At 38.1% G+C, this 288,358-nt stretch overlaps 4 protein-coding genes and 1 pseudogene across 11 annotated transcripts in view; 1 reads left to right on the top strand and 4 right to left on the bottom strand.

Annotated features, from left to right (window-relative positions):
• Positions 1-10,669, bottom strand: part of LOC307190767 (baculoviral IAP repeat-containing protein 2) — a 20,029-nt gene extending 9,360 nt beyond the window's left edge. The window contains exons 1-5 of the mRNA XM_079930172.1: positions 10,080-10,669; positions 6,693-8,850; positions 6,498-6,597; positions 1,947-2,025; positions 1,337-1,385 (exon numbers count right to left, since the gene is read on the bottom strand). Of these exons, the coding sequence (XP_079786298.1) occupies positions 1,337-1,385; positions 1,947-2,025; positions 6,498-6,597; positions 6,693-7,593 (1,129 nt within the window). The 5' untranslated portion in view covers positions 7,594-8,850; positions 10,080-10,669. The remainder of the gene's footprint in view (positions 1-1,336; positions 1,386-1,946; positions 2,026-6,497; positions 6,598-6,692; positions 8,851-10,079) is intronic.
• Positions 10,670-37,348: 26,679 nt separating this feature from the next.
• BIRC3 (baculoviral IAP repeat containing 3) lies at positions 37,349-53,965 on the bottom strand. 2 transcript variants are annotated; one of them, XM_079929893.1, is made up of 9 exons: positions 53,854-53,965; positions 46,334-49,465; positions 46,123-46,222; positions 44,400-44,478; positions 43,559-43,607; positions 41,729-41,971; positions 38,424-38,678; positions 38,114-38,155; positions 37,349-37,997 (listed from the first exon to the last, which is right to left on the bottom strand). In XM_079929893.1, exons 2-9 carry the CDS (start codon positions 47,181-47,183, stop codon positions 37,804-37,806), a joined length of 1,812 nt encoding a protein of 603 aa, XP_079786019.1. In that variant the 5' UTR covers positions 47,184-49,465; positions 53,854-53,965; the 3' UTR covers positions 37,349-37,803. The 2 variants fall into 2 exon arrangements, with proteins under 2 accessions (XP_079786019.1, XP_079786020.1); XM_079929894.1 differs by lacking the exon at positions 53,854-53,965 and adding an exon at positions 53,475-53,821.
• A 17,729-nt stretch (positions 53,966-71,694) lies between these two features.
• Positions 71,695-72,187, top strand: LOC307190421 (small COPII coat GTPase SAR1B-like; annotated as a pseudogene). The gene has a single exon. The product of its transcript is annotated as a small COPII coat GTPase SAR1B-like (transcript).
• A 63,760-nt stretch (positions 72,188-135,947) lies between these two features.
• YAP1 (Yes1 associated transcriptional regulator) lies at positions 135,948-245,455 on the bottom strand. 6 transcript variants are annotated; one of them, XM_079930350.1, is made up of 9 exons: positions 244,715-245,455; positions 241,639-241,889; positions 196,093-196,208; positions 175,133-175,252; positions 159,676-159,857; positions 156,748-156,795; positions 146,679-146,809; positions 143,164-143,276; positions 135,948-141,289 (listed from the first exon to the last, which is right to left on the bottom strand). In XM_079930350.1, exons 1-9 carry the CDS (start codon positions 245,036-245,038, stop codon positions 141,051-141,053), a joined length of 1,524 nt encoding a protein of 507 aa, XP_079786476.1. In that variant the 5' UTR covers positions 245,039-245,455; the 3' UTR covers positions 135,948-141,050. The 6 variants fall into 6 exon arrangements, with proteins under 6 accessions (XP_079786476.1, XP_079786477.1, XP_079786478.1 ...); XM_079930351.1 differs by having other exon boundaries at positions 175,139-175,252; XM_079930352.1 differs by lacking the exon at positions 156,748-156,795 and having other exon boundaries at positions 159,664-159,857.
• Positions 245,456-258,249: 12,794 nt separating this feature from the next.
• On the bottom strand, positions 258,250-286,736 carry CFAP300 (cilia and flagella associated protein 300; the record flags this gene model as incomplete). Its single annotated transcript, XM_079930483.1, has 7 exons — positions 258,250-258,977; positions 259,879-259,945; positions 265,672-265,844; positions 269,330-269,496; positions 274,778-274,853; positions 286,336-286,417; positions 286,627-286,736. The coding sequence occupies 7 exons, from the start codon at positions 286,734-286,736 to the stop codon at positions 258,849-258,851; spliced, it is 804 nt and encodes a 267-aa protein (XP_079786609.1). The 3' UTR covers positions 258,250-258,848.
• Between the last annotated feature and the right edge of the window lie 1,622 nt (positions 286,737-288,358).

The following is a 288,358-nucleotide window of genomic DNA, read 5'->3' as shown; positions in this document are numbered from 1 at the left end:
CAAAACAATAATATTATTAACTATAACTATATTAACTTGTTACTGGATGCAGAATATAAAATGTATGACATCAATAGTGTAAAACATGGGGTGAGAAGAAGTAAAACTGTAGAGTTTTTGTAAATGAAGGTAAGTTGTTATCAGCTTAAAATAGACTATTGTATCTAAGATATTTTACATAAGCTTCATGGTAAACACAAAGAAAAAACCTATAGTACATACAGAAAATACAACAGAGAAATTAAAGCACACTACTACAGAAAATAAATCAGAAAGGAAGAGAGCAAAAGAGGAAGAAATGAACGAAGGAACTAAAAAAAGTCAGAAAACAATTAATAAAATCATAATAAAAAGTCCTTATATATCAATAATTACAATACCAATAATTATTTTAAATGTAAATGTACTAAATTCTCCAATCAAAAGACACAGAATGGCTGAATGGATTAAAAAAAACCCACTAGATCCAACAGTATGCTGCCTATAAAAGAATCATTTTAGCTTTAAGGACACAGAAAGGTTGAAAATGAAAAGATATAAAAGGTGTTCTATGCAAATGGTAATCAAAAGTAATGAGGAATGGTTATACTTACATAAAATAAAATAGACTTTCAGTCAAAATCAGTGACAAGAGACAAAGATCACTGTATGTAGTGATGAAGGGGTCAACTCATTAAAAGTACACAGAAGTACACAAAACAATTGTAAATTTATATGCAATAAACATTGAAGCATCTAAACATTTAAAGCAAATATTAACATAACTAAAGGAAGAAATAGAGAGCAATACAATAATAGTAGGGGACTTCAATATCCCACTTTCAAGACTGGCTAGATCATCCAGACAGAAAGTTAATAAGGAAAAAGGAGACCTGAATAACACTATACACTAAATGCCAGATGTGGCTAAAATTAAATTATAACCAGAAGACATATTTCCTATCCTTGCACTAAACTACTACATACCTGGCAAATACCTAATATCTAGCCCAATTTTCAAACCATGTGAACTGGGTCTTTCCAAACATGCTAGCTTATACAAACATTTCCTCTTTGGAGGGCTTATTATTTGCTCTTCTCATTTGGTATTCCCTGAAGTTGTTTTTCTTTTGCACTTGTCTTGTCTCTCCAGTGAGAATGTCAGCACTTTAAGAACAAAAACTAGAATACTTCCAAGAATCCTCTAAAAATGTCATGAATCTTAGTAGATACATAATATTTATTAACTTTCTAGCACTTTTTTCTATGACCTCAGAAGTCCTTTGTTTACATACTTTCATTCTTAATATTCTGACAAAAAAATCCTATCCTATATTTGGAATATTTTCATACATACTTGGTGGATCAGCATTTTCATCTCCAGGAGTATCTGAAGTTGACAATAGCTATGAAACAGTAGAAAAAAATAATAGATAAAATCAGAAATCTCAAACAACCTGAACATAGCAACATTAAGTTTATCTTAATTACTGTATACACGCTTTTGAAAACATACTTCAATTTGCTGTTTTACTTTAATCATCATAAAACATTTCCTTATACATCACCCAATTCCAAATTAGAATTCAAGTATTTCTCTAGTTTCAAGAAAACAGGAAAAAGTATTAATGGTTTCTCATCCCACTTAGAAAGTCATATTTCAGCTGAATCACACTCAGAGACTCCAAACTGCTAACAAGTTATTTTGTTTTTCTCAAAAATACGGAGGAGACACTAAAGCTCTTCTCCAACCCCACCACAAATTTGTACAGTGGCAGGTTGAGTGATTTTTCAAAAAAAAGGAAAAAAGAGTCATTTTTTAAAAGCCCCTGAACAAACATGTCCATTAAGATGGACACAAAACATGTAACTATAATTGAGAAAACAGATGTAATTGTCACTTCTAATCATATTTGTAATTATTATCTAGGAGAACTCAATGTTGCCAATTATAAAAACATATTTACCTGTTCAAGAAGATGAGGATACCTAGCTTGAATCTCATCAACAAACTCCCGCCCTTTCATGCGTATCAAGAACTCACACCTAAAACGTAAAAGGAAAAATTTTTAAGTTCTTTTATAACAAAAATATAATCTGATTACTCTAGAAAAGTGGCTTTCAAATTATTTGATTGTATCCCAAAGTACAAACATTTTACATCACAACCTAGTACATATACACATCTAACAGGAACAAAACTCTCATACAATATTACAAATTCTTACTATGCATTGATGCATTGTGATATTGTTTGATTGCATTAATACAATCACAACAATAAAAAGGTCTGGATCTCAAAGGAGCACAAGCTAAGGCTTGAAAAATACTGTTCTAGATAATTTACTTTGGGGACTTAACATAGCAGAAACTTTAATTTGCTATTCCTAAAATGTGATCTTTCACAAAATATCTGCTAATCTATCTCCATTGTCCACTCTACCATTATACTTAACACAAACCCTCTCTCTAAAAAATAGAGAATCAAGTATTTTCATCTATACATGTGACAGTGTTTCCCAAATACTTGCTTTCAAACTACTAGAATTTCTCAATGGTGTTCCAGGAAGTTCATATAACATGTTTCTGTTTCTTCCCTTTTGTTTTTTCAACAAACGGTGCTAGACAACTTGATAAAATATGCAAAAAACAAGCCTTGATTTATGTCCATAGTATACACAAAAACAAACTAAAAATGAATCATATGCCTAAATACAAAACCTGTCAATTTAACTTCTAGAAGAAAACACAGGAGAAAATCTTTTCTTTTTCCTCTAATTTTTATTTTATTTATTTATTTTTGGCTGTGTTGGGTCTTCGTTGCTGCATGCGGGCTTTCTCTAGTTGCGGCAAGCCGGAGCTACTCTTCGTTGCGGTGCACGAGCTTCTCACTGCAGTGGCTTCTCTTGTTGCGGAGCACGGGCTCTAGGCACAGGACTTCAGTAGTTGCGGCTCACGGGCTCTAGAGCACAGGCTCAGTAGTTGTGGCACACAGGCGTAGCTGCTCATGCATGTGGGATCTTCCTGGACCAGGGATTGAACCTGTGTCGCCTGCACTGGCAGGCAGATTCTTATCCACTGCACCACCAGGGAAACCCTAGGAGAAAATCTTTCTGTCCTTAGGTTAGGTAAAGATTTTTTAGCTAAGAGACCAACAGCACAATCCATAAAAGATAAAATTGATAAACTGACATCTTCAAAATTAAAAACTTCTGCTCATCAAATACACTAATAAGAAAAGGAAAGACAAGCCACAGACTGAAACGCTGCAAAAGACATCTGATATAGGACTTGTATCCAGAATATATTGAAAAGTCTCGGAACTTAGTAATGAAAAAAAAAAGAAATTTAAAAGAGACACTTCATCAAAGAAAATACAGTTCCAAGGATGAAGAACCCACAGATACAGAGGGCTGACTGTACTATGTCATATGAGGGACTTGAGCATCCATGAATTTTGGTTTCTTGAGGGGAATCCCTGGGAGTGTCCTGGAACCAATCCCCCACTGATACTGAGGGACAACTGTATATAGATGGCAAATAAGAAGCTCACCATCATTAATCATTAAGGAAATGCTAATTAAAATCACAGTGAAATACCACTACACATCAATTAGAATGGTTAAAATCAAAAAGACTGACAATACCGTGTGTCATTAAGAATCTGGAATTCTTAGAGGTATCATACATTCCTGGTGGGAATTTAAAATGGTACAGCCACTTCAGAAAACGATTTGGCAGTTCCTTCTAAAGTTACAATAGAAAACAAAACTTGCCATCCAACCCACTAATCCCACTCCTAAGTACAACATTTACCTAAGCAAAACAAAAACATATGTTCACAAAGGTTTACTAATGTTTAGAGTGCCTTTATTCATTATTGCCCCAAATGTCCTTCAACTGGTAAATGGTTAGATTTAGTAGAGATCATGTAAGCATGCTCAAGACTCAAGTTCATCATGCAGAGAATACAGCTTTTCATTGTTCATGATCTTAATATAGTTCTAAAGTATTTTTATCCTGGGACTGACTAACTTATATTCATAACGACTAAAGACAGGAAGTATAATGAACATTGGCTGCCCCGTATTTCCCCCTTCTCCAATAAATTCTATGAGGACAGAGATTTTTGTCTGTCTTATTCACTGATATATTCCCAGCATCTAAAATAGTGATCAGGGGGATATAGGGAAATAGGTGAAAGGGATTAACAGGTACAAACCTGAGTTATAAAATAAATAAGCCATGGGGATGTAATATACAGCATAAAGAATATGGTCATAATATTGCAATAACTCTGTATGGGGACACATGGTTACTAGGCTTATCATGGTAACAATTTCATAATGTATGCAAATATCAAATCACCATGTAGTACACCTCAAACTAATATAATATTGTGTCACATATTTCAATTTAAAAAAAAGATATTAGAAAGGAAAAAAAGATCCTCATGATGATGTCTGATTTCCCATCATTACTTTCAACTACTTATTCCTAGGACTCTTGCCTTCAGACAATGCTGTTACTGTCATGAATTATCATGCTCAATCGAAATGAAACCCAGTATTCTTCCTGGTCTGCTGCAAAATCTGCATTTGTCTGCCTATTCATTTCACTTTCAACCTCATATGCAATGGTACCACAATTTTTGCCTTTCACTTTAATTTGGTTCTTCTTTCTTTTGCTTTGGCTTGGTTTTTTATTTGATTCCACACTGTTGTGTAAATACCAATACTGATGAAAAACAGAAATTCCTTTGTATATAGAAATGTAAACCCTATTACCTCTTCTTCCAAATGATTATTACTAAAAATGTTAAGAGGGAAAAAATAAAATAAAACAGTATCCAGTAGGCATATAAATATTTAATTAATGAATAAATTGTGTTAAAATACAGTGATAATGATTATCCACTTTGGTTTTTCATTTTCTGAGATTAAAGATTATCCACAATTGAAATCTGTTGCTTACAAAAAGCACCACTGGCCTTTTCCCTTACTTAACCATCTAAAACAAAACACAAATTACAGAAGTAAACTAAGATTTTGTTTGGTTTTGTTTTATAAAGGACAAAATGTAGCAACTGAAACACTGGAATTGGAAAGCTGTTTCTGTCTTTTTAATACAGTATTAAATTTCAAATTATATGTACATACTCTCATAGAGCCAAGCACAATCAAATCACTTAAAATTCTGACAATCAGGAATTCTCTGGTGGACCAGTGGTTAGGACTCGGCCCTTCCACTGCTGTGGCCTGGGTTCCAACCCTGGCTGGGGAACTAAGATCCCGCAAGCCATGTGGTGGGGCCAAAAATATAAAAAGAAAAGAAAATACAATTCTGACAATGGAACATGCTTTTTTCCTACAATAATAATTTAAAGTAAACAAAATATGTATCACTTTTGAGAATTAAAAAGTCACAATTTATCTTGATACATTATGAATATTAAAGAGGTTCAAGAGATTCCTCATTATTGTGAAAGGCACTCACCAGTCAAAACATTACCTACATGATGTGATTCCACTTTTATATAAAGTACCTAGCATGGTCGAATTCATAGAGACAGAAAGCAGAATGGTGGTTGCTAGGGGCTGCAGGGACGGAGGGATGAGGAATTAATGAAATGAGTACAAGATTCAGTCTGGGAAGATTTAAAAAAAGTCTGGAAATAGATGGTGGTAATGAATGAGGAATAATGTGAATGTACTTAATGTCATAGAACTGTATACTTAAAAATGGTTAAAATGGCAAATTTTATGTTAGGTACATTTTACAATTTTTTTAAAAGACCATATTATCTATTTCAACTCCCTCATTTTACAAATGAGGAAAGGATCAAAGGTGTCACATGACTTGTCCAAGTTCACATAGCTACTCAGTAACAAAGACAGAATTAATTTCTAATTCTATTTCCATCAACAGCACTGCCTCTAAATTCTTTCTAGGCTATAGTAAAAAATAGGACATAGTGGGAGAAACAGAGTGACTAAAGGGAGATATTTGACATATCTCCCTTGACAAGATAAAATTGTACAGAGAAAAAATAATTTACAATTATAATCAGACTTAATACTGATTGTACAATCAGCTTTTATTATATGCATTTTTGTATTTATCCTTTTCCTAGATCCATTTCATGTCCCTTATTTTCCTTTTTCCTTCTTATCTTTTTCTTACTTATCTCCTTTTCGTTCTATTTTACATATTTTTATAATACTTAAGTCTTCTTTAAAGCAAAATGGAAAACATAAATGAAACGTATGGCCATAACTGTGACTCATCAAGAATAAGTTAAATTATATCCTGAATACATGGCTTACAAAAGAAATCATACAACATTCTACAACATTTTGTACCAAAACAATTAACGTTACAATTTGGTGTTTTAAAAAGGCTAATTCCCTAATGGTATAAAGAAGCTTTGTTATATTGAAATGTAAACTTAATCATTCAAGTATGCCTACTCCTTTTAAGCACAGAATTTGTGTAGAAATACCTTTCAAAACAATTACCTTGGAAACCACTTGGCGTGTTCAACCCATGGGTCATCTCCAGATTCCCAACACCTTAAGCCACCATCACAACAAAAGCATTTGACATCATCATTGCGACCTAAAGAAAACACAATAATAAAGCTGAATACATACGTGTCCTAATATATAAATCAAAATGAACTAGATAAAATGTATAGCTATACATTTTCTTACCCACATAATAGAAACCAGCACTTGCAAGCTGCTCAGGCTGAACTGGTACAGTTGAAGGCCAGTACATAAATGTTCTCAGTCGAGCTGCATGTGTCTGCATGCTCAAATTTGAAATGCTAAACCTCAGCGTTTCCAGAGAATTTTCCAAAAATGGACAGTTGGGGAAATGTCTCCGGTGTTCTGACACAGCATCATCCTTTGGTTCCCAGTTACTTAGAGTCCCACCACAGGCAAAGCAGGCTACTCTATCTCCAGGTCCTATATAATAAAAGCCAGCTCTTGCCAATTCTGATGGTGACAAAAAGGTTAATGGCCACATCTGGTAAGTAAGAAATCTCGCTTCTTCAGTACTCATGGCATAACTGTAGGGGTTAGTTCTCATTGGGGAAAAGTCTTCAACTGCTCTAGAATTAACAGGGTTTGGTGAAAGGTTGGAATAAGAACCACTGAACGAGCTACTATGTTCCAAAGTAGGTAATAATGAATGTGTAAAATTGTTTCTCACTGAAGAGGAAACATTTTTAGAGGTGGATTCCAGACTAGTAACAGAAACTAGATTCTGAATAAAGCTACAGCTAGGATACAGTTGTTTATGCTTTTCAATAGGATTGTCTCCTTGTTTCCAGTTATCCAGCATCAGGCCACAACAAAAGCATTTGACTTTGTCATTCACACCAGTGTAATAAAAACCAGCACGAGCAAGACTCCTTTCTGAGACAGGAACACCAACGGGGAAAGTTGAATATGTAGACATTCGGTAGAGTTCACATGAAAAGTCGTATTTCATTTTTTGTTTGTTGACGATTGTCCAATTTGACAAGATCGTGCTATCTTCCATCATACTCTTAATTTTTTGATACAAGGGATCTGGGAAAAGTCTTTGGGAGGTAGTTTTGTGCATGAGTCATTTTACTTTTTGACTGCTAAAACCCTTCACATGACAATTCTCTTCCCTTCACATTAGATTTTTTCCATAAAAAAGAATCAAATGATAGGCCCCTACTTATGGAAAATTCACTACACCTTCTTTACTGGATTTATACCTGAGTTGATACTCAGGTAGGATGAATATCTCTCCTAAATTACGAAGATACTATTTAATACTTTCTGGGATTATATTAACTCAAATGTTATTTGCTCGTTATTTGGCGTAATACTGACCTAATAGCCTGAAAGAAGTTGACACACCTCCAAAAATATGCTAAGACTCCTTGACTTTTCAAGGAGGTTTATATTCCAAAAATTCTAAACAAGGATAGAATACCTAAATTATGCCTTTAATTTGCTTTCGGTTACAAGCTACAAAGCCGGGATATCAAGCCAATTAATGACTATGCTACAAGAGGAAAAAACTATATGCGGGCTTCTTTCCCTATGAGCACTTTAACATTTTTTTTTAATCTTCTTTTATTCTAGTAAACAAGAAGAATTAAAGTTTTCATATGGTCACATTATCTAAAGGCCAATTTCACAAAGTTTATCATCATAGTATTTACTTAAGAAGGTTAAACTAGCTTCAGCTAACAACTTTTGGAGATGTCAACACCTACAAGTGTTGTTGAACCTAAACCAGTTATACTGCGTACAGTGTCAAATGAAATGAATTTTGCTTAAAACTCACAAACTGCTAACTCTTCTTTGTTAAATATTGTCTGTATTTGTTTCCATTTCCTGCAGCATCATTATTATGTTGTCTTTCTTCCTAACTTTGCCTACCACTTTAGTATACTTGATCAAATGAAGGTATTTTCTCCATAAACTAGTTAACCATAAAATTTCCACAGCTGAAACTTCTTACAAAAATATTAAATAACTTGTCTTTCATTTAAGAATCATGCATCTATAATATCATTCATTTTGTAATTAAAGGTAAATCAATTTATCAAGATACAGCTTGTCCTTTCTAGTGTTATCACAAATGCCTAAGGTACTGTATTACCAACAAAATTACTGCTCATGCATAATAAACCAGTAATTAACTCTACTAGCCTTCTTTCTGAAAACCCTTCATATTTTAAAAGTATAATTCATACACAAAATTACACTCCACAGAATTCAAACTATATCCCTTTATAAAGTTTCTGAGTCTCCATAATAGGATTTATTACTGCAGGGGAAAAAATGAGGGGGAAAAAGTAGACTCTTCAGGGCTGTATATCTGAAAAGAAAAAACAAACGCTATTTTAGAAAACTATTTTCACGATGAATACAATTTATATTCTTTTCAATTTATTCAGTAAATTCTAAAAGTGATTTACACTTTAGATAATACAGCTTCATTCCAGCTATTTGTCAACAAAACTAATTAGAAAAGTTTTTAATCAAAATAAATGCAATATACTCCCCGTAGCACTAAGAATACTTTTTTTAATGCACAACTTTGAAGACAGATGGACACAGAAACATATTTTGGCCTTGGTCTCCTCCCCTCTTCTGGTGACAACTTTTAATAGTTTAAGGATAATATCTCTGGCAGTTTGCTACAGGCAAAGGGGGACTAGTGGTGAAAGAGACTGCACCCATCAGCAACAGTGCAGCAGTTATTTAGATGGCATAATAGACTGTAAAGTTATTTTTTAATGTCAAGTCTCTCCAGGACTAGGCAAACTGACCAGTGAGAGTAAATGCATCAGGAACCCACCCATAAAACCCTACAACTCTACAATGCCCTCACAATTCCAAAGCAACAACCACAGAAAACAACTTGAAAACAATATACAGTAATGGCTTGTGAAACACTGGCCTTGGGAATGTGACTACTTGCATGAATGCTTTCGTTACACCAGAACTTGGTGTCCTATCTTTACAGATTTTTATCTACAAGCACCGTACAGTGGATTTGCCCTCTTTAGGCAAACTGTGGCTTTGGGGGTTGAAGGCGGGAGACAAACTGCAAGGGAAAATAAGAGAAACTATGGAATTTACCTATTAATTTCCCGGAGCTATTTCTCACAATACACAATAGACCACTAAAGCGGCAGAGCGCGGTTGCAACTATCTGATACAGGGAATCTGCCGCCACACAACTGTCTCCGTTTGAACATACTAAACAAAGGAATACCGAGGGTTAAGTTTAAAACCCTGCAAAAACTTGACGAACATCTTGGTCAGAGTCCAAGGGCCGGAGAAGTGGGCGGCGGCCAGAGCAGACTTGCAAACAGGTCAATTGAAAAAAAATTATTTTCGGCAGCAAGTCTTGGACCTGGAGCTTCCGAATTAAACAGCCTCGGCGAGAGTGAAGAGAACAGAGAGCTCACTGCGACCCCCGGCCTCGGCTCCCGGCCCTGTCTTCCCTCACCCAACTGCAGCCTCAGGGAAGCGGGCCCCCGCGGCCCGAGCGCCCCTACCCGCCTCGCGCGGCCGGGGCCCGGAAGGAGCTGCACTCACCGCTGGGCCGGCGTAGCAAACGCGGGAACGGCGCGGCAGTCTGGATCCTCCACAGCCCCGAGAGCTGCTACGCCGACACAATAAGAAGCCGGACGGCTCGGCTCCGGTGCTCACAAAGCCCCCCGCCCGCGCAGGGCCCACGCCGACGCACAGTGACGACAGCGCGCCGGCCGGGATCGCGTCATGCCGCGCGAGGGCGCCGGGGCGTCTGCAGGCGAAGAGTGGCCCGAAGCGGGCGCTAGGCCGTACGCAGTCTGTTAGCCCGCGGGGGCGGCGGGGCCGGGCGTCCCCTCGGCGTTCCAACCTTTAATTTCGCCGCGTGAGCACTTTTGACGTTTCCTTCCCTCGCCGTTCCTGACATTCTCCTGAGGGGGACGTGGCGAAGCGTGAGCCGTAGATTTTGAATCGCGGGAAGCCTGCGGAAACGCCCCAGCGCGGGCGGTGAGCGTCTCCCCCGCGTCACCCGGTTGGGGTCTAGCCCCAGCCGGATTCCTCTAGTGGGGCCTCCCCTCGGCGTGGGTGACCGCGTCGTCCGGGGGCGGAGTCAACCCGGCGGCGTTTCGGCTTCGGTTAAGTGAACGGTTGTAACCGTTTTCCTCAGCAGCTTTGTGATGTCAATCTTAAACAGCTGGCCGTGAAAATGGAAAAAAGACGAGTGTTGGAAAGCAGAACAGCATCAGAGGATTAATTTTGAAGCTTTGATTTTATAGTCTTTTGGGGAGTATATCTATTTTATAATCAACCACTGTATCTTTTATTTTTAAACTTTTGTTTTTCTGTTCTGGAGGCGAATGCACTGACGAAAGTGTCCTAATTTCAGAAGCTCATCACTAGCAACGGTTCGGTGCTTCAGGCCAGGCTTCACTCCCCCTTTTTTTTTCCTGAATGTGACTAGGATGGAGTGTATACATTCATATACGTGTGTATATATAAATCATACGTGAACCACAGAGGAACCCTGTATCAATGACATGTTTAACTAGTTAACTGATAGAAAAATTGTAAATACAAAATCTTGGTTTTCCTAGTCAGGGACCGTTTTTCTCCCCCCTCTCTAGCAGTGCGGTGAACACAGTAAATATTTGCTGCATTGCAGCGAGAGAATTTTTTAGTTTATGTTCCGTGAAGACACTCTTTGTCAATGAAATCAGATGTTTTCTTCTTTCAGGGGAACTCCAGGGGGCAAATATTTCAAAAACTTCCAAATAACAAGCCACTTAATTAGGCAGCCGGGGGAATTCCAAGACCCTGAACCGTTTCCCATTTCCTGTCCCTGTCATTTCTGCATGCCAATCAGTCACAGAATAGGGCTTCTGTTCCAGTGTTAATAGTAAAAAGAAAGTATTTGTAACAGTTTGTGATACAGAGAAAAGAAATGTCATGGCTCCCAATGACTAAAAACTTACAAATATGCACATGAGTTTTGATAGTAGTTCAGTATGTAGTTCAAGTTGCAATTTCTGGGAAAGTTACGGGACTTTCTTTTTATGTGTGGGAAAATATGTATTAGCAAGAATTGTTCGTTCTGGATTCAAGATTATTAAAGATTATTTCTCTTTTTCAGTTCTTGTCCTTACCAAAAAAGTATAGGGGAAAATTCATATTTCAAAAACTCGAAGTCCTTATATATTTTCCCCAAGAAACCACGTAATAACATTCAGGTATAATAAATACTACTTTATAACTTTTAATCCTATATAACCTTGTAGTTGAGTGTTAAATTTATTCAGTTACCCACTTATTCAGTTAATCTTTTTCATATTTCCAGTGTAGAACTGCTGGTGATTTTTAAAAATAAGTTGTGTTTTTCTGCTGAGGTTACTATACTAATATTTTTCACATTTATGTAGAAAAATATTTACAGGATCCAAGACAATTTGAGGAGGAATATAAGACTGAAGGGGCTTGTCCACTAGATAACAAGTTATATATAAAGTCATAGTAATTCAGATAGTATTAGCACAAGGATGGACAAATAAAGGAGCAAGATAAATAGCCCAGAAAAGATATGTATGTATATGTGAATTTGATATATGACATTGGTATTACATATCAGTGAGAAAAGGATTAACTGGTCAATAAGTAATACTGAATGAATGGTTATTCTAATGAAAAATAAAATTAGATAATCACCTAACTGTTAAAAAAAATTCCTGTTGGATAAAAACCCTAAAAGTGAACAGCTATGATTGTGAATCCAGGATTTTAAACATATTTTTTGAGTTATAATCCATTGCAGTTATTGTAGGCCATAGTAGACCAATGGGAGCTTATTCACGTTGACTCTTGAGTCCTTTTGACATGGCCATAGTAGTCTTTGATTGCTTTGTTGGCTGGCTTTGTACATTTCTTACCCAATACCTATAATTAGCCATTTATTCAAAGTGCTCTGGTTCCTTTAGTGGGAAATGATATATAAAGACCATAATCTGAATGTTTGTGGTACTAATTGTTATTGAGTTGTATTGTTTTTATAACCTGTTCTGTGGGCACAGTTGGGTAAATATGGCCTTTTGGTTTTTAATAAAAAGCATCATGAACTCTAACTTCCAATTCAAATTCAGGAATTCAAGGTTTTATTTAACCTCATTGATTGTACAGCTTCCTTCCTTCCTGCACACGGAAAAATCCTTATTCTCGCCTGTACTCCCTTCCTGCCCTGTAGGCAATGATTTAAACATTTTTTAATGTTTTTTTATTCTAAAAATAGAGTTTATGTACATTTATCCATATCTCCCTTTTTCTTAGATAACTGGTAGCATACTTTTTTCCACCTTTTTTTACTTACTAATAAATTATGGAGATCACTCAATACTAGTATATATAGAGAGAGATTCCTCATTTCTGCACAGTACTCCATTGTGTAGATGTAGCACAATATATTCAACTAGTCCCTGTTGATGAAAAAATCATTTGATCTAAGAAAGAAATGGAAATTTTACTTGAGCCAAATTTTTTTAAAATAAATTTATATACTTTATTTTTGGCTGCATTGGGTTTTAGTTGTTGCGTGCAGACTTTCTCTGGTTGTGGTGAGTTGTTGGGGGGGTTCGTTGCGGTACATGGGCTTCTCATTGTGGTGGCTTCTCTTGTTGCGGAGCACGGACTCTGGGCATGCGGGCTTCAGCAGTTGTGGCACGTGGACACTAGAGCGCAGGCTCAGTAGTTGTGGCACACGGGCTTAGTTGCTCCGTGGCATGTGGGATCTTCCCGGACCAGGGCTTGAACCCATGTCCCCTGCATTGGAAGCTGGATTCTTAACCACTGTGCCACCAGGAAAGCCCACTTGTGCCAAATTGAGGGTTATAACCCAGGAACAGTCTCTCAGAAAGCTCCAAGAACTGTTCTGCCTTTTACAGGTGAAAGCACAGTTATATAAGTTTTTGAGACAGAGGGCTGTATGTTAAATGATGTATTATTGACAGTTAATATAATCTAGCATGTAGTGGGTCATGGGTCATTGTGGCCCCATACAAGATTAAGAAGGAATGTTATCTTGTAAGGAGTTGGCTTGTTGGGGCTAGGAGAATGTTGCTCTTTATTGTTGAGCAGGTATTCCTGCCAATGGAGAGGTTTGGTTGATGCATAATGCAGATACACAATGCACAGTAGAGGTGGGAAGAGGGGACCAAAGAGCAGAGAAAATTTTTTTATGTTTAAATTTTTCTTGTCTTGCCATAAAATATAATTTTATTTCATATACCATAATGTATTCAACTACTTCCCTATTGATGGACATCTGGGTGGTTTCCAATCTTTTGCTATTACAAATAATGCTGTAATGAATAGTTATGGATATCTTGTTTTAGGATATGTTCCAGAAGTTGGATTCTTAGGTCAAGTAGCAAATTCATACATAATTTTGCTAAGTATGATCAAATACCCCTCCCCCTCCATGGAACTGTTGGCATTTTGCAACCCAGCCAGCAATGTATGTAAATTCCTTTTTTCTACACAGCTTCATCAGGGGAGTATGTTGTCAAACTTTTGGATTTTTTTTTTTTTTTTTTTTTACGGTACGCGGGCCTCTCACTGTTGTGGCCTCTTCCGTTGCGGAGCACAGGCTCCGGACGCGCAGACCCAGCGGCCATGGCTCACAGGCCCAGCCGCTCCGCGGCACGTGGGATCCTCCCGGACCGGGGCACGAACCCGCGTCCCCTGCATCGGCAGGCGGACTCTCAACCACTGCGCCACCAGGGAAGCCCAAACTTTTGGATTTTTGCCAGTCTGTTAAATAGAATCTCAGTGTGGTTTTAATTTCATTGCTGTGTTATGAATAAGATCGATAATCTTTTTAGTGTATCAATTGCATATGTAATGGTTTATTTTTTTTAAAGTATAAAGGAATGTTAGAATTGATTATGTGGTATTATTAAAGAAAAATTATTCTGACGCTTGTTAAAACATTAACAAGTAAGGAACTACAAGTAAGGAAGACTTTATTCAAGACTACTGCAATAAGAGCATTGCAATGGGGGAGAGAGATCAGGCTCAACTCTGAATACAGCAAAGATAGCTGAGGATTTGTAGCCAAACAATGGAATGAAGGGGTCAGTGGAAGAAAAATTACTTAGTGGAGACATCAAGGGCAGATGGATTCTTGCTGAAGATTGGCCAAGGGCTTATACATCAAAACTGGAAGATAAAGAATTTAGTCAGATATCAAGGGTGGGAGCATTCTCACTAACCTGACTTAGCAGGATTCTTGCTAAGACTGGGCTAGACAGGCCAAAGATGGGGTGGGGGGTGACAAATGGAGATGGCACTGACTTAAATCTACATAACAAACTTTACCCTGGTTTACCATGCTTTTCCTGGTAATTTACACATAACTGGCTTCCTCACACCCTTCTTTCTCTCTTTTGTCTTGAGCTGAAAATGGTATTTAAGCCTGTGGCTTAGTCCACCTCAGGGAGTTACTCATTTTTCCCTGGGTATCTCCCATGTATACATGAGGTATATATGTGAAACTTCTGTTGGTTTTTCTTGTTAATCAGTCTTTTACTACAGGGGTGTCAGCCAAGAACTCAGAAAGGTAGAGGGAAAATTATTTTTTTCTCCCCTACATTAGTATATACCGTAGGGAAGGAAAAGTCTCTTCCTATGCCCATCTTAGGTTCTCCAGCTGGGGTCCTGTAAACTAGACTAGCCAAAAATATATTAGCAAGAGGAAAACAAGCTAATTAACATGTGCATTGCACATGTAACAATAAGAACCCTCAGTGATGAGAAACCTTAAAGAGAGGGTTAGAACTTGGGTTTTAATACCAACAAAGGAAAAGAGGTTTGGAGCTTCTGGGTGAGAGAGGCAAGTTATAGGAAGGTCACCAAGAAAAGCATGGTAAACAAGAGCTGTTTAGTGAGGTTTGTTATGCAGATTTGCGTCCTTGCCTTCTCCTTTGATAAGAGTTTTAAGAATACTTCTCTTTCAGATACTGAAGAGGGAGACACCTCTACAAATGGAAATTTACTTTAGAGCTTTTCATGATAGATCTCAATACCCTTTAGCTCAAAATAATCCATTTGCCAAAAGTACATTTTGGGGTGGCATACTCTGTTACCCCTCACTACATAAATGAAATGTATACTTCCCTGAATTTTTGAAGTATTTTATTTAAAAAATTCAATAAACAAAACCCAACACATTAAGAACTTGGAAATTTTGGCCACATCACAGTTTTCTTCCCGAACATCTAGTTACTTCTGTTAGACCTGCGCGGTCTCCTAGGAGTTTCGACTCGCCCAGGAAACAAGAGTCGGAAGTCGATGCAAAACGCAAGAGGTTTATTGAAGGCCGGTGCACCGGGGTTCCTTGGTCCTCACGCAGGAGGTCGAAGAAGGAACCCCTTTTGGGCGCGAATATGTCAGTTTTATAGGTTCCCACTTCCCCGTATGTAAATTATAGATTTGGTTGTGTTTTCCTGCTGATTGGTCCCGGCTTAGGCTCGGACCAGAGAGGGAACTTGTCCCCAGCTTCCTGATTGGTCTTTGACAGATACCTTTTTTACATTTTGTTTATCTCCCTCCTTCTCGGAAGGGGGCCGGACATCCTGGAAATTTACCCATTGTCTAAGAAGCCCCTATTGTCTGGAGAGTTCTTAATCATTAGCTGGAACAATGTCCCTCGAGTCCCACATTTCCCCCTTTTTCTTGTGACTATTGATTCCAATCATGGAATCTCAACCTTCTGTTCGTAAACTTTGGTACTGTTGTTTTAACATTAGAACTTGTACAGTACTTATACGTTCTCTAATAAATGCTATCAAGCGATTTAGAATACATGGTCCAAAAGTTAAAATCAACAATAAAACAATAAGAGGTCCCAACAGAGTAGAGATTAAGGTGGTAAACCAGGGGGACTTATCAAACCATGATTGAAACCATCCTTTTTTGTTCTCTCTCTCCCTTAGCCTTTTATCTAAGCGTTCCCTTAGTTTATCCATGGTTTTGGTAATGGTTCCTGAATGATCAATATAAAAGCAACATTCTTCTTTTAGAGCGGCGCATAATCCCCCTTCCTTAAGAAACAGCAAATCTAGGCCTCTTTTATTCTGCAACACCATTTCTGAAAGTGAGGTGAGTGATTCCTTTAGTTGAGTTATGGAACTTTCTAATGCTCGAAGGTCGATGTCTACAGCCTGTCTTAAACTTGCATAATACTGGGGTTGTTGTATGAGGGCTGTGGTTCCTGTTCCTATCCCGGCAGATATTCCTAGTCCTAGAAGGACAGCCAATGTGAGGGTTACAGGTTCTCTTTTGTTTTTTCTGCATATTCATCTAAAAAGGATGAGTCTGAATGGTAGATAAGTCTAGGGACTAATTGCACTAACACACAAAAGTCAGCTGAAGTATTAAGAACCTCTAAAGAGACACAAGGGGTGAGCCCCGTGTTACATGTCCACCATCCATCTTGAGGAGGTACAAGATATCCTGAGCCTGAAGGGAGGCTAAAATCATGACAAAGGTGTCTATGGGACTGGGGAGGTGTTCCTATACAAGTACCATTTCCAAAAACCGAGGACAGGGTTAATTTACTGTTCCCTTCTTGCTTCCATCGACATTGGTCTGAGGAGGTAGAATTAGTATAGTTGGAGCTATATCCTATAGCATCATAATAAGGGGGAGGGGCAGCATAGCAAAGCCAACATGATTTTGTAGCCTCTGGGTTTGTAGCATTGAGAACCGTAAAGGCTGCCTGCACCAAAGAAAGCATCCTATCCTGAGGAGTCCCAGGCTTAACTGTGGGTTCTTTGGATCTAGAGGTTTCATTAGTCTCATTTTTTGTTGACGTAGTTGAAGGGGCCGGGGGAAGCAAAGGGGGGCCAAGTACGGGATTTGGGCCTATTGATATAGGAGCAGGAGTCTCAATCTTTAGCTTAAGGGTCATTAATATTCCTAAATCATATCCCCTCATGTAAAATCTAACGCCCCAAGAATGACCATTTATCCATTTTTTATCTCTTTTTCCGGGATTACTAAAGGAAATTTTAAGGGGATGACACCATCCTGAACATTTACTCCGGTGTCCGGTATCCTCATTATGAGAATAATTAGCCGTTACAGTAATAAAATCCCAAGTTGAGGTGGGTTTCCAATTAGTATCCCCGGTAGTTTCACATCCCCAGCTTTTGCAATAAAAGTTTTCAGTTCCACCACATTTATAATTTAGAGATCAAGGGCGGTGGAACCCGGGGCATACGTAGAAAGTGAGGATACCAAGCATCATTCTTTTGCCTGCATTTTTGCAACCCGGCCCAAACCAATCAGTTTCCGAAACTTGGAAAGGGCAGTGTTCATATCATGAGAATCTTCTGTATCCCAATAAGGTGCTCCTATAGCAAATTTACAAACATCAGGAAAAAGATCTGGCCACCAGGTCCAGGGGGGTGCAGTATGACTAATGGACCAGGTTACATCTCCAGTCTGAGAAATTACCTGCCAAGTTAAACGTTGGGGGAGGTGAGGGCTAAAATCACTTACAGTCAGTAAAGGCAGTAAAACCAAAATTATAAGTCTTAGGTTCGTAGAAGCTTGAGTTTGAGCGGGTTGTCGGTTCTTTGGGCCCGCCATCCTGATGATGCCGTCGCTGGTGCAGCCTTCACATGTGAAGCATGGATCCAGGCAGCGATGCCGTCCACTTTTATGGCCGTTGGGGTGGTGAGGAGGACGGTGTATGGTCCTTTCCATCGAGGTTCCAACGTCTGGGTTTGATGCCGACGGACGTATACGGAGTTTCCGACTTGGAAAGGATGAGTTTCTCCCGGTGTTCCCGGTTGGTAGGCCTCGGCGAGTTGGGACCATATTTTTTTCTGGACCAATTGGAGTCCCAGTAGCCTAGCATATAAGTCAGTGTTATTTTGACAATCAGGTTTTATTTCTTTTCCTAAAGTGAGGAGGGGAGGCGGGGCACCATATAATATTTCAAAAGGAGTAAGATGGTATCGGGAAGGTGTATTTCTAACCCGGAATAGGGCCAAAGGAAGGAGCACCGTCCAATCGGTACCGCCAGTCTCCAAGGACAATTTAGTTAGGGTCTCTTTTAGAGTCCTATTTATTTTTTCTACCTGACCTGAACTTTGGGGTCTATAGGCACAATGTAATTTCCAATCAGTCCCCAAATATCTGGCCACATCCTGACTTACCTGGGCGACGAAGGCTGGACCATTATCAGACCCTATTACCTTTGGTGCTCCAAATCGAGGAAAAATTTCTTCTAAAATCTTCTTGGCTACTACAGCAGCTGTTTCTTTCTTTGTTGGGAAAGCCTCTATCTATCCTGAAAAAGTGTCTACAAAAACTAAAAGGTATTTATTACCGTACCTTCCAGGACGCACTTCGGTAAAGTCCACTTCCCAGTAAGTTCCTGGGCGGTCCCCCCTGAGTCTCTTTCCAGTTTCAAGTTTCCCTTTGTGAGCATTTACCTGTTGACATGGGACGCATTCCTGCACAATTTGTTCAGCTAATTTTGTCATTCCAGGGGTTTCGTACCCGGCTTTTTATAACAAGGCTACCATCTTTTTAGTCCCCAAATATGTCCATCTGTGCATCTGTTGTAACATGGATTCTGCTTGCTGAGGGGACAAAGTTCCTTTTGTTGTGGCCGGGATGATTTCTTCATCGCGACCTGGTTTTTCAGGAACTTTATCTGACAGTCCTAAAATGACTTCTCCCGATGCTATTTCTCGGGCCACTTGGTCAGCCATATTATTTCCCCTAATTATTGGGGTATTTCCTTTTTGATGTCCAGGGCAGTGGATGATACTGACTTTAGTAGGAAGCATGAGTGCAGTCAACAAAGCCACGATTTCGTCTTTGTTTTTAATTTCTTTGCCACCTGAAGTTAGTAGCCCTCTCTGTTGGTAAATGGCACCGTGGATATGAGCGGTAGCAAACGCATATCTACTGTCTGTGTAGATGTTTACTTTTTTATTCTCTGCCATCTCTAATGCCCTCGTCAGGGCAATTAATTCAGCTCGTTGGGCTGAGGTCCCTTGTGGTAGCGCCGCTGCCCATATGACTTGTTTTCCGTCTACCACGGCTGCCCCAGTTCGATGCTTACCTTCCTCCAGGAAACTGCTCCCATCCGTGAACCAGGTGAAATCAGCATCAGGGAGGGGCAGGTCCATCAGATCTGGCCTACTGCCGTGTGCTGCAGCTAGTACTTCCTGACAATCATGTATGATGGTGGAGCCTTCCAAGTCAGGATCAGGTAGCAAGGTGGCTGGATTGAGTCCTGTGGCTGGAGCAAACTTGATGCGATCTGAGTTTAGCAACAGGGTTTGGTAATGGGTCATCCTGGCATTAGTTAGCCACCTATCCGGTGGTTGACGGACTACATTTTCCAGGGCATGAGGAGCTGTTATCGTTAGATTTTGTCCTAAAGTTAGTTTGTCAGCATCTTTGACTAGAACGGCTACTGAAGCGATTATCTTTAAACAGGTGGGCCATCCTGATGCCACAGGGTCCAATTTTTTTGACGAATAAGCAACTGGGCGATTCCAGGGCCCCAATTTCTGAGTCAATACTCCTTTTGCAATGCCCTTATTTTCGGCCACATATAAATGAAAAGGTTTGGTTACATCTGGCAGTCCTAGGGCTGGAGCTGAAAGTAAAGCTCGTTTGATTTGGTCAAAAGCCCGTTGTTCCTTATCGCCCCAAACGAAAGGAGTGCTGTTTTTGGTTAGGGGGTACAATGGGGCTGCCAGCTCAGCAAACCCTGGAATCCATAGTCTACAGAATCCGGCCGTCCCCAAAAATTCTCTAACCTGCCTGGCGTTTTGGGGAGCCAGAATTTGGGCCACCGTATCCTTTCTGCTCTCCGTGAGCCATCTTTGCCCCCCTTTTAATAGATACCCCAGGTAACTGACCTGTTGTTGGCATATTTGTGTTTCTTGGCTGAGGCTCTATATCCCAGGGTTCCAAGTTCCGTTAACAGTTTTTCAGTACCCTTGATACAATCTTCTTGGGTCTCAGCAGCTAATAAAATATCATCAACGTATTGGAGTAATGTTACCTGGGGATTTGATTCTCTATATAATGCCAAATCCTGATGGAAGGCTTCATCAAAGATGGTCGGGGAGTTCTTAAATCCCTGAGGTAGCCGTGTCCATGTCAGCTGACCAGACATTCCCGATGTTGGATCTTTCCATTCGAAGGCAAAGTAGGGTTGGCTCAGGGGAGAGAGTCTTAAACAGAAAAAAGCATCTTTAAGGTCCAAAACAGTATACCACGTATGTTGAGGTGGAAGAGTGCTCAGGAGGTTGTAAGGGTTTGGAACTGTGGGGTGGAGGTCTGCCACCCGTTTGTTTACCTCTCGTAGATCCTGCACCGGCCGATAATCATTTGTTCCTGGTTTTTTTACCGGCAGGAGAGGGGTGTTCCATGCTGATTGACATCTTATTAAGATGCCCAAGTCTAGTAGCCTCTGTATATGGGGATGGATACCGTCTTTGGCTTCTCTACTCATGGGGTATTGACGGACCGTTATTGGGGTGGCAGTTGCCTTGAGTTCCACTAGCACCGGGGGCCGATTTTTGGCCATCCCCATACCGGCAGTTTCTGCCCAGGCTTGAGGGAACCGAGTTACCCAATCAGTAACATTAACTCGTGAGGATGAAGGCTGCTCGTATAATTTATATTCATCTTCTAATTTCATAGTCAATATTTGAAGTAACCTTCCCTTATTATCAGTTATGGTGGGACCTTCTGGCTGAAAGTGGATTTGAGCCCCTACTTTGGAGAGTAAATCTCTTCCCAGCAAAGGATAGGGGCATTCCGGAATAATCAAAAATGAATGGGTTACTCATCCAATCCCAAGATCTACTGTCCTTCGTGTGGTCCATGAATATTGTTTATTCCCAGTGGCTCCTTGTACCCATGACCTTTTAGCTGAGATAGGACCTTTTGAGTGGAGAAGGATGGAGTGCTGGGCTCCGGTATCTACCAAAAATTGAACAGGTTCCCCCTCCACTTTAAGAGTTACCCGGGGCTCGGGGAGAGGGTTCGAGCCCTGACTTTCCTAATCTTCTTCTTCCAATGTTAAGATTTTGTTTTTGGTTGGCCTTCCTCCATTCTTTTTTTTAGGGCATTCTCTCACCCAATGTCCTTTTTCTTTACAGTAGGCACATTGGTCCTTGTCTAATGGCCGTCTTCTGTCTGCCGTTCGCCCTTCCTGCCTATTTCTATCCCCTATATTTCTTCCTCCAACCACAGTGGCCAGTATTTTACTTAAATTCCTCTCCTGTCTCTTATCCCGTCTTATTTCACGGGCTTCCTGCTCTTTCTGCTTTCTTTCTTCCTTCTCTTCCTCTGTTTCTCTTTTGTTATATACTTTATCTGCCTCTTTTACTAACTCCTGAAGCGAAAATCCCTGCAAGCCATCTAGCCTCTGTAATTTCTTCTTAATATCAGGGGCCGCTTGATCTATGAAAGCCATTGCTATAGTAGCCCTATGTCCCTCCGAAGTTGGATCATAAGGGGTAAAGCGTCTAAAGGCTTTCATTAAACGTTCCAGGAACACAGTTGGCGATTCCTGGGGCCCCTGAGTTACTTCCCTTACCTTAGCCAAATTAGTGGGCCATCTGGCCGCTCCATGGAGACCCGCCACCAGAGCCTGGCGATACATTTTCAGGCGCTCCCTACCTTCCGAGGCATTGAAATCCCAGTTTGGCCTGACGAGTGGGAAACCAGCATCAATCTCGTTAGGCAGCTGGGTAGGTTGCCCATTGGCGCCTAATACATTTTTTCTGGCTTCTAAAAGAACCTGTTGCCTCTCCTCAGTCGTTAGGAGAGTCTGGAGCAGCTGCTGACAATCATCCCATGTGGGCTGGTGGGAGAAAACAAGAGATTCTATTAAAGCGGTAAGGGCCTGTGGATTTTCGGAAAAAGTTGGGTTATGCATTTTCCAATTATAAAGATCTGCAGAGGGAAAGGGCCAATATTGGAGAGGTTTATTCTCTTGGCCGTCGGGGGGGCCATATTCTCTAAGAGGTAGGGCAGTGGAGTCCGGGGAGATAGCCCTCCGGCTCCTAGTGCCTGCTGATGGACCCCTTTCTTCTTCCATCATGGATGGTTCCCTTGGTGCCGAGGGCAGTGGAGCTGGGGGTCCTCTAGGTGGTAGGGGATTCGGGGCCGGAAGATAAGGGGGTGGGGATCCAAAAGAAGCAAATCGGACTGCGGGTCAGGATAAATCGCCTTCGGTGGATCCGGGGCGTCGGGTAGCTTCTCCGTGTTGGGGTTTTTCTTTAAGGCTAATATCTCCGACGCTGCTGATGTATGCGCGGACGTACCTGTTGAGGAAACAAAGGGCCGGACCCACGGAGGTGGGGAGAGAATTAAATCTTCCCAGACCAAGACATATGGTACTTGGTCTGGATGTCCGTGGGGATCTATATTAAATATCTTAGACTTCAGCAGCTTAATCTTGTCTAATAAAAAGGATCCTTCGGGGGGCCATCCTATCTGAAATGTTGGCCATTCAGAGGCACACAAAGTCTGCCACTTACCTTTCTTTACCTCTACCGAAAAATTATGGGCTCTGGCCCGAACTTCGGTCCAATGGCTTAGGGTAAGGGAAAGAGGAGTCGTCATAGTTTGTCCCATTGTCGTCCGTCAGAGAAGAAGAATAGACCACAATACAGAAACAGTTAAAACTCCACGAAACACATATACGCATGGGCCACCGCGAGCTCGCTTCAAAACCGAAACTTCTTCAGATGGCAGTTATCACCAAGGGAACTGCCGAAACCGAGTGAAGGGGAGACAGAGTTTGCCTCTCCTTCCAGATGAGCCACCAGGGCGTCCCCTAGGGCTCATGGACGCCGGCTATTAGCACGTCTGCCTAGCCAGAGGTCCGATACAGATTCCATAATAAGCCGATTCTTACGGCTTTCCTCCGATAATGGCCCACAAAGAACAAGGGACAAACAGACAATCAAGCTCGAGCTTACCTGGTACCTCCAACTCCCGATGTTCTTGTGGTCCGGGGCGAGTGGAATCCCGGACGAGCCCCCAAATGTTAGACCTGCGCGGTCTCCTAGGAGTTTCGACTCGCCCAGGAAACAACAAGAGTCGGAAGTCGATGCAAAACGCAAGAGGTTTATTGAAGGCCGGTGCACCGGGGTTCCTTGGTCCTCACGCAGGAGGTCGAAGAAGGAACCCCTTTTGGGCGCGAATATGTCAGTTTTATAGGTTCCCACTTCCCCGTATGTAAATTATAGATTTGGTTGTGTTTTCCTGCTGATTGGTCCCGGCTTAGGCTCGGACCAGAGAGGGAACTTGTCCCCAGCTTCCTGATTGGTCTTTGACAGATACCTTTTTTACATTTTGTTTATCTCCCTCCTTCTCGGAAGGGGGCCGGACATCCTGGAAATTTACCCATTGTCTAAGAAGCCCCTATTGTCTGGAGAGTTCTTAATCATTAGCTGGAACAATGTCCCTCGAGTCCCACACTTCAAACATCCCAAGCATTACCTTTCTATCTGTTGAAAAAAAACACTATATATCTATCTTAGTCATGACAGCTTTAAAATTTTGTTGTCTGTAGCAAAAGTCAAAATTTTTAAATATCAGAAATATTTAAAAGCTTAATTAGTGAACTTTTTTAATATAAAGTAGAATCTCAGCAGCTCTAATTGAAAAAAATCAATGAGTTAAAAGTTAGGATGATAAAGGTTTACATAAATGGATTAAAAATGGCCCCTGCATATTGGCTCTATATTTTTTACTTCATAGCAGATTGGGACCACTAGCTCAAAAGCTTGCCTCTGCCAAATTCAAATTTTTACACATCTAATTGCTTTAACTATATCCTAAATAACCATATTTTAAGCCATTTAGAGCCTGCCTGTTTTGCATGTCCAGCATCCGCAGGACAAACCTCAGCTTAAGAACCCAAGTCACTGCTACCCTTCCGAGATCCATGACTAAGCTGTCTGCAGCATCACCTAGCTATGTAAGCCTCCTCTCTGGTACCCCTCTTGCCTGGGAGTTCCCTTGTCCTCTTCCCCTTATGGTGGTGGCCCCACACCTGACTCTGGAAGGTCGCCTGTTGTGAGGGATTTCCCCTTGTCTGAACCTGCCAAGCATACCAAAATGAAGCTTGTTGTGTGCTACTGCCACCTGGTGGTCTTTTCTTTAATAAGTCCCGAAATCCTCGAACTCATAACAAAAGGAAAAGCCTTAGGATCGGAGAAAAATAGTCACAAGAAGTCATGTTGGCAAACGCAAGGCGTAGAGGACCTTGTTCTTTCTATGCATATTTCCTGTCAAGGGAGGAGAAGATAAAAGACCTCTAGGATCCAAATAGCTGATGCAGATCTCGAGAAAGTTTTTCCTGTGGTTTTCCTGAAAATAATCATGTGAGAGAAACTGAGAAGTTGAATCTGTAGTAGAATTATTTGAAAGCCTTAGTAAAGTGCGATAAATAAATAAAACTTCAGGTGACTTAGAAATTTGAGCTCTCTTCACAACATAGGTAAACTATGTTAGTGAAAACATACCCTTTTATAGATGACAGTGCAAAATCATTCTAATCTTTGAAATATGTGCAATATGTCACAAAAACTTGGGCATTACAGTGAAACAGATTTTGCTTTAATCTCTGCTGTTTCTCCTTGAGTAACATGCCTTTGAATAAATTATTTAACTCTTTCATTCATTTAAGAATCATGGAGATGAGTGGCCAAGATAACAGAGTAGGAAGACCCTGAGCTCATCTCGTCCCATGGGCAAACCAAAATTACAACTATTTACAGAGCAACTATTGATAAGAAAGACTGGAATCTAGAAGAAAAGATTGTGTACAACTAAAGTTATAAAGAAGGAACCACAATGAGATGGGTAGCATGGGAGGAGACACAGTATAATCATGACCCATACCCCCTGGTGGGTGATCCACAAAGGGGAGGATGATTACAATTACAGAGGTTCTCCCCAAGGAACAAGGGGTCTGAACCCCACATAGGGCTCCCCATCCCAGGGGTCCTATACCTGGAAGATGAACCTCCAGAATATTTGGCTTTGAAGGCTAGTGGGGCTTACTCTGGGGACAGCCAGAGGGTTGTGGCAAATAGAGACTCCACACTTAAAGGGCACATACAAAATCTTACATGTTCCAGGACCCAGGGCAGAAGCAGTAATTGGAAAGGAGCCTGGGTCAGAGCCACCTGATGATCTTGGAGAGCCTCCTGGAGAGGCAGGAGGCAAATGGAGCTCACCCTTGAGACATAGACAACCACTTTTGGCAGCTCATTCTACTCCTAGGACACTGGTGCTGGCAAGTGCCATTTTGGAATCCTCACTCTAGCTTCTTAGCATCAGGACTAATGAGGCAGGCTGCCTTAAGACCACTGAGCCCACAGACATCCTGGGATATGGTCATATCCAACAGAGGGTCCAGGACCTGGCTCCACACACCAGTGAGCCAGCACTAGCCCCAAGAACCCCAGGACCCTGCAGCTAGAGACCTTGGGACACAGCTCCACCCACCAGTGGGCCTGTACTAGCCTTGGGACCAGCCTCACCCACCAGTGGGCAGGCATCAGTCCCAGGATCTCCAAGCCTGCCCACCAGGGAGCTGGCACTAGCCTTGGAACCAGCCACCCACCAGTGAGCAGACACCAGTCCCAGGACCCCCTGGGACCCGGCTCCACCCATCAGTGGGTCAATATACCAACTTCAGAACCCCAGTGCCCTGCAGCCAGAGATGCCAGAACCAAGCTCCATCTACCAGGCCAGAACCAGCCCCAGGAACCCCTGGGCCTTGGCCTTACCCACGAGTAGGTGGGCACAAGCCCTAGGACCACTGCAGCCCCACAGCCTGCCGTAGCAGGACCCAGCCCATCCACCAACAAGCCAACACCAGCTCTGAGACACATTGGGCCAATTAGCCAGCTGCCCCAGGATCTGGCCCCATCCACCAGTGGGCTGACACAAGCCTTCAGGGCACCCCAGACCCCACAGGCAGCATCCACCCACCAGCAGACCAAACAAGCTCCAGAACCCCTAGGGCCCTACAGCCAATAATCCCAGGACACTGCTCTGCCCGCCAGTGGGCCGGCACTAGTCCCAGGAATACAACAACACACATAATGCCTTGTCAGCACCCAGCCAACCCACCAGCAGACTTGCCCCAGCCCCAGGACCCCTGGTGCCCTGGCCCTGCCCACCATCAGGTCAACACCAATTCTGGGAACCTTGGGCCTATCATTCAGTGGCCCCAGGATCTGGCCCCACCTACCAGGGGGCTGACACTAGTTTCAGGACCCCAGGGTTTTGCACCCAGAGAACCCAGGACATGGCTCTGACTACCAGTGACCAGCACAAGTCCCAGGACATCCTGAGCCCAGGCTCTGCCCACAGCAGGCCAACACCAGCTACAAGAGACTTTGAACCCCTCAGCCAGCCACTCTGGGATCCAGCCCCACTCACAGGTGGGCCAGCAGCCCATAGAGCTTGCAGCAAGCCATGTCGGGAACTGGCCTCACCCACCAGCAGGCTGACACTAGATCTAGAAACCCTGGCCCTGTAACCTGGTTCTACCCACCAGTGAGCCTGTACTAGCCCTGGGAGCCCCATGAGGCTCTGCAGCCAGCCGCCCCATGACCCAGCCCCACCAACCAGTGGCCAGCAGTCTACACACTGGGAAGAACTTGGCAACCAACCAAACTGGGGGCCAGCCACACCTACTAGATCACACAAAGTAGTCAGCCCGCCACAACAGAGGACCAATGCAGTCCACATTGGGGGCACCCCTAGAGCGCATAGCTCTCGTGACCAGAGGGGAGTGTGCTGCTGGGATGTGTAAGATGGCTCCTACAAAAGGCCACTTCTCCAAGGTTAGGAAACATAACCAACCTATCAGATACACAGAAATAAAAACAGCAAATTAGGCAAAATGAGGTGACAGAGGAACATAAAAATGATCAAAGAACTCAGGAGAAGATAGAATGGACAGAGATGTTAGACGTTTTTAACAAAGAGTTAGTTAGAAAATATAAAGAAGAACCAGAGATGAATACAAAAACTGAAATGAAAAATATAGTAGAAGGAATCAAGAGTAGATTAGATGCAATAGAGGAACAAATCAGTGAGCTGGAAGACAGAATAATGGAAATCACTGATGCTGAAAAGAAAAAAGAAAACAATAAAAAGAAATGAGGACAGTTTAAGAGATCTCTAAGACAACATCAAGTGCACTAATATTCACATTACAGGGGTCCCAGAAGGAAAAGAGAGAGAAAGGGGCAGAAAGCATATTTGAAGACATAATAGCTGAAAAATTCCCCAACCTGGGAAAGGAAACAGGCACACAGATCCAAGAAGCACAGATAGTCACAAACAGGATTAATCCAAAGAGGACCACACCAAGACATAATTAAAATGTCAAAAATTAAAGAAAGAATATTAAAAGAAGCAAGGGAAAAGCAACAATACAAAGGAACTACCCTAAGGCTATCAGCTGACTTTTCAGCAGAAACCCTGCAGGCCAGAATGGAGTGGCATGATTTATTTATTTATTTATTTATTCATTTATTTATTTGGTTGTGCTGCACAGCTTGTGGGATCTTATTTACCCAACCAGGGATCAAACCCATGACCCCTGCATTGGAAGCATGGATTCTTAACCACTGGACCATCAGGGAAGTCCCTGGCATGATATATTTAAAGTGATGAAAGGGAGAAACCTACAACCAAGAATACTCTACCCCTCAAGTCTCTCATTCAGATTTGATGGAAAGATCAAAATCTTTACAGACAAGCAAAAGCTAAGAGTTCAGCACCACCAAACCAGCTTTACAAGAAATGTTAAAAGGACTTCTCTAAGTGAAAAAGAAAAGGCCACAACTAGAAACATGAAAATTATGAAATAAAAAATCTCATTGGTAAAGGCAAATATACAGTAAATGTAGGAAATCAACCATGTATAAAGTTAGTAGGAAGACTAAAAGACAAAAATAGTAAAGTCATCTATATCTGTAATAAGTGGTTAAGGGATACACAAAATAAAAATATATAAAATATGTCAAAAAGAGTAAATGGGGGAAAGAGGAGTAAAAATGCAGGGTTGTTAAAATGCATTTGAAATTAAGAGATCACAACTTAATATAAACATATATATGATTATATATATATATATACATATGTATAGATAGATAGATAGATAGATTGCTACATATAAACCTCATGGTAACCACAAACCAAAAATCTATAATAGATATACACACACAAAAGAAAGGAATCCAAACATAGCACTAAAGATAGTCATCAAATCACAAAGAAAGAGAACAAAAGAAGAAGAAAGAACAACAACAAGAAAAACTACAAAAACAACCCCCCAAAATTAACAAAATGGCAAGAAGTACATGCCTATCAATAATTACGTTAAATGTAAATGGACTAAATACTTCAATCAAAAGACATAGAGTGGCTGAATAGACACAAAAACAAAACCTATATTTATGTGGTCTACAAGAGACACATTTCAGATCTAAAGGCACAGTCTGAAAATGAGAGGATGGAAAAAGGTATTCCATGCAAATGGAAATGGAAAGAAAGCTGGGGAAGCAATATTTATGTCAGACAAAATGGACTTTAAAATAAAGAGTGTAACAAGAGACAAAGAAGGACATTACATAATGTTCAAGGGACCAATACAAGAAGAAGATATAACAATTGTAAATACATATGTATCCAATGTAGGAGCACCTAAATACATAAAGAAAATATTAACAGACAAAAAGAGACATACTGACAGTAACACAATATTAGTAGGGGACTTTAACACCCCATTTACATCAATCAACAGATCATCCAGACACAAAATCAATAAGGAAACACTGGCCTTAAATGACACATTAGACCAAATTGACTTAATAGATATATACAGAACACTACCCAACAATGGCAGAATACACATTCTCTTCAAGTGCACATGGGACATTCTCCAGGATAGATCACATGCCAGGCCACAAAACAAGTCTCAATAAATTTAAAAAAACTGAAATTATATCAAGGATCTTTTCCAACCACAATTCTATAAGACTAGATATCAACTACAAGACAAAAAACTGCAAAAAACCCCCACAAATATGTGGAGATTAAACAGCATGCTACTAAACAATGAAAGGATAAGAGAAAAAAAATTAAAAATACCTGGAGACAAATGAAAAAAACATGATGATCCAAAATCTATGGCATGTAGGAAAAACATTTCTAAGAGGGAAGTTTACCTCAATAAAAGCCTACCTCAGGAAACAAGAAAAATCTCAAATAAACTACCTAATCTTATACCTAAAAGAACTAGAAAAAGAAGAACAAACAAAATCCAAAGTTAATATAAGGAAAGAAATCATAAAGATCAGAGTATAAATAAAGTAAATAGAGATGGAAAAAACAATAGAAAAGATCAGTAAAACTAAGAGCTCGTTCCTTGAAAAGATAAATGAAATTGATAAACTGTTAGCCAGACTTGCAAGAAACAAAGAGAGGACCCAAATCAATAAAATCAGAAACAAGAGAGAAGTTACAAATGATACCACAGAAATACAAAAGATTGTAAGAGATTACTATGAAGAATTATACACCAATAAAATGGACAACCTAGAAGAAATGGACAAATTCCTAGAAACCCATAATCTCCCAACACTGAATCAGGAAAAAGTAGAAAATAAGGACGGACCAATTACTAGTAAGGAAATTGAATCAGTAATTAAAGAAAAAAAAAGCTCCCAACAAACAAAAGTCCAGGACCAGATGACTTCATATGTGAATTCTACCAAACGTTTAAAGAAGAATTAACACCTATCCTTCTCAAACTATTCCAAAAACTTGCAGAGGCAGGGACACTTCCCAACTAATTTATGAGGCCAGCATCACCCTGATATCAAACCAGACAAAGATATTACAAAAAAAGAAAATTACAGGCCAATAGCACTGATGAACATAGGTGCAAAAATCCTCAACAAAATACTAGCAAACCAAATCTAACAATACATTAAAAAGATCATTATCAAGTGAGATTTATATCACAAATGCAAGGATGATTCAATATCCACAAATCAATGTGACAGATCACATTAACAAACTGAAGAATAAAAAATCATATGATCATCTCAATAGATGCAGAAAAAGCTTTTGACAAAATTCAACATCAATTTACAATAAAAACTCTCCAGAAAGTGGGTATAGATGGAACATAGCTCAACATAATAAAGGCCATATATAACAAACTGACAGCTAACATCATACTCAATGGTGAAAAGCTGAAAGCATTTCCTCTAAGAACAGTAACATGACAAGGATGCTCACTCTCACCACTTTTATTCAACATAGTATTATCAATAGAAGTCCTAGCCATAGCAGTCAGAGAAGAAAAATAAATAAAAGGAGTCCAAGTCGAAGGAAGTGAAACTGTCACTGTTTGCAGATGATATGATACTATACATAGAAAATTCTAAAGACACCCCCAAAAACTACTTGAGCTCATCAACAATTTGGTGAAATTGTAGGATCCAAAATTAACAAATAGAAATCTGTTGCATTTCTTTACACTAACAATGAACAAGAGAAGTTAAGAAAACAATCCCACTTACCATCACATTAAAAAGAATAAAATACCTAGGAATAAGTCTAACTAATCTAACTAAGGAAATAAAGACCTGTGCTTGGAAAAGTATAAGACACTGATGAGAGAAATTGAAAATGACACCAAATGGAAAGATATACTATGTTCATGGATTGGAAGAATTAATATTGTTAAAATGCCCATACTATCCAAGGCAATCTACAGATTCAATGCAATAACTATCAAAATACCAATAGCATTTTCACAGAACTAAAACAAATAAATCTAAAATGTGTATGAAAACACAGAAGACTTCAAATAGCTAAAACAATCTTAAGAAAGAACAAATCTACAGGTATCACGCTCCCTGATTTCAAACTACACTACAAAGCTACAGTCATCAAAACAGTATGGCACTAGCACAAAAACAGACACAGATCAATGGAACAAAATAGAGAACTCAGAAATGAACCCAAACTTATATGGGCAATTAATGTATGACAAAGGAGGCAAGAATATACAATGGGGAAAAGACAGCCTCTTCAATACATTTGTGAAAACTGGATTGCTACATGCAAAAGAATCAAACTGGACTACTGTCTCACTCTATGCACAAAAATAAATTCAAAATGGATTAAAGACTTAAATGTAAGACTTGAAATCATAAAACTTCTAGAAGAAAACATAGGCAGTACACTCTTTGACAATGGTCTTTGTAATATTTTTTGGATCTGTCTCCTCAGGCAAAAGAAACAAATGGCACTACATCAAATTAAAAAGCCTTTGCACAGCAAAGGAAACAATCAAGAAAACAAAAAGCCCACTTACTGAATGGGAGAAAATATTTGCAAATGATATACTGATAAGGGGTTACTATGCAAAATATGCAAATAACTCATACAACTAAACATCAAAAAAAAAAAAACAAAAACCAACAAACAATCCATTTAAAAATGGGCAGAGGATCTGAAAAAACATTTTTCCAAGGAAGACATACAGATGGCCAACAAGCATATGAAAAAATGTTCAACATTGCCAATTATTAGTGAAATGCAAATCAAAACAACAATGAAATATCACCTCACACCTGTCAGAATGGCTGTCATCAAAACAGCCACAAATAAATGTTGGTGAGAATTTGGAGAAAAAGGAATCCTGTACACTGTTGGTGGCAATGTAAATTGGTACAGCTATTATAGAAAACAGTATGGAGATTCCTCAAAAAATTAAGAATAGAACTACCATATGATCCAGCAACAGCACTTCTGGACATTTATCCGAAGAAAACAAAAACACTAGAATATATATGCACTCCTATGTTCATTGCAGTATTACTTACAGTAGTCGAGATATGGAAGCAACCTGAGTGTCCATCAAGAGATGACTGGATAAAGAAGATATGCTATATATACATACAATGGAATATTACTAAGCCATAAAAAAGAAGGAAATCTTGTTATTTGTGACAACATGGATGGACCTAGAGGGTATTATGCTAAGTGAAAAAATTTAGACAGACAAAGACAAATACCATATGATTTCACTTATATGTGTAATCTAAAAACACAAAACAAATGAACAAACATAACAAAACATAAACAGAGTTATAGTACAGAGAACAAGGAGGTATATGCCAGAGGGGAGGAGGGCAGGGGGAGGAAAGAACTAGGTGAGGGAAGTTAAGAAACACAAATTTCTAGTTGCAAAATAAATGAGTCATGGGTATTAAATGTATTATACCTAAGTACTAGGGATGTAACATACAACATGATAAATATAATCAATACTGTTGTATGTTATATATGAAAGTTAGAGTAAATTCCTGGAGTTCTCTTCATAAGAAGAAAAATTTTTTTCTATTCCTTTAATTGTGCACCTATGGGAGATGATGGATGTTTATTAAACTTGTCATAGTCACTTCATGATGTATGTAAAGCAAATCATTATGCTGGATATCTTAAACTTATATAGTACTGTATGTCAATTATATCTCAATAAACCTGGAAAAAAAAAGAATCGTGGAGTACATACCATGTGCACAAATTCTAAGGACAGTGCAAATAAAAAACAGTCCCTTCCCAAGAGCTCACAAACTAGCAAAAGAGACCAATAAATGACCCCTGTACAATGTGATAAGCGCTAGCATAAAGTCAAGTACAGGGGCAATAAATGATCATGAAGGAAAATCAACTATACTTCAATAAAATGAAAAATTTTAAAATATGGAGCATGAAGAAAACTTTTAACTCAGCCCAGAGAAAAGGGGGTGGATGGTGCATGGAGAGAGTAGCTTTCTAGAGAAGATATTTTATAGTTACATATTACCTTTTAATAATTTCTGATGAGTCTCTAATGTCTGATAAAATTAACAGCAATTATATTATCTAGATCAGTACTGTCCAACAGAAATGTAATGTGATAAACATAATTTAAAATTTTCTAGTAACCATATTAATAAAGTAAAAAGAAACAAGTGAAATTTATTTTAATAATATATTTATATAACACAGCATATCTAAATATCTAAAATATTATTTCAACATGTAATCGGTATAAATTATTGAGATATTTTACATTCTTCTAGGTTTTCTATATTTATTTTGTATTTTATACTTACCACACATCTCAATTCAAACTAAGCCACATTTCAAGTGCTCAATGGCCTGACATGGGACTAATGTATCAGCTAACACAGATCTATTTTGAACTAATGGTTCCCAATATCTTAAAGTATGAAGACCTCTCAAAATACTTTGAGGATATCCACATTATAGTTTGACACTTTTAATATCCATCAATTGATAAATCTTATTGAAAAAGCTCTTTTGAGCAAATTTAACAATGCTTTTCCATGTATGTTGATTTTGTATAACAGGGTCTACATGTGTTTGAAAAATGGTACCCTAAGATATGATATTATATATCATCCCATATCATAGTATGATATCACATAATATGCTTAAGCTAATTTGAATTGGATTTTGGCCTGACAGAACATATAGATCACTATTTTTAGGCATCACCTAAGTTCTATTGTATCCACCCCTATTACAGTAAGATCAATAAAGCTGACAGATGAGCACTTTTTGAGAGGTTCCTTATAGATATGATTCAAATATCCTGGTAGCAAGATGATTGTTAAAGAATTCCTAAGGTCTCTTCCAGTTGATGGTAGTATTTAATATGGGTTCTCCTCCCAACTCTCTTACTTACCAGCTGTGAGACCTTAGGCAACATACTAAACCTTTCTAAACCTTTGTTTTTTCACCTTTAAAAAACAAGAACAGTATCTGCTTAATATTTGTTGAGCACTCTAGGCATCTTACATGCACCAGCTCTTTAAATCCTCACCGCAATCCCATGAGATGTTGCTATATTATCCCCATTCCACACAGATGCACGCAGAGGCACAGCGACGTTAAATAATTTGTCCAAGATTACTCAGCTGTAATTTGAACCCAAAACCTGCAATTTTAATCCCCGTGCTATATACTGTCTTTCTTAAATTACAGTGATTCTCAAATGAGATAATACACACAGACACTTAGTACATGCAAGTTCAGTGTCAGTTTATTATTGTTATTATTAAGATTCTGATGCCCATATTTGTACCTTTTTAAAATGCTCTTTCCTAACTGGAAATGCCTTGCTTCATCATTCTGAAAATAATTCCAAGTCCCACCTCCTACATAAATCTTTTTTTTTTTTTTTTCGGTGCACAGGTCTCTCACTGCTGTGGCCTCTCCCATTGAGGAGCACAGGCTCCGGACGCGCAGGCTCAGCGGCCATGGCTCACGGGCCCAGCCGCTCCGCGGCATGTGGGATCCTCCCGGACTGGGGCACGAACCTGTGTCCCCTGCATCGGCAGGCGGACTCTCAACAACTGCTCCACCAGGGAAGCCCCCATAAATCTTTTTTTAACTAAGTTGATTGCTCTTTGCTAAAAATTCCCTTTGATATTTAAAGAAGTGCAGAATTTGGCCCATGATTCTCCACCAATGATTATGCCTTATTACTTTAACAACAGTGGTAATTAAGGAGGAAGAAATTCCCTCTCACATCCCACCCCCACTCATAGAAAGTCATTTATTCACTCATTTTTTTTCAGTAAGGGCCTATTCTATGTCAGGCTCTGAGCTAGGTGCTAGACACGTACTGGTGAACAAAACACATAGTTCCTTTTCTCACGGAAATTTTGACAATAGAACATGACATTAAACAAATAATTGTATAAATACAAATTGTAGTAAATGTCATGAAGAAAAAGAACAAATAGGCCATCAGAAAGACAGTCTAAGGGGTATAATTTAGATGGAGGAAGTCAGAGAAGGCCTCTCTGAAGAAGTAACATCTAAGCTAAGTAAGACCTGAAGAATGAGTAGAAATTTGTCAGGGAAAGAGTGAATGAAAGAACAGTCCAGTCAAAGACCCTGAAGCAAAAGAGCTTGCCATGTTTATTTAGACACTGAAGAAAGCCAAGGTAGCTGAGATATAGTGAACAAGAGGAAAGTGGTAGAAAATGAGGCTGAAAACTATACAGGGCCGTGTCAGAATCTGATAAAGAGCAAAATACCTATTATTGTATTTGCACGGTACAAACTCCAGAGGTTAGACCTTGCCTATCTCTTCTTTACTAGAAGGGTAGGGGTCGGCACAGTTTTTAAAAGAATGAGTAATCCTGACCTACTAATACTCTTTGTTTCAAGCGTACTATAGTGTTGCTTCTAAAATAGTGAATCTCTTAAACATTCCATCTGATAGTTTTGACTGGAACTTACATGGTAAACATCCACACTATCTACTATGATGTGCAAGACATCAAAAAGAGGTAAAGATGTTTGAATGACATTGCCTGTGACTGCAAAGGAATTTAATGGCTAATAGTATCAAGTAATATAAGGAAATGGATAAAAAGAATGAATGGAAGTTATAAGGAGCATAACCTAAGTATGAAATTAAGCCCACTGCAAAGTTCTGAATTATAACACTTATTATATATTGTATATTGAGGTTTAAATTATCTACCCAATTCTGGGGACTGAAGGCCAGGTTGGATGGTGGATGAAGTTGGAGAGAATCAAATGAATGAATGCATGTCAAGCACCTAAAAACATGCCTAATGCCTGACATTACATCAGCAAGTGAAGCTACCATTATTATCTACAGTGACTTTCTTTTTCCAAAACAAAATTTCAATTTAACTAACACTTAGGCAAATAACAAAATATTTGGATAAATAAGTTGGTTATGTTAGCTATACATATATTACCAAAATGAGAAATGAGCAAGAGTTTCACAGTGGAGATGGCAAAGTTCAAATATTAAGTGTAGTATGAACTAAGAACCAGATAAAAAATAGCTGCTGCAAGAAGGGTATATACTAAGTATTTATCTTAAAGCTGAGTTACTAATCACCTAAGCAATAATACAATGGATTCAGCCTTGCACTCCAGCAGGACACTATGGTTAGCATGAGGCTAGCCAACTGAATTTTCTAACAAAGAGGCAAAATCAGTTGCATCCTAAGTAGTCTCCCAGCATCAGAATGAAGAGATGGAATCTCCCCTCTTGCTTGGTTCCTAATCTTTCTGTAGAACTCCAGCAGACATCTAGAACTGGTTTAGATGACTGGCCTTTGCTTGTCTCTCCAGTCTATTCCCAACTATAGTGTCACTTCTGGTTTTAAAGCCCTAAAAACTCTACGGGAAGCAAAGGATAGAGAATTATGAATTGGACATGTTGAGTACCAAAAAGTAATGCAAAGGAGGAAATTTTTCTGCACTGGCAGTACAGAACAAATTGATTTACGAGAACAAGCTGTTTGTTCCAAACGCTGCTAACCAGTGTACTTTTCAAGTCCCAGAAATTAATACCAAAGTGGTGAGAATAAAACTAGGGGCTTTTCCCAATGGGTAGGGCAGGCATGAGACTTCCTTGAATGAATCAACAGACAAATGAATAAAGAAATTTACTGGGAAGATTATTTCATTTTGACTCAGACATCCTATAAAATCCTATAGATTAAAGCCAGGTGTGGTTGACCTCTGTGCTCTACAAGTATAAATGAAGAAGCATCTTACAGAAAGGGATCTAAACTGTAGTTCAATATTCAAGAGGTCTTAGGGAGGTATGGAAGGAGGCTGGGAGTTAGTAAACTATCCGATTATCATAGAAATGAAGGTATTAAGAACAAGCGTAATTTTGATTGATTTATTAAAATGTTCCTCACAGAATTCTTTACAAAAACATCATGTCCCAAAAAAGTCATTCAACAAACATCAAGACCTTCTGTGTATAGGACATTGAGGGAAAAAGCAAGAGAATCCATGTTCCTGATCCTGAATACAACTCCAAAATATTTAAAACTATGAAACTTCAGTTCAAAATCTTAAATTTTACTTCACTTACAATTTCAATAGTGCTGAAATTTTCATTTAGTATTGTGCTTATAGTGCTATTCCTGTTTTTTGTTCACAAAAACAAAAGCCTATCATTCCCATGCTACATAAAATATGTATGTTTATGTTTTAGATATTTATATAAAACAAAATTGTTGTAAATAAATAAGAAATCTTAAAGAAACCAAATCAGTATCAAAGTTAAAATTACAATATATGTAATCCACTAATTCTAAAGTTTAGACAAAGTTTTAGATCTTCTTCATGAAAGAAACGTACGAACTGTACCCTTGATTGTACCTCTACAAATAGGGCATTTTCTTAGAGAAGGGGCACAATCTTTGCAAACTACTAGATGACCGCAAGGAATAAACACTATGGACACTTCTTTGTCCATACACACTTTACATGTTCTTTCTTCTTGTAGTCTCCTCAATTGTTCTTCCATTGGTAAATCTAAGAAGAGAAAAAAAATTTTAATAAAAGGCAATTTGCTGCTTCTCCTCCAATGAAAAGCCAAGAAAATAAAAAACAATGTTTTCTACTTATTTAAATTATTAATACTATTTTACCTGAAACATTTTCTGTGGGAATGTATTTTATGTCTTGTTGCACTAAGGGAGAAAAAGCAAAAGCATTACTATGACAAATAAGGTTAACAATATTTAGTCACAGAATATATATTTTTAAACTAACAGTTTAGACTCTGCCCAAATAGTATAGATAATTTTCATAATGTCAAGGCAATGAAAGCCTTCAATCTTTTTGTACAATTAATAGTTTATAAATTAGGTTGAATTATTTTCAATAATCACAAATCATTAATAAAAGCGTATTTTCAATTGACCTAGGAAGTTCCAAAAGTAATTTTCCAGCACTCACCAAATAAATGCTGGTATAACATGGGGTCAATTTCTTGTAGAGAGTTTTTGAATATGGTGGCTGCAAAATTTCCTTTTACTAAGATAGTATCAATCAGTTCTCTTGCTTGTAAGGATGTCTGTGTTTTTTGTTTAATAACATCACATTCTTGCTCGGTAATCACTCTGGCAGTTAGTAGACTATCCAGGATTGGAAGCGCACAAGTCAAACGTTGAAAAAGTGCCATTCTATTCTTCCGGATTAATGATAGGTCATCTTTATAGAAAAGAACACAAACACAATCACGTTCAAACTCTGCCCACAAACTTCCTTCCACATATACACATATAACTGAATGAAAACAACCATAATTCATAATCAGTTGGCACTGAAGTTGATTTCTAGCTTTGGGGGTACCTGATGCCCTGTGCTTGATAGTAATTCTACTTATAATAAGAACTAACACTGAGCACTGTGGTAGGCACTTTCCATGCACTAACTCATTTCATCTTCACAACAGCCCTTTGAGGTAGGTACTAGTACCCTCATTTAGCAGGTAAGAAAATAGAGGTACAGTGAGGCAAGTAAATTGCTGAAGGACACACAACTAGCAAAAGTCAAACTGAGGCAATTTGGTTTCATAATCTATGCTCTCTACCATTCTGCAATACTGCCAATCCTTTAACCAATAAAACTTAGAACCAAATAAAATTGAAATTTTAATCTACTATAGTCAAAGTGGGGAAAGGCAAAATCAAGGGAATTAAAATGACAGAACATTTCTTAAATTATCAGTCACCCATAAAACTTCTTTAAAATTCCATTTTAAGATGAAATTATTAATTAATTATTATTTCCCAAAATTAGACATGATATTGCTATTACCTCAAGGTTTTATAGTAAGGGGGGAAAGGCACTAACAGCATTTTGAAAAATAAATCCTACTTGTCAATACCTTCCTGTCCTATAGGATCTCCGTATTCTTCTTCCAGATCTAGATTTTGTATCTAGTGGTAAAATATTTTATATTTGAAACTCTGCAATTTTATTATCTCTTTGGAATATGACTTATGATTCCAAGTTTATTAATTAACTATCATATAGTTTTACCATGATCCATAAAGCTTTTCTATAAAATAAAAAGAGAAGTTGGGCTGTTTAAAGAATTATTTGAGGGGAGATGATCATTAGATTTTAGAAACTCTGACTTTGTCAAATAATAGGACATATAAATAGAACTGTTTAATAAGAAATAAAAAACAGTGCTTAGTCAGAAAGTCCAGGCTCTAGATACACATTTTGAAGAGAATTGAAGCTCTGAGAATAAATGAGAAAAGGATCAGGACCTAGAACAGTGTCTGGCACAAAGTCAATGTTCCACAAATACCTGTTGAACAAATGAACCATCAGGCCTCGGCAACTTAAACAGCAGTAGGAACAAAGAATTAACAGCCAGAGGGATGGAAGAATTAGAACTTAACATATTGTTAAGTAATCTATGGTTAAGAAGTAGTGATATTTTAGGAAATTAAAATATAATTTATACTTGATGTTAAAGTATATTAATTTTTAATTTTTCTAATTACATTTTACTTAAACTAATGTAAGAAGTTCTCTGAAATTCTTAATTCCGGTTTATAAGAGGTAAAGACTTGAATAAACCTTTGAAGCATATTCTCTAAGTTGCCTCTTTATTTACACATCTGTCAAGAAATCACTCACCTACTGTTCTGGGAAACTATAAAGTAATCAGTAACGTAAACGTTAAGTATTTTCATTGTCATTCAAAAAAATATTTCTTGAGCACAGACTATATACAGATACTGCGCTAGGTAGTATGGATATAACAGTGAGCTGAGAGGCTAACGGATATTTTTGACAATGCAAGTTATTGTATACTGTTGACTTGGAGTCAACTCTGGAAACTGTTGATTTTTTTTTTTTGGAAGAAAAATAAGTATTTTTCTTTAGACTTTAGACTTCATAGGGTCTATAAACAATTGTGGAAATGGGTGTTCTCTTCTTTGAGCAGTTGTTCACTGATGACCAGTGGTTAAGACTGAGAGGACTACAGGAAGGACATGCAGCCCTATCTTCACTTCACAATGAAAAGGAGAACTTGGCTGGGCAAAGATGAACTTGGACTATGTTGCTGCTGTACTGGTGACATGTAGAACTGAATAATTCACACTTTGGTAAATAGAGGATGCTGTATTACTGTGATCTGATATTTTTGTCTGGGTTGGCCAAGGGTAGATTTTTCCGGGAATGGAGTGAACAATCTCACCGTCAACATCCTGGGAAGGAAGAGGTCCCAGATGGCCTTGGACAAGGATATGGGGCAAACCTTTCTCATTCTGGGCTTTGTGGATATTTGGGGGCCTGAGCTCCGCTTGGGACTTTCCTAGTCATTTGTTAAAACTGGCCAGAGCTACACAGAGATGAATCAGGAGCTGGGCCAAGAGATTCATGAGGACGGGCTTAGGGGCACCAAGAGAGGCCACATACAGTTATAGCTGTCAACTGCCATCTGTGATGTAATGTCCTTCTGTTATCCCTAAATCTCCAGTAAGAGCTTGTTAAAAATTGTAATCTGTTTTCAGTTGTGTTGAAAGGACTCTTGGATCTGGTCCATGCTTTGGAAGGAGTGGCAAAGGAGTGGCAAACATTTCTCTTTGTCCAGGCCAGAGTGATGATAGCAGTGGAGCAACCAGATTAGAATGAACATGCTCATCCAGAGGAGGGGATGAGCCTCAACACAGTAGAGGCAACAGGGAGCAGACAAGGCTAGCATGGAAGGGCATGGATAACTTGTCTTGGGAGAATGCGAAACAGTGTCTTAGAGCTCCCCTAAATAACACAGGGACACTCCAAAGGGGAATTCAGTTCTTGTGTGGGCAAATAGGAAATGTAATCATAATTTGTACATTAATTTACAGTCACAGGCTGAGACACACTGTTACACTAATATTAAAATTAATTATTGTTCCTGATCCCACCCCAATTTATAGCAAAGAGGAGTGAGCAACTAGTCTGGGATCAAAAATGTGCCATGAATAATTACACAGTCAATTACCCAGAATAAAAATAGAAATTAAGAAAAAGCAGGAAACTTTTGGTTTCCTGTGAAATGCTTTCACTCAATATATGTACTTATATTTTCAATTTACTAATAAGAAATTCAAATATATTTTAATGTGAAGAAAGTTTTCATAATTCAAATGCAGAACGTTGAACTTAAAATCCAATTGCATTGACTATATTTTCAATAACTTATGTGCAGTGACATCCTTATGGAAATGGAGACTGTAAGTAAATATGTGTACCTGATTCTTCTTCCTCAGTTGCTCTTTCTTTCTCCTCTTCCCTCATTTCATCTTCTGCATTAAGTAAATCTAATACAAGATCACTGACAGTTTTGTAATTCTCTCCAGTTGTTAGGATTTTACTCTGAACTGTCTGCTTTATCAGCCTTCTACTAAAGCCCATTTCCAAAGCAGCTTTAACAACAGGTGTATTCATCATGACTGCATCTTCTGAATGGTTTTCTCCAGGTCCAAAATGAATAACTATACGGAATAAAGAATTTAACACATATTGGGATAGTCTGTATATTTTCTAAATTGCGAGTTATTACAATATCAAAAACATAAGGCCCAGAAAATGTGTAGGTACTATTTTGTATTACCTTTCTTAGATTTAAAATAACGATATACATGTTCAGTCACTAAAATAGGAATATGGAATATTGTATTCAGATTCAAAATATGCATTATCTGGCATAAATATGAGTGGGAGAAAGAAACAATGTTGGGATCATCCCCACCAGCACTGAGATTCCTTTTTCCCCATGTTGAATGAACAAATGAGCTTTCTAAATCAAATATGTTTAACATAATTTTGAAAGAGGCCAATTGTAATCACTCATATCTATTACTGCAATGGCCTCCTAAACTATTGCTCCTGTCTAATTCATTCTCAACATTGTAACCAGAATGACTTTTTAAAAACAAAAATCTGAATGTGTCACATCCCTTCTTAAATTCCAACAACGATTCCTTTGCTTTTAGGATAACATTCAACTGTGCCTTACAATATCTTATGCAATCTGGACCCTGTTTACCCCTTCAGCCTCATCTCTTGCCACTTACTCATTCGCCTTCTATCCCAGAAGCCACAAACTGATGGCTCTTGGGTCAAATTCTGCCTACAGTGCTGACCACTCTTAAGCTAGCCTGCTTCATTCATTTACCTGTTTGCAAATCCTACTTCTAGCGATACAGAATTTTGTTCAGTTCTTCAACTGTTCCTGTTCTCTTTTGTTACTTAAATCTTTCATGTGCTGTTCTCTCTGCCAAGAATATTCTTTTCCTCCCGTTGTTATTTGGTTAACTACTATTCTTCCCTTTGATTCTGTGCTAAGACAAATACTTCCTCTGGAAAGCCTTTTCTGATCTTCCAAGTCTGGGCTAATTGTCCCGCATGTGCTCTCAGAGAACACTTTACTTTCCACACTGTTCTCCTATCTGTGTATTTGCCTGTATTCCTTAGACCACTAGCTCATGAGAGCAGGTGTTATGTTTATCCTGTTGTCTATTCTTTCCCCAGAATAGCAGAAGCACAACAAATATTTATTGAACTGAATTTAACACTAGATAAGGGAGAAGAGCTTGTTCAAATATTGGCTCTATCACCTTTCAAGTTTAAGGTGGTGGACAAGTCACTTAACCTCTCTGAGCCTCTGAGTACCTATTGAAAAATGAGAATATTATTTTCTGCTCTCTCCATTTCATAGAAAGAATATGTATGCAATCTAATGTCATAGTGCACCTGTTCCCACACTGGTCTGAGAACAAGGGTTAGGCTGGATGTCTGAAGCTTGTTAAAACTATAGATGCTCAAGCCCCACCTTCAGATACTATGATTCAATTCAGTAGGGTTAAAGTGGAGACTAGAAATCTGTAATATTTTTTAGAGCTCCTCAGGCAATTATGAGATGCACTAAAATTTGAAAAATACCAATAATGTATTTGAAAATTCACTGTAAATTATAACTCATAATATAAATGTATATTATTATAATTATCAACTTTCAATCTTAACAGTATCAAATGGTTCTAACATTTAAATGCAGTAATTATTATTAGTATACATACTTGGTGACTCTGCATTTTCATCTTCTGGATTGTCTGAAGTAGATAACAGCTAAAAAAATGTATATAAATTAAAATGTAAATCTTATCTTGTTCATTGCAATAAAAATTAATCAAGAGACCTAATTTATTCAATTTATTGCAAACTAACTTGTTTACTGGCAACATAATTTTTTATGTCAAAAGCAAAATTTCATTTACATTCAACAGCAATTCTGTAGGCCATAAACTAATAGAGTTTCTTCGTGTGTGCGTGTGTATGTGTGTATTAACAAATAAAATCCATTTTCATTAAGGCAGGAAAAGGGCTACACCTTTTCAGTGACCTGTAAGACAATCACTGTTTGCCTATCATCCCAAAGATCTTCCATTTTCTGGGTGTTCCTTTGGGATAAGCTGGACCCTTTATTTCCATTGACTGTGGCTAGGAAGTGTTTGACCCTCAAACTATTCTCTAAGTTCTTACTTGCTTTTCTGGGAAGATTAGAAAGAGCAATACAATTATCTTCCTCAAATCCTTTTAAGAAAAATTTATATAGTAAAATTATTAAATGCTACTATCCAGTCAATTTTTTCCTCAAATAATTTAATTTATTGCAACTTTGTTGGAGAAATACTCAGAAACATAACTTAAATATTATTTTTCAGAAGGTTTCTAATTATGGATCTGCTGTTATCCAAAGAATAGCACTCTCTAAGATCATGCTGGGTGTTGAAAAAAGAAAATGTATTTTTAAATTGACTTGTCTTTTCACTAAAATACTACTCTCTGTAATTATCAGAAAATAATTTATCAGAAAATCAATTTAATGAATGATTTAAAAAACAAAAAAACTGTCCCTACCTGTTCAAGTAGATGAGGGTAACTGGCTTGAACTCGACTGATGAATTCTTGTCCTTTAATTCGTATCAAGTACTCACACCTAAAATGTAAGGAAAATTAAATCTGGGGGGTTATTTTAATCTGGTCATTTGTAGACTGCTAAATCTTTCAAGTGAACATAAACATAATTATAACCACTTGACTATTCATTTAGCATATAGGAAGTGATAAGAGATACTGCACTCAAAGGTAAGATGATATAAGCAAGAGGAAGGCTGTAACTGGTACCCGGCCAAGGCTGATGTGGATAAGGATTGTGAGGCTCTCAGTCTACTGAGATAAGTAAGGCTGTCTCCACCCCAAGGTTCTTGCTGCTCTCTTCAACTATTCTAAGATTCCTAAAAACATTCTGAACATTCATGAGCCAAGGAGACAGGTAGAAAGTTCCCTAATAAATGATACTGTTCATACATAAGCTTTGTATGTTTAAAAGCTGAAAATATACATAGAAAGAATGAGGAAGCTTAACACATTTTCTAAGAAGTCAGACATTCACAAGTTTGGTAGTTTCTAGATACTATATATCCATGGTCAAATTTAAGTACAAAATGAATTCATGACACTACCAAAGCAAATTTACTGTTCTTTTTATATATTCACAAAATTACCACAATAGAAAGCTAGCAGCACTTTTTAAAAATGTCTATGTAAGGTGTTCTTTTTAATCTTCATAATTTTTGAAATTTGAAATATTTGGGGAGTGCAAAGTTGCTATAAATGAAGACATAGTATCATATAAAAAATTATATAATGCAAATGTTAGGATACTAAAGTGTTGACCATGAAAAATTATAGGCTACCTGATTTTAGTAAAAAAGGGAGAGTGTAAACAAGTATAGAATAATCAAAAGTGTAAGACATGACAACAAAATGCTATGTAGTGATCAAAACAGATGAGATGGGTCTATATTTACTCTGATGACCCTACTTAATATTGTAACCAGTCTGGTGCCTCTGATCTCTCTTACCCAAGCTCCCTTTTTTCTTTTTATCCATAGCACTTATTATCTTCCAACATGCTATATAACTTATTTATTAAGTTTTTATTCATTGTCTGTCCTCTCCTGCTGTAAGTCTAGCATATGAGACCAGGAGTCTTGGTTTTGTTCAACTGAGTATATTAAGCATCTACAATAGTGCTTGATAATAGGTAATCAGTTAATATTATTGAGTGTTGAATAAATGGAAATATGTTCAAAACATGTTGACTGAAAAAAGTTTCAAAACAGTAAATATATCTAATTCATGTAAAATTGTATACATTTATGTATATATGTACATATGCATAAAGAGATGTCTCTGGAGGGATGTTCACTAAAATGGTGACTGTGGTCAACTTTAGGTGGTGAGGTTTCTGGACATTTAAATTTTTTTTTGTCTCTGTACTTTCCTACTTTCCTACAATGTGTAACTTTGGTTTTATAATGAGCATATGTTATTTTAATATACATGTATATATATTAATTACACACACAAAGAAACCCTAAATTATTTCCTCTTTATCTTAACTTTCCATCGAAACCTTTTAAGTAATTATTTTTCTACGTAATCCCTCCTAAATTTATTCATAAATGTATTTTTGAAACAAAGACAGAATAAAGCAACAGTTGATTGTAAGGTAAACACATATAACTCCTCTCACAATAATCACACACATTTGCAAAGAAAATTTCACAATAATTACCTTGGAAACCACTTGGCATGTTCCACCCATGGATCATCTCCAGATTCCCAACACCTCAGCCCACCATCACAGCAAAAGCATTTCACATCATCACTGTGACCTAAAATTAATTTTGGACCAAAACTTATGAATACATATAATTTGACCACTAAAATGTATGAGATAACACATGTTGAATATTTGTTTTTTATTATCAGATTAAGTTTCTTACCCATATAATAAAAACCTGCACTTGCAAGCTGCTCAGGATGAACTGGAACACTAGAGGGCCAGTTACAGAATGTTTTGAAGCGGGCTGCATATGTCTGCATGCTCAGATTAGAAACAGTGTATCTTGAAGTGCCTTGAAGCTGACTTCCTAAAAATGGGCAGTTGGGGAAATGTCTCAGGTGTTCTGACATAGCATCATCCTTTGGTTCCCAGTTGCTCAATTTTCCACCACAGGCAAAGCAGGCCACCCTATCTCCAGGTCCTATGTAGTAAAAGCCTGCTTTTGCCAGATCCGTTGGTGACAGAAAAGTCAATGGCCACATCTGGAAAGTAAGTAATCTGGCTTTTTCGGTATTCATTGCACAACGGTAGGGACTTATCCTCAAGGCAGAAAAATCTTGATTTGGTCCAGAGTTTAAAAGATTTGATGGAAAGCTTGAATAAGAGCCACTGAAACAGCCACTGTTTTCCAAACTTGGAAGTAATGAGTGCGTGGAATTTGTTACTGAAGAAGGAAAAGTAGGCTGAGAAGTGGCTCCCGAGATGTTAACTGAATTTAGATTCTGAACAAAGCTACAGCTAGGATACAACTTTTTATGCTTTTCAATAGGATTATCTCCTTGTTTCCAGTTATCCAGCATCAGTCCGCAACAGAAGCATTTGACCTTGTCATTCACACCAGTATAATAAAAACCAGCACGAGCAAGACTCCTTTCTGAGACAGGAACACCGGCGGGGAAAGCCGAATAGGTAGACATTCGGTACAGCTCACACGAAAAGTCATACTTCAATTCAAATATGTTGGCACTTTTCATCAAATTTGATAATACGCTATTTTCTACTATGTTCATAATGAAATGGATGGGGAGGAAAAGGGACTAGCCTTTCTCTGGGGAGGTAGTTTTGTGCATGGGTTTTGATTTTTATTAATTTTAGTACTAGACTGAACACTTAGAACAGGAAATCTTTCATTCTTTTTTCTTCTATGCATTTAGGGTTATAGCATGGCAAGATTCTAAATCCTATATTGATACAGTTTAAGGGCCAATTATGTACCTGCACCTCTGTATACTCTTGCATACAATGTAAACATGATGCTACACAGTACCTTGTGATGAAAATTAAAACCCTTCATAAAAGTGTAGAGTGCTTTAGGTCATCAAGATGCCATTTAGTGTCAGATATCTCCACAGGTAGGTCACCCTCTCTACTAGTATGCTTCAGTGACATCCAGTCAGCCTGAAGATAAAATGTCTCACATAGCTAGTTTGTTTTGGCAGAAAGCTATGCTGTGTAAGCATTCTATACACACAAAAATATTCAAAGTATGTTTATTTTGTTTTTAAATTGTGAAATTTTGTAGCCAGAAGAAAAAAAAAGCATAAGACCTACCTCGAAAGAGGAAAAGAATGGACTATCATATTTCACTGATTCTAAGATGCATGTTTTAATATCTCTGCTATGGAGAGGTATCTTACAATTAATGAATGGCATGTCACATTTTAATTAACAGCATTTTTATTTCTTAGAGGTACATAAAATAATGGTGTGCTTTACAAATGATGACATCTTAGATTCAATGAAATACAGTCTATCCAAAATCTTGCTCAAATTAATTTTTCTTCCTGCAACCATTTTATTAGGGAGAACAAAACAATTCAAAATTTTCTTCCAAATAAAGAGCTTAAGTAATAACAGAATTGGTTCCTACATCTCAAGACCTGGTTTCAAGATTTATTAAATAATAATTACTTCCCATAGATAGGTACCTGATTGCTTAGTCATAGCAATACCACTAGATCTTAGCAAATTAAACATTGCATTTCAAATAAATTATCAGAGATGAATACATTTGCTCACTTGGTCTTTTAGACTCAGCTTCATGCTGTTGAGAACCAAAATCAAATCTCCTGATAATGGATTTACTTTTAAAAACAGTCAACAGTCAGAGTGCTGAGTCTGCAAGCTAAGATAAATAATCAAAAAAAAAAAGATGGATAAAAAAATCTGGCTTTGGTCAGAAATTATTTCACAGATAGCATACCTTGAACCAGAATTTATTATGACAAAAATAAATTTATTTTGTCACAATCTACTTCTTTTGAACAGCAGAGATCTCAAAATTCAGAATTTCTCAATTATAAGTAGCTATTAGTCAGTAGGTTCTGTGTCAATAATGTCAGTAATAACCAATAAACAAGTCAACATGGTTTTTTTTTCTAGAAGTGTTTTGCAAGCATGCTTCCTGGGTCCCACATATGTTGGGGCTTTTTACTGCAGACTTCAATGCTTTATTTCCAGGTGGGAGAAGAAATATATCTAAATACTAGTGATAATTGCCCTCAGAGGTGAATTATTATGTCTGACTTCAGTATTCCTTTCATTCTTGGTATTACTACTGTCTCTGTGTGAATTTTCTTTTGGAATAAGTTTGTTCATTTACCAAAATGTAACCATCCAGTCATCATTGTCATTCTAATTTTTCTCAGAAATAACAGCCCATTTGAACAAACTAAAGTTTTGACTTTCAAAATATCAACAGTCTTACAAATGGTTAATTTCTTTACCAATCATCACGTTTATCTTTCATACTTGCTCTAAATTTGTTGCACCTATCAAAAAGTTTTATTCTTGACATTTCTTTGTCATTGCAGAAATCTTTTAACATGCCAAAGATTTTATATGCATGTTTCTCTAATTTAGCAGAGGGTTGAATATTAACTCTTTGTTCTAGATAACTGTCACTCATTTTAAAATCTTTACCAAACACAGGTACTTTTTTCTATTCTACACAGCAGCCAGTGGGAGACTGCCTGGCCAACTTTGAGAAAAGTAGTTCAACAATATGTCCCAGCTACAATCATTTCTTTATATCCACAAATCAACATCAGAATCAAACTTATTATTACTTTATAGTTATACCTCTTATAATCAAATCATATTTTTAAAATTAACATTCTTTCGATACCAAAAACTCCTGTTAACTACTTTGTTTATTCATGCACAAAACTACCTCCCGGAGATTAGACTAAGTCCCTTTTAAGAGTTTTAGGCCTCCATTTTGAGATGTTTTGATTTATAGAAAAAACTGGAATAAACCTAGAAGTAGAACAGTTCGTCTCTTTTGTAAAACCTGTTAAAAAAAAAAAAAGACAATATTAAAAGTCAAATAATTCATAGATGTAACACCATGATCTCTTTTTAAACATTTTTTCCAAAGCAGAGCACTAGTATTTACTGAATGTCTGTGACATACAAGGTGCTGTAGTATTAGGTACTGCAGAGGCCAAGAAATCCCAGATGAAAACCAGAAGGCTCAAATTGGTGGCCAGCAGAGGTATTATGTTTGGCTTGCACAGAATTGGACTCCAGCATTTCACTAATTCTTTTAACCTTTTATTTTGCAATTAATTTATACATAGAGAAAACATAAAAATAAGAGTTCTCACATATCCTGCATTTACATATCCTCGTATAACCATAGAAACCAGGAAAGTAACACTGATACAATGCTGTTAATCTATATGCCTTATTTGAATTTCACCAGTTTTCCAAGTAAGATTTTTCTTAGAAAAATACCACAGTACGTTTAAATGTTTTAGTTAATTACCAACATTTTTTAAAAGTAAGAGATATCTGGGCTTCCCTGGTGGCTCAGTGGTTAAGAATCCGCCTGTCAATGCAGGGGACACGGGTTTGAGCCCTGGTCCAGGAAGGTCCCACATGCCGTGGAGCAACTAAGCCTGTGCGCCACAACTACTGAGCCTGTGCTCTAGAGCTCGCGAGCCACAACTACTGAGCCCATGTGCCACAACTACTGAAGCCGCCGCGCCTAGAGCCCGTGATCCGCAACAAGAGAAGTCACTGCAAGGAGAAGCCCGCGCACTGCAACAAAGAGTAGCTCCCGCTCGCCGGAACTACAGAAAGCCCCCACGCAGCAACAAAGACCCAATGTGGCCAAAAATAAATTAAAATAAAATAAATAAAAAAATTTTAAAAGGATTTCTGTAAAAAAAAAAGTAATAAATAAAATAAAAGTAAGATTTCTGGACTTCCCTAGGGGTCCAGTGGTTAAGACTCCGTGCTTCTACTGCAGGGGACGCGGGTTCAATCCCTGGACAGTGAACTAAGATCCCACATGCCACACATGGAGGGGCCAAAAAAAAAAAAAAGTAAGAAATTTCCCAGGACATTCTAGATCCCAACCTTATCCTGAAAAATCAGAAGACCTGGCTACACTGGGCATTTATTCCTGCATGGCAAGAATCAGCTAGTGCCGAGCAGCGGCTGCACCCTTTAGGGAAGGCACACGCTCTCCCCTTTGGCACTCTGATACGGAGACTGTCAGTTGCTTTTTGTCACTGAGCTGGCACTGTTGTTTTTCTCACAGTAGAATTATGAAGAAAGTGGAATTGTTCTAATACCTGTGTCTATCAAAAGTAACAAAAATGAAAGGTAGACAAAGAGGGACATTTTTTGAGAAAAATGAGAGTAACATATTTCTTTGTGGAAAGGAAGACTATTCCTACATGTTAAATATGTAAGCAAAGTGTGCTTTTGTTTAAAAAAGACACCCCTAGTTTTGTTCATTTATATCACCTGCCTGGCCCCTATGCAGTTAAGATTTCAAACCCCTTACACAGATCTTGCCCTAAAGAAGCTTTGATGTGGAAACAAGGCATGTCTGTGGACATTTAGGCAACAGTTATACAATAAGTATACAAAAATATGCCAAGATGCCAACCCTGGATCCATTCAACCTCTGTCCTATCCATTTCCAACACCTAGAATTCTTTTTACATCTTTATTGGGGTATAATTGCTTTACAATGGTGTGTTAGTTTCTGCTTTATAACAAAGTGAATCAGTTATACATATACCTATGCTCCCATATGTCTTCCCTCTTGCGTCTCCCTCCCTCCCACCCTCCCTATCCCACCCCTCCAGGCTGTCACAAAGCACTGAGCCAATATCCCTGTGCCATGCGGCTGCTTCCCACTAGCTATCTACCTTACGTTTGTTAGTGTGTATATGTCCATGACGCTCTCTCGCCCTGTCACAGCTCACCCTTCCCCCTCCCCATATCCTCAAGTCCGTTCTCCAGTAGGTCTGCGTCTTTATTCCTGTCTTACCCCTAGGTTCTTCATGACATTTTTTTTCTTAAATTCCATATATATGCAACACCTAGAATTCTAAATGCTGCTGGGGAAGATCTACAACCTTGTAGACAGAAACCAGCATGACGTCAGGCTTCACCTTGGCTGGCCCTTCACTATCTCTCATCAATTCTTCTTAAGCCTAGCCCACTGGCCTATGCAACTCTTCTAAACCTTCAATACCTTCCTCAAATTTCTCCTCCACAACTCCTCATCTCACTTTCAGTAGATTGTTTTGACTTCGATTTCTCAAAGAGACATCATTGAGTAGTAATCCTTTCACATTCTCAAATCCATGCCCTTTTTGCTCACAACCCACTTACTGCCTCACTTAAAAGAATCCCATCCTCCCCCACTGGCCTCAGAAACCTTGCTCTTAACCCCATCCTCCTCATTTCTTCTACTCTCTCTACTGGGTCTTTTCCTTCAATATAACAAGCATGCTTAATTCTGTCTCAGCTTTCAAATGAAAACAAAACCAAAAAACCCTCTTTCAACCCTACTTTTCACTCTAGCAACTACCCTGTATCTCACCTTCGCTTCACAGCCAAATGAAATGAACAACTGTCTATGGTGAAGGTCTCCCAATACAACCGGCTTTAGCCGGCACCACTTAAAACCACTCTCTTTTTCTTTTATTTATTTGAAGTATAGTTGATTTACAATGTGTTAGCTTCAGGTGTACAGCACAATGATTCAATTTTATATATATATATATATATATATATATATATATATATATATTCTTTTTCAGATTCTTTTCCCTTATAGGTTATTACAAAATAGTGAGTATAGTTCCTATGCTGCACAGTAGGTCCTTGTTGGTTATCTATTTTATATATAGTAGTGTGTATATGTCAATCCCATCCTCCTAATTTATCCATCCCCTGCCCTTCCCTTTGGTAACCACGTTTGTTTTCTGTGTCTGTGGAAAACCACTCTCAGTATGAGTAACACCAATCTTTTCTTTCCCAAAACCAGTGGAATTTTTCACACCTGACACTGGGGTCCACTTCCTCTATGAAATATTCTAGTCCCTTGGCTTCTGATACCACTCTCTTGGGATTCCTCTTTCCTTTCTTGTGGCTCCTTCTCAGATTGGCTCAAGTCCCCAACCTCATCACTTCCTACTCCATCATTTCCAGTGGGCAACCTCCCTGATGCCAGCGATGTTGGGTGTGTCTATCCTCCTGGGCACTTAGCACATCCATGTCTCAGACACTGGAGTTTAAGTGTGCCTTTTCTCTCTGCCTCCCCCTAGTCTGTGAGCTCCTTCACAGCATAACTGTTTCAGCTCTGTACCAGCCCTCCCACTCCCACCATCCATTCATCCTGGCATATATTGTAGACACTTAAGACTTTTTGCTGAGAAGTGAATTTCACTAACTTGACTGAGCCCCCCAGGACCACAGCGCCCTCATTTGCATGGTATTAAGGATATCAATTTTACATTAATGACTACAAAGTCTGCTCAGTGATGGTTTAATACCAGGCTTTGGAGTCAGACATCTCGAGTTTCCAATATCATTCAGTCTCCGCATACCAGGGGTGTGATCCTGGGCAAGTGCTTCTTAGGACTGTGAGAATTAAACCTGAAAACACATGTAAAGTCTTCTAAGGGAGTCGTTGAATACAGTGGATATTAGAAACACCTAATGTTAGCAACAAATAATGGCAAACAAAGTTAACAATACTGTTAGTTTAGGATCGGATAAATACCTCCGGCACTTTACTAACTAGATTAAGAGCACTACAGGGTTTCCATGCTGATCACCAGGAAAACCACCAAAAATCTGCTTTTTCTGCCACCACTTGGGAACACTCCTCCGTCTGTCCATTAAAAAAAGATTTTACTGAGTCCTTTCTATGCCCAAGCTCTGCTTTAGGCTCTGTGCTGAAGCTCATCTGGCACCGTCTAAGGCCCGGTGATATCTCTTGGCAATCGAGTTAAACAAACTGTCAAAGCTTCCCCATTCCACTGACTCACTGCAAAAGGAAAACAGGAACTGCACACCCGGCAGGAAGGCGGACGGAAAGTGAGTGTCAGCGAGGCAGCGCCGGACCCGGAGGCCCCACGGGCTGGAGGGCAAGTCTGGGCGGCGGCGAAGACCGGCCGGACCAGCACGGCCCCGCCGGGAAAGGCCGCCCGGGCTCCCACTCTCTTGCCGTCCCTGGTCGGCTCGAGAGCCGGCCTGGAGCCGACCTCTGGGCCCTGCAGCAGGTCTGATTACCGTGCGCCCCTAGACGAGCGGCAGCCGTGGCCCCCGCCCACGCGGGACGCAGTGCGGAGACGCTGGGGGTCGCGCGCACACGGACACGCGCACAGACACAAACGGTCGCGCGCACGCGCACGCTCGCTCACTCACCTCAGCTCTACCGGCCGGCCTGCCGACCCCGGCAGGTGCGCGGCAGTCGGGTTGTGCCGGCCGAGTCTTGGCGGGTGACAGCCGTCGGCCCGCTGTTCGGTGCGGGTTGGAGTCTCACGCTGCCTTTTAAACGTCTCCCCCCACCCCCGCTCCTCCCCTTCCCCACCCCCACCCCACTCCATTTGTCCCGCACTCCTCCCAGCGGTTTGCTTGTTCGCTGGTGCTTTCCTCTGAAGATTTAGGGGAACTCCAGCGGTAATAACCACACACACTTCCCCTTAATCAGTGGCCTGGCAGACCCACTCGGGGATTTCCATGACCCGAAAAGCGTGACTGTTTCTTAACCGGGGCGTATCGGCGTGGCATTTACTGAAATACCTTTGCTTCTTTGTTCGTGGGTCAGAGGAAATCTTGATAATCTGTAAGGGGGAAGATGAGCATTGGTCAGCCTGACTGGAAAAGGTCCATCTCCCACATAATAAAAAAAAAACCGCGAAACTTTATGAACTCTTTCTGATAAGTTTTACTTTTTGTTCTAATTCTGTTATAATTGTAAAGCATGAACGGAAATGTAGGGGTTTGTAAAAAAAAAATCACAAGATTCTCCTTTTCAGTTTATTTTTAGTGTTTTAAAAGATTGAGATTACCATCTTAGTTTGCTATATTGAAATCTTTTTTTTTTTTTTTTGGTTCGTTGGTTTTTTTTATAACTAGGGTGGAGTTGGCTATAAAACAAATTCCGCCTTTTAGTCTTTTGTCTCACAAGGGAGATGTCTAAATTACCATGACAGTCTCATAGAAACCTGAAGTCAGAGTCTAACTGCACTGCCATATTTTCCTCAACATTTCTTGCCTAAGCAGTAAATTTAAGCACAATTATCTAAAGACAGTGCATGCCAGGGTAACAGATGGCTTGGGAGAGCTCATCTGATTTTCCTGCCTTCCAGTAAATCAAAGATATCAAGCACTAAAGGCAGAACCCATAATATTACTCAGTACTTCAACATCCTATGGAAACAAGAACGCAGTACAGTCAGGATGAGCTGGGGTATCTTCTGGATTAGGGGGATTTGGCTGCCCATAGCAGTTAGAGTTCCAATTGGAAATACATCAAAAAGATTAAGTTTACTTATGTGGAGATTTCAATTCATTTTTGAGCCTGCTTAGTTCAAAACTTTATAAACCATTTTCAACTCACCCTTGAGATGGTGGAAGAAATTTTGTGATCCTTATATACTTATGATCATGTACCTACCAAAATAATTTTGAAAAACTATATTCCTCTGCATATTTTTAACTTAAGATTAAAACAAAAAAGCTGCTGTAGTTGCTAAGGAACTACAAAATGTAGACATAGATGTTTTAGAATAATATTGATCAGCAGTCTTTTAAATGTATTCAATGGACTACAAATACCATAGCCATTTGATACCCCCCATCATTATATATCAGCTCATCCTTATATATCAGCTTTAATCATCAGAAATATTATATCAATGCTTTTTGTCCTTGAACATTCTACTTCTCCCACAGAATTTTAATATATGTTTATAATGGACATCTTTATGATCCCTCTGGCACATATTTCTGAAACAAACATATGTATAAATAGAAATTTAACTTTTTTCCTGTGATCATAGGGCTGTAACTTAAAGAAAAATTTCTCCTTGATTGCATTATCATATATTACTTTCAGTACGTATATTGAAAGTCAGTTGGTCAAAACATCTAAATATAAATGTTAATGATTACTCAAGATAAAAAGTAAAATTCTTTAACAAATGCAATTTCAGTGGGGCAGCTTAAATTTGAACAATTTGTTCAAGTGTGTGTTCATGAATATTACCTATTACTAGAATATTATAGGGTTCAGCATAGATTCTCTTCCTTTTTTTTAGTTTCTAAAGATTGTAAGTGTTGAAAAATCTTTTTCACATAAATAGGTAGAGAGGCCCAGAAGAAATGTTATTATATCGATTTTTTTTCACAATTTTTTAACATCTGTTTTATAGCCCCAAAATTCTTTAGTGATCTTTAATCCTCAAATGTAATTAGTTATCAGTAGACAACTCAATTTTGTTGAAATCAGTGACTTAGAAACCACAGGAATTTTATCCAGATAGGGTAGCCAGAGTTAGCAATTAAAATACAGGATACCTAGTTAAATTTAAATTTGAGATAAACAACAAATAATTTTTTAGTATAAGTATGTTCCATGCAATATATTATTCATTGAATACGTTAATCATTGATTAGCTAGAATTCAAATTTAACTGGGTGACTTTTTTTTTTTTTTTTTTTTGTGGTACGCGGGCCTCTCACTGCTGTGGCCTCTCCCGTTGCGGAGCACAGGCTCCGGACGCGCAGGCTCAGCGGCCATGGCTCACGGGCCCAGCCGCTCCGCGGCATGTGGGATCCTCCCGGACCGGGGCACGAACCCGCATCCCCTGCCTTGGCAGGTGGACTCTCAACCACTGAGCCACCAGGGAAGCCCATGGGTGACCTATATTTTATCTGATAACTCTATACCCAGATATTAGAGTCATTCATTTTCTCAACGTTAACACCAGTTATTTCTAATTGTCCAGGAATATTTTATACCCATGGCCAATACTATACCATTTGAAAACCCAAGATGGGTGAGAGGTGGGCCTGTCTTTTTTAAGAAGAAAGAACTATTGAGAAGACAGAACAAGCCTGGAAGCTGTGACAGCTCTTGTTTTCACTCAGATCAGTTTTAGGAAAAACTACATTGTAGAAACTGAGGATCAGGTTGTTAATTCCCTTAAAACTATTTGAGTTCCCACTTACCCAATGCTAAATTCTTGTAAATACTTGGTAAGTTTACCCAAGGGATCACTTATCCCAATTTAAAGACCATGGCCTAAGAAACCCTGAACTAACTAGGATTCCCGCATTCTTCAAACTAGTAATAAAAGTTGGGATCAGACCTGTCAGGGCCTAAAGTGGATCAATATGTCTCCTTTGCAAAATTTTGCACAACTTCAGTTATTGATTCTTTTGTTTTTTCGCTGAGTTGGGTTTTCATTGCTGCTCCCTGGTTTTCTCTAGTTGCCATGAGTGAGGGCTACTCTTCGTTGCGGTGCACGGGCTTCTCATTGTGGAGGCTTCTCTTGTTGCGGAGCACGTGCTCTAGGCGCGTAGACTTCAGTAGCTGTGGCGCTCGGCTTAGTTGCTCCACAGCGTGTGGGATCTTCCCGGACGAGGGATTGAACCCGTGTCCCCTGCATCGGCAGGTGGATTCTAACCACTGTGCAACCAGGAAGTCCCGGATTTTTTAAAAGTAATTGTTTTCCTGTAGTAATTCTGAGTTGCATATGATCAAGGACTCTATGTATTTCATTAACCACATTATTCTAGCACTAGTGGGGAACCTGCAAACAGAAGGTGCTCAATAAATCTTTGTTGACCGACTGACAAAAATGCAGTCAGTCTAGCTGCTTGGGCCTTCTCTAGCCTAAACCTGCACCCAAATTTTTAATATCTTACTTTTTCCCTGTAACCCTTTGACTCTCCCAAATATTTTATGTAAAAACTCCCCTTTTCCTCCCAACATCCAACTTTCCTAAATATATTTTCTCTCCAAATACTCTTTAGAGACAGAAATAAGCAAGAAAATATTTGAGGAAAGTGACAAGGTAGACAGACATATGGCTATTACTATCTCTTGTTTGCCAGTTTTCTTCTATTTGCAATGTGCAAGCAAGGTATGAGAAGTGTATGAAAGAGTTTCCATCCCATTCCTGGTTTGGAACTTTGATAGTTCTTAACAGTGGTGTGTTCTCAATATCCTATTGTTAAATAATCAGCTTTAAAGTATTTTTTCCTTGAGGGTAATCATGATAAAAAACATTCTTTCTCTGAAAGGAATTCCACATAATACTATTGTAACAACTTCAGTTCCAGCCTACTGCTATTGTAAGTTTTTACATTTTTAATTAAAGAAATACATAAAGCTTCTAACCAGGAACCTAGAACTGAAAGTAAAAGTGAAATCCAACAAAGGGAACATGCCATTCTAATTCCAAAGTAAATATGAGAGTCATTGTAAATTCTGGGAATTTCTTAGACTGTTGACAACTTCATTTCTTGCAAATAAAATACAATTAGATCATCCTTGCAAAAGTCCTAATGAAGAAATTTACAAAGAAATATCATTTAATATAGACAGGCCTGTTCTCAATGTGATGAAGTTTACCCCTTTTTAAATGGTGGCTTACTTACTTATTTTTAGTTTCATCCACATTGTAGCGTGTACCAGTAATTTGTTCTTTTTATTGCCAAATATTATTCCACTGGCTGAATATACTATGGTTTGTTTATCCATTGTCCTGCTGATAAACATTTGAGTTATTTCCTGGTTTGATTCCTTATGAAGAGTGAAGTTATGTGAATCTGTGGATTCATTTCTGTTGCATAAATATCTGGACGTGTAATTGCCATTGGGTAGGTGTATATTTATTTTTATTAGAAACTACCAAAAACTTTTACAAAGTGTTTGCACCATTTTACACTCCCACCAGCAATATATAAGAATTCTAGTTGCTGAACATCCTTTCTAAGACTTACCATTGCCAACCTTTGAAATTTGACCTCTTCTTTTGTGTATGTAGCGGTATCTCACTATACTTTTAATTTTCATTTCCCTGGTGATTAATGATTTTGAATATATTTTCATATGTTTTTGATGATTTAGACATCATCATTTGTGAAATGCCTGTTCAAATCTTCTGTACATTTTACAATTGAATCAATTGACTTTATTATTGATTTAAAGGAATTCTTTATATATTCTGAATATGAGTCCTTTGATATGTGCATTGTGCATATTTTCTCCAAGCTGGTGGCTTGCCTTTTGCCATTTTTTACCACTTTCTTTTAATGAGTAGACTATTTTAAGTCTGATGAAATCTAATTTAACATTTTTTCTTTTATGTATAGTGCATTTTATATCCCATTTAAGAAATCTTTACCTATCCCAAGATCATAAAGATTTTCTTCTGTGTTTTCTTTTAGAAGCTTTGTGATACTAGCTTTTACACTTGGGAGTATGATTTATCTCGAGTTAGTTTTTGCATGTGGTGTGAGTTGAGGGCAAGTTTCATTTTGTCCCAACAAAATTTATTGAAAAGACCCCCTTCCTCATTGAATTGCTTTAATGTCTTTATCAAAAATCAATTGAGGGCTTCCCTGGTGGCGCAGTGGTTGAGAGTCCGCCAGCCGATGCAGGGGACACGGGTTCGTGCCCCGGTCCGGAAAGATCCCCCATGCTGGGCCCATGAGCCATGGCCGCTAAGCCTGCGCGTCCGGAGCCTGTGCTCCGCAACAGGAGAGGCCAGAACAGTGAGAGGCCCGTGTACTGCAAAAAAAAAAAAAAAAAAAAAAAAAATCAATTGAACTTACATGTGGAGGTTTCTTTCTGGACTCTGTATTCTGATCTATTAATCCATCTGTCCTTATGCTAATAACATACTGTATTGATTACTGTATCTTTATAGTAAGCATTGATATCAGATAGAATAAGTCCTCTAACTTTGTTTTTCAAAATTGTCTTGGCTATTCTAAGCCCTTTAAATTTTCGTATAATTTTTAGAATTATTTTGTGAATATCTTTTTTAAAGTTCCTGGGAATTTGATTAGCATTATATTTAATCTATAGATCAGTTTGAGAATTAGTGACATTTTAATGTTATTGAGTCTTCTAATCCATGAGCATGGTATATCCCTCCATCTGGTCTTCTTTAATTTTTTGTTTTGTTTTGTTTTCAGTACAAAGATCCTTCTCATCTTTTGTTGTTTACTCCTAAGTGTTTCATATTTTTGATGTTATTTTAAATACTATTTTTTAAATTTAGATTTTTAATTGTTAATAGTATTTTAAAATTCCATGTTCAGTTATTTGTTGTCAGTATGTAGAAATAAAATTGATTTTAGTATCAGGATCTACCTTGCTAAATTCACATACTGTAGTCATTTCTTAGATTCTTCTATATTTTCTTCAGTAAATTATAATGTCATCTATAGAAACAATCATATTTCTTCCTTTCCTATTTTTATTCCTATTTTTTTTTCTTGCTTTATTGTACAAGTTGAGACCTCTAGTACAATGGAGAATAGACTTGATTAGAGTCAACCTCCTTGCCTTATTCCTGATCTTAGGGAAAAAGTGACGTTAACCATAGATTTCTCATAGATAAGTATTTTTCTACTCTTAGTTTACTAAGAGTCTTTTAAAATCATAAACGGAAGCTGTATCTATAGATATGACCATATATTTTTGTCCTTTATTCCATTAATATGGAGAAATACATTAATTTATAAGTATTACATAAGCCTTACACTTCTGAGATAAACTCCACTTGATCATGGTGTAATATCCTTATTATATATTCCTGGATTTAATTTCCTAGTATTTTGTTTAGGATTTTTGAGTTGAGGCTAGAAAAGAAGAGCAATAAGGGGGAAAAAATGGAAATAAGATAATTGAGTTACCAAGAGAACGTAGGCTATAACTTCAACAAAATATTTAAATTTGGTAGAGAAGATAAGAACTAATTAAAAGTCAACAATTTATTTTAATTACTATTACTGTGTAGCTGAATGAAGAGAAACACATGATAATATGTACTTATTACATTTGATCCCATGAAGTAAATATTACTTACTAGCAGAGTTTTAGAGCCATAGCAGCTGTGGTAGTGGGCCCAGACTCACATCAGCCAAGCTCTGGAGTAGGTCACAGGTATAAAAGCACTTCACAGCTCCCACAGCATTTGGGGTTTGGTGCATGGAGAGATAAAGCAGGCCAATTCATGATCAAAGGCTGAAAACCACTAGGTGTCTGCCCTAGAACCTGACCAATTATTACAGGAGCCAAACCAGCTGAATGCATGATCCCTCTGAGGGTGAAAATGTTGGGACGGGCAGTTCCCTATGGTAGCTAGGAAATAGCACTCTCAGACCTGGGGGAGCTTGTTAGCACAAAGGAACCAGCCTAAGAAGACCAGAAGAGGTTGCAGGAGAGAGATAATATCCAAAGAGAGATAATATAGGAGGACTCTGGTGTTGCCTTGTTTCCCCATTCTCAAAGCTTTCCAGCCTTCCATGGTTGACTCCATACATATGTAAGTTTGAGTACATTCCTAAGTCCCAGAAACTTTAAAAACTGAAGTGATCAAGATCCCTACCTCCCTCATTCTACCATTTTCCCCGTGGATAAAGTATAGGAAGGGAACATAGGGAAGTACCAGGATACTTAGGGTCAAGTAGACTTTTTGTTGTCTGAAGAGAGGGTGTAGGATCATAGCTCCTTTCTCAATGGCACTGGGGCAAGCCAAGAGAGGCACGTAGGACACAAAATTTAAGGAGGCACTCCTCTCAGGTTTGTGTACCCTAGTCCTGGCTCCGGGCAAGTGCAAAATGTGCATTTAATAGGCCTTTCTGAATTGGGAGCAATGGAAACAAGACAGTTCTTGTTGAATTGGTCTTGAAACCTCTGAATTAAATGGGCACAAAATTTTCTCCAGTCAAAAAGCTCTTATCTGTCTAGGAAATTGGAGGCAGTGCTTGGCTTGGCAAGTCAGAGGCTTCTTGGTAGACAGTATTGAGGTGTTTGAAGGCAGCAGAAGCAGAGTTTGCAGGAGGCCCTGTAGCAGCAATAGTGCAAAACTGGAGCCAGATGATCTGGCTTTGAGCCCCACTTTCCCCTTCCCAGCTATGTGACTGCAGCAGACACTGCTGGTACTCAACCCAGATTCCCCTTATGTCCCTCTGCACCTAAACCCCAGATGGTTCAGAGCTGCTAACAGCTTACACCTGTGACCCAGTTTAGACCATTACCCTTGGTTGACGTGACTCTGAGACCACTACCACAGCTGCCACCATTACCGTCCCCTGCCCTTCGCCTGTGGGTCACGCTTAGACTCAGCTCATTCCCCCTGCCCGCATTTGCTACAGGCTTTCTTGAAGAGTGGTAAGTACACTCGCAGGAAATTATGTTCCTGAATCCCTGTGCTAGCTTCTGCTTCCAGAAAGCCTAACACAGTAGTGTCTAGAGCAAATTACCCATTACAACTCAGCTGTACACACTTTTTAAGAGTGTTGTGAAGATTGAATGATTTGATACTTATGGGTACTTCAAAAAATTTCTGATACATAGAGTTGGTAAGTTTAGCTCTTATGAGAGGTTGATGCTGTCTAATATAAAGATATGACAGTTCTTTACATTTTCAGAATGGGTAATTAGTACAGTTGTTTGGGGAATGATGCTTCTCAGGCTAAGATAGTATCTTACATCATTAGTCACAGGGATGTGTTAGGTTGTATCAGTGTTTCACAGTTATCTAACATTTCAACTGAGGGAAAAAAAAAAACCCTCAAAATGTAATCCATACTAAGAAGAAGAAATACACAATACTTTTATGCCCCACCCCATGATCTCTGTCAGTAGAGAAGTGATGAATAAATTATATGTCAAAACCATGAAACATTACATATCTATTTTAAAAATAATAAATTGCAAAGCAGGAGCAAACTCAATTTCTCTCTGGAGGAATTCATCCTCATACTAGGTCTCACAAAACCATTGATGGAGCCCCAACGAATATTAGCTTACACATAAAAGTCACAAGACATATTAGAATCACTAAATATAAAAGAAGTACATCTAAGATGTTTAAAGAAATAAAAGACGGAATTGAAAACATGGGTAAGGAGCAAGAAATTATAAGAAAACAAACAGGAAGATCTGTAAAATAACAAAATAGAACTTCTAGAAGATGAAAAATAATCATTGAAATTAAAAACTTAATGAAATACTCAAACTTCTAATGAAGAAATAATTAGTGAACTGGATAAGCAGCCTGTAGAAACTACTAGATTGTAGCATAGAGATGAAGAAGTGGAAAAATGAAAATATTGTTAAACATGGAGGACAGGTCCTGTGTTTGTCTAATTCAAGGTCCAGAAAGAGATAATAAAGAGACAGGAAAATCCAATAGAGAGGTAGTGGCTGAGACTTTTCCAGAAATGTTGAAAGACACCTAGCCTCAGATTCAGTAATTTAAGGTGCCTATAACCAAATAGGAATCACCAGTGATTATTCAATCACAGATTATCCCTTAGACATATTTGAAAAGTCATTTACAACTACCAATAAAAACTTTGATTTCTCTAGAAGTATGACAATGAGAATAAATATTAGATGGGGAGCTATTGTGATGATAAAGTGAGTTTATGAAGAACATTTTGACATATTTTACTAGACTGTATTTGCATATCAGGTACTATAGAAAAAAACCTTATAATAAATAAAAGACTACTCCTCTGGATGTTTGGCAAATATGTTGATAAAATGACTTTTAAGTGTTTAGAAGGTAATATTCATTTATGATTAATTAAGATCAGAAATTACAAGATAAACCAAATTCTTATTATTCATTTCATATAACTTGCTTTTGTTTTAGTCTGCAGATCAAATTAGGAAAATACAATTTAATCTAATATATGGCAAAGGGCATTGTTAAAGAAAAAAAATCTGACTCATGCAATGGGCTTCTCCAAAATGGTCTATAGAATTTTATTCAATAATTGAATAGAACTTCCTGACTTTATGTTATTCTATTTTTATACTTGAAAAATCATGAATTTGGAAAGGAAAAAGTAGATAAATTTGCTTTTTGGGTAGATTGAGAAACATTTTCTCATAAAATGAAAAGCATTAAATTAAAGTACAATATGTTGACTCAGAAACTGAGAATACTTGAGGTGTCAGGTTGTGTCAGTAAAGGAGTTTTGAAAATAGCCCTCCTCTGATATGATTAGGAGCGCTTCAACGTTGGGCAATTATTTATTCATGCTGTTCTGATAGGTGCAAAAATGCTGAATGGGGCTGAGGTCAATCATCGCAGTAAGTCGGTATTTCCTACAATGGCATAGTAAAAATTGCAACATTACAAGTAGTAAATCAAAAATTTTAAGACATATTAGTTATGAGGATTCTAACTATTCAGACAGCAAACTCAGGCTTATATTTATTTATTTATTTTTCTTTTTAACATCTTTATTGGAGTATAACTGCTTTACCATGGTGTGTTAGTTGCTGCAGTATAACAAAGTGAATCAGCTATACGTATACATATATCCCCATATCCCCTCCCTCTTGCGTCTCCCTCCCACCCTCCCTATCCCACACCTCTAGGTGGTCACAAAGCACCAAGCTGATCTCCCTGTGCTATGCAGCTGCTTCTCACTAGCTATCTATTTTACATTTGATGGTGTATATATGTCAATGCCGCTCTCTCACTTCGTCCCAGCTTACCCTTGCCCCAACCCTGTGTCCTCAAGTCCATTCTCTACGTCTGCATCTTTATTCCTATCCTGCCCCTAGGTTCAACAGAACCATTTTTTTTAAGACTCCATATATATGTGTAAACATATGGTATTTGCTTTTCTCTTTCTAACTTACTTCACTCTGTATGACAGATTCTAGGTCCATCCACCTCACTACAAATAACTCAGTTTCGTTTCTTTTAATGGCTGAGTAATATTCCATTGTATATATGTGCCACGTCTTCTTTATCCATTCATCTGTTGGTGGACACTTAGGTTGCTTCCATGTCCTGGCTATTGTAAATAGAGCTGCAATGAGCATTGTGGCACATGACTCTTTTTGAACTATCGTTTCTCACCGTAGATGCCCAGTAGTGGGATTGCTGGGTCATATGGTAGTTCTATTTTCAGTTTCTTAAGGAACCTCCATACTGTTCTCCATAGTGGCTGTATCAATTTACATTCCCACCAACAGTGCAACAGGGTTCCCTTTTCTCCACACTCTCTCCAACATTTATTGTCTGTAGATTTTTTGATGATGGCCATTCTCACCAGTGTGAGGTGATACCTTATTGTGTTTTTTTTTTTTGTTTGTTTGTTTGTTTTTTTGCGGTATGTGGGCCTCTCACTGTTGTGGCCTCTCCCGTTGTGGAGCACAGGCTCCGGATGCGCAGGCTTTGCGGCCATGGCTCACGGACCCAGCCGCTCCGTGGTATGTGGGATCTTCCCAGACCAGGACATGAACCCGTGTCCCCTGCATTGGCAGGCGGACTCTCAACCACTGCACCACCAGGGAAGCCCCTTATTGTGGTTTTGATTTGCATTTCTCTAATGATTAGTGATGTTGAGCATCTTTTCATATTTTTGTTGGCAATCTGTGTATCTTCTTTGAAGAAATGTCTATTTAGGTCTTCTGCCCATTTTTGAATTGGGTTGTTTGTTTTTTTAATATTGAGCTGCATGAGCTGCTTGTATATTTTGGAGATTAATCCTTTGGTAGTTGCTTCATTTACAAATATTTTCTCCCATTCTGAGGGTTGTCTTTTTGTCTTGTTTATGGTTTCCTTTGGTGTGCACAAGCTTTTAAGTTTCATTAGGTCCCATTTGTTTATTTTTGTTTTATTTCCATTTCTCTAGGAGATGGGTCAAAAAGGATCTTGCTGTGATTTATGTCATACAGTGTTCTGCCTATGTTTTGCTCTAAGGGTTTTATAGTGTCTGGCCTTACATTTAGGTCTTTAATCCATTTTGAGTTTATTTTTGTGTATGGTGTTAGGGAGTGTTCTAATTTCATTGTTTTACATGTAGCTGTCCAGTTTTCCCAGCACCACTTATTGAAGAGGATGTCTTTTCTCCATTGTATATTATTGCCTCTTTTATTAAAGATAAGGAGACCATAGGTGCGTGGGTTTATCTCTGGCTTTCTATCCTGTTCCATTGACCTATATTTCTGTTTTTGTGCCAGTATCATACTGTCTTGATTACTGTAGCTTTGTAGTATAGCCTGAAGCCAGGGAGCCTGATTCCTCCTGCTCCATTTCTCTTTCTCAAGATTGCTTTGGCTATTCAGGGTCTTTTGTGTTTCCATAAAATTGTAAAATATTTTCTTCTATTTCTGTGAAAAATGCCATTGGTAGTTTGAAAGGAATTGCATTGAATCTGTAGATTGCTTTCGGTAGTATAGTCATTTTCACAGTGCTGATTCTTACAATCCAAGAACATGGTATATCTCTCCATCTGTTTGTATTGTCTTTAATTTCCTTCATCAGTGTCTTATAGTTTTCTGCCTACAGGTCTTTTGTCTCCTTAGGTATGGTTATTCCTAGATATTTTATTCCTTTTGGTGCAATGGTGAATGGGATTGTTTCCTTAATTTCTCATTCAGATTTTTTGAGATTTCTGTGCATTATTTTTGTATCCTGCAACTTTACCAAATTCACTGATTACCTCTAGTAGTATGCTGGTGGTATCTTTAGGATTCTCTATATATAGTATCATGTCATCTGCAAACATTGACAGTTTTACTTCTTCTTTTCTGATTTGTACTCCTTTTATTTCTTTTGCTTCTCTGATTGCCGTGGCTAAAACTTCCAAAACTATTTTGAATAATAGTGGTGAGAGTGGGCAACCTTGTCTTGTTCCTGATCTTAGAGGAAATGCTTTCAGTTTTTCACCATTGAGAATGATGTTGGCTGTGGGTTTGTCATATATGGCTTTATTATGTTGAGGTAGGTTCCCTGTATGCCTACTTTCTGGAGAGTTTTTATCATAAATGGTTGTTGAATTTTGTCAAAATCTTTTTCTGCACTATTGAGAAGATCATATGGTTTTTATCCTTCAGTTTGTTAGTATGGTGTATCACATTGATTGATTTGCATATACTGAAGAATCCTTGCATTCCTGGGGTAACCCCACTTGATCATGGTGTATCATTCTTTTAATGTGCTGCTGAATTCTGTTTGCTAGTAATTTGTTGAGGATTTTTGCATCTATATTCATCAGTGATATTGGCCTGTAGTTTCCTTTTTTTGTGACATCTTTGTCTGGTTTTGGTATCAGGATCATGGTGGCCTTGTAGAATGAGTTTGGGAGTGTTCCTCCCTCTCTTATATTTTAGAAAGTTTGAGAAGAGTAGGTGTTAGCTCTTCTCTAAATGTTTGATAGAATTTGCCTGTGAAGCCATCTGGTCCTGGGCTTTTGTTTGTTGGAAGATTTTTTATCACAGTTTCAATTTCAGTGCTTGTGATTGGTCTGTTTATATTTTCTATTTCTTCCTGGTTCAGTCTCGGAAGGTTGTGCATTTGTAAGAAGTTGTCCATTTCCTACAGGTTGTCCATTGTACTGGCATATAGTTGCTTGTAGTAATCTCTCATGATCCTTTGTATTTCTGCAGTGTCAGTTGTTGCTTCTCCTTTTTCATTTCTAATTCTGTTGATTTGATTCTTCTCCCATTTTTTCTTGATGAGTCTGGCTAATGGTTTATCAATTTTGTTTATCTTCTCAAAGTACGAGCTTTTAGATTTATTCTTTGCTATCATTTCCTTCATTTCTTTTTCACTTATTTCTGAGCCGATCTTTATGATTTCTTTCCTTCTGCTAACTTTGGGTTTTTTTGTTGTTGTTCTTCTTCTTTCTCTAGTTGTTTTAGGTGTAAGGTTATGATGTTTATTTGAGATTTTTTTTGTTTCCTGAGGTAGGATTGTATTGCTATAAACTTCCCTCTTAGAACTGTTTTTGCTGCATCCCATACCTTTTGGGTGGTCGTGTTTTCAGTGTCATTTGTTTCTAAGTATTTTTTGATTTCCTCTTTGATTTCTTCAGTGGTCTCTTAGTTATTTAGTAGCGTATTGTTTAGCTTTATGTGTTTGTATTTTTTAGTTTTTTTGCTGTAATTTATATGTAGTCTCATAGTGTTGTGGTCAGAAAATATACTTGATATGATTTCAATTTTCTTAAATTTACCAAAGCTTGATTTGTGACCCAGATATGATCTATCCTGGAGAGTGTTCCATGAGCTCTTGAGAAGAAAGTGTATTCTGTTGGTTTTGGATGGAACATTCTGTAAATATCAATTAAGTCCATTGTGTCTAATGTGTCATTTAAAGCTGTGTTTCCTTATTTATTTTCATTTTGGATGATCTGTCCATTGGTAAAAGTCTGGTGTTAAAGTCCCCTACTATTATTTTGTTACTGTCAGTTTCCCCTTCTATGGCTGTTAGCCTTTGCCTTATGTATTGAGGTGCTCCTATGTTGGGTGCATAAATATTTACAATTGATATATCTTCTTCTTGGATTGATCCCTTGATCACTGTGTAGTGTCCTCCTTTGTCTCTTTATTTTCAGTCTTTATTAAAGTCTATTTTGTCTGATATGAGAATTGCTACTCCAGCTTTCTTTTGATTTCCATTTGCATGGAATATCTTTTTCCATCCCCTCACTTTCAGTCTGTATGTGTTCCTAGGTCTGAAGTGGGTCTCTTGTAGACAGCATATATATGGGTCTTGTTTTTGTACCCATTCAGCCAATCTGTGTCTTTTGGTTGGAGCATTTAATCCATTTACATTTAAGGTAATTATCAATATGTATGTTCGTATTACCACTTTCTTAATTGTTTTGAGTTTGTTTTTGTAGGTCTTTTCCTTCTCTTGTGTTTCCTGCCTAGAGAAGTTCCTTTGGGATTTGTTGTAAAGCTGGTTTGGTGGTGCTGAATTTTCTTAACTTTTGCTTATCTGTAAAGGTTTTAATTTCTCCATCAAATCTGAATGAGATCCTTGCTGGGTAGAGTAATCTTGGTTGTAGTTTTTCCCCTTTCATCACTTTGAATATGTCCTGCCACTTCTTTCTGGCTTGCAGAGTTTCTGCTAAAAGATCAACTGTTAATCATATAAGGATTCCCTTGTATGTTATTTGTTGCTTTTCCCTTGCTGCTTTTAATATTTTTTCTGTGTATTTAATTTTTGATACTTTGAATAATAAGTGTCTTGGCGTGTTTCTCCTTGGATTTATCCTGTATGCGGCTCTCTGTGCTTCCTGGCCTTGATTAACTGTTTCCTTTCCCATATTAGGGAAGTTTTCAACGATAATCTCTTCAAATATTTTCTCAGTCCCTTTCTTTTTCTCTTCTTCTTCTGGGACCCCTATAATTCAAATGTTGACGAGTTTAATGTTGTTCCAGAGGTCTCTGAGACTGTCCTTAATTCTTTTCATTCTTTTTTCTGCTCTGTGGTAGTTATTTCCACTATTTTATCTTCCAGGTCACTTATCTGTTCTTCTGCCTCAGTTATTCTGCTATTGATACCTTCTAGAAAATTTTTAATTTCATATATTGTGTTGTTCATCGTTGTTTGTTTGCTCTTTAGTTCTTTTAGGTCCATGTTAAATGTTTCTCGTATTTTCTCCATTCTGTTTCCAAGATTTTGGATCATGTTTACTATCATTACTCTGAATTCTTTTTCAGGTAGACTGCCTAAATCCTTTTCATGTGTTTGATCTAGTGGGTTTTAAACTTACTCCTTCATCTGCTGCATATTTCTCTGTCTTCTCATGTCATTTAACTTACTGTGTTTGGGGTCTACTTTCACAGGCTGCAGGTTCGTAGTTCCCTTTGTTTTTGGTTCTCTCCCCAGTGGGTGAGGTTGGTGCAGTGGCTTGTGTTGGCTTCCTGGTAGAGGGACTGGTGCCTGTGCTCTGGTGTGTGGGGCTGCATCTTGTCTTTCTTGGGGGCATGGCCACGTCCAATGGTGTGTTTTGGGGTGTCTGTGAAATTAGTGTGATTTTAGGTAGCCTCTCTGCTAATGGGTGGGGTTGTGCTCCTGTCTTGCTAGTTGTTTGGCATGTGGCGTCCAGCACTGGAGCTTGCTGGCTGTCAGGTGGAGCTGGGTCTTAGTGTTGAGACAGAGATCTCTGGTAGAGCTCTCGCCGATTGATATCATGTGGGAAACCTATCATGTGTGGAAACCTTTCCTCCTTCACAGCTCCCTCCCAGAGGTGCAGGTCCCGTCCCTATTCTTTTGTCTCTGTTTTTCTTTTTCTTTTGCCCTACCCAGGTATGTGGGGAGTTTCTTGCCTTTTGAGAAGTCTGAGGTCTTCTGCCAGCATTCAGTAGGTGTTCTGTAGGAGTTGTTCCACATGTAGATGTATTTTTGATGTATTTGTGGGGAGGAAGGTGACCTCCATGTCTTACTCCTCTGCCATCTTGAAGGTCCCCCTCACCCCACGGCTAACTCATGCTTTTAAACTCATCCACAATGAAAATTCTTACAAATCTTCTCAAATAGAACTTCTTAACTTACCTTGCTTGTAAATTTCATCTCTATAAGACAGAGGAAGTGGTAAGATCTGGCCCTCATTGTAACCAACATGGTAGAACTGGTTGACTAAGTTAAAAATAACACTGACCCTGAGTGAAAGGAGCAAAGTTGTCTTTGATGTTTTTTGTTAAGACTGTTGTAGATTGCATTCTCTGGCAAACAGACCCTGAGTTGGAGATGATGTCCAGGTGAGGTATGGGGCAGTGCTTTCAGAGACCACCCGCGCAAAGGAATGAAAGAAGCACTACTGAGCAGAGGTATAAATTGAGTCATAATACGGTTGCAACAGAGGTCGCAGCAGGTCTCACAGGAAACTCTCAAACTTGGATGGTTCTTCAAAAATGTCTCTAACTGAAGGGGCCAGACCTGGACTCCCACATTAACAAGGCATTAGATGCAGAGAGCTGCCTGGGAAACCATGGGGGAGGCAGCTTCTTTCAGATCTGTAGAATTCCTTCGGAGAGTTTCAGCTGAGCAACATCAGCACATAATACTCCCAACAGCCGGGATAATGAATGACTCAGAGCTAAGGGAGATCTGGACAGCACAACACATTCAATAAGAGAATGCTTATTGTAGTCATACAACTACCCTCAACTTTAGGAATGTACATTTCAGAAAAGTTAAAGGATCAGGGGAAAACTGAAACAACAGGAGATTTGTAGCCAGCAGAAGAATTTGTTCATTCAACAAATACTTAAAATGGGCTTACTCTTTGTTGATCTCTATGCGAGATACTGCAGAAACAATGAAGAATGATACATAGTCCCAGCTAGTGGTGTACTGAAGCTGGCTGCTACCTGCTGGCAAGAGCCAATTATCAGTATTTCTTCCAAACTCCCAGCGATGTCCACTTGGTAGCTTGAAATGGACCATGGTGGGAGTATTTATACCATGGAAACTAGATAATGGTAAAAAACAGGGATTTTTTTTACCCCAGAGAACCAATCGTTAAACATGTGCCAACTGCACCCCACTTTTGAGCTGACAATCCAACAGACCTGGAAAGGTGTAAAATTGTCTACTCTGCTTCTGGTCCTTTGAAGTAGCTGCACATCCCCATATATGTATGAAAAGGTGAGTTCTTGACACTCCTACACTGTTCATGACAAGAGCCTTAGACTCATGCTGTCCAGTGGAAATATAATGTGAGCCATATATGTAATTTAAATTTTTTTACTTTTTAAAAAGTGAAAAGCAGTGAAATTGTCACTTATTTTATATAACTCAATATATCCAGAATATTAACATTTCAACATGTAGTCAATATAGAAATATTTTACTGTTTTTTATTACATTTTGTACTACATTTTCATACGTATTTTACACATAGAACACATCTCAATTCAGATGTAAATTTACATCAAAATACTTGAGCTGATTAAAAAATTTTTTTTTAATTTTAAGATCTTTAAAAATTCAAAGTTGAGAAAGTAGTATCACATACCCAAGTTGTTCCAAACATACTTAAATTTTTTCAAATAACTAAATTGAAAGAATTTAGTTTTTTTTTAAAATTTGCATCCACATTGACAAAACTTGTTCATCTTTTCCAAGAAGAATTGATTTGACTTTGAAGCAAAAGCACATCAAGCAATCATCACAATTTGCAGTTCAGTGTCAGAGGCTGTAGGGCCAATGCCAAGCAAGGAATAGCATTGTCTTCAGTCGCAGACTCTAAGGTATGGATCGGTCCTTCATATTTGATTGGATATACAGTGGTTTCAGCAGAATGCTACAGTTTTTAGGATTATATAAGAGAACTGGCAAATTGGTATTTCTTGGATTGGATAATGTGGGAAAAACAACATTGCTATATATGCTAAAAGATGACAGACTTGGACACATGTCCCAATGTTATCTCCCCTTTCAAAAGAACTAACCATTACTGGCATGACCTTTGCAACTTTTGATCTGGGTAAACATGTTCAAGATCAAAGAGTGTGGAAAAACTACCTTCCTGCTATCAATGGCATTACAGTTCTGGTGGATTGTGCAGATCATAAAAGGCTGTTAGAATCAAAAGAAGAACTTGATTCACTAATGACAGTTGAAACCATTTCTAATGTGTCTATACTGATTCTTGGGAATAAGATCAACAGACCTGAAGCCATCAGTGAAGAGAGGTTACAAGAGATGTTGGTTTACACGGTCAGACAACAGGAAGGAGCTGAATGCCGACCTTTAAGTTCTCATGTGCAGTGTGCTCAAAAGACTAGGTTACCGAGAACGCGTCCTCTGCAGGTACAGGTCATTAACACCAACCTGAATCGGTTCCAGGTCTCACCATTCAGGCCCACTCAGAGATCTGATCATGCAACATTCATAACTTGAATTCAGTAAAATGATGTTGGTTATAAAACAGATTATTTAGATTATTAAAATTATATCAACAATTCGAGTGAGAATTGAAAACTGGTTATCACAATGTTAACTTTATCATTCCCTAAAAATAATTAGTTTTTACAGTTTGCAATCTGATATTACCCCAGCAATATTTACAGTATAAAGAGCAACTTTCCAGCCGTACATTTGAAGCACTTTTAAACAATATGAAACTACAAATATAAGCCATATTGAAAAGCTCATGATCTTAAATTTTTGTCTACTTTTTGAAACTAGTTTTTAAATTTTAGATTATATGTCCACCTAGTTTAAGTGTACAGTTAATAATTAGCTGATTGATGATGTCTTACAGTTTTCAATAATGTTTCTTACACAAACATCACGCAATAAAACAAACTCTAAGGTTTGACATCCTTAAAAGCGTATCAATTTCAAAACTATGTCAAAGGTTAGTAAGTTCACTAACAAGACAATTCAGTGTTAATTTCAAATTCAAAGGGGGTACTGCATAAATTGAAAGCAACTCTGTTGGTCAAAGTGTAAAAACTTCCACTTATAAAATGAACAAGTTCTGAGGATCTGATGTACATTGTGGTGACTATCATTAACAATACTGTATTGTATACTTGCAAGTTGCTAAGAGACTAGATCTTAAATGTTCTCAACACCACCTCCTCATAAAGAAAAAAAAAGATAATTATGTCAAGTGATAGATGTGTTAACTAACCTTATTGTGGTAATCATTGCATAATCCTTAAATTGTATACCTTAAACTTACACAATGTTATACGTCAATTATATCTCAATAAAGTTGGAGGGGGAGGAAGCAAAGAAACTCCAAATTTATCATTAGCAAACAAAATGTTCTTCAATTTTTTTTGGATTTTTTTTCAGACAATTTACATAACACTCTTGGTTATAATTAAAATATTCTGCCTATTAATTCATATTAGAAAAATGTATAAAATCATTATTAACTAGTATTATGAAAAATTTCAATATCAACATTAATTCTTACATCTATAGATCTAGATTACAAATAAGCTGTTCTATTCCTTGGAGCCTAAAGTTTTGCCTGTTCACATGAAGCGTGACATGACTGAGAAAACGTAAATCATAACTGCCAAGTTTTGTCTGTCATTATTGAAAATGTGGCAAATATTCTTCTGTTTCAAGAAAATCTTGAATTGGGGTTAATAGCATAGTAAATCTTGGTAAAATTCTTTTACAACTCAACCAATAAGCATTGGTAAATAACACAAGATCATTAAATTCAGGGTCTTCTACTTCTTTCAACAGTGCCATAAACTGGTGCTGATTCATAGTATTGGCATATATATATGGAACAATTTTAATAACTGTATACATGACACTTTCCATGAGTCTGATTCAGAAAACTGAGCACAAATATTTTCAATATGTATCATTTTGTGGAAGAAAGCAATAAGGGAAACATCAATTTCTTATTTTTAAATTCCTATAAATCCAGATTTTTGATGTAACAGCTGAAGCACCTCCATCATGATAGAAAAAACTTTTTTTCATATTTAGTTGAAATTCTTCTTTGACAGTCATAAAAATTTCAAATATATCTATGCCACGGATTTTGCTTTTTAGTCTATGAGTTGACAACACTTCTTCATAAGTTTGGAAGTCCTCTGAGACTAAACATAACCAAAGTATTAATTAGGCATGACTCATCCTAAGCACTTGAAATGTGTTAAAGAAAAGTACTTGCAGTCTTTCCAATTCTGAATCAATCGATCTTTGATATTCTTAAGAAGGGCTTGTATTCCATGGGCAATTGTTTGGTGACTTCATTGAAGATATTTTATTTTTTATAAAATATGATTTTTACTCTTTTCCTAATAATTTTATAATATTTCCAGAAATGAAATAATAATTTCTTCTACCATGTTTCCATCTAAAAATGATTTTCTCTTTTGTGCAAGAATCTAAGTCATTTAATATCTAGCTAAAGTTACAAGCTCAAACCCTATTAGATATAATTTTTAAAATTGCTGTTGGATATTCATTTCCGACTTCTGGCAACTAATTTAGTCTATTCTTTTCAAATCTTTTTGACTGTTGAGAGGAAACTTATCAAATAAACCATGTATTTTCTGATAATGTCTCTAATATTGTCTGCTTTATTATCTTAAAGAACACTTATACATCAAGCAAACTGCTTTTTCATTTTGCTCGGCCACAAAAAACTGCAATCGCCATGACTTGTGAAATTTGAGACACATCTTCCCCTAGTCTTTTTTTTTCCTTTTATTGCTCTAGTTGTAGGACTGGCTTCTGCATCTCCATTTGATTCTAATCACTAGTATGCCCTAGTTTTAAACTTAAAATTTTGTCCATACTTAATTTTTAAATTAGAACAATAATATAACTGTTTTAATTGAAATAATAAGTATTTCCATTTGATTACCAATTACAATTTACATAATCACCGTAACTGGTGCTTTCTGTATAAACATCCAAATAATTGTGTTACAATGTTACATCGATGCGTAGGGAAAAGCATTTAAATCATTTTGTTGACACCAACTAGATTGGTAATGTGTTTATGTGTAATACTAGAAAAGACACAGGTCCACCATGCACACTGCACCATTACAGTAACATTACATGATTCGATGGTTAAGGTGCAATGTAATCTTCTCAGAACAATGGAGTTGTATTTAATGAAAAAATTTTTACATTGGTTCAATTTTTAAATTTCAAAGTAAATTTGTTTAAACTAAACTGAAATCAACAATTCAGTTCCTCAGTGGTGCTAGCCACATTTCAAATGCTCAGGAGCCCACGTGATTAGTGGTCACTGAATTTGACAGAATAGCTTTACACCATTCTTTCCTGGTCCTGGCTTGCTTTCTGTGGGGGGACCATGCTGTGCGGCTGCTGTGCGGCAGGATCTTAGTTCCCCGACCAGGGATTGAATTGGGTCCCAGGGCAGTGAAAGTGCCGAATCCTAACCACTGGACTGCCAGGGAAGTCCAGTCCTGGCTTGTTTTTGAACCCCAACTTTGACCTTCTATTTGCTATGCATTAGCTCTGTCTTTCCTGATGGACACTAATTAGCTTGCCCTCATCTCACTGTCCTTCACTGCTCTCATCTAAATCAGACAATTAAGCCTTCGCTTCAGCTTTTTGGTCCCATCCTCTGGCAGCATCTACTTGGTTAGTGTTTTTCCCAGTCAAGCCTGAATCCCATGGAGGAGGGTGGGAATAGGATGGGCTGAACATTAGTAAGAAGAAAACAGAGGCCAAGATAATGAGGAGGCTATAAAAAGCAAGTAGCAACTCTAAATTCTTATTTCTTATCTTAGATATATGACCTTAAAAAACTTGCAGAACATATTACTTAACTATTGACATAATTATTTTTGAAAATCACACAGAATAGTGGAAGAACTGAAAATGAGCTAACATTTCTAATTTTCATAAAAGAAAGAAACTTCTGCAGACAGTTCAGGGTAAATAAATGTAATAACCATCTTAAGCAAAATTCTATTATGAATTAGTCAAAGAGTGGTGTGTAAGCTTGTAGAAAATGAAGACGTGATCACCATGAGATAGTCTGCAATCACAAGGAAAGATCTGGGCCCGACCCGCCCACTTCCTGTTTTGATAAGCTTTGGAGACTGGTGGTAATACTGCATATGTGTAATTTCATCAAAGCCCTTGGCAATGTCTCTCACGATATCTTTGTGGCAAATGAACACAAACTGGCTGGATGATGAAACTGGCTGGATGATGGCATATGTGGTGTTAATTTGTATCTGATGTTTAATCCAAATTTTGTCAAACAGACTTTTTTTCTCCCTGCACATGTTCATGATGTCTCGGGGTCTGATCTCAAATTCTTCTTTTGCAATATTTTAGTGAATATAATGAAAAATACATTGGATGAAGATACTGCTCATCACTTTTAAAAGCGACAGAAATCTAGGACTGACACCAGCAAATAATAGTCTTAGAACTTCAGATCTTGACAGGTGAGATTTGTAATGTTAATTGACCCACCATGGCATAAAATAGCTCAAGAATAGAATTGCAGAGATGTGATTTGTAGTGTAACCTGTGTTAACCTGACCAAACCAGCATAGAATGGGATGTAAGGAGTGTGTATAGCTTCTGAAAAGTGGGACATGATAACAGCAGCCTCTGGTTATTGTAGTTGCTGGAACTCTAGACCCATGCAAATCCCTTCCCCCGGGCAGCTTCTGGGTGGCTTCCCTTTCTCCCAGTGGCCACTAAAAGTCTCCTCAGTAGCTGGTGCTGATCTGGCTGCCTTGTGGCCTCTGTCCCTGCTGGTGGGTGCAGGTTGCAGCTGTTGCCACCACTCCTGCCTGGGCACTGTCCCGACAGTTCCTCTGCCTCCCCAGTAAACAGAACAATGCCTGGCACGTAGTACACACTTAATAAGCATTAGCTAGATGAATGAATGAATGAAATTTTCAGTTTTATACGAAGAACTTTCTAATCACAGACGTTTTTCAAAATGGAAAGGACTTCTCCCAAAAGCCTTGATGTATCTAGTTGTCAGAGATATTGAGCAATACATTCAACTTCTAATCAGAAGCAGGGAGGAAACCAGAAGAGAGTCTATATTTGCATGAAATGTGACTATTACAGGATTACAGATATAACTGTAGTTGGGTTTCTCATAAGCACAACTGATTTCTCTCTCCATTCGCCAATTCTCTTCCCATATGTGAATTTCTCTCCCTCTCTTGCTCTCACTTACAGGTGCTCTCTCTCTCTCTCTCTCTCTCTCTCTCTCTCACATACACACACACACACACACACACACACATCTTTACGTAATCTGGATGCTGCTACCTGGAGCCCTCACTCCCTTGTCCCTTGAGATCTAGGTTGCCTTGAGGCCAAGTTTCATGGCGAGGGTTATCCAAGATTTCTATTAATTTCTGGAAATTTATGCAGTCTCATGACCCCTTATGACCCCAAAATTCTGCATCTACACACGCTATCTCTGTCCAACCAGCATCTACATAGACATGAACTCTATCTTTTTCATCATTTTCCACCAACCAAAATACACAGACTTTAAAGAATCACCGGGGTCCATCCTATCACCGATTGCCCATAACGACTTTAACATGCATTTTTAACATCTTTATTGGAGGATAATTGCTTTACAATGGTGTGTTAGTTTCTGCTGTATAACAAAGTGAATCAGCTATACATATACATATAACCCCATATCTCCTCCCTCTTGTGCCTCCCTCCCACCCTCCCTATCCCACTGCTCTAGGTGGTCACAAAGCACGGAGCTGATCTCCCTGTGCTATGCAGCTGCTTCCCACTAGCTATTTTACATTTGGTAGTGTATAACCATGCCACTCTCTCACTTCATCCCAGCTCACCCTTCCCCCTCCCCGTGTCCTCAAGCCCATTTTCTACATCTTCCTATCCTGCCCCTAGGTTCTTCAGAACCTTTTATTTTTTTTAGATTCCATATATATGTGTTAGCATACGGTTTGTTTTTCTCTTTCTGACTTACTTCACTCTGTATGACAGAATATAGGTCCATCAACCTCACTACAAATAACTCAGTTTTGCTTTTTTATGGCTGAGTAATATTCCACTGTATATCTGTGCCACATCTTCTTTATCCATTCATTTGTTGATGGACACTTAGGTTGCTTCCATGTACTGGCTATTGTAAACAGAGTTGTAATGAACATTGTGGTACATGACTCTTCTTAAATTTTGGTTTTCTCAGGGTATATGCCCAGTAGTGGGATTGCTGGGTAATATGGTAGTTCTATTTTTAGTATTTTAAGGAACCTCTATACTGTTCTCCATAGTGGCTGTATCAATTTACCTTCCCACCAACAGTGCAAGAGGGTTCCCTTTTCTCCACACCCTCTCCCGCATTTATTGTTTGTAGATGTTTTGATGATGAGCATTCTGACTGGTGTAAGCTGATACCTCATTGTGGTTTTGATTTGCATTTCTCTAATGATTAGTGATAACATGCATTTTTAACTTAATAAATTGCATGGTAGCTTTCCAAGACAATAAACATCTATACCATTTTTATGATTACACAGGTCTACTATGTGACGATACAAAAAAATAGCCATTATACAGTATTTTAAACAATGTTGAGATGAACATCTTTTTTTTCTAACAACTGTCCAACTCATAATTTTTAATTTTAATTCTTAATTTTTTTAAATTTATTTTTTCTTTAATTTATTTTTATTGGGGTATAGTTGTTTTACAATGTTGTGTTAGTTTCTACTGTACAGCGAAGTGAAGTAGAGTTCTCTGTGCTATACAGCAGGTTCTTATCAGTTATCTATTTTATACATATTAGTGTATATATGTCAATCTCAATATCCCAGTTCATCCCACCCCCATCCTGCTGTTCCCCCTTGGTGTCCATATGTTTGTTGTCTCCATCTGTGTCTCTATTTCTGCCTTGCAAACCAGTTCATCTGTACCATTTTTCTAGATTCCACATATATGCATTAATATACGATATTTGTTTTTCTCTTTCTGACATACTTCACTCTGTATGACAGTCTCCAGGTCCATCCACATCTCTACAAATGACCCAACCAATTTCATTCCCTTTTATGTCTGAGTAATATTCCATTGTATATATGTACCATATCTTCTTTATTCAGTTGTCTGTTGATGGACATTTAGGCTGATTCCATGACCTGGCAATTGAAAATAGTGCTGCAATGAACACTGGGGTGCATGAGTCTTTTTGAATTATGGTTTTCTCTGGGTATATGCCCAGTAGTGGGATTGTTGGGTCACATGGTAATTCTATCTTTAGTTTTTTAAGGAACCTCCATGCTGTTCTCCATAGTGGCTGTATCAATTTACATTCCCACCAACAGTGCAAGAGTGTTCCCTTTTCTCCTCACCCTCTCCAGCATTTATTGTTTGTAGATTTTTTGATGATGCATTGTAACAAGTGTGAGGTGATTCCTTATTGTAGTTTTGATTTTCATTTCTCTAATAATTAGTGATGTTGAGCAGCTTTTCCTGTGCCTCTTGGCCATCTGTATGTCTTCTTTAGAGAAATGTCTATTTAGGTCTTTCGCCCATTTTTAGATTGGGTTGTTTGGTTTATTTCATGTTGAGCTGCATGAGCTGTTTATATATTTTGGAGATTAATTCTTTGTCCGTTGATTTGTTTGCAAATATTTTCTCACATTCTGAGGGTTGTCTTTTCGTCTTGTTTATAGTTTCCTTTGCTGTGCAAAAGCTTTTAAATTTCATTAGGTCCTCTTTGTTTATTTTTGTTTATATTTCCATTACTCTAGGAGGTGGATCAAAAAAGATCTTACTGTGATTTATGTCAAAGAGTGTTCTGCCTATGTTTTCCTCTAAGAGTTTTATAGTGTCCGGTCTTGTATTTAGTTCTTTAATCCATTCTGAGCTTATTTTTGTGTATGGTGTTAAGTAGTGTTCTAATTTCATTCTTTTACATGTAGCTGTCCAGTTTTCCCAGCACCACTTATTGAAGAGGCTGTCTTTTCTCCATGGTATATCCTTGCCTCCTTTGTCAGAGCTTAGTTGACCATATGTGCATGGGTTTATCTCTGGGCTTTCTATCCTGTTCCATTGATCTATGTTTCTGTTTTTGTGCCAGTACCATATTGTCTTGATTACTGTAGCTTTGTAGTATAGTCTGAAGTCAGGGAGTCTGATTTCTCCAGCTCGGTTTTTTTTTTTTTTTTCTCTCAAGGTTGCTTTGGCTATTCGGGATCTTTTGTGTCTCCATACAAATTTTAAGATTTTTTGTTCGAGTTCTGTAAAAAATACCATTGGTAATGTGATAGGGATTGCATTGAATCTGTAGATTGCTTTGGGTAGTATAGTCATTTTCACAATATTGATTCTTCCAATCCAAGAACATGGTATATCTCTTCATCTGTTTGTGTCATCTTTGATTTCTTTCATCAGTGTCTTATAGTTTTCTGAGTATAGGTCTTTTACCTCCTTAAGTAGGTTTATTCCTAGGTATTTTATTCTTTTCATTGCAGTGGTGAATGAGATCAAGTCCTTAATTTCTCTTTGTTATCTTTCCTTGTTAGTGTATAGGAATGCAAGAGATTTCTATGCATTAATTTTGTATCCTGCAACGTTACCAAATTCATTGCTTATCACTAGTAGTTTTCTGGTGGCATTGTTAGGATTTTCTATGTGTAGTATCATGTCATCTGCAAACAGTGACAGTTTTACTTCTTTTCCAATTTGGATTCCTTTTATTTCTTTTTCTTCTCTGATTGCCATGACTAGGACTTCCAAAACTATGTTGAATAATAGTGGTGAGAGTGGACATCCTTGTCTTCTTCCTGATTTTAGAGGAAATGCTTTCAGTTTTTCACCATTGAGAATGATTTTTGCTGTGGATTTGTCATATATGGCCTTTATTATGTTGAGGTAAGTTCCCTCATGCCCACTTTCTGGAGAGTTTTTATCATAAATGGGTGTTGAATTTTGTTAAAAGATTTTTCTGCATCTATGAAGATGATCAAATGGGTTATTTTAAATTTTTTAAAATAAATTTATTTATTTATGTATTTGTGGCTGTGTTGGGTCTTTGTTGCTGCATGTGGGCTTTCTCTAGTTGTGGCAAGCAGGGGCTACTCTTTGTTGTAGTGCACGGGCCTCTCATTGCGGTGGCTTCTCTTGTTGTGGAGCATGGGCTCTAGGCACGCGGGCTTCAGTAGTCGTGGCACATGGGCTCAGTAGTTGTGGCTCACAGGCTCTAGAGTGCAAGCCCAGTAGTTGTGGTGCATGGGCTTTGCTGCTCCGTGGCATGTGGGATCTTCCAGGACCAGAGCTTGAAACCAGGTCCTCTGCCTTGGCAAGTGGATTCTTAACCACTGCACCACCAGGGAAGTCCCAATCATATGATTTTTATTCTTCAATTTGTTAATATGGTGTATCACATTGATTGATTTGAGTATATTGAAGAATCCTTGCATTCCTGGGATAAATCCCATTTGATCATGGTGTATGATCCTTTTAATGTGTCATTGGATTCTGTTTGCTAGTATTTTGTTGAGGATTTTTGCATCTATATTCGTCAGTGATATTGGTCTGTAATTTTCTTTTTTTGCAGGATCTTTGTCTGGTTTTGGTATCAGGGTGATTGTGGCCTCACAGAAAGAATTTGGGAGTGTTCCTTCTTCTGCAATTTTTTGGAAGAGTTTGAGAAGGATGGGTGTTAGCTCTTCTTTAAATGTTTGATAGAATTCACCTGTGAAGCCATCTGGTCCTGGACTTTGTTTGTTGGAAGATTTTTAATCACAGTTTCAATTTCTTTTCTTGTGATTGGTCTGTTCATATTTTCTAGTTCTTCCTGGCTCAGTCTTAGAAGGTTATACCTTTCTAACAATTTGTCCATTTCTTTCAAGTTGTCCATTTTATTGGCATAGAGTTGCTTGTAATAGTCTCTTATGATGCTCTGTATTTCTGCAGTGTCCATTGTAACTTCTCCTTTTTCATTTCTAATTGTTTTGAGTCCTCTTTCTCTTTTTCTTGTTGAGTCTGGCTAAATATTTATCAGTTTTCTTTATCTTCTCAAAGAACAAGCTTTTAGTTTTATTGATCTTTGCTATGGTTTTCTTTGTTTCTATTTCATTTATTTCTGCTCTTTTATGATTTCTTTCCTTCTACTAACTTTGGGTTTTGTTTGTTCCTCTTTCTCTAGTTCCTTTAGGTATAGGGTTAGATTGTTTATTTGAGATTTTTCTTGTTTCTTGAAGTAGGTTTGTATAGTTATAAACTTCCCTCCTAGAACTGCTTTTGCTGCATCCCATAGGTTTTGGATCGTCGTGTTTTCATTGTCATTTGTCTCCAGGTATTTTTTGATTTCCTCTTTGGTTTCTTCAGTGATCTCTTGGTTATTTAGTAACGTATTATTTAGCTTACATGTGTTTATTTGTGTTTTTTACAGTTTTTTTCCTGTAATTTATTTCTAATCTCATAGCATTGTGGTTAGAAAAGATGCTTGATATGATTTCGATTTTCTTAAGTTTTCCAAGGCTTGATTTGTGACCCAAGATGTGGTCTATCTGGGAGAATGTTCAGTGTGCACTTGAAAAGAAAGTGTAATCCGCTGTTTTCAGATGGAAAGTCCTATAAATATCAATTAAATCTATATGGTCTATTGTGTCATTTAAAGCTTGTGTTTCCTTATTAATTTTATGTGTGGTTGATCTGTCCATTGGTGTAAGTGAGGTGTTAAAGTCCCCCACTATTATTGTGTTACTGTCAATTTCCTCTTTTATAGCTGTTAGCAGTTGCCTTATGTATTGAAGTGCTCCTATGTTGGATGCATATATATTTATAACTGTTATATCTTCTTGGATTGATCCCTTGAGTGTTATGTAGTGTCCTGCCTTGTCTCTTGTAACATTCTTTATTTTAAAGTTTATTTTATCTGATATGAGTATTGCTACTCCAGCTTTCTTTTGATTTCCATTTGTACAGAATATGTTTTTCATCCCCTCACTTTCAATCTGTATGTGTCTCGAGGTCTGAAGTGGGTCTCTTGTAGACAGCATATATACAGGTCTTGTTTTTGTATCCATTCAGCGAGCCTGTGTCTTTCAGTTGGAGCATTTAATCCATTTACATTTAAGGTAATTATCGGTATGTATGTTCCTATTACTATTTTCTTAATTTTGGGGGGTTTGTTTTTGTAGGTCCTTTGCTTCTCTTGTATTTCCCACTTAGAGAAGTTCCTTTAGCATTTGTTGTAGAGCTGGTTTGGTGGTGCTGAATTCTCTTAGCTTTTGCCTGTGTGTAAAGGTTTTGATTTCTCCATCGAATCTGAATGAGATCCTTGTTGGGTAGAGTATTCTTGGTTGTACATTCTTTCCTTTCATCACTTTAAACATATTGTGCCACTCCCTTCTGGCTCGCAGAGTTTCTGCTGAGAAATCAGCTGTTAACCTTATGGGAGTTCTCTTGCGTGTTATTTGTCATTTTTCCCTTGTTGCTTTTAATAATTTTTCTTTGTCTTTAATTTTTGTCAGTTTGATTACTATGTGTCTTGGCCTGTTTCTCTTTGGGTTTATCCTGCCTGGGACTCTCTGTGCTTCCTGGATTTGGGTGGCCATTTCCTTTCCCACGTTAGGGAAGTTTTCAATTATAATCTCTTCAAATATTTCCTCAGGTCCTTTCTTTCTCTCTTCTCCTTCTGGTACCCCTATAACTCGAATGTTGGTGCATTTAATATTGTCCCAGAGGTCTCTCAAGCTGTCTTCATTTCTTTTCATTCTTTTTTTCTTTATTCTGTCCCGCAGCAGTGATTTCCACCATCCTCTCTTCTAGGTCACTTACCATTCCTCTGCCTCAGTTATTCTGCTATTGATTCCTTCCAGTGTATTTTTCATTTCAGTTATTGTATTGTTCATCTCTGTTTGTTTGTTCTTCAGTTCTTCTAGGTCTTTGTTAAACTTTTCTTGCATCTTCTTGATCCCTGCCTCCATTCTTTTCCCAAGGTACTGGATCATCTTCACTATCATGATTCTGAATTCTTTTTCTGGAAGGTTGCCTATCTCTACTTCACCTAGTTGTTTTTCTAGGGTTTTATCTTGTTTCTTCATCTGGGAAATAGTCCTCTGCCTTTTCATTTTGTCTATCTTTCTGTGATTGTGGTTTTCATTCTGCAGGTTGCAGGATTGTAGTTCTTCTTGCTTCTGCTCTGAGATGAACATCTTATTCATTCATTTTCTGTTGACTTGGTCTGATATTTTACCTTGATACAAAATTCAAGAAGCATTGTCACTGAGTCATCTCAACATACCAAGAATACATTTCAGTTTACTTTATTTGAAAGACTAAGAGATGATTTTATTTATTTATTGTATGTATTCCTTCTTTATATTATTTTTTAGATTGAACACTAATAACAACATTTATGATTAAGTGTTTTCCCATTTGAGCAAAAAAAACAAACAAACAAGAAAACAAAAGCCTTTATATGTTGTCTTTTCAAATCAAACTATTATTAGTTAATTCTTCAAAAATAAACACAATAATACATTTCTCTGTGGGCTCACCAGGCTTCTACACACGTTTGTCACACTTGGAACATTAAACAGTGAACTTTTTTTAATGGTAATGTTAGCACCTTCTAGTGGTAAAAAAGCAAAACCTGGCCAAGATGGTTTGGGTTTTTTTTTTAATGTAAAAAAAAACCACACACACAAACATAATCTATAGCTTCGTGGTATTTTTACTTTTCTTTCCTTTTCTTCATATAACTGCGAAGACTGTGAATCTCCAAAAAAAGAAACTAAAATAGTGTGAAGTCAATTCAGGACATAATTTCATCATAAGTGTGAAATCATGTATTGTAGGTTAGGTATAAAAGGTCAAGATGTTTCAGGAAATTTTAGGTGTTTTTGTTTTTTAAATGATAACTTTTCACAATGTCTCAGATTTCTGAACAGCTACTTAAACTGTATTTGTCTTTGTGGTTAATTACTTTTATATAGCCTCCAGCTCAGCATTATACTGACTTATGTTTGAAAAGAAATGCTGATGGGATAGTATTGTGCTAAACCACATCCATCTGGCAACAAGAATAGAAGATGTGGCATTGCACATTTAGTAACAAAAGAAAGAAAATCTGCCCTTATTAACACTGAAAAGCACTGAAGAAGAATTCTCCTGCTTCTCCCAACAGCATTTCCTGCACTGGACAGCACTGCAGGTCTGTCCTTGCATTATGGTGAGACAGTTTAAATGCCATTTATGAAGATTTTCTTTTTGACGTGGTTCAGAACTCTGGACATAATTAATCCAACGTTTCCCTCATATGGGAAATTTTCCTAAGTTTTTCTCGTTGCTTAGGATATTAAAAATGTCATAAGAGGGTTTTATTGTTCTGAGAACTGGATCTGAGACTATAGTAGGACAATGACCATGAGTGATTTGAGTATGAGATAAATTGTAACTGCCTCTAGCTGTGTCCTTTCTGTTTCCAGCACATTCCTCCCCACCAGAAGCTCAAGCAACCTCTCTCATTCTTCTTGACACCACAGAGAGGCAGTGAGAGTTACCGTGGGACACATAAGAAGTTCATCTATGGTTGGCTCAAAACCTGCCCTTCACAGCAGAGAACATGGCAGCTACATGTACGGAAGGAGACTGTACAATCTTCCCCTGCCTTTCTAGAAGGAGCTTTTGATAGAGAGGACAGTCGTTGCTGTGCAGAGGTTGCTCACTTTTATAACTGGTATTGTGTACCTTTCTCTGTGTCCTGGAACTCATATATTCATCTATTCATTCAACAGTGTTTACAAAGGGCTCTATTTTAAGGACTGGTGATGCCACCATGAAAAGACAGACAAAGTCCTGCCCTCAGTGAACTTACACTATAGTTGGGGAGACAGACAATGCACAAATAACCAGGTAGTGGATGTGCTCAGAAAGAAAAGAGGACAGAAGGGGAGGTAGACTGCAGTGATTATTCTAGAGAAATAGTCAGGGAAGCCCCTCTGAGGATGTCTGACATTTGAGCTGAGACCTGAAACAACAGAGTGAGACATGTTGGGAGGGAACGGGGCTGCGCCAAGGGACAGCAGTCAGAGAGACCTGGGGCAGTGCACTCCTAACTCTGCCTCAGCCTCTGATTCCCAGAGGACCCACTGATGCTCCTCTCTACTTGCTTTGTCCTCTGCCTGGAACTTTCTCTTCCTTCTGCACCTCCAAATTCCCGTTCATCCTTCCAATCTCCAGTGTCACGTTCTTAAAAAAGTTTTCAGGAAACTCTTAAAGTTACTGCTCCTCACTCTGTGTCCCCACAACATTTTGTGTATACCTCTATTACAGAGAAGGGGAAAGGAAGTAGTATTTATTGAGCACCTACTGTGGGCCAGTAACTGTACTAAATCATATATATATCATATATCATGTATCTATAGTAGTTCAGTGTATTATCTTTATTTTGGGCTCTGGACTTGATGTACCTGAACTAAATCAGTTGCTGAAGGCTACACTGCCACTCTGAGGCTTAGGGCTTGGCTGTCCCCATTTTGTTGGCTTGAAAACTAAGGGAGTTGAAATAGAACAGATAATATCTAAGATGACTTACAATGAGAAATTCTTGTGTGATTCTCCAACCCCTAACATTTTAGAAGTCTGGTGGGGGATGACGTTTCAGCCATGAGGGGGCTGGATCACAGAGGTTTGGACATGTGTGACTGATGTGATCCTGGGCATAGCCGCCAGGAATCGACTGCTTTAATGCTGTGAAGATTTGCAGCACAGGCCCGAGAAAACATTGCCACCTAGTGGCAACTCATTTGAACTTACCAACCATCCATCCAATATTTTTCACGTATCTACTACGTGTCAGGTACTGTGCAACGCAGCGGTCCCCAACCTTTTTGGCACCATGGACCAGTTTTGTGGAAGACAATTTTTCCATGGACCGGGGTGGGGGGGTTTGGGATATGATGGGTTGGGCAGTAATGCAAGCGATGGGGAGCGGCAGATGAAGCTTCGCTCACTCGCCCGCTGCTCACCTCCTGCTGTGCGACCTGGTTCCTAACAGGCCACGGACTGACTGGTACCGGTCCACGGCTGGGGGGTTGGGGACCCCTGGTGTAATGGTAAGTGGTGAACAGAAGAGACTCTGAAGTCTCAGCCCTAGTGAGACTTACATTCTAACAGGGGACAGACTAGTCCCAAGGCTCACAGTGGTAGTGTAGCCCTCAGCAATTGATTTAGTTCAGATGTCACAAACTTGGAAGTCCAAAATAAAGATAATACGCTACTTGCTCACTTTTTTGTTTTAAGTGAAACTTTTCTGTTAATAGAGAAAAGATGGACACATTACAAGTCAGGTAAAATGATTTCTGAATGAGCCAGCTTGAAAGTTCCTTTTGCATGATATTTTAAAAACTATTTTATACCACCTCAAGTACTTTCTTTTTCCTCAATTCTTAAAATTTCTAAGACCATATACTAATTTTTAAATGTGCTTAAATGGTTTTCTTATATTATGGAACATTGTGGGAAAGTATAATAAACTACAAATTAAATATTTTATTATTAATGAACATGAGACTTTAAGTCTTTTATTCTTATAATAAAGAATCTGACTCCATTTTTGATGTTTGCTGACAGCTTTCAAGCCTCACCACTTCCTCCTCCTTTTCCCCCACATCTGGGCAAGTTATAAGAAGTCCCGGGTGCTTCCTCCTTTGGCACTGAAGGGAAGTTCAAAGCATGCAAGCCCTGGCCCACATGAGGACCCCACCTCTTGGTCACGGTGAAAACAGAGTCAGTCTCCTATCCCTGCTCTTTCAAGATAGCCATTCTTGGACCTGCTCAGAAACCACACTGCTCTGCCCAGAAAGCCTCATTATGTGCTTAATAAACCTTTACAAGCAATCTCGAGAAAGAAGAACAAAGCTGGAGGCATCACACTCCTTGATTTTAAACTATATTACAAAGCTATAGTTATTGAAACAGTATGATACCGGCATAAAAACAGACACATAGATCAATGGAACAGAATAGAGAGCCCAGAAATAAACACACACTTATCTGGGCAATTAATCTATGACAAAGGAGCCAAGAATATACAATGGGGTTGGCATTCTTTTCAACAAACGGTTTTGGGAAAACTGGACCACCACATGCAAAAGAATAAAGCTGGACCATATCTTATACCACACAAAAAAAATTAACTCAAAATAAATGAAAGACTCAAACATAAGACCTAAAATCATAAAACTCCTAGAAGAAAAGGTGAGCAGTAAGCTCCTTGAGAGCCGTCTTGGCTATGATATTTTGAATCTGACACCAAAAGCTAAAACAACAAAAGCAAAAATAAACAAGTGGGACTATGTCGAACTAAAAACCTTCTGCACAGCAAAAGAAACCATCAACAAAATGAAAAGGCAACCTACTGAATGGGGAAAATATTTGTAAATCATATATCTGATAAGGGGTCAATATGCAAATATATAAAGAACTCATAAACTCAATAGTAAAATAACAAACAAACAAACAAACGATCTGATTTAAAAATGAGCAGAAGATCTGAATACACATTTTTTCCAAAGAAAACATACAGGTGGCCATTGGGCACATGAAAAAGTGGTCAACATCACTAATGATCAGGGAAATGCAAATCAAAACCACAATGAGATATCACCTTGCTCCTGTCAGAATGGCTATAATCAAAAAGACAAGAAATAAGTGTTGGCAAGGATGTGGAGAAAAGGGAGCCCTACTACACTGTTGGTGGAAATGTAATTTGGTGCAGCCACCATGGGAAACAGTCTGGAGTTTCCTTTAAAAAATTAAAAATAAAACTACCATATGGGGCTTCCCTGGTGGTGCAGTGGTTGAGAGTCCGCCTGCCGATGCAGGGGACACGGGTTCGTGCCCCGGTCCGGGAAGATCCCACATGCCGCGGAGCGGCTGGGCCCGTGAGCCATGGCCGCTGAGCCTGCGCATCCGGAGCTTGTGCTCCGCAACGGGAGAGGCCACAACAGTGAGAGGCCCGCGTACCGCAAAAACAAACAAACAAACAAAAAACTACCATATGATCCAGTAGCACCACTTCTGGTTATTTATCTGAAGAAAAAGAGTACACTAACTCTATAAGGATATATATGCACCCCTCATGTTTGTTGCAACATTACTTTCAGTAGCCAAGATATGGATGGAAACAGCCTAAGTACCCATCAACAGATGAACAGATAAAGAAGACGTCGTGTATAATGGAGTATTATTCAGCCATAGAAAAGAAGGAAATCTTGCCATTTGTGACAACATGGATGGACTGTGGGAGCATCATGCAGTGAAATAAGTCAGACAAAGACAAATATCATATGATCTCATTTATATGTATAATCTTTAAAATCAACTGAACACTTAGATACAGAGAACAGATTGGTGATTGCTAGAGGAAGAGGGTGGGCCATGGGGGAAGTAGGTAAAGGAGGCCAAAGTGTACAAACTTCCAGTTATAAAATAAAATATGTCATGGGGCTGTAATGTACAGCATGGTGACTATAGTTAATAATATTGTACTGCATGTCTGAAAGTTGCTAAGAGAGTAGATCTTGAAAGTTCTCATCATAAGAAAAAAAATATTTGTAACTATGTATGGTGACGGAGGTTAACTAGACTAGTTGTGGTGATCATTTCACAATGTATACAAATATGGAGTCATTATGTTGTACACCTGAGGTATAATGTCAATTATACCTCAATGAAAATAATAATAACAAAAAGCTACCTCGTGATAAAAAACAAATAAAAAAACCTTTTCATACCCTCTCGGTGGAGGTCATGAAATAAACAGTCTCCACACCCAAATTAAATTTGGGGGGAGGGAAGGGTCCATCCCACCTCTATGTAGTGGTCACAACAATCCTATTTTTTGAAATATGAAAGCATGTTATATATGATTATAATTAACTACTAATCTGAGCATAATCTATAGAGTATATTTTATAATCTAAATAAAAGCATCCATTAAAAGTATTAAGGTAACTAGGTTTCGGGTTTTTTAAAAATTTATTTGTTTTGGCTGCGTTGGGCCTTCGTTGTGGTGCGCAGGCTTCTCATTGTGGTGGCTTCTCTAGTTGCGGTGCATGGGCTCAGTAGTTGTGGCTCGCGGGCTCTAGAGCGCAGGCTCAGCAGTTGTGGTGCACGGGCTTAGTTGTTCCACAGTATGTGGGATATTCCCGGAGCAGAGCTCAAACCCGTGACCCATGCACTGGCAGGAGGATTCTTAACCACTCCGTCACAAGGGAAGTCTGAGGTACGAGGTTTAAAAAGGTTTTAACGTGCTTCTGACAGAATGACTTGGACCTTTATCCTCACTAGCTAAAGAACATTTTAAAAATACAAATATTTGACTGGAAAGGAAATAAAGTTAGAGAGACCACACGTAACCCCGACTACCACACGTAAACCTGAAAAGTGTTCCTAACAGCAGGTGCCTTGTCAAGGACACCGCAAGGCTAAAGAGAACCCCCATTTCTTCATCTCTCCCCACACCAGAATTTTCTTAGATCCTTTACATCTTTCCTTCCCCTCACTCTCAGAGATACCGGAAGGAAATATGCTGCCAAAGCAAAAATTACCTTTATTTCTATTTTACTAAAAATACTACCAACAAATATCATTATGTTAAATGATTTGAATAAGTCAAAATGCAGTGGCAAATATTTTAAAATACATACATATGTTAAGGAAGCAAATACCTGGTGTGACCTTTTCTTCTTTAATATCTTGGTTCCAAATAGAGGAAATGTTAAACCATCACTTTGGTATAGATTTTTACTATAAAACTTGGCCATTTTAGCTCCCCTTCTATTTTGTCTTTATGTTCTGGGCCACAGATTTTCAAGCTGAATAATAGAAAGTTAGAGGAACGTGCAGATATGAGTAGAAATCCCAGCATCTGCACCAGTTCCTTTTGCATCTGCCTGGCTCATCTAGCTCCACCTCCCAGAGTTCGGAAAAGTGGACAGCTTGGCAATTAAAGGTCCAGTGACACTCTTAAGGGTTTTAATGTGCTGATGTTTATCCATAAAATGAAGATTGCTTTAAAATCAAGTTCATATTCTTTACCAATAATTTCAAGATCAGGGGGACTTCCCGCTCAGTCCAGTGGTTAAGACTTCACCTTCCAATGCAGGGGGTGCGGGTTTGATCCCTGGTCAGGGAGCTAAGATCCCACATGTCTCATGGCCAAAAAAACCCCCAAAATGTAAAACAGAAGCAATATTGTAACAAATCCAATAAAGACTTTAAAAAAAATGGTTCACATCAAAAAAAATCTTAAAAAAAAATGATTTCAAGATCAGAAAAATTAAATAGATATGGTTATTTAAACAGAAAACTTATGAAAGTAGATACAATCTGTAATTTGTGTACTGTCCTTTGTATATTGAGTCTAGTATCCTGAGACGTCAGTATTTTATCAGTTAATGTCCTTTGGGTTGCAAAAAGTGACCTGCACCAGCCTCAAACAACCCCAAAGCACAGATGAACTGGGAAGATCTGGGGCTGCCCCTGGAGCAAGCAGGAAGCAGGACCAGAAAGCTGCAGCAACAGGGCTCAGCTCCACTCGCTCCACATTTCCGTCTGTAGTTTGAAGTTCCAGATATTTTAAAAAAAGAATCTTGTAGGCCAGGATCAGGGCTCATCCTTAGACCAATCAGCTCTGGCCTTGAGACAGTCCTGTAGTACTGGCCCAGCTGCTGGCAGTTCCTAGAAAGGGAGGAATGATTCTGAGCAGGGCATCTACCCAAGAGGCACCTGCCTGCCGTGGGCACTTCCACTAATTTCCTTAAATTCCTTCACATGATACGGATGAACGGTATTTCTCATGTCCAACAGCTTAATTTTCCCCAGGTTTAATCCTCAGGATTACAGAACTAAACATTACATTATAGAACTAAAGGCCTATGATATGTACATGAAACTACCTATAAATAAGCATAAGAAATGCAGGAAAAAGATTCCTTTTCATGCTGTAACTTCCCAAAAGAGTTTTGCGATGTATATGTAGTTTCATACTCACATCTCAGTAGAAAAGATTTCTTTTCCTGATATGATAAGTTGTGCCAGCACTTTATAGTCATAATTTTTAATTATCACAACAACTCTATATATTGTATTGAATAGTGTTCCCCCCCAAAAGTCATGTCCTCCTGGAACTTCAGAGTATGACTTTATTTGGAAGTAGGATCTTTGCAGATGTAAGGATCAAGATGAGATTATACTGGAGTAGTGTGGGCCCTAAATCCAATGAGAGTGTCCTTACAAGGCACAGAGAAAAACACACTGAAGATACAGGAGAAGAAAAGATGAGGCAGAGTTTGGAGGAATGGGTCTGCAAGCCAAGGAAGGCCAGAGATTGCCTGTGAGGGGGTACAGGACACACTACTCCAAAATATGGCATGTGGGCATAAACTGAAGGAGTCTGAGCAAACAGCAGAAACAGGAAGGTCACGCTGACCTCCCCTGACCACCCTCCCCTTCTCTCCTGAAGCAAATCCTAAAACCCTCACGTAAGAGATGCCTTTCCTATATTCAAAGGGAAGGAACATCCTTATCTCCAAAGACAAGGGACACCAAGAATCCAAATAGGCAGGCTTTGGCAAGCTTCCCCCAGTTAATTGTACATACCTCATATTCCTTGCCCTATTATAGCTTTCCACTTTTCATCAAACCTCGCATAAAAGTACACAAGCTTAACCTTTTCTTCAGGCCTTCACTTCCCTATGAATGCTCCTGTGTCACATAAAACTTGTATTAAATACATGTGTATGCTTTCCTCCTGTGTATCTTTATCAGTTTAATTTTCAGACCCATCCAGAAACACTACGAGAGTTGAAGAAAGCTTTTCCTCCCCTCACCAGAACCCCAGAAGCTGGGAGAGAGCCGTGGGGTGGATTCTCTCTCAGAGCCTCCAACAAGGAATCAACCCTACTTGATACTCCTCCTGGCGCCTTGATTTCAGACTTCTTTTCTCCTGAACTGCGAGAAAATGAATTATGTTGTTTCAAGCCACTCAGTTTGTGGTATTTTGTTCAGACAGCCCTAGGAAACGAACAGCCTCTACAAGATAGATATCAGTAAGTAATTTGCCCAAAGTTACACACCTACTATGTCAGTGACTAATAGTTACCTATACCAGTGTGCATTCTCTCCTTTTTCTTTGCCAACAGAGGAAAACTTTGTTGAGGTCGACAACATGCCCATTTCCCAGCCCAGGGACGGTCTGTGAGAGAAAAGCGGAAGTCACTGGAATGATTCTTTAGAGGAAACGGAATTCTTCCTCCTGCCAGCAATGCGGGTGTCCTGACTGGAGCTCCTGGAGGGGAGGGGGTTGGGGGCATGCTGGGGAGGGAAACCATACTCTAAGGAGGGCAAAGCAAATAGGTGGAGGGAGCTTGGGTCCCTGATGGCTGGGGAGCTGCCATATCAGCCCTGACTTCTTTTATCACAGGAATATACTGAAAATAAAACGACGCCTTTTTATCTCACTGCTATCTGGGTGAAAACTAGTCCAAACTGCCACCACTACCTAATGCCAAAATTAAGATTTGAAACTGAACACGCTATTAGCCCACTTGCTTTCCTGCAGGAGGTCTGGGAACAAGCCCTGGTTTTGTGCCTACTGCGTACGACAATGCATATTGAATACGATACATACGAGTCGTATGCTATTCTAGGCCCTGGGATACAGAAAAACAGACAAAAACCCCTGGGAAAGGAGGGGTTACACATAACTTTTAAAAAAATACGCCAATGTCGGGTATGATGGTGATAAATGCTGTGAAACAAAATAACACAGTCAAGGCGAGATGGGAAGAGAGTTTCACTTTCCATTAGGGTGGTTAGGGAAGCCCCCACTGGGAAGGTGAGTGACATCTGAGCCAACACCTGGAAGAGGCAAAAGATGGAGATACATGGATGACCAGGGGAAGAGCTCTCCAGGCAAAAGAAACAGCAAGCCATAGGGTCATGACCCACCTCCCCCATCCAACCTGTAAAATGAGGCGACTGGACAAAACGATCTTAAACCTTCCTTAGAAATGTGCTGAGTATGTGGGAGCATATGAAATGAAAGGACCAGCAGGAACCTTGCTTGAAAATACTTCCCACCTGTAAGGAGGTCCCCAAGCAAATCTTCTAGGCTAGAATTTCTCTCAGTCCCGTGGGAAGTTTATAGGTGTAATGTAAAAGAGAAGGGAGTGGCAAGAGATTGTTCTGAGGTCAAAGAAGCTTTGGAAACTGGTTTAAAATAGTTAAACAGAATTTAGTTACCTCAGGACTTCTCAGATCCTTTAATATGCCAACGTGGACACAATTATCTCAAAGTGAGTTGTAGTATCTACCTAATTTATTTGACCACAGAAACCTTTTTTATGCAGAGCATCTGGGGAGACTGTTCCTTAGAACACACTTTGGGAACTAGCGGCTTGCAAACTTTTTCTCTAAAGGACCAAATAGTAAATATTTTAGGTTCTGTGGGCCAAATGGTCTGTTGCAACTATTTGATTGTGCCATTTTGGCTAGAAGGCAGCCATAGACAACATGGAAATGGATGGGTGTGGCTGTGTTCTAATAAAACCTTGTTTATGGAGACTGGAATTTGGATTTAATGCAATTTTTTACATGTCATGAAATGTTATTCTTCTTTTGACTTTTTAAAAAACTATTTTAGAATGTGAAAAGCATTCTTAACTCACTGGCCATACAAAAAACAGGCAGGGGACTGGATTTGACTGTACTTTGCCAACCCTTGCTTTAGTGAGATGTACTATTTTCGTAAGTTTTCCTTAACTGGTACATTTTTTTAAATGCATGTAACAATGGTACTACTTAAAGTCACGGTGCTGGTATCTTGACCAAAAGAAAAAAAAAGTGGTTGCAAATCATATTAAGAAAATGTCTTTGAGGCAGAAGAAAGACTGTTCAGAAGAAATAACACAATTTTAGACATAGCCCCTTATAATTACCCTTAACAGAAAAATGGAGTTTAACTCTGCACTTATAATTCTAGTTATACCTTGATAACAGAACCATTGGGAAAAAATTGGCATTTCTTTTTTTTAGTATTGGTTTTTATTTTCCTCTATAAAATTTCTAAAAATTGAATTATCAGTCCTTCTCTAGAAGGCACTCAATTAAATGCTTGTTGAATGAATGCATTGTCCCTTCTGTTAAAGGGAAACATTGCATTCAGCCTTGCCTTAGGCAAAATTGTAATGAAAGTTATTTTGAACGTCCCTGTATGGTATGTCTATTCACCATTATTACTGTTTTCAAACCAACCTTTCCCTTTCCTTCTGTTGCCAAGATCTCAATACCTTTATGTTCCTTTCTCTTCCACGTTTTTTTTCACGGGCCCCTCACTGTTGTGGCCTCTCCCGTTGCGGAGCACAGGCTCCGGACGCGCAGGCTCAGCGGCCATGGCTCACGGGCCCAGCCGCTCCGCGGCATGTGGGATCTTCCTGGACCGGGGCACGAACCCGTGTCCCCTGCATCGGCAGGCGGACTCTCAACCACTGCGCCACCAGGGAAACCCTCTCTTCCACTTTTAATTAAAGCCTGTGCTTAGCATAAATGAGTCTCACTCTCACAATGATGTAAATGACTTATAACAGCAAACAGCTTTAACTATTCTGTAAGGTGTACTTGCATTTTAACAGAAGGAATGAAGCTTTATATTAGGGAACCAGCAGGTGGGAAAAGCATTTCTTCCAGGAACCTCAGGTAAACTTCCACTCCTGAAATCACATCCCGTAGGAAGTCACCTCCTTCACCCATAAGGAAAATCTTGTCACCAGGTGGAAACAGCTTGCCTGTAGTGGAATCATGCATGGTCCCAGGCAGAGGCTCCAGTCAAGGCTAGCCTCTACCCAGATCTAAGGCAGACTGGGGCAAATAATATAGCCTCTACCCAGATCTGGGGTGGATTGGGGCAAATAGCATCCTCCAAGAAGAGTCACAAATAAGGACAGTGATTGTCCTTTGGATTGCAATTTGGAAACACCTGTAGGGGAGGAAGAAGAATTTTCCCCTACTTTTCAAAGCTCTTAGCTGAGACCTTCTGTAACAAGAGACAAATTAATACGAGGAAAACAATACAGAAGTGTATCAACATGTATACCTCATGTATACATGGGAGATAGCCAGGGAAAGCGAGTAACTTCCCAACGTGGCCTAAGCCACCAGCTTCAATACCATCTTCAGCTAAAGACAAAAGAAAGGTGTAGCCAATATTTTATAATGACTATAAATGGAGTATAACCTTTAAAAACTGTGAATCACTATGTTGTACACCTGTAACTTATATAATATTGTACATCAATTATACTTCAATTAAAATAATAACAATACTTTTAAAAGACAACATGATATTGGGGGAAAAAAAGAAAGGTGTGTGGGAGGGGGAGTTATGGGGAGGTTACCAGGAAAAGGGGTTGTTGTATAGATTTAAGTTGCTGCCTTCTCCACTGATGAGAGTCTCTTTTGATTTAGTCACACTTTTCTTCCTGGTGCAAAGAGGGAGACCACTTACAAATGGAAATTTCCTTTATAAATGTAAATGTCCCTTACCAAAGGGTAACTTCTACTGTTTTAAGAGCTTCTCCTGTATCTGCTGTTTCTCAGATAATCAGCTCAATATAATCCCTATGCCAAAGAAGCATATCTTGGGGTGGCATATTCTGCCCCGCTTCACACCAATACACTGAGGTATCTTAGAAAAAAAGTGCGTTACTGGAGGCTTCCCGGGTGGCGCAGTGGTTGAGAGTCCGCCTGCCGATGCAGGGGACACGGGTTCGTGCCCCGGTCCGTGAGGATCCCACATGCCGCGGAGCGGCTGGGCCCGTGAGCCATGGCCGCTGAGCCTGCACGTCTGGAGCCTGTGCTCCGCAACGGGAGAGGCCACAACAGTGAGAGGCCCGCGTACGGCAAAAAAAAAAAAAGTGTGTTACTGGAATGCTTATGGGAGAGACTTCAAACCCAAGGACTTCCTGCTGAGATTTTAAGTCCCATCACCTAAAGGGAAAGGCTTGAGATGCTTGGCTAGCAAATGATAATTCATATGGAATATCAACTTTTATAGTACCAATATTTACTTTGCCTTTTATAAAGTACATAAAATATACAAATGAGTATTCAACCTACCTTGAAGTGGCAGCTCTGCACACTGTCATTGGCTTTGGATCATTGCTTGAATTGAACAACATAATAATTTAGAACACAGACACTCTCAGACTCACCAGAGAACATAAAATTCTTATCAAAGGACAGCGTAACCCAATTGCAAATGTAATGGAGGACATGCATTGCATTGCATTTCTCTTTCCCATTACGTTCATTTGCTCTCCACTAGGGGATGTGATTTTGATAACTCTCTGCTCTTTATGTTGACGGTTTGCAGGGAACTGAGTGAGAGTAAGAGCTGAAAAAGAAACAAGTCCTTTGCATTCTCACATTACATTATACTTTCCAACCGTTTGAAGTTAGTGTAACCCTTCTCTAAGTACTTGGCAAACTTTAAACCATACATCTGTGAAGCTGGGTTTTTTTTTCCTTTCACATTACCTTTCACCTACTTTAAAATAAACCACTCATTGTTCAAGAGGGAAAACTCAAATTTGTTTTTCCAAAGTAATCTATAATGGAGTAAAACATTGCTGGAAGGTTTGCAATTAACTAATTTACTATGCAAAAAATCTCAAAGGGAAAGTAAGTTAATGAGGGAATCAGTTTTCGACCTTCAATATTTAGGCCTCTATTTGCTTTTTTAAATTAACAAAATGTAAACTCTTTTTTGAATTAGAAAAGCATATGAACCAGATTTTCTAAATGTTTAAACTATACAGAAACATATACAGTTAAAGGGAAAAAGTAATACCCGCTTTCTTTTGTATCTTGATTTCTTTTAGTATTAAAATAATAGAAGCAAATGTATAGAAATAAGAAGTTTGTTTGCAAATTGGATTAGATTTAACTTTTAGTTTTGCCTATATTTTTACAGACTTTATCACTAAGAGATAACAAAAAACTATGTTAAAAATCATTATAGAAATACATATATATATATATCTCTCGAAGGCCTACAATGTGCCCACCTGGTTCCGGCTTCTAGAAGTGATATGAAGATGAATAACCACATAGCCTTAACTCTATAATAGACAGTCATATCTAATAAAATGGAAACTTTGTACTTCGGCTGCTAAGGCCTTTCCTGATCTGACTTTGCCTGGTTTCTGTTGCTTTCTTACGTTCCTTGCCCTGGAACCATATGAAACTCTTTACAATTCTCCAAACACTCTAACCTTTCCCATGCTTTTATGCCTTTGCAAACACTCATCTCTCTACTTGTAATGCCCTTTCCCCCTTGAAGCACTTCATGAAGTTCTAGTCATCCTTCAAGTATCAACTCAAATATCACCTCCTCTTTAATTACTTCCAGGCCCCCGGGGAAGGGAAATTTGGTTACTCCTTTGTCCTTGAATCCACAGCACCCTCAGCAAACTTAGGTAAAGTGAATGTTTTGTGTTTACTGATTTCTCTGTCTAGAGCGAGCTTCTGAAGAATGAGGAGTGGGAATTTGTCATCTTCACTTTCCCATTGATTATCCGTCGTGAGTGATGCGTGGTGTGCAATAATAAAAGTGGGTCGGAAGCAGGAAGAATGAGTGGCTTTCTCTTTCTGGATGTTGGGGAACACTCCCCGGAGGAGCTGATGTTGGGCTTTGACCAGAAGTGTCTCAGGAATTCCAAGTAAAGGAAAGAGCACGTGCGGAAGCACGTGACTTGGTGCGGAAGCAGATGAGGCTTTTCAACGGGGCTTGAGCCAAGACTGAAAGACCCGACGTGCCACACTCCAGGGTTTGGCCGCAGTGGCGGGCACGTGGAATGGGAGACGGAGAACCGCTGGGACACCGTTCTCATAGTCTGGGCAGCGGCAGACCACAGCCTAGACTGAGATCATCGCAATGAGGATGGAAAAAAAAACATTAAGATTACAGAAAGATTTAGGGGGTAGAATTCAACCTTGATTTGATATGGGGTCCTGGGGTAGAGGTAGGGTTTTAAGCACTGAGTCATAAAATGAGGGAGATCACTGGCCATAGCTGTGTGCAGAGCAGATGGGATTAGGGGTGTAGGCGGTGGGGGGAGGGGGAATAGACTAGAACTACTGCCCGCCCAATCTCAGCTACATTGCGGGTTCAGAAGACTTGGGGGGACTGCCCCTTGAGTCAACTTTCACTTATTACACTGCTTGCATGGGAAAAGTGATCTGAGTCCTAAACTGACTTTCAAACACAGCTTTGGAACACAGCCCGTGTGTAGCTCGGGACTGGCTGTTCCGAGGGATGTGGTGGGGGGGCCAGGGCTTGAAGCCACTCGAGCGCCAGTCTGAGTTAACTTCACAATAAGGATAAACAAGCACTGCTGTGTATCTGGAGAAATTACCACTTTGCTGCATCAGATAAAATTTGTACTTTTCCACTTCTATTAAGTGATTGCTACCAATTTGCTAGTTAATAGGAACAGAGATCAACTTTCACAGCACTTTCTTTGCCTGCCAATAAGTCCAGAAGCTATCCATTTCCAGTAAATGATGAAAAGTATAGGATGACAGGAAATCACAGCATTTGTACTGTGAAAACAAATAAATGATGATATGGAAAATGAAAATCAGGTGTAAACAGGTAAAAATAGAAGTAACAATCTGAAGGAAATGCCTTCCATCCCCTTTAGGTTAAAAAAAAAGGATATGTGTCATCACTGCACAAAACAGTTTCAGAAGAAGGAACTATAATTATATACAATGTTTATAGTTAAACCCTTCAGTGTTCTCCGGAAAATAGATCTTGGCTTAATTGTATGGTAATTTATACTTAGGGGGCTTTACTGCAAAAGGAACAGGTTCCTCTACATTTATCCACCCTCTGGGAATGCTGGAAATGGGCACGTGCTCTGGATGGAAATGATGACGACTGGGTTCCACAAGATGATTGCCAGAATCCAGAGCTTCTCCTGACTCTTTCAGCCCTTTATTGTCAAAGCTTATCTTTTAAGGCAAGCAGGAGCTAGACTGAGTATGGGGCTGGTTGGTTTTGCTCATCAGCTACAGAGCTTAGAGCCAGGAAATACCAGAAAGGCAACATCCAGAAACTGAGGTTTAGAACTAAGCAGTCCAAATGAAGTTTTAACCAAAAGGCTAAAATCGAGACTTGGAGAGAAAGCCAAGCACAAGTGGCAGAAGCAGATCCCAGAACATTGGAAGTCAAGTCAGGCCCATTCTGGGCTTTCAGTCAGGGTGCTGGGCAAGTTCAGACGGATGCCATAACGGCCCCATGGTAGACCAGGGCCTTGGAGGAGGCAGCAACTGAAGAAAGTCCAGGAGAGAGAAGTTGCCTAATGATGGGAACTGGGTGGGGAGAGGGGTTTGCAGATAGTAGCTGACTGCTGGAGTGAGTGAGGCTTCATCACCCTGAAGACACAGAGTTGGCAGTCTCTGGGCATTAAGTTAGAGAAACCATATTTAAAGAGAGCCAAACACAAAGCATAGCAGAACTCAGCTCAAATGGCAACATTTATTAATTTAGAAACTATTTTTTGAGTATTTATTGTGCTCTAGTCACTGGACAAAACCTTGGAAATGCAAATAGGAATCCATAGTGGCAGAAACGTGTCACCTTGTTCTCTATTCATGAATGAAGGACTTATTCCCCAGCTCTGGAAGTGCTCTTAGCAGAAAGCCCTCAACTTTCAGGCCCGCAAAAGGGACTGCCTGAACAAAGAAGGCCGCACCTCATGCCCAGAGGAGCCCACACTGCATGGCTGATCAAAGTGGGGCCCAGCACCCTCACCCCAACACAGGACAATTCAGAAGAGTCATTCCAACTTCAGGGCTGCCCATAGGTTTGACTGAGGCCTCAATTGAAACTGCATTGCTCTTCAACCTCTCCCTCTGCCCAAACCTTCTTCCTGTCCTGTCCTTCTCTTGTCTTCTATAGGAATTGATGCCCAGTTTACCAGTGAACTTACTGTATACCAATCTCCATCTCAGAGTCTGCATCCTGGGGAACCCAACTCAAAACAGTTGGTACCAGAAGTACCCACAAACCTGGGATGGGATTTCAGAGCTGGATCACCCACCACCCACTTGGAAATGAGGACCGCCATCACTGGTGGCGATGGAGCACAGGTAGCCCCAGAACAGATCACAGTGCTATTTTAAAACAGGCACCAATAATAAAGTGGAATGGTATTTTGTAGATGGATATGCACTAGTACTAGGTGTAATGTATCAGGTGTTTGAGAAATATGGAGGGAAATAGTAACTTATGGGCAGCTCTTGTTAGGCTGGAGTGATGCTTTGGAAAAAGAAAACGAGACGAAGAGTGGCTGAAAGCTTATTGTGAAAGCCATATGGCCTCCTTGGTAGTACATAAAGAGGCTCTCATTGTCTGCAGTAGGAATGCAGAGAAAGCCAAGACCAGACCCAGGATTTAATCATGAAAAGAACTGAGCTCCAAAAGAGGCAGGTCTGCTATGCCGAGATTAGGGCTCTGGTTGGGAAAGGATAGAACTCTCATATGGGATAGGATTCATCGGAGTTGATGGCTCCAAAATCCCCAGATTCCTCAAATCTGAGCCTGCAGAAAATACCCACCTATCCAATTAGGAGCTACACTCCCTACTTCCTTGAGGATAATGCAGAGGTCTCCCCACTGAAGACAACTTGTGCTCTTCCCTTTCTCCCTTACTCCCTCCCCAAGATCTGTACCCACCTAACCTTTGACTTCAAGGATAATAATTAGGCTAAGTCACAGGTTAAGATGGGGCCATGCTGATGAGGAAGAAAAGGAACTACTACCAGGAAGCTGCAGGTCTTGGCCAGCATGTACTTGTAGGAGCCAGGAGGCTAGGTTTGAGAATGAATTAAGGAGACTGAAACGTAAAGATGGATTAAAAAGAAAAGTTTAGAGTTTATCAGCTTGAATCAAAAGAAAGACCCCAGGAGTTGTTGCAGATATGCTACTAGGATGGCTTCTAGATGCATGGAAAAAAAGTAGCCCACACTGAGTGAGATTAACATGCTAAAAAGTGGAAGAAGAGATTAAAAGGCTCAGAGAGGTGGGTATGATGTAAGGATATACCATGTAAGGCTGGAAAACCCATTGGAGCACTACGTTCCATAGAAAAGCCAAAGGATACCTAATTTACCAAAGCACTGAGGGATGCACTGGAGAGAGGGGCTCTAGCATCACTAAAAAGGTCAGTTGTGGCTCTTCTCTCTAGGCCAGGGCTGATGGTGGGAGATGTCATTGAATAATAGGGATCACTAACAGCCATGGGAATGTTAGAACCTTGAAAAACAACAGAGGCCAGGTGGAAGTGCTTAGCTATTAAAAGGCAGGTGGATGCAATTATTGTCATGAGTGGTAAGATTGAAGGGGCAGCCAGGGAAGCCTGATCCACAAAGAATCATGGATATAGTTAATAGAACACAGCCTCCCTAGTGGAAAAATAGATGGGTGGCCAACATGGGTACTATTCAGTCTGTATAATCAAAAGAAATCAAGGATGGAAATGTAAATATATGTCCACATAAAAACTTGCACACAAATGTCTATAGCAGTACTATTCAAATGTTCATCAACTGGTGAATGGATAAACAAAATGTGGTATATCCATACAATGGAGTATTATTTGGCCATAAAAAAGAATGAGGCATTGATACATGCTACAACACAGACGAATGAACCTTGAAAACATGTGGTTCAGTGAGAGAAGCTGGTCACAAAAGGCCACATATTATACAATTTAGTTTACATGAAATGTCCAGAATAAGCAAATATATAGATATAGAAAGTAGATTAGTGATTGCTCAGGACCAGGGGGGTGTGGGGTGGAGATAAGGTGGTGGTCCCTAAAGGGCACAACATTTCTTTCTGAGTTGAGGGAAATGCTCTAAAATTGCAGAGATGGTTGCACATATTTGTGAATACACTAAAAACCACTGAGTTGTACATTTTAAACAGGTAAATTGTATGCTATGTGGATTATATCTCAATAAAGCTATTTAAAAAGGAAAGAAAGAAATAACAGATGGATAAACAGGAGGCTGAAGATAGTTAGCTCAATAAAAAGTCACAATTCTTTGCCAAGTTTCTGAACCTGAACCAGCTTTCCAACTTAGAACCTAAAAAAAAGAGGGCACATCCACAGGAGGAAGGGTCATGAAATACCATGGAACATGAAGAGATTCCCCCAGCCCAAGAAACCAGAGGTTGTGCACCAGGGAAAGGGAATAACCAGATATTTCAAGAACCATTGGACATTGAGTCTGATTTGAAACTGATACTCAGAGACCTGAAGCAATAGAATGGATCCCCTTGCAGAGGGAGGCATATGGGGATGAAGTAAGAAGTAAATTCAACTTACTTATGGGTTCACTGGCTCTCCAGACCTGCCCCCATGTCCATTTCCCTAGTCCCCAAATGTATCACCGGAATAGGTACATTTGGCAAAAACCCATATTGGGTCCTCGTCCTGGGAGATAAGAACTATCTTAGTGGGGAAAGCCTAGTAGAAGCCCCTAAAACTGCCCTGCCTTCACTCCCAGCCAAGATTCTAAGTCAAAAACAGTATCTCATTCCTAGGAAAATGGCACAAATTAGCGAACACTCCATGTCAGATTGCGATGAGTGCTATGGAGAAAAAATCAAGGAAGGAGGTTGCAAATTAAAAGATGGTAGTCTGGAAAGAACTCAAAGAAAAGACATTTGAGCAAAGACTTGGAGACTGTGAAGACTTGGTGTGAAAGAAAGAACCTGACTCCAAGGTTTTTGGTTTGAGCATCTGGAAGAATGGCATTGTCATTTACTAAGATATAAAGGAGAGAGGATGGGGTTTGGGAAAGCAGCTAGATGTACAAGTCTGTAGTTCAAGAGGGAGTTCTGGGCTGGGGATAGGAAGTTAGCAGATGTAAGTATATCCTGGTGGATGGGTTTTTAAGCTATGAGACTGAATGTTATTAACAAAAGATGGAGTGTACATCAGACCCTCAGTCTTCTTTGGGATAAAAACAAGGAAATTGAGAAAGAGAAGCCAGTGAGGTAGGAGGAAAATCAGAAACCTTGCAATGTCTGGAAACAAGTAGAGAAAATCCTTCAAGGAGTTGAGTCTGATTAATTGCATCAAACTATGCTTCTGAATCAAAGAAGATGGGGACTGGGGAGGGTCCTCTAGAGTTAGCACTGCAGAGGTCATTGGTAACCTTCACTAAAGCAGTTTTGAGGTCAAAAGCATGATTGGAATGGATTCAAGAAAGAATGGAAAGAGCAGATTTAGTGACAATGAACACAGACAACACTTCAAGTAGTTTTTCTTTAAAGAGAAATGGGTCTGTAACCAGGGGAGAAGTGATTCAACAGAGTTTTTTATAGTGCCAGAAATAATATGTTTATGATGAGAATGGTCCAGTAAAGAGGGGGAAGTTGATGATGTAGAAGAGAAAGGGGAAGATCGATAGAGCAATGCCCTTGAGTGGTTGAGAGTATGGGATCTAGTGTATAAGTGGAAATAATGGCCTTAGACTGGAGTGAGGGTAGTTCACACATAAAAATGCAGGGACAGGTAGAGCATATGGACACAAACTCAGGTATGTGTGTAGTTGCAATGGGAGAATGAAAATTCTCTTCTGATCGCTTCAATTCGTTCAGTGAAATAGGAACAAAGGTTATCAGTTGAGACTTTGTAAGCGCCTAGGTTTTATTCTCTGTCAGGATAGGGACCCACTGAAGTACTTTGAGCCAGGATATAATGTGATCAGACATAGATCTAGTGATTCATGACAAGTAAAGGTGGTGAGACAGGTGGAACAATCCAGACAAGGGATGACGAAGTATCTTGATTCTGGCAATGGAAAAGAAAGGATGTGGTGTAGAGACTTAGGAGATAAAGTTAACAGACATGGTTAGGTTTCCTAAAGTCTCTCCCCCTCTCCATCTCCTTACCCTTCTTTACTTTTCTGTATAGCACTTACTGTTATCTGACAGTATAATCTATTCTTGTTTGTAGATTGGCTGTGTCCCTCAACAGAATGAGATAGAATGTGAGTTGTGTTAGGGCAGAGACTTTGTCTTATTCACTGTTCTGGCCTCTGTTCTGGCCACTAGAAACAGTGACTGGCACTAATTGAAGCCTTAATCCATATAAGTGGAATGAGGGATTGGACGTGAGGGACAAGGTACAGGAAAGGGTTTAGGATAAGTTCAGAGTTCTGGTTTGGGTCGCAGGGAAAATGGTGATGTGGAAACACTTTGACAAATTCTGGAAGTCCATTAGACCTTGAAATTAGACGTAACTAAACTTGGAGCAACCGAGGCTCTGCAGCTTCAACGTATACAGCCAGCTTCTCTTTTTACTACTACATGCTCTTCCAGAGAACTTTCAGTTCTGTTGCTTGCCTGTAACTACAGTACTATTGATACTTAGATGATAATACTAAGTAGCATCATCTAATGATAATGGCTAAGAAGAATGTGAACTATGTCCTAGGCACTATTCTAATTAATTTACATGCATTAACTCATTTAATCATTTTTTAAAAGTGAGATAGGTATAATTTTTATTTTCTTACTTTGCAAATGAGAAAAATAGTGGCCCAGAGGTTGAATGGCAGAGACATGATTTAAGCCCAGACAGTCTGGTTCTAGAACCCATGCTTTTAATCTCAATGCTATATTATTACCTCTTTAGATGGCTGCTGAATGACTCCCAAAACTCTATCTCTAAAGCAGATGTATTATTTTTGTTAACAAATTACCCCAAAAAGGTCACCCACAATAATAAATATTTGTTATCTCATACAGTTTCTATGGATCAGGGATCTGAGAGTGGCTTGGCTGGGTGACCCCTGCCTCAGGTTCTCTCATGAAGTTGCAGTCAAGATGGTATCAGGGGCTACAGTCATCTTTGGCTTGATGGGGCTGGAGGACTGGCTGCTTAGGCGTCTCCCTCACATGCCGCCAGGTTGGTGCTGATTGCTGGCAGGTGGCCTCAGTCCCTTGCCATGTAGAGCTCTTCAAAAAACTGCCTGTGTGTCCTCACAGCATGGCAGCTGGCTCTCCGCAAATTGAGTGGTCCAAGAAGCAGCAAAGCAAAAGCCACAGTATCTTTAACACCTGGCTTTGGAAGACACACACCACCATTTCTGCTATATCCTGTTGGTTACATAGGTCAGTGTGGGAAGGAACTACATAGGGCATGAATACTGGAGGTGAGAATTGTTGTGGGCCATCTAGGAGGCTGGCCACTGCAGCAGATGTTGTTCCAAGGTCAGTGCCTATCTGAATTTCCAAAGGTAGAGCAGCCACATGTTCCACTATTTATCTTTTTTTCAAACTTGTTTCTTCTTCTGCACTCACTAATCTACTTCCAGTCATCAAATCTAGGAATCTGTAAAACACCCTACCCTCAAACTTCTCTCTCTTCTTCTCTCCTAAATCTATTTCAAATCTCTTGCTAAGTTTTGTCAAGTCTATAATTTATAAGCATCTTGTAATTTGAGTGACATTCTGAAATTCATATGTGCTATGGACTGAATTGTGTCCTTCCCCAAATTCATATGTTCAGACACTAGCCACTGCAATGTGACTGTATTTGGAGACAGGAACCACAAGGAAGTAATTCAGGTTAAGTGAGGTTTTAAGGGTAGGGGCCTCATCCAATACGATTAGTAACTTTATAAGAGACACGAGAGAGTATGCTCTTTCCACCATGTGAGGACACAGCAAAAAGAGCTATCTGGGAGCCAGGAACAGAGCTCTCACCAGAAACCGACCATGTTGGCATCCTGATCTCAGACTTCCAGCCTCCAGAACTGTGAGAAAATAAATTTCTGTTGTTTAAGCCACCTACTTCATGGCATTTTGTTATGGCAGCCTGAGCAGACTAATACAATATGAAAACAGAAAAACCTAGTTTGTGATTGTTACTGTGATATTTTCATTCCTAGGTACGAGCAACTCTAGATATATCTCCTTCTAGGGCTATTCTGTGATGCTTTCTTTGAACTTCCTAGTAGGAAGGACTCTCCTCTGAGTGCATGTTGTTCTTTGTTAGTATTTCTCTTGTGGCATACCAAGTTATAATAGTTTTTTGTGTGTAGGTGAGTTATCCCTAAGTCATAATGTCTTTAAAGGAAAGGAATAGTTTTAGTTTTATGCTTGATATTGCTATTGAAAGGAAGAAGCCATCAAAGCAAAAAGCTTAATTTATGGCTTGCTAAGCAAGAGAGAGCTGTACAGTGTCTCGCTAAACAAAGCAGAAAGCTAGAGTTAATCATTTTTTCTTTTTTTTTGCTTTATTGAGGTCTGATTGACAAGTAAAAATTACATATATTTAAGGTGTACAGGGACTTCCCTGGTGGCGCAGTGGTTTCGAATCCACCTGCCAATGCAGGGGACACGGGTTCGATCCCTGGTCTGTGAAGATCCCACATGCCATGGAGCAACTAAACCCATGTACCACAACTACTGAGCCTGCACTCTAGAGCCTGTGAGCCACAACTACTGAGCCTGTGTGCCACAGCTACTGAAGCTCACACACCTAGAGCCTGTGCTCCACAACAAGAAGCCACCACAATGAGAAACCTGCGCACCGCAATGAAGAGTGGCCCCCGCTTGCCGCGACTAGAGAAAGCCCGCCTGCAGCAACGAAGACCCAGCACAGCCAAAAGTAAACAAACAAAGAAGTAAATAAATTTATTTTTTATAAAAAGGTGTACAGCTTGATATTTTGATATACAGATACATTGTGAAAGCATCACCACAATCAAGCAAGTAATACAACCTTCATCTCACATAGTTACCATTTCAAAATTTTTTAGAGTTAATCTTATATAAAGTTTTGGGAAGCGTGAACTTCAGCGACTGGCAGACTTTCAGATGTGGAGCATAGGGATTGGCTGACCTTTAGCTGTGAAAGTTTGATTACTGGAGGGAGCCTAGACCTGACTGCTGGCTTTCAGAAGTGTGGATTTGGCACTGTCTTTGGTTAATCAGGGTAAGTTTAAAACTGATCTGCCAACAACTTGTACTACGACTGAAGAATAACTGGGTCTTTCCTTGAAGTCTTTATTCTCAGTACCTAATATGGTGTCTTATTCAGTTAGTATTTGTTGAGTGAATTAATGAAACTATTTTTTTCCCACTCATTTTAAGTCTACAAGAAACAATATGCTCTAAAAGTTCATAAAACCAATATTTTAAAAAGACAAAAACAAAAAGTTTAAAGCCACATGAATGTCCAATAATAAAGTAAGAAAACTATGCTTCATTCACTCACTAGACTGTTGTGTGCCCTCTGAAATGGATGGTTATCAAGACCAAATCACAACATGGAAACATATTTTTGATATAAGAGTAAGTGAGAAAATGATAATAAAAATACATAATAAAGCAAAAACCATACAAATAAAAAAAATAAGATAACACACCAGAATGATAATATCGATTGTGGTTTAAGGATGTGAAGTTATTAGGTGATTTTTTTTCTTTTTTCTATTCCCTAAGTGTTCTTGTGTCAATATTACTATTTATAATTATTTTCAGACATTTTAAAGCTATAGTCACGATTTTCTCCTTACCTGTGGCACTTAAACACAGAACAGTAGGGTTGGAAAGGACTTTACACTTCTGCTAACTGTACTAACAAAGCTGGTTTCATCACTACCATGCAGGATACCTCCCCAAGTCACTGATATAGGACAGGAGAAAGCAGATCTAGACAGAAAAGAAAGATGAAAGAAGAACTTTGCCTGGAATAAATTGAGCTTCCCCTGAGTATGCTATGGAAGACAAAACATAAACACTTGTCATTTAGTCCTCATCTTAAATTCCCCATCTACTCGTGCTCTCTATTCACCTCACTGGCACTCAGACCTGAACTGGTTCCCAAACCAGTACTGATGCAGGCTGGGCATAAATTAAGAATGTCCTTCACTCACTGTCTTCTACGCCCCAGACTTGGAAAGACTTAGTCAGACCTATTGCTCGATAGGCCAGTCACAGCTGAGTGACCATATTATCATCTGAGTTTCTTGTCTTACCCTCCCCCTTCTCCATGGCTTGGATCCTATGTCTTGACCAAGCCCTGGAAGCCCTCCTTCCCTAAGCCCATGGTGTCCAACACTGAGTATGACTGGGGGTCAGAGGGACACCTCGACTTTTAGCTATGATTATAGCCACTATCTGAGGTGCTAATCAGAAGCAAGTACATGAAATTTCATTTAACATAGGAAAAACCACTACTTTAAAAGTGCCAATTAGTAGGCAAAATATATTTAAAAAATGAAGACCATAAGAGAGGCATTAGGAAATGGATCCCTTTGGTGGCAAAGAATTTAGAATATACTGATGTTCAACACAGAATGCAAGACATCTCAAATCCTTTGGAAACAAAGTGGAAAATTAATAAATACAGGAGATATTGGCATCCAAAAATGGCCATCTAAAATGGACTCATGTCATAGAAAAAGAAAGTTTGATTGCATTTTATTTTGAAAAACATAATGAAATTATAAAAGTAAATATATTTTATCTTAGTTTATAATTCCAAAAATCAAGAATTTACCACTTTATTGGCATCACTTTCTGATATCCTTCATAATCATGTTTGACTTTTAATGAATGATCATTTTTATAAGAATGTGAGTGGGCTTCACCAATTTTCCCCAAAGAGCTCTATTAAATCTTTGGCTAATTAATTCTCTTTTGAAGCACTTACCTTGTTGATTTTTTCCTTCAGCTTTTAGGTACTCTGACCTGGCTAAATTTTGTTGGTCAAAGGCTTTGCCATCTCTAACATTACTTTCATCAACTTTATGTAATCCTGTATATTTGGCAAGATTTGCAGTTTCACTTAGAAATCAATTTTCAGTGGCAAAGACTGGTTGGCAGACAAAGACGTAGACCCAGAGGAGTGTCTGAGAAGAGTTCATTAGATTATAATTTCATGTTATGCCTTTAAATGCGGAGATTTGACATTGACTGCTCTGAAGACTCAGACCCTCCTAGGACCAGAAGGAAACTTCCACCACTTACTCAAACTCTCATAACTAAGCCTCAGAGAATGGAAGAAATAAAATAATCCCAGATCGCAGAACAAATTAGGAGCAGCTCAAAGCTAAATTCCAGATCTGCATTGTGTCCCATATAATCAACTGGAAAAAAAAAAAAAAAAAAGAGTTGATGTTGACAGGACTCACTCTCTCACAACTCCCCCACTTGGAGGATCTCTCAGGAGAAGCCAAATAACTCCTCCCCAGACCCACTCAGTGACCCTCCCCGTGCAAGGCTAGGGCTAGGTGGAGAGCACCTGAAGCTTGCACAGAGCAATCTGACATTAAATCACTGTTCAGTGGGTTTAAACAAGGACAGCAGCATGGTTATTAGCTAATCCTGCAAACTGCCGTTTCAAAAGCAATGTTCAGGGGCAAATCATGGAAATAAAAACATAACCAACTCACATATCACCTAACAGGAAACAAAGGGAGCGGAATAACCCCTCTAAATTGTTCAGGGCTTCTAATCCCCCAAGCCAGCCTGCAAGCCTGAGCCTGAAGCCTCCACCCTGCCCAACTCCACCTTATTTGGCTTGGTCTCCAGAACATCTTTAGGGAGGGGTTGGTCTTATGCAAGCCTGATAACACTTTTCTCTCATAGAAGCCTCATAGCTTCTTGATCCCAGCATCCAGGCACCTGGAGGTGAGGGAGAAAGCAAGTTTACCAAGAGGGAGTTGAGTAATGAAGATACAAAAGTTTAATTTTTTTTTCCCAACGGAGCAATAAAATTTGCCTTGGAACCAAGCCTGATTAGTAGAGGGGATATTAAAACCCAACTCTATCCCACTTGTAGAGGAAGAACAAATCCTTCTAGTTGTTTCTGAGAACTCAGGATTACCTAACCTGAAAAATTCCAAATAGTATTTTTTAGACTCCAGAAGAATTCTTCATTTGACCCTCAAATGATGTTGCTAATGGTGAGGAACTTGGAAGTAAAAGTGTACCTTGCATCTATGTGATCTCTACTCAGAGGAATTTTTCTAAAATACAAGTCCTTCAATGGTTTCCCTTTGCTTGAAGATAAAAATCTACAGTCACTAAAGTTTTATAATTTGCGAGTTCTTCCATGGTCCGGCCCTGTAATTTCACCTTTCCAGTCGGCTTGCCTCTGTCCTTGCTTTCATCCCATCTCTGATCTCTCTAACTGCAGCCTCTTCTCCCTCCTCAGCCCCTTCTGCCCTGCCAGCGCCTTCTGATATTTTTTCCCCTGTCGCAAGGCTGCCCTGACACCTTGAAACTTGCTTAGGGGCCTCTCCCGGGTGCTCCCGGAGCGCCCAGCAATCCTGCCGTTACTTCACTCCCCACTACCCATTCACTTGTCTGTCTTCTCCACGGACCAACAGGTTTCTTGAGGGTTATTTTACATTACATCTCCAGTGCCTGAAAACTAACAGCCCCTCGGGAACTACTGAATGTGGAAAGAAACTAACTCTGAAGAGTTCCTACCAGTGCTAGGCACGTAGGTAATTAGACACATCTCTCTTTTAATCCTCAAACAGCTCTAAAATGTAAGGATCATTAACCCCATTTTGTGGATGAGGAAATTTGTCTCGAGACTTGTCACTTGAGAGAGGTATCCGTCCGGTAGGAGCACAGAGTCCGTAATCTAGCGCTACGACACTCTATTCCCAAGCGGAATGTGCGGTCGCCTGACTGCCTGCAGCGCTGGTGGCACCGCCCAGGCCCGCGAGGCTGAGCCCAGACCCCGCCCCAGGTGCAGGCAGGTATTAGTGCGCGGGCCCGCCCACCGCTTCCTAGGGTCCCGCCCCCGCCCGGATGCCCCGCCCACCCTGTGCCTGGCGGTGGAAGGAGCGGTGGGGTGTGCAGGACCTGCAGGGCTGGGGTCTGCGGAAATGCTGTGGAAAACGGCGGCAATGCAGTTCCAGGTGCCCTTAGGGACGTGGCAGGTGAGAATGGTGTTCACCGAAAAGGAGTCGCTCACAAATCTGAGACCCCGGTTCCCCTCAGCCTCACCCAGGGGGAGACACGTGGGGCCCGCAGAAAGCCGTCAGGCCGCCGTGCTGGAAGCCCCTCCAATTCGCCTCTAGCTTAAGTCCGAGGGTGGTTATAAACCCCAACTGTCACGACAAGTTTGTTTTTTCGACAATATTCCAGCTCCGCCAGGCTGTAAACAATGACTTTGCCTTAGAAGCGGCAGTTGAATAGGAAGAGCTTGCGAGAGCTGTTGGAGTTGAACTGCCAAGTCCGAGCGTTTGAAGCTCCTCAGAAGTCTGCTTGAATCGCAGCCCAAACTGTATCTTTTCCACAAGGGCTGGACACGTTTCAGGAATCTGGTGCTTCCTTGGAGAATGTTTTCCTCTCCCTGAACTGGAAGCTCCTCTCCATGCTCTACCCCTCTTTGCCCATCAGTTGAAACTTTTCCCATCAGTTGAAAGTGACCTTGTCTGGATGACGCAGAGCCCACCCTGCGTGGAGCAAGCCCACAGTGGGGCAATAGCCAAAGCCACACACACTGCCCCTTCTGATCCCAAATCAATGTCTCACCAGGACGTTCACCGGGCATTTCAGAACCTGGGGTCTTGGTTCTGTATCTACTCTGCATTTGCCTTCTTGGGCACCTACTATTAGGTCTGGTGGCCCCCTCTGTGTCCCCAGAGCACCCTGTACATTTCTACCTCAGGCAGAGAACTCACATTTTAAATTTACTTATTTATTGATCTGTCGCTCTCACTAGGCTAGGAAACCTTAGGCCAGAGACATTCTACTGTTCCTGTGTTGGCACAGTCCCTGGCACTTAGAAGCCTGGTTGTGGAATGAATAAGTTCCTTTAGTAGTCAGGAAGGAAAGCTTCCCAATCACGTGGATTATCTCCTTGGCCTATGGAGGACTGTGGAGAACAGGTCAGACCGGAAGATGAATCCAGATAAAGGATGAGGCATTGGAAACAAGAGGACAACACTTTCTTAATTTGATCTTTTATACACTGAAGTCACTCAGGCTAGATTTTGAGCCAAAAAAACTGCAAATTACTGCATTTTACATCTACCATTCTTTCCTCCCCACCTTTAACCCACACTTATGTAGATATAAATTACTCTGGGAATTCTGGAACCGTTAAATTATTTATATTCAATTAAGAGATTTTCACCTTTGGCAGCCCCCTCCTTCTCCACATATTTCCATGCAGAATCAGTATTAGGTACTACAGGGATATTAATATTGGACGGTGGAGTTTTGATGACCATAGAGGCCTAAGTATGAGTTTTCATTTTTCAAAGGAAGGAATTCATGTTTAACCTCATCTCTGACATTCATTCAGTTATAGATGATTTTTAAATTTTCACTTAAATATTCAAATAATATTGCCTTTTCTTGGGAGGTTGCATCCCTATTTAACAATGCTGTCACTTCTCAAAACATTTTTGGACATAATTTAGGCCATAAGAAAAGTAGATTTGCTTCTCAAATACCCCAGAACACCTCAAATACCCCAGAATTCTGAAGGCCAGATGAGTGGGCATGGTAAATGCAGTGTTAAGAGTTGCCGCTCCCCCTCCAAATTTCTTAAATTCACAATTAGTATTCTTTCAACATGAGAAGACTGAATATCTTAGTTTTCTGAAACAAAAGGAACATGATTTATTGACCTTATTTAACCAGAGGAAACACATGGTGTCATTTAACACTAACTCCAGATTTGGATCAAATTTTGAGAGTGAGCAATGCCTCTGATAGAACTAAGCATCTCCTGGCGGAAAGGAGTCATGCAAAGCTTGGTTTGCTCAACCGAGAGCAAAGCAGGCCAAAGTTTAAAATTATATTCCCTGGGTTTCTACAGGTTATTAAAATATTTGGCTAAATGGTCGAATACACTTAACTGAAAGTCACAGTATTTTCAGATGCAACATTTGGAATTGAGCTAATTGTTCTTCATCTGCTTCTCAGATAGATAGTGTGGCCCTCTCAGAGACAGCCTTGGCAGTGGGCTATGGACTTTGCAAAATCATAGACTAATGGAACACAATTTCTGGAAGGACTGATTTTGCTAAATAGTCTTAACTTAAAATATTTTATATAAAAAGACCACAGTATGAATAGAATGCAACATTTATACAAATTTTTAGGATAAAACAGGGCATTTTAAAGAAAATTTTGCTTGCAGTGCTGGCATCATCTCTCCAATTGCCAAAGATATGTGTTCACTTTCCTTTTCCTTGATATTGTTTGGGAGAAGGTTAAGATGCTCTAAGCTAATAGGTTGATCTCAGTTGGAGCTCACTAAATGACCTCGAGAAAAGCTAGCTAGCCTTGACATTGGCCTATGTTTTCATCATTATCATTCTCTCTTTTTCCATCTCCTATGTATGCTAACAACAAAAGGAGCTCATCTAAAGCTTATACTACATTTGAGGACTGAGAGAAGAGTGCCAAATGGTTATGAACTCTCTTTTGTTTTCTTTCTTTCTTTCTTTTTTTTCCCAGTTGTCTATAAACACCTAAGTATTGTGCATAAGGCTCACAGTTTCAGACCATGCTGGTTATCTCACATCGGATGTCCCTTTCACAAGAGTAGAGTTCGCATAACTCTACTCCCTCTATGGCACCTTTGGTTTCTCCTTCCAGCTTCTTTTTATGAATGTCTAGCTGCTTCTCCTGCTAGTCTATAGAGACAAGAGGTGAAAGCATGAGCTGGTTTCTGCTAAATCTGATATGCCATTTCTGCATTTCCCAAGATGGCTAGAGGTAAACATAGTTCATGATGCCATTTCATATAATTTTTAAGCCCTGTATTTTCTTTAATTTTTTTCAATTATTTCAACTCCTCCTCCAGTTTTTGCACAAAGCCTGATAAAATCTGTAAGAGAAACTTTCTATAATCAAAAAAAACCACAAAAAACCCAAAAAAGGACCATGCTGTAAAAGTACTTGGAATATGAATAGAGATCAGAGTCTGAAGGATGGATATATTTTAAAGATACCGTTAGTGCTTCCCTGGTGGCGCAGTGGTTGAGAGTCCACCTGCCGATGCAGGGGACACGGGTTCGTGCCCCGGTTCGGGAAGATCCCACATGCCGCAGAGTGGCTGGGCCCGTGAGCCATGGCCGCTGAGCCTGCGCGTCCGGAGCCTGTGCTCCTCAACGGGAGAGGCCACAGCAGTGAGAGGCCCGCGTACCGCAAAAAAAAAAAAAAAAACCGTTAAAAACCTAACAACCGACCCTTCTCTCCCCATCATGAGACAGAGTAAGGGCAGGAAGGAAATGACCAGTCACTGAGAGAGACAAGAGACACTTAGTTAACAGACTTCTCATTATACTCTAGGGAATCAATAGGCAGTGTCCAGGAAGAGAGCAGCACAGGGTGGAGAGACCCAACTTTGCACAGATTTATGGCCCCCTCATCCTCTGAAGACATTGTGAGGGACATGCAGTCAGGTCAGTGGAGAGTACAGAGAATGCATGACTACGGACTTGACTCTAAACCTCATCATTGACTATGGCACAAATCATGTTTCCCATCCAAATACACAGTAACTTAAGGCTGGGTCTCAAGAGGTGGGCAATTAAGTCGTACCAGCACTGGGCAGAAGTTTTAAATTAAACAGATGTGATGTGTATTAATGGCCTAATGTGACATCAAAGGAGCAGTTTGGGATTATTTTCTTTCTTTCTCCAAATGAGCTTTGATCTGGCTTTCTCTCTCATATTGCCGGGATTAGTGTGATGTCTAGAGGCTTAGTGTTGGAAATGGACTGCCACTTAAGGACTCGCTGTGTGGCTGTGACTGCCACTCACTAAATCCAATTTCCTGCGTAAAGACTGGACCATCATCAGTTCTACTTAAAACGAAACAAAGCAAACCAAACGCAAGAAGCCTTAGGATATTGTACCAGCAAATAAAACTTTCTTTAAAGAGTGTGTTTCTATTATTTTATTTCATGACTCTGCTATTTTTCTAGCATTTTAACATAGAGGAAATTAAAATATTGGAATTAATCTGTATAAAATCTAATACTTGAAAATGGCATAGGTTCAGTATATCAATAAAGTACAGAGACCAAACAAAATATAGTCATTTGATTTAAAAGAGTCCTCTTACTCCTTCTGTCCTACTCAGTGCAAGTAAGGAAAGATGAGCAAAAATACACTCTAGGCCAGTAAATAAAATGGAGACCTTGAATGCCCTTTTTACTGTTGAGGAGTTTGAAAGAGAAATCTCTTCTTCTTGTAAATGTCAATTGATCTTATAAGCCTAACTGGTCATTTGTCATTCCTTTTGGCTTCCCAGCATCCAAGCACTGCTTCCTATATTTGCAAACCCCCAGCTCCAGTACAGAAGCTGGAATGCTGGATATTTTGCTTTTCCAGGCTACCAGTCTTCCGTGTAGAGTGGAGGCATGTACTCAAGGTCCTCCCCATTAGATGCCCCTCTCCAGGACTTTGAGTTGGAAACTAGTGATACAAAAAAGTAGAGACCATACTGCCTCTGTTCTGACACAGGTGGCCACAGTGGTCTTTCCTGCAAACACTTCCCCGAGGCAGCAAACACAGACATTTTTTGTCCTTGTCCAAGATTTGACGTTAGTGGTACAAGTGGCAGTGTGTGTACCCAGCAGACTCCCTCCATAGCATGAGTTTGGGCATAGTTCCCAGCTCATCTGCAACCTCTAAATCTGATCCTCTGGCTTCTGCAGAGCCTATGATCAACTGCACGCATTTTTTAAAAAATAAATCTGTTTTCTGCTTAAAATAGTGTGAGTTTGTTTCTGTTGCTTATAAAAAGAACCTTGATTCATATAGAAACCAATGGCAGGAGGAATTGCTGGCAAAAGCCTCTCAGGAAGCAATCAGAACCTGGGATTCATCATTTGGACTCTCTGTGGTGACAGCAATAAAAATCCATCTAGTATTAAAGGACGGAACTCTGGGAGCCCATGCCACACAGTGGCAAAATTGTTAACCAGAAGATCATCTGAACTGCTCATTAAAGACAAGACTTTGCAGAAACAAGTGGCAACTGACACAGAACAGTCTGAAAGCCACAAGGAACTGAAGAGTGGGTAGTTACTGCTGGACAGCTTAAAGAAAGAGAATGTCCAGCTCAGAGTCCTAAATTGTTGGCCAAGGATCAGCTGAAAACAAAAAACTTTCTGTGATGGTACTTAAAAACACTTGTCTTTTGCAGCCACTGGGCTAAGGTAGATGAAACCAAACTAAAAGTTGGATCTTATTGATTGCCAAACTATATTAGTTGAATTCACAGATTCCCCACTTCTAAAAAGGGAAAGTTAGAACTCTGTCTGGAAAAGAATGTTGCCCCCAAATTGAAATAGATTGTGTATGGAATCTGCAGCATATTCTGAGCCTCCCTTGCTAAAGAAAGTTGCCCTGCTTCCCTTCTTACGAATCTATCTTACTTACTTGAAGACCCCACAACAACTTAGCTGGCTTGCAACAGTAAGTCAGTTCTTCACTTACCCTCTGCCCTCCATTGTTTGCCAAAACATAACTAGAATCAGAGCCCAGCATGCCCTGAGTGGCCAGTTTAAAAAATCAAACTGAGGGGAGATTGTTTTGCTAATTTATATTAGGAGAAAAAAAAAAAAAAAGATGGAATACCTAAGTGGTATTCTGATGGTGCTGGGTCAAATAGGAAATATTAAAATTTTAGGTTAGACTGAAATTATCAATGTGGGTGAAATTACCAGAGATTCTGAAATTACTGGGCTAGGGGCAATTTAATTGTATGCTCCATTTTTATATTAAAAGCTGGCCCACTGAAGCTAACTGAGGCAAACTATTGCCCAGGCCTGCTGCAACAAATCTTCAGGTTGGCCTGATGATGCAGAAAGCCATAAAGGCAGCAGGAACCAGGTTGTTGTATCTGTAATTGACTAAGAAATTTCTTTCACGGAAATAAGTGGACCCCTGAATCATGGAATGGGCTTTCCTTCTTTCGGCCTAAATTGATATGAAAGATGATAGACAGCTGTGTTTCTAAACTCTATTGACCTGATGAATTCATTATTCTGTGAGAGCTGTTGAGACCATCAAACTTAGGATACACCTCTGTGATTAACAGTGGGGATCCTTAGGTATCTGACGGCCCACACCAACATGTATCCTTACTCATTTGTGTATATTTTGCAGCAATTCTGAAACTAAGTGAGGGAAGTCTTAGCCACGTCTGAGTTGTCATTCTCACCAATGTGCAAACATGGACCCGCTTTTTGTGGACTGCCCTGGCTTACCCATACCAACTGAAGTTGAGAAGCTGGAAATTCCTTAGTGTAATGTGAAGGAAATAATTCAAATACTTAAGGAGATAGGAATGTTGGGGTAAATTTTTAATGGTGAGCTGCTCGCTCATCTCCTAGCTATGTCCTTCGAAGGGCTGGAAGACACTGTTCACCATCAGCTATGGGAAACCACCAAGACCTTAAGAAGTACTGTAAAGGAGAGCACCAGCATGTTTGAATACTGCTATAGTGGCTGTCAGGAAATAACGCAATTGAAACGAGCACACTGATTTCTATGGGGAGAAAAAATATGACACATGGCATATGGCAGAGGCTCAGTAGAGGCCACTAATGGATGGATGGAAAGTAAGTATCATGACAAAAATAGACAGCAAGGGTCAGAAACATTTTCAGAATAGTCTGACCTACAGGCCTGGCAGAAGCTGATGGTACGAGTTCCCCATGGCCAAATTATAGGGCAGCCCTGCAGGTCCTACGTGATCTGTACAATAATAACAAACAAAACAAAACACCCAAATCCCCAGGTTTGGTTAACTGAGGCCTGTCTTGAATCACTCTTAGATTCACAACTGATTGGACCTGGTGAGCAGGAAATGGCTGATGATCTAGATGCCTTAGCAAGACACTTGCATCCCAGAAAGGTAGATAAATCCTACAAAAACACAGGGGCCTGATATCACGTGACATTTCTAAGGGTCCAGAGGCCTGGAGCAGTTGAGATATTTTCTCCTGAGTAAAGATTAAAATGATTGTTAAATAGGACTATTAGAAAAAGTATTCACGGGCTTCCCTGGTGGTGCAGTGGTTGAGAGTCCGCTTGCCAATGCAGGGGACACGAGCTCGTGCCCCGGTCCAGGAAGATCCCACATGCCGCGGGGCGGCTAGGCCCGTGAGCCATGGCCGCTGAGCCTGCGCGTCCGGAGCCTGTGACCCGCAACGGGAGAGGCCACAACAGTGAGAGGCCCGCGTACCACAAAAAAAAAAAAAAAAAAGTATTCACATATCAACATAATATCTTTTTTTTCTCCTTCTTTATTGGAGTATAATTGCTTTACAGTGATGTGGTAGTTTCTGCTTTATAACAAAGTGAATCATTTACACATATACATATGTTCCCATATCTCTTCCCTCTTGCGTCTCCCTCACTCCCACCCTCCCTATCCCACCCCTCGGTCACAAAGCACCGAGCTGATATCCCTGCGCTATGCGGCTGCTTCCCACTAGCTATCTACCTTACGTTTGATAGTGTCCAAACGTAATGTCCATGCCACTCTCTCACTTTGTCACAGCTTACCCTTCCCCCTCCCCATATCCTCAAGTCCATTCTCTAGTAGGTCTGTGTCTTTATTCCCATCTTACCCCAAGGTTCTTCATAACATTTTTTTTCTTAGATTCCATATATATGTGTTAGCATATGGTATTTGTTTTTCTTTCTCACTTATTTCGCTCTGTATGACAGACTCTAGGTCCATCCACCTCACTACAAAAAACTCAATTTCGTTTCTTTTATGGCTGAGTAATATTCCATTATATATATATGCCACATCTTCTTTATCTATTCATCCAATGATGGATACTTAGGTTGCTTCCATCTCCTGACTATTGTAAATAGAGCTGCAATGAACATTTTGGTACATGACTCTTTTTGAATTATGGTTTCCTCAGGGTATATGCACAGTAGTGGGATTGATGGGTCATATGGTAGTTCTATTTGTAGATTTTTAAGGAACCTCTATACTGTTATCCATAGTGGCTGTATCAATTTACATTCCCACCAGCAGTGCAAGAGTGTTCCCTTTTCTCCACACCCTCTCCAGCTTTTATTGTTTCTAGATTTTTTGATGATGGCCATTCTGACTGGTGTGAGATGATATCTCATTGTAGTTTTGATTTGCATTTCTCTAATGATTAATGATGTTGAGCATTCTTTCATGTGTTTGTTGGCAATCTGTATATCTTCTTTGGAGAAATGTCTATTTAGGTGTTCTGCCCATTTTTGTATTGGGTTGTTTGTTTTTTTGCTATTGAGCTGCATGAGCAGCTTGTAAATTTTGGAGATTAATCCTTTGTCAGTTGCTTCATTTGCAAATATTTTCTCCCATTCTGAGGGCTGTCTTTTGGTCTTGTTTATGGTTTCCTTTGCTGTGCAAAAGCTTTTAAGTTTCATTAGGTCCCATTTGTTTAATTGTGTTTTTATTTCCATTTCTCTAGGAGGTGGGTCAAAAAGGATCTTGCTGTGATTTATGTCATAGAGTGTTCTGCCTATGTTTTCCTCTAAGAGTTTGATAGTTTCTGGCTTTACATTTAGGTCTTTAATTCATTTTGAGTTTATTTTTGTGTATGGTGCTAGGGAGTGATCTAATCTCATACTTTTACATGTAGCTGTCCAGTTTTCCCAGCACCACTTATTGAAGAGGCTGTCCTTTCCTCACTGTACATTCCTGCCTCCTTTATCAAAGATAAGGTGACCATATGTGCATGGGTTTATCTCTGGGCTTTCCATCCTGTTCCATTGATCTATGTTCTGTTTTTGTGCCAGTACCATACTGTCTTGATTACTGTAGCTTTGTAGTACAGTCCGAAGTCAGGGAGCCTGATTCCTCCAGCTCCGAGTTTTGTTCTCAAGATTGCTTTGGCTATTCTGGGTCTTTTGTGATTCCATACAAATTGTGACGTTTTTTGTTCTAGTTCTGTGAAAAATGCCAGTGGTAGTTTGATAGGGATTGCATTGAATCTGTAGATTGCTTTGGGTAGTAGAATCATTTTCACAATGTTGATTCTTTCAATCCAAGAACATGGTATATCTCTCCATCTATTTGTATCAGCTTTAATTTCTTTCATCAGTGTCTTATAATTTTCTGCATACATGTCTTTTTTCTCCTTAGGTAGGATTATTCCTAGATATTTTATTCTTTTTGTTACAATGGTAAATGGGAGTGTTTTCTTGATTTCACTTTCAGATTTTTCATCATTAGTGTGTAGGAATGCCAAAGATTTCTGTGTATTAATTTTGTATCCTGCTACTTTACCAAATTCATTGATTAGCTCTAGTAGTTTTCTGGTAGCATCTTTAGGATTCTCTCTATATAGTATCATGTCATCTGCAAACAATGACAGCTTTACTTCTTTTCTGATTTGGATTCCTTTTATTTCCTTTTCTTCTCTGATTGCTGTGGCTAAAACTTCCATAACTATGTTGAATAAGAGTGGTGAGAGTGGGCAACCTTGTTTTGTTCCTGATCTTAGTGGAAATGGTTTCAGTTTTTCACCATTGAGGACGATGTTGGCTGTGGGTTTGTCATAATGGCCTTTATTATGTTGAGGAAAGTTCCCTCTATGCCTACTTTCTGGAGGCTTTTTATCATAAATGGGTGTTGAATTTTGTCAAAAGCTTTCTCTGCATCTATTGAGATGACCATATGGTTTTTCTCCTTCAATTTGTTAATACGGTGTATCACGTTGATTGATTTGCATATATTGAAGAATCCTTGTCTTCCTGGAATAAACCCCACTTGATCATGGTGTATGATCCTTTTAATGTGCTGTTGGATTCTGTTTACTAGTATTTTGTTGAGGATTTTTGCATCTATGTTCATCAGTGATATTGGCCTGTGGTTTTCTTTCTTTGTGACATCTTTGTCTGGTTTTGGTATCAGGGTGATGGTGGCCTCTTAGAGTGTGTTTGGGAGTGTTCCTCCCTCTGCTATATTTTGGCAGAGTTTGAGAAGGATAGGTGTTAGCTCTTCTCTAAATGTTTGATAAAATTCGCCTGTGAAGCCATCTGGTCCTGGGCTTTTGTTTGTTGGAAGATTTTTAATCACAGTCTGAATTTCAGTGCTTGTGATTGGTCAGTTCATATTTTCTATTTCTTCCTGATTCAGTCTTGGCAGGTTGTGCATTTCTAAGAATTTGTCCATTTCTTCCAGGTTGTCCCTTTTATTGGCATAGAGTTGCTTGTAGTAATCTCTCATGATCTTTTTTATTTCTGCAGCGTCAGTTGTTACTTCTCCTTTTTCATTTCTAATTCTATTGATTTGAGTCTTCCTTTTTTTCTTGATGAGTCTGGCTACTGGTTTATCAATTTTGTTTATCTTCTCAAAGAACCAACTTTTAGTTTTATTGATCTTTGCTATCGTTTCCTTCATTTCTTTTTCATTTATTTCTGATCCGATCTTTATGATTTCTTTCCTTCTGCTAACTTTGGGGTTTTTTTGTTCTTATTTCTCTAATTGCTTTAGGTGCAAGGTTAGGTTGTTTACTTGAGATGTTTCCTGTTTCTTAAGGTAGGATTGTATTGCTATAAACTTCCCTCTCAGAAATGCTTTTGCTGCATCCCATAGGTTTTGGGTCATCGTGTCTCCATTGTCATTTGTTTCTAGGTATTTTTTGATTTCCTCTTTGATTTCTTCAGTGATCACTTCATTATTAAGTAGTGCATTGTTTAACCTCCATATGTTTTTATTTTTTACAGATCTTTTCCTGCAATTGATATCTAGTCTCATAGCAGTGTTGTCGGAAAAGATACTTGATTACTTGATAAAATTTCAATTTTCTTAAATTTACCAAGGCTTGATTTGTGACCCAAGATATGATCTATCCTGGAGAATGTTCTATGAGCACTTGAAAAAAATGTGTATTCTGTTGTTTTTGGATGGAATGTCCTATAAATATCAATTAAGTCCAACTTGTTTAATGTATCATTTAAAGTTTGTGTTTCTTTATTTACTTTCATTTTGGATGATCTGTCCATGAGTGAAAGTTGGGTGTTAAAGTCCCCTACTATGAATGTGTTACTGTCGATTTCCCCTTTTATGGTTGTTAGTGTTTGCCTTATGTATTGAGGTGCTCCTATGTTGGGGGCATAAATATTTACAATTGTTATATCTTCTTCTTGGATCGATCCCTTGATCATTATGTAGTGTCCTTCTTTGTCTCTTCTAATAGTCTTTATTTTAAAGTCTATTTTATCTGATATGAGAATTGCTACTCCAGCTTTCTTTTGGTTTCCATTTGCATGGAATATCTTATTCCATCCCCTCACTTTCAGTCTGTATGTGTCTCTAGGTCTGAAGTGGGTCTCTTGTAGACAGCATACATATGGGTCTTGTTTTTGTATCCATTCAGCCAGTCTGTCTTTTGGTGGGAGCATTTAATCCATTTACATTTAAGGTAATTATCGATATGTATGTTCCTATTCCCATTTTCTTAATTGTTTTGGGTTGGTTATTGTAGGTCTTTTCCTTCTCTTGAGTTTCTTGCCTAGAGAAGATCCTTTAGCATTTGTTGTAAAGCTGGTTTGGTGGTGCTGAACTCTCTCAGCTTTTGCTTGTCTGTAAAGCTTTTAATTTCTCCTTCAAATCTGAATGAGATCCTTGCTGGGTAGGGTAATCTTGGTTGTAGGTTTTTCTCCTTCGTTACTTTAAATATGTCCTGCCAGTCCCTTCTGGCTTGCAGAGTTTCTGCTGAAAGATTAGCTATTAACCTTATGGGGATTCCCTTGTGTGTTATTTGTTGTTTTTCCCTTGCTACTTTTAATATGTTTTCTTTGTATTTAATTTTTGACAGTTTGATTAATATGTGTCTTGGCGTGTTTCTCCTTGGACTTATCCTGTATGGGACTCTCTGTGCTTCCTGGACTTCATTAAGTATTTCCTTTCCCATATTAGGGAAGTTTTCAACTATAATCTCTTCAAATATTTTCTCAGTCCCTTTCTTTTTCTCTTCTTCTTCTGGAACCTCTATAATTCTAATGTTGGTGCATTTAATGTTGTCCCAGAGGTCTCTGAGATTGTCCTCAATTCTTTTCATTCTTTTTTCTTTATTCTGCTCTACAGTAGTTATTTCCACTATTTTATCTTCCAGGTCACTTATCCGTTCTTCTGCCTCAGCTATTCTGCTATTGATCCCTTCTAGAGTATTTTTAATTTCATTTATTGTGTTGTTCATCTTTGCTCGTTTCATCTTTAGTTCTTTTAGGTCCTTGTTAAATGTTTCTTGCATTTTCTCTTTCTATTTCCAAGATTTTGGATTATCTTTACTATTATTATTCTGAATTTTTTTCAGGTAGACTGCCTATTTCCTCTTCATTTGTTAGGTCTGGTGGGTTTTTGTCTTCCTCCCTCATGTACTGTGTGTTCTTCTGTCTTCTCATTTTTCTTATCTTACTGTGTTTGGGGTCTCCTTTTTGCAGTCCGCAGGTTCGTAGTTCCCATTGTTTTTGGTGTCTGTCCCCAGTGGCTAAAGTTGGTTCAGTGGGTTGTGTAGCCTTCCTGGTGGAGGGGACTAGTGCTTGTGTTCTGGTGGATGAGGCTGGATCTTGTCTTTCTGGTGGGCAGGTCCATGTCTGGTGGTGTGTTTTGGGGTGCCTGTGGCCTTATTATTATTTTAGGCAGCCTCTCTGCTAATGGGTGGGGTTGTGTTCCTGTCTTGCTAGTTGTTTGGCATAGGGTGTCCAACACTGTAGTTTGCTGGTCATTGAGTGAAGCTGGGTATTGGTGTTGAGGTGGAGATCTCTGGGAGATTTTCACCATTTGATATTACTTGGAGCTGGGAAGTCTCTTGTGGACCAGTATCCTGAAGTTGGCTCTCCCACCTCAGAGGCACAGCACTGGCTCCAGGCTGTAGCACCAAGAGCCTTTCCTCCACATGGCTCTGAATAAAAGGGAGAAAAAGTAGAAAGAAAGAAAGAAAGAAAGAAAGAAAGAAAGGAAGGAATAAAGAAAGAAAGAAAGAAAGAAAGAAAGAAAGAAAGAAAGGATTAAAAGAAGTAAAATAAAGTAAGATAAAATAAAGTTATTAAAATAAAAAATAATTATTAAGAAAAAAAAATTTTTTTAAGTAAAAAAACAAAAAACAAAAAAACACACGGATGGATAGAACCCTAGGACAAATGGTGAAAGCAAAGCTATACAGACAAAATCTCACACAGAAGCATACACATACACACTCACCAAAAGAGGAAAAGGCGAAAAAATAAATCTTGCTCTCAAAGTTCACCTCCTCAATTTGGGATGATATGTTATCTATTCAGGTATTCCACAGATGCAGGGTACATCAAGTTGATTGTGGAGATTTAATTCGCTGCTCCTGAGGCTGCTGGGAGAGACTTCCCTTTCTCTTCTTTGTTCACACATCTCCCAGGGCTCAGCTTTGGATTTGGCCCCGCCTCTGCGTGTAGGTCGCCTGAGGGCGTCTGTTCTTCGCTCAGACAGGACGGGGTTAAAGGAGCCGCTGATTCGGGGGCTCTGGCTCACTCAGGCCGGGGGGAGGGAGGGACACGATGCGGGGCGAGGCTGCAGTGGCAGAGGCTGGCAGGACTTTGCACCAGCCTGAGGTGCGCCGTGCGTTGTCCTGGGTAAGTTGTCCATGCATCCTGGGACCCTGCAGTGGCGGGCTGCACAGGCTCCCCGGAAGTGGGGTGTGGATAGTGACCTGTGCTCGCACACAGGCTTCTTGGTGGCGGCAGCAGCAGCCTTAGCATCTCATGCCCGTCTCTGGGGTCCACGCTGTTAGCCGCGGCTCACGCCCATCTCTGGAGCTCCTTTAAGCAGCGCTCTTAATTCCCTCTCCTCGCGCACCAGGAAACAAAGAGGGAAGAAGAAGTCTCTTGCCTCTTCAGCAGGTCCAGACTTTTCCCCGGACTCTCTCCTGGCTAGCAGTGGTGCACTAACCCCTTCAGGCTGTGTTCACGCCGCCAACCCCAGTCCTCTCCCTGTGCTCCAACCGAAGCCCGAGCCTCAGCTCCCAGCCCCGCCCACCCCGGCGGGTGAGCAGACAAGCCTCTCGGGCTGGTGAGTGCCGGTCGGCACCGATCCTCTGTGCGGGAATCTCCCCGCTTTGCCCTCCACACCCCTGTTGCTGCGCTCTCTTCCGCGGCTCCGAAGCTTCCCCCCTCTGCCACCTGCAGTGTCCGCCCACGAAGGGGCTTCCTAGTGTGTGGAAACCTTTTCCTCCTTGACAGCTCCCTCCCCCTGGTGCAGGGTCCGTCCCTATTCTTTTGTCTCTGTTTATTCTTTTTTCTTTTGCCCTACCCAGGTACGTGGGTAGTTTCTTGCCTTTTGGGAGGTCTGAGGTCTTCTGCCAGCGTTCAGTGGGTGTTCTATAGGAGCGGTTCCGTGTGTAGATGTATTTCTGATGTATATGTGGGGAGGAAGCTGATCTCCGCGTCTTAGTCTTCCGCCATCTTAGGGAATTCCCAGCCAACGTAATGTCTTAAGCAAAATCAAAAGACTAGGGACAAACTGGGAAACATTTCTACATCTTGTATCACAGATCGAGAACAAATTTCCCATAAAGAACTGTTTCGTATTCATGAGAAAAAAATCCAGCAACTCAAGAATAAAATGGGAAAAATGACCTGAATGGAAAATTAAAAGAAATACAAATGAGCCTTAAATTTATGAAAGATGCTCAGTTTGACTTATAATAAATGACATGCAAATTAAACCTGCAGAGGTATCATTGCTTACCGGTTGAATTGGCAAAATGCCAAAAGCAGGACATCGCACTGTGTCGGTAAGGTAGAACTGGCACTCTTATAATTTACTGGTGGGAGTATGAAAATGGAACAACCTCTAAGCTCTAAAATTTGTTTGTATTCATTCATCAAATTACAAATGCTTGCACACTTTCCTTTAATTCAGCATTCTCACTTCTAGGACTCTAACCTATAGATATACTTGTGTATGTACAAAATGATGCATGTATGAGGGGATTTATTGCAGCATTATTTGAAATGGCAAAAGATTGGAAATAATACATGTTACTAATAGGAAGCCGTTATGTTATATCCACACAACCCAATTCTGTGCAGCTGTGGAAAAAATTGTGAGTTTTATATATTGATATAGGAGATATGTAGGATATATTAAGTGAAAAAGCAAGGTGCAGAGCAGTGTGTATAATATGCTACTATTTGTGTAAGTAAGGTGAGGGGGATTAAGAATATTTGTTGCTGTTGCTTAAGAGGGCTTAAAACCCCTCTTAGCTGACAGAGCAAGGAAATACATGTGTGTATACTCACCCATGTATATACACATATCTATAAATATTTTAATACATAATCACTTGTGTCTAAATTAAACTAAACATGAGTTCATACCAGTGTCTCCAATTCTAATCCATTACCACGTGGATCACTTTAGCCTCCTCCCCTTGCTTCTCTGTAACCCCTGCTCTAACAGTGAGAAACCTGGCTCTCACGGTCCCTCATCAATTTAGTTAATTATTTAGTTTCAGCAGACATTCACGGTGGTATCAGAATTGTTAACACATACGACTGTGGGAAACAACTTTATCAATCAGACTACAAGGTTTGTGTGCAGTTCCTTTTTCCTTTAGTCTTACAGACTCCCTTCATTTCCAAGGTTACATAGGTCAGCAACTTTTCCCCCATTCCTTTCAGTGAGGTTGTTTCATAGACTTGTAACACTTTTAGATTCTTTGTCAATTTCTGTATTCCATCCCGGGATCCCTTACCTCCTAAACGATCTTCTAAATATTTTCATACTTTAAGGATAACTCTTTGTGTTGTAAAGTTATATGGGTTTTGACAAGTGAAGTGCAGTGTCATGTATGCACCATTACAGTATCATACAGAATTCGTACCCTAAAAAATCTAGAGGTAACATTTTAAAAACAGCTTTATGAGATATAAATCACATGTAGTAACTGTACTTACTTAAAGCAAGTGATGAGCAAAGTTTCAGATTGGAGATGCATCACTTTACAAGGTCTTCAGAAATATAAATCCCCTGAAGGAATATCATCTACTCAAAGACAGACATAGAGATGTATAAGTCACAAGTCTGAAGCTTTTTTATTTTTATTTTTTAACTTAACAAAAGTAATACACACTCATTGTAGAAAAATGAGCAAATAGAGATAAATAAAAAGGAATAAAAATGACATATAATCCTACCACTCAGAGATAATCTCTGTAAATACTTTAATGTCTATAATTCTCTTTTAAAAATGTATTTAGCTTTTTTAAACAAAAATGGATATAAATGTTTAATATTATTGTTTCGCTACTCAATACTGCTTTGTGTTAGTCATGAGGTTGGTCCTAGGAATATAACTTTGTATCCTGTCTTTTCGTCAAAGAGTATGCAATATTATAAACATCTTTTCATGTCAATCAATATGCTTCTTTAACATCATTCCTGATGGTTGCATAGTATTTTATTTTATGGATATTACATAATTAATTTTGTAATCACAAATTTGTAATTACAAATCCTCCATTTTGGAAAACTAAATTATTCCCAGAGTTTTTGCTCTTGTTTTGCTAAATCTTTACACACATCTTCAATTCGTTTCTTGGGATAAGGTGCTAGAAGCAGAAACTACTGGTAATCTTGTTAGACAACTTCAAATTAGATCTCCCATCACTCATCTTTGTTCCCTGGGCCCCTGGGCTGCTGAGTTCCCTGTGGTGATGCAGATGAACGGCCTGCTCACACGCACCACTGCCTCGGAGAAGATCTGCACGTCCCATGTCTCTCACCTCCAGGACTGAAGGTCACTTACAGTAAGGCCAGGAGGTTTCATTTCATCCACTGTCATTTGTGTATAACTTGCTTTCAAAAATTCAAAATGTATCAACAGAAAGTCTGAAAATTTTAAAGTTTTAGTCAATTTGCAAAATGTTTTCAAGTAAATTTTTAACCAGCCTCCCGTTTTGTTCTACATATTAAACAATTTGGTGTATGGCACATTGATGTAGTTAGGCCAAATGTGGATTTTTAAATACAATATTTTGGGAATTCCCTGGTGGTCCAGTGGTTAGGACTCTGTGCTTTCACTGCTGAGGGCCTGGGTTCAAACCCTGGTCAGGGAACGAAGATCCCACAAGCCTCGCGGTGCGACTAAAAAATAAAATAAAATACAATATTTTACATCTTATACCCACTTTATCAGTTCTGATTAATATCTCGGAATGTAATGTATACCATACAGACTCAATTTCCGTAGCTAGAACATATTCTAAGAATTCTTTGCCCGTTGATTGTTTGGAACTAGAATGTTTACCCATCAAAAGCAACGTTATGAATGGTTCTCAGTCCCTAAATTAGCACAAAAAATCCATCTCATTTATAGTGCGGCTGTAATATTAATCAGGAGTTCTGTGGTCAAGACCCCAACTCGGGTTACGCCGAGAAGGGAAGTTCCTCAAACAAGCCAGATGCCCAGTCCTGTTCAGTCGCTCCTGGGCACAGAGGCTCTGCTGCTGACAAACACAGGCAGAAGATAGGCACCTCCTGTCGGTGTGAAAGCCAGTACCTGGCTTTGTGGGGGGACCTCTTACCCTCACAAGTGCTGGTTTGACCTTAACTGGCTCAGGCTCTTTAAAACTAGAAGGTTCCATCTGGGACAGGGCCAACTGGGTAGCTGTGAGTGAAAGCAGCATGATGGGAACAGACTCCCCTTGGACACACCTTGGTGAGATAGGCCTGGAGTGATGCTCTCTCACATTTCACTTCCTCTGGGAATCTATTCCTGACTCTCGGTATCTGGGTCAGGTGTCCCACCTATGGGCTCTCTTAGCACACAGGGATGACCCAGACTGTGGCACACTCACCTGTCACTGCAGGTTTACACATCTGTGTGCTTTACCTTGGCTCAGTGGTTCTCAATCGTGGCTGCACATTAGAATTTTCTGGAGAGCTTCAAAAAATCCTGGTGCTCAGGCTATCCCCCTATCCGATTAAAGCACAATCTCTGGAGCTAGAGCCCACACATTAGGGTGTTCTCAAAGCTCCCCAAGGGATTCTAATATTCAACCACTTCCCTGAACAATGAGTTCTTTGAAAGCGGGCACTTGCTTATTCATCAATGGTATTAGAGGAGTTAATAAATCTCTTAGAATAGTGGTGGCATATACTCAGCTCTTAATACCTTGGTTATATTATTATTATTATCAGCAGTAACACTGGCAGTAGCAGTAGCAGTAACTCCCCACTGGCCAGTAGGGTTCCTGACGCATAGTGGGTGCCTTACCACCCACTGAACTCACACAAACTATATATTCTGAAGACAAAGAGAAGAGAGCACGAAAAAAATAATGTTTTAGAAGGCTGGGTGATTCCATGGCCCCTTCCACTCTATAAAAATAGATGCTAGAGTAATCATGCAACTGGTGATCTGGGCCAGCTTTTCCTTCCCTCGGTCGTAGTCCTGAGTGCCTGCTTTCCAAATGAGCATCTTGTTGTCCCTATATATGGGCAATTTAAGGAGTTTTTGAGGGTAATTTTGACTCTATGTGATTTTTACCAATGTAGTTAACAGGATAAATTCATTGGGAGTCAAAAGCCTAAGGTTCTGTTCCTGGCTCTGCCACTTATTAGCTGTATGGCTTTGAGCAAGTTTCTCCGAACTTCTGGGCCTCGTTCTTCTCTCCCGAGTTCCTCCATTCTCTGATTTTGAAACCTGGATGAACCCCGTCTTATACCATCTTGTCTGCCTCTGTGAGTCTGATGAATCAGGCTCCCCAGTCATGACTGTGTTGACCTCACTCCCGGCTACCCTGCCCCCTTGCCCGGCAAGGCTCTCTCCCCACCAATGCCCCACGAGGCCTCCCCACGCCTGGGGTGGTGCAAGGGAAGTTGTTCGTATCAGTCCTGACTAGTTCAGCAGCGATGTGAGTTGAATAGTCTTGGAAACAGTTGCCATTTACACCTTTAGCCCTAAGGAAAAACACTCTGCTGTGGCCAAGGGGAAAGGGCAGTACCATAAACAAGTCTCTTCTTTCCTAGATGCTGGTTCTGGGGAATAAAGAGAGCTCTAGGAGTCCAGCTCAGGCTTTAGGGCATTTCTTTAAAAAAGAAAAAGGAAAAAACAGGACCATTTGATGTTTTACTCAGTCAGCTTGGCCTTTGCCCTACTTGTCCCGATCAAGGGAGGTTTCTCAGCCTGGCGGCCTCATCAGGAACAGCTGGACAGATGCCAACAGCAGCCCTCCCACCCCCCCAAACGCCATATACTGTAAACAAGGTGTGAAGTGCTAATCAAACACACATGGCATTCTGGTCAATTTTAAAATACACAAAGCCAATTGGAGAAATGAGGTCAATTCCTGTCAGGGATGAAATAACAGAATTGCCAACATTCTCTTGTTGTACTTAAAATTCTAAATGAGAGGCTTTGGGTAGGACCAGGGATTTTTATTTTAACTATGTACAGATATGTTCTAACAGGATTTGACCTGAACTTAAAAACTGTGAAGTGACAAATCTTTTAGATCCATGTTGTGCATTTGGAACTGTTGTATGTTAGTTTGGGTTTCTTTCAGTTTTGCTCTTGATTTTAAAGGGGTTGTGGATTGAGCTTATTTGTGGAGTTTCCTGGGTGTCATGTTAGAGTTTAATGAGATCAAACACACTCTAGAGTTGCCCATTAAATTCATCACCTAAATCAGTTGTTCTTCATAACAAAACAGGATTAACAGAGCAGCAACCTCTATTTTTTATCTCCATTTAGCCAACACATCTCTCATGGCTCCCCAAATCTTTATGGGTTAACAACGATCACAGTCATAGTTAGATAACTGTGAAATTCAGGTTGGCCTCTCTCTTGAGATGGTCAGCTCCATGAGCGCAGGGATGTTGCCCTGTTCATCACCTAGCAGGTGCTCTCTCTATACATTGACTGAAGAGTTTCTCCTATGTGGGTTGCTTACTCTCTGGCATTTGTTTTACTCTACAAATTCATTTATCTTTTTCCCAGACACGATTCAATCTTCTCTTGAATGGAAAGGCCGGAGACAATTCCTTCAGGACTTATCCCTCTCTGGAGGAGTGAACTGTGAAGGGTACTAGGAACTCATCAACACCGAGCCACCGAGGTCTTGTTGTGACTCCTCTTATAGGCAGCCACCTTTGAGAGCTTCTGGAACCACCTATCACCCATCACCTGTTCTCTGGTGGCACAGCTGCACTCGTCTGTTGCCACGGGTCTTCAGGGAGCCACACAGAAATGAGGTTAAACTGAGGTAGTACTTTAAGATACTTTTCAAGTGTCATCTCTGCTCATACTGGCTTGTGATTGCTGCACACCAGCTGAGTTGCTTGTGCCGTCACTGAAGTGCCGACATCATATCTCAACTCATGGGCAGTGCTGAAGAGTTTCGACTGGATTTTTGCTTTAGCACATATGGAAGCACTACTGCCTCTTGTTGACAGTAAGTCTGTGACTTCAGTTTTCTTCAGGCCTTTTAGTTGGTCCATTTCTGTTCAAAGACCCACCCCCCTCCCCCTGCCACAATGGGGTCATGGCCTTTTAGCCTATGAGTAGCTACTCTTGGTGGACTCATGAGGTTAGATTTTCCATAGTTTTTCTTTGCTTGAGGTAAGTTTCACAAGTTAGGAATCTGCTCAGACACCAGATTTCCTAATTTCTATCTCTGTATGATAAATAGAATTATTACCATCTACAGTACTTCACTGTCTGAGCAAAGTCTGATTATACCATTGGAGAAACTAATTCAGTTGCCTTTGAAATGACTTCCCCTCCTGTCTTCCATTTGCCATGTAGAAAAAAACTGACCCATAGTATTATGGGAGTGGATCAAAGGTACCCTGAGTTCACTGTTAATCTCTGGGACTGTATATGCAGGTATCTATATTTTTTTCTCTCTTGTGTTCAGCCCATTTTGTTACCCTTTGGATAAGTTCAATCATAATGCCCTTAAATTATGATTGGATAGCCTGTACTTCAAATAATTTTTCATGGCATCGTAAGACCTTCAAAGGCCTCCATTGTTCATTGAATATTAAAAATTTTCACCCAGGAACTCAAGCCATACACAGCACATGGTGGCAAGAGGTCAGGTTTTGGAGCCAGACTGCCCAAATCCTCTACTCAAAGGTGTGGGAACTCTATGCTAGTTTTCTTATCTGCAGAACTAGGATAGGACCTACCTCACTGGGTTGTTGCCGGGATTAAATGAGTTAATACATGGAAAGTGCTTGGCCTACAGTGAGCACTCAATACATACTATTATCATCTGGTCCTGGCCATGGAGTGTGGTAAACTCCATGATGGCAGGGATTTGTGTCTACCATAAGGGAGTAGTCCCAGGAGGAAGTAATCTTTCCCTAGACAATACTCTCATGGTACATTGTGTGAACTACTCTTCAGCACTTAGCAGTCTTATCTCTTCTAATTTTGTGAGCAACTTGAGGAAGTTACCATACCATTTATTGCTCAAGACTAGAATATTACCTGGTAGTGTGTTTGCTGAATCTACGTATACATGATTCCTAAAAATGGACAGAAGACTTAATAACCTATTAGAGCATTGCCATTGTTGTGGCAATCTTTCTAGGATTACCTCTGTGTGGAAGGCACAGTCCCGTCTGCGGTGGGGCAAGGGATAGGGAAGAGGCCCCATGAGTATGGTTAGCCTGTACACACAGTTTCCCAGTTATGGGCTATGCCCTCAACTTCTACCAGTCACTTCACATAGTGTGGGATTTGGACCTAGGTTTGAGGCACTTAATTAGGAATAGCAGTAATAATACCTATAACATATCCTATAGGACTTGGAGTGATCAAATAAGGTAACATGTACAAATGTTTTGATAATTATTATAGAATATTCTTCATTATTGTTGAAAACAAACAGCATACTTACATAAAAATGGGAAGGGGTAGGTTACTTGCTGTGTATACTAACGAGAGCAGGCAGAGAGGTTCATGCACCTATGCAAGTACCCTGAGTAGACTAAGTTTGAAGGACCATTTTGAATTATCCAATAACAACATATTGTTGTTGCCATCTAAACAAGATGATGAGAAAGATCGTATTCATGTTGAAAAACAATATTGCTTTTAAAGAATGTCAATAGTTTACCAGTTATCCCTATAACATTTTGTTTTGGTCCGTATAACCAGTGTCAGAGGCTGTATAAATTACAGTATTTTCATTTTACCCTTGATAGCAAAAGTTTCAGAGTCTTCAAGCCCCACAGTAAGTGATGGCAGTGGGATGTCAGCTTGATGGGGAAGAACCTGCTTTTGAAATCTGCCATATTTAGCACGGTACAACGATGAAACTGTTGGAAATGTTCAGGCCTTGAGAACTCTGATGATTTTAGAAGACTGATCGGGATTCGGTCAATAGCTAATTTTTAGTTCAAATCAATGTTAAATTTCCTAAACAACATTCCAGATGTAGCCAGGGCTTTCCACTCCATTCCAGATCAAAGATGTGCCCTCAAGGGGGAGTTCGGAGCTGTTTAACATACACATGTCCCATGAGGCATCAGCTGTTTTTCGATTGGACAGTACATGGGCTCATGCTGTGTAAGGTTTGGATTGTAAAAGACAACTAAATCTCAAGTCCATATTCTACTCTGGCCAGTCTTGTTGAGGTTGTATTATAGGGGTCAAGAGACTTGTTGGTGTCCAGAAGAAACACTTCAGCAGATGGCCTCCTTCAGAAGATACTGCGCATGTAGCTTTGCACAGTGTGACTTCAAGCTACTCAGTAGGCTGGCAGTTCATGAATATGATTCTTTGTATCTTTCATAAAATCTAAGGTCCTGATTCATGGTCACCCCAGTGATTGGAATCTCATACAGCTGTGATATTCTGATCATCATTCAGATCTTCATCACTGAGCCAATGAGATGCCTCTGTTGAACCCTGGCTATAGATACGCTTACCTCTTAATTGGTAGAAAGTGGTGCTTAAAAACAAGTTGCTACAAAGCTCACTTAAGGAGAAATGATCTTCAGCCCAGTTTCCTAGTCCATTTATCACTATGTTGGCTTTGGTAGCTCATAGAGATACTACTGAAATGCAGCAGTGCGTTTTCCTCAGATTCTGCCACTTAATCCACAGCTTTGAGAAAATGAATTTCTCTTCTAACTGGCTACATAGAGCATCATTTTAATCCTGTGTAAATCCACTATACACAAGAACTTGATTTGTAACTGATAAAAACATCCTTAAATGGAACTGAGGTGTGATTTCTAATAATATCCTACAATGAAAATTATACTCAAAGGGTGATGTTTAGGGGCCTCTCTGGTGGCGCAGTGCTTGAGAGTCTGCCTGCCGATGCAGGGGACGTGGGTTCGTGCCCCGGTCTGGGAAGATCCCACATGCCGCGGAGCGGCTGGGGCTGTGAGCCATGGCCGCTGAGCCTGCGCGTCCGGAGCCTGTGCTCCGCAACGGGAGAGGCCACAACAGTGAGAGGCCCGCGTACCAAGAGGGAAAAAAAAAAAAAAAAAAAAAAAAAGGTGATGTTTAGCTCACAGACTACTTTATAGGGACTCTGTGAAGGTCATAGGAACTATAGTCTCAACATAAAATATACTTGAGACATAAGGAAATATGGGTAAAGTTGTGTCCTAACCCTAAGAAATAATTTAACAGCCTTAAAAGTCACGTTAAGTAACAGGACATCTTCCTGATTTAGATGCTATTTGTTTCTTTTGTTGTTTCTTAGAGAGGTTTCCTTTAGTAAGAATTAAGCACTGTCCATTCATTTACTTTGCATATAAACCAGTATCAACTTCACAAAGTTACAGTAACTCTAGTATTTAATAGTTTCACTTAAAAAAAAAAATTCCAAGTGCCAGGTTAGCTGCTTAGGAATTTTACATAATTAGACTCTTTGCTCAGATTATCTCCAAATAGCACACACACAGATCCAGTTTTGTTTCGAACTTCTAACAGGGTCCTCACAGCTTAGATATCAAGTCACCTAGTTCAGGAATTTTGTTTTTGGTTAAAATATGACAGATTAAAAAATTCAGAGTATCTTTTCAATATCATCTTATTTGCTAGTGTCTTGATTCTGCAACTGTTTTCATTTGTGGTAGTATTAAGTTTGCCAGCTTAAGGCTATGTTTATGGTTAGAAAAATATTAATTTTACTTATATCAGAGCTTTTTGTATCCAAATATTGGAAAAAAATATTCCATGTTTGATTTGGAAAAACTGTAGTACTAAATGTCACAGAATTCTCATCTGATATCTAATTCAGTAAATTTTTAATTGAAGAAGACTGTTCAAGTTTTTCAGGATTACTTAAATAAAGCAATTAAATGCCAACAGTTTAAAGCAGGATAGGGACAACATGGAGACACCCTGCCAAAGACATGGTTGATTCCAGAAGCAACAGTGCACATGCAACCCTGAAGCCCAGGGGAAAGCAGTATGTGAATTTACCCATAAATACCAAATAAAGCCAGATTTTCAATATAATTGACAGTTGCCAAGACCAGGGATGGTCTAGTTGCCTTTACAGGAGGTAAGAAAATGTGATGGGGGTCCCTTGGGGCTGCTCTTCTTTTACAACCTCAGCTGACAAGATGGAAATCAAGGGAGATTAAATGCAACTCACTGGTCTGCAGACCACCCCCTGCAGTTATCACCAATGTTTCCTTTTGTTACCAGTCCTTGTTCTCTCTAGAGGCTATTTCTCCTGAGTATTTTACTGACTCAGACTGACTAAATCAGTTACCTAAAAGGTTGTACAATTCTGGTTCACAGGCTCCAGAATGACTTCAAGTCATCCAACATAAAGCACACCACCTCTTAGAGCAACTCCCTAGTAAGAGGTGCAATGTCTATAGATACAAGGTATGGTTTTGAGCTAAAATCTACAACCACTACATTTTGCACAAGGGGAACGATAAATTTCAAGCTCCACAAAATTAGTGTTCTACTATCATAAAGAAATTACACATAATAAAACACTGTTTTCAGATTTGCCTCACCAAAAATGATGTGTCAATAATTGAAGATATTATATACACAAACACAGACGTAAACCATTTTCAAAGACAATCAAATCTACCTCTTATTCAAAGTTTAGGACCTACCATTTAAATTTGTGTTTTTATTTATAAAATAATAACTGATAATTTTCACTAATATAAGTATTATATTTTGGAGATCATTAAGAGAATATTTTGGAGAAATAAAACCAAAGGCTATTTTGAAAGAAACCACAGTTTCTTCTGTGCTGTTACATGAAGTAAAATCATTTAAGAATGAAGCTGGTACAATTCAGCTTACACACACACACTATTATTGATGAGGATGGTCTACAGGAAGAGTACAGAACATAAAGTTCAAAGAATTATATCCATACTACAAAAGTTCCAAATGCCAAACCAACCTTAAGTTTAATCTGTCTACCAGTTACCACTGTAATCACCTTTTATTACTAATACTTGTTCTATTGGAAGACCATTAAGAAGCCAAAAAAGTTTTAAATATATTAATCGTTAAAAACAACAAAGAACAGTTTAAAGAAAGAATATATTTGAACCATATAAACAAAAAGGTATTACAATAAGAAAAAATAATGTAACAATTTATGTAAGTACCTAACATATGAGCATGCTCTTAACATCTAAAACAAAAAATAAAAAGGTAACATTGGTACTATATATATATATTTGACAAGTGTGCATTAAAGAATTCTCTAATATAAAACATTTAAAATGTGGAGAATACTTTTTCAAGATACAGAAAACAATTGTTAAGATAGGCACACCCACAACTCTTTTAAAACCGTGCTTATGGAAGATAAAATTGATCCGAGCATTCCTTCTCAGATGTGCAGAAGCTCTGAAATTGTAAATCATTTGATATTGCCTCCCACTTTTGCACTGTTTGAATTTCAACATTGATTGGTATGAATTGCACAATTAAGTAGTTTTTCAGTGTTTCTGCCAAGGTTCCATATAGAATGCATCTATTTAGTATGAATACTTAAAACAGCAACATCGTTTGTATAAAAGTCACTTCCTTATATTTTTTCCTTTTTTTAAAAAGGCACTATATTTAGAAAATAGTAATTATAACAAATAGTGCTCTGGAAAATCTGAAACTCCAAATCAATGTGCTCCATCAACCATAAGTAGATCTAAGAAGCACTAACTAAAAAGAACACGACTGTAAAAAGCTGATAAATTTAAAGATTATAAAATTGGTTTATTGTAAAAGCAATTCAAGAATACCCAGTTAAAATCTTATCCCAATGCCACCCAATACAACCAAGAAGCAGTTAAACACGTTACATTAGGAATAAGGACATAAAACAAGGAAGAGCACGTCAAGGCTGTGATTCAAACTCAGAAAGAGAAAGGCTTAGGTCTCCTTCAGGTGAGTACAGAGGGTACGATAAGATCAAAGCACCATGTCTGTTAGGTACCACGGTGCTGCTTCAACACTGAGGTATAACTGGGTAAATTAAAGGTGAGAGGAAATGAAGAACTCCGTAGTTTTGTTTTGTGGGTGTACTTGAGTGATTAAAATTTTAGGAACAACTGACTTTAATGACAGCAAGATGCAAGACAAGTCTTTATTGAAGAAAAAGAAGCTTATAAAGTTCTCTATCAAGGTCCCACTAAGTCTTCACAACTCCCCTCCCACCTTCCCACCCTCTCCCCTAATCTAAAGCTACTCTGCTGATATATAAAATGCGATCTTAATTTGTGGCTTAATGGCAAATTGTAAGCACTCCTTCCAAGTAGCTTTGATCTTCTGCACATAAAAAAGCCAACATGCTGTATCATCCATCCATAAACTCAATTATGCATTCTAGGCAGAATTTCATTATTCCTCTAAAAAAATCAATACATCCGCACAGTGGCCATTTCCCCCCAGACTTAATTCAAGATTTAATCTTTCTTCTGTTTTCTTAATAATAGCCTTAGAGTCAATTATTATGAATGATCAACCTATGAATCATTATATACAACACAGTGATTGCATTTTGAGCACTGAAATTACTTAATATAAAACTTCTTACTTCCAACTTTTGCACTCCTCTAAATTGAAGGGTCAAAATGCTTAGATTCTGTAATCAGAAAGAAAAAAAAAAAACAATACTTGTCTTCCTAAGCTGAGGCTTTTCATAGCAGTTTTAGCCAGGAAAAGAGATTTTATGTCTTATAAACCCTTGAAAATAAGGGCTTACTCTAGAAACACTGAAAGACCCTTAATCATAGAGGTGCTAGCTGATACCACTATAATTCACAACCAAGTATTACTTCATAGCTTATACTGAAGGTTTGATTCATGCTCATTTTGTTCCTTTAAAAATACTCTTTGGAAAACATTATTACTCCTGTAGACACATACTCTAGTTATATCTCTTCCAGTAAAAATAAAAGTATAATCATGATTATCTCTATTTCTTTGCTAAATTCAACTACCAATATACATTAATCTGATCACTTTACCAGCTAACTTATGACCTTACAGTATTCTATACACTATCCAGGGTCAATTCTCAGCATACAGAAGCAGAAGCAAGTCTTAGAAGAACGATTTTGTAGGTAATATTTCAATGTAGTCCTTAATGTGTTCATTACAAAAGAGAACTAGAGTACTAGAATTTACTTCCAAAACTAAGGCAAAGGTAAACTTTCAAAGCTAAAGGAAGGTAAACCACTATATAAAGCTTACTTCTGTCATGTACACTATGAACCTAACTCAGTGATTTCCCATCAAGACGTAAATTAGTCTGAGGGACTAACCAGGGGATAATAAAGCCATTTCTTGTTTGCTTCTTTCAAATTCATCAGATAATATCCATTGTGTGCCCAGAGGGCATACAGGACTCCGCTAGGCACTACCCATAGTAACAGCCCTTTCTAGAACACTAAACTACCACCAACATTTGCAGACTGCCCCAACCAGATTTAAACTACCTGTGAAATATAAACTACTAGTCATGTATTCTAAATGCATACATTCAAAGCTACCATTTTAAAATAAATTGGAAAGTAGGGAAAACTTAAAAAAAAAAAAGATACATTCTGCTATCACACTATCATAAACATTGTAAGTGTGTGTGTGGGTATATATAGAGAGAGCAGATTACCAAGATTTAAATAAGATGGTAAAAAAAACCAGGACATGTAGATTTACCAAAGGAACTACAATAACTGTCCCAAGCTACAAGTATAAACAGATTCACTATAATGGTAATTTGCCTAAGTTCTGAGAAACAACAACAACAACAACAAAAAAAAAAAAAAAAAAAGAAAAGAAAAAAAAGAAACCCCCAAACAATAAAAACCCCAACCAAGACAAAAAACAAACAAAAAAGAAACCAAAAACAACAACAACAAAAAACCACAATAAAACCCACCAAAACCTATACTAGAGTATGTGGCAATAATTAATATATTTCTATGGAAATTATCTCAAGCCTTATAAGCTCCTAAAATAAAATCAAGGTCACTATGTGACTAATGATAGCACTAGGAGGAAAAAAAACCCACTGAAAGTAAAACAGTCTTCAGCCTTGGTTTCAGCTATCTCTTCAAATCAGCATAAGTACTTAATATCAGATACAACATTTTTGGCTTGTCAGACCAGTAAGTCATGTTTTTCCACTGGCCAAAGGCAGCTGAAGAAACAATTGCTTGAACAAACTAAATGCTGTGACGTGAAGCATTTGACTTCCAAGTCTGAGTATTTAGTTAAAATGACTGGTGAACGTCTAACTGGGCAAAAGGAATGGCATCCATCATCCAAACAGGCTCACTTCCCCCAGCCCCCAAAACAAACAGTAGTTATAATAGCAAAAGAAACAAAAAAAGTTTTTTTTGATTCTTTAGAGCCAAACATGGAAGAGGTCAGCAATATATTAACAGCAGCAATGGACAAGGAAGAGCAAAATAGTGGATGAAAGAATCTTGCTGGACGTTTGTTCATCTTTTTCTGTATTAGCCAGAAGATCACAACCGGCTTATTTGGAAATTTCAGGTATATCTCCTTAGATCCTTCACAGATTTAGAATTCAGTCTACCTGAGGGCTCTATAACCATGTAAGAAAGCTTTCTTTATCTAGCTTGGTGGCGGCCAAAACAGACTCCATGTCATTAAGGATGTCAGAACTCAAAGCTTCTTGTAGACTTGGCATCAACTCCTCTCCTTCTATGTTCATTCCATCTCCTTCCAGTGTTCCAAGGTCCACATTTGTCCCAGGAATGGCTTCAAGATAGTCTGGGAAACGGTTCTGCTGTGAGGGTAGGGTGCTTTGGTTGATAGTGTCACCTAGATGGAACAGGGAGAAAGAGAACAGGTCCTTTTTGAAAAGCTAACATCAGAGCCGTATCATGTGAGTATACATATAAATGCACAGGGAAAGAAACGCATTCCTGACCGACCTCCTCCACTGGCCCACAGTTTACTTAAGGTCAAACAACTCACAGATAGCAAAGTAACAACGCAAGTTTCCTTTTGCTTCAAAATTGTTCAGATATTGAACAAGCTTGATTGCTTACTACTGTGTGCTGAGCGGTGAAGGGGGTCCTGAAAAGAAATTCCTTAAAAAATTATATACAGCAAGAGAGAAAGAACAAGTATGACACAACAGCATCACTACTTGACTCTCTTCCAGGTATGCACCACCATAATAAGATAAAATATAAAAATGAATGGTATAGACCTGTCTTTCTCTGAAGTACACACTGGGGAACAGAATAAAAGAACTGCACAAAACTATTCCACCCTTAGGAGATTCACATTCACAACAGTAAAAACAAGCCTCCCAAAAAGTCCTTGGATAGGTAAGTCTTCCTAGCTTTGCTTCTAGGTTTCCCAAACTTACCTTGCCAAGAAACCTTTTTGTCCATGACAATGTTAACATTCCTTAACACTTCAATGGAACATGCTTTCAGAAAAACTAATATAAACCATTAAGTGTTAAAGAGAGAAATGGGGGGACAGAGGAGTCAGGAAAGGTGTTATGAATGAGATGGGTTTGAAGCAACGCCTATGGATGATTTAAGATTTAGATGAAGAGAGGGCGCTGTGGATTCCCAGAAGCATCAAAGCCATAAGCTGGATGAGCACAGGTACAGAAGACTTGCCAAACACTTTTAGAAGCTGCCGGCTAAAGAACTAGCTAGCTGGAGAACTGCTTCATTTCCCCGCCAATTCGTGCCCTCTGAGAGCTGCCAAGGCCAGGGTCACCGGGTAAGCCACAGGAAAAAGGGTTCTATAATTACCCTGTGACGCAGGTACTTCTTAGCTTCTGCAAGATCCCTGAAACTATTCTAACAATAATGGAGGTAAGCCCCACCACCTAGCCTTTCCTACCTGGCTTCCTGAGCCCCATATCACCTAAGTTGGACCAAAGACCCTCACAAAAAAGAGGGAAGCAGACAATGAATCACATATAGAGACATATGAATCACATATAGAGATCTTCTCCAAAATTAAGAACACAAATCCAGGGGCTTCCCTGGTGGTGCAGTGGTTAAGAATCCGCCTGACAATGCAGGGGACACGGGTTCGAGCCCTGGCTCGGGAAGATCCCACATGCCACGGAGCAACTAAACCCGTGCACCACAACTACTGAGCCTGCACTCTAGAGCCTGCGAGCCACAACTACTGAAGCCCGTGTTCCGCAACAAGAAAAGCCACTACAATCAGAAGCCTGTGCACTGCAACGAAGAGTAGCCCCCGCTCGCTGCAACTAGAGAAAGCCCGCGATCAGCAATAGAGATCCAACACAGCCAAATAAAATAAAATAAAATAAATTTATTTTAAAAAAAAGAAAAAAGAATACAAATCCATATAACAGAGACTTCTAATAGGGTCCTCAACTGCTCTGTCAATTAACTCAATGTTTTAAATGCTAAAATATAAAATAAGTCATGTCAAATAGAGCTGAGATATTCATGACATTTAAAAACTGGGAAGAGACTGAAATTACAAGATGCCAACAAAACAAACAAAAAAACCCCACAAAGCAAACTTAATTTGAATTGAAGTTTACAGGATCTCAATTGATTTTCTTCTGAATAATAGTTTGCTCACAATAGTTTATTGCTCACAATAGTTTAATTTGCTCACAATAGTTTAATTAGACCTGGTAATACAATGACTTCTCACTGAAAGCTAGAGGAATAAAGAATACCAACCTGTATCCATTTCATCAACACTGTTCAAGAAGTCGTCTGGGGTCCGAGGGACACTGTAGCTGCTCATGCTTAGTCCGCTGTCTGTGCTCTCATCTCGAGAGTGATAGGTGCCACTACAAAGAATGAGAGTTAAAGACCAACACAAAAAATTTAAGAAATGATTTCAAGGTAAAAATATAAACACCTGCTGAGTACCAACATGATTCTCAAAGAGGATTAGTGAAAATTCTTGCCCTGCAGCATCTGAAACAAGCACCCTCCCTTCAGGGCCCATACAAAGCTCTTTTGCTATGAGGTGAAACAGACAAGTTAATCCTAATTGAAACTGGCAACTTTAGGGGGCCAAAATTTTCCTAAGGTTCTGGGGCTTGGTGGCAATAAGGGAAAAGAAAGATATTTCCAGTTTTCCTAGGTGACAGAAAATTCTCTGTGTAGATATCCTCTAGTATCATTTGAATCTAGGGGCTCCACATGGCTCATTTGTTTCAAGGTCTCAATTCCCCAAGTGGCAGTGGTCACAGGCATAGGTCAAAACACAACCTCCAGGTGGGTGGTGAGACAGGTCTGCACTAGATTCGTGCTAAATTCCTAGCTCTCATGCAGAGAGTTTAAGCCAGAAAAATCAAACCAAAATAAAGAACCAGAATTTCTTTTTCGACTGGGCCAAAACATGAGTCACTGCCGATAAGAACTGAACTCCCTAGCTTGATCTCCTTGTTTCTGTTTGGGAAAGGCGGGGAGCTGCAAACAAACACCTTAGCATGAGATAGGAGTCCTGAGAGTCCCAGATGAAGGAAAGATTAAAAACAAAAAACAAAAAAACTACAAGGCACATACCTTGAGAAAAACAGAAAACTATGAGCCAAGACAGATTTTTACTTTAGGCTAAATGAAAAGTATCACAGATTTACATACAAGTATGGTAAATATCCTTAGACTATTACTTTCATAAATACGACACTCTCCTAACCTAGTAGCACGCAGACACCAGGTGGCATCGCCTGTAGAATTGGGGGTTCTGCTAATTGTAGAAAAACTATGGCAAAGTGTGAAATAAAGGCAATTGTTCGTAATGGTCTCTGACTACAGGGCAAACTCTAACTTTCTCCACAGCTTGGACACTTAAACAGCTGTTTAGCTTACACAAAAGTTAAACAAAAAATAACTAAGCTTTAAAAACAAGATTTAATAGTTGCTCAAGGTCGAAAGCTCAGTCCCCTAAATTTCTTTCCTAAATTACTCAATGCACCTGCCTTGTTCTCCCTCCCCTTCACTCTGTATATTGCAACCACTAGTTTAATGCTTCTGTCAGATTTTGGCAAGATTCAAAAGCCTCACACAGATCCAAGAAAACACAAATTTGCCTCTGAGACCATTTGTATACAATGCAGCTACTTTGGAGAAGGTCTCAGGATGTGGTTTGTTTTTATTTTGCCTGTCTTGATCTGGGACAAGGGCCTGGTCCTAGTCATCACTCTATTCCCACTGCTGAGAACGGAGCACGTATCAAGACACTCAAGACTCTGTTACAGAATAGCTGAATGTACACAGTTGTTCAGAGTTCTTTCCAAGCCCCAGGGGAAGCACATGGGCACTCCTGAGGACCGAGTTCACAAGGCCATTTCCCTGGTTAGGGACTGCTCCCTGCAGCCCCCCAACCTCCCTTCAATAAACATTCACTGAGCATCTGCTACTACGTGATAGGGATTAGAATAGTCTGAGGATACAACAAAAATCTATAACTGATGCTTTCTGAGAGGCTCACAACTTCAGGGAGGGAGGTGCACAAATACGTTAATGAATCATATACAAGGGCTACGTGAGCAAAGTGCTTTCAGAACAAAGAGGAGTAAGCTTGAAACGTACAGGGGAAAGGTTTCATGGAAGGGAATGTGGGAGCTGGCCTTGAAAGACCTCAGAGTAAAAGGGAGATGAGGGGATGTTCCACCACTACTAAGAGTCAACTCCATGGCAAGTTAGGGGAACAAGTGTTTAGGGCTTAAGGAATATGTATAAATCGAATGATGGGCAGTGGGGAAACCATCAAGAGTTTCTGAAAAGAAAAATGTTATAGTCAGATGTGTGTTTTAGAAGCTGGGGGTACTACAGAGAGTAGACATGGAATTTTGCCCTGAGACTAACAACACGGGTAATGTTCCACTCTGTGATCTTTACCAGAAAATAGAATCTTAAACTGTAGCTCAGCTCTTATCAAAAGTTTTAAGAAACAATCTGCACAAATGACTATCAGGAGGAAATGCAGTCTATCCATTTTTTTCCAAATGGTCTAATTTTATCCCTGGATCAATACAGGCCTTCAATAAGACGGGTACTGGAATTATATTGATCTGAAATTTCCTCTGTGGAAAAGAAAGTTCTGTGGCTATGGACCTTTCCTAATTAACCTCAGTTTAAGCCTACAACTACAGTTTTATATAAATATACTCAATTTTTGGCAGAACTTTAAACTGCATATATCAGAAGAGTAAATACAAACTTAAATACCCTTTAGATGGCCTTTGAAACCAAACTTACCAATTAGGGCACCAGCACTAACTAACCTTAAGACAGAGCAAATGACAGAAAATTCTATTGTACTAAATATTTTGGTATGACAAGGTATTTTGTTTTTATCTTAGGATCAGGATGTTTTCAATTCAATTGGTGAGAATTGAAAGGGTAGCATTATAGCCTTCTTAAACAAAAATACCTTTAAATGTTTTAAAAAGTACACTGTTTAAAATTGGTTAAAAAAAACAAAAGCAAAGACCAGAAAGCATTTGTTCCTTACTTTAAAAGCTGAAACTCCATAAATATTTGACAATCTAGAAGAAAGAATTGTAGTCAAATCTTAATTTTAAACGGCCTTCTAGGCAAAGAATATGTTCTATCTCAGCTTGCAGTTTTCAACATAGCCCTCCCTACATATAATAACATCTTTGCAATATGCCTGAAACCCAAGATTTGTGGTAACTCACTAAAAATCATCCTTAAACTATGTTATTTTCAATACTCTTTAATATTAATACATTATTTGAAAGAGGCACAACCTTACTTTTTATCTCCTTGACCTATAGCCCTTAAGAACATGAGGCCTTACAGTGCTCCTGCAGTGAAACTTCTCAGGCTGAACACTTACTTGGAAAATTCCTTCTAATGATCCTTACAATGCAGCCCTAAGTAGGTTTAAGATGCAGTTCATTTGCTTTTATAGAAAGGCATTCACATGTTCCTTCATGATTCTGCAAGTAACTGTTTTTCAACAGTATAGGCACAAGCAAACACGTGACTGTGAATAAGTATCCCCTCTACAAGTCTGAACAGCTCATTTCCTCTCACATGAGCCAGCTTTTAATCCTCAAGTTTTATTGTACTAGCCATTTATGGAGAGATTCATTTACAGCTATGGTTTTTGGCCCACAAAGATGTTCAAACAGCTTATTACAAGTACTAAGGAGAATCACCTTAAAACTATGATCTTTTTCAGATGTTGGCCAGTAGCAACTCTTACCAACCTGTTAAGAAAGGGATCTGAGCTATTGGTCGTCATTGTTCTCAATTCCTGAGACATCCCAGGAGAAGATACTGGATTTTGAGTCCCACCATCCTGCTCCAGTGTTGGTAACTGGCTACGGAGAGCTAATTCCTAGAAAAAAAATCAACACAAATGAACAGAATCAATCTATTGATTAACAAAGTTATCGTTAGGTTTAAAGTAATAAACTTGTACGTATAAAGCTGAAGTATTAACATCTAAAAGTTAATGAGTTTCCCAATCAGAAGGACCAGGTTCTTCTATCCATTTCAAGTGATTAAACATTAAATTATATAAACTGAAAGTTTAATTAGTCTTATTAACCCCAAAACATATATACTTAACTACTTAGCTTCCTTTTGGTATTTTCCTTTTCTGGCAGACACTCCTAAATCCCTCCTTTGGGGTAGGATGGCAAGTCTGATCTTTACAAAAGAGAATTCTTACAGTTTATTTTTACTCACCAACCCTCATATGGTTTTATATGTTTGGCACCAGTAATAAAAATAAAGTCAAAAGAACAAAATTTGGTGATTTACCAAGACACCAACACTCTTCACTGCCCTCCTGCATTGTTTTACACTTTGGTATCAAGTAACTCATTCTGACTTCAGGTTTTTCAATCTTGAACTGTCTTCGGGGGCATCCAACAATTTCTCAGCAAGATTCTACCTGGAAACTGAGCAGAAGCTATGGGCCATTACTACCCTGATCATTTCAGAAGGGCTGCCTCAACGTGCTTCCAAACATTCCAGGCCTCAGCTTTATATTTGCCTGGGGCTTCAAGGCTAGTTCACCTCACTCTGGCCAACTCTTACACCTTCATACCTCACCCCCTGCAGCCTTCCTGAGCCAAGCCTGCTCGCTGAGGCACACACCATCTCCAGCATCCTCACTCCCAGTCACCACTGGGTCCAGAAGCAGTGGAGATATTCTCTGAGCTCTGCACCACCACTTCTAGACTATGCAACAACCACTTCTTTTTACTCAGGTTTCTGCCTCCTAGATACCCCATCCTTTAAATGGGTTTCTTAACCGGAGGATCATGACAGAATGCAGAGGGTATGTGAACTTGGATGGAGAAAAAAATTTACATCTTTATTTTCATTAACCTATAACTAAAATCTAGCATTTTCTTCAATTATAAATATAGGCAACAAACAGTAGTATTTACTATACCTTTGACTTTTCATCAATAGAAAACATTTTCATATCATGCTCTAGTTGTTGCAAATGTATCATAATACCATTTATATTCATTACTATTTTAATATTATATTAATTTTAAGACATGCCACTGTATCTTATTACTTATACATTACATAGATGATTCACTCAACATGAGTTCCTTGAATTTCTGTATTCCAGTGATCTTCATCCCTACCTACCTCAATCACCCACTTACACAGCCAAGACCTTGTTATTCCAAAACCAAACCTACCTCTACAATCTTTACTCATGTTTGGGACAATGATCATTGTTTCACTTCATTGCAACTGCATCTATCACCCGGGAACTGTCAACATCCATGCACAAAATCTATACAGTAATCTAATGCTGAAATTCCTGGCTCTCTAAATTGCAATGATATTGACCACTTTACCATTGTATTTCAGTCATTAACTTCCTCGGTCACACCCTGAGCTGGTTTAGAAACTTCTTCCCCAGAAATCTTACATGTACTCATCCCGCTTTCTGGAACCGTATTTTTTCTTTCCATCCAGTTTCTTCTGCCTCCTACTATTCCAATCTATTGGCTCTCCTTCCCTACAAGTTTAAATGCAGGGCTGATCATTTTAAATACACATGATTACCTTTCAGATTCCTGATACACACATAATTTTATTTCAACACAGCAAATTCCAACCATGAATCAATATTAAAAATGTGCTTGCTTCATTTCTATACTGAGACTGCTAAGAAATGCTACAGAAAAATCATATAACTATCCAGACTGTTATAAACTAATAGTCTTTGGCCTTGGCTGGGCCCTCCTTAGTACCACTCATTGTTTTTTTGTTTTTTCTTGGGTCCTTGGTTACTTTTTTCTCACATTCTCATGATTACTACTCCAAATCTGGCACACTCTCTCAAGACCCTGTTGACTTAAGTGCTTTTCCTTTTTCAAGCTCTCTCGCATTTAAATAAGAACACTGAGGTCATCAGGAACAATCTGTTGTTTTCTGGATCCTCCTGTCATCTCTTCCTGCTCCCCCAAAGCCATCTTCATTCATCACCTTTATAACTTTTCTTCCAGTCTCAGAAAATGGATTCCCTCCCGCTGTCTCCTGTTCTAGGCCAACCCACACTCCTAGCAGCTTCTGGGGATCCATTTTACTTGTTTTCTCTATCTTCTATCTTTGATGTGCCCCTTGCCCCCATTTTCACCTTACAAAGTGAGAAGTGACTTTAAAACAAAGTGCACTCCCTGCAGGTCTTTAATATGAAATGTTTTCTCTTGGTACCATGTCTTTCCATATACTCTTGACTAGAACACTTTTCTTTCTTATTATTTAAGACACCTTAACCTTTAACCTTCTCTACGTTAATTCTCCAGAATGATCCCATTTCCATCTTCGGATTGGATTAGATTAGACAGATAGATAATACGTCTTTCACACCCTGAGCATATGTATGTAACATGATCTTAGCACTTAACACATGATATTGTAATTATTTCTTCTCTGTCCCTTAAGGGCACAAAATGAATAAATGAATGACTATTTTGGAGCATAAAACAAGAGCTTCTAAATACTTTGAAGAATTTATGTTGCTATTAAAATATAAGGATGTTAAAAACAATAGATTTTATTTTACTTTAAAATATTTATTTATTTGGTTGGTTGGTTGGTTGCGCTGGGTCTTAGTTGCAGCATGCGTGTGGGATCTAGTTCCCTGACCAGGGATCAAACTCAGGCCCCCTGCATTGGGAGCACGGAGTCCTATCCACCAAGGAAGCCCCAAAAGCAATAAATTTTAAAATGAATAAAATTATAGGCTCTGGATGAGGCTGATGCCTAGGGAATGTATGCTCATGTTTCTGTGTACCTAGTTTTGAACCTTGCAGCACAAAGCAAATACATCATTACTGAAATAACTTAATAAATTGGCTATAATTTTCATATTGTTTTTACAACTTTTATTTTACCCCTTTTGATGGTTTCCACTTTTTCAAGGTTTTATGAAGTTAAAGCTAATTGTTATGTGCAAAATCTCCATGTTCTCGCTACTTGGAATTCTGCCACATTGCTTGTTTGAAGCTATCAGATTTTTACTTTTTGCTGCGTTTAACAACTGAATTTCTACTGTCAGCAGACAGTAAAGAACCAACTATCCACATTTACAGTGAAAGGTAATTTAGAGATGTGAATAAGAAGGCCAATGTTTACAAGTTGCCTAAGAAGACAGTCAACCCCCTGAAAGGCTATGGAAATACTTCTCATCAAATCCATATTTGAGCCAGGACTAAGAGTAACTAACCTAGAGATTCATGTAAACTGAACTTGAAAGGAATAAGGGGAAAAAAGTGCCACTTTATTTACTGGTGGTGGTGGTGGTAGGACGGTGTTAGCATTATCAACCAAATAGTGAAGAATACGGCATGAAAACAAACGTAATGTGGTAAGGCCAATGATATAAATAACATATACATAGATTATAGAACCCATATACCAGGTATGGATATTCAGCTCAGGTTTGAAACTTCTAGTTACAGGAAAAACAAACAAACAAAACCCCAACACCAACCAACCAGGGTTGATTAGAAGTAATTTTTGAAGTATTATTGAGGTATAATTGATATATAATAACTTACACATACATCATCCAAAAATGGGTATATATTCTTACATAGCTCAGTATTTGCTAGAAACAAAATTACTTTAACTAAACTTGACTACTTGGTAGCCCCCTCCCCAGGGCATTCGTTCGTTCGTCCTTCCTTCCTTCCTTCCTTCCTTGCTTCCTTTCTTCTTCCTCCCTCCCTCCCTTCCTCCCTCCCTTTCTCCATCTCTTTCTTTTCTTTCCTTCTTTCTTTCCTTCCTTCCTTTCTTTTCTTATTAGTCATCCATTTTATACACATCAGTGTATATATGTCAATCCCAATTAATTCTTTTGTTAATATTTTCATCTGTGAACATAATTTATTTCACTGGGTTCAATAAGATGAAACATTTCTGTTGATATTTTAAGGAAATTGTCAAAAATTGGGGAGGAAAACCATATGTATTTTGTAGGAAAACAGGCCAACTTCCCCCTCCCCTTAACATATATCAATAAGTTCAGAGTTCAACTGAATATAAAAACAGTAACATCCACTTCCACATAAACACACACACATGCATGCATGCATACACACCCCCACATAGAGATGTGGAAATCTGCGAAAGTATCCTACTCCATGCTTTACCTAGTCAGACTTTGAAGGAGAGTCAATGTGGAGTCAGAACTAACTGAAAGAGCTCCTCCCTAAGCTGTCCTGCTGCCAGTGAGGAATAGTTAAATCATGGGTTTCATTGTGAGTAAGCTTTGTAATTCCTTGTATCCTTAGCCAAGGATTGTAAATGTGAAAGTGAACACACTGCATAAAATTAATAATTTTAGAAGTAAAATATTTAAAATTTGTTTCAGAGTTGTACAGAGTTTTGGCCAGTGATTTTAGAGAAAAATAATTAATATGGATAAGTATGAAATGAATTTAAATAATCTGAATTTTTTAATCAAAAATATTTCATATAAACTTTCTCCATTATATGCATTTAAAAATAATTCCTGGGCTTCCCTGGTGGCGCAGTGGGTGAGTGTCCGTCTGCCGACGCAGGGGACACGGGGTCGTGCCCTGGTTCGGGAAGATCCCACATGCCGCGAAGCGGCTAGGCCCGTGAGCCATGGCCGGTGAGCCTGCGCTCCGCAACGGAAGAGGCCACAACGGTGAGAGGCCCATGTACCACAAAAAAAAAAAAAAAAAAAATCCTCTATATATCTACATGTACCTATGTAGAATAAACCCATTCTGTTGCAATAAATTAATTTTGTCAAAACACATTTTGGATGAATATGAACATCATTTTGTAATTGAGTAAATCTGGCATAGCTGTTTTAAAAATCAGCCTTGGGACATAATTGGATTGTCTACAAAAACTGATTTCAGTTGAAACACTTCATGTTGAAAGTTATGTCTATCTCTAAGGAGTTTTTTATCCTGAACAAATGTCTAATATTAGAATACTGAGCTAAAAATACAAGTTCGTTAAGCTTCTCTTTTTCCCAAAGGTAGTCAGAATAAACAGTTTGACAGACTTTCAAAAATGGAGAAGTAAGCAAGTTATAGGAAATTCAGCCAAAATTTATCATGCTTCTGTATTTCAAAGGTCAAACAGTTCTTTTAGAGTATTTGACTTTTTCTAAAGGAAGCAAATATTTTTAGCTCATTTTCTTCTGTAATAATACAAAAATGTGGTGGCTTTTCCCATTGAGCTTGTAAATCTTAGCTAATCTGGGACGCATGTGGAGTCAGAGCTATCTGCAACTATAAGTAAAACTGATGGTCCCAGCTTGGTCTGGAGGGAACTTTCCAGGATGGTTTATAAAGGAAAACATGATTTGCCTGGTTCACATAGTGGACTTTTATGGACTCAGGATCCAGCCATGAGCCATTGGTCCTTTTTGTATTTCCCTTCTCTCATTTAAATAGGAGTATCATTTCTCATAGGGTAAAAAAGATACTTTAAGATAATATATATCTGGTAGTAAAGTATTTTGGCTCCATATAAAACTGATGCTTTGGTTCACATCATTTAGAAAAATAAGGAGAAAGGCAGTAGAAGAAGTCAGTAGTCTGGAAACATTTAGAATATCTCTAGGTTATTAAATTCTTTAGAGTATCCAAGAGACATGGAAGCATATGTCTACACAAGTCAAAATTTAGAAACAAGTCAAATATCTATCAGTAGGTGAACAGATAAACAATTGTAGTATATCCCTACAATGGAATACTACTTAGCAATAAAAAGGAACGAACTATAAATACAACATGAATGAATCTCAAAATAATCATGCTAAGGTGAAAAAGTTATGATTCCATTTATAGAAAATTCTGTAAAGCTAATGTCAACTTTACTTTCTTAAAGCAATTTTATCTTCAGCAAATACTATGTAAGAGTGTTTCATTTCTGGATAATATACGGCACACAAATGAAGGTCCCCCCTCTCCAACCTAATCAATTTATTTAAGGTAGGTTAGTTTAGCGAACTAGAAATCCAAATTTAGAAATGAAGAATAACTCTGAAAATACACATCTTTTAAACAGTTTGTCTTAGTAACAGCAGTTTATGTCAACAATTTAAAAAACAAACAAACAAAAAGCCATTTCTTCCAACTGTTCAAGATAGGTCTTGCCATACCCCATTTTCCAACACAGCTTTAAACATTCACAGAATATTTAATTATGTTGGAAGTTATTAAAACATTTAGCCAATGTTTAGAATGCTTTTTGTTTTTTAATATTTGTGCCATTTGCCAAAGTATCTTCAACTTCAGAACAACCTTTTTGACTAAAAACATGTGTATCTATGATTCAAATTCATAGAATGATTCACAGAATCATTAGAATCTATGATTTATTCAATATTAGGACTTCAAAAAGAAGAGAGATAAACTTGGAAAAGTATTAATTGGATTCTGAAAAAGCTTTTCTAGTATCTGCTAACATAAAAGAGTTTGGAGGGAAAAAAAAAGCCAAAACTTTGCTATTATTAAATTCAGAAAAAAAAAAACTGTGGTGATTATTTTCACATGGCTCTGAACAGGGGTCCTGTACTATTTTGCTCTATTTGACTAAAACTATGGACATCTGAATCTCTTCACCATTTCGGGCTAACAGTGTAGTACAATATCCTCAACATTAATACTGTGGGTTTTATCCAGCATTAACCCAGTAACTGACCCTGGTGTGTATTTATTACTGTCCACAGGAATGGCGACTACACAATATTCATTAGTTGCAAAAAATTTATAGCTATAATTTCTATGAAGAGTAAAGCAATTATTTGCTCAGAGATAAGCTATCTATACACAGCAGTCTTGTTTCTATTTTCTGGGTCGTTTCAAGCATTCTGATGAGGGCACTTGGGGATGCGTTTTGACCTAGGCCTTATGAAGGAAATGGAGAATCTTTATCAGTAAAAGGGAAGGGGAAAAGTCAGGTACTCCTTATGGGGAAAAGCTCATGAGTGGAATCATGGCAACAAGACAGAGGAGTGCACTTGGCTGAAGGAAGGTAATTGGCTTAACCAGAATTGAGAGAGAGAAAGAAGGCTACTGACCACAGACCACAAATGAGCTAGGTTGCAGAGTTTAGGCTTGATCTCATAGGTATTAGGGAACCGCAGGTACTAAGAACCACATTCTTAAGCATAAGAGAAGGTAAAAACATTCACACTCAGGGGGAACTATCTTTCCTCAAAGTGTTAGTTTCAAAAGACTTTGAAACAGAAGCTGGGATGCATTCCTAACCCACTCTCTCAAAGGTCTCCCTCCAGTCACAGAGGAGAAACTGATGTATTAGTAAGAGTTATACAGAGAAAATTGAGCATTCCATACATGTTCAATCTCATGGAGCAAAGACGATGTTTATACTTTTAAAAAGTTTTTTTTTTCTTCTGAGACCAGAAATTGCTTTAGAAAGAAAAATAGTGAATAATCAAAATGAAATTTAAAAATTTAAAGCTCTATGAGGAGAAATTTTTCCAAAATTCTGCCAACAAACCCTAACAAATTAAGGCAATAATTTCCATTTTTAACTAAGAAAATATACTAACCCCTTTAAAGTTGTCTCAATTTTTCAGAATTTTGTATTAACCTCACCCATACTGACAGTAGTTTATAAGACCAGGAAATTCTACAACAGACAGGTTTTGTTAATCCTATGCAGAAGTACTTAAGGATAGCTTTTGAAACAAGTAATTTGTGAACATTCTGAAGTCTGGTACCTTCCCACAGCAAATGTGGTATATAATTACAAAACAATGCCACTGGTTTCATGTTGCTTGTTAACTTATCTGCACTGATTTCTATTAGAAAAGTAAAAACAAACAACAAACAGAACCCAACCCCCCCACAGCACTGAACAGGAGTGCCTTGCGCTCAAGTATTGAATGGATCCATCCCTTTTTCTTCATTATTCCTGTTTTTTGAGACTGGAAAGCTCTTTCTGGCTTTCTTGATTATCCTGGTAACCTTATTTAGAGGCATCTTCACTTAAGATATGACCCTTCTTTGTGGAATCTTTCCTGGCACCTACCTTAAGATAATCTAGAAAATATGTAGGATGAGAAAAACACAGATACTTGCTTGATACAAATACAACCATATTCTGGGTATTTGAGCAACTCCAAATTTAGCCCTATACTGGAATTTCATACATTTTCACAATTGTGCCAGGTAAATACATTGACAACTGAATCTTATATGACAAGGCAGTATTTTATTATCCACATATGCAAAGTTAAATTTAAAAAACCTTTTATAAAACCTATCTCTTTCAGGTTTTCTGCTCTGGCTTAGACAAATCTAAGGAATCAACTCTGTAATTTTAATACCATACAAATTTAATAGAAATTGAATTTACAAACCTTAACTTTTCTGAAGCTTTACTACTAAAAGAAGTATCTAAAAACTCCTGATAATTTTAATGAGCAACTGTTTACACTTATACTGATGTAAGAAATAAAGACCTGAAGGTATTTAATTACTTATCAAATTTAAAGTTTAAGATCTTAGTAGGAAAAAATAAAAAGGAAACAATTTCAAAACACTTTAACATGGAGAACCTTTTGCTTGATTCCGAATCTCATTTGAATTAATTTTTGCTCCTATGTTTCTACTTCATTTATTACAAATAAAAGAAACACTTCAGAGAAAAAGCAAGGAAAAATGTCTTCACTTTATATAAAGATCCAATGCTACAGTGCTCTTCCCAGTCAAATGTGGTATTAGAGGTCCTCATTGTAAGAATGTCTGCTCTGCTTTAGCAAAGATGACGTTCATTAGTTATTCCCTGGATTTCTTGATTAAAGGAGGCATTTATGAGAGAGACAATGAATAGAGTTTTTCCTCTCACAAAGTAAACTGGTCTCTATGAAGATTCTATCTGGTGCTCCAAATGGACCAGTTAACAGTATCTAAAATGAGTGGAGTTCTGCCAATTCCCACACTTCCACAGCTCATTCTAACACAATGCACTTGTTAGCCTAGTGCAGAAGAGCTCCACAGAATATGAGGTGTTTCATGGTTGCTTCTGGCAATCTGAGAAAAGTGCAATAATCCCCCAGCTCCTAATTCCTTCAAATCTGTGAACCCTGAACAAACAGAATCTCTTTGGTTTCAAGAATGAGATTCTTTCCATGAGTCAGATAAGTGCCTATGTTATAGAAGGAAAAAATGGCCACAATCTTTCCATCTAAATAAGGTACCTTCACAACCAGTGTTCCTTTGGGTTCACCAGGGAGGAATGCTGATAAAAGCCAACAAAGAAACCCAAAACAGTACTCAGGTAGATCCTTTGCTCTTCTGATAATTTTAATATTCTTTCTTTGGAGTGTTCACTAAAAGAAACTTTTCCTTTCCTCGTAGTATGATTATAATTCTTAATAAGATTTCCTAAAGTAGCCTACCCAAGTAAATAACCTGTACTACCTTTGTTACTGTTCAAATTATTAACCTCTATAAATCATTGTAAGTACTATTTTAGGCTATGCAAATAAAAAATCAGGCACACTTCAAGGCTGACAGGGTGTATATACTACATATCAAATGTGGGGAAAAAAAAGACCTCGACGGAGTTTTGAATACTACTCTGGGAGGAGTGGGGAGGGAGCAGATAGTGTAAACTTTCTGGGAACAGCAATGTTAACTTAAGTATCATGGTAGAAAGATGCCTCAAAGTTACTCTGGGCTAATCTTCAGTGAGGACAGGCCCCTGGAGCACAAGTTTTTCTCTTTCCTAATTTAATATCTGTTTTCAATGCTAAAACATCAGATAAGAGCCTACCTGACATTTTGGAGAATTTGCTGTGCTGGGATTGATATTCCGCATTGCCTAAGAGTGAAAAATAAGATGGATAAAAATTACTTTAAGCCACATGGTTTGGCTGTGTAGGCTGACTTACAAATTGTATCCAGACATATCACCATAGCACAGAATTCCCAAGCTAGCCCAAGAAGAAGCAGACTGAGGACAGGAGCCAACGGAGTCGCCACATAACAAACGGAAACCTCAGAAGTGTTAAACAGCATTGAGGATAGGACAGTAAGACTTTAGGTGTCAGGGTTCAAATAAAACTGGATATTGGTCAGGTAGGTTCTTTACTTCTGAATATTAGATGAAGCAGGAAAAATATAATTTGATGCTTCAGTGATAAGAGAAACTATCAATGGAAGAAGTTCACAGGAAGCCAAAAGGCTTAAGATATACTGAATTTATACTGATTGCTAAAAAACAAAACCAAAAAATCTTAGAAAACACACCATTAGTATAAGAATAGAGCAGATCTGTCACTTCAACAAAAGAAAAGACAACACAGTAGGTGGTAAAGAAGAAATAAAGAAGTTACCTTTAAAGGAAACTATTCTGTCTAGGACCCATCACCCAGAGTAAGAGTGAGAATAAGATTTAGAAAAATTCTTTAGAATGAAGAATTTTATAAGTAGCAGCATTTTGCCCATTGGGCGGGAAGGGGGTGGGGGAGAGCTGATCTACGACAACAACAAAATGATGGATGGCCCATTCCCAGACTTTAACCTTTCTTATTAATAAGGTTTCTTTTTTTTTGGTAGTCTTTAATTCGTATGTGAAATTATATACGCATACGCCATCTAGTACTCAGTAACAACAAAATGAAAACAGCCTGCGTAAAACATACCCTTAAATTGCTTTATTTCTTCTAAGAGCTATATAACTATAATTTTGATGGTGCTACCTTGTTCCGATGATAAAGTTTTATTTAAATGAAAAATATCTTTCCTTTATAGTAATATGTTAAAAAGTCCATCAGAGATACATTAATCTTGTTAATGTGCTTCCTTTCTCTACCTTCTTAAAGGCGGATGAGGGAATATTTCTTTCAAGGCCACTTCTTGACATCATATGCTGGCATCATCTTTCTTACTCACTTTGGTGCCAACCACACTAGAATTACACTGGCAGGTTACTGATAGCACAAACAGTTTAAAGGTGTGCCTGTCTGGGATTCCATGGCTTAGTTTAATTCTTAGGTACTAGTTCTTCAAATCCCAAATCTGAGTTCAAAGACTGTATCAAGTTCATGTATTTCCATTAACACGTGACACTATTAAAATGTAACACTCATGAAAAAAAAGTACCTTGTTCAAATGTCTGCATCCTGACTACAAAAATGGAGAGTATAATGATATTTTTAATGCCTATACTTAGTATGCTATGACTTACGTGAGGAAAAATAGTACAGATATGTATATTTCACGTTCGCAAACAGAGAGAATGTCTCTGGGGGGGAAAAAAAAAATACAAGAAACTGATAGCTACTTACAACCAGAAAAGAGAACTAGGGAAATGGAAAAGGAGATTTCATTTTCACTGTACGTTTACCTTTTGTACACTTTCAAAATCACATCATGTTTATTATCCAAAATATTTACATAAAAATTTAAAAATATACTGCTTTGAGAAGATCACACTCCCAAAATCTGAACTTAGATTTTATCACTCTGAAATAAGATAAAGTAAAAATTCATTTTGAGATGAGGGATTATATATTCTTATAGCACATAAAGACCAACAGTATTTCTGAAAGAAAACTGATAAAAATGGTCGTAAAGTTTTCCAGCTCTCTAACGTTAGAAACTACCCATCCCAACATGAAAAAATATCCATAAGTAGATAATTTTAAAGCACTGTGGGATCTTCTAAACTTGGGATAGCCTGTATTGTTTTAAATAAAACATCTTAGATTCAGCAATACTGAAACATTTATCATTTGAGAAATATCATATTGTGTATTCCCCTAGACAAATAATTCATTTAAAGTAAAAGATGTTTCTCCCCAAGTGATGTCCCAGAGTTTCCCCCTTAGTGAAATCCTCAGATATATAGTAGTCTGCAATTCCATGTACAGACATACCTCATCTTATTGCACTTTGCAGACACTGCAATTTTTGTTTTTAAACATACTGAAGGTTTGTGGCAACCCTGTGTCTAGCAAGTCTATCAGAGCCATTTTTCCAACATTTGCTCACTTCATGCCTCGGTGTCACATTTTGGTAATTCTCACAATATTTCAGTCTTTTTCATTGTTATTATATTTGTTATGGTGATCTGTGATCAGTGATCTTTGATGTTACTATTACAAAAAGATGACTCACTGAAGGCTCACATGATGGTTAATATTGTTTAACAATCAAGTATTTTAAAATTAAGGTATTTAATTTTACATTAAATTTACTTAAATTTACATTAAATTTTACAATAAACAATTTACATTGTTTATTTTAAGACAATGCTATTGCACACTTAATAGACTACAGTACGGTGTAAACATTAACTTTCATATGCAACGGGAAACCAAAAAATTCATGTGATTCACTTTATTGTAATACTTGCTTTATTGTGGTGGTCTGGAACTGACCGGCAATATCTCCGAGGTATGCCTGTATATTTGAGGAAAAGCACCCTTGCTTCCTTCGATTTTTGCTTGACTGCAATGAATACGACCAAAACATCTCTTTGTGATACAGGTTTACAAGTTATAGCCTATGTGATCAAAGGCCAGTTAAGAAACTAGAAACTAAGATGAAAGCTGGACAGAATGTTTCTGTGTCACTCTAGTTTCAGAGAAACAACATTCTTCTGTAACTAATAAATGTCAAAATGAAACACACCCAACTTTATGTAGGAAAACAAAACCCCAAGAGTGGAAGGCTGGTCTCTAACCTGTGGCCTCACCTGCCGAAGCAGTTCTTGCTGCTTCAGTCGCAGTCTCTCTTTCTCCATCTGCAACTGCTGCAGCCGCATCTGTTGCTGCTGGTTGGAATTGCCACCACCCATGACTCCTCCCTGAGGGCTCTGGGGGGCCAGGGGTGGTGGCTGTTTCACTGGAGCACTCTGACTGATTCTCTGGTTCATGGCTGAAATGAAACAGAAGATCTATCCTAAAAAACTAGCAAGAAAAAGGATATTTAGTTATTCAAAAGCAACTGGGGATATTCAACATAGCCTTTTCTGTAGTAACACTAGAAATAACCTAAAAATCCACCAATAGTACAATGGTTACATTAATTTATTATTATTGTAGTCATCTTCGTCATTATCCTAGGATGCAAGGCAGCCATAAGAGAAAAGAAACAAGTAACTCTAATAGGCAGTGACATGGAACAGTCTAAGACATACTAAGTTAAAAGCATAGTACAGAATAGATAGTATTAAAAAAAAAGGGGACAGGTGGAACATATATTACATGCATATCCAGAGAATCTGAACTGAAGGACAGCCAAGAAGCAATTAACATCTGTTGGTTCTGGACCTGGGGAACTAGATGACTAGAGGACCGAGTTCAAGAGAGACATTTTTTATAACTTTTCAAGTTTGAATAATGTGAATATATTGCTTATTATAAAATATAATATATATTTAATTTAAAATAAATCTCTCGAAGTAACTGAGACAAAGCATCCTAAGCATTAAAGCTCATCAAGATTATTAATCTTTAAATATAACTCTAATAAATCAAGTAGATTAAATGATCTGATGCATGCTCATAATAAATTAAGCCTACAAGAATCTGGATGGGACTTCCCTGATGGTGCAGTGGTTAAGAATCCGCCTGCCAATGCAGGGAACACAGGTTCGAGCCCTGGTCCGGGAAGATCCCACATGCCGCAGAGCAACTAAGCCCGTGTGCCACAACTACTGAGCCTGCGCTCTAGAGCCCATGAGCCACAACTACTGAGCCCGTGAGCCACAACTGCTGAAGCCACGTGCCTAGAGCCCATGCTCTGCAACAAGAGAAGCCACTGCAAGGAGATGTCCGTGCACCACAACGAAGAGTAGCCCCCGCTCGCTGCAACTAGAGAAAGCCTGAGCACAGCAACGAGGACCCAATGCAGCAATCAATCAATCAATAAATTAAAAAAAAAAAAAAAAAAAAAGAATCGGCCTGACAATGCAGGAACATGGGTTTGATCCCTGGTCCGGGAAGATCCCACATGCTGTGGAGTAACTAAGCCCGTGCTCCACAACTACTGAGCCTGCGCTCTAGAGCCCGCGAGCCACAACTACTGAATCTCGTGTGTCTCGAGCCTGTGTTCTGCAACAAGAGAAGCCACCACAATGAGAAGCCTGTGCACTGCAATGAAGAGTAGCCCCTGCTCACTGCAACTAGAGAAAGCCTGCACACAGCAAGGAAGACCCAATGCAGCCAAAAATAAATAAATAAACAAACAAATAAATTTATTTTAAAAAAAGAATCTGGATGGCATAGATTGGTCTCATTCAACAGCTCAGGTAGTCATTGTTATTTTTTTAGTTGAACATAGAATATACCATTTGACAATTAGAAACAGACTGGATTCCTACACTAGTGAATTTCTCTCACTGATACAACATTGACCAAACTGTGGATTGTGGTAACCTTGGTGAACAGATGGAAGTTTTATTATGTGAAAATGGCAATAAGAATGATGTATCACCTTTTCAGACACATATTCAACATTTTAAGGTGAAATTTCAGGTCACTGTTTCTACTAAATGTTTAATACACACTGACCAAAGAAAACCTCTGGCCCAAATGACTTCACAAACACTCGAGGAAGAAATAATACTAATCTTATAAAACCTTTTCCAGAGAACAGCAAAGAAGGAAACTCCACAACACCTTTGAGACCAGCATAACCCTAATACCTTACAAGGACATTAAAACAAAGAAAAATTACAGATCACGTTCTCTAATGAACCTTGCTACCAAAATCTGAAATGACATTCACTGACAGCTCTCATGACGTACTGGCTCCCAGCCAAGTGGCAAACTCCTTCTGGTGATTTTTCACGTGTCCTCTGTTGAAGGCACAGAGGCTGCTTGGTAAATGCCAACTCTTCTTGGAGGCTACTTGACCAAACCTCCCCAGCCTTCCCCAGAGTCTGCCATGTGCATTAAGAATCATCTTCCTTCAGGGCACTGCCCTGGGACATTTGTTTACTGACATTTCTCACATGACTGTAATTTTTTATTTACAAATTTGCATCTGCTCTTAGACTGGAGTGCCACAGGAGTGGGGAGAGTATCCTAATTGTGTATATATTCTCAGTGCCTAGTCCAGCATCTTTGCACAAAACTTGTGCTGAAAAAAAACACTGTAATGTTTCTAAGTCAGTTAAGTATTCACTGATGCAGATATTTAACTATTTAATATATGATAATATAGAAATCCTACCAATTTCCCCTTAGACTGACCAACTCTTCCATGAGACTGCATAACATTGATATAGAACCAAGGATATTAGAAGAAAGGAAAATTACAGACCAACTCTCTCCTAGCATGCCTTAGTTCAAGTCAACCTACTGAGATAGTTATATAAGGTGATGGTATTTTTGTTCTTACTCTTCCCCTCAATTTTTTCTGTATTTCTTTTTCTAATTTCTTGAGTTGAACTTACTTAGTTTAAGTCTTTTCTTAGAGCACTTAAGTCAATAAATTTACCTTTAAGTACAGTATTTCCTGCATGGCATACAGTTGAAATAGTACGTAAAATTCATGATTGTTCTACCCCAAATATCTGTAATTTCTATTGTGATTTCCATTTAACTCATGAGTTACTAAGGAGTACACTTTTATGCTCTCAAGCATACATTTAAATTTTTAAAAATAATTTCCATAAACAAATAGAGAAGCAGAAAAAATAATACAGATGATGAATCCTCATGTAGTCATCATCCGGGTTCCCAATGATCAATACATAACCAATTTTGTTTTACATCTATTCTCATCGACTTTTCCCTCAATTATTTTCAAGCAAATAATACAGTATTTCATCCATAAATAATCACAATATGTATCATTCGGGTTTTTGCTTAGATTCTTAGATCTTATAACTATATTTTCTGTCTAATGCTGAAAAATTTGCTTCCAATAACATTAATATGTACTATCCTTCTATACATATGCAAGTATTTCAAAATAACATACGACCGATTATTAAAGTTATGATCAACAAAATGATTATTAAAAGTCTGGTCCTTAAGATATTTCATTAGGTGTATCCAGCCAAATCACTGTGGTTAAGTGTCATCTGAAATAATTCTTTTCTGTGTGACTCAGCCAACTCAATATACAGGCTCACTTGTGGCGATATGCTTCTGAATTTCAGACACTGGCTTTACTTGCCACTCCCCACTGCTCCTAGCAGTTTGTTTATTCCGTTTATAAAAATCAAAGCAAACACACAGATATGGTAGCATACTTCTTAGATATATGGTGGCATACTCTTAATACTTAACTTCATTTTGCCTTTTTGCTAATAACATATCCTTGAGACTACTCCAAAGCAGTATATAGAGGTTCCCCTCCGCCATTTTCTTTTAAAAATAGCATAGTATTTCATTCAACTAATTTCCTATTAGGTACCACAGTTTTAATTATAACCTATATGTTTAATAGCTGGTAGAGCAAGCCATATTTTTTTTGAAGCTAACTTTTTATTATTGGGATCTAATTTTATTGCTTTGTGGTTAAAAGAATCTGGTCTGTATACTGATTCTTGAAATTTGTGACTTGACATGTGGTCAGTCGTTGCTTTTGTACCAGGTCAGGGGCAGACGGCTACACGCCTGGCTTTCACCATTGAGAGTGTTTCATGTATCTCTGTCTTTGTTCTTAACACTTTGAGTTCCTGATATCCTGACTGGCTGACTGGTCCCTAGCCCTGCCCTTGCTCACTGCTTTGTGTGGTTTTGTTTTCTGACCAGCAGAGACTTTTTCTAAATTTATGATCCCAGTTAAGTCTTTCTGGTTATCTCTTTTAAATGTTTTGTCTGGCATAGCAGAGAAGGGATGTCAAAAAAAACATGACTCGCTGCTTCATATTGTTCAAAGCCTTATTAATCTCTTTTATGACCAAAAACAAAAACACCCCACATTTATAAAATGTCTTTACAAAGAATAAATGGCTAAAACCTTAATAATTACGGTTTATAGTTAGTATTTTACAGGGGAATGGGTAGAAAAAAAGCCAAAAAATTTTAATGGCTAAGATTTGCCAATCAATAACCTCATTTAATACAATTGCTTATACTTTCCTGTCACCAACATTATTAGATGCACAATTGACAGGCCTCATAGTATGATATAAAAAATATGGCCTTTAGAGTCAAACAAACCATGATTAGAGTTGGGCACACCAGTTTGTGGTTCATCTAATCCTCAGTTTCCTCAGCTATACCTGCAGACATTAACATCACCCTTTCGGATCACTGTGGGGCTTATAAGTAATATGTAAAGCATCTATTATAGTCCTGGAATACAACAGATGCTCCAAAAATGTTAGCCTCCTCCCTTTTCCGAATAGTTCTTTCTAAACTTTAAGATTACCAGTCCTGCAGATAATCATCTTGGCTTGAATTCCCATACCTTCCCTCCCCCGTCCTTCCACTTCACCATGCCACTCACTGTTTCTAAGTATTCTATGATTCATAAAGATATGCATATTTACCTTTCCTGTAAGATCTAAAGAGAAAAAAATAGGTGGGGGAGTTTGAGCCTTAGCTTAACCTCCCTAGGGATCCTTCTCTTTTGGTGAACATGTTCTTGGCATTCCCATAGGGCACTCCCTCAACATATTTATTTTCCCAAAGAGATGTTTTCTTACGTTGTGCTATGTCAGGTTCAATCATATGAGTTAAATATGAATTGGGGGACTGATCTGAGTATCTATCACACATGGTGACCATCTCACAAACTGAGGCCTAGTGCAAACAACTACTGGGGAAAAAATGTTTTCCATTCCAAGCAGTTAAATAAATTAAAAAATTTAAAAAACTGCTAGGAAATAACCCATTAGTAAGTGTTGAAATGATAAAATATGATTGATTTCAAAACAGATTCTAGAGCTATACAGTGTTAAATATTTCATCTATTAAGAAACATTTTTAAAAAAGCTCTTGAGCTTTCCATACTGATTTTTATTAAGTAATATAGCATTTAACAAGTTAATGTAAACATTCCTTGTGAAAACTAATTGGACAATAACAGTATTGTATGAAAATAAACAGGTAAATATCCTCTGCTTCCCACCGGTTTCTCAGAATTAGATACCATTAGCAGTAATCATTAATGACAGTGACCACTGCTGATGGCACACTCAATTGGTTGGGAAAGTCTTTTTCAAATCTAAGCTTATCTGACTATTAAAAACCACAGAAAGGGAAAAATAAGCGTATCAAAAGATGGAGTAAGAACTCCACAGAATTAAACAGAAATTTGCACAAATTATGCAATAGAAATAGTCTCTCTGGCTAATAATGGTGAGCACTTTTGGTTGTGTTTACCTAAATGCTGTTACCTATGGATACAAGCAGTGCTACAAGCTTCCATATAAAGAGCTCACTTAAATGACCAATTCAAACAACCGAGTTTATCTACAGAAGCTGGGATTTCTTCTCTTCAGAAGCATCCTGTTCTTTACCTTCCGACTATCTCAAGCATTTCAACAAAGCACAGAGCAGTGCACCCACATGGGGTGCAGCAGAGACCTCACAAGCAGGCAAGAAACAAAACAAGCTTTGTTTCTTGGGGGAAGGGGGCAGGGCAGCTAAAAAAGAAAAGAACTGCATTACCACCTTCTTCCCCTCCATGACCAACTACCAAAATCTCAATGTTTCCAGTTTTAACAAAATTTCTAAAAGGTAAAGGAGAAAACAAATCCCTAAAATATGACAAATTTTTTTTTAAAATGCTACATTTTAAATTCAGCCTTTGCTGCCTGAACTATGAAATAGTAACTGTTTCAAGTTTTTCTTAACCGATCAGTCCTGACAGCTTTATGGTAGCAAATCATACACTCAGCAATTACTGAAAAAGAAGAGACGACCTTCTCAAAAACAAAGGAGGTCATCACCACGGGTTCTTTCCAGATTTTATTCTGAACATCTGAATTTTCAAACTTCACACAAATTTTAGATTTGCATAATTTGTATCTTCAACCTTGGAATATTACAAAGTACTACAGATGTGGTAATCAATCGTAGACTTCGAGATAATAAATTCAATCCTAGTAACCTCATTAAGTGTAAATTTAAAATCAGAAAATTATTTTGAGCTTTTAAAATAATAACTCACATCAAATCTCCCACAACACAAGAAAGCACCTTTTTACTTTGTCTAATATTTTATCAAGTTTCAGATATTACATGGTTACATGTTAGAATGGCTATATTAGTTTGCTTATAACATTTAGAAACAAATTTTAGGTTTTTCCCCCATACCTACAAGGGTACTTAAGACTGTAAAATTAAAAGAAATGAATGCTTTTCTAAAAACACAAACTAACAGGCCAACTCTGTCAGTCTTAAAACAGTAAAAACAAAACACAAAACACCCACTGCTAACTAAGTCTTTCAATATGACCTAGGGGATTGAATTGTCTACAAAAAGTTGCTACTAACTGGCACAAAAATTTATGTATTTAAATACAAAATGATGGTTTTTTCAGTGAAAATTACTTACTATTTGATTCACACTGAAAATCTGTCTCTTACAAAAGGAGCAAAAGGCCAGGGTCCTTATCTCATGACTGAATATAACTTTTTATTATCAATATGCAAAAGACATCTCCCAACACTCAATTAAGCTACACCTAAATGATAACACCATGCCCAGGAATGACTTTTTTTTAAAAAGTTATACTGAGATATTTCACCCCTTTAGTAATTTTAATATATTCATAGAATTGTATAACCATCACCACTATCTAATTTCAGAACACTTTCATCATCCCCAAAAGAAACCCTGTATCCTTTAGCAGTACACATCCTATTGCCCCTCACCCAGTCCCTGGTAACCATCAATCTACTTTGTTTCTTTGGATTTGTCATATATATGGAATATATATGACATGTCATATATATGGAATCAATTTTGTGACTGGCTTGTTTCACTTAATATATTTTCCAGATTCATCCATGTTACAGTATGTACCAGCATTTTATTCCTTTTTATTGCCAAATAATATTCCACTGTACAGATATACTACATTTTGTTAGTCTGTTAATCAACTGATGGATATCTGTGTTATTTTCACTTTTTGTTTATTATGAATCATGTGGCTACAAACATACAAATGTGCAGGTTTTTGTGTGGACATGTGGTTTCCTTTTTTGGGCAATATATATCTAGGAATGGAATTGCTAGGTCATATGGTAACTATATGTTTAACTTTTTGAGGAACTGCCAAACTGTTTTCTAAAGTGGCTGCATCATTTTTCAATCACATCAGAAATGTATGAGGGTTCCAACTGCTCCATATTCTGGTCAACACTTGTTAATGCCTGTCTTTCATTTTAGCCATCTTACTGAAAATAAAGTGGCATCTCATTGTGGTTTTGCTTTGTATGATGTGGTTACAGTTAACCTCCCCTAAAACTCTACCCCAGGTCTTACCATAAGCAAAATAATCTCTCCCTCCCACACTCTGTACTTCTCTCCCTTACCAAACATCAACTTCCAGGCCCCCTAACCTGGGTTAAAGTATTTTAATCTTTAAACTGTTCAAAAATACCAATAACACCTTTTTTTAGGTCAATTCGACACTGTCTTCCTTCAACCACCTATCAAAAGTCTGGCATGAAAATTTATTATAATGGTATTTTTCAAACAATACAATTGAGAATGGAGCTTCAAAAACATTCAACAGAACATTTTCTCCTCATCACCTCATTAAGCAGTTTGGGGCAGGACACAGGAGTTGCTAAATGAGGTGAGGAGAAGGGAGAAAGCGGTCTAACTAGCCTTCGGCTCTCTCTGTCCCCCGGATATAACTGTGTTTTTTCCCTCTACTATGAAAATAAAGTTTAAAGGCTAGTTTGGAGAGAAAGTACAGATAATGAAACTATTAGTCTAAAGAGAAGGGGAATAACATTTTAAAATCTACCTGCCATCATGAATTCATGTTAATGAGCAAACAGTTCCATTAACAGCTTTATTCCTAATTACATATAATGTATTACTATTAATCCTCTTTCGCTAGGGGAATTTATAATTTAGAAGAGATGAATCCGAGTTCTGACTGATAAGCACAAAAACTGGCCCTTTTACATAGTGTAGAGCTTGACTGGCTTTTTCTTACCTTTTAATGTCCCTCACAGCACCTTATTTATGATCCCTCATTGTACTTAACACATTTTGTAATAATTATTTATTTTGTAGCTGACAACCCCATGCATGCCTGCTAGCATAGTACCTGGTACATAACTGGCATTCATCAGTTGAATGAGTAAATAAATACTCAAATAGTTTCTATCCCTAGTTAGTAGGATGCTAATTAGTAATACACAGGAGAATCTCCAAGCTGAAGCAAGTCCAGAATGAGTTCTGAAGCAACCTCAGCAACCAAGGTAGCAGAACAACAGGAGTATAAAACAAAGCAAAGAATATGAACCACTCCTCTTCTAAATCATTCCAATTTATTTCAGCAGAAATCTATTTATTTGACTTTTCCCTCAAGAAGTCTATAATCTCTTTTTCTGTTTCTTATAACTGAGTCTCTGGGTTGTCACAAAAAGCGACATCACCAAATGGCTCTCTTCTCCAGCACATTTTATGAGATATTTGCTATTAATGCAGAGTTGATACAAATATGACTTGAAACATAGTTTTCTTTTAAAAATGAATTAAGTTTTCTTGTGTTTGATGTGAGGGGCTTTAGTAACACAAATAAACCATTAATTTAAATTATCATTCAGTGACTTTAAGTTTTAAAATTCTATATGAAAAACTCATTATGTAAACAAAGAAAAATATTTCTTCACTGTATAATTATTTGTATCATTGAACCATCATCAAGTAGAAACTACATATTAATTTAACTTCATTAACCTATGTCTATTCACCCTTGGCAAGTAGGAGAGACTGCTTACCATGATTGATAAACTATTTTGACACCATCCTCCTGACTGTAACATAAAAAAAAAAAAAAAACCTAAAACTGCAAACCTCTAATATTGAACTAATTTTGATATTCTATAACCTTACGTATTAAAATGTTCATTTCGGCTAGTGTTTGTTTTTTAAGTAAAACAAACAAAAAATGTAGTGAGGGCAACAATTAGTAACAATCTCCAACAGTATGTTTTAAATAGGACTTCACTAAGCACATGGCCTAGAAGTATACTTCAAATCAGCTTACATCAGGCTCCTAACATGGTAACTTTATGAGAGTTCTAAATTTTAGAAACAAAGCATACTAAAAATGCATCATCTTTAAGGCAGTTTAAACTCCTATATATGTCAGAGCTGATAGCGTGGACAAAACTTAACTATTCCATCTAGCGCTGCCCATCCCCCATCAGATTTGTTTGCCTGGGCATACCCACCATGTGATAAGGCTTATCTTTAAAGGTTGAAAGATTTCCTGGTCTCCTCTTCAAAAGTAATTCCCAGCTGTGACCAGAGGGCCAAAAGCTAAACTTAAGTGGTGCAATAAATAGTTCAAAAATATCTCTGAAAGCTCAGTGCACTCAAATCCATAAAGCTATTGAGAAGTAACCTTAAGCAAGGATCCAAAACAGTCACTGAAGAATTCATAATCTAGCATATTATATTAAATTAATTAAAGACTGGAAATATTCTTAAAAGCATCTAGTATATGAGTCCAATTAAGTCAAGAGAAGTCAGGTATCTTTCTGAATGAGTTGGTTACACTGTTGATACCAGAAGAACTTGGGTCTCTTGATTCCCAATTGAATAGGTAAATTTTTCTATGACACAATTTAATTCATTTGAATTCACATGTAGAAAAGAGGGTGCTAGCTAACTTCTACTAATGGATTTTTGAAGGGCGTATAAAATGTCAGGTCAGAGCAATGTCATAACTATTTTTCTCACTGGATAATGTGCATTTAAAAACTACATTGAGTATCACATTTAAAGAGGCATCCAGAGAAGGGAAGTCTTAATGCATAAAAAAAAAAACAAAACTCAGAACTCTTAATGCATAAAAAAACTGGAGAAACCACAGTTAAAAGAGAACACTCTGGGATTAGAAATGTATTCACAAATTTGAAGGGAAGTAAATTTCTGAGTAATAAAGGGACACATATTTTCTGGTCATTAGAACCTTCCTTAAATAGAATGGACTGCCTTGTAACGGGGTAAGCTCCTAGTCAAGGGAAAGGGAAAGGTCAAAGGTGAGGTTGGAAGGTAATCTCTTAAGGATATGGTAGAGGTGAGGCATGATAATTCATCTAGATGGCTTCACTTCTGTAATTAGAAACTCATTACCTTTGGGTAATTTCCTTAAGATGAGTCACAATACAGTATATAAGTAAATGCTTCAACCATTGTCATCTTCCTCCCTCTGAAATTTCCATGTGTTAGTATTGGTGACTTAGGTGTGCTTTTGAAAAGATTAACTGCATGTAATCTAAATTTCTTTAAAATTCTGGGTGTCAAAAGATCAAGTCCAGATTCTAGTTCTGTCACTCAACTATATAACCGTGGGTAGTCACAATTTCCCTAGATCTCAGAGAAACTCAGATTTGGGGCAAAATCCCTACCTCTACCAGTTATTTTATTTTATTTTTTTATTGCGGTACGCGGGCCTCTCACTGTTGTGGCCTCTCCCGTTGCGGAGCACAGGCTCCGGATGCGCAGGCTCAGCAGCCATGGCTCACGGGCCCAGCCGCTCCGCGGCATGTGGGATCTTCCCGGACCGGGGCACGAACCCGTGTCCCCTGCATCGGCAGGCGGACTCTCAACCACTGCGCCACCAGGGAAGCCCTCTACCAGTTATTTTTCAAAAAATATACGTTGGTGGCTTGGGGAGTCACAAGGACTGGGTGGCACTACGGCATTTAGTGGGCAACCGTCAGGGATGTTGAACGTTCTTCAGTGCCCAGGATACACCCTCCCTCCTCCTTTGAGAAATGTTGATTAGAAGAATTACAAATTCCTTTTCAGGGCCAAATTTTATGAGGTTTATTTGTTTTAAGAAGTTTTAGTTAGCAACAGCTCTATTTACCTAAAACACACTGAAACATCTTTTCCTCCCTACCCTAAGTAGTTAATAATATAATTCACAACCAAATACTGACATTTTAGGATCACCAGGCGAGATTTAAAAGAGGATAAGGAGGGCTTCCCTGATGGCGCAGTGGTTGAGAGTCCGCCTGCTGAGGCAGGGCACACGGGTTCGTGCCCCGGTTCAGGAAGATCCCACATGTCGCGGAGCGGCTGGGCCCGTGAGCCGTGGCCGCTGAACCTGTGGGAGAGGCCACAACAGTAAGAGGCCCGCGTACCGCAAAAAAAAAAAAAAAAAAAAAAAAGAGGGTAAGGAAAACAAAACAAAAAACCAAAGAACTTGTTTTTAATGCACGAATATAAAGAGACTTGCTTCAATAAAATTCAAATGATTTGATGTTGGTATTCTAGCTACCCAAGACTCCATTAATGGAGTTACAGATTTAGTTTCTACAGCCTTTAGTGTTTTTTCCTACCTCTACCAGAACAGGCTTAGGTACATTTAGGTACATTTTCATCAAAAGTAAAATATTACTTATAACAGCTATCAGAAATATTTAGTCTTCAAGGAAAAAGGTTAATGAATGTCTAAACAGTTAAAAAATTTAACAGACCTTTAATTATTGATGCAAAATATTTAACTTTGATAAGAAAGATGTGAACAACTTTTGGCTTTTGACTTAATAGCAAGTTTTGGGAAACTTTGAAACCAAGGACCAAAATCAACACCTAGGTTTTAATTAGCTGTGACATTTCCATGCACAGAATTTCTATGCACAGAATTATTGATAGTAATTATAAAGGATATTCTGAATTCGCCAACTAGGTTGTTTATTACCTCCTTTAAGTCTCAAAAGATACACCTTTTAATCCAAATCTCTAGTTCCAGTTCTAGTTCTGTTTATTTTATTTACACCCAACGTGTTTTTAATCCCAGTGGTCCCATCAGCACTTATTTCCAGAAACACAGATTCTAACACTACTTATTATGTCCTTTTATATAAACAGGGACAACAACATTACATAAAAGATCAGTTCATTGACCATTAATATTCTGGAATAGAGTTTTCATTCTGAAAAACAGGAATTATAATTTTTGTGTATGTTTTCATTAGGGCTTTTACTGGAAAATATTCAAATGGCTATTATTATATAAAACAATAAATAATTTTACAACATACAAGAAAATATTTAAACCTGAGACTCTTCATGTTTGCAAGTATAAAATCTCTAGGAAAAAGAGTGTTAATAAGAAATAATTTAATGACCTGCATAATACTCAAGCATCAACTTTCTTTAATACAGTGTGAAAACATTCCTAATATGATTCCTTAAAAACAAACAAAAGCCCTCCTTTTTTCGAAGTCAGTAAATATCAGCTAATTCTTATTGGCACTGGATGTCACTTCATGATTTGTTACAAATTACTAATCAATGCTGTAAAATAATATGTCAACGATATATAGTTTTTAGGGAGGGGCAAGATAAGGGTATGGGATTAAGAGATACAAACTACTATGTATAAAACAAATAAACAACAAGAATACATTGTACAGCACAGGGAAATAGTCATTATCATATAACTTTAAATGGAGTATAAGCTTTAAAAATGTTGAATCACTGCTATACACCTGAAACTAATATTGTAAGTCAACGTAAAATAAAAACTTCAATAAAAATTTTTAAAAGATACATAGTTTTTAAATGTTAAAGAATAAAAAATCAGATAAAAAAGAAACAATGCATAACTAATTATTTAATTTCCTGAATTTATGTTACATGGATAATTTATTAACTTCATGTGGGATGTGAATTATTCTAAATATAATTATTCTAAAGCAGCTGATAAAGAACAGAAATATAAAAGAGGCTGGTGTTTGAAGGAGGTGAGTGATAAAGTCAAGCTTATCAGATGTAAGGTGTATCTTCTACTCTAAAATGTCAAAAGACATAGGTCAATTTGACTTAAGGTAAAAAATGGTAAATACTTTCATATAGATTTGGGGAATATAGGAAAACAAATTTCACAACCATGAAAGCAATAACCTATCATTTGTTGGTGTCTGCATGGTTCAAAGGGTCAGAAAGGGGATAGTCTATATTTTTTTGGCAGATAAAATGCAATCCACCATAGAACTTCAGATTTCAAGGAAAACTCCTTCAAATTCAGCAGCTAACAGCTTGTCTCTATTTGCTGTCACTCTGGATCAGAGAAACCCACACTTTTTTTTTTCCCCTTTCCTGCTCCCCTTCAGTTACACTTGAGCTCTCTGACTGAAAAGGTCTGGAACAGATTAAAAGTCGGGCCACAAAATAAAAAGCTTTGGCATGTTGTCAAGCCTGTCTGGAATACACATACACAGTGGGCCCAAAAAGGGAAACTAAACGCAGTAAGAGTATTTTATGAAAACTTTTCTTGGCATAGCTAACTGTACGCTGTGTGTACATACGTGTTGAAGGTGGGAGGGAGATTATCATTATTTTTTTTTGGTACTTTCTCCCATTTAAAAAAAAAGACCAAGCTGTGTGTGTAGTTAATGAATCTACTTAAGCTCACAGCCAAGTTGTTTTATTTCACTTTTTATTAACTGAAAATACTTAAAAAAAAAAAAAAGCTTTGTTCCAATTGCTGATTTCTACAGTTAGCTAAGGGTTAATCATCATTTTTCATAATCTCGTGTAGAGGGAAAAAAAATCCCACAGTACCATTTTTTAAAATTTCCAAAACATGGACAAGCAGAATTCATTTCATTAAAGATGATTTAAGGAAACATGTCTGTTATCGTTCTAGTCCATACAAATGGCAACATTTATTAAATTCTCTACCTTACTTGGTTTCCTGTTTCAACCACAAGGGCTTATTCAAGCATTAAATAGAATCTGAAGTTGCAAATTATTAACATGCCACATTACTTTTTTAACACTCAAATAGGTCTTGAAACTCAAAAGGCTAGCATTTAAGCCAAACCGGATATCTGTCAAAATGACAGTCTCTGCCCTGATCCCACCTTTGACTTGACTTGAATAGGGGATTCAATCAGTTCATAAAGCTGGCCAATCAGTAAGCTTGGGGCAAACCCAAATGTTGGGGGTTTAAAAAGGTATACATATAGATATAGGAGAACTGCTCAGAATGTTCCTGACGGGGAAGTTATTTTACCCAACCAGCTCTGGGTAGAGTTTTTCTTTCTCTTTTTCCCCCAGGACTGTGTTTTGATGGTATTCACAGAGTTAATTCCTCTTTCCCATAAGGGCCCCACAGTTGTTGTTAGGTCAACCCCTGTAAAGCTTCAAAGGTTCCGAGTTCCCTCACTCTGACCTACTCAGTGATCTGCACATTGTTTTCATTTAGCTGCATCCAGTCCAAGACGAAAGCTTTAAAACCACAATGATCTGCTCCTTTTTAAATACATTTTTCCATGGCTTTGGAAAAATGTCTCAGAAACCCAACTGAAGAAACTGAAAACAGTGAAAAAAAATGTGTAAAAAGGCCCTAAAAAAAATGTATACTATTATCAAAATATGCACATTTGGGAGGCGAGTATTTCTTTGTGCAAATGGTGATTTTTGTCATTTGATTTGGAGGGAAATATGGCTTATTTTGGGTTTGTTTCCTAAATGAAAAACAAAGGAAAAACCCCCTTTACTTAAAAAAGGGGGGGGGCAGAAGCGAAGAGAAGGAAAAAAAGGCTTTCATTGGTCTATCTCTAGGGTGACGGGGTACCCACCCCCCTAGGATAGAAAACATTATAATACCCAGGCACAGGATGGTACTCGTTGCTCTCTTAAGTTAAGCATAAGCAGACACCACGTTACTGACAAAAGTTGATATCCCAGGTTTTAGATGAAGCGACAGACTGATTATTTCTGTAGCTAGAAAGATCATTTTAAACACGATCACTGCGTTTTCCCAAAATGTGAAAGGAACAGCGAGTCTGGTTAGTAAACCACCACAACATTCCTCCAACCCCATCCCAAGAAGTCCAAGCTAAAAGGCTGATTTAGACCTGAATTTCTCAAGTTTAAAGTGAAAGGTATAAAAACAGTACTTGGATAAGTTGGATGGGCAGTCATTTTTTAAAATTATGAAGCAGTGCAATTTAATTTAAATGTACCTTCCCAAATTCACATACCAAAAAACAGTCATCAAAAATATCTAAAAAGATTTTGAGATGAACCTTTACCAAAACGAGGGTCAAGCCTGGGGTCTAGCCAAGAGGTGGTCTTGTTCTTATGGTTTATATAGTATATTTCTCCATCCTGAGTCATGGCTTGTTCCCATCCATCAGGAAGAGGACCTATAAATACAGAAAAAAAATCACGGTTGGTTTTTAACTTGGTGCATCTAAAAAAAAGTGAGAGGGGTGCTAATTTAAAAAGAAAACACATCCTGACATAAAACAACTCATTAATGCAGAATTAACAATGTGCTCAGAGAAGAAAGGTAAACCTGTATACTTGATTCTTCTCCACTAAAAGGAAATTACCCAATAATAAAATCTATACCCCCAAAGACACAGATGTAAAAAAGGTCAGATTTTTAGAAAATGCTCTGGAAGTCATGACCCAAATAACTGTTATTAGTGTTAATATAAGACATGGAGTGCTGCAGCTCAGGGACCATCCCCCAATCCAGTCAGTTTTGGGACAGTATCTTCCTAGAGACCCCAAAAGGTTCTTTAATAAGGAATATATGCAAGTGTTCTCAGAGTACCTACAGTATCATAAACATTCTGCTTAATATAAAGCACAGTTTAGCTAAGACTGCCAAGTACCATTTATTTCCATTATTTATGTGACTGACTCACACCAAGAAAACTATAATAGAGAAAACATGGTTCAAAAAAGCTTATTCTTAAGCAGACTGGAAGTTGCTAGGAGGTGGGGATTGTGGCTAGAAGTTTAAGTTTGTCAGAGACTTGGGAAGGGGGCAGAGTAAACACCACAACTGCCGGAAGGCAAATTTCTCAGGAAGAAAAAGAGAAAAGGTACAAATTTCAAAGCTACGGAGTGAGGAAGTAATACCTGGGAGATAGGGCTAAAGAATATAGAAAGTATAAGAAGATTATTCTATCTTTATGAGGGAAGGGAGGCTAGATAGTTGCTTTTAAGAGGTAATAGCAATGAAAAGAGAGGCCCAGTATAAACCACTAAATTCAGGCATATTTCCTCCTTGTCTCTCCCACTCCCCGGCTTCCACTTCCCACTCCCACCAGGAATCAGAAAAGGCAAAGGTAAATTGGGAAAGTCTGAGCAAATGCCTAAAATTTTCCATCTGTGGACCAACACGAATTGACTGCTTACTGTGTGCCAGTCCCTGTGCTAAGTATATTAGGTACATTAACTCATTTAATCCTTACAATGACCAAGGACATAAGCAGTAGTACTATCTCCATTCTAATGGGGAAACTGAGGCACAGAGTGGTTTAGTCGGTACATCACAAAGCTAGTGTCAGAGATGATAAACTTAGCAGCCTAATTCCTGAGACATTTTTCTCATAACAACACTTCTTTTTATTCACCTCCCACATCCAAGATCAGAGACTAAGTATGTTTCCTGTGCAAAAATGGAACAAGTTCCTTCTTTCTGTACTGGCAGTCCAACAGCCTTAAGAGTAATGCTGAAAGAGTAACTTTGGTTAAACAGACCACTCACACAGGCCCATGGGACCCAAGGCCCTAATTCTAGGCCAGTTTCATTTGTATTAGGAACAGACCAATTTGCTCCTATAGTATTATCAAAGATCTACTTTGATGGGGTCAAAATCCTGTTAGGGAATGCAGGCATGTGGAACCAGAGTGTTCTGTACTCCTAGACAGGCCACAGGGGGAAGACCCTTCTCCAATCCTGAATATGGAACTCTGCACACAATGCTAACCATGTCCAGAGTTGAACTTTGCTGCAGAAATCCTGTGTTTACTAAAAAGTGAATGGGAAGCAGATCTGTTTAACACATGTAAATCAAACAAACCACTTTTCTCAGCAGCCTTCAGTGTCACTTTGGGTTCTATTTCCCCACTAGGAAGACAGAACCTCCAGAACTGAATATTAAGGGTTTGTTACTGACTTTAATTGCGAAGATGGCTCAATTGTAAAATGCTTCTGAAAAACAAGTAATTAAAATTCTAACTTCCTAAGATATCATGATGATGAACAAGTCAACAAAAGTCACTGGATGCCTTTGGAAGCATCAACCCAATGGCCCTAACAGACCTCATTATAGCCTCCAAACCTGCCTCCTGAGTAAATGGATTCCCTACTTTTTTTGCTTTTAAACAATATCACTCTCTACCTTTGTTGTCTGAGTTAGAACCAAGAACAGTATCTTGGATACAAATCAACTTTCCCTTTCTGCTCCACCCACTCCATGCTGTAGACTCCACTTAACACTCTGATCTGTTACAGCCCGTCTCTAAGAATTCAACCATCAATAATTTTCAGCTCCTTTTCTTAACCACTACAGATCTTTGTTCCTGGTGTCTGACTTCTTGTTTCCTCTCCTCATTCCAGTGTCTCCTATCCAGCAGCCACCAGGGTTTTCTTCTTAAAATACTACCCAATCAACATTTATATGTTACTCACTGATTTTAAAAACGTTTCCCTTGCTCTCTACCATCAAAAGGAAAATGCCAGCTGGACTCATTTCTTAATAAGTCTTCCTCACACACCCAACCCTCACTCTACTTCCCCAAGTTTTCACAAAATCATGCCATCTCCTTGTATGTACTATTCATGTTATCACAGACAGCCTTCTGCCCCATCTCTTATAAACTCTTATTCACCTTAAAAGAGAAAGCTCAGATGTCACCCCTTTGATTCAGCCTTCCCTGATTACCCCACATAAAATCATTAACTTCCTCTTCTACTCTGTATTAATGTTTTAACAGATAGAGCTGTATTTATTTGCTTACATGTCTGCCTTCCTGACAATGACCAGGCCACTTATCTTTTAACTCGTGTCCAGTATCTGAGTAATTGCTCACTAGATATTTAATGGAAGAATGAACATCCTGCCTTCTAATACTTTGAACTTTCTATAAACAAGCTTAAAATCATATAGTACATATATGGGGTTGGCCAAAAAGTTCGTTTGGGTTTTCCCATAAGATGTATACGGAAGATAAATATCACAAATATATCAAAAGCTTCAAATTGTCTATGCATTCACACACTGACATGAGCCACAAACATTCCTTCACAGCGACTGTACTCATTAGCCTATCACAGAACCAGATTTTGTCATAAACTATAAAACTTTTAATACAAAATTGTATTTATATATTTATAATTCATATACATGCCCTATCTGTGATTTTAAAAAATAAAAGCTACACACTGTACAGACACTCTTAACTCATAGCTGTAGGCAACATTTTTGGATGGAATTTCTCCCCCAATAAAATCAACGGCATATTTTATGTACATGAAGGCTAAACTGCATAAAGACAGTTCAGTTTCCCAGATATGCATCTCCTTTTAGGGCAGGTTTATAAATTTTAAAAGGTGGGCTTCCCTGGTGGCTCAGTGGTTAAGAAATCTGCCTGCCAATGCAGGGGACAGGGGTTCGAGCCCTGGTCTGGGAAGATCCCATATGCTGTGGAGCAACTAAGCCTGTGGGCCACAACTACTGAGCCTGTGCTCTAGAACCCGCGAGCCAAAACTACTGAGCCTACGTGCCACAACTACTGAAGCCTATGTACCTAGAGCCTGTGCTCCGCAACAAGAGAAGCTACCGCAATGAGAAGCCCCATGCACCACAACAAAGAGTAGCCCCGCTCACCACAACTAGAGAAAGCCCACGCACAGCAACGAAGACACAACGCAGCCAAAAAAAAAAAATTAAAAAGGCAAGACAAATGTACACCTCAGAATCACTTTCTTAGCTACAAGAGTTGTCATGTAATTTCTGTGAAGTTTCTGATACATGCATTTATGTAATACTGGTATTGAAGGCAGTAAAGCAATATATACTTTTAATGTCGTGGCCTAATAAAGGCTTCATTGTCATTCCAATCTGATTCTTGATATAGTGATTCATAACTTCTCTAAAAATTAAAATTTCAATGGGACACTGTGTTAAAGAGACTCTAAATAGATTTCTTAAAATATTTCCCTGAAATATCCTTTACATAAGACAAATTTCACTAACATTAGATTAAGTAAAAAGGGAAAAAAAAGAATTAAATATGGCACAAGATGTTAAGGAAAAACCCAAAACAACTTTTTTTCAATTAATAAGCTTATAAGCAGAATATGTGAATGACGTTATTAATGCAGTGTTTTTTGCACCTTAAACCTTTTGTTCATAAGTGTATTTCACTTTTACAGTTCATCTGAAATTTTTAAAAAGTGTTTAAGATTTGTAGAAATGCATAATGGAAAAGTGAAAGTTTCTTGTAATCTATTCCCTGGGGGAAAAACTGAACAACTTTAGTTTTGTGATATGTTCTGGATTTTTTTCTTGTGCACAGTTTGTGACACACATGCATAACCACTGATGTCATGCTCTACCTGAACCATACTTGCTATATTCACTTAATATATATTATAGACATCTTTTCTTAACACAACACATAAGTCTCTCTCATTCTTTTTAATGGCTTCACAGATCTTACTGCACAGATATATTAGAATTCATTTATCCCTTTTCCCAGTGTTACATATCAGTTCTTTGTAAATTTTTTTGCTCTTATAAATAATAGTGCAATGCACAACCTCTGGGGGGCAGCAATGGCAGCAACACCTCTACCACTAACTAGCTCCATTAGTACCATCACACACCATGTTCTTAGCCATATCATACAGATGAAACACAGTTACATTCAGACAGATCACTTGCCCAAGGTAAACAATAAAGTAAACTTCCCTAAGGTAAAGATTTAAACCCAGGCAGTCTGACTTCAGAGCTTCTGCTTTTAAACCATACAACACACTGCTTCCCAAAGATATAAATACATTCCCCAAAACTTATGCAGGTGTTTCCATACATTAAATTTGCAAACAATCAAAAACAAAGCTCTAACTAATTTTAGACATGAGGATATAAAGGAGAGACAAGCCCGGTATACAAATAAAGAGCATAGTGATTTCTGCCTATTTTCTCATCATATTTCTAATTAAAGAATTAAATAATGTACATATGAAATAGAATAATTACTATATAATTAATTTTATAAGCACTCAAATTGATACCAAATATACATACTAAACACAAAAGAATGCTTTTATATTCACGTATGTTGTTCATTTAACATTGGATAAAAATTTAATGTTGTGTGTAAAGAGACTGTCTAAAATAGGATGTCCGGGCTTCCCTGGTGGCGCAGTGGTTGAGAGTCTGCCTGCCAATGCAGGGGACACGGGTTCGTGCCCCGGTCCGGGAAGATCCCACATGCTGTGGAGCGGCTGGGCCCGTGAGCCACAACTACTGAGCCTGAGCGTCTGGAGCTTGTGCTCCGCAACAAGAGAGGCCGCGGCAGTGAGAGGCCCGCGCACCGCGATGAAGAGTGGCCCCCGCTCGCCGCAACTAGAGAAAGCCCACGCACAGAAAAGAAGACCCAGCACAGCCAAAAATAAATAAATAAATGAAATTTAAAAAAAATTAAAAAATAAAATAGGATGTCCGCTTTATAAAAAAAGAAAGCTACTACTGATAAAGGCAAAGGAGTAGAGGAGGAAAGATTACCTTTAAACAGCTTTGCACCACAATCGAATTCTTAGTAATAGAAAAAAGAAAACTGAAAAGAAACAAATCTTCAATCTTAAATGTGAACTAAATAAACAACAATCGATCTGGGCTTTATTCACCCACAAAAAGAATTTTCAGTTAAATGCTCTCTCTTTAGAAGAAATTTGGTGACCTGATAATGCAAGGTTTCTATGTCATTATGGTTAAACTAAGCTAACTGCCGAATAACCATAAGAAGGTGAGAAAGCAAGAGTGATATATTTTCTGAATCATCAAGCTGCACAGGCTACTGAAAGTTTGATGCAAGCATCTGTTTGGTCTAGAGTTGGAATGGAGTAAGGTCAGTAAGTCTAAGGGGAAATCTAGGCTTCTCACAAAACTAGATTTATAATAAGAGGAGACTACAGGGACAGATCAAAATAAATGTAGAATACCTTTGAGTTCAATTTACATCTTGATTTTAGTGTCATAAATATTCTAACTTCTCCAAGAAGGAGTATATAAAATGAAGCAAACAGAAGTAGCAATATTTTATTTACTTAAGATAAATACAAGCTGAGCCCCACCCCTAGAATTTCTGACTCAGTAGGTTTGGGGCTGGGCCTGAAAATTCCCAGATGATGCTGATGCTGCTGGTCCAAGGAACATACTTTTGACAAACACTGACCTAAAAATAACTACTTAGAATTCTTTGGCTGGTATAGAACTGTTTCTTGAATTTATGTAACTTGTATAAAACTATAATTATTCACTGTTAGGCATCATGGGCAGTTCAGAGGCCGAACTATCAAGCACTGCATGTCTGAGAATGGCACACAGCCACATCTGCTAGAATAAGATGAGGCAAATGGCTCAACATCTATCAGGATAAATAAAGTCATAAGAAGGGCGATGCTTCTTTTTTTAAAAAACTGAAATGGCTCAAGCAACTATCATGGAGAAGTAGACCAAAATACATTATCTTGTTTGTCCTCTAATGACCAGATGGAAATGAAGAGTAGGACTCTGGAGGCAAGTAAACTGATGTGATCGATGGGAACTACTACTCGTAACTTAGCTTTAAACCATTTTTAGCTGAGAACTCTTCACTTTCTCAATTCAAATGAAGAGTCATCTCTCTGTGCTGGCAAAATATTTTCTTTATTAACTAATGCCATAAAATTTATCCCACAGTATTATTTGTTTATATGCATTTTCTTCCAGGCTAGACTGTGAAATACCTAACACAGGAGTGTATATTTTGCATTTTTCTATTTTACTGTCGAGTAGGATGCCTACTACTCAGCAAGGGCAGGAATTTACATGTTGGCTGACATTAATGTAATCAAAACAAAATTCAATTAAAATTCTTTATTTATGCTTGTCAGAGAAAAATATCCCGTTTCATCCTCTCCACGTAAGTTCAATTTCTCCATTATTTGGTATCACTTAAATTGAAGGCACAGGGATATAGCAAATTCTTTTATTCAGTTAAGTATTTATTGAGTCCCTACTATATTCAGGCTCTAATCTAGACCCCTGGACATACAGAGATAAGCAAAACAGTTCCTGTTTCATGGAATTTATGTTCTAGCCAGGAAGACAGGCAGATATGTATAGTACAATGTTGGCTAACAATAAGTGCAGTGAAAAAAAAAACAAAAAACAAAATGAGTGCAAAAAAAACAACAACAAAAAACAAACCAGCATGAGTGCAAAACCAAAACAACCAAAACAACAAAAACATAAACCTGGAAATGGTGTTTTCAAAATGTGGACTAAGAAGGGCCAAACTGAGAAAGTGACCTTAAAGCTGAGACTCGTACACAATGCAAGCCAGCGTGTGGTGATGTGGGGCATGAGCATTCCAGTCAGGGAAACAGCGAGGAGGCCAGTATGAAGGGGGTAGAATAAGCAAGGAATGAGGTACGGTGATTCACTTTGTTTTTATGATCCAGACTTGATCAGAAAACCTCTCAGCATTTTAACCAGTAAATAGTTGAATGGGTTATACCTAAAGGGGACCACCAATACTAAAGGATAATAACAACGTCTCCAAACTCATGGACAACCTCTAAACATGTGAGAGTGGGCAATAAACATTTTCATCCCAGATTATGCTTACATACACTAAAGGCAGGCCCTTTGACATGGGAAAGATATGGGAGTTTTCCAAGGCTGGGCTATCATGCCTAACCACCACATCAAAGTCTTTTGGAAAAAGGAGGAGATAAAAAATAAGCCCTGGATCAAGAAGGTAAACAGAAAGAGGTCATCATTTTAATAAGATGTAAAGAGGGTGAGAAATTTGAATTAGGACAAGCAAGAGAGAGCGGTAGGCTATAATTAAAGTAATTCATAAATTAGAATTACTTACCCTTGGGGGAAATAAATTTTTATGTAGGATTTACTACTATTGGTTGAATGATAACTACTATAACAAATACTAACTTCCTGCAATGTTTTGAAAACAAATAAAATATTCTATGTCATAATACTGAAGGTGACTCAACATCAACTTCCTGCTCTTGCCTAAGGACCTTCTTGCATTAGTAATGACTAACAAACCATTTGCAATGTCTAATCAAGCCAGAAAGTCTTGATTATGCCACAAGATGAACAACCTCTCCCTCTCACCTGCCCCACAATTCAGGAATAAAGATGTCACCCAGGACACTGAAAGTTCACTAAACACACCCCTATCATGGTTCAAAGTACAGGGCTATCAAGAAGTCGTTTCCTTAGAATGTAAGAGGAGTAGCTGGAGAAGTAGATGCAATACATCTTTCAAAGGAATCTAACTTTGAAGAATTTGTTTTGAAATTCTGGTCTCTTACATTTATGATGAATCACAAACTGTATTATTATACGTAAAGCATTGTTCTAAGTTTTTTGCAAGCAAATTAACTCATTTAACAGTCCCATGGCATAGGTCCTATTATTATTCCCACTTTACAAATGAGGAAACTATTGCCTCAGATCACTTAGCCCAGACTAGTAACTGGCAGAGCCTGGATTCAAACCCAGATAGTTCTAGCTCTCCAGAACTCATGCTCTTAAGTACTACACTGCAAATACGACAAACATTAATGAAAAGTAGTGTTTTTTAAAATTTCTTTTCCTAGAACTTTCATGAAATCCCCTTGCTTCAGTCATATTCACATAGATGGCTCCTACATCTTTAATGCTTCTCACAAGGTCAACACTAGTCTTTCTTCTCCACCAACTGGACACCAACACTTCAAAAAACATGTCCTCATATTTTGAGTTGACGTTACTTTAAAATTCAATTGCCCCTGTTCCTCAGATCAAACTTTACTGTAGACTTTCGTATTTCCATGACTAAACTTTAGCAGTAGCCTACCAATTGGTTTTTTCTTTTTTCTTTTTTTCTTTTTTTCGGTACGCGGGCCTCTCACTGTTGTGGCCTCTCCCGTTGCGGAGCACAGGCTCCGAATGCGCAGGCTCAGCGGCCATGGCTCACGGGCCCAGCCGCTCCGCGGCATGTGGGATCTTCCCGGACCGGGGCACGAACCCATGTCCCCTGCATCGGCAGGCGGACTCAACCACTGCGCCACCAGGGAAGCCCTACCCATTGGTTTTAATCAACTGCAACATTAAACATTATATGTACCTTAAGAGCATCTTGCCTCACACCTTCTCTGGGGAAGTAGCTCTATGACTCAGGGCTCCCTAAAGCCCACAGGAAAAATTCTCAAATCTTAATTGGGTTATTCAAGGTCCTCTGTTGTCACGCATTACATAGCACAGTGCACAGGTTCTGAAAGCATCACCACTACCATTCATACCTCTCCTCACCCAGTCTTCTTTCAGTCCTTCAAACTCTTCCTCCTCTCCTCTCTCCAGGACCACCCTGCAGGCACCTTTCTCCCTGCCCTCCTTGCTTAGCTAACGCCTTACTCGTCCCTCCCCAATGTGAATGCCCCTTCCTCAAGAGGGCTTTGCTTACATATACAGTAGTTTCCTCTACTATTGCACCCGGTGCTCTCTCTTTGGTAAGATGATCCTATCACATTAGTAATTTAGTAATCCATTCAAAGTTAGTCCTCCTGCTGCATGGCCTGTCTTTCCAGTACTTAGCAGGGTCATGCACTTTTCAGCTCCACACATATCCCCAATGCACACACCCCAGCCTGTCTCCTCCTAGCCTCCACTATTTTTACCCACTGAAATTCCACTCCATTTTCATGCTGTATCTTTGCAAAGCTTTTCTCAATTCCTATCCCACTAGTAAGAGTCCTCCCCACCTGTGAACTGAAATTGCACTTGTTTTTGATTTCGTGGATGCTCACTGAAGATTGTCTTGTATTTGTTCTTTTACACTGAGTTTAATTCAGAATTTATCATTCTGCCCTAGAATACAGAAAAAGAGTTTTCCTTTTTTTTTTGAGTGGGTATGTTCAATTTTGCAAGGTTGCTCAGGACAAGGATGGCATCATTCATCAGAAACTACCACCAGGTTAGACTGTGATTCTTTGATCTTGCAGACGTGTGGTTTTTAAAGTATTTGAGAACTAAAATATATGCACCCCTGACTCTTCTGCAGTTTTGCTTCTAAGGGAGTCTTTCATAACCACTAACATCTGAAATTCATATGCTTGACCTCATAAGTCCTAAACAATCCTTAACAAAATTCTGTCCACACTACTAAAATTTTTAGGTAGACTCAATGGAAAAGGTTGTCGTGTATAATAAACCCTATAATATCACTGTCACTAACTTTTTTTGTGGCTTCAATAAGCAAAACACGGGATAAGCGTGTATAAATGCATTTGTTGAAGAAAAAGCAGGTTATAAAATCAAGGTTTGGTAAAAAAAATGATTTCTCTTCTGGCTTCCAAAGTAACTGTTTTATTTTCAGGGTGAAAACTGATTTAAAGTGTGCAGCTCTAAGTTATGAGCTCAGGTTTTGTCATTTTTGTGTACTGACCTAGAGGCTGGAAACTAAAAAGATTATAAATATACCGATGAAAATCTGCTTCAGGCAAATAAATGCAAGAGTGGTAGCCAAGCCATTTCTTTTTTTCCCCCCTCGAGTTCAGGTGTTCTCCTATGTCATAAGTAGCTAGAAGATTCTTCTGCCCAACTACTAGAACATACTGATGAGCCCAAACCCCCTGTAGATCACAATGCAGTGTAAGAGGAAACTCTGGCCCATACATCTGCAGGCTTAGATTGGAATTCTGGCAATGTTACTTATCTGTATTCTACTCACTAGCATATACTGTGTCCCCAAGCACCATGCTCATGTCCTGTTTTAGCAGATGCCTCACTGAACTCTACTCATTTGCCTACATCCTGACATTTCTCCCCATCAAGCTCTAAGTCTTGAAGGAATCACCTTGATTTTTTTGCTCTTTATATCCGTAGAGCTTAGCACTACCACCAAATACAACCGAAGTTTGTTGAGCTGAAATGATTAAGAACTTATCTGTGAAAAGAAGCATTGATTGATCTTGGTCAAGTCAGTCTCTCCGATCTTTAGTTTGTGCTTTTATAGATGACAGACTTTTTTTATAAGTTGGTAACGTTTTGCAGCTTTTTTTTTTTTTTTTTTTGCAGCACGTGGGCCTCTCCCGTTGCGGAGCACAGGCTCCGGATGCGCAGGCTCAGCAGCCATGGCTTACGGGCCTAGCCGCTCCGTGGCATGTGGGATCTTCTCAGACCGGGGCACGAACCCATGTCCCCTGCATCGGCAGGCGGACTCTCAACCACTGCACCACCAGGGAAGCCCCTGCAGCATTTTTATATTAAATGAGCTCTCATATGAAATGGTGGAGTCATCCATTTGTATTAGGCACTTAGTAAAGGTTTTTTCCCAACTGAAAATAGAAATATTAATAAAATAAAACAAGGAATAACAAAGTGGATCTTTAATAACATTTCTATGGTTTTAAGTTCACCATTCTAGAGTCTTCTATCTGTGTAGTCCATGAACCAGCATTATAGCACCTCCTGCAAATCTGTTAGAAATGCAGAATTTTACATCTCACCCCTGACCTATGGAATCAGAATCTGCATTGAAAAAAAATCCCCAGGCGATTCCTTTACACGTTACAAATTGAGAACCACTGATTTAAAATATGGAAAACTAACAATGCTTACTTTAAAACTCTTTTATAGAACTACCTACCACTAACCCAAATTTTACCAGTATAGCAAAAGTACCATTTGATGTTACTTGGTTAAAAAAACAAAAACCAATCATCTTTGATGCATTATAAATGAAATTAAACTCTAGAGACAGCATACTTTAAAGAAAACTGTGAAAGGTTTAGATTCAGACAGACCTGGTTTCAAATCCTGAATCCAAGATTTAATTATTAGCCTTCTAACCTTGGGCAAGTTACTAATCTGCTTGATGCTCACTTTCTTTATCCAGAAAATGGAGACAAAGATCTTCTCAATTAATTGTTGAAAGGATTAAAGGAGAAAGTGCTTGACAAAGGGAAGGGCTTATAGTAGGTACTTATAAAAAAAAAAGTCGTTCCCTACTCGTTCCCTACTCTTTCCTGGAAGTTTTGCCATTTTGTTCTAACAATATATTTAACTTATGAAAACTTGTGTATAATAATATTGAGATAGGTTTATGAGAAAATAAACCTGGATCTCAAAGAGGAAATGACTGAATAACAACAATAGGGAACCCATAGAAGGTTTTCCCTTAGATAGTGGAAGAACCCTAGAGAGGAGTCATTTTTAATGGGCTCCCAAATTTTTCAGGATAAAGCTCAAACTTCTTAGTTGATCACACAAAGGCCTTCTTTAGATGTCTTTAGTCTCATCTCCCCACCATTCCATCACTACTTATATGGTGCTGGGGGGTGTCAGGCTCAGTAATCTCTCACATAATGCTATCTTTATCTTCCCTTTTCTTCCGTAAACTTAACTCCCACTCATCTACTAAAATTCAGGTTCTAAATTCAACCACTTCTCACCACTTCCCTTCCACCACCTTGGTTCACTGTTTCCCCTGAGTTATTGCAATTGCCCCCTAACTAATCTCCGTACTTTTAAAAAACTTACTCAGATCGTATCACTCCTCTGTTCAAAACCTACAAGTCCCTATATAATAGGGCTTCCATGCTACCTTTCAGTGACTGTTCCAGTTGCAATGGCCTTCTTACTGTGCCTCAAATGTGCCTCAGCAACTCTAAATCAGCTGTTGTGTTATGCATGGAACATTCCTCCCCTTTTGCCCAGATATCTTCATGGCTCTCAGTTCATTCAGATCTTTGCTCAAAAATCATCAAGTATAGAGGCCTACACTGGAGAAACTATCTAAAATGATCATTTCCCTCCTCCATCCCCCAGTCAGTCACTCTCTGGCCCTTAACTGGTTTACTTTTCTTTTCTCTTTCCATTTGTAACTACCTGACACATTGTGTACTTGTTTCTATTCTGTACTCTCACGATTTAGAATCGTGTCCTGCACATATTTTCAATTTTTGTTGAGGGAACGAACAAACCTCTGGCTCCTTAAAGATGTCTGCTCTACCCTCCCGACCACTTATTCACTTGTTCCTCCTCCACTTTCTCGGCACTTGGTGCATGTCTCCCATAACATTTATTGTTATAATTATATGGGAAAAAAATTGTTTTACCTTGACTCCATAATCTGAGGCCATTACAATGATGTCTAGTACAAAGTAGAGCATTTGATATTTGTTGAATGAATGATGTGGAAAGAGAACAATTCAATTGTCTCAAGGTGAATAATAAGACTGTTAAAAATCATCTGTCTCTTTGTCTGTTATAACTAGATGAACTTCCTAGAGGAAAAGGCCAAGTGTAAGTTCAGAGAACTTTCTAATATGCAACTCTTCAGATTTTCTTCAGCGTAACTTGAGTGTTTTAGATTTTAACTTAATAGCTTACAGAGTTTTAGTATGTAAATTTATAAAAGATTAGCTTTCTATAAAGTTCATTTAGACTTCAGACATGTTCAAATAAAGCAATGACCTTTTGGTAAAATTTTAACCTAAAGTTTTATCACCTCTTTACCTTATTGACATCAAAAGAAAATATTTTGGAAAACTCTATTGTTGCAGGATTTTTTTCATTTCACTGATGCTGCCTATATATGGTAGTCTATGGATATCATTTTTAAAGAATTAGCATCTTAATCTTTCACACAAATATTTCTCTTATGAGTCATAAAATTATTGTAGCAAGAGAGTAGCCAGAAGGATTTAGAAATCAGTAGGAAAGACAAAAATAATATTCTAACACTTATCAAGAGAAAAAACAGGCATTTATTTGGTTCTTAAATGTAAATAATTTAATCTCTTTCTCATCCTTTCTACTCCAAAGCTGAGCAAAGTTTCCAAATAATCACTACAAATAATCATTGGAGAAAAGTTGAACATGGACACCTATATTTTTAAACACCACTATCTAATAACTCATTATACTAAGAAAGCTGGTGGCAAGGATACATATCAAATTTTTTTCTTTATACTCTTTACAATATTATCCTAAGTTAGTCTCTTGGTTAACATAACAGAAATAAGCTTATATCCTTTTCTTCTTCATTAGGTTCAGTATTTACAATAAAATCTCAGTAACTTTCAGAATTCAAATGAACTTTACTTTCCCAAATGATTACTTAAGAGACTTCTAATAGATTTTTTAAAATATTTGTTATTCATGCTCTAAGATCAGGTCAAGGGACATCAACAATCTTGAGTTTCTATATATCTCCCTTTGCTTTAGAAGAAAACCCCTAAAGTAAAGCAAAGACAGAAAGGAATTACCTTGTCTGAAATAATAGGGCATATAACTAAATGTATGAATACGGTACTGCCTAACACACTTGAGATTTAGATAATTATTTGGGATATCACAATTCCCAAGTGGACACAATCTTAGGAAAATGTTGACACTATAAAAAATACTGTTCTGAAGGTACTGAAAAACCAAGTAACTATATGTCCACTTTTCAACATGATTATTTTGGGCTTCTTTAATAAAGGAATGAAGAAATGAGTACTACTTTAAAAATAGTTCTATATCGTACATGCCAATAGCTTAAGTAATACATAAGCACACGCCTCGATTCCAGAATAACTGAATTTAAAGTTCTGCTGATATATTTGGGGTGAAGGGTGTCTTGCTCTGGGAGTCATTTTAGAAGTGTAGCTGGGTAGAATCAGAATAAAGAATGATAATTTATCAGCCAACATCTATTGTTCCATTTGCTAAATGTTGCTGCCTTGCCCAGGTATTCTGAGTTTTAATATTATTTAGAAAATACTTTTAAGTTAAAAATCATGACTGGAATCAGTTAATATCAAGAGTGATCCAGGCGGACTTCCCTGGTGGCGCAGTGGTAAAGAGTCCACCTGCCAATGCAGGGGACATGGGTTTGATCCCTGGTCCAGGAAGATCCCACATGCCGCGTCACAACTAAGCCTGTGCGCCACAACTACTGAGCCTGCACTCTAGAGCCCGCGAGCCACAATTACTGAGCCTGCATGCTGCAACTATTGAAGCCCATGCACCTAGAGCTCGTGCTCCACAACGAGAAGCTACCACAATGAGAAGCCCACGCACCGCAACTGAAGACCAGCCCCCACTCGCCGCAACTAGAGAAAGCCCGTGTGCAGCAACAAAGATCCAATGCAGCCCCCCCCTCCAAAAAAAAAAGACTGATCCCCAGTATAGAGGGAGCGAAAAGCTCTCGCCATCAGAGTAAAGTAGAGGCCATTAGCTGCTCGGACACAAGTGGCATGTTTCATCAAGCAGCAAAGTCATGAAGCCATCAAGATTTTAAAATACCATGTGTAGGGCATCACGGGGTTTAACAAAGACTTCAGAAGAACTCCTATATACTGAAGATATGATAATTGCAAGCTATGTCATCTGCAACTTGCTTGGACATTCTCACTGAATTATTTTTTCTATTTCACAAATAAATATTTTTACCTTCATAATCCCTATACATTGTTTACTGATAACTTTTATTAAAATGAAATGGACTGGTCCATATTTTTAAACAGGAAAAATGGTTCTTGTTTCCATATTACTAACCATTTTTTCAGGAACTTAACAAGTAAATCAAGATACAAACTAAATAAAACAAACAGTTTCTTAAGGATTATATTCATTTGGATTATGCTTTTGCTTTTTACTATTTTCCCTTTTCCTGTGGCCATCTTTTCTTAATTTACCAAAATTTGCAGATGAGAAAAAAGCAAGCACTAATTCTGGTTTCAAAAAGATTATTTGGGATAAGAGATTGAGAGTAATAAAGTATACTGCCTTCGTCTCATACTTCATTCATTGCTTTGACTTTGGGCTTTATTACAGTTTTATTCCTGTTTGGTATACTTAAGTGTTGTTCCATATATTACGATTTCAGACTGACAAACAATTTCCATCTTACAATAATAAAAAACTTTAAGAATCAGAAAAGGTTTGACCCATGAGAAGAAAACCATATTTATATTTAACACTCTTATCAACACTCTCACGCTTGGAGAATCTATGTGAAACTAAAAGCCAGAAGACAACGCATGACTTGCGTAAGAACCAATGATGCATATTTGATGATAAAAAGCTTACAGAGATAAACATAACCCTAAAAAATAGTGTGGTAACAGATTTAAAAACTTATTTTAAATGAAGTAACAGTAATTACCAGGCAATGTAAACTGATTACACTGTAAAATATCAGATCAGATCACATTTACTTTTATATATTCAATATATTATACCAAGCACGGTATATTGTTAATACTAATTTCTATGTACCCATCACTTTATATAGATTGTGTCATTTAATCTTCACAATAGCCCTATAAATTCAGTGTTACTATTATTATTGTCACCCCGTTTTCCAAGTGAAGAAATGAGGCACAGGTAGATATACTCACTTATCTAAGATCTCATAGTCAGTTAAGTGACAGAGCTGGGATTCAAACCCATGTCCACCTGACCCCAGAGCCCTTGATCTTAACCCCTATTCTAAATTCCTTCTCAGTTCACTCCAAAGGTGAAAAGTAGAACTTAGAAGTTTGTGAACTACAACACATGAAGTAAGAATTATCAACTCCTAAAACCTGTGGTCCGCTGTGCAACTTCCCATACATCCTTACCTCTTCTGTGCTTTTTAAAGTTAAGAAACTCATATCAACTTTCTACCTGTTATTTTCACATTTCACATCTGTCCTATGTCATATTTTCCTTGGTAACAATCTCTCTTTCCCATTTGGTCTTTGGTCCTCTGACACAGATTACACAAAGCAGAAGTAATACGGCAGGCAAATATCAAGGAAGCTCTGTACTACCCACTCTGCTTGCTTCTGAATATTTTCCCCACTGCAATGGAGGTGCTTAGCAAATTCTTCCAACACACATCACCTTCCATGATCAAGAGGGCATTTTCTCCACCCATCTTGATATATTTCCTAGGAATTCCATGCAGGTTTTCATAATGGGGAAATCAGAAAGTGCTGCATTGGTAGATCTGGGCATTAGTCAAAAATAAATGCCAGACTTAAAACATGAAAATAATGAATCCCTTAAAATGTATCTGTAACAAGACATCTGACTTTGGATTGTTAGCAAAGGTAAATTTTAAAAAAGCAGACAACTGGTCTCATTGATTTTGTATAATTTAAATCAAGGTTTACACAATTTTTAATGGTCCTAAACAGTCACCAGTCCTTTGGCACCAAGTTATTTCTGGATTATCACAGAGTATATTTTCTTGACTTTAATGCTGCTTTAAGATTCAGCAATCTTGTGGGTCACTGTTAACAAGCTACTAATAAAAAACTTAACATCTTCATATAAATAGAGCTGGTTAAAGGAGAATTACCACTTTTCTCTCCCCAAGTCCTTATCTTCTAATGTCTAAAACAAAAACCACTACTGTTTACCCAACTCTTAGTATACAGAACTATTTTATATAGATCCCAAGCATGCATCAAAAGGCTACGAATGTGCTATAAGCATAATACATTTTTAATATAACTTGTAAAGGGCAACATCAAGTAATTTAACAGAACAGGGTTTGTGTATACTTTTATATGTGTGTATATAGTATTATATATTTTAATGTAAAGTAAAATAGAACTATTATCTTACTAAATTATTCAAATTTCCTTTAATAATTTTCTTTTCCTCACTTTTCAAATTCCTTTCACAAAGTTCACTGTCTTGTCAATTAAATGGACAGTTAAAGAATATAAATTTCTTCCTAGGATCAAGTAAGGAACCCTTTCCAGGTGCAGCTTTGTTTTAAGTGATTTCTCAATTACATATATTTAGAAATTTGGCCAATTACAAATCACACATCTCCAGTCTAGCAATGAAATTCATCATTTCAACCTCATATTTTGAAAAAGGACTTATAAAAAGCAAAAGTAAACTAATCATTTTTGCTAAACCAAATCTGAGTGAAATAAATTGGATTTCATAAAATCTTAGAACTGGAGGAAATCTTAAAATATTATTCAGTTCCATTAAAAATTATGCAGAAAACTGGAGAGTCTGGAGAAAATACAGTATTTTAAAGGAAAGTGGCCTGATTAGAAATAATTAGAACAGAACACAAAGCTGGACTCAAATATTTGAATGAGGAGAGTTTTTTAAAAAGACTAACACTAGAAAGTTCTTGTTAAAATAATTAATGATAAAAATGTAAATCAAGCTGCATTTAGCTTGATTAACCCAGTAAAGTGCTTCAAAAGAGCTGTGTACCTTCCTCTTTTATTCAAAGGCTTCAGATTACCAGGTTCAGAAGGCATTCCCTTTAGGGTGAAAATTGTCTGTAGACACCCTGCTTAACTGGAAACAGGCTTGCTGCTTTGTTACAGTAAATACCCTGGAAATTTATTTATATACCCTCACAATTCTTGCTCACTGGCTCCAGGCTCTAAAAACTCAGAAGATTATTTTCCAAGCACAGAGGAGCATCAATTTTGCTGCTTTTCTCAAGGAGAAATCCTTGACTGAGAGATAAGATCATTTTCTCTTAAAGCTATTTGAGAAATCATGCTGTGTAACCTCAGTGGAGAATGCACAGCCGCCAAACTCCATGGGTTTGTTACAGATGGATAAGGACAAGACCCTGGGTTGAACCCTTATTAAAATGACATTATGGCTATAACTTTATGTGAACATGAGGTTATCAAGATTATAGTTCCCATGACATTCATTCCCAAGCATTTCAACACCATGTAGAAGTCTTCTATTTGTTTTTAAATAGTCACTCAATGTTTCTCAGATGTGAAGTGAGACTAATAACAGCACCTAACTTAAATGACCATTATGAGAATTGAATGAGATTGTACAAAATGACCTCATCAGGAAGCCTGACATATAAACAGGGCTTCCTATTATTATTTAATACCTTCTACTACCATTTAAACATGCTCAAGTCTCTTTCGGGGTGGCTTTTCCCATTTCAGGTCCTCCCTCCAACTCTCTCTGTCTCATACAATGCCCCCCCCACCCCGCTACCCACCCACTACAATCGTGCTTCTTGCCACTTTACTCAAACTGTTCCTGCCAGTCACCTCTTTTATTAATATACAGCAGTAAGCATGTCTATTAATTTATATGCAGTATATAAAAACACATTTCATATTTTATAAAACGCAGAGCTGAAATAAAAGATACACAAATATTCTAAAATCCATTAAAACCAATTTGATATATACTTTTGGTTTTAAACATAAATCTGAACACAAATTCTCCCCATTTCCTTAGACCATTACTATTAGAAAATTTAATAGGAAAAACATAAACAAACCAATGTTCTAAAAGAATCATAATCAACCTTTTAGATGCAAAATGCCTAATCTTTCAAAATAAAATTTATATTAATGAGTTGTTTGTTACTAATTTCCCAGGTATAGTTTTTGATGGATTATGACAAAATAAAAAATGTGCGTCATCTTCTTCGGATTATAAATACGAAGCAGCTTTCAGAACTTTTATTTGGAAATTTGATAATTAAAAAAATGGTTGTCAAGTAAAAATATCAGTCAATAAATACTTGCATAATTTTTTGCTTTTGAAAAATTTTAACTCAAGTGTCACATATAAAACAGGTTCTGAGGATAAGTAAATGTACTGATATTAAAATTAGCTAAAATGGAAGATAAAATGGAAGATTATATAAACTCTTCAAGAGTTTATATAAAGAAACTTTATGACAAGAGAAGCTCAGTCATGAATCTTGCCTTGACTTTCATTTTCTTGAATCCTTTCAAGTGTTCAACCCACCAAAGGCAAGAACATAGAGTTAATGCAACAGCAAAAACATTCTCACACATTGTCACCATCTTTAGGGGCAGAAGGACATTTCAAATTTTGTGACCTTTCCTGGTCAAGGAATCCTTGTGACAATGAACTGTACCACCCTCTCCAACTCTACCAGTCCCTTTCCAAAGGCTGCTGTTTAAGAAAATCTACAGTGCAGCTTCCAATAATATCATGTTGATCAGTTTATTGGGTAGGGAAGATGGATGGGCTGTGAAGGAGGAAGCCATTAAGGCCACTAGGGCTGCCAATTACAGCTGCCATCTGTGCCCTGACCCAGGACACTCAGTAAAGGGGATAAAGTGTGTTTGTGTGTGTTTGGGTGGGGTAAGGGAATGGTCAGAAATCCAGCCCAAATGCTCAATCCTTGATGCCAGGCATAGGGCTGCATCTTCCCAGAGGAAGGGGTACCTTTTCCTAACATGCACAAAGATGCATAATGGGTAGCTATGGCCTTGGGCCCATGTAACAAAGAAGAAGCCAGACAATTATCTAACTGACCTAGGGAAGAAGGAACTAAAGATTTACTTAGTATCTACTCCGTACTAGAACTGTAATATAAACGCTTTATATGTATTATATGATTTCCTTTAATATCTTCCTCTCTATAATAAGGGGCATGACCACTACCCATTATATAGATGAGAAAAACGGCAGATTTAAGTAAACTGCCAAATAGGAGACAGAAAAAAAATTTATACTCAGGTTTATCTTCTGTGAAAAAGGTGGAAATGTGTTAAATAACATGTACCAGCCCTAAGAAAGATGCTTTGAGCTTTATAAGTTGCTACCTTCCAGTTATTCTCAAGGTAGAACAAACATCCACTTTAAGAGGTGAGTTAAGAACACCACAGCTTGGCTTCCCATCCAAACCACAAAAGGAAGAGGGAAACTTCAACTCTAAGAGACACAAGAAAGTGGCACAATAAAACACAAGCATGTCAAAGTTAACCAAACTAGGAATTTGAGATAGTCACTTCAGAACTGAAACTTTAAAATCTGCTGGCTTTCAGCAGGTTATTTGAAATAAGATAAGTTTCCCTTATGAAAGTGGATAGAAAATAACCATCATCCATGCTCCAGTTTCCTTAAAAGAATAACTACTATTTTCCACAGAAAGTTTTATCAATGCACGAGCATTACTTGGTGTGTTCTAATTACAGCATTTCACTCACCTGAGGCTGAATTCATCATGTTCTGCTGCACTGGTGGACTGGTAGGGGATGTAACGTTCATCTGGGAGAGCATGGCCTTCCTGGGGTCCTGCCATGTTGTTGTTTGATCTATGTGACTGAGACAAAACATCCACTGCATTAGACAACAAATACGAGGCCCTAAAAACAACAACCTCACTTATCAACATAGGGTAGCTCTATGAAGCAGTAGGCAAAGGATTCTAAATTAGCTCTGTAAAAGCATACAGTCTTGTCACCTCACTGCTCTCACCCTTCCTCTGCAACCTTCTGTCATCCTTATATCTCTGAACTTTCCCCTCTTAGATCTTGCAAGTGCAAAATTTGAAAAAGTTATGTCTGGAGTTTTAAGTGAAGGGAAACCATTTTCACCTAGCAGACAATTATTATCCGCTTCTAATTTAAAGATAAAATGTGATTTATAAATTAATCATCTATAACAGTAGTCATATGAGCAAAACCCAAAATTCATAAGGGAATCACCCACTTTTTTCCTCCTAGAGCTATAAATGCCAATTAACATATAATTTTAAGACCTAAAACCCTTTACACTGAACAAATAAAACATGAAAAGATGAAGTCTTATTATAGTACATATTCCAAAGCCAAAACAGAATTACAAACTTGATTGTTTCCTGTGACTGCTGAAGGCCTTTGTTATTTGCTAAACAAAACATTTAAACAGTTTCTACATACTGTTAACGTACTGCAAAATATCTTACACACATGCATATAGATGTCTTCATCTATAAAAATGGGGAAGAAAACAGCTAAAAATTATATGAAATATGTGACTACAAGGCATCTTGCACAGTATTTGGCATATGAGCATTCAAAAAATATAGTTTTCTTCCTCCAGCAAAGAGTAATTGTTTCGCTGAAACAAAAACTAAAAATATTATACCCATGAAACCACCTGAAAATTTATCTTGAAGAAATAGCCAGGGAAGTATTCAAAGATTTATGCAAAGTTCTGTTCTGTATAATTAATAAAAGCAAAAATCTAAAAGTAGATAACAACATCTAACCAGAGGGACTAATTAAATCTTGTTACATATAACGTACTATATTGCAGCTATTGAAAATATTTTAGAATAATATTTAATAGCATAGAAAATATTCATAATACAGCTTTTAAAAGTAGATTGTAAAACAATTGAGGCTAATTGTTTAAACGTGTGTGTACTGAAAACACATGGGAAGGATAGACATCAAAATGTTTTAAGTGTTTAGATGGCAAAATTACAGAACTGTTTAATAATAGGAAAACCTAGAAAGATAATCATGAACTCATTATCTTTGAAATGGGGGAGGGAGCGCATTAGAAATAAGTTATTAAAAAAAACCCTCAAGGGCTTCCCTGGTGGCGCAGTGGTTGAGAGTCCGCCTGCCGATGCAGGGGACGCGGGTTCGTGCCCCGGTCTGGGAAGATCCCACATGCCGCGGAGCGGCTGGGCCCGTTGAGCCATGGCCGCTGACCTGCGCGTCCGGAGCCTGTGCTCCGCAATGGGAGAGGCCACAACAGTGAGAGGCCCACATACCGCAAAAAAAAAACCCCACAAAACCCTCAAATCATTTTCTCTATGGCTGTTTAAATTTCAAATCTGATTTCTCTCTTCCTGACTCATCCCATGATAAATACCCATGTAAATAGTAAAGGAAATGACATCCTGTCGTTAATTTTCCTGAAATGGAACCAGAATGCTCTCTCATCAATAATGTTACCATATCAATAACACAGTAAAAAAGGATCTTAGACTCTGGCTAGAATGGACCTTAAATATTATCTACTAGAGATGGGAGAATTCTTTTTCCTAAGCAAGCAGAAAGAAGATGAAAACAGGGGGGTAAAAAATGTGGAAGATTTGTACACTTGGGAATGACAATTGAAGGCTATCACAGACCAACTAAAAATGCTAAGAGAGAATATTTATTTAGTAGAGTATATAGTCTCTCAAATATCACCTTATCAGCACTTCTTTACCAGTCATATATGCTTTTTAGCAGTTGCACTAGCACTGCTCAGGTCTAGACAATACAGGCAAAACCTTGTACAAGTGTATATGTAAACACCTCATTCTAAAAGATCACATCCTTATCAAGCTCAGTTAAGAGTTTATTCCTTTTCCATCCTCCATGTGAGCCACTGAACAAATTAAACCCTAAAATGTTTCCTATTCAGTGCTTCTCATGCTTACAGATATAAAGCAATACACGATAATTAATACAGTCATACCGAAGGAAAGAAACTTGAAACCTGTAAGACAACCAAAATTTAGGGAAATGTTTCTGTTTCTCACTGCCTGTTACAATGTTAAGAAACCAGGAAAAATGGCCAGTGATTCATTATTATTGGCTCTTAAATATGAATGAAATTGTGTGCCACCTGCCTACTCCTTGTCTGCAGTACTTCTTTTTTTTTTTTTTCCGGTACGCGGGCCTCTCACTGTTGTGGCCTCTCCTGTTGCGGAGCACAGGCTCCGGACGCGCAGGCTCAGCGGCCACGGCTCACGGGCCCAGCCGCTCTGCGGCATGTGGGATCTTCCCAGACCGGGGCACGAACCCATGTCCCCTGCATCGGCAGGCGGACTCTCAACCACTGCGCCACCAGGTAAGCCCTCCAGTACTTCTTAAAATCTGTTACCTTTATGAGGGGTAAAAGAGAAGAGAGAAGCAAGTTCTGGATTCTGACTGTTGAAGGTTTTCTAAATATCTAAAAGGTTTCTCTGAAAACTAACCAATTATGTAAATCATATTAATCCATTTATAACTAGCTTGCAGTCCACTTGAGGGTTTAGGACCCTATTTTGATGACTAAATGACCATATTCCAATAACAAGCACATGAATCTTCCCAAATAGTGGAGCCAATCTGTAAGTCTGTTCTTAAGGCGTCTTTCGCCTTTAAATAAATTAGTGTTTTGAATATAATGCAGAGAATGTATAGTTTTACTGCTCTCATAAAAGTGATTATTTTGCTGAAATACTACTAAGTGTACAAATGCTAAAATTTCTCCTCCTGAAAAGGCTTCTGTTGAACCTCAGTAAGTTAGTTTAGAGCCCTATAAAGCTACCCTATGTTACTTCAGCTAATGTCCCACTTACTCAAAAAAGATCTACATTTTTTTAAGGAATAAATATGCCATTATTTAAACTGTCCCAACTCTAAAAGCATGCAACCATCTAGATGCTAAAGGGAATGTGAAATAAAATTAGCTTTAGAGTTTTTGTCTTCACTTTTTCTATAAGATTAAATCATGAATACTGTTTTATCCTAAAAAGTCAATTTGCAGAAGTATACCCCAAAATATCCAGTCTTCCTTATCATAAGAATGAAAATCTTTATAAAAACATTTCATAGGACAAAGAACTATTTTTGCTTAGACAAAATAAATAGTTTGCTAGGCCTACTCTTCCCCCAGATATTTGCACGGGACCTTCCCTCATCTCCTGGTCTTTGCTCAAATGTCTTACTCTTAGTGAGGCCTTCCGTAGCCATATCATCTAAAATCCACCCTATTTAAACTTCTACTCCCTCTTCTTTGCTTTATTTTTGTTTGATAATCCTTTATCATTATCTGACACATAATTTACTTATTTTGTTTGTCTATTTCCTCAAACTAACAAGCTCCAGAGAAAAAGGGACTTTTATCCATTTTATTAACTACTGTATCTTCAATGATTAATAAAGTGCTTGATAAATATTTGTCAATGAATTAATGAAAAGAAAGCTGTTTTCTTTTTGCCCTAAGAACATCAAACTTTCTCCCAAAGTCCTTGTCGCCTTACTGACTTTATCAATACCCACCTTCTTTTCCAAAAATGTAATTGCAGGTAAGGATTCTAGACCCACTAGAAATAGTAATAAGGAGATTATTGGTGACACTGGCAAGAGCAGCTTCAGTGGCATGATGGGGGTACAGTGCATAGGAGGTAAGAAAACAGACAGATTTAGTTGTGTACAAAACCACAAATGGATGGATATGAATTTTTGTTTTTTTCCGGAGGAAGAAACTCAACTGTTTAAATGTGAATGAAAACAGAGTAGCTGAAGATGTGCTAAAGGATCAATGAAGAGTTATAGTCATCCATTAGAGAGTGAGAAGGAACAGAATGTAGACACTGCTTCCACTGTAAGGAGGTGAGGAAGAAAGGATAGGGTAGAAGCAAATAATTTCACTGGTTGGTCAAAGTTGATCGCATTCTGGTGTGAGGACTTCTACTCTCTTATCGAGAGATATAGCATTAAGAGGATTAAGGAGGCTGGCATTATTGGTACCTCCACTATGAAAAACTGAGGGACTTGCACAAGGTCACATATCCAGTACACAACAAGACTACATCTGGCACCCAGGAATTCTGAAAACAATTTCTGTACTAGACATACACATGAAAAGGACAATATTCAAAAATGTAAATTCTTTGTAATATACATTGAATAACAAATAATTGCATAAATACTAAAGAGGGAGTATAATAAAAAGGCATGGTATTGAAGATTCAATAAAAGAATTTACAAAATTTACAAAATATTACAAAACAGAGTTTCTATTACTACTAGAATATAAGCTCCTTGAAGAAGGTGTACCTGGGAGAGTGCCTGGTACATAGTAGGGCTCAATAAATAGTAAACGCAATGAATATTAGAGCAGTGTGCATTATTTAAGAATGTAGGTGATTAAGAGTTCACATAAATGTTAATCAGAGAATAGGCTGAAAAGAATTTTCACTTAAACTACAGATTCTAAAAAAGGTCAAATTATAAATAACAGAATCAAAATATACAAACCAAGGAGATAAAATTAAGCAAAACTCATAAACAGTATTTTCAGAGTTAAAAATATGAGTGGTTATATATAACATAGAAAATAATTTAAAATTTAGTTTATCTTGTTCCTAAGAATAGTCTAGCTGCTGAACTTACTACAGGAAAATAGATAAGTGTGAAATTCTCCAGCCCCTTCAAGATATGTAAATAAATTATTCTTTCCTATTACTTTGGAAAAGAAAAGGTGATTGGATTTATGATCAAGATAAACCCTATGATCTTACTCTGGAGCAGCTAAGACTGGGAAACAATGAACCTTTCAAAGTTTAGACTGATGAAACATAAGCAGCTGTACTTTGACCAAGGTCCACGTCCAGCAGCAGTCTCTCCTGCGTATACAGAGCCACCTCTCCTGTTGGCTTTTGTCTTTTACTTTATACTACAGAATCTGGCCTTACGTATTGGATGACTTAGCAGAATCCATGTAGAACCAAAAAAGGGGCAAAAATCTAAAGTGAATCATTAGTAAACTGACGTTTTGCATAATCCCACAAAAGTTAATTGAGGTTACAGTATATAGAAATATTTGAAGCGCTTTATATCCTCCTGTGAGATGTGAACCTTATGAAACTCAAACGTGGGCAGGGAATATAAGGAATTCTGATCTTATAAAGAATAACAATATTACTGTCACATCTTCAAATTATGGGGAAATCCATAAGATCATGAAATGCTACCTGAAGAAGCTACAATGGGGAGACCCAAAGATCTCATCTCTCCAGGACCGATGTTCAACAGGAAGATGATACCATGCTATTGTTTCATGAGTCTCTCACAGAGATTGAATAAAATAATCACTTACTACAATTTATTTTTATTTTTTAAAAATTTATTTATTTGTTTTTGGCCACGCTGGGTCTTCACTGCTGTGCGTGGGCTTTCTCTAGTTGCAGCGAACAGGGGCTACTCTTCGTTGCGGTGCACAGGCTTCTCATTGCGGTGCCTTCTCTTGTTATGGAGCACAGGCTCTAGGCGCTCAGGCTTCAGTAGTCGTGGCTCGCGGGCTCTAGAGAACAGGCTCAGCAGTTGTGGCGCACGGGCTTAGTTGCTCCGTGGCATGTGGGATCTTCCCCGACCAGGGCTCGAACCTGTGTCCCCTTCATTGGCAGGAGGACTCTTAACCACTGCGCCACCAGGGAAGTCCCTTCCTACAATTTGTTAAGAGTAAGTGATATGCCCAAGAGCAGCGGAATAGTATGCAGCAGAAATGGGATTTAAACTCAGGAATGAGAACTGATGCAAAAATCTGCACTCTTTGTACTATATCAGACTTCCTTTTATGCTGTGAGAGTATTTTGGATGTTGTTTAGATTTCTTAAGACTAACCTCTACATCACTACTTACCTGCCTCTAATCCCTACAATAATGAAGTATAAGGAGACAAAAATCTCTGCAACAACACTCAGTAGACCAAACACCCAGTCACACATAGCCAGGATTAAAATAAATGTTTTTTACCTTCTGGCTCAGTGTTCTTTTCACTTTACCTTATTGGTCTCTAAAGAGGAAAAGATTTTCTAAAATGATAATCTGCCATTTGCAGAATAAAATTTTTTCAGGGAATGTAATTCAAAAAGAGAATCAGAATCCTTTTTAAATGCTTCCTTGTTTAATTCGCCAACTATTAAGACTATTCCAAGACCAGCAAATGAGCTCTACCATCAGAACAGAAAGTTGCCTTTATTATAAAAATGCACAATCATTAGAGGTGTTAATGATCAGTTACCTGATGGCACTCGTAAAGAGACAAATTGGTTATGGGGATATTATGCCTACCATTTCTACTCACTTAAATTGGTGGACTGCAGCTCTAAAGTTACACTGGTTTTTCTCCTTCCTACTTTGTTTCTTACTTTAGAAACAAGATTATTGGCACCGGTATAAATTAATATACAGATATGATAATCTGCAAGTTGCTTCCCTATCTAGGCATTGTCTTCCTGTTATAATGTAGTGTCTAATTTCCTAAGAAAGTAATTCCTCAGAATCTAATAAAAGTAACTCTCCCTACTATTAACTTCAACAGATATTGTCACAATGGCACATAAACATTTTAAGAAAGGAGTGAACCCACTTTGGAAGTGGGTCATGGAGAGATGGCTTAGATAATGTATTAATAAAAAAAAAAATCCTTTATGCAAATCAAGTGTTATCAACGCTATAATCAACAGCTATATAAGCTTAATATGAGTATCTGATTCTTTTGAAATATCTGCTACATTTCTTAAGACTACTGTTCTTCCTCAGGTAATCTTTTCCCCAGCTGGCCCATAAAACACCTAATTTCTACCTTACCTTTTCAAGACCCAGATCCCTCCTTTCAGAAGTCTTTGGAATAGTAAGAAAGCAGACATAGATTCAAATCCCAGTCTCAAATTTGCCAACGATAAACTGGGTTGTACAGGCAGGTCGTTTAGACAAATGGTTTCATCTTCGTTAAAATAAGACTGATTTATTTACTTACTTCCCAGGGTTTTGAGAATTAAATTCAATAGCATACACAAAAGCAACTAGTACTGTGGCTCCCAGTACACAAAAGGCTCTCAAATATTTCTCCAGACTTCATTCCTGTGCTAGTCCAATAGTATTTAAAATAGGAAAAACTTCATGGTAGACAGGTTAAGTCAAGAACATGTTTAAGAATGAGATGACTTCAGTTAAGTGAGAATGACAGGTCTGGGGCTTTAAGAGCTCTGAAAAAGAGTCTGGTTTCCCCTGATAGACGATGAAGAGATGCAGTAGACACTATAGGTTTCAGGGTAGGAAACAATGTTTCCGGACCATTAGTTCAACTTGCACAAGGCCATCAGCTTAGAATAAGAAGGAACCATGCAGGTACGACCATACTGGCTCCCAGGAAAAGAGCAGCAAAATAATTTGGGAGTAAAAGAATAATCTCATTCATATAACCAAATGTCTTAAAATATTCATTGTGAAAAATCACTCCATACAAATTTTTTATTTAAGCCATAAAATGGTCAACTCTATCCACCTAAACCAAGGCAAAGAAAAAGCTACACTTCTTATGAACCAGGCAAAGCACATCCCAACAAATGCTAAGGTGCTCTTCAAATTCTTTGTTGTATGTTTCATCTATCAAATACTAAATGCATAACCCTTACTTAAGGGATACAGAGCAACGTAATGGGAAATGAGTTTTGTAGTGATAGAAACTACTGATGACTATCTCTACCCTCAAAATTTAGGATAACCTTATGCTACTCATTAGTGAACGTATTAGAGAATTAAAGTAATGTAGTTTTAGTAAAATAATTTTAGTGATTAACATTGATACTGACAAAGTTTACACACCTCAAGGAATGGATAACTAACAATTTCCCTTACATCCCTACTCCTTAAAGAGTGTGGGCCTTGAGCCAGCAGAACTGACAAAACCTGTGAGGAAGCCTGTTAAAAATGTCAGGGTCTCCTCAGGCTCCACCCAACACACTGATTAAGAATCTGTAGCTTAACAAGATCCATAGGAGATCTGTATGCACATTAAAAGTTTGAGAAACACTGCCTTAGACACTACTTGATCACCTATGCTGTGTTTTAAGTATGACTAATGCCTGGAGGGTAAATATTCTGTATATGTATATGAAGAACTACATGGTGTAGATATTACAGTTAAAGCAAAACCAATAACCTGTGGTAAAAATTCAAAGTTTAATTTGCATCATTACTGCAGAAGGGTACACTGAAATCTACTAGCCACTGACTGTAGCACTGTAAGTGTATTCATTTACATCACAAGGAAACAGCATTCTCACTGTTACATCACTGGTGATAGTTCTCTACTCTTTCATGCCTACTCTGAATTTAAAACAAAACAAAAAGCACTGCAGCTTTTCAAAAACTGATTTGGTGTTGTACTGATAATTTTTATTTAAAGCAACAGTTCTCAATTTAGAAATTGGGGGAAGGGCATTTTTCGTTTTCACAGTCTTACAAATATACAATGGGGAGAGGGTACTGGATGCTAGGTTTCCTGCAGTGCAGTAGATGGTCTTCCACAACTTTGAATGTCATGCCACACATTCTAAAAAGCCAAATTTTACACAGAACTCCATTTTATACATAGACAAAGTATGTTTTGCACAATTTTAGTTACATACCAAATTTTTCTGGAAGGCAATCAATTACACTTAGTTTTGTTTGGAAATCTGTTAACAGTATATACTTTTTGGATAACCACATTATCACAGCAATGCCCTCTTGGTATTTTAGTTACCAACTCAACACACTTGATCTTTATTCAAAACTGTCATGTTCATGGCAATTTTAGGTACAGATGCAGGCACTTGACTACTTTATTATAGCTTCAAATACAGAATACCCAAAGCATTTATAAATTAATATACATGTTATTTTTATCATAAATTACTTTATTTCTCCTCCATATTGCATAATTCTGATATAATGTTGACTTTTAAAAATTATGTATGTAGTTAAATTGTTACATATGAATTTCATTTTAGGATACTTTCCCAAATATTTATTACCAAAAGAGGCTGATGAGACTGACAGGGATAAGAGCCACTGCATTAAGAGACCATTAAACTATCAATATAAATAGAGAGCATTTTTATATCATAAGTCTAAGATGTCTTTCCCATCAGATCATGAATTTCTGGAGGGTAAACGATCTCAGCCTCCCTTTCTACATTTCATACATGAACACAGTGCTTTGCATAAGTGCTCAATAACCTGTCTGATGAATTGAAAGCTTATTCTACCGGGTTATTCTTTAACCACCAAGGAATACTGTGACCTAAATCCTAAATGGAGTCAATATGTATGGTTTATTCCCTTTTCATAATCCACTTTTGAAAATGTTTTTCTTCTAAACTGTAAAACCTACTTTTCACAAAATCCCAACAATGTAGTCCTAAATTGGTTGTACTTCACAGTTACCTAACAAATTGGTTCTTTCCAACTCTGCCAAGATTCTGTGACATCAGATGGCACAAACTGGTCATAAGAATTTAACATAATTTACAAACTAAACCAACAGAAACTTTAAAAAATTACATCTGACAAATGTTTAATCCCTAACACACCTTTCAGACCTTGTGTTGAAATAGGGGAAAACCAAAATTAAAAAAAATTTTTTTTGGCAATAGTGACTTGCTTAGATAGATCCTTTAACAAAATGCGTATTTGTGAACTTATCTTTTGCTGCTTGGGCCTGTAATTGTGGGAACTGTGAGAAGTTCCTAATTCTTCCCAATAAAGCTAAACAAAGATGAAATGATAGAAGTGTGCCCTGTTTTTATGCTTATAGAAAACTGGGCAACCAAATCACCACCATTCCTCAAGAAGGTGAGAACCTTTGTACTGAAGTATATGTAAGACCACAAAACCTAAGTATCTAATGAGAAGCCAAGTGACCAAACTAAAGAATTCTTTTTATCAAGCAAAGCTGACTTTTAGGAAACAACAAAAAATAAGAATAAAACCGGATAACCAGGAATAACACAAAATAGATATGAAAAATGTTTTCATTTAAAAACTTCTGTTACTGCTGTCATGCCCTCTAAATACTATGATGGCAGGACTGGTTCTAAAATTTAGAAGCATGGGCAGTCAGCCCAGATTTATTGCTCACTTATCAAGCCCATGTTTGTTGTGCAAGTGTTATTTATAGAGTCACATGCTAGAGGCTGTTCCCAAGCTAGCCAAACCTACACGCTTAATTGACCCTAGGAACAATGATACATTATTCAAGCTAATCCTTCTATGAGCTACAGTTCCTAAGCCACAACCATATGCTTTTTATATTTGTATATGTCTACCATGAACTATTTTTAGAACCCTCAAAAGTTAAGAGATATACACATACTATAATTTCTTGATAAGGATGAGAAAACTTACACACTTTGCTTCTATGACAACAGTTTTTATAATTACTGGAAACCAATATCTTATATTGAACTGTAAATAACTGGACTATCACTAAAGGCTTAAAGATGGGTTAAAATTATGAACAAGTGTAGGCAGAAACACATAAAAGCAAACGTGACAATTGATTATACTCTGCTCTACAAATTGTATAACCACACTGCAATCTGACCCTATAGCCTTAGGTTGAATAAAATTAGTATTTGCTCACAAGTATGAAATCAATTTAAACACAAACTTAACCATGTTGCCATATAAGAGTGACATGCTTATATACATCTCCCCTTGGAAATTATTCCCTAAGGAAGGGATAGGATGGAGCAGTTATGAGAATAATGCCAAAGCTACAGTGGAGGCTTCTTAAAACACACACAGTTCTTTCAATCTTGATCCCACATGGCTTTTATCTGTAGTTACGTTCAGCAACATTCTTTCAATAATGACTGAGAACATTCTCCCCAAAAGTTCAAAAAAAAGTGTTCGTCCTTATTTCATGTTATAGAAAATGACAGATGTCATCACAGTATGAATTGAGGCTCATAATTTTGTTAATAGAACAAAGACCAGAATTCAAGTCTCTTGATTCTCAATTATAAGGTCTACCTAGATTCTTTCATAAGAGTCATCTTAAAAAAAGAAAGGAAAAAAGAAATGGCTGAATGGCAGAACTATGACCAAAAATTAAAAACAAAACAAAACAAAACGCTAAGAAATATTAAGACACAGAAAATCTATAAACATTATTCAAAATACAGTCCTGAAACCACTTGCATCACAATTACCTGGAAGACTTATTAGCTCCTCAGTATTTTTAAGCACAATAAGATTGGAGAATAATTTATCTAACATCTATACATATTCTTTCATTATCTGAGATCCTTACATACAATAAGACATTTATTTACCATAAGAACTAGATGAGGAATACAATCTCTTCTAAAGATGGTTGATAATTTTCTCACATTCCACTGTTATCCTTAAAGTGATATTCCTCAGCAAATACTGTTTCAAATGAAACTATATGTCAGATGTCAAAAAGAAGTAACTTTCTTATACATGTTAAAGACCTTGGCAGTATCATCCTTTCATTTTATAATTGTCAGTCTAGGGGTAAAAAAAAAACAAAACAAAACCCTGTGAAGGTAAGGAAACAAATCTGTTGAGTACCAACTCTCACCTCATCTACCACGACATGACTTAGGCCTGAGGCCCTCAACCAGGGACCAAGGAAGACAGGTTTAGGCAGTCAAACAAAGCTATAATCAGCCTTCTGCATCTCATCAGACGCAGTTGGCTTCCAAATAAGGATCTGTTCGGTCTGTTGGCTCATGTGTCTACCGTGAGGAAATCACATTAAGTTACAAAGCTGGAACCATATTCATTGCATATTTATGGCTACATTCAAGTTTTCAACTGTTATCAACAGAACAGGGTTTCAGCCACCCAAAACATTAACACAGGATGAGTCTAACAGCCTAGGAAACATTTCCCAAGTGGTAAATCACCAGGAAAGCAGTTAACAATATCCACAATAAACACTTTTAAGCAAAGTAGGCAAATGGCACGACTTTTAACATAAACCCCAGGACCTCCTACCACCACCATTTTGATGGAAATGATACAATGAAAGAATCTTATATATATATTTTATTCTTATATATGTATTTTCTTTTAATCACAAATTGCTTTAAACAATAGTTGGATAACACTGTAGAATGTCTTCAATCATCTAAAAACAATCTTACTGAAATTAGCAAAATAACTTGGGGAAGGACCCCAAAATCTAAAGCAGTTAAATTTATATACTCTACACCCCTTCAGAATGAATACATATAATGCACGTTGAACAATGAGAGATGGTTTCTATACAAATAAATAGTAAGCATAGAGTCTTAGTCTTAACTGCATTTCATTAAATGTTATATAAAACCTTTTAATTTCATGTCTTGTTATTTAATTGCAAGATGTCATTTTAGGGCATGCTGGTTGCTCGGATAACTGAAATTTTAATAATGCCTTCAGGGGTTCCACAAGGGGTTTCTCAGAACAGAAAGCAGGACACTGGTGGAAAAGTGCTACATTTATTATTTAACTTGAGACTTAAGGTACCCAATCTCAGTCAAGTCATTCAACTTTTCTGGACCTCACCTTCAGTAGCTGTGATATATGACAGGCCTCCATTTAATAAGAACCAATACTTCACTTTCTGAACACCTACTGTACAAAAACCAAGCATTTTATCCATATGACCATTTTCAAAGTAAATAAATATCTGATGGCAAACTTGGAAAAATTATCTTGAATGGAGTGATAGAACCACTTAGCTACATTAAGGTTACTGGTAAAACTAATAATAAATAAATGAATAAATTTTACGTGAAGGACTTTTGCAGGTACTAATAAGGTGGTTTGCCAGGCCTGTGTATTTTAAATGTGGCAAAAGGGAAGTAGGACTCTTTCATTCACGGCCAAGTAGACACCCAACCTTTCTTGCATCCAGTAAATTCTCTTTATATGGTCATGCCATGCTGCTAATTTTTTTTTTTTTAATTAAAGAAAATAAATGCTAGACAGTCATCCAACCCAGGTTTACCTTATTAGGTAGAGCTGACTTACATAGAATACTCAGTAGTCTATCTATACTAAATTTATAAATACAGATTAAATGTCTCCTTTCTGTCTCCTCTGGGCTTACTAAAAGAAGAAAAAAAAACCCACTTTATAAATTGCCTAGTTCACCAGAATCAGAACATTTTTGCTCAAGCTGAAAACTGGGATTCAACTTGGTTTTTCTAAGTTGCAACTGAAATGTGATCCTGTCAGTGCAAATACAGTTTTCTTCTTTGAACCTTCCAAGTTAAATGACTATGAAATTCAATTATACTATGAAATATATTAATACCTTTTTGAAGCCGATTTTTATGGATATTTGTAGAAAATGTTTCAGTCATAGTCATTAAAAGGAAATTAACAAAAAGGTTATACTGTAAACACTAAGTAACATGGTCACTTAGGGACTGTCTCAATCTGAGCCATGCCCGTAGGTCGAATCCTCACTTTCATGAAACATGCCCAAAGAGTAGTTTCTTAGGTATCTAGTTTTTAGGTATTTTTTGTTTGTTTGTTTTGTTCTTTTCTTTGAGAGTTCCTATGTACTCCCTCTACTCTGATTAAGATGAGAAATGCCCACCAGCTTACTGAGAAAAAATCCAAGGTCTAGGAATCTAAAAAGTTAATGAAGAGACTACTTACTAGATTAGGAGTTTTACTGAAATTCTCCTTCAATAACTAAAATGATTAATAACTGAAAAAGGGTCCCCAAAGCAGGAACTTAATTTGGTTATCTGTGGAACTCATTTTGTTAAACTTCTAATTCACATATAATGGACATATAGAAAATAACTGATTCTTTAACACAATATCAGAACATACTATTGGATTTTACGGTAAGATTGAAATACCTAAAGTATAAAATAAAGGTTTCTTTGTATCTTAAAAACAAAAACAAAAAAACTCCACCTCTATACAAGAGTTTTCATAAAACATTTTGTCCACTACAAGTTTGGGAAGGAGCAGCAGTTGAGTGGTAGAATGGGCTATAATGTCTGCATATTATGAATCACTTATATCTGTGAAATTGTGGAAAGTTTTTGTCACTATTGCTTAAGACTGACAAAACGGAGCTGTTGGACAAAGACAAACTATTAAAATGGTTTAAAGGATGGAACAGACTAGGCCTATTTGGAATGCTTCAGTCTATAAAGACGAAGTCCAAGTGGAGATATGATTAAAATCACAAATGGAAAGGAAAATTCCAAAGTTCTCAAAATATGAAAAACACTTCACACCTAAAGGAAAATTTCAGCCACCAATCACTATTTCATGCCTCCATGCCTTTGTTCATATAGTACCTTGGCCTTCAATTCCTTTTTCTCCCCCACTCCTCTCTTGTCAAAGGCCTTTGAGCTGGCTCAAATGTCAGCTCCTAGGAAGGTTTCCCTGGGCTCTCTCTGCCTCCACTCGACCCCTTAACAGGTCTAACTGCCCCCTCCTGCCTTCATGGAAATTTCTTTAGAATTACTACTATACTGATCAGAGGGGTTATTATGCGTACATGTTCTTCAATCTCCACTGTAATATACATTCATAAATGTTTTAAGGAACAAAAGAGGACATACATGGAATTTTGTACATTTATGAAGCCCTATGAAGTGTGAGGCATTATTTTTTTTGAAAAAGTACTAAACCACCATAACAAATATTATATTAAGGCAGAGAAAACATCTAAGAGTCTAAGAGTTTAGTTTCATTAGCATTAGGCCAAACTCTCATTCTATGAACATTTCAGATGCATAAATTGAAGTGGAAACACACCTGTATCAAGAGTTTTTATGTGATCAACCAAGTGGCATCAGCCAGAAGACCCAGTACTTGTCTAGAAGAGTTCCTCAAGATCTCAGAATTACTTAATCCAACAGACTCATATTACAGATGAGGAAAATGGCAAACAAAAGAAAAGAAGAGAAGAGAAAAGGAGAGAAAAAGGAAAAGAAAGAAATGCTGCTAGCTCAAGCAATCTTCAAAACCATGTAAAAGCCTTGCAAAAACCATCAACATTAGGCAGCATAAAAGATCCCAAATCTGCACAGCAAAAGACACTAGCAACAAAATGAAAAGACACCTATGGAATGGGAAAAAATATTTGCAAACCATATATATCTGATAAGGGGTTACTGTCCAAAATATAAAACTCAATAGCAAAAAACACCTACATAATCTAAATAAAAATGGGCAAAGGACCTTAATAGACATTTGTCCAAAGAAGATATACAAAGGTACATGAAAAGATGCTCAGCATCGCTAAACATTAGGGAAATGCAAATCAAAACCATGATGAGATATCACCTCATGCCTGTGAGAATGGCAAGCATTAAAAAGACAAGAGAATGCTGGAGAGGATATGGAGAAAAGGGAACCCTTGTGCACTGCTGGTGGGATTGTAAATTGATACAGACACTATGGAGAACACTATGGAGGTTCCTCAAAATATTAAAAGTAGAACTACCATATGATCAGGCAATTCTACTTCTGGGTATTTATCCAAAGAAAGCAAAAACGCTAACTCAGAAAGATATATGTACTCCCATATTTATAGCAGCATTATTTATAATAACCAAAATATGGAAACAACCTAAGTGTCCACTGATGGGTGAACAAATAAAGAAGGTGTGGTGTGTGTGTGTGAAAGGATATCCTGCCATTTGCAACAACATGGATGAACCCTAAGAGCATAATGCTAAGTGAAATAAGTCAGACAGAGAAAAACAAATATTGTTATGATCTCACTTATATGTGGAATCTTAAGGGAAAAAAGTCACAGAAAATTACATCAGCTTGTGGTTATCAGAGGTGGGGGGGGAGAATTGGATGAAGTTGGTCAAAAGGTACAAACTTGCAGTTATAAGATAAGTACTAGGGACGTAATGTACAACATGGTGACTACAGTTAACACTACTGGATGACACATATGAATGTTAAGAGAGTAAATCCTGAGAGTTCTCATCATAAGGAAAAAAATTTTTCTTTTTCTTTTCGTATCTATATAAGATGATGGACGTTAAGTAAACTTATTGTGGTAATTATTTCACAATATATACAAGTCAAATCATTATGCTGACACCTTAAACTTACACAGTGCTGCATGTCAATTATATCTCAATAAAACCGGGGAGGAAAATCCCAAATCTTTTGTTCTTTCAATAACCTGTTTAGGTCTGCTCTGTCTCATAAAACCTTCTTAACTACTTCAGCTCTTAATGATATTTTATTTTCCAAAATTGTTACAGTAGTTATAGCGTGTTACTTATCATCCAATCATTTAAACATTCAACTTCTTAACACTAAACATGGTAGTAGGTGCAGGGTAAACATAGATGAATAGAAATGTTTCATGGTTCTGAGGGATTCTATGTCTACTATAGGTTGTGTGTTTGGTATGTTTTAACTCACCAACCAGATGATGTTTAAAATGTTTACAATTGTTCGCTTATTGTTCATAAACAAAACATTTATTTTCCTTTCTTGTACACTACATCAAGGCAGAGAATAACAAACTCAAGTTACTGATTGGGAGGAAAGAAATCCAGAATATTCATTTTACACACACACACACACACACACACACACACACACGCACACACACACCAAGACTGGCTGCTAAAATTTCCTTTTAATTACCCAAAGACAGCACAACTTGCTTCTACTAATTGAAGCAAACCCTGACTTATATTCAGATCATTCAGTTATGTTCTAGGCATAACTAGAATCTTTTGAATCACTAAATTGGTGATTAAGTCAATACAAATAAAAGAACTGCTGAAATCGAAGGGCAAACTTACATAGAACAGGACAATGTTAGAACTAAAAGGAAACTTGAGGACCATCTGACCAATTTTTTTTTTTTTTCAGTACGTGGGCCTCTCATTGTTGTGGCCTCTCCCGTTGCGGAGCACAGGCTACGGACACACAGGCTCAGCGGCCATGGCTCATGGGCCCAGCCGCTCCGCGGCATGTGGGATCTTCCCGGACCGGGGCACGAACCCGTGTCCCCTGCATCGGCAGGCGGACTCTCAACCACTGCGCCACCAGGGAAGCCCCATCTGACCAATTTGTTTAATTTTATAGATGAGGAAATGGACAGATAAGAGAATCATTTAACTCAATGCGTGCAATGGCACTATTACACAGATTTTCTAACTCACAGAGTAGTATAGTTTCCTTTGGCAACACCCAGACTGATCTCTTAAATCAAGGAGCTTGGCCTAGAGAGGCCAGAGTGGAAAGGTACATGGGCACTGCCTTACCTGTCCAACAACTGCTAACATCCAGGTCACTGGCAGAAGCATCTACAACTGCTTTGGTGCCTATGACTCAGAAGATGAAAAACAATTCAGGACAAAGCCATTTCATCAGCATCTTATGAGTTCTTCATTAGCCAGGTGCTTACTGAAGACTGAATATGACCAGATTGAGTATAATACACTTCCCTTATCCAGGTCAGTGATAAAGAAGAAAGCATACCCTAAAAGTTACTTCACAGGTAAGTGCAAGGCCCTCTTTATTTGGACTCTCAGTTTTGGGTATTAATTTACTATTAACTACTATTTATAATCCCCTACCTTAAATTACAGGGAAAATGTCTGGAAGTTACACTAAGGCCTCTTCTGTTTACTCCTGGACACACAGCTGTCTGGCCTCCAGGTAAGTGGGCTGTGATACACTGCTTACAGGTTGAGCACTATTCTTGATCTTCTTGTAAGTCCAATTTTCCCTCACTTTGTAAATGACAAAATTGAGACTCCTGATGGTCATTCAACCACCTGCCTGAGATCATGACACTAAGTGGGTGGTAAAGGGAGAACTAGAATTCAAGTCTCCTGTCAAGCAACTTTTCTCTCCACAACCCCAACCCTCTCTCATACCACAAAACAAAACAAAACAAAAACAAACAAAACCTAAACCCAAGCCAAACAATACTGCCTGGACTACAGTTCATTTGAAACACCTACTGAACACTACTAAGTCAAGGTACTGCTGACATCAAATGAACAGGACATGGTCCCTGACCTGGAAAAGTCTCCTTTCAGTGGGGAAGATCCACTAAGATAAAATTTTAATAAAAAATGATAGAAAGGGAGGCTCATGGTGTTTGTGGAAAGGTTCTTGGTCCAACCTAGGGATACAGAGGACACACAGAGGAGATAACCTCTGACCTGAGTGCTGAAAAATCTATAAAACTAGCTTGTTGATGAGGCTGGAAAAGCATTCCACAAAGAGGGGGGAAACACAGGCTAAATCACATAAGTGTGGTTTTTGTCCACTTAAATAAAGAGCTGGAGTAGATTTTAGTTAAACCGCTCTGGCTGAAAAAGATTTAACATGACTCTAGCAATCAAATATGTCTCCAGACATTACTAAATGCCCCATGGGAGAGAGGGGATAAAACCTATCCTGGTTGAGAAGTACTGCTCTAGACTTAAGAATAAAGATCATGTTCTATTCAACTCTGTAGTACCTCTAGTTCCTAAGAGTCCCTTATATGTTCAATAATGTTGATTCAGCTAAGCTTTTTTGTACCTGTTATATTAAAATGTTATCATTTAACAAATACTAGGCTAATGGATATAAATATATACATATATGTGCATGTATATACACATATATACATATATACACATATATACATAAACATGGAAGAATTTTAAAAATAGATCTAGGAATACATGAATCACCAGGATAAGGATGGCTATATACCTCTAGAATATACACAGAACATCTATATTATTAATAAGAACAGATATGGTTCAATGTCCATTGCAGGAGAGATTATTAGAAAACACTAATGATCTTAATACTTATAAGTCCCTATTAACTCTACGTGGCAGATACATTTATTGATCACCAAAAAAAAATCCCCAAATGCTCCCCCACGCTTCTATGCCCCTTACAATGAGGAGCAATCTAGTAACTTGTTCTTGCCAGTAGGCTATGCTAAGTTCCGTGTTTCAGGCCAAAGCATAGAGCAATATGTATGAATTTTCCATGTTTCTCTGCCCTTTGTGTGATAACAATGAAGGCAATGCGTCATAATGGCAGTCACAAGAGAGATACATATTGGGATGCCTGAATCACCACTAAGAAGGAAGCACCCTGGAAAGCACCAAATCAAAAAATATCTTGTGAGTGAGAAATAAAGCCCTTAGACACTGAGATTTTTTGGGTCATTTGTTACCCAGCATAACCTAGCCTGTCCCAATACAAAATACAAAAAAGCGCTGCTAGTATCTACATGTCCATTCAGATGTTTGAGACATGAGAGTATGTAGAAGAATCTTTATGGGCTCTAAACTCATATGACACACACATAAAATAAGTGTTCAAAAATTTTCACTATGAACACTATCTTTAATTTAAAAGATAAGGAAGGACATGAATAGACATTCCTCCAAAGAAAAAATACAAATGGTCAATAAGCACATGAAAAGATGTTCAACATCATCATTATCATAGCCATTAGGAAAATACAAACCCAAACCACAATGAAATACTACCTTACACCCATTATGATGCTTATTATCAAGAAAACAGCAAACAAGTATTGGCAGGGATGTGGAACAATTAGGAACCCTTGTACATTGCTGATGTGAATGTAAAACTGGTGCAACCACTGTGAAAACATTTGGCAGCTCCTCAAAAAATAATTAAACATAAAATTACCGTATGATCCAGCAGTTCCACTTCTGGATATACACCCAAAAGAACTGAAAGCAGGGACTCAAGCAGACATGTGTGTATCAATGTTCATAAGCAGCATTATTCACAACAGCCAAAAGGTAGAAACAACCCAAGTGTCCATCAACACATGAATGGATAAACAAAATGTGATGTACGCGTACAGTGGAATATTATTCAGCCATAACATACAAAAAAAAATAAAGGACAAATATTGTATTATTCTACTTATAAGGCAAGTTCATAGAGACAGAATGCAGAGAAAAGGTTCCCGCACTCCCACCCACCATGGGGAGAATGGAGAGCTACTGTTTAACATAATAGGTACAGAGTTTCTATTTGGGATGATGAACAAATTCTGGAAATGGATATTGATGATGGCTGCATAACACTGTGAATGCACTTAAACACCACTGAACTGTGTACTTAAAAATGGTAAATTTTATGGTATGTATGTTACATACCACAATTATAAAAAAACATTTTTAAGGTAAAAAATTAATCATGCAGACTATTTGCCGTTTCTTTTTCCTTCACAACCTAAGGCCTGGTGAAATTCTTCTAAATGTAGTAATGAACCACAGTTCCAATCCTGTCTACCAAGAACTGCCTCAAAGGAAGTTCAGTAAACTTGCAAACAGGGAAAAATTCATGAAAAACAAGATCTCTATGCAATCTCTACTGACTTCATAAATCCACTTGATACCACTGGCATTGGTAGTAGCCTTTGACAGCTAAAAACAGGTATGACAAGCAAGTAAGGCATCAGAAATTCTTGATGAACTAAAGTAGAGCTATAAACAATGAGCTCTAGCCACAAAATTAGAAAAGTAGACACAAAACCAGAAAGACCAGCCTTGTGGACAATCAACAATGAGATATGCTCCCTTCAGGTAAAGGTTTCAGGCTCGTTTCATACCCAAGAGGCATAATTTTAATTGACTCTGAAAACAGTGGATTTGGGCACAAGACAAAGTAGAATATTAAGCTGTGTAGGGTGAAAGACTGGGTACATAATTCTGTGACACTCCCACACAATCATCAAAATCAAGTAATAAGCATCTCTTAACAGAATCCTAAAGCCATTAAAAGTGATAAATATACTCTATGTAGATTGAAAAAATGGTTTGATAATTTCATCAAAATAAAGAAAACAAAATTTCACTGATTACAACTACTGTTTAGACATGTTTTCATAAGGAAGCGTGGACAAAAAATACGCATGTGTAAGAATTTTTCAAGGATTAAAGCATACATCAGACCAGTATACAGTATACAGGTATTTTCAATTACTGCAGGCCATGCACAACTATAGACACTGTGGGAACTACAAAATAAATACCGCAAGATAGAACCTCTGCTCTCGAGGATGTCATCTAAAGGGAGAAAGAGTTATCTAAAGGAAGAGAGTTGGATGAAACTATTAAATAACCAAATACATTGTTTAACTCAGGCTTAACTTGATAACTAAAGTTATCTGTCATTAAATTTTATATCTCAACAATTTGCAACACAGATAATTGAGCACTAAGCCATCATTTTTAAAGTTCCCAAAATACTGGTTGGCAATACTTCAGTTGGCCAAAGATCAAAACATCCTGAGACTTCTTGTATGACAGACAAAAGACACTAAAATGACACTTCTAATTTCTCTGGAAAGAAGTGAGCACACTGCTTGCAATCTCTTTCTTAGCAAATAATAGCAGGAGTTAAAAAACTGAAATGTAAAGAAAGCTAGTTTGTGTTCTCCAGTCTCCTTGTGTCAAGATTCATGAGTTCTCCCTGGCACTGATCAGCTGGCCCCGTGGCCATTTTCTTACATCATTTCTGACAGCTTTTCCTATTTATTTAGCCTTGAGAAGTTGTATGCAGTGACAGCCTCATGTCCCTCCACAGGATTGTCCTGGTGTTGCAATATCGCCCAGTAAAATACATTCTTTCATCTGTGCAATTAGACAATGAAGGTTCCTGAGCACCAATTACAGGCAAAGCCATCATGTGGGAGTGACATAGGGTACAGAACAAGGAAGATTCAGTCCCCAACCAGAGTCCTAATACTCAACAGAATAAGGGTTAGGAAGGAAATAAATTTAATGTTTTATATAACTGCAAACAAAAGCAATCATTTTAACTTCCCCGAACAAATTCTTCCCACTTTTCCATGATCACAAAAGCAATATTAAATATTTACATGCCCCCGCCCCCCTTTTTAACCTCCTATACTCAGCAATAACAAGTTTGGCCAGTCATTTCACATCCATCTTAATTAAAAGACTTAGACTTGACTCCCTGCCTCACAGGTCACCTTCCATACAAGTTGCTAGGCCAGCTTCCCTTAAACACAATTCATATCTGTTCTCTCCCCTTCCTTTACAACAATAAACCTGGCTCCCCCTGTCATTATCCCTTGGCTTAACCCTTAATTTGACAACCCACCCCGGCAATATCTCATCAGCTTCTTTTCTCTCTTGAAGATATAATGTCAATTTCTTATCCAGCACACACACAGGTCATGCTCATCTTGTTCCATCTCTCTGTACAAACCATGCCTCTTCTTTCTATCATCCTATAGCACCTTCAAATTCTGACTCCCAAACAGCTCCACTACCTGTGCAATAAAAAATGTAATTTGTTTTTGTTTTTAAAAGTGGATTTATACAATGATCAGGAACTGGCAGAAGATGAGTAAAGACATTTAGTAAGATAGTATTTTAAAAAGCATATCAAATACTAAATACTCTAAAATGGTTCTAGTGTTGCACAGCTATCCCAAAATTGACACCAACAATGAGTAGGTACCATTAACTCTTATGGGATCCTTAAACCTGGCACATTTATGCCATCCTAAAATCGCCAGTGTGTGGTACACAGGGAGCACACGGGATTTACTGAACTGAATAAACCACTGCTAAACCATGTCTTAGTTGCAGGTCTTGTTTTTTCAGTTCTTTTCTATTATACAAGTTCTTTCAGAGAGAGAAATTAAATCTAAACCTATTTTCCTTTTGCAGAAACACAGGCTATCATAAATGTACACTTATGTCAGCTTTGAAACCAACGGCCTTCTTAGGCTCCCAGAAAGTCCTGAAACCAGGTATTTCCAGATAAGTCAGACATTACTTGCAGTTTTAGAGATCAAAGCTGCCCTCTCTTAGGAGTCAACTAAGAAATACTAAGATTCCCAAGTTTAAGCATGCTCTATTATTTTCAGATGTTATGAAATGGGCTAGAGTTTAAAACACACTAAAAACATTCAAAACTCATTTTTTCCCAATACAGACTGAACGGTATTTTAATTATTCTAAATAATCAAGGGTAGCCAAAGTTAGTACAGACTTATAAAATTCACAAGAATGCTTTAAAAGCTTTTATAAGACTTTTCTAAAGCTTTATTTTGCTGAAATTCCACAATATTCTCACGTAATTTCTAAAACATAAATGTAAATGTTTTCCTTCTCCTTTTCATGACTATCATTCTAAGTTTTTTTGTTTTTTTGTTTTTTTAATAATCAGTTTTTAAAGTCCACGGTATGGCTGGCAGAGATACTATGTGGCTAATATTAAATATAAATACAGGTTATAAAATTTTTGGTAATAGCTGTTGAGTGAGTTTTAGGATAATTCTTTGGTGGAATAAAAGGATGGTGGAGAAAAAAGAGCTTCCTAAAAACCTGAAAAATAAAAATAAAACACCACCACAGATGTTCTGCCTGTTCAGAAGTCATTCTCAGAGTCAGAGATCCAATGCTAAAATTGAATTCTGCCTGTATTTCTTTTTTTTTTTTTTTTTTGCGGTACGCGGGCCTCTCACTGTCGTGGCCTCTCCCGTTGTCCCAGCCGCTCCGCGGCATGTGGGATCCTCCCAGACCGGGGCACGAACCCGTGTCCCCTGCATCGGCAGGCGGACTCTCAACCACTGCGCCACCAGGGAAGCCCTGCCTGTACTTCTTATTCAATCAGTTGGTCAAGTTACTTAATCTCTTTGAACCTTATTTTCTTCATTTGTAAAATAGGAATGTTGCCCACCTTCTTTAAGTGTAGCAGGTGTTCAATGTTAGTTCATTTCCTTTCAGGTCTGGATTTATTTCAGCAATTTAATAATTTCAAAAGGTGAAGAGACCTAGAGAGATCATTTTATTAACGCCAGTACTCTAGTATGTATACTCCTTAACAGTAAGAAATCACTTTATCTTGTTTATCTCTCTACAGTGCCAAAACAGGGACTAGAATTTACATCTAGAGATGACTAGACGGAGTGTTCTACTATATTACATTATAAATCCTCATGGGTCTGTGTTGAGGATTACATGAGAAATGCAGCTAAAGCACATAGCATATAGTGCCTGGCTAAATACTCGATTATATTTCAGTATAGGGTAATGGTTAAGAGTATGGCCTTTGGTGTTAGACTGACAGAGCTATAATGCTGACACAGCCATTAGCTATATAATCTTGCTTGAAGTGTGCCTTAGTTTCCTCATTAATAAAATGGGGATAATAAGAGTTGTTGTGAGAATTCACTGAATTACTCCATATAAAGGATTTCAACCAATGCCTGGCACATAATAAACACTCAACAAATGCTAGTCATTACGGTTACTATTGTTGGTATAATTTAGAACAAATCATGGCCTTGAAATTCACCTAAATACATTAAAAACCAAATGAATGGATAAAAGCCAATTTCGTTGAACAATATTTGAACATAAACTATTGGGTGTTATATTGGAAGAGAAATGAAAGATACAGCCCCAACAAAGGGTACAAGTTTCAGAACGGAGGCAACCACAGAACCTCAATTCTCTGTAATATGTAACAGAACACAAGTACCTTACTTAATCAAACCTAGGATCCCATGAATTATAAGAAGTACCCTAATTTCAGAGGTTAAAATGTGAAAAATATACATACTAGAATTGAAGAATGCTACAGGAATAAAAATGAGTAAAGTTAATGCTACAGAAGTTTAGATGGGAAGGTTCAAATATTGTCAATGCAAGCTACACCAAAAAATTTGCACCAGTATCTGAGCTGGAGCCGAGTCTTAAATGATAATAATTAGGAGAAGTTGGGGAGACCAGAAGGGTAAGCAGCCCAAATAGTGGCAACATGCCATGCAAAGTTACAAATGCATGAACAAGCATGGTCTCTGCAGTGCTACTGATTGGTGGTGCGTGATGGGTAGGGGGAGAGGGTGAGCAGAAGAGGTGGTAGATAGAGATGAGTCTAGAAAGCAGATCTGGGGCCAGGCTATGAATCTTAACCTCTAGGCTGGTGGTTCCACTGATTTGTACAAGGGCATTACTTATATGTGACTTAACTAATTTAACTAACCAAACTAATTCCTTGACATACCTGACTCAACTAACTCAACCTAACTGACTTTTGATTAAGTGACCTATCTTAACTACCTGGGTCAGGGAAAAGGGCTTCTCTTCTCTGTCTCTCTGGTGGACCATGGCTTTGCACAACCACTTTTGTCCTGAAAGACTCCCAAATATTCAGGCATCAAAACACCACAAATTTTGAAAAGCATAAAGAACAAGAGGAGTAAGCAGGAGAATAGGAAAAGTAGAAATACATATAAGGCAGCTTGGACATGAGAGTAAGAACCCTGAATTTATGAAGTATTATTAATCTTGTCCACCAACTGAAGACCTGTAAGCCTTGCTGTGCTTTGATTTTGAACAGTTCAAACAAATATGGTCAACAGTTTACAAATATTTCATGACTCACAGATGAACCTATTTCTTCATGCTTCCTAATAATCCTTCTTTACCTTCAATTTTTTTCTCAGTTCAATATTTATGGTTTCTAGGGCTTAACTTTCCAAGGTGAAAGACTTAGATTATACATGTATTACATGTTTCTTTTCAAGTTGGTTATATTTAACATAAAAATGGACACTTCGTTCCACATTTGAAGACAACTTCTATGGGGTCCCGGCTGAGACAGGTCTTAGGTATCAGTGGTGTTTCTGGTACACTAGAACTCCTTCCCAAACTCTTTGAAGAAATTACTCACATTTTCCCTCTCCTCCTCCCTACAAAGAAATACTTGCTTGTCCACTCAAAAGACATACAAAACCAACATGTGTATTTGGGATTCTGACCAATTATAGGAAAACACCGTAAGCGCTGAGTCCTACTCCAATCATTAAGCAGAGTACTTCTATTCTTAGGAAACAGCAGGGTTTGGTTCAGTTGGCAACACTCCTGGCCTCTGGATCAAGAGGTCACAGTCTCACGTTTCAAATAAGAACTCCAGTTTACAACTCTTGCTAACACTACTGCAGAATAATTCAAGAGGGATTAAACGAAATGACAGTTCCATCAAAAACCAAGTATCCAGTAAAACTTCAAATCTAGAAATATAATATGGAAATAAAATGAACACACTAATCTTTCTTTTAAACAAAAGACTGTAACTTAGAAATAGTAGAAAGGGAAAGGAGGAGAGAGAGGGAGGGAGGATGGGAGGGAGGGAGTGTGTACGTGTGTTTTGGTCAAAGGTAGGATAAATGAATTATATTTCATAACTATATTGACATTTGCTTTTAACACTGCCCTGTTCCAAAAAGGGTAGGGCAACATCTGCAATAAAAAATTCATTAAAAGTAAGCTTCTGGTCCTTAAATATTTCTATTAAATAATTTAGATTTATACTAGGGTTGTGGGCTAAAAATATAGGAAAAACTTTTGCAGAAATGAGAGGCCGTATCAAGTTATTTCATGTAGACAATCCACAAGCACACAACTGAGACAGGGTGGCACCAAGTGATTAACAGCCCTTTACAAAAATAGATAAATAATGTTGCAATACATGAGCTCTCATTTGAAACACTAGGCTGTATTCCTGAGAGCAGAAACTTATTCTGTACTTTAAAAATAGGCATCCCAGGGCTTCCCTGGTGGCGCAGTGGTTGAGAGTCTGCGTGCCGATGCCGGGGACGCGGGTTCGTGTCCCGGTCTGGGAAGATCCCACATGCCGCGGAGCGGCTGGGCCCATGAGCCATGGCCACTGAGCCTGCGCGTCCGGAGCCTGTGCTCCGCAACAGGAGAGGCCCGCGTACAGAAAAAAAAAAAAAAAAAAAAAAGGTATCCCAGTAAAATCAATAAGCCTTACTTAAAATTCATACACCAGGTGTCTTAATCTAAACATTAGAGGTCCTAATATGGCACAAGGTAAATTTCCTAAATAAAACTATTTTTTCCCCTACTTAAAATTATGTAATCAAATATTTTACTCCCAGGTAAATAATTCTGCCCTAGGATAAAACTATATAACTTGAACTAATTTTGCACATAGTTGGGAAAAAATTATCTATGTGTGTGAGTGTAAATAATCTTTTATAATGCCATGAATTTTCAGTTTTCATTTAAATAGGTTTGTCTGGTATCATTATTTTCAGCATTCAAACAGCTTTAGTTATGAACTCTTGATCACAGGTCTGGAGCCAGAAGGCATCCATAAGGTCATCGTGCCTCTTCTCACACTGGGTTGCCAACGCTGGAATGCCCTCTATCACACACTTGCTTATTTTTTAAACGTCTTTATAATAAAGGCCACTTTATCTTAATCAGGTACTACAGAAGAAATGAATCCTATTGCTTAACATCCCTAGATGTGGGAAATTCCAACTAGGACAATTCCATTAAGAAAGTTATAATAAATGAGTGTCAATATGAATTTGCTACTCTTTTCACAGTTATTACATGAAGGCAGAGGAACATGAGCCTAACTCAAATCCTTACCAAATTCTAATCCAATGTGTAAGTACTAACACGTAATTTGTTCAACTAAAACACTGTTTTTCAGATAATGCAAGGTGTCTAGGTAACCTCTTCTCCCTTAGTACCTATAGCATGTGACCTGCTCTTAGCAATAAACAAAGCTGGGTAATAAAAGACAACATTTATAAGGTCCTTTACAGCTTATGCAGTACTCTTGCATGCATTATCACAAACACATAAACTAATAAAGGGACCTTAAATCAGCAGCAGCTGGGGGGTGGGGAGAAAGTGTGGCTAAACTTCAACATCTGTAAAATAAGGATCCACTCATTTCACAGATTGATGTATGTATTTAATGATATGAAAGAGTACAGTCTCCCTCAGTATCCTCAGGAGACTGGTTCCAGAACCCCCTCAGATACCAAAATCTGAGGAGGCTCAAGTCTCATTTAAAATGGCATCATATTTGCATATAACCTACACACATCCTCCTGTATACTTTAAGTCATCTCTAGATTGCTTATTAATACCTAGCACAATGTAAATGCTAGGTAAATAGTTGCTGATGCATGGCAAATTCAAGATTTGGTTTTTGCAACTTTCTGAAAAATTTTTTTCTGAAAATTTTCATTCCTCAGATGCTGGAACCTGTGGATGTGAAGGGTCAACTGTACGTGTATAAGAATATGTTCAATCTGAAAAGTCTTTTCAATTAATTCAACAACTATTTAATAAGTAGAATCATATATCAGAATCGCTCTGGAAGCTTCTGAAAGAGTAGATAATTCATCCATTCTGGTGTCATTTCTTTTAAGGAACATGGTAAAGAAATTAAAACATCCTAGTTTAATTCAACAAGTGTTTACTGATCACCAAATGAGTATAAAATATTGAATGAAACTCTGTGATAAATACAGTGTAGATTTAGCTCAGTCTACAAAAAAAAAATTGTAGGACAAAAACAAAAAAAGTTTATGATCGTAAAGAGATTTAATAGAAAGAGCTCACGCAATGGAATGACACAGGCCTCGAGAGGTGAATCTGTAAGTTACTTCACCTCTTCAAGGCAGAGGCCCAATCTATAAAGTAGGAAACACCTACAGGATTATGGAGAGGACTAAATGAGATAAAGTATGGTAAGTATTCATTGTTAAGTATTCACACAGCAAGTACTGAAGGCATGTAACTTTAAAGCACTAATATCAAATGTAGTATATAAAAAATTTTTGCATGCTCAAAAGGAAGTTTCTGTAACTGTTTTTCTTTGAAATTTAATATAAATATAGATCACTAACCTACTCACAAAATATTAACATCCTTCCATACAGTGGAACAAATAAATCAAAACACTGCTGACGATGGGCTAAAAAAAAAAAATTCTAAGTTGTATTTGACAATCAAAACAGTCCGGGGCTTCCCTGGTGGCGCAGTGGTTGAGAGTCTGCCTGCCAATGCAGGGGACACGGGTTCGAGCCCTGGTCTGGGAAGGTCCCACATGTCGCGGGGCAACTAGGCCTGTGAGCCACAACTACTGAGCCTGCGCGTCTGGAGCCTGTGCTCCATAACAAGAGAGGCCGCAACAGTGAGAGGCCCGCGCACCGCGATGAAGAGTGGCCCCCACTCGCCACAACTAGAGAAAGCCCTCGCACAGAAATGAAGACTCAACACAGCCAAAAAAAATTAATTAATTAAAAACAGTCGAAAATTAAAACTGACTATAAAGAAAAGATTCTGAAAATATGGCAAGTGTCTGGGACTACTATGCTGTGACTCTGACAAACAAATTGGCTCTTCTCTCAGAGGCTAAAGGCTTTTTTTTTTTGGCTCTAAGAGACAGTGACTGCCTCTCAGTTTTTGTGCTACAGAGTAGTTACAAATGAGAAAGAGCTGATTTAAATCTTGAATTTCTTTTTTCTAATATTTATTTTAAGTTTAATAGATAATAAACAATTAGTGATATGTTAGTATTTTCTCATACAAAATATTTCTTAGAATCAGTTTGTGTTCTTAACAAAACCATACCCCCAAACTAATCACTGATTCTTTATCTAGAAAGGTCAGCCCTCTCTTTTCTAATTCTTTTCTAACTCCTTTGGCCCTAAATACCAATTCCATCTTAAATTTCTACCTACATCCCTTAACGTCACTGTTAGAGCTCTTTTACTTTTCATTTTCCTTTACAGTTAAGTCACAATAACAAAAATCCCTCCTTTAAATATACCCCTCCTATTGCCAACATCACTAAGTGTTTTTGCTTAATGGTGGTATTTATATATTAAACTTAGTATACTTTATGCTAAATGTAAAGCACTGTAAATACAACATCACATCAGGAATTTGACATTTATATATAGATTGGGAATTTATGTGAATTTTTTCATTGATTTTCACAGCATCTTAGAAGTGGAAAAGTTCTTAGAAATCATATATTCCAATCCAGTAATTTTACAGAGGAGGAAACCAAGGCTCCTGAGTAGGTAATTAGCCACCCAGCCATATTACTAAACATTTATTATATGCCAGACACTAAGCTAAGTGCTTGAGACATGATGGTGAACTGACTGGGCCTTGTAATATCCAGTGGGGGAGACAAGTAACGAGGTAACTAAAATTCAAGAGGGAAATTTTTTTTTACCAGACATAGGATTTTACTAAAATCACATGTTGTCAAGTTACAAAACCATTCACAAATAAAGCAAAGTCAAAAAAGGACTCAATATTCAGTACAGAATAAAATCCTCTCTATCTAATCCTATCCATCCCATCCTTCAAATACAACCAAAGACCAGACTCTTCTACAAACCTCTAACAACTCAGCACAACAATCTCTTTTTTTCTGGGTTACTAATCTAGACTACCCAGGGCTTACCATATTGCTTAGCAGTCAACTACACATTTCCTTGTACCATTTTTATTTCACACACCTTGCCTCCTAAATGAGACAGGGACCACTTGGGACCACAGGGACCACTGTATGTTCCGTAGCTCCAAGCACGGTGCTGAAGCTTTCTGAAGGCATCAAAACAGATGAAAATAAGTCAGTGCTTCCAAAATGACTGGGAACAACACTGAAAAGCAATTCTCAACATTTTCTGGTGAGCGGTTAGTAGGTATGTGCTGGCACCATTCTAGGTGCAGGGGGATACAATATCAACAGGTTGTAAGTGAAAACATACTCCTGATGCAAAAAGGTTCATGGGAGGCCAGAAGAGGGGACTCCAAGGCAGACTTGGGGCTAGGAAAAATCTAGGAAGACACTCTAGGGGAATTAATTAACATCTTGAGCTGAATCTTGAAGGAATTTGTGTTTCATTTAAATAGTTCTTGGGGGACTTCCCTGGTGGTCCATTGGTTAAGAATCCATCTTGCAATGCAGGGGATGCCAGTTTGATCTCTGGTCAGGGAACTAAGATCCCGCATGTCGTGGGGCAACTAAGCCCGCATGCAGCAACTACTGAGCCTGCATGCCACAGCTAGAGAGAAGCCCGCGCACCGCAACAAAAGATCCTGTGTGCGGTAACTAAGACCTGATGCAGCCAATCAATCAATCAATAAAAAGGAATGTGTGGCAATATTTAAATAAATAATAAATAAAGTTCCTTGAAAAGGGCTAGGGGGTCCGAGGGCAAAGAAATACAAAAAGCAGTTTCCCAAAAGCTATCATTCAGTAAAATATAGAAATGTCCTAAAACTCAACTTAGGTCACAGAACTAGGAAATTTCTCTCAATTTTAACTACCACAATTAAGAAACTCATTATTTCACTCAATCTAATTGTGAAATTCAAGAGGATTATTCAGCGATTAGGGTGCCATTTTTAAAAGGCCTAGTAATTTGGAAGTCACCTTATAACGATACTGTTCTCTTTTTCCTTTTAGTCTATGTTGTTGACTATCATGGGTTGTTTTGCGGAGGGGTTGGGGTTGAGGGGAGTTGTAGAGACATAGTAAGTTAGGAAATAACTCACCTTTTATAGATAATGTCTGTGACTAGAAAACCATTTCAAATATCCTAGATCAGGGGTCCCCAATCTCCAGGTACTGGTACTGGTCTGCGGCCTGTCAGGAACCAGGCCGCACAGCAGGAGGTGAGTGACAAGTGAGCAAGCGAAGCTTCATCTGCTGCTCCCCATTCATTGCTCCCCATCGCTCACATTACTGCCTGAACCATGCCCCCAACCCCATCCGTGGAAAAACTGTCTTCCATGAAACTGGTCCCTGGTGCCAAAAAGGTTGGGGTCCACTGTCCTAGATTATCATAGTTGCAAATGTCAGTACTTTTAAAGAATTTGAATTAAAAGCAGATTTCAATTCTTATAACATAATTCCTGATTTTATCAACTGATGCTTTCTTAAAATTATAGGTATTGCTAAAAATGATTTTTCTCATTTAAAATTTTCCTGAAATTGAATCCAGAACAGTGGAAAATACATTTTTTTTGTTAAAAAGATGAAGACAATTGTGGAACAACGTCTAAATATTTTAAGACATCAGACTATAATACAGACAAGCTACTAAGTTTTAAAAGTTTGACATCAAAGAGTGGAAAGTTTGCAAAATTCACATATTAGAAGTGTCCTGTTTAAGATAAAACGGCTACTAATTTTACCCCGAGTGGACTGAAGCTTAGTGGTTTTCAATTAATCATTTGCTGTTAACTAATCAAACATAATTTCCAACCACAATCAGACAATCCAATTTCATCCCTTGATGACAAAAACCCACAATGAGACCATTTTGTTTTATTTTCTATCACTATTAAAAAAACAAAACTCTATAGAGAAATGTTGTTAGGTAGGCAACAAAGTTACCTAAACTTTGAAAATCAAACTCCTCTCAAACATAGACTCCAGATCTAAAGGCTATATACATTATCGTGGAATTCCTGTAATAGTTATCTGTTTCTGTGAGCTTAAGCAAAACTGCTGGACAAGTTCTGCATTTGATAAGGTGACCTGATTTTAACTAACTAAAAGGGAGTGGGGGATGGAGGAGTCACTCTATTCTTGGATGTTGAACTATTTCCTGAAAACTTAAAAACTAGCTTCTGTTCTATAGTCCCTTAATAATCTGTTAAGAAAGTAGGTTGAGAATGCTTGAAACCTTCCTGCTCTTTAAAAAGTAAGCAATTGACAATAATTGAAGAGGGCAAACTCCGCACGGCAGCAGTCCTGAACTCTTACTCTGCCCAGGCTGCAGGGTGGGGGCCTTAGTGACTGCTGGCATGTCATCACCGACTTGCTCAGCAACTTTGCTGTAATGGCTTCAAATTGCAGGCCTGAGGAAATGCTCCATAAATAGCTGCTCTTTTTTCTTGTAAAGCCTCTTCAAAGACCCAATAGAACTCCACTACCAAAAATGGAGGAGTAACCATGGACATTTAAAAAAAAAAACAACCCTCAAGAGAACAAGTAGGAATATCCTGCTAACCAGGTTACTCATTTTGGGAGTATGAATCACAGTGCTGAAATCTGATCCACTGTTTAAATTCAACTTTTAGGTAACAAAAATTACAAGGGATTAAGTCAGTTTTTATAATCATGCAATTTCATGAAAAGGAAAAAGAACTGTTGTTTTTATAGGCCTTTAGAAAAAGGGATGTATACTAAGTTTGAAATTAAATGTTTGAGAATGTCTTTATTAACTCCCAGTGGAGCAGTGCTCCTTCATGTCCATTCATAAGCAACCTGGAAACCTAGACACTTGTGGTGTGGTCACAGAAAACACTTTGGGGAAGCAGCAACCCCATAAATATAAACTTCTAAGGTAACTGTGAGCACTCATACCTCCTGCACTACTTATGTTTATAGATACTTACATATATGTAACTTGATAATTCAGATAACTTACTAGTCTGTAAATCAACAAAAATTCAACGATCAGTCAATTAACAAACTCAAATCTATTTGCAATAACAATGAAGATTGTTCTTACTTGAATTCAAGTAGGGAAAGAAAGCAGCAATGTAGTGTTTAAATCAAACACAAGTAAGTACCAGGAAATCCAGGTTCCATTTCTGCTACAATTTTCCATGTGAGTTCATGCCTTAGTTAATTTAAACAAGGCAGTTTTTAAAAATAAAATACCAGAGTCAAGTTTTAGAAGAGAGTTACAATTAGATGTCAATTAGAATTCATGGTCTTAAATATAAATGCTGACATGTAATCAAAAAGCCCATATTCTGTCTAACTTACTGAATGGTTTATAAATAACTTGACTGATTTGATGGCATCTCAAGAGGAAACACTTACCAACTTATATTATTCACCAAAAATGAGATTTTACATGTTAACGGTATAAACTGTTTTCCGGTGACATGCTTTACCCTGAGATTTTCAGGCCTCAGGTGATAACTCACCAATCTTGAACATTATTTTTTAAAAACTTCCAATCCAAGTGTGGTAGGCTGAAAAACATGGCCACCATATTTTGCAGTACCTCCCATCAAGAGGCAGTCTACTTCCCAAGCCCTTGAATCTGAGCTGACCTTGTCACTAGCTTCAACCAACAGAATGTAGGAGAAGTGACATTATGCAATGGCCTCAGAAGGCTTTGCAGCTTCTGCCTTCATCCCCCTAGAAGGCTCCCACCAACACATAAGGAAACCTCTGTGCCCAACTGGGCAACCACCTACAAGCCAAGAGGACAAGCCTCAGAATGAAACCTAACTTGATCTTAGACTCCACAGCCTCCACAACTGTGAGAAGTACTAGGTGGTAGTTTAAGCAACCCAGTCCGTGGTTTTTTGTATGGCAGCCCAGTTTAGTAAGTCAACCAGTGAGAGCAAATGACCTCCATGTGGCTTAATATAAAACAGCTGAAATCCTGATGGCCTAATATGTTGCTGTCAAATATACTCAATTCTTAATTACTGGAATTCCTGAAACTCCCAACATCCTTCCAAAACCATGTTAAACTGAGTTTTAGGTAAAGAATTCTGGCTGCTCTGTGTCCCATAGAAGTTTTATTAATAAATTTAAAATAGGAGTGTTTTAAAAGACACAATTTAGCTTATAATAGTGATAGGCAGAATATTAGATTTGTTTTACAATTTATTTTAATAAAATTAATATGCACTCAAATGTTTATTTGGTTTTGGTAATGTACAATGGACTAAATTATCTGATTCTGCCTGTCTAAAACAAATTCTAAAGCTTAATTTAAAAAATTCTTTAAATCTCTGAAAGAAAATGTTTCAGCAGCTTTCCTACCAACTTTAAAAAGTAAAAATTGTAACTTTTTACAGCATATTTTACTATTAATTCAATTTGTCCAGCAATAATATCAAGGAATGAAAAGGGTTTATATTCATTTTGCGAATTCTAATAAAGTTTACTTGGTAAACAGATAAACATTAAGCTAAACTTAAAAGTACCAGAAAAATGAAAACAATCCCTTTTAACTAGCATTTCCTGACAAATAATATTGTCAAAAATTAGCCAAAAAAAAAAAATCTTAAATAGGCTGTAACATGAAAATAAAGTTAAAAAATGCATACGGGATACAACTATATTTGACAATGTTCATGTAATGATGGTCTGTAATAGATGGTCTTCACTTTTAAAACTTTGTTTTTTCCCAAGCAGTGAATAAAACCATGCCATTTAGTGGTTTTTCAAGTGTTTTGATATTAGAATTGTTTTTTTAAATGCCCAAGGTCAGAGTGCAGATTTAACCACAATTAATAACTTAATTTTGATGAAAGTAAATGCAAATATAATTTATATATTGTATAATATATTATATTAGAATACATTAACATTACATAATATGTTAGATGCAAACATAATTCAAAACGGGAAGGGCAAGCACTTTGGCTGTTACCAGAAAATCTTTTTGCAGCTGTCTTTTGTTTCCCCACTTCCCATGCCCCCACATTCATTGAGCTGAAAATGCTAATTCTATAAGCATAACTTGAGTACTGTCTCTTCGAGGTCCCAATGCCACAACCTCATTACTTCTCCCCTGAATTCCCATAGTAATCTACTCACTGGTATCATTTTTACACCTACATAATTTTATTTCTTATTCATTTAATTCTAAAGCAGTCAAATATTCCCTGTCCATGGAACAAATCTGTAACCCTAAAGTAGAACTATTATTCATTTATACCCTAAAAATAAGCAATTATCTTTCTTTTTTAAAAAATTAATTTATTTATTTTTGGCTGCATTGGGTCTTTGTTGCTGCGTGCAGGCTTTCTCTAGTTGTGGCAAGTGGGGGCTACTCTTCGTTGAGATGCGAGGGCTTCTCATTCCGGTGGCTTCTCTTGTTGTGGAGCACGGGCTCTAGGCACGCGGGCTTCAGTAGTTGCAGCACGCGGGCTCAGTAGTTGTGGCTCACCGGCTCCAGAGTGTAGGCTCAGTAGTTGTGGCACACGGGCTTAGTCGCTCTGCAGCATGTGGGATCTTCTCCGACCAGGGATCGAACCCGTGTCCCCTGCACTGGCAGGCGGATTCTTAACCACTGCGCCACCAGGGAAGTCCCACAATTATCTTTTTTAATAGTTGTAGTTATTTGAGTTTAAGAATAATCTCAAACTTACAAAATTAACTTTAAAAATACACAAGTAAATACTCTAGCATCTTTTTAGCATGGAGTTACACAGTAATAATAATTAAGCAGGGACTATAGGCATCAATCAGGGTGACTATCAACCAATAGACTGAAATAAATGAGCAGCCTAAGGGACATCATCTACCAATAAATATATCAAGAGCTACATACACAAGGCTGAACAGAGAAGACAAAATCTATCTTTATTGAGCTTATAGTTAGTTAGCCTCCACAGCTTCTCCATTGAGAGATAGTTAGCAATGAAAAGGTAAACAAGATGACTTGCAATGAATGGTGTCTTGAGACCCACCTGGTCTATCAAGACTGATATATTATTAATATTGTCCCAACTCTACAGAGGGGAACTCAGTGAACCCTTAAACAATGCCTGCTACATAAAACCAAGAGGTTAAGTGTTTATGAAATGAAGAGACCACTAAGCACACATACTGAATTCAAAGAAGCTAACTAAGAATAAGCAGGGTGAAAGAAACCACAACCACGTTAATGTAAGTGACCCAACACACACCACCCAGAACCAAGTGGGTCTTTTTTGAGCAAAATCACCCTGTGTTTGAGGGAGTAGAGGGAGCTGGGCAAATTCTTATCTGTAGTGTGATGGGCATTAACTGAAAACTGAAGAATAGACAGGTACACAAAGGGCATGCTTTGTCTTCTGTGTCTGAAGGACAATATTGTGTTTGAGGACAATAATATTAATTTCACATATCATTGTCTAGAAACAGTGATTATTGTATCACCCACAAGAAGAGATTTGTACCAGTCTTAACAGGAAAGTCTGCACACCCTCCGGCTGGGAGGGGTTAACAGATCCTATTACATCATCTGGAGCTCATCCAGACTACACGATTTCAGAAACATAACCTGTATCAGTCTGAACATGTGTAGAGGAAAAACAGAAACATCTGTATTTTGGCCAACTCTTCCACAGATTTTTATTTTTTTCCATCTTAGAAAAAAAAAATTAGCCAGGAGAGCTTGGTAAATCTTAACTGTGACCCTATCACTGGTAAGGATTAGTACCAGGCAAGGTCTCAGAAATCTCATTTAGCTCATTTCTAACATTAGTACTTTGCTATTTTAACACACTTCTTTACTTATTTAACTAAGTTGTGTTAATTCTGTTCCATTCCTCTACCCCATTCAACTTAATACCTTTTACAACCCCCAGGTATCCGCCTTTTCAGTATCATTTAGCACTCTTCTCTGATGTTAGAGTGTTCTGGTCTGATTTTGCATTGGTCAATTAAGATTTTATGCAGATTTTAAAAGGTTTGCTTCCTCCTCTTCTATAAAAAAATGTCCATATGTAACTGCTTTTTAACTACTCAAGGAAGAGATTGCTGGAAAAGTGGATCTGAAGAAATTTCACTTGAGATCAACAACAAAGGGTCCTAACACATCTCTGTTACTACCTATAGTGAATCCATTTTAACCTAAACCCAGTTTTCATAAAATTCTAACTACTTACATCTCCATGGTTAGTTTATATGTAAAAAACACTCTATTACTATTACTCTATGACATCTACAATGGCCTACTGAAGACAGCACAGGCTACTTTTCTGAGCTATCAAAAGAGCACTTGCTAGGGAAAGCAACAACCTAAACTAAGATAAAACCAAGTTATACACCTCTGGGGGTTAACCTACATAAGTATACCAATAACTATTTAATGAACTTAGATATGCATAAATATTTTCTTTATCCTACCATCTATATTGATGAAAACCAGCTGAAAGGAAGGAATGAAAGAAAACAGATGCACTGATTTCATAAGGCTATTTTACTTTAAAGCCCAACTTTTTTAAGTTGTGTATACTAGACAAAAAACTTGAAAATGACATAAAAACAGATAGGATCAGCTCCATTATTCTATGTACTAATAGGAATTAAGTCTCCAGTCTCTCTGCCCCTTCACACTATTTCAGAATCCAAACCCTCTGAACAAATTCATACACTGCTGGATGCCAAGCACCCCAGTGTCAAAGTACACAGTTCCCCCCTTTAAGAAAATCTAACATATGAAGATTTAAAGTAGCAAAACCGATGCTGAAGACCAATGTCACTGAAGTAATCATTTGCCTGGTAAAAGCATTTATTTAAGTACTGATTTAAAAGTGATCCTGTAGGGACTTCCCTGGTGATCCACTGGCTAAGACTCTGTGCTCCCAATGCAGAGGGCCCAGGGTTTGATCCCTGGTCAGGAAACTAGATCCCACATGCCTCTACTAAGAGTTGGCACGCTGCAACTAAGAGTTCACGCGCCACAACTAAGACCCAGCGCAGCCAAATATATAAACAAACAAAGAATAAATATGTTTTTAAAAAAAACTAGTTAAAAAAAAGTGATCCTGTAATATTTAAGTCAAATAATACGAAATTGGCAGTAGTTACTGTTTGGGGCTTAGAAAACTGGCAACTTTATAGAGTCAACCTAATAATTGCAAAATTGGATTCACAAAAATCAAGCCTACAAAGAACTTTTAAAAATCTATTGCACACCCCCTCCCTGGCCTAAGCAGGAAATGGGAAATTCATGTTCCAGAGAAGTAGACTAAGAGGATCTGGATTCACATACCTGGCACAGCCAAGAGCAAGGATGAAACCCCACACTCTCAACCCTAAAACACTGGCTCTCCATCTTAACACCCATTACCACCAGCAATGCTCTCTAGAGAGGGGACTGCCAGATTTTTATCTGGAGAAACTGACCACTACAAGAGAACCTAACAAAGATAATGACATTTAGGGCCTCCCACAACTTCAGGGCCTGGTTGGTTCCTGTTACATTACTCTCCAGTGAAGCCTACTTAAGACATTGAAAGCAGAAAATATTTAAAAAGAAACACCCACTATAATATCCTTAGAGAGATATTATATTACTACATCCATGAAATAAGAACAGCATGTTATTAAAAATAACAAAGGAACAATGAACTCAGAAAAGATTCCCTGGAAATTAAGAACGATAAATACCTTTTTGGGGTGAAAAAAAAAACTGAAAAATTAAAAGCTAAAGTTGAAGGAATCTCCCAGAAAGCATAACAAAAGGCGGGAAAGATAAGAAAATTCAAGAGTTATTCTGACAAGCAGGAATTCCAGAAACAGCGAAAAGATTAAAAAGACTGGAAGAAATTATCCGGGAACTAATAAAAGAAATCTTTCCTAGGACCAAAGGACAGTTAGGGCAACTATACTGCAAAACTTTAAAGGGCACCACTCACACTGAAGACTGAGTTTCCAAACAATGTAATCTTTACAATGAATTTTAGGGCTTCCCTGGTGGCGCAGTGGTTGAGAGTCCGCCTGCCAATGCAGGGGACACAGGTCCGTGCCCCGGTCTGGGAAGATCCCACATGCCGCGGAGCGGCTGGGCCCGTGAGCCATGGCCGCTGAGCCTGCGCTCCGCAACGGGAGAGGCCACAACAGTGAGAGGCCCGCGTACAGTTAAAAAAAAAAAAAAAAAAAAAAAATTTAAATGGTAGTGTAACGTGTTCTATAAATATGGAATTTTTAAAAGGGGGGAAAATCTCAAAGGAGCTGGAAATGTTTGCCTCTGGAGAATGCAAGCCATAGATAAAGAAAAGTGAGTTAAAACTGCTCTTTTTCATTATAACCCTAAGAGCACTAAGGGATTTTCTGAATCTATGTATATGTTACTCCCCTAAAATTAAATTTCAAAATATATGTTTATAGATAAGACTATATAAACAAGTATGTTCAACCATCTCTCCTTGGCAGAAGAATCTAGGTGCTTCCTCCCAAACTTTCTCCTTTCCTGAATTTTCCAATTCTCTCTAATGAACATGTGTTACTTTTGTAATTAAAAAAATACACCTTATTAAAAATCCACAAAATCAGATACATGGGGAAAGAAGCGAAGGAAGGAAGAACTTTTATAAATATAAAACAAAAGAACCCCACATTCATGCTTGTACAGAAAAAAAAAATCCACCTCTTACCCCCACCTCCTAGATAGGGTTTAGCTCCTTCCCAAAACCCTGCTTCATACTACAGTCACTTCAGGATATGTGAGAAGTTACATTTCAAAGAACTTCCTAAATCCACATTCAATTGTGTGAAAGCACAAAGTAGCACTCTGAAGAAAGCCATTTTTACTCTGAAGCCCAGATCAACTAGTCTATAGTAAGTTTTCATGCATGTATCAAAAAGCTCATTCTCTAAAACGTATATTTACTGGATAAAGAAAGACCTTACTTTAAAAATAATCAAAAATCTCCTCACCTTGGGTTAAGTAAGAAATTGAAAGAGGAAGAAAGGAGCTTTTAACAAAATGTACCCTCACCACCCGCAAAGCAAGACCCAGCTGAAAAATCTGAAAAGTCTATTGATTAACACTATCCTGTGAAGAAAAAAAGAAGCACACTAAAGTGAAAATAGGTAAGTAACAGCACTAACCACAAATAAAGCACTGAAAATATTTGGTGAAAGAAAACAGCAATATTTTAAATAGATACGCCTATTTGCATTATTTTGTTAATTTGCAACATTATTCAGAGAAACAACATCTTATTATTTGATGTGTTAAAGATTATGATGCTTCTCATGCTAAAAGCCAAATAAGGATTAAACTACTGACCACTTTTGTGTAAAATATTAAAGAGAAGGGAATAAAAAAAGACCATTGTGATTTATACCAAACTTCTTTTGTTTGCTTTTAGAAGGGGTGAAGCCCTACGCAAATAGAAGTGCTTCCACGGTAGCAGTACTTGTTCCCAGGAAACTTGGTGCTACAGTACTTGAGCAGAACCACGAAGCAATTCTTCATAAAAACAGCAACGTCCCTTTCGTGGCTTGAAGTTCCGATCAATCCTCGAATCAGAAGCCTTTCTTGTAAAAAGTGCATCACTTAGTAACCATAGTTATTGAACCACACAGCTCTTTAAGACCCTCCTTTATACAATGCTACTCAACTACTATTAAACTTTCAAGTCATAATTAATGGCTAAATTATGCTATTACTGAAGGTAGCAAATTAAGTTTGAATAATCTTAACTGATTTTTAAAACAACTTCACTTTGATTTGCCCTAAGCCTAAACTTCACTAAATATTTTGACAACTAAAAGGTTAGATTTAGAGTTTACCTCTTCCCAAAAGTCTTAAGATAAAATACATTTCAGAGTCATACTAGCATTACTATTTGGGGATGCTAATTTACATTATTTTTCCAACTATACTGTAAAACATTCTTCTACATTACTAATGAAGACTGATCTCAGGGTTTCAAAAACTTTTTAAAGTTTCAACTATTTGAATATTACCTAGGCTTTTTTCTTTATAGTTAACATGAAGCTTTGGGGGAGAAATATGCTTTCAATGTTACTTTTTAAAGAAAATTTGCCTACCATCTTGCAGCTAATTGAGTTTGCTGAAATTAAACATCTAGTTTGATAAAGGTTAAGTACTTTTTTAGTTCACTCTAAAAATACTCATTATTTCCCCCAGTAAATAAACTAATCTCTATGTTCTATTTACTGTCACATCCACTATCTTCCAACTGTTTTGTTTTTTTTTTTTCTACCACTGTATCCAACAGATTCACCAGCATTTTTCTACCTAAATCACTGTGGCACCATGGGCCATTCTTCCCCGGGGTGCCCACCCACCAAGCAGAAGCAAGCATTTTTTCTGAGAGCTGAGGGCATACTTTTATCTCCTTTCTCCACTCAGCCTCAATCAGCAAGATAAATGGGCAGGGACAGTCCTTCCCTCAAATAGGGAAATACTCTGCTTTCGGATTTTTAAAACAAGTATAATTGACTTATTATATTAGGGAAATGTTTTGTGATTGCAATTTCAACTGTTTATGGTTATTTTTTTCTTTTGGCAGCTTAATCAACAGTTAAGGGCAATATTACAAGCGTTTCATTCTTAAAGGGAAATCATTTGGATTACATTTGATATAACAAGAAACCAAAAAGAGAACAGCTTATTCTCAATGAAACTGTTCCTTTTTAAAACATCTAGTCTTTATTACGGTAACAATGTATACACTGTATGTGTTCATAGTCTTCTGCTGGGCAAGTGTTTGGGAGAAGAAGCAAGACCAAATTACGATAACAAGAAACAGTTTGATTCATCTCCTTTAATTGATACATGTCTGAAGTAGCTTTAATTAGGGCAGTGGAGCATTCACTTCTGAAACAAGATACATGGTCAATAGAAAAAGAATCAAACCATTTGTAGCAATTAATAACACCTGCAAGGTAAGTTCATTTAATGTTGGAATATTGGCTGAGTTATATGTTGCAGAATGCAAAAAATCTCTGAAAAACATACCTTTTTAAACTGTGAATCAAGATACTCAATAATTTTAATAAAATCCCAGCCACAAGAAACCTTGAATCTTCAAGGATTAAAAACACTGAGGCCAGTTATTCAGAAAATGATAGATAGTAGAAATGAAACAAAAATGACTTCTTAAAAATTAGAAGATTATTAAAACAATGCAAATCTCCACACTTCTAAAATTACTGGATGAGATTTCTAAAATCAAATTATAAGGTCCTATATGGTACATTTTACACAAGAAGTTCTTTGTATGTGGTAATAGTTGCAAGGCATCAGAGTCAATAAAATAAATCTGAGAAGTAAGAGCACTCCTTGTAACAAGAAATATTATAGAATACTAATTCAGGAAGTTATTCAGCAGCTTATAAAGAAATAGGAAGTTGTTGACCAACTACTTGAAGAACTATTTCCTGTAGGAAAACTATAAGACAGATGAAGAAAGCAATAATTCTCAGAGCAATAAAAGAATTATTTTAAAATAAAGCTCAATACACAATGTTGAAGAAATTAGTTTTAAACAGTAAATTCAGTAGAACAAATATACCCAATATACAGACTAAGCTTTTTAAAAATACTTCACAATCATACCAGAACTTGAATATGTGTCATTGATAAATGTAGCCAGTACCATACTTCCTCCTTATCACTTGCCAACCTAAGGTACAAGTCTTCCTCGGAAAATCTCACTGACCTAGGCAGGGCTTTAAAAATCCCAATAGTTGCCTACCTATAATCCTTCAGTAATTATGCTGCCTTGAAACAATAGGATGGGCCAACTGACTTCAAAGTCATTCATCTAAGGTCGCAAGACAACAACTAGTTGTTTCCCTGCATTTCCTGACACGTACCAAATAATCAATGATTTTGCCTGCTTTTACTGACCAAGACACATCTAACAGGGAAAACATTTCTATTCCTGAAGGTTTGATATGAGAAAATTATTCCATGGTGTCAAAAATCTTCATGTTTCTCATATAATAAATCTACTTTTACTTCCACGTGAGAATCCCTCAAAAATCTTAAAGAATAATCATGTTTATCTCTCTTCTTCCCAGTTTTTCATTTCCATGGTAACCATTATCCATATGGCATAATTTTCGTATCATTTTGTCCTGGTTTACCTTTGCTACAGGCTCACTTGAGCGGGGTGCTTGGGGTGGTGTGGTGTGTGCGTGTGTATACCCTTCATTAATCCATCTTTGAGAGAAACACTTCTCAAAGGAAGAACCATTGGAAACTAAAAAATAAAGTATAGAACATTTCAGGTCAAAACAAAAAGATCATTCAAAATAATAAAAATGTAGGCCCATGTCACCTAGAAGCAATTATTACAAGATACAAAAGACTAAAAGAGGAGCATAAATGTTGCTCTTTAATCATAGACTTTTAGCTATAACATCAACCAAAGAAGAGAGGCAAGCCAGCTATTAAGCTGTTTAAAAATCTCCCCAGGTCAGCATGTGACCCAGCAGGGAGAGGTTCAAAAAAGTACAGCCTTTCTTTTTCCTAACAACCTGGTTTGTTTCCACTCCTTTCCCTTCAAGACACATCCCTCACAGCTAGTAGCTCTTTCAATCATTTACTCTGGATGTCTGCTTGAGAACAAATAATCTTGCTCATGCAGATGAGTCTGCCAGACTTGTGTGTACTTTCCAGTCTCAGGCCCTTTATTGTTCTGGTTGAAACCTGACCCTTTGAAATGGATACCAGGACACCAGAAAACGAATTTAAAATATAAGAAAAAAGTTGGAGGAAAAGGGGCAAAAAACTGCAGAAACTTTTTAAGATCAAACTTTTTCCTCTGCTCTTCTAAATAAGCTTGTCACAAAACTGTATCTTACACTGCAAAGTAACAATCTGCCCCAAAAGACAATCAATATAAAATACTAAGACACACAACAAAACAATATCATTATTGTATTATCTGATCTAATGAATAAATGTTACATTTCCCTTAGGAGTAGACTGTCAGGACAGATCACAATCAAAACTTGGACTGTTTTTTACTTTATTATCTCAACACGATTAAACAATACTAAGTAAGCAACTTTCTGAAAACATCAATTTCAGTCTATAATAATTACTTTTAGGAAACATTTTGTATATACTTATTCCAAACACACCAAATAAAAATATTAAGGTCCTACCTATAATTTCAAAACAAGAAGGGACGAAATTCTATTTTGATCTTTTCAGCTTCAATGAAATTTTGCCATTTTTTTAAACACACAAAAAAATAAGGCTGATAAAAACAAATAACCCAATGGCTTTGTTTTTGTTTTCCCAGAGAAGAGAGATTCTGTTTTGAAGGCCTGCTAGCTCGAAGAAGTTTGACACTGAGCTTGTATATCAAGCGGGAAAATTCATATTTCTCTTTACCCTTTGAGGGAAAAACAAACTGGTAAATCACATCAAACTGCAGCTAAAGGGTCTGTCATCTCACAACCTAAAGTACTATAATATTAGACTCCTAGGAAATTCCTCCTTATTTTTATAGTTCTCTTCTACCAGTAAAATGGTAGAAAAGGTAAGTAGTACTGCACATACTCATAAACCTATGCCAGCCCCAAAACTCTCACAATTTGAAATTCTTCATGGTATCCTTTCAGTTTTGAGCTAGGCTAGTTAATAGGTTTGGCACAAACTCAAAAGGAGAACATCCAAATTGCCACAAAATAAAAGATTATTAAAAGGTTATGAACCAGGAATCCATAAAGCTTTCAAAACATTACCTAAAGAAGGTATTTAGCTCATACTGAACTGAAAAAAGAATTATGGAAGATATAACTGAGCTTGACATAAATATTAAGTACAATATAAAAATAAATGACGTTTTATATCTTTGTACCAGAAAATTATCTCCTACCATTATTTTCACTTACTTTAAGAAGTATCTCTGACCAGAAGATGTCTTTGCCATCTCCCAGCCCGCTGGCAGAGGTACGTCATCAGGTATCTCAAAAGAAGACTGTCTAAGGTGTTGAGCAGTGGGTGTAGCTGCTGGGCCAGAGACTACTCCCGTGGGTGTCAATGTCCCAGGAGATACGGCTCCCAGCTGCAGGGAAGCTGGAGAGGAATGAGCTCGAACATGCTGTGGAGTCAGGGCCCCTGCAGTGCCTGCATCAGTACTGGCCTATTAGGAATATTAAAACAAAGATTTCTTAAAATTTGCTTTCAAAGAGAGTCCCTTTAGATTTCTTAGATAGATATTTGGTTGCAATGAAATTCTAAATCCAAAGGCACATTTCAACATTTAATATTTGACACAGAGGAATACAGGTTTGCAGATGGATACTTTTAAATGTTTACGTGAAGGCCAAGGCAGTATGGGTGCTTTTCCAAGTTCTAAAATGTTCTAGGTATAAACAAAACCCAAGGAATATAGCTATGGATTCTTTTTCTTTCTTTTTTTTAAACTAGGTTTTACACAGTGAATGTTTTTTCCAAGCCAAGTCCTAAACACACAACAGTTGTCATTTTTTTCTCACCATGGACAAATGTCATCAATAAAGCAACCATCAAAATTTATACAACTTTTAAGGAATACAAAAGATCCAGAAACATCCGAATATTCTTAAAAGCCTCCTAATGAATGAAATAAAAACCCAGCCATATATTTGTACCTAGATGATAAAGATGCCAACAATTCCATTACAATATAACTTAAGAATTTACAAACATATTTACAACTGTGTAGTAGCAGAAAAAATCCTGAACTCAGACCCTAAAGTTCTGGGTTCCAGTCCAAGCTGTCTAGTGTGACACTGAACAATATCATAATCTCTGAGCCTCAAGTTTTCTCGTTTGTTAAATAGCTTTTTTTCATGATGGAAAAATGAGTATATGAATTTATATCCAATAATTTGTGAACAATAGTATTTACAACCCACATTTGTAGTATTCATAATCTAGTACAGTTATTTAAATTCCTTAACTGAAGAGTTAGGGTTTATCAAAAAGTTAGAATTTCCTAGATTCATATAGGCAAGTAAGGAAGACTAAAAGCAATCAGCAGATGCATCTATGCCTTGATGTTAAATCATGTACATTCTGAGTTTCCAATCAGAATGAATTAGGACTCATTAGCAGAAATAAAAAGTCAAATTTATAGATGCACGACACTTGGATAAAAAAGGCATTAAAACAAACAAAACTACAATAGATTATGAATAGTATGAATCCATAAACTGCTGATATAAATTACTGTGCAATTATTTACTAGAAAAATAAGTATTGCAACTTTTAGTTGCAATTCTTTACGGCTTATAGATGCCACAAAATGGGGAATTCAATCTCCTATGGGTATTATACTTTCAAAACATATTAACTAACAGCATAGTCGTGTAGACTGTGGGGTGCAATGCCAACACATTTTTACCCATAATGAGTCCAGAAACTCATTTCCAGGGGTAAGAGAAAAAAGCATACCTAAGTCTACTTCTTACAAATTGAAGTATTTGGGGCAAGCTGCTAAATTGTTTTTCCTTCCTCTTCCTTAACGCAGGTTTTTGTCAGCAGGTTAAGTGAGTTTTTCTGAGTTCCAAAACCCCTTGGTCTGAGGCAGGAGAACACACCACAGGCCTGCTGCAAATAGGAGGGGCGATGGGAGTGGGGCGATAACTGTTCTTCCCACTCAAGTTACAGACGAATGGACTAACTACATCGCAGTATTTGGAAAACCAATTAACTTCTGGACAAAGTTCCTATGCTGAAGTTTAGCCTGAAGCAAGCTCTTTTTAAAAAAGTAAGGAAAGGAATAAAAACCTACACTAAACAAATCTTCTGGGACAGGTCAGAATGTTAACACTTTCATAATAGTTTCACTTTAATGTTGGATCACGTTGACAAAGTAATCGAACGTTGTGTATGTGGAACAGCCATGTTCATATCCTCAATAAGAATTAAAGAGCAATGGCGAGCCTCGAATTAGTCATCACTTCCCAAACATTAACTTCTAATCACAGTTGAACTAGGCAGGACTCGGCCTATGAGTCAACCTGCAGTGCGTTATCAAAGGCTTCTGTTAAAACCAAAGCACGGTAAAGCTCAACTCAGGTCCTGCGCAACGTGTAGATGTGGCTAATTTAAAAGCATTTCGGCAAACTGTAAATAATAGTCTCCAACGGGGAAGCCAACACGTGAACCAACTAAGTTTGATAAGAGTAAGCCTGCCTGACTTCCAAGGCGCTAGGTAAGGGCAGGGGTGAAAGCACTAACTCCATAAACAACTTCCAGGAAAGTCTGGATCCTGTATTCAGAAAGCGCCGGGGCCGCGAAGAAAATAAATGCTTTTGGGAGGGGGAGGGGGAGAAAGAGCGAGAAACTAAATGGACTGGTTCAACCCCCACCCCTAATCAACACTGGAAAACAAGAGAACAATTATTTGACTCCCTAGGAGACTGAAGTGGACCGAGAGGCCCCGAAGGAAAGGGGGCCCAGGGCTCAACTTCACAAACTCGGCCGCCGCTGGCAGCTCACCCACACACAGATGCCAGAGGCCCCCCTCCCCCTCCCCGGCCCCGCGGCGGCGGCGGCGGAGGGAGCGAAGGTGCGGAGCGCGGCGGCGCGCGCATTGTGCAAGCCCACCGCGGCCCGGGCCCGACTCTCCCCACCCCCTTCCTTCCTCCCCACCTCCCCTGCCACTCCCGCCAACCTCCCGAGAACCCCAGGAAGAAAGAAAAGGCAGGGAAAAGCACGCCCCCCGGGGCTGCAACCGCTGAGAGAAACTACAAGGGGAAAAACAAATCTCGGCCCCGGACTCCGGGAGGAGTGGGGAGCCCGTAGCCGCGGCCGGCGGGCGCCTCCAGTCCCCCCCGCCTCTCCGCGAGCCCCCTTCCCCACCTCTCTAGCGCTCCCGGAACCCCCCTCCGCGGCCAGGGCTCGCGGCCGCCGCTCCCGAGCGCCCCCGGGCCTGGGGCCCGCCCGACGGGAAAGTGGGGAGAGGGGCGGCCAGGTTACCTGTCGGGAGTGGGACTTGGGCTCTGGAGGCTTGAAGAAGGAGTCAGGCAGCTTCCGGAGCCTCATGGGCACAGTCTGGGGCACGTTGGCCGTCTTGGGGTTCATGACGGCGTTGAAAAGCGCCTCCAGGTCGGTCTCCGAGTCCCCCCGGACGTGCACGATCTGGTGCCCGGCGGGGGGGGCCTGCGGTGCCGCCTGGGACCCCGGGGGTGCCGGCTGCCCGGGCCCGGACGGCGGGCCCTGCCCCTGGGGGGGCTGCGCGGGCGGCTGCCCTTGGCCCTGGGGGGCTGGCTGAGGCGGCGGCTGCTGCTGCCCGGGATCCATGGTTTCTCCCTCCCCCGACGCGCACCCCGACCAGGCGGGCAAGGGCTCCGCCCGGGCGCCCCGGCTCGACGGGCCGAGATGGGAGAACCGGCGAGGGTGGCGGGCCGGCGGCGCTGGGCGGCGGGAGCGGCGCTCGCCTTGCTCTCAGCGCCGGGGGGCTGCGCCGCGGCCCCGCATCCCCCGCCCCGGCGCCTCCGCCCCCGCCCTGCGCCCCGGCTCCACTGGTCTGGCGGCTGCGCTTCGGGAGGGGCTGCGAGAGACCCGGACCTGCGCGCCCGAGAACTTTTTTCCTTCACGCCCTTGACGGATGCCGGACAGCTAGTTGCCTTTCCCCTCCCCCTTTCTCTCTTATTTCCTCTTCTTGTTCCTTCCTTCCTTCCTCCCTTTCTTTTCCCCGGCGGCGGCTGCGCCCGACTGAGACAGAAACTCGCCTCAGACGCCAAAACTAAAGTTGAGAGAACCGCCCGCCCGAGCCGCTCGCGGCTCCGCCTCCTCCCGGCTCTTCCTTCCTCTGCGCGCCCGCCCGCACAGGATCCGCGGCCATCCGCGGAGGGAAACTTTCCCCTGCAAGTTAACTACATTCCTGCAGACTCCCGGCCTCCAACGCCCCTCCCGGCCGCACGTGACCAGCCCGCCAGCGGGCCGGGCCTCCACAGTGCTTCATGGGGCTGGGGCCTGGGGGCGGCCGCGGCGGGGAGCGTGCCTGGCGATCAGCGCCGGGAGGGCGGCCGGCCCGACGACCAACGTTGGGTCTGGTCTGGGTCGGAGCTCTGATCTCTGCGGCGAACGCGGCCGCCCTTGGCCGCAGGAAGTCCTCCCTCCCAGCCCGGCCCCTTCCCCGCCAGTTCTCGGGAAAGGCTGAAAGGTTTCCAGCTCGCCCCGAGATGCGAAACAGCCAAGGCCGAAAGAAGTTGGGAGGGGACGTATAAATCCACTTAAACCCTCCCCGCTTTTGCCCGACTTGACCAACTGGAGTGTCAGTGTGGGCTCAAATCCTCAAACTAGGTTGAATTTAAAATGGTACCCGTAACAGACATTGATTTTAATAAGGGTCCATTTTTTCTTAACATTAACTTGATTTTCTTTCCACTCAATATTCAAAACCCACTTGAAAGGGATAAACGATTTCTGTAATTTGAAGCTTTAAGACTAGATCTGTGACTCAGTGTGATTTACTAAATAACCAAAAACTGCCTTTTTTAAAAGTGAAAACTTTTTTAGTGCTCAGACTTGAAACACAGTCTTGAAAATCTCAACGGAAAAACTCAGTGTTTAACTTCAGTTGCAAGCATTCCTCGGTGTACCTGTCTTTCATCCTTGAGGGAATGGGAGCCTACCTCTCTTTGTTATCCCTGTGCCTGGCACAAGGGTGGATTCTCTTAAAGTTGACCGAATAAGAAATGAACGGGTGAGGAGCTCACCCCAGGCACCTGGTTCTCTTTGCGGCAGTGTCATATATGCAAGGAGTTCACTTGAAATCACTCAAAAGCAATGAAAATTTGTTGGGTTTTTTTTGTTTTTTTGTTTTTTTGTTTGACGGCGCCTCTTGCGAACCCGTGCCCCCTGCAGTGGAAGCACGGAGTCCTAACCACTGGACCGCCAGGGAATTCCCCAAAATTTGTTTTTTAATTCATACATTCTGATTTTTTAAAAAGCAGCTTTACTGAGATATAATTCCATACCATACAATGCGGCCATTCACGCAACCCAGTATTTTTCGTGTATTAAAAGGGTTATGCAACATCACTCTGATTTTAAATCCATTAGTTCATTCTAAAGAAAACTAGCTTCCTGTTTTAATGATTTTGTCTGCAACGCTAGTGAAACAGATGTGTAAACAGGATTAAACAAGGAAAGGTCCCCTGAGCAAAAAAATAAACTCTTCCTCCAGCCAGGACATGCCCTGGATAAATCTGAAGAGGGATCTGTATCACTCGGTGTGGTGGGGCAGGCCAGGGAAAGAGCCTCAAGATTTTACGGCAAGATTCTAATCAACTGCTCTGGATTACACTTTCATCTGAAGAAAGGGATCTGCCTCCATGATGCCCATGACTGCTTTTTATATTTATCCCCACCCCCATCTCCAAATGTCAAGTGCGTTTAACCACAAATTTATAGGTTCTGGAGTTCCAGAGATCTGAGTTCAGATCCCAGTTCCACAATTTACTAGCTCTGTGACATCGGACAAGTTACTTATTTCCTATTCTTTAATTTCTTTAATATTGGGGCCAGGTAATGACACCTACTTCATTTGTTGAGGCAAATGAGTCAATGGACATAAAGCAAGTACTTAGTGCAGTTTTGGGTGTGTGGTGAGATCCACATAAACGTCAGCTATCGTTGTTTTGCCGTGTTCACAGATTACTTCACATGTAGTGACATGGCCTCTCCTTTGCAGCAGTCCCCCTCAGGGACCCTGTTGGCAGTCCCTTCCTGTCACATCTAATAATCAATCCACACAAACAAAGCCTTTGGGCAGAAACTATGCATTAAAATTTCCAACTGAAAAAAAAATTTTTTTAAGAACCAAAGTTATTGAAAACCTGGGATTGTAATGGAAGCTGTCCCTTCACTAGAGTATTTATTACCATGAACACTATAATTAAAGGGCTTAGCGTACAGCAGAGGTTGCTTTGTTCAATATTGTTTCACCTGCCATTCAACTGAGAACAAAATTACTTTGATAAGTGGATTTAAAGGCTGTCTGGAGTGACGTTATGTTCTGTAAGCACCTCTGTAGCATCAACCAAGATTTTGTAATTGAATATTCCTGATCTACAAAATTTCAGTCACAGGTTAGTAAGGGATAAAGATAACATAGATTCAATCCTTCGTCCCCTCTCTTCCTCTCCAGCCCCACTTTTAGAGCAATTATCAATCCAAGGCACCTTGAGGTACAGAGTTGCCTTCTTCATACAAAGACCCAGGTTATCCTGGATCATTTTCAAGTCCATGTAGATCACTATCTGAAAACACTAGTGTTACAATGACTTGCCTTCTCAACTACAATGGCCCCTCTTCTCTACTTTATCTGTCCACACCCCACCATCATCCAGAAATACTCCAGTTGTGAAATCAAACTATGTTATACCATTCCCTTAATTACTCACACCTCATTTATTATTAACTTCTCTCTCTTCTACGAACCTATCACTCCTGTTTTCACTTCCTTCCCAATTCAGTTTAGAAATCATAACTCATTGCTTCAGCCTCTCATAATCATCTGTGCCCTCAATTCTATTGCCCCATGTATTTCTGTTCACTAATGGCTTCAATAGCCTCAAAGCTTCTGCTTATTCCCTTCTGTTTCTGGATCTTCCTACTGTCTGCTAACTATAGGAGTGGATGAAACTGAGATGAAACATTTGTGTAAGTACTTGTAGAGTGCTGATTATGTGCCAGGCATTGGTAGTAATTGGTATAATGATGCCTATTTCATAGAAAAACAAAAATTAAATAAGTATGAATAAGTTTTTATTATTGCATCATGAGGATTAAGAAGGCCCAAGATACAGTTGACTTGGTATAATTGCATGAAGAGAAATTAAGGAACAGCTTGCTGAAGAAAGTTCTGCTTGACCTGACAGTACTTCATTATTCAACTCAGAGACATTATTTCAGAGTTCTCCACTTTAATATTTAGAAGATAATTTGTGTGTATTTGTGAATTAACATAGTCCTGACATTATTCTTTTATTCTAATTCATGTTCTAAATACTCAAATATAAAATGTTTATTGCCACAGCCTTTGTTGATTGTCATGTGTGTTCCACATTAGACACTAATCAATAATTATGAGATAAGTCTCTGGTTTGAAGGAGATTCTTCTACAATAGCAAGAAACAACTGTGAACAATAAGTGGATATGATAATGATCAGGAGCCTGGCTGGTTTTGAACACTGTTTCAGTCTAGTTGTGGATAGAAGGGATTCCCAAATCTTGTAGCCCTACCTCTACTTTAGAGCTGTAAGCTACCCACTTCTTAAATAGTACAAATTACTGATCTTATTATTGAACAGATATAAGCAGAATTGGAAAAGGGATTTAGCACACAGGAGTTTAAAGGCAGGTCACTGCAAAGCTATATACTCAGCTAAAGGGTATATGCTGCAACGCATGGGGAACTTCATTAATTCGGAATCCATTATTTTGAGGTATGTGACAATAAGCGGTGTTAGACTGAGGTTTTTTCCCCTAGGTTTCAGCTATGATAAGCCTAAGCAAATAAGAAAGACAAAGTGTCATTTGTTTACCAATTTTAGAGAACAGGCCATCTTAAAGCACTTTAAAAATGGACATCTATATGCAAGTAATTACTTTAAAAACCCAAATCATGTTCACCCCTGTTTAGTTACACAGTATCAGTTGGGGTAGGGAGCTGGGGAGCTGGGATTAGAAAAGAGATAAGCCACAGCGTGTGACAATACTTCTTTGTAAAATTTATAATGCCAACTTTTCACTCATTTCAATGGGTTTTTCTGACACTGGTTGTATAGTGGACACTTTTCTCTGATAGCAGAAAAAATATTTATGAGCAATTATACTCCCAGTTCCTATCCATGTGAGCTGGTTGCCTAAACTAATAAACAATACGTCAAAGGTATGACACCATCCAGAAAGGATTGGGGGCATGAGTAAATTGCTCAATCCTGTTTTGTGTTAGAGGACATGTCAGGCCTATTACAGAAGGACCACTCCTTTCAAAATATATATTATATATATTTTTTTCATATTTCAGCACTATAGATGCATTTTGGTTAATAGGCTCCTTTTTTTTAATGTAAAGTCATATATACTGTAGTAAAAAAATCATTTAAAATCAGATTTCTTTTTCTTCTAAAATCTAGCTAAAATTATCCATATGGGAGAAATTAAAGTTTGGTCTGAGATCTGGCTGTGAAGAATTTTGGAGTATGAAGCCCTTCAGACTTCGGGCAGAACTAAGTGGGGTGTGTAATGGAGGCCCCAAAGCACCTTTCCAGTGCTTTATGCAATACAGGTTATCAAATTCAGGCTTGTACTTTCCACATCTATGCTTGAACGTAAAGGTTACTAGTCTCCTCATTTACTATACTTTTCTGAATTATATTAAAAATGGAAAGGTGTCTTCTAAAAATACTAAATATATTCTCTATCAATTGTTCCCAAGGTGTGGTCCCCAAATCAGCAGCATCAGCATCACTGAAAACTTGTTAGAAATGTAAATGCTTAGGCCATAACCCAGACCTACTGAATCGGAAACTCTGGAGGTAAACGGCAATCTGGGTTTTAACAAGCCTGCGCTAGGTGATTAACATTTGAAAACCACTACTCTATATGATATTCCACATTCTGTTTTTATTTTATAAATATTAAATATGTTTTGTAAACATTATGCTTCACCATTTATAGATAAGTATCCCTTTAATTTCATCATTTATTCTAGAAATATCTATATCTAGTATATAATATGTATTTGAGAATTGAAAAAATCTATTTATTTGGTAACATATTCATGGTGTAAAGGATCTCAAAAGGTGATGTCTTGATTCTTACCTGAAAGTTAACCACTAATCCTATTTTAAAAGCTCTGTTAAGCAGTGATTCCAACTTGTTTATAGTTTTAACATCTTGTGACTATTACTTTGACATATGCATACCTTCAACGATGTGGCACAAAATTGTTTTAAAACAATTTAAAATCTAAATGTCTTTTGAGAATTTGATATACCAAACTCTGAAAGTGCCTCTTCATTTACAACTTATTTCCTCTTTAACTTAATTTTCTAGTGTTCTATCTAATGGAAAATATCTGGATACCATCTCTAATAATTCTTCATATACCTGAATACATTTATTAAGTCTCCTGACAGTCTTTTTTTTCTAAACTATCCCAGTTACTTAACCTTTACTCAATGTCTTGTTTCTCAACACTTTTATTCTTCTCTTGTAGTCCTCTGACTCTTCTCCAAGTACCCCATGTTCTTCTTCAGTTGTTAAGATACTATATACGCTACATAGTGTCCCAAACATCATTTATACACATTTGATTTAAATTTGTGAAGGTCATTATTTACATACTTTCTATGTGTAAAAGGGTATAATTTATTCTTTAGAAATATAGTTTTAGGGAGTCAAAATTTGAACCCTTATAACATGCACATGAATTTTTTATGCTGAATTAGAATGACAGCATTTTAGAACTAAAAGGCAAAGGAGATCACTTAGCCCAACTTCCTTCTTTTACACAAGAACTTATGGTCTTGAGAAGTTATTCTGCACTGTCCAAAATGGTAGCCACTAGCTGCATATTAAATAGAAAATTCAGTTCCTTTGGTCACACTAGCCACGTTTTAAGTGTTCAGTAGCTACACATGTGGTTAGCAGCTCCAGTATCAGACAGAACAGATATAGAACATTCCCCTAACCTCAGAAAGTTCTACTGGCTAGCACTGGGTAAATGACTTGCCCAAAGCCATACAGCTTCTGTGTGACAGAGCCAGAGCTTCTAGTTCCTGGTCCCAAGATATCCCACCATACTACTACCTTTTTAAAAGGACAAAATATAATAGATTACTTATCCTATCTACAATGCTTATTAAGTTTTATAAAAAGCATTGTGGGAGGCATGGATCCTGACCCCAAGAAGGTTTGAAGGAAATTACTTTAGGTGGGCTTACTGCCTATATAGAAAACGGCAGGTGGTTTAGTTACATCTCCCTTCTGGCCTCCGGCTATTTAATGTCTACAGTTCACTCTTGAACAATGCTGGGGGAGGCGCAGTCCAAAAATCCACATATAACTTCACACTTGTCCCTTGATTTTGCATCTGAGGATTCAACTTATCTCAGATCATACGGTACCATGGTGTGTATTTAGTGAAAGATATCTGGGTGTGAGTGGACCCAAGCAGCTGAAACCTGTGTTGTTCAAGGGTCCACTGTATATGTATGCAAATGTACATTCACTGAATGTTTACTGAAGTATCTTCAGTTCCTTTGATTTTCCCAGAGACATTGGACACTTCTCAGCTCACACCTTAGTTCCTGCAGCCCATTGCTGGCTGATCTCCTAGGCTCCATTTGTTCTTTCCTGTTTCAATCAATTTTCTATAATTCGAAACCCATTTCCCTCAAGTGCCATTTTCACCCTTGATCTCCTACTCAAAACTCTAGTAGAGGGCTTCCCTGGTGGCGCAGTGGTTGAGAGTCTGCCTGACGATGCATGGACATGGGTTCGTGCCCCGGTCCGGGAGGATCCCACATGCCGCGGAGCGGCTGGGCCCATGAGCCACGGCTGCTGAGCCTGCACGTCCGGAGCCTTGCTCTGCAATGGGAGAGGCCACGACAGTGAGAGCCCCGCGTACTGCAAAACAAAAACCAAAACAACAACAACAAAAAACTGTAGTAGATTCCTAGTGTGTATCATACACTAACAACAACTGTGATACAGTCAATGACTTACATTTGCATACACAAAAACTTCCCCACACATTATCCCATTTAATTTATTCCCATCTTTCTAGAATTCAAACCCTTTTGTTTCAAAAGATTGTTTCTTGTTAAGTATTTTAAGTAGATTTTTTTCTAAAAGTTCTAAAACCAGGAACTTGAGAGTCAACCTTGACTTTTCCAATTCCCATTCCCCATCCCCCAGTTCAATCCATCTGCAAGTAATGTTGGTTCTGGGTCCAGAATAACATCTGGAATATATCCACTTCCCTCCATATATTAGTTTGCTAGGGCTGCCATAACAAAATATTCCAGACTGTATGGCTTAAACAACAGAAATTTATCTTCCCACAGTTCTGGAGGCTAGAAGTCTAACATCAAGGTGTCACCAGGGTTGGTTTCCTCTGAAGTTTCTCTCCTTGGCTTGTAGATGGCTGTCTTCTTCTGGAGTCTTTACATGGTCTTCATTTGGTGTCCGTATCCTAATCTTCTCTTCCTGTAAGGATACTAGTCATATTGAATTAGGGCCCATCAATATGACCTCATTTTACCTTAACTACATCTTTAAAGGCCTTATCTCCAAATACAGTCATATTCTGAGGTACTGAGGGTTAGGACATCAACATATAAGCTTTGGGGAAGACACAGTTCAGCCCATAACACTCCATATTCACCAAAACCATCCTTGCCCACACTGCTTCATTTCTCATCAGACAGTGGTGGTAGTTTCCCCAACTCTTATCAAATCCATTTACCATTCAATAGCCATGGTGATCTTTTGATCTTTTGAAAATATACATCACTCCCTTGCTTCAAAACTTATAGTAGTTTCCCATTGCACTACCGTTAAATTCCACACTCATTTTATTGGCTTATAAGATACGCATGATCTATTTTCCCAGTTTCAACTCATGTCACTCTTTCTTGCCTGCTATGCTCTGTTCACAATGACTTCTGTCAATTCCTAGAACACACTAAACTCATTTCCATTCCAGGGCCTTCACATATGCTGTATTTTTCCTGAGAACATTCTCAGACTAACTACCCTTGATATATTCCCTAGAAAAACCATAATTTGTAATTACTTTATGTATTTTACCATATTTTTTGTCACTAGATTGTATGTTTTTTGGAAGCAGCGATTTTGTGTTTTGTTTACACTGTGTCCACAGGCTTAGCATTGTGCCTGGTACACAGTGGACATTAGGTGAATAATCTACTTTTCTAAGCATATCTGCTGCTCTATTCAGGGAAGTTTGTAACCCCACATGTATTGATACTTTCTACCTCTATACCACAGACTGAAACATTTTCTCTGCCTAGAATTCTTTCCTCCCCTAAGCCAATCCATAATTGTCCTTTCTTTTTTTTAATTTTTATTGGGATATAGTTGATTTGCAATGTTGTGTTAGTTTCTGCTGTACAGCAAAGTGAATCAGTTATACATATACATATATCCACGCAGTTTTTAGATTCTTTTCCCATATAGGTCATTACAGAGTATTGAGTAGAGTTCCCTGTGCCATACAGTAGGCCCTTATTATCTATTTTATATATAGTACTACTTATGTGTCAATCCCAATCTCCCAATTTATCCACCCTCCCAAACTCTTTCCCCCTTGGCAACCATAAGTTTGTTTTCTACATCTCTGATGCTTGTAAATAAGTTCATTTGTACCATTTTTTTAGACTCCACATATAAGCAATATCATATATTTGTCTTTCTCAGTCTGACATACTTTGTTCAGTATGACAATCTCTAGGTCCATCCATGTTGCTGCAAATGGCATTATTTCATTCTTTTTTATGGCTGAGTAAGATTCCATTGTATATATGTACATCTTCTTTATCCATTCACCTGTCAATGGATATTTAGGTTGCTTCCATGTCCTGGCTATTGTAAATAGTGCTGCAATGAACATTGGGGTGCATGTACCTTTCTGAATTATGGTTTTCCCTGGATATATGCCCAGGAGTGGGATTGCTGGATGTCCTTTCTTTTAAAATGTACCTCAATCCCCTTCTCAGGGAGGCCTTTCATTATGGATCATCCTTGGCTCTGATCTCTCTAGGTTCCCTCAGAACTTCAGAGGTTAAGTTTTATATTTTATATGTATGAAGTAAGCAGTTAGTTTATATGTAGGAAGTAAGTAGTTTTAAGGAAAATAAGCGTTTTATTCTACATGTTAAAGGGATGAAAGGTGACACCTGATCAAAAATTTTGTTGAATAAAAGTTAATTTATATTGTCATAGGTGGTTTCTATTTTACTTTCTCTCACACACCCTTCTGGTAACAAAAATTTACAGATTCTTGTGTTTGTTAAAGCCTAGTGACATTTTTTTCTTTTTACAGGCACAAAAAAAGAAGATAAACAGGAATGATAAGTTTCAACCTTATTGAAACCCAGTTCAGCCTGCCTATCCCAATGAACTTTAACATGTGTGCCAAGTCAGGAGATTGAAGACTTACATTAGAGGATATCAGGTATACCAGCTGCTAGAGTTTGCCAGTTGGACACTGCTAAATGTGTCTCTAAATGCGGCTTTTTAGTGCTAATTAATGCAGCTTTTACTGTAAGACACAACATACTTCCCTGTCTTTTATTCTTCCCTTTGTTCTTTTGTTTTCATCTATTCTTTCTTTCTCTCTCTTTTTTTTAAACTAGAGAAGTAGAGAGCAAAGCAGTTGTTCCCAACTGTGGAGTTGCCCACTAGAATTAATATATATGTTTGAGGAAATATGCAAAATAATGCTCTACCTCATAAAAAAGTCAGAACAATTAAAATAACAAATATCATTTCATACCCGTCAGACTGAAAAAAATTAAAAATTATGAGTGTTTCATTCTCCAACAAAACTTCAAGTTTCTTAAGAGTAATTGGGTACTTCTTTCTATCTTTCACTGCACCTAATAAATGTTATGGGCTCTAGAATGTAAACTCCCCAATAAAGACATTTTTGTCTTTTATGTTCATCACTGTATCTGCAGTACCTAGAAAGTGCCCACCCAGCACATTCATAGTAGGTAATTAATAAATATTTGCAGAAAAATGAAGGATATTAGTTCTTAGCAATACTTGCTGATTAATTGGATGACTGAGAAGCCTTCAGTCAGTTTTCAGAAACTTCAGACCTAGGTTTTCAAAGTTGTAAGGATCAAAGTTGGTTGAGCATGGGCTGGGATAGGGATGAAAGGAAGAACGAGGGATTTCCCCTCTCTGACCACAGCTTCCTACCACAGTTCCCACTTCCCTGTTCTAAGTACCTCAAATGGCCAACACTTCATAATTTACCCAGTAGCTAACCATTTGGGGGGCCATATTTGATTTTTTCCTAATGAGCACTCCATTGTCACATACTTCATGATGCCCAGAAAGGTTTCCATTGTTATTAACTCAGATTACTCAATTTTGTGCTTTGACAATTACTCTAATCTTCTATTTAATCTCTGGACCTTGGTCTTTCTTCACTCCAATTTATCACTGCCAGTCTAATCTTTCCAGAATATCACTTTTATGATGCTACTACCCTGCTCAAAAGTTTTTGACTCCTATACATCATCTACTTAAAAGATTTAAATATCTTAGCTTTGTATCTATAGCCCTCGGTAACCAGGACCCCATTCATCTGTCTTCCCTGTGTTATTACCCAGAACTCTTGGACAGAACTCTTCAGTTCCAACTAGTCAGGTGTACTTATGTCTTCCCCAAACCACCTTGTGTTTCTATGCCTCTGTATTTATTTTCTTGCTCATGGGTCCTAAAAGTTCCAAGTTCTCTGGTCTCCAGCCTAAGTCCCTTTTTTGGATGTCCAAATTATAATTCAGTGAGCCTTCTCTCCTTAAGTAACTATCAGAATTTCTGAAGAATGCTCTCAAATTCCATAAAACCATTCTGTTGTCACTTGTCACCATGGTTGATCTTTCACCCCAGAAAAATCCTCACCCTCAGTTGATCACAGCTTGCTCTTTCAAAGTTGGATTCACAGGCTGCTGCTGCTCTCCAGAGACAATTTTGTCCCAGGCATGTTCCCAGGCTGTATATCTTATCCCACACAGTCCAGCTAAATTCAGATTACAGTATAATAGTTTGCAAAATTTTACACCAGGCTTAGGGATAGCTAGAGAAACTACTGCACTACTGATACTCTTGGACCTTAGTCGTCCACCCTTCCCCACTCCCTCTCTTTTTCTCCACACCTGCAGTCACACTTCAAGGGCCGGCTTTCTTCCAGCAAGTGGGCTCATTCAGTCAGGGAACAGATACTGAGTGTCAATTAAGTGCCAGGCAGTGTGCTAGGCACTGGGGATGAACCAAATACACACAGTTCCTGTTTTCCAGACAGACATAAAATAAATTACTACAAATAGTTGAGAAAATAATTCTAAGTATGCAAAATGCTGCCAAAGAAATACCTGGAGTACAATTTTAGGTCCTCTACATTCTCTGTGGCTCAGGAAGAGGGGGGAAAAACAGTGTTCCCATCTCTTACAGATATCTAACCACATTAATAATGGTATAATCTGTAGAAAAGCAATTTTGACCTTTAGGAAGACACCATTTTACATTATTGTGCAGACAGTTTAGCTCCTACGTTTTTTTTTTGTTTTTAATATTTCCTCCACAGAGAATGAAAAGAGCCAAAATGAATGAACACTTAAACTGTGTGCTTGACACCATTCTAAGCCCAATATACATATTAATTTATATAATTTTCACAATAACCTATGAAGGAGTCCTATTATTTTCCCCATTTCACAGATGAGGCAACTAAGGCACAGAAAGATTATAACTAGCTCAAAGTCACACAGAAAGTAATGGCAGAATTAAAAATTCAGGCAATCTGACTGCAACCCAAAGTCTTTGTTACTATGCCATTATACCTCTCAATACAGAGAATTGCATAATCTTTCTTCAAAGGTGCATTCCCATCTTTTGCCTCTGAACGTTCGTCCCAGGGCCAGGCTCAGAGCACTCTGCCACATCATGCTTCTCCACTCGGCTGGACTGCTTTCCTTCTTAGTTGTTGAAACCCCACTAGTTCTTCTATAGAAGCCAGATGAAACCCTTCCTAGGCCTAGTTCACAGTGATCACTTCCATCTCTGAATTCATGTTACAATCACTGTCTATAAAAACTCTTACAGATTACGTTCTCTACTAGGTTTATAGGGAGTGTATGTTTCCCCAAAGTAAATCACACAGTGCCTTGTACAGAACTGGTACTCAGAAAGAATTATTGATTAAGAGAGGGTCCCCAGCTTGTAGGGGTCTGTGTGGTAGGCGGCCAAACTGGTAGCAAATGAACATTTTAGTTTTTGATTTTATGTTTTTTATATGAGTTAACAAAAAATCTATGTTATGACCATGTCTGGAAAATATTCATTCAATAAACAATTAATGTGCCAAAGCATTGTGCTAAGTATTAGAAGTAAAACAAACTCTCTCTCCTGAGCTGTATACCTAAATTTCCAGCCGCCTTCCAGATACAATCACAGGTTCAAATCCAAGATCATCATCCTTATCCCTGCAACTCAGAAACACATATTCCAAACTTGCCCCTTCCTCAAGGTTTCAACATTTCTTTTAGGGTCTCCATCATCATTTTGGGCATACATGTCAATCACTTTTTCCATTAAAAAAATATAAGTTATATATTCATTTTACTAGGGTAACAAGGAGACAGTACTAAGGCATCCTGTGCTTTACTCTTTTGCCAACTTAATAATACCATCAGGACAACCCTCTTTGTTTACATGTAGTTCTTGTATTAGCTGTGGGGGCAGCTCAGTTTTAATTTATTACGTGATAAAAGAGTTTACAATTATGTTCAGAACATTATTTTTTTATTGAGGATTTTAAGTGGGACAAATGAATTAAAGGAATTGTTATGTTTTCCACAGCTCCAGAGATGTAAACCTTTATGCAGTGAAGAAACGCGACTAAGTGAAACTCAAATTTTAAAAGCTAATGATTCATATTAATGATCAGTGGTTAGAGATGTTTAGTTTTCTGTCACAATTTCAATCCAGAATTAATTTGGTTCTAAAATAAAATAAATGGAAAATTGAGGACTCACTTGAATCTTAACGCAACAAATATGAACTAGATTTTTAGTTCTTTGTAATTTTCTGTAAAAATTCCATAACTGTATTGGTGTAGATTATGCTAGGGATGAAATCTGGTTCCTGTGTTAGTATTCCAGATAAATTTAAAGAAAGGCATCTTGGTATTTGTTTTCTTTTGCTCTAAGCAGCTTCTTTACATTTTACTTGAATTAACTTGCAAAGTAAATGTTTATCCATAAATCAGTATTAAAATTAAAAACTGGTAAATAGGTAATAAAAAGTTATCTAAATATAGATAATCTGAAAAAAACATTAAGACATTTCCCCCACGCCATAACAGTGGTATAAAACATGAACATGACGCATGATAGGATCCACAATAAAGTAAGAAAATGTTTGTTCATGACTCTTTGTTGAAGGGTAGCACATACCAACAGAATCCTGAAAAAGATAAACCCAAATTATTTAGTATACAACTACATTTAAATAATAATCAACATATTTAGCTATTATATATTTTGTGGTAAAATGTCATGAAACATATATCAAATCTTTGACAATAAATTGGCAGTTAACTACTATTTTAAAATATTTGTGGGCAGCACAGTCTACTTACTATGCTAACAATACATATGTACTATGCAAACATGCATAATTCTTGACCTTAAGGAATTTATAGTCCAAAGTAAATTCTATCTTTGAAAAAAGTCCTAATATTGCAAAAATTTATTTTGCATTTTTCCTCTATCTTTGCTTTTTTCAGAACATGGTCTATACATACTATGCGGGCTGGGACTATGTTTCTTTTGTTTATCACTGGGCTCTAGTCCCGCACAGTAGCTGATACACAGTAGGTATTCAAAAGATAATTGTTAAATGATTGAATACAGATACTTAGGAACTGCTTCATATGTATTAACAATCTTTTGTGTGATACTAAAATTCAAGTATCAGATTCTGTGATATAAAGACATTTATGTCATTCTTACTTATTTGCCCCCAAATTATCATTTGACAGGCTAAAGAACTGTGTTCTACCTCATCTGAGCCACAGATTTAGCTCTAAAATAAGAAAGAACTATTATTAGACATGGATAACAGAAAAGAAGCTGGGGAAAAATGTTCATACTTTCTCCAAATAAAAGCATACCTTATCAACTTTTAATTTTAACAGAAAACTATTTAGTTTATGTTAACTATGTTCTGTATATACAGGTATATGTTCTGTTAGCTATTCCTCTCTGAGGTTTAACATCATCCTAGTTGCTATCTCCAGTTATTACAATCCTCTTAATAACAAATAATTAGATGGGTTGGTTGCACATTTCCCCTCAACACTTACATATGCTGTAACTTTAAAGACAGAAGAGGTAATTTGTATTTTCTTGGTTTGAGGATTCTTTCGAACACTAAAATAGGGAGGAAAAGGGAACATTTTAAAATATAACAAGCACTGGCATAATACATTTAAGATGTTGATCCCTTTTAGTATTCAGGTGTTCTTATCCATATATAACATGGAAATACAGAATATCCAATTAAGTAGTTTGAAAAGAATGGCATCTGTGGTTTCATCAAAGGATAGGGCAACGTTAACTGAATTGAAATTGCAAAAAATTGAATTTTACAGTTAGAGGGTTTGAGGTCAGTTTGAGACTCAGATGATGAAAAGACTCCTAGGCCAGAGACAATTACTGGAAAAACGAGAATTGGTTAAAGTCAGACTGAAGTGTAAACAGCCGTAAGGGGTAGATAAAAACATACTAAACTTGAAGAATTAAACAGGCTGAACATAAATGACAGTTCTGCCACTGATTTGTTATTTCACTTTAGGCAAGATTAACCTTTCTGAACCTCAACTTTCTCATATGCAGACTGGGTAGGATATGGTTCCCTTTAGGATTATATGAGAATTAGGTGGAGTAATGTATATGAAAACTATTTATTAAATTATTTATTACTAAATTATATTCTATTAAAATCACTTTCTCTCATAGCTCTCTTTCAGTTACTCTCCCTACAAAAGATAATCTGTAGCAATATATAGTGAGGAAGCAAACTGAGGATTGAGGAAATAAGCTACAGATATATATTTATACATTAATTCATATATAAATATATGCACATATTTATAATGCTTTACAATTTGCAAAATACCTTTATATACTTTACCTCATGTAAAGATCACACAACTCAGTGAGGTAGGCATTATTTTGCCAATTTTACAGATAATAGAAATAGAGCAGTTAAATGATACATTTCAGACATTCCAACTAAAAGTGGTATGTCTGGGAATAGAATTTAGGTGATATAGAGTCCAGTTTTCTTTCCCTACACCTCACCTGTTTATCTTATACCTACTCTAAATTCATATACATCAAAGGTATTGTCCATGTGTTACATGTGAAGGTTAAATTTAAAGGAAGATATCCCTCTTCTTCACTTTATCAGGTAAAAGAACTTCTTTCCCTTCACTACATATGTAAAGAAATGGGGAGAAAGAGAGAGGAGGAGGAAGAAGGGGGACTCTGTGGGAGGGTGTGCATGCATGTGTGTTTGAGCTTGTGCACCTGTTAGAGATGACCAGATGCAAGCCATTTCAGGGTTTAGGGTTCAAGATTCTTAGGCAGTTTTCATCTTTAAAACATTTCATTCAAATTTAAACCCAGGAATCATGCAATTAAATTGATTTCCATATATTTCTATAACATAAGTTGAGGTCATTTTCTTTTATTTCTCTAATGTGTAAGATACACTGCTGGAAAGTTGGAGACTACATTTAAAATTTCATGCTTATCTGAGAGAAGACTATCACCACTACATATAAAACGTTTGCATACACCTGTATGACCACCCAGATCAAAATACAGAACATATCTATGGTTATATCTAATTTTAAATACTGATCTGGAGGTGGTTATATGGGTGTAAACATATATAAAAATTCACTGAACTTATGTACACTACGATTTGTTCAGTTTACTGTATGTAAATTACTCCTCAGTTTAAAAAAAAAGAGCCCCTGTAAAAGTTTGTGCTTATCAAATAAACTTAGAGGAAATTTAGTATTTGATACTTCACATAGTAATCACTTAACACATACAAACACATACCATAGGTGTATTATTTTTAAAAAGAAACTACATTTGTACATTATTAGGAGTTGGTTCCTAATGGAAATAAATCATATTATTCCATTTTATTACTGCTGATCCTGTATTACTGTTACTTTAAAATATCTCTAAGACAATTTGTCTAGTTTTTTATAGGTCAAGCAAAGTATATTATCACCTGTCCTATATCTCATAAGAAAAAAAGAAAAGGAAATGTGAAGTGATATTATTTGTGCCCTAGGGTGTTCTACTAATAATTGCATTATAACAGATTTTTGGCAGTCACTAATTCACTCTTCAGGTAACCATAGTTTTTAAGGATGCTGGAACATAATTTCCATGTAGTGCTTTTAAAAAGTATGATTGTATTAATGGTTTAGAAATAGTGTAATGATTGGTTTCTTATCAATATCATTTGTGCTAATTTCTGAGCATCAGTCCCATACTGACTCTAAACGTTATGGTGTACAGACCATTCTAACTAACTCTGCTCATTTTAAGACACAAGGGCCCCACCGTTTAATTAGCATCTGAAGGGCATAATCTAAGACTCTCAGTTCAAATCATAAAATCTGGGGCAGATATGTATTTTGGAGAACGTCTCCTAAAACTTTGGCAAAAGCATGTGTTTAATGTCTAAAGTAGGAAAGACACAGGCACCATTAGTAACTATAGAATTATTTTTGAGATGCAGTGAAACAATTGATCATTTGCTCTCCAAGAAAATGGTTTTGAAGTATTGCCTATGCGATTTAAAGGGACCATAATCCTTGAAAATAAGGCATTTTCCAAAACCTTTAAAAGATGTCTTTTATAGGACTTGTAATAATGGATGAGGGAGAAAATATCTTAAGAATGTTTTTACCTTTTTGTTTGAGTCAGAGACCCCTAAAATCAGGCTCTGTAATGTGCCCTCAATATCTACAAACATAAGGGATGGACTTCTTTGCTAGAATGAATCAGGGACAATGTTTATCTGCAAGTGCAGGTTAGATAATGTAAAGTAGCTACTGCAATGTTTAATTAGAAAGATAGCAAACATTTTTCTAAAGCATGTAAAAACACCTAAAACTCAAGTAAAGGAACAGGAAAAAACATCCGTCTTGGTTAAGTTAGCTTGTACGAATGACTTGATTAGATACATGGCTCAGAATTCTGAGAAATTACTGATGATACTTCAAGTTCCACTTGTGCTTCCTCTACTTATACACCCCTTGATAAATGGTATGTTGAACCAACCTGTATCTTTACCTTAACCAACTGACACAGCATCTGACCCAAATCAGCACGACTAATATTAGAAAAGCCCCATGTAGTGCATATGATAAGCAAACCAACATAGCTCCTAAGGGATTTTGAGGTCATTTAACGCATTCAGTTGCTTTGTGTTGGCACCTAAGCCATCTCAAGCAAATATTTATTCTAATAATTTTCTACTGAAGTTGCTTTGGGAAGACAATTTCACATCCTCTCCTCATTCAGCAAGGAAATTCATAAGCATGCTTAACTTGGATCATCGAGAGAAATATTTAATGGGTCTCAGAGAAAAGTAATGCTGTAACTGGGCTGGTCTCCTTCCCAGTCTCCCCTAGAATGACAGACTTGTGATGCATCGTCCCTGAATTGGGAAAAGACTGCCCCTCTCTTTGCTGGCCCTTGTGGACTTGACTCCATCAAGACGTCCCTGATTGCTCACACCCACACTGACAATTTTTTCTTTTGAACTTCCGGGGTTTTTATTACAGTATAAAGAGCTGTAAATATTTGCCTATAATAACTGAACATTTGATTATATAAAAAAATGTTTACTTATAAAATATTTTAAACAATTACTTTACTATTATTTACTATGTTAACTTGTAATTTCCTTAAGGTCAGAGACTGCCTGATGCCTCCTCTTGCACTCTTTAGTGCTTGGTCGAGTTCAGTGCCCAATGTTAACACTTGCTGGTTGCCTGATTAAGTGATTCCATGGACACAATTCTTATCCTTTCTGTAAGATGTCATGAATTTTGGATACTCATTTTATGAGTGGTCATACTCTTTGAGTCATACTTTTTCTTAGCACCCAAAAAGTATAGAAGAGTATCACAAGTGAGAATTCAGGGAAGGGAATGTTGGAAAAAATAGCAGTTTCTTCAATGTTTAGGTTCTAAAGTTATTTCTATTTCAAATATCTCTAATAGAATCTCTTCCTCTACAGCACACGGTAGTGAGGAATTCCACAGGTTCATGTGGTTGATGAGGTACAACACTGTGGTGGCTGTGGTGTGTGTGTTTGTGTGTGTGTGGGGGGTGTGTGTGTGTGTGTGTGGTGTGTGTGTGTGTGTTTAGGGTACACCGAGGAGTATCTAGCAGGAGTGCTAGAAGCAGTCTTGTAAGTTTTCATGAGCTGCAAATGATAAGAACAGAATATGTTTGATGTAGGTATGTGCATGTTATTTCTGAAATTCTGTTTCTATAATTTCTCTTCCAACAATCTTTATGTATTGACACAATAACTTTTTCATAAATATCAGAGACAGATTATAGAAATACTTTTCTGTTTTTAAAACTATATCAAAAATAAACTCAGTAGAATAACTGAATCATGCAGTTTGTTGTATAGCTGTATGACACATGTAATGGATATGAGAATTGAGGTGTTGAGGATAAGTAAAGTAACAATCAAGAGTTTGATGAGAGGGGCTTCCCTGGTGGTGCAGTGGTTGAGGGTCCGCCTGCCGATGCAGGGGACATGGGTTCATGCCCCGGTCTGGGAGGATCACACATGCCGCAGAGCGGCTGGGCCTGTGAGCCATGGCCACTGAGCCTGCACGTCCGGAGCCTGTGCTCCGCAACGGGAGAGGTCACAACAGTGAGAGGCCCGTGTAGCGCAAAAAAGAAAAAAAAAAAAAAAAGAGTTTGATGAGAATCTAATTCTGTTGTTTTCCTATTAAAGTAAAATTGTGGGGCTTCCCTGATGGCACAGCGGTTAAGAATCCGCCTGCCAATGCAGGGGACACAGGTTCAAGCCCTGGTCCAGGAAGATCCCACATGCCGCGGAGCAACTAAGCCCATGAGCCACAACTACTGAGCCTGCGCCCTAGAGCACGCGAGCCACGACTACTGAGCCTGCGTGCCGCAACTACTGAAGCCTACGCACCTAGAGCCCGTGCTCCGCAACAAGAGAAGCTACCGCAATGAGAAGCCCGTGCACTGCAACAAAGAGTAGCCCCCAGTTGCTGCAACTAGAGAAAGCCTGCACGCAGCAACGAAGACTCAACGCAGCCAAGAATAAAATAAATAAATAAACAAACAAATAAATAAATAAATATTTTTAAAAAAGTAAAATTGTGTAACTAAACTCTGGGAACTTTTGCTTTTACTTGTTCCTATCCCCTTTGCCTATAAAGATGATCCAATATCTTCATCATTGAAAAACCCAACTAAAGAATGTTCACTCCAGTTAAAATAAAAGCATATATAAAAGATTTGTAAAGTCTTTATCCTCACTTGGTCTTCAAAAAGGAAAAAAAAAAAAAAGCCCTAGTGGAATACCTAAAACAAATTTAGGATTAATTTTGAAAAGATTAACACTTAGGTGAAAATTCTTCTACCTCTTTAGAACAAAGGTAATAATTTTTTTACTATTATATTCATCAATATTAGTCAAGCAAGTTCAAACACCCTGAGGGAGCTCATGTCCCCTTGAGATTTAAAAGAAGGCCTAGGGATAAAAGGGAGACCTGGAAGAAGGCAGTTGCTAGTAAGGGATGGAGTGGGTGACAGGTCTGGATGAGAAAACAAGGGCAAGAGGCAGCTGAGAGGACTGAGGACTAAAATAGGGTCAGGGAAATCTAGAAATTTTGTAGCCTGGAAAAGAATAAGGAGGCTCTGACGAGGGGGTCAGGGTGGCACTATTTTTACTCACTTTGGTTGTTAATAGATCCACAAATAGTTGCTGGGTAATCCTACCAGAGTTAAATAAATAATTTGCTCTATTAACCAGAGATTTACATATTGTAATCAAGCAACATTACCTCACTAGATCCTTATAGATAAGTTTTGTTGTTTCCAGATATGGATTAAGTACATCTTCATATTGACAAAGGGCTCCACCAAGGCAAAGATGTTTGAAAAGACAAAACAGGAACTCTTCTCTATCTGGTTGGCTGAATACTTCATATTTTTCTGAGTCTTCCACTAGCAAAACCTATGTAAGATGATAAAATTCATCTCAATGTAACATAATTTGAGGTTCTAATTTTTATGTTTTCAAAAGTTCCAGTTTATATGTTTAAAAGTAATTTTAGACCTATTTTCAGAAGCAATCCTGAAGCAATGGAGAAAATGATCTGCGAGACCTGTGCTTATTGTCCCTCCATTCTATCATTTTATCAGGTACAGACAGTGAAAGGAATAAATCTAAACATAAGCCTTCTCTTCTGCTTTCTTTGTTCTAGTTTATATCTTTAGTAATTGTTTCAGTGCTACTGAAATTTTAGAGTTGAGTCACTGTGAATCTCATTTGGAAACAATGGGAGTATAAATAAATGGAGAAACTTCTCCATCCCATAAGGTCCATAGTCTTTGCTTCCATCAAGAGGTTAAACACAAATGGTCATTTTCTAAGCCCTTTCATAGTGTTTGGATTACTATTTTCCTTATGCCCACAGTTACACCATTTTGAACTATTCCGGTAGCTGGAGCCTCATAATCACCTCTTCTTCTGTTCTCCTCTAATAATATCACCTTACACATCACCAAGCTACATGGATGCTTGCTCTCTTGACACCTTGCTACCTCTTTCAGAAAATAGTTTGACTAGGTCTGATGTGGGGGATTTTCTTACACCATTGGGCATTACAGACAATTGCTTAATTTGTTGACTGTAGTGGACATGAACAGGTGATGAATGTATACTACAAAATATATTCCTTTTATTGAATTGCTTATAGCCCATTTACTTGAAAAGAGAATGTGAAATAGCTAATAATAAAATATGGATACAGTAAGATAAAAATAATAAAAGACAAGAGAATGTAACCAAGATATAAAGTGGGAAGAGAAAATAAAAACACATAAGGAACTCTACATGGAGAAAAGCTTTAAAAATTGTGCATGACATTTAACATTACCATACACTTAACACAAACATAAATACACATAAGAAACTCTAGATGGAAAAAAGCTATAAAAATTGTGCATAACACTTAATGCTATCACATAGGTAAAGGAAGGATATATGAGTCATATAACAATCACTGTCTAGCAGTAAGAAGTACACTGTTTATTAGGAAAATTGATTAAACTTCACATTTTATTTACCTCAATCTCAAATGAAAATCATTACAAGGTCATTATATAAGAGGCATTAAAAAGCAATAAACTCTATGGTGTTGTCTATATGTAGTTTACTTATAATGACTTGATGAAAGCTGAAGTTATATGTAGTAAAATGTAAGAGGAAGTGGTCCACAGTTTATTGCTCTCTGTGTGCCACATATAAGACCTGTAACATCTCCTCTCCCTCCCTCCCTCTCTCTCTATAAGGAAATAATGTGATATTAAAACCCAAGTTTGCAGCCACCTAAAGATTTGGCTTAATACAAGGGTGACAAAAGCCCTTAGGGATGAATAGTTTACACATTCCTTACACAAGGACTCATATATTGAATTGATTAGGCTGTGCAATTAAAAAATTATAATTAAAAACATTTTTGGAGTGAATGTTAAAAACAATAGCATTTTATGTCTGATCTCCCTCTCTATTCACATACAGATCTGTTTAGTTGTGTAGCCCTCAGAGAGGAGATAGGCAATGGTTAATGAGTCCAACTTCTGAGCGGTGGTCAGGAAGGAGGCTATTATCAGAACTTAATTACACAGTGTGCCAACAGAATCTGTGTTGCTACACAATGGGAGGGCCCTTTCTAGTTCAGGCTAAAGCTAAAAGTTATTTATATTTTTTTCAGCCGGAAAGCAACCAAGTTAAAGCCCGCTCTGTTGCCACAGAGCGGCAAAGAACACAAGAGCAAAACATACAGGCAATCAGCAAAAAACACCGAGCCCCGGCCCTTCCTGAATAGAGGTGCTACTCATGGCAATAAATAAGCGGGAGGCAGTTTTGCAGGGTATTCTGGTGAAGAGCAAACCCTCCTTTTATTTTTATTTTTTGGCCGCGCCGCATCCTAGTTCCCCAACCAGGAATCGAAGTCGTGCCCCCTGCATTGGAAGCACGGAGTCTCAACCACCGGACAGCCAGGGAAGTCGCACAAATCCTCCTTTTAAAACGTCATTGCTGGGCTTCCCTGGTGGCGCAGTGGTTGAGAGTTTGTCTGCCGCTGCAGGGGACACGGGTTCGTGCCCCGTTCCAAGAAGATCCCACATTCCGCGGAGCGGCTGGGCCCGTGAGCCATGGCCGCTGAGCCTGCGCGTCCGGAGCCTGTGCTCCGCAATGGGAGAGGCCACAACAGTGAGAGGCCCGCGTAACGCAAACAAACAAACAAACAAACAAACAAACGTCATTGCTGAGGCTCTCTCTGTAGAAGTGATGGTGTAGGAGTGAGTCCTTTTAGGTACTTAGTGAAGATCAATGTATGGACTGGCTGGATGCTCCCTCGTCCCCTACAGACAAGATTCCTGTGTCCAGAACGATATATCAGTAGCCTCCCTGTTTCATTTCTATCTGCATTTGTAATACATTAGACTTGTACATCTTCCTTGTCTCTTAATGTATAATAATAATAATAATAGTAATTAGTAGTAGTTCATATTATTGAAATCTTACTAAGTGCTGAGTATTCTGTAAAGCACTTTAAATGCATTATGTCACATAATTCTTACATTATTCCTATTTCATACATGAAGAAACTGAAGCTTAGAGAGGTTAAGTATGACAGTTATTAAAGTGACAGAGCCTAGATTTGAACCTACATCTATTTGATAGCCCTAATTTTTGACCGTTTTGTAAATACTCTTTCTCATCAATTAAAATAATAATAATGATGATATTTCATTTTAACAGCATTTCATAAAATGCTTTCTCAACAATTTTAGGAAGAAGGTAGAATGGGCATTTTAATTTCCATATTGTACAGATAAGATCTTGAGGCTCAAGATATTGAATGACTTGCCTAAGGTTATTATTATCTTGTAAATAATAAATCAGGAATTAGGAAAATAATCCATGTCTTCTGATGCCAAGTTCAGTATGCCTCTCATTAAAACAAAAGTTAACTTAGTTAATCAAATGCCTTTTTGATCTCAGCAATGAGATTAAAAGATTATTTCCCTCCAGGGATGTTTTTAAATATTCATTTGATATGTTAAGAGAAAATATTGAAGAAAAATAGTCATCAATTAAATCGGCCAGAGTTTCTTGACCTCAGCACTACATTTTGGGCCAGATAACTTTGCTGTAGGGACTGTCCTGTGCATGGCATGATGCTTAGCAGCATCCCTGGCCTCTACCCATTATATGTCAGTAGAAGCCCACTGAGAACTAATGAAATACACACATAATCAAGTTGGTAAGAAAAGTGCCATCCAAGAAGAAACCTACCCGGGTAATGATTATGACTGATCATTATTCATTGATAAGAGGTAATTTATGGGTTTCAGGCAGGCAAAAGTTTTTGACATTAAGCATTTCCTGAAATGAAATTCTATTGTGAAAATTTAAAATTCTGTACTTACTTTTCGTAATTCATCAGAAATAAGGAAGGGATCACAAAAAGAATCTAAACATTTAACAATATGTCCATTCTCTCGTACAATATCTTCATCATATAACGGATTAAAAAATGACATTGAAAGCTGTGTGCAAGGAACGTTTATAGCTTCAATTTTTTTCACTTCAGTTCCTGAATAAAGAGATATAAAAATTAATTTAGTACTCTCAATTATTGCCAAAACAAATATCACTCTGCAGAGATTCTAAGAAGTAATCAAATACAACGTATGTTTTGATATATTTAAAAGACACATTAGTTTAGGGATTTTATTAAATTCTTATTTTGCAGGTTGTTTATTTTTATTAATTATTAAAAGTTGATAACAAAATTTTACCATTTCAGGCCTAGATGAAGGATATGTAAATTAAAAAATACTTGAAAATGAAATATTTATTGTGTAGTAGGAGGTTCTTAGATCAGTTTTAATGTATATATCAGAATTGCCTATAAAACATAGAAATTGCTTCATATGATTTTGGATTTGTATTATGCTTAATAATTCATATTACAAAAATTTTAATTAACATAAGTAAGGATGTTTCTAAAGTCACTGAGGGTATTTTGAAAATGTTTCTCTCCATTTAAAAATTTCTCCCTTGTGATCTCACTTATAGTGTTTATTACAAAAAAAAGGTTTTCCAAATCAAGGTAAATTTCAAACCAGGCCCTAATCAAGTTATTACAAGTGTTAGAGAAATTTGAAATCATGGTGTTCTGTCTATTTTTCTCTTGTAGCTCTAGTTCTTCCCATTTCCACACCAACACCCCCCCCCCCCCCATTTATTTCCTGAATGTGTCTTTCAGGAATGGATTTTCTGTTACTAGAGGTTCTATTAAATTGCAAAAAGACATGAAGATTAAGGTGAATACTTTTATTATTGCCTCAGTGAGTCACTCAATCGGTTTCTCTCCTTTATGCACCTAGATACGCACACGCACTCACTCAGATATAAAGGGGTGGAGTTCTCCTTGTTCAAAGTTCTAGGACGATTGCAGACTTAGATATGGTGTGTCCTCTCCCCAATATATTTGCTGGATCTCTGACCTGAGAAGCAATTTGAGCTTGAGAAGAGTAATGTTGGTGATTATTTGCACTTCCTTCCTCTGGCTGTCCACCCAGAGTCTTGCTAGGACCTGTCGCTCTCATTCTGATCCTGAGCTGGGCTAGTGTGGAGGCAAGAAGAATGCCTGGAGCCAAGAACTGTGCATGCCTCAGTTATTGCAAAAGATATGCTGCTAAGAAAAGCTCCTTTTGTTCTAGAAGCAAAATCCTTTGGAAGATTAAAGTAAAAAGAAGACCCTAGAAAATGACAGAGTAGGTCTGAGTAATATTGGAAGACCAAAGAACAAGAGCCGTATAAAGCCAGACAATTTTCAAAGATGGGTTGTTGGCCATAGGATGAGGGACTGACATTGGGCAACATGCCATTTTAATAAATCTACCCTAGGTCTGATTTGGGGAGTGGCAGGAGGGTGTGGATGGTGAGAGAAGGTAATTGAATTTAAACCACTTAATCTGAAACATAGAAACAGAACTTGCTGTGGACTGAATTGTGTCCCTCCAAAATTCATATGTTAAAGCCCTAACCCCCAAAGTGATGGTATTTTGAGATGGAGTCTTTGGGGAAGTAATTAGGGTTAGATGAGGTCATGGGTGGGGTTAGGAGGACCTCAACATATGAATTTTGAAGGGACACAATCCAGTCCACAGCCTTCTGCTCCTGGACCCCCAAATTCATGTCCTTCTCACATGAAAAATACATTGATTCTATCCCAACAGTCCCAAAAGTCTTAACTCATTCCAGCATCAACCCTAAAGTCTAAAGTCCAAAGTCTCATCTAAATATCATCTAAATCAGATATGGGTGAGAGTTGAGGTACAATTCATCCTGAGGCAAAATTCCTCTCCAGCTAAGAACCTGCAAAACAAGACAAGTTACATGCTTCCAAAATACAGTGGTGAGATAGGCATAGGATAGACGTTTACATTCCAAAAGGGAGAAATAGGAAAGAAGATAGGGGTGATGGTCCCAAGCAAGCCTAGAACTTGGCAAGGCAAATTCCATTAGACTTTAAGCCTCAAGAATAATCCTCTTTGGTTCAATGTTCTGCTTTCCATACCTACTGGGGCGGTTCTTCCTCCAAGGAAGTGTGCTGTTGAAACTGAGGGGGTGACCCTGATGATCTCTAAATTGCCTTCTCAGTCCTTCTCTTTTCTTGAAGAATAGCACATGCTTACAGTTGAGTGGCTCCATGGTCTGGGCCTGTAGGATCTAAAAAGTCTGATAGCCTTCATTTTGTCTCATTTTTTTCTGTCCCCTTTAGTTCAAGCTGGCAGTGTCTTTGCTGGTACAATCCCATCTCTATATCTGGCTTCTGCTGAAATGGCTGATTAAGCCAATAAGTTGCACCCATGATCTCTTTATCAAATGGTTGCTCAAGGACACGCTTAGTGTTCTCTTCAGAACAAGCTTTCTCATTTTCTGCAATATGGATATGCTGAGAATTTTCCAAATCTTCAAGTTCTGGTTCCATTCCGCTTAACAATTCCTTCTTCAATTCATCTCTCTCCTTCCATATTTTACTATAACCATTCAGGAGGAAACAAGCCACTCCATCAATACTTTGCTTAGAAATCTCCTCAGCAAATATTAATTTTACCACTTACAAGTTCTATTTTCCACAAAAGCACTAGAACACAGTTCAGCCAAGTTCTCTGCCATTTTATAACAAGGACTGCTTTCCTTCTAGTTTCGAATGCCATGTTCCTCATTTCCATCTGAGACCTCACCAGAATCAACCTTAACATCCATATTCTAGCATGCACCTCAAGACTCTTACAGACTATAACCATTACACAATTTCAATGCTACTTCCACATTTTTGGGTATTTTTACAGAAGCACTCCACTTGGTACCAAAATCTGTATTAGTCTGCTTGGGCTGCTATCACAAAATACTATAGACTGGGTAGTTTAAACAACAGACATTTATTTTTCCACAGTTCTATAGGGTGGGAAGTCTAGAATCAAGATGTCAGCTGATTTAGTTCCTGGTGAGGACTCTCTTCCTGGCTTGCAAATGGCTGCCTTCTAGCTGTGTCCACATGTGACAGACTCTTATAAGAACACTAATCCCATCATGAGGGCCTCTCAAGACCTTATCTAAACCTGAAATCTCCCAAAGACCTCATCTCCAAATACTGTCACATCAGGAGTTAAGGCTTCAATATAAGAATTTGGGAGGGGACACAATCCAGTGCATAGCACACACTCTCTGTTATGTAGAAATTTGGTTAAATTGTGTCTCCAGCATTTATAAGTTTTACAATGCATCACTAAGATCACACAGAAAGTTAAGAATGTATTGTTTTTTCCCCCTCAATACTAGCATTACAATACACTGGATAGCTCCTTTTTATTTAGTGTCCAAGTCGGTGCTTTTCTGGAAACCCCGTTAATGTGGAAGTGACAGAGGCAAGATGAGTTCTAGAGCCTGGATTTGAATCTCAACTCCACCTGGCCAGCTATGTAAAACTGCACAAGTTACTTAGCTCATGCCTCTGACCCCTCATTTTTGAAATAGGAACATACAATAATACCTCTCTCAGAGTTGTTTTGAGAATTAAAGGAGGTAAATGTGCATAATGCCCTTAGCTGAGCACATAGGAAGCACCCATTACACGTCAGCCAAAGAAGGGCAAAGTATGTCTAAAAGAAGGGGGCCGTGGCAGCTGGCTGAAAGGATATATCAGCACCAACAATTGGCAACGTAGGCAGTGTAGCCAGTAGTGAAGGAGATTCCATCATCATTCTCTTTAAACCTGGTTCACTTGCTTGAAAAATGTCTTTTCTCTCATTAAACAAAAGCTATTTCTTATGCTTATAAAGGCCCCTAGAGTAAAATTAGAGAGAAGATGACCGATATATGAGAAAAAGAAGAAAAGCAAATAGGAGGAGATTAAAAACAAGTTAATGGAAGAGTACAAGCAATCCACTAGAAACTTCTGTTCCTGAAATGGAGTGCTACCTCTTCTTCTATTTTTCAGAGTACTTCTAATTGGTTCTGTCAAGTACATGTGGAATTTTAGAACGTTTCTTTTTGCAGTGCCTTTTACAAAAATTAGAAAAAAGTCAGTGCTGTTTTGTGAAGTATGTACCAAAATGGGGGAAGGTAGAATGCCTATTTCAATGAACGTTATCTTTTGTAAATGAGTTTACTGAAGTTATTGTAAACATGGTTTGTAAACACTATAATACGTGACTCTGATTATTTCCTTTTGAAGATTTGGAAATGGTAAATATATTTGCTTAGGTACTCAGTTTAACTTTGTAAGTAGTCTGAAGATCACACTGTACTAACATTTTGTTCTATAAATTTTGCAGTGGTCTTTAGCCAAAATCAATAAAATTTGACCTACTAAGTCCAACATCATGAACTGTTTGTAAACTTGTGCTTGACTAATACTTCATGAAAAGTTATTTTTGTGTAAGGCCACTAGAGTTCCATGAAAATACGTTGTAAGAATTTACCAAAACAACCCCATCTAATTTAAAATCAACTTACATTTTCTTGAGCACATATTCACATTACCAACCAGATTCTTCTTCTAATTGGAATGATAACTTATTCTGTTAAGAGGGCTCAACCTAAATTTTCAAATACAGTGTTCATGTTTCTGTTTTCAAAATAGTTTTCTGTTAACTCTAATTTATTCCTTGACCTGAGAGTTATTTAAGAGATTTGAGTGTTATTAAGTGTTTAAATGTTTGGGTAATTTTCTTTAAAGATTTCTAGCTGTGTTTCAACGTACTATGAAAATATTATCTATATGAAGTTCTCCTTTTGAGAATTTAAGACTCTCTCCTCCATGATTTAATACATTATTTTTAAAGACTGTTCCATGGTGGCTGCCAGAAATTCATTCCCCTGACCCAGCTGAGATTTTGCCCACGCATCCGCACATCTGTGGAATCTTACCTGAGCTTTTCCCACTGGGTAGAATTGACCAATCCCTTCCTTTTGCTCCCATTGCTATGTTAGCACCTTTGATACACTATTGCACATATTTTAAAATATATCAGTGAGTTCCTTGAGTACACATTTTCTCTTACTCACCTTTATGTTCCCTGTATCTGTCAGAGTCCATGAAAGGTGCACAATAAATACTTTCCAAACAAATGTAAAGAGTGAAAAGTTGCTCTTAAGTGTTAAGCCAGGATAGCAGCAGTGCACTACCAGGAGAATGATGCAGGGCAGGCCTGGCACAGTTGATAATATTTGACTTTGATGTTGTCAACCAAATGAGTCATTATTCACAATTTATATTTTAATAATGAAAATTCCTGAGGTAAAATTTTGTTATAATAGTAAAATAGTAATCTGAAGAGATGAAAATAAATTTTGTTTACCTAATGTAATCCACTGTCCAGAAGAATCTGAAAGTAACTTCAAATTGGGAATAACATTTGGATCTTTAAAAAAAGCCTAAAATACAAATTTGAGGGGAACAAGTTAGATATATTATTATAAACAGTAATAAGAATTAACTTCCTAAATAACTATAGTAAAATCTCATTTAATTTAAATTGGGGAAGGATAATTTTAAATTGCTAAAATGTCTTAAGCAATAAATGTTTCATAAAGAAATGAAGTTCTGTTACCTTCAAGTTGGAACAGTATGAACAATACTGTTATGTCCAAGTAGATACCTTTGGGACTAATTTAATAAATAGAAAGTAATGATTTACAGTGAAAAGTAAGAGGTTATATAATGTTTGAAAATTTTGTTTTCTTTCAACCTTGTTCTCCCAATTAGCTGATGTAAGTAATCACTGCTTCCACTCTCCCCAACTAAATCTAAATCTAATTGTCAATTTAATTCTATCCAAGGGGCACATAGAAAAGTGATAAATTTCACTTCTTTTTAAAATTTTTTTAATATTTTTACACAGCAGGTTCTTATAAGTCATCCATTTTATACACATCAGTGTATACATGTCAGTCCAATTCTCCCAATTCATCACACCACCACCCCAAACCCCCACTGCTTTCCCCGCTTGGTGTCCATACGTTTGTTCTCTACATCTGTGTCTCTATTTCTGCCCTGCAAACCAGTTCATCTGTACCATTTTCTAAGTTCCACATATATGTGTTAATATATGATATTTGTTTTTCTCTTTCTGACTTACTTCACTCTGTATGACGGTCTCTAGATGCATCCACATCTCTACAAATGACCCAATTTCGTTCCTTTTCATGGCTGAGTAATATTCCATTGTATATACATACCACATCTTCTTTATCCATTCGTCTGTCAATAGGCATTTAGGTTGCTTCCATGACCTGACTATTGTAAATAGTGCTGCAATGAACATTGGGGAGCATGTGTCTTTTTGAATTATGGTTTTCTCTGGGTATATGCCCAGTAGTGGGATTGCTGGGTCATATGGTAATTCTATTTTTAGATTTTTAAGGAACCTTCATACTGTTCTCCATAGTGGCTGTATCAATTTACATTCCCACCAACAGTGCAAGAGGGTTCCCTTTTCTCCACACCTTCTCCAGCATTTGTTGTTTGTAGATTTTCTGATGATGCCCATTCTAACTGGTGTGAGGTGAGACCTCATTGTAGTTTTGATTTGCATTTCTCTAATAATTAATGATGTTGAGCAGCTTCTCATGTGCTTCTTGGTCATCTGTATATCTTCTTTGGAGAAATGTCTATTTAGGTCTTCTGCCCATTTTTGGATTGGGTTGTTTGTTTTTTTAATATTGAGTTGCATGAGCTGTTTCTATATTTTGGAGATTAATCCTTTGTCTGTTGATTTGTTTGCAAATATTTTCTCCCATTCTGAGGGTTGTCTTTTCGTCTTGTTTATGGTTTCCTTTACTGTGCAAAAGCTTTTAAGTTTCATTAGGTCCCATTTGTTTATTTTTGTTTTTATTTCCATTACTATAGGAGGTGGATCAAAAAAGATCTTGCTGTGATTTATGTCAAAGTGTGTTCTTCCTATGTTTTCCTCTAAGAGTTTTATAGTGTCCAGTCTTACATCTAGGTCTGTAATGCATTTTGAGTTTATCTTTGTGTATGGTGTTAGGGAGTATTCTAATTTCATTCTTTTACATGTAGCTGTCCAGTTTTCCCAGCACCACTTAAGTAAGTAATCACTGCTTCCACTCTCCCCAACTAAATCTAAATCTAAACGTAATTGTCAATTTAATTCTATCCAAGGGCACATAGAAAAGTGATAAATTTCACTTCTTAAAAAATGAAAACTTTCTGTATGGCAAAAGAAATAAAAGTAGCCAAGAGTTTTATTTCCAGGCACCAGCAGTTGACTCTGGCTGAAAAGATCTGAAGAGAAACTTATTAAAAGTATCTTAGGCAGTCTACTGCCTAATTATCAGGAGATGTAGAGAATCAGGTTAAGTGGGTTAAGTGCTGGGCCCTCAGAATAACACAAAATCATATGTAGAACTGCCCTGATGAGGAAACAGTCATCCTTGCTATAGTCCCATCAAGCACTAAAAAGAGCTACCATGATCCTTTCCTCACCAAGGCTACCGCTGTTCCAGGACTGCCCTAACTGAAAGCTGGATGCCTTTGCCACCACCTTTGCCATAAAAATTCAGGATTCTGTGTGTACCTCTTTCCTTAAGTTGCTCACTTTTCAAAAACTGGTTTTGCACTGATAAATCTGGTTGGTAGCCCTAGATCCCAGGTTTGTGCTCTGAGTGCAAAAGAGGCAAGTATTACACAGTGAAGGAAACCATCAACAAAATGAAAAGGCAACCTACTGAACAGGCAAAATATTTGCAAATCATATATCTGATAAGGGGTTAATATCCAAAGTACATAAGGAACTCATACAGCTCAATAACAACAACAAAACTCCTAAAAATCTGTTTAAAAAATGGGCAGAGAATCTGAATAGACATTTTTCCAAAGAAGACAAACAGATGGTGAACAGGCACATGAAAAGATGCTCAACATTAATCATCAGGGAAATGCAAATCAAAACCACAATGAGGTATCACTTCACACCTGTTAGAATAGCTATCAACAAAAAGACAAGAAATAACAAGTGTTAGCAAGGATGTGAAGAAAAGGGAACCCTCATGCACTGTTGGTGGGAATGTGAATTTGTGCAGCTACTATGGAAAACAGTATGGAGGTTCCTCAAAAAATAAAAAAATAGAACTACCATATTATCCAGCAACTCCACTTCTGAGTATTTATCCAAAGAATACAAAACTCTAATTCAAAAAGCTATAGGGACTTCCCTGGCGGTCTAGTGGTTAAGACTTCACCTTCCAATGCAGGGGGTGTGGGTTCGATCTCTGGTCGGGGAACTAAGATACCACATGCCTCAGGGCCAAAAACCAAAACATAAAACAGAAGCAATATGGTAACAAATTCAATAAAGACTTTAAAAATGGTCCACATCAAAAAAGCTATATGCATCCCTATTTCATTGCAGCATTATTCACAATAGCCAAGATATGGAAACAACCTAAATGACCTAAATGTCCATAGGTGAACGAATGGATAAAGAAGTTGTGGTGTACACACACACACACACACACAGGAATACTACTTAGTCATAAAAAAGAATGAAAACTTGCCATTTGCAACAACATAGATGGACCTTGAGGGTATTATGTTAAATGAAATGTCAGACAGAGAAAGACAAATACTCCATCGTTTCACTTATATGTAGAATCTAAAAAAACAGAACAAACCAAACCAAACAAATAGATACAGAAAGCACACTGGTTGTTGCCAGAGAGAAGGGCTGGGAGGTGAATGAAACAGGTGAAGGGGTTGAAGAGGTACAAACTTCCAGTTACAAAATAAGTAAGTTATAGGTATGTAATGGACAGCATGGTGACTATAATTAATAATACTGTACTGCATATATATATATATATATATATATATAAATATATATATATATATATATTTTTTTTTGATGGTACACGGGCCTCTCACTGTTGTGGCCTTTCCCATTGTGGAGCACAGGCTCCGGATGTGCAGGCTCAGCGGCCATGGCTCATGGGCCCAGCCACTCTGCGGCATGTGGGATCTTCCCGGACCGGGGCATGAACCCGTGTCCCCTGCATTGGCAGGCAGACTCTCAACCACTGCGCCACCAGGGAAGCCCTGTACTGCATATTTGAAAATTGCTAAGAGAATAAAATTTAAAAGTTCTCATCACAAGAAATTTTGTAACTCTGTATGGTGACAGATGATAACTAGACTTACTGTGGTGATCATTTCGCAGTACATACTAATATCAAATCATTATGTTGTATACCTGAAACTAATATAATATCATGTCAATTATACCTAAAAACAGGCAAGTGTTTTGGATTCCACTTCGGACTTCCTAAAAAATGAAAGGTGGAAATCACTCCAAATCACATGTATGTTCAAGAAGTGTTGGGCAGTCAGAAAACATAATGATGTCCATGATGAGTAGTAAAGAAAAAAAAAAAACAATAGATTGGGAGGAAATATTTGCAACAAATATGATTTAAAAGGTGGGGGAGGGGACTTCCCTGGTGGTGCAATGGTTAAGAATCCACCTGCCAATGCAGGGGACACGGGTTCAAACCCTGGTCCAGGAAGATCGCACATGCAGTGAAGCAACTCAGCCCGTGCGCCACAACTACTGAGCCTGCGCTCTAGAGCCCGCGAGCCACAACTACTGAGCCCACGTGCCACAACTACTGAAGCCTGCGTGCCTAGAGCCCGTGCTTTGCAACAAGAGAAACCACTGCAATGAGAAGCCAGCGCTCCACAACAAAGAGTAGCTCCTGCTTGCCACAACTAGAGAAAGCCCGTGCAGCAATGAAGACCCAACGCAGCCAAAAATAAATTAAAAAAAAAAAAAAAAAGGTGGGGGAGGATGACATCAATGGCTTAAAAAAAGCCCAATATTTATAAGAAAAACTGACAGCCTGATTTAAACATAGCCAAAGGCTACAAAAAGTCATGTAAAAATTACAAATAGCCAATAAACTTATGAAAAGATGCTCAACTTCAAGAGCAGTGAGAGAAATGAAAATAAAAACCAGAAAATATCATTTTTACTCATTATATTGGCAAGATTTTAAAAGACTAGTAACAGACTTCCCTGGTGGTCAAGTGGTTAAGACTCCGTGCTTCCACTGCAGGGGACACGGGTTTGATCCCTGGTTGGGGAACTAAGATCCCACATGCTGCACAGTGCAGCCAAAAAGATAAAAAAAATAAAAAGAGTTTTGGTCAGAGTACCAGAAGATACGCACTCTTACATACTGCTGGTGGAAGTGTGAATTTTTCCCACCTTTGGGGAAGTATTGGATACTATCTTGAACTTTAAAAACATGTATAGCTTATGAGCCAAGAAATTCCTCTTTTATGTGTGTGTCATATAAAAATGAAACCACCAATAGATAAGATTTATGTGCAAGGAATTTTTTTAATAGTATTGTTTGTGGTGTCAAAACCTGGAAACTTCAGTGCCCATCAGTAGAATGACTGAATAAAATGGCTGAATAATAATAAAATAAAAGTGGTTGAACACAGTATATCTATGCTAGATGGTATGCAGTTATTGAAAAGAAAGTATTAGAATAGAATGTAAGCTCCATATCCTTTTTTTCTTATTCACTGCTATATCCCCAGGGCCTGGCATTTAGCAGTTACTCAATAAACGTTTACTGTATTGAATTTGAAGGAAAGCCGTAAGTATTTTGAGTAAAAAGAGTAGTTTAAAAGTAATATGTTTGAAAAAACAAAACAAAATAAAACCTCTATTTATATGAACATAAACAAAAGTATGGAAGTATATATACCAAACATTAACAAGTCACCTTGTTGTGTAGGCTTGTGGGAAGAGAGGGGTTGAGAGGGTTGGATTTGATAAAGATTGTTGACTCTTTGTTCTTTGTTGTTTAGATTGCTGCAGTAAATATTTATCTTATTCTGACACTCCCTTTAAGCTGTCACTCTCTTTTCCTAAATAGCTTTTTGAAAGAGGAGTCTATCTTGTTTCACTTCTCTGTCTACCAGTTATTCTTCTGTATCTGGCTCTTGCTCCCATCACTCAATTGAAAGTACACTTGACATCACAATTCCAAAAATCAAATGGACGCAGTCCCTGCTCTCATAGAGTTTACAGACTAAAAGGGAAGATATTAAGTAACACGCTATGAGTGTTATGAAGAAATGCAGGGTGCTATAATGCGAGTACGTAATAGGTAGATCTACTCTACTGGTTTTGGGAAGAAAGGTTAATGCAGAAAGAACATTTAGGTTTAGATCTAAAAGGTGAGTAGGAGTCAGCTGGGCAAAAGGTATACTGGTAAATTCTTAACAAATTCTTAAATACCCCTTCCTCCCAGCCAAAAGCCCTGATTTGTAGCACTTGCTGATTTCCAGGGTGGATTTCAAGTTGCCAAAAGCTTAACAACCAGCAAAGCTTCCTGAAAATTTAGCAGTTAGGCTGTCCTGAGCTGGTTCCATCATGACACTGGCAAGACTATTTTTCAAGATGAAGAAAATGTCAAGTCTGTAAGGGGAGAATGGAAGGGGGACTTCCCACTGAAGACAAGTAATGAGGTTCAGTGTGACCAGAGTTGATGGGCTGATGGTCTGATGAGGTTGGGGAGTTAAATAGGACCTTGTAGGTCAAGTCAAAATTTTTTATCTTAATCTAATATTGATCTAGATTGATCAGTATTTTGAGCTTAAGGGCAGTTGGAAGACCCTGAAGAGATGTAAACAGAGGAAAGATGTGGTTAGAGTCATATTTTTAAAAGCTCATTCCTGCTGCAGTGTGGAGATGAATTGAGGGGATGTAAAGAGACTGATTAGGAGGCATGGTACTACTGTAATCCAGAAAGGTCTGATGTTCCCATGAGAATGCTATCATGTCAAAATGACAGCAAATGGGAGGGAGAGAAGTGGATGGATTCAATGAATATTTAGAAGAAGGGACAAAGGGAGAAGGAGGAATCAAAGATGACTCTTAGAATTTTTGCATGAATAATAAGGCAGAATGAATGTTGTTTAATGAGAGGCTAAAGTGGACAGGACCAGGTATGTGGGTGAAAATTAGTACATTCAACAAATATTTGTGAATGTCTACATTATGCCAAGCAAGACAAAGTCTCTGTTCTCATGTCTCCACATTCTAATGGTGGAGGTTAAAGGTAAACAATTTACAGGTATCATATATGCCCAATTACAAAAGTCTTCCCCCAAATTATTCTTCAGAAAAAAGGGAAGTTGCCTTATAACTTTAAAAAGTCAAATAAAGAGTGTTTGTGCAATTATTTTAATTTATATAATACACATCTTGAAAAGATACACATATGCTGGAATTAACCCCAATTAATACTCGTTCTGAATGCTTTTTAGAGGTCTTCTGAAGAATCAGCAAAAGGGGGAATTTAATTCAGGTTTAGTAATTATCCCTGGGGGGTATCCACTTACAATTACATTTTAAATGTCATAATGAAAGGAAGTAGGTTAAGTGGCCTGCAGTGAATTGGCCTGGAGCCAATGGAAATAAGTCTTCATAAAGACCCCTCAAAGCAACAGTTGTTATTGAAATCACAATTATATACCTGAAGAATGAATTTTTTTAAAGAAAACAACAAACCCTGCCCTAATGTGTACAAATGGTATTTTGCGTTATAGAATTTCCAGTGAGACATTAGAAGGGATTCTCTGAATCTCAGATAGCTTTAGGAAAGCTGATATCCTTTGGAAAAATATTTGATTCACAAACTAGTTCCAGTGATAACAAAGATACTGATGTCAAATGCATGTGAAGATTTGCATAAACTTGTTTCATAAAATGTGAGAGTAGAAACATATTTCTGAACTAATATTTTATATAACACAGTTTAAATATATATTATATGTCACAAATATGAAATATAAGTAGATGTTTGACTTTATCATCTATCTGGCAGACTGCTGATTTCTGATCCAATATCAAATCTCTCCTTCTTCCTTAAGGAATCCCAATTTTATTTGGGACAGCAATGTGCTCAGCTAAACATTTGCAGTTCCTAGCAGTCTCTGTCGTATGTGGTCCTGAGATGTAAGCAGAGTCTGGTCATGAGATATAATGTGTTGTGCGGATCTTCAGAAAACTCTGTAAATTAAGGAGGTCCCTTGCAGGACATATGGAAGATTCCTGTCATTATCCCTAGTCCATGGTGAGGATGCCAACACTATATACTAAGCCCAGAGCTTTCTCTTGAGACTCAAAGTGAGATAATATATTGAACTATCTAGGATATTTCCACTTGTATGCACCTCAAATTTAGCATGCCTGAAACTGAATTCATTTTCATTATATACTCTTTTCCACTTTCTATGTATTTAAATTGGCCACTCTAATCAACCAAATCAAAAACTTGGTCATCCTACATGTTGCCCTTTGCCTAACTCTCAATTATCTTATCAGTCCTTGAGTACTACGTTTCTCATAAACGTCTCTCCAGGCTATCCCGGTGCCCCTGTCTTAATTCAGGGTATCACCATATACTGTCTGGAGGCTAACAGTTTCCAATTTGTTCTCACTGCTTCCAGACTCAGTCCTAACAATCTACCTTCCATACTTCTGCCAGGTGATCTCAGTACTTTAAATATTACTGTCTTGCTGAAAACCTTTCAGCAACTCCTCAGCAGCTAGATAAAGTCTAAACTCCTTTGTATGGCACATAAAGTCTTATACAATATCGTCCCACCCGTCTGTCTAAAATAATTCCACTTTGTCTACCTGACAAACTCCTACTCATCTTTCAGGCCCTAGCTCAAGTGCCCTGTCTTTTGGAAACCCTCCTTTAACCACCTCAGTCAAAAATGACCACTTTCTCTTTTGTGCCACTACAGTACCTTGTGCATGTTATGTTTTATATCACTTCTCATTCTGCAATGCAATTTTTGGTCTGTTTCCTTCTCTTTAACTGTGTATTGTTCATCTGTACAGACTTAGGAACTAAAGAAATATTTGCTGGATGAATATTTCCTTCCTTCCTTCCATCCACTTACTACCTCACAAATAAACTTTTGGAACATAATTTGTTTTTAAGTTGAAAGGGAAAATTCATAATCTGGAATCCTAGTTTAAGCAATACCCTTTGTTCAGTTATAGTTTTTGTAGTAGAAATGAATGGAAGTTGGAGTCAAAGGCCTGGGTTTTGCCATTTGCTGGGCAAGCTTGCACAAATTATTTAATCATTCTGAGCTTCAGTTTCCTCAGCTGTAAAACGGGGGTCAAAACACCAAATTTACCAGATTGTTGTAAAGATTAGTGATAAATGGATAAAAAGTGCTGAAAGCTAAATCTGGCACACAGGAGTCACTACTGCTTTGGGAAAACACTTTGTAAAGTAGTATACAAATGTTAATAACAATAACAGCACTTATTATGAGCCAGGCATTTTGCTAAATATTTTACATGATTCATTGAATCTTCATAATAATCCCATCAGATATTCAGCATTATTTTCATTTTCAAAAAGACAAGCACTGTGATCATTTTGCAGAAAAGTAAACAGAGGCTGAAGAAGGTTAAGTAACTTGCCCAATGTCATAGAGCCAGCAAGTGGCAAGAGTTGGAATTTGAACAGAGACAGCTAACTTGAGGCCAAATGAGCGGGGGATCCAGGTTTTGTAGGGCTCTAAGCATAAATGATTTTAGGGACTCTAAGAATACAAAACATCTACTTTTGAAAAACTCCAAAAACATGTGAACATACTGCTGGAGTATCTCTGAGTTCCTTGGAAGGGGATTCTCTAAGTGAGGAGCTTTAGCTAGTGAGGGGCCCTGAAGATTCATTAGCTTCAAGGTAAATCTCCTTCTGGGCCATGCTCTTAGCCACAGTGCTTTATTTCCTCCAAATTAGTTACATGAGTAAAAATAATGATTGTATGAATACAGTTCTTTAAATTGAAATATGGGAATAATACTGTCTACCTCACAGGAAAAAATTAGGATAAATAAACATGAAGATATTGAAAATTAGTTTGAAAAAAATTGCCTGCTATTTGGAAATTTGTTGTGCTTTATGGATGAATTTTGATTTTGTTGAAGAACTTTGTGTCTATTAAAACTCAAATTAATTCTACACCCGTCTCTATGAAATTTTTCTGACACCAACGACCCTCCAATTGAGTGATCTTTTGTTTTCCTTGTGCCTAGGGCACCTTATATATCCTCCAGTATAGAAATTATTTTGTCTTGTAGAGAGTTCTTTACATTTCTAGCTTCCAAAACTGTACACATCACTTACAAGCTGGGATCAGGTCTCTTCATCTTTTTAATACCTCCCAGCAGGGATACAGTAAGTATCCAACAAATATTTATTGAGTAAATGGCTTATATTAAAAATTGTACAGCACTCTAAAATTCAGCAAATTAAAATCCTGATCATCTCCTTTTAAAAAAATATTAATTTGAGAGCCAGTACTGGCATAAATGAAAAATATTAAAAACTATACAAATCTTACCATGAATATTTGAGAAATGTCACTAATGCCATCATCAGTGGCATATTATATTAACATTATAACACTAACTTAGGTAAAGGGAAATAGACATTTAACCAATTTACCCTCTGTTCAGGGTTGAAGAGTACTCCACCCTCAACCCTCTACCCAAAATTCATGTCCTTCTTGGAACCTCAGAAAGTGACCTTAGTTGGAAACAGGGTTGTTGCAGATAAAATTAGTTAAAATGAGGTTATACTGGAGTAGGGTGGGCTCTTAATTCGAAATGACTGGTGTTGTTATAAAAAGAGAAGAGACACAGTCATGGACACATGATGAGAGAGCGCTACGGGACTTTGACAGAGGTAGAGATTCAAGTTCTGCAGCTGCAAGCCAAGGAGTGCCAAGGACTGCTGGCAACCATGAGAAGCTAGGAAGAGGTAAGGAAGGATTTGTCCCTATAGATTTCAGAGAGAGCATAACCCTGCTTTCGGACTTCTAGCCTGCAAAACTGTAAGACAATACATTTCTGTTGTTTTAAGCCACCCAATTTGTGGTACTTTGCTACAGCAGCCCTGGGAAACTAATTTCCCTCACAGTAAATATTTTGGTTTCTTAACTAGGCTAATATTTTCTTCACTGCACTATCATTCTGTATGAGATGATCTGATTTTTTTATTTGTTGGCAGTCTTGCCACGGGTCTGTAAGATCCTTGAAAGCCAGGCTCCTGTCTGTCTTGTTCCTTCTAGCAACCCCACCACTTGACAGAATTCCTAGCACATGGTAGCTCTCAGGAAGTGTTTGTGAATGAGTAAATAAACTATGCCAACTATGCTACAGTCAATGCCTGAAGGGCATGAATGGCAAAAATAATATCACAAACCATAACAGTATTTTCCATTTAATTGAGGATTAAAAACTTCAGGATTTTAAATAACGTGAATGAAATTTAACAAACACACCAGAATTTGCACCTTCAAATGAGTTTTTCCCTTTTCAAAGCAGCTACCTCTACCAGCTAAAGACTTATTCCAATAACTCTGCCACTGCTTAAGACTTTTTCTGGAATTCTTCATTGGAACTGCTAATAGAGCCTGTACTCACAGGGTAGACTTGATTTCGAGAAACAACCAGAAGTACTTTGAAGCTAACCCTAGTAAATAAAGCTGGTGATAAAGCTGGATAATATTAGGTGTACCTACTAAAAGAGAGACCCAATTTTCTAGCGAGAGATTGACTTTTCAAAATAGAAAAGTTCTATATGGCAGGATACTGAAGATGAGCTAATTTATGGTGATACGAAATAGAAAAGTTCCTCTTAAAACTGATCATTTGAACCTTTTTATTATTCTCAAACTCCAAGAAAACGACGTCATTAAGTAATGGCGGCTTCACAAGAATTTATGCCGAAGTGGGAAAAAATGTAAAATTATCAGTGGTCCAAGGGACTCTCCAACCCCCATACCAACCATAACGAAATCATCCTTCCGATAAACCTGAAACGTCTGGTCAAACCCGAACGCCTGCGCCTTGATTCTACCCAGCATGGACCTGGGGCAGAGAAGAGAAAGACAGTCGACTTGGGGTAGCATCCTCTGGGGGAGCACATTCAGCCTGTCCCACCCACGAAGTCCGCCCCTCGCCCCTGTTACTGCTGCCTCCCGGTTTCACTCAGGAAGGGGCCGCCTCGCCGCCCGACCCGCGTCTCCGCAGGCGCGAAGACCGAGGGCCTCTTCTCTTCCTGCCCCTCGGCCTCTCACCACTGGCGGAGCCGGCTGGTGGTCTCCGGCGTGCTCAGAGACTTGAAGGTTTTCTGAGGCAGGAATCTGAAGTAGTAGCCGCCCAAAGGCACCAGCTCCCCAGCCGCCATCTCTGTATTGGCTGCGCGGAGCGACGGTCGTTTCCATAGCAACGCGGGGGTGGTTTCCATAGCAACGCGGCGGCCGTCGGGTGGGCCCGACGCTTCGGGGGCGGGGGCAGAGTGGGGCGGGGCCACGGGTCTACCTAGGCTGAGGAGACTCGCCTCCCGGCCCGGCTGCAGCTAGCGGAGGAAGAATCCCCCTTGGGGTTTCGGGGCGCAGCTACCGCAGCTTCTGCCTCAATTACCGTCACTTTCGCTCCTTCACGCCATGTTAGCGGTGCTGGAAACTAGGGGTCGGGGGCGGAGAAAAATTGCCAGTACATACTTGTTGAAATTAACTCGATAATAATTACGCCGCGTGGGTTAATTTCTTAGTCTCAAACGGTGTAATCTTAGATTTATAGCTATCTAAGTTTAGTGACTCAAGCATTTCTGAATAAAAAGTTATTCTGAATTACTTAGGTTAATTAATTAGGTTTAACTATCATGACTACTTGGGAAACTATTCTTTTACCATCCGGCTTTTTTTTTTTTCTTCAAAAGTTACATCTGAAGGCTAAAGTAATTTTCCATATACACTACAGTACAACGTGCTGTTTAATAGAAACACATATTTCTTATTTCCTATTGAAAATGACCTTTCGTATCTATAGTTTTGTTGTCGTTTTGTTTTGTCTAATAGCTGTGTATCTGAGCTTCAGAAGGGGGAGAGAGGGATGTCGTTCTTTTCCACCTCCTTGCTAACTCCCTTTCCTTTTCCCCTAGTCCTCCAAAAACTGATCTTGATTATTCCATATTCAGCCAACAGCAGTAGGAGAAAGAGGGAGGGAAACGCAAACACACAGAATATTCGTTTTCGTTGTTGATTTTAGTTTTTCATCAAGCCTTGGTCTTCTAAGTAGATTTAGTCCTTTTATGTTATGGACATGGTTGGGTTTAAGCTTACCATCTTGTTTGTTGTTTTCTAATTCTGTTCTTTTTTCCTTTAATCCAAAAGTAGGCAAGAAAGGAATAATAGAGTATTTTTATTATTCCATTTTTCTCCTTTTTAGCTTTTTAGTTATACATTTTAGTATAATTTTTATTGGTTACTCAAGATAAAATATGACTCCTTGATTTATTACATAGCACCTTAACCCATCACTCACACTATGTTTCAAACAAGAACCTTACAACAGGTAAAATCTATTTATTCATTTTTCACCTTTCGGGTTTTTTTGGTCAATATTTTACTTCTACATAGGTCCAAAATACATTATTTTGTTACTGTTATTTTAAACAGCCAGTAATATTTCATATTTGCTAGTATATTTACCCTTTACATTTTTCTTATTCCTTCCAGCAGTTTTGAATTTATAATCTGGGATTATTTTCATTGAGTTTGAACATCTTCTGTTGGTATTTCCTATAATTCAGGTCTCCTGATGAGTTTCTCAGAGTTTGTTGTGTGAAAATGTCCTTATCGTCATTTTTAAATGATATCTTACAACAGACTGTACAGAATTGTAAGTTGACAACTTTTTTCCAGCACTTTAAAAATGTATTCTGTTGTCTTCTGGATTCCAAATTTTTGTTGAAAGGTCAAACATTAGTTTTAGTGTTGCTCCGTTCAAAGTCATATGTCTTTTTTT

The sequence above is a fragment of the Stenella coeruleoalba genome, assembly GCF_951394435.1.
Source record: "Stenella coeruleoalba genome assembly, chromosome: 8".
Lineage (NCBI taxonomy): Eukaryota > Metazoa > Chordata > Mammalia > Artiodactyla > Delphinidae > Stenella > Stenella coeruleoalba.
The sequence above is the reverse complement of the archived record's forward strand: the minus strand, read 5'-3'. Positions and strand labels throughout refer to the sequence as shown.

Coding starts and splice junctions, on each gene's coding strand:
- BIRC3 (XM_079929893.1), bottom strand. CDS start 47,183: ATGAACATAGTAGAAAATAGCGTATTATCAAATTTGATGAAAAGTGCC. Junction 43,608..44,399: donor ACCCTCATCTACTTGAACAG/GTAGGGACAGTT, acceptor ACATTTTTTTAG/CTGTTATCTACTTCAGACAA. Junction 38,679..41,728: donor AACTGAGGAAGAAGAATCAG/GTACACATATTT, acceptor TTTTCTATAAAG/ATGACCTATCATTAATCCGG.
- YAP1 (XM_079930350.1), bottom strand. CDS start 245,038: ATGGATCCCGGGCAGCAGCAGCCGCCGCCTCAGCCAGCCCCCCAGGGC. Junction 241,890..244,714: donor CCAAGTCCCACTCCCGACAG/GTAACCTGGCCG, acceptor TATTCCTAATAG/GCCAGTACTGATGCAGGCAC. Junction 141,290..143,163: donor TGTTGATGAAATGGATACAG/GTTGGTATTCTT, acceptor TGTTCCATCTAG/GTGACACTATCAACCAAAGC.